We start from the raw sequence: 288,358 nt of genomic DNA, 5'->3' as shown, positions 1-288,358 counted from the left end.
TTTGTGTAAATCTAAAAAAATCCCAATATTAAGTTTTGTTAGAAATAATTTTATGGGCGTTCCTGTCATGGCTCAGTGGTTAACAAATCTGACTAGGAACCATGAGGTTGCGGGTTCGATTCCTGGCCTTGCTCAGTGGGTTAAGGATCCTGCATTGCCGTGAGCTGTGGTGTAGGTTGTAGACACAGCTCTGATCCCATGTAGCTGTGGCTGTGGTGTAGGCTGGCGGCTACAGCTCCGATTAGACCCCTAGCCTGGGAACCTCCATGTGTCGTGGGAGTGGCCCTAGAAAAGGCAAAAAATAAAATAAAATAAAATAATTTTATGGACCTAGAGATTATCATAAATCAGGGAAACATAAATATCATAAAATCAATTATACATGGAATCTAAAAAAAAATGATACAAATGAACTTATTTACAAAACAGAAATAGACTCACAGACACAGAAAATAGACTCACATACATAGAAAAACTATGGTTACCAAAGGGAAATTGGGAAGGGGGAGATATTAGGAGTTTAGAATTAACGGATACACACCACTACATATAAAATAGATAAACAACAAGGACCTATTGTATAGCACAGGGAACTACATTCAATATCTTTTAGTAACCTATAATGGAAAAGAGTCTGAAAAAAATATAATTGAATCACTTTGCCATCTACCTGAAACTAGCACAACATTGTAAATCAACCATACGTCAATAAATAGATAAACAAAAATAATTTTGGTCAAGGACCTTCCATACAGCACTGTGAAGAATTCAACAGACCTTCTCTCTATTGAAAAACTGGTGAAATTTATTTTTTAATTGTTTCATATCCATTTGTGGTCCCTTGAAATTGTCCTAAGGTATATGTACCCCTATGTTCATTGCAGCATTATTTACATTATTTACCACATTATCTACAGAATTATAACAGTAAGGGACTGTTACTCAGCCATAAAAAAGAATGAATTTTTTCCATTTGTTACAACGCGGATTGTCCTAGAGATTATTATGCTAAGGGAAACAAGTCAGCCCAAGAAAGACAAATACTTTATGATTCCACATATCTGTGAAATCTGAGAAACAAACAAAAAATGGACAAACATAAAAAAACAGAAACAGAGTCATAGATACAGACAACAAACAACTGAATGCTGGCGTGAGATTGGCAAAATAAGTGAAGGGAATCAAATGGCACCACCTCCAGTAATAAGATGAATTGTTGATAAGGATGTTATATACTGAATAGGGAATATGATCCATAATATTGCAATAGGCTTAAGCTGAGAGAGAAGGAAATTAAACTTGTGATCATCTTGTAATGTATAATAAAAGATCAATCACTGTGTTATACGCCTGAAACTAATGTAACATTTTATGTCAATTATACTCTGATTTAAAAAAAAAAAAAAAGCTGCCTGATAAGAAACTCTAAAAGTAGTTCTTCAAGTTGAAATGAAAGTATGTTACACAGAAATGCAACGGCATATGGAAATATAAACCTCACTAGTAATGGTAAATGCAGAGACAAATACAGAATTCTGCGGTACTGACATTGAGGAGCATAAATCCCTTTGAATTCTAATACAGAATTTAAAATATAAGCAGATTAAAATAACTACAATGGGAGAGTGGGATGGACAGGGAATCCAGGGTTAATAGATGTAACCTATTGCATTTGGAGTGGATAACCAATGAGATCCTGCTGAATAACACTGGGAATTATATCTAGTCACTTGTGATGGAGCATGATGGAGGATAATGGGAAAAAAAGAATGTACATACATGTGTGTGACTGGGTCGCTTTGCTGCACATTAGAAAATTGACAGAACACTGTAAACCAACTATAATAGAAAAAATAAAAATCATTATTTTAAAAAAACTATTATTACAGGACACAAAATATAAAAATATATAATTTGTGATATCAGTAACCTAAAGAGGAGGGGAGGAATAAAAGAATACAGTTTTGCATATGATGGAAGTTCCTTTGAGTTTAAAATAACTGTTTTGACTACAAGATGTCTTCCATAAGCTCCAGGATAATCACAAAGAAAGTGGCAGTGGAAGACACAGAAAAGAAAATGGGAAAGGAATCACAGCATGTCACTACAAAAAAAATCAACAAAGCACAAAGGAAAGCATCAAGACAATAAAGGAGGGGGAGTTTCCGCTGTGGCTTAGTGGGTTATGACTTGGTGAATGGAGGGAAGTAGATGGCCAGACATCATCCAATTCACTGTGGCCTGAATAAGACAAAAAGGTGGAGGGGAGTTCCCGTCGTGGCGCAGTGGTTAACGAATCTGACTAGGAACCACGAGGTTGCAGGTTCAGTCCCTGCCCTTGCTCAGTGGGTTAACGATCCGGCGTTGCCATGAGCTGTGGTGTAGGTTGCAGACGCGGCTCGGATCCCGCGTTGCTGTGGCTCTGGCGTAGGCTGGTGGCTACAGCTCCGATTCGACCCCTAGCCTGGGAACCTCCATATGCTGTGGGAGCGGCCCAAAGAAATAGCAAAAAAAAAAAAAAAAGTGCAGGAAGGCTGAATTCATTCTCTACTCGACTGCTGGAGCTCAAGACATTGAGCATCTCCTGCCCTTGGCACAAAAATCTGAAGGTTTTTGTTTAGTAAATAGAACTTTTCTCTGTTGTGATGCTGGTAGTGGTTACATGACCAAGTTGATTTGACCAAACTCTTAGAATCATACACTGAAAATTGTGGATATTAATTGTTTGTACATGATACTTTAGTTAGAAAATTAGGAAGAAACAAGTCATAGAAAACCATGTGTACGCTCTCAACATTTCCAGTTAGATCCCACAATTGAATCACTTCTTCACTAAGACTGTGGAATGAGATCTATGGACGCCCTCACGGGGAAGTGCCTCAGAGAATTCTGTTTCTGTAACTCCCTTCTGATTCCCACGAGCTAGCCTCCAAAATCCCAATAGGACACGGTGTTACATCATCTTAGGGTGACCAGGCTGTGTCCTGAGAGCCCCCTTGGCCATCATTTATTCACCTGAGTGTAGTAGCTGTAAACACACACGTAAGTACAAGTTGTTTTGTACTTACAACTGCTTACAACAATCCACCCTGAAGATGTGCTATGTTATTGATTGACTTTAAAATGATAAACTCTCAGCAAGATGTTTTACAGAGCTTCCCTCAGTTGCTAAGTACAGGCACAATTCTGTAAAATACGTGGAAGAGGTAATTTTATTATTTATTTTTCAAATAAAGAGGAGACAAGGGTCTCCTCCAAGAACACAGTCAGAATTCATGGTGGATTCTGGACTGTTACCTGAGTTTCTAACTCCGTATTCGTGTCTTTCCTCCCTCTTTACCTGTCTTGGAGTCTTGGAATCTTTTAACCAGGACCTGACAGAGATCTCTGCCTGTATCCATGACTACGTGTCTGATTTCAGACCCACTCTTCAGCACTGACTGTCTCTTCTTTTCCAACAGCAGGGTAAGCTTCTATTTCATAGCCATCTTTAGTGAGAAGTGAAATTCATGCAAGCATCTGTGGGGCAGATTTGTGGACAGAAATAGATATTTTGAACATTTTTTCTAAAACAGTGAGTTGAGGCTGGGGCTTAAATGTCAAAACTTCCTTACAAAGGGAATTGAGCAATACTTGTGGAATATCATCATGCTTCTTTCCTAAAAAAAAAAAAATAGCAAAAAAGGAGAGGGGAAATGATAGGTAATGCTGTTATTAACTGTTAATTTCATCTTAGTATCTCTCTCACTGGAGGCAAAAACAAAACAACAGGAAAAAAAAAAGAAAAAAATCAGAAAGAGAATGTATACATGTATGGGTGACCTGGTCACCTTGCTGTATAGTAGAAAATTGACTAAACACTGTAAATCAGCTATAATGTAAAAAATAAAAATCATTATGAAGAATTAGAAAGATAACGCTTATTTAAACCATAGCAGTATTATAATTGAATTAGCAAAATTCTAACTCCATTGTAGTCCTTTCCCCATAATCTCACCGTTTTTATAAATAGTACATTTACAAATGCTGATGGTGAAGTGGTTAAAAGCACAAGCTTTTGATTTGCTCACAGCTGGGTTTTAATCTTGACTCCCGATTCTCCCTCATATTAACATACAATTGTATAAAATAGATAATTAACAAGAACCTACTTATAGCACAGGGAAATCCCTCAATAGTTTGTAATAACCTCTATGGAAAAAAAGAATGGATATATATATATATAAATATGTATAACTGTACATATAAACATATATATAACTGAATCACTTTGCTATATACCTGAAACTAATACATGGTAAGTCAATTATATTCCAATAAAATTTTAAACAATAAATAAAAATAAAAATTAGAAGAAACTGAAAAAATAACTGTGTAATTATACAGCTTTATATAGTTTCACAAACCTTTGTTCTCTTATTGGGAAAATGATGATAATTATAATATCTACCTTATAATATTACTGAGGATTAAATGAAAAGATATGTGTCTGCATACATACATATTTACATATATAAACATATGGATAAATATACATGTGCATACATACACAAATAAAATTATATATGCATTTAGCACTTAATATTGTTTGTAAGACATACTATGCTCTATAGGCAGTTATGATTGTCAACAATTGGAAAACAATGACTGCAAGGGTTGGGCTCATAGAAGAGAAGATAGTTATGCTCACTACTAACTACCAATGCCCTAGGCTTGTAAAATGAAGATGTGAAAGCATTAGAAGAAGGATAGTAGAGAATAATCAGCAAATGATGGATGTCCTTCCAGAGGCATTAAATTCAAATAAGAAAAAATTTCACATTTCCCTGGTGCCCTAGTCGTTAAGGATTCAGCATTGTCACTGCTGTGATGCATGTTTGATCCCTGGTCCAGGAATGTCCTCATTCCATGGATGCAGCAAAAAAAAAAAAAAAAAAAAAAAAAAGATTTAAAGCATTGTTCCCATACAAGAAGACATTCATATAAATTTTTTAACCTTGGAACACACCACCAAAATAGACCTGCAGACTAAAGAAAGCTAACAAACTAGGAGCTTTCAATCTTGATCTCTGTTGTTTAACTAGGAGATGATAGTAATGAAGGGAAGGATGAGGGTAAGAAAGGAGACGGTCAACTCATCCTAAAATGCAGATTGTAAGAAAGATAATAAGCAAACAAATGGCTCATATGGAAAGAGTGGAAGAGCCACTCATGCTGAAAGAGGATCAACAGGCTGAGAAACATGGGAGGGCACCAAAAATTTCAGCGGGTGGAGTGGGTGGAATAGGAAGCTGAAGAGAGAGGCTACAAGACTCAAAACTCATTTCTATCCAAACGCCTGACTTTCATCACCTACCTTTCTCAAACATAGAGGTTATCATTCCATTCTAAAAATAATATCACAACTAACACTTAGATGATGCCAAACACCTAGCATTTTATTCATTGCTTTTAATGTATTATTTCATTTAATTCTCACAATAATACCTTGAGGTTGATCTCAGGACAAACTTCATGTTACATATGGAGAAAATCAGAATCAGGTACTTAGGTTAGACTGACTAATTCTTGGGCAGTAAATGGTAGGACTGATATCCACCTCTTTCCAGAGCCCAAGCTTTATGCATAATGCTGTGTTTTACCCTCAGAATTGACTCTGCTGGTTGTACATGGACCTACTGCTGCAGTTATCTCACTTGATCTACTACACATATATGTCTCAGCTACTTAGTTGTGAAACCCCACACACTGAGTTTGGACCTGTGGAGACAAGGAGTAATTATAAATTTAGTTAAATTCAATTTTATTTAAATTTAGTTAAGACCAGTGGACCAAAGAACAACTCTTCCTATGTACAAAACGTGGCTTAGACAGTGATAAGTTTGTAAACTTAAACACATTACTCACGTTCTGTGCTTCATTAGTTAAATGTGGGTAACTATTCGATCCTATAGAGTTATTGAGAAAAATAAATGGATATACGTGTAAAGGGTATAAGGCAGTTCCTGACACAACAGCAACATAGAAGGGTTAGCACTTCCTAGACACAGGGAACTGAAATGACACATATTGATCAAGACATTAATTTTTCCACATTTCAACTTACAGGTTTATAAAATTCAGACCCATGAAGATCCTTCAGTTTCAACAATGTATAACTCTATAATGAATGCATTAAATTTTGTTGTCAAACCCTTACATTACCTGAATTATAATGAAGTTGTAATACTGCCATAATTAAATAATGCACTCCATCCTTCATCTAGCTATCTATCTCTTTCAATTTCTCTCCATTTGATTTTTGTTTATCACTCTGTTTCTTTATTTCTCATTGCTATAGGGCATGCTTTGATTCCCAAACAACATCCATGGAGAACTATACAGAAGTGACTGAATTTATCCTGCTAGGACTCACCAATGCCCCAGAACTGCAGGTTCCACTCTTTATCATGTTTACTCTCATTTACCTCATCAATGTGGTTGGAAACCTGGGGATGATCGTTTTGATTCTCATGGACCCTCGTCTCCATATTCCCATGTACTTTTTCCTTAGTCATCTGTCTTTGGTGGACTTTTGTTACTCTACAGCTGTCACTCCCAAGGTGATGGCTGGGTTCCTTATAGGGGATAAGGTTATCTCCTACAATGCATGTGCTGCTCAGATGTTCTTTTTTGTAGCCCTGGGCACTGTAGAAAATTTTCTTTTGGCATCAATGGCTTATGATCGCTTCGCAGCAGTGTGCAAACCCCTCCATTATACCACCACAATGACGACAGGTGTGTGTGCATGGCTGGCCATAGGCTCCTATGTTTATGGTTTTCTGAATGCCTCCATCCATGTTAGGGATACTTTCAGTCTCTCTTTCTGTAGGTCCAATCTAGTACATCACTTTTTCTGTGACATTCCAGCTGTCATGGCCCTCTCTTGCTCTGATAGACATATTAGTGAGCTGATTCTTGTTGTTGTGGCAAGCTTCAATATCTTCTTTGCTCTCCTGGTTATCTTGGTTTCCTACCTGTTCATATTTATCACCACCCTGAAGATGCACTCAATAGAGGGATACCTTAAGGCTTTGTCAACCTGTGCTTCCCACCTCACTGCTGTCTCCATCTTCTACGGAACAGTTATCTTCATGTACTTACAGGCCAGTCCCAGACATTCCACAGACACAGACAAAATTGCATCTGTATTCTATGGCATGGTCATCCCCACGCTAAACCCCCTGGTCTATAGTTTAAGGAACAAAGAGGTCAAAAATGCATTCAAGAAGGTAGTTGAGAAGGCAAAATTGTCTATTGGCTTCATCTTTTAAAATCATAGGCTCCAAATGAGCCAGTTTCATTCCTCTCAGATCTTTCACCTACAGTAACTCACATTTTAAGGCCCATTCTGCACCTAAATTACTGATGTAGCCCCATTTCTCCTTCAAAAGTCTATTATCAGGAAAAAAGGAAATATCAGATCCAAATATATAATAATCTGAATGATGCTGTCCAAAAGAGACTGAAGTTATTTTGGTTCTCCGCTTGTAATAAATCTTATTAATTATATTTGACTTATTCATATGCTCGCATTTCCACTACCATATGTCTTTGCAACACTGGATACACAAACCCATGAATAAAGCATATGTAATAAGCACAGAAGATTTTAGCATGTTTTCTTAGAAGAGAAAATTTGGTTAGAATGGGCCTTTTTTTGGCAAAACCTGTATTAATGGTTTTTCCCCTAGTTATGTTTTAGAAGATGATTGGAGATTAATGAATAAATATTTGTGGAATTAAATTGTGTTGCAGATATTTCACAGTGTTTCCTGTCACAATATCCTCCCACTTTCTGCCAAGAGCATCTAGGTTTTCTTCAAGAAATCTGCATTAGTTGGTATAAATATTAGCTGTTGTACAAGCAAAGTCCTTCTTCCTCTCATATTATTCATTTAGTTGTTCCACAGAAATTCAGTAGAACAGTCACCCATTCTTTCTGTTTAGTGGCTCTGCTATCTCCTCTGGCACAGATTTACTATCCAGCTGATGACAATGAAAGAGATTAAACAGAGGGTCGCAGGGCCAGACTTGGAAGTAGGACATAAGTCATACATTTCATTGTCAAGAATACAATCACATGACCACAACTAATTGCATGAAGGCTGAGAAATTACATGTAGTTATACATCCAAGAGGAAAAAGAAAATATTTTGGCACATGACAAAAACTATCAAGGAATACTACTCAGCCATAAAAAAGAATGACATTTGTAGCAACACGGCTGCAACTAGAGATTCTCATACTAAATGAAGTCAGAAAGAGAAAGACAAATACCATATGATATTGCTTACATATGGAATCTAAAATATGGCACAAATGAACCTACCTATAAAACAGAAACAGACTCACAGACATAGAGAAAAAACGTGTGGTTGCCAAGAGGGAGAGGGGAGCAAGTGGGATGGGCAGAGAGTTTAGGTTTTGTAGATGGAAACTATTACACTTAGAATGGATAAGCAATGAAGTCCTGCTATACAGCACAGGGAACTAAATCCAATCTCTTATTATAGAACATGATGGAATATAGTATGAGAAAAAGAATATATGTATGCATATTTATGCATATACATACATGACTGGGTCACTATGCTGTACAGAAGTTGGCGCATTACTGTAAACCAACTATACTTCAATGAAAAAAATTATCTTCGATTGTCTTGCTAATGCATATCAAATATCCATTTTACTTTTACACACACACACACACACACACACACACACACACACACACACCATATTATCCACCTCCCTTAGGGAGACAACTTAAATCCCAACAAATACCCGTGAAAGCTCAACATCCAGGATATTGAAGAGGTTTAATGGTCCTCTCCAGTCTATGGCCACACCACCCTGAACACACCAGATCTCATCATAATAGTCCTCTCCATTCAGTCCAAATGTGGCTCTGTGATAAGCTCATCCTACTTTCACATTCAGTGTATGATGTTAGAGTATGGTAAAAGTAATTTGAAAAAGAGAATTCCCTTCTATGAAAGAGAAGAATGGAAATGCACTGGTCAGTTTTGAAATTCTGCTGAATTAACATCATCAAGGCTTCTCAGCCTTGGTGATGGGAGATACTTCATTATGAGACTTTGATTTTTATCTCTAGGGAGAATTCCTTTTTCCATTGATTTTCTTGGTCGCTGGTCTACCTGTCGCATGTTGTTTTTTCTTACCCATTATTCCTTATGACAATTTCTAAAGAGTGTTGAAGACAAAATGAAATCTGAGAAAATATTAACAGAGTCTGGTTTCTTTTTATTTTTCCAGCAGAGGAAACCATCTCTCATTTACTTGGATGTTAGCAGAGGTTTACAGATGTGATAATAGTAAGTTTTACAGGGTGAAAAATATGGAATACTGAATTAGTGTCAAATTGGCAAGCATTTAATTAAGATGGGATTTTTCAATGCTAGGGGCAAAGGTTTTTCCCTGGAACAAGTGGGACTATATTGAGCACTGTTTTATGTAATGTTTTTATGTGAAGTTGATGGCCACAGCAAGGAGTTTAAGTGCCTGTTGGGCATATGATCTCTTAGAGGACTAATCAACTTTTGTAGATTAATTTCACACTTGAAATTTTGAGTTTCTAGAGTCGTTCTAATTTGGTCATCTGAAGATTTTTAAAATGTAAGCTCATAGCTTTCTTGCCAATAACATTTCCTCAATAATCTGAAGGTTTCCTCTGAATTGCTAATAGTAGGTCGAATGTTAGTCATCACATCCACATTTCTTTCTCAGACATAACTGCTTAGCCTTCATTTGTCTCCTTATCCCCTGGCTTTCTCCTTCAACTTAATAGAGTCTATATCTGTTATATGCTGCTCGTAAAACACCACCCAAAACAATAGCATAAAACCGTAACCATTTTTATTTCCCTACATGTTACCAAGTAAAAGATCCTGGTCCAGAAAAAGGATGTTAGAGGAAAAATCAGTGAAATCCAAATAAAGTATGGGATACAGTTAAGAACAATGTGTGAATGTTAGATTCTTTGTATTGACACATGTACTAAGGTCATATAAGATGATAACTTTAGGGTAAACTGGGGTAGGAGTATGTGGGGACTCTTACAGTATCTTTGCTCCTCTTCTATAATTCTAAAAAATTCTAAAAGCTTTTATTAAAATTTTTAAATGGTTCCAATAGAAGATGCATCTTTATCAACATAGACTTAGAGTCAGAGGGAATATTTGGATTACAACACTCTGCCCTCACTAGTGTCAGTATGACAATCGTAGTATATCCAAACATAATCTTACAAATACTGAGCACATGAAAACCTCTAAGTATGCAGAGGCAGAAAAGAGAATACCAATGCAAATTCCTATGGGTAGCTTTATTATAGAATTGAGTTCCCCTGAGGGTCAATAATAAACATTATTCAACTAGGATATTAAATGTAGAGTGTTTATTATTGATAAGGATTATTATGTTTACATTATGTATACTTGGAATCACTGGAATGAACTGAATTACCAGTGTGTATGAAGTAATTTTCCAAACAGAATCAGATATTAAGCTTTAAAATAGTTTCATACTTTATTTTTCTGACTTACTAAATAGAATCTTTTTAGTGTGCTACTTAGTCAATGAGGCATCATTCCTAAGGAATGATGACAAAACTTCCAGATAATCATGGCACCCAAAAGTGGGAATTAAAACACCAAGTGAGTACATCTGGAATCTAATATATCGAACAAATGAACATATCTACAGAAAAGAAACAAGTTCGTGGACATGGAGAACAGACCTGTGGTTGCCAAGGGGGAGGGGGAAGGGGAGGGAGTGGGATGGAATGGGAGTTTAAGGTTAGTAGATGCAAACTATTACATCTGGAGTAGATAAGCAATGAGATCCTGCTGTGTAGCACAGGGAACTATATCCAATCACTTGTGATGGAACGTGATAGAGGATAATGTGAGAAAAAGAATGTGTATATATATATATAAATAAATATACGTGTATATATATATATATTACATATATAAATGTAAATGTATGCATGTATGTGTATGTATGAGTATATGTGTGTATATATATAACTGTGTCCCTTTGCTGTACAGCAGAAATCAACAAAGCATTGTAAATTGACTAATTAAAAAATTAAAAATAAAGTAAAATAAGGAGTTTCTGTCATGGCGCAGCAGAAATGAATCTGACTAGGAACCATGAGATTGCAGGCTCAATCCCTGGCCTCGCTCAGTGGGTTAAAGGATCTGGCATTGCCATGAGCTGTGGTGTAGGTTGCAGACGCAGCTCAGATCTTGCATTGCTGTGGCTCTGGCGTAGGCCCACAGCAACAACTCCGATTAGACCCCTACCTGGGAGCCTCCATACGCTGTGGATGCAGCCCTAAAAAAATAAGATGAAAGACAAAAAATTAAAATTAAAATAAAAAATAAAAATAAAGTAAAAGTGCCAAGTGAGAATGTATACAAAAATATTTCAACGAAAGAGAACATCAGTTGCGTCTCTTGAAATGTTCTCTAATTCTATGTAGATTTATTTCATGAATGAATTATAATATCCATGATTCAAATATTTAATATATTTATATAACTGAACTTATATATTGACATAACTAAAATCTTCTTTCTTTCATTTGTTCATTTAAAAAGTATATATTTAACTTTCCTATGATCAAGCAATTCATTTAGGGACTGAGGACAGAGTTAAGAACAAAGCAGAAGAAATTACTTCTCATATGGAATTTATGATCTCATTTGAAGATACATATATATATATATGCAAACAATGTATAGTTGATAGAGGTTTATGTGCAGCATGGAACAGGGTGAGAAGAAAATGTCAATGGAGAGCATATATTTTACTTTTTATAAGGGCGACCAAGGAATACCTTTATGGTAGGGTAATATTTAAACAGAAAAATAAAGAGAGTGAAGGAACATTCCAGGTACAGGGAACAGCAAGTGCAAAGGCCCTGAGACATGCTTGAAAATGTCAAGGAGTAGTAAGGAAATCAGTGTAAACAACGTGGAGTGAATAAGTGGGAAACTGATAGAAATTTTATAGTTCAACTAAATTATCAATGAATGAGTAGCAATAACCATTGAAAAGTATTTACAGAAATAAAAACATAAAATTGCTTTCTTTTGTCTTCTTGTCTTTTTTAGGGCTACACCTGTAGCGTATGGAGGTTCCCAGGCTAGGGATCTAATCAGAGCTGTAGCTGCCAGCCTATGCCACAGCCACAGCAATGCCAGATCCAAACCACATCTTCAACCTACACCATAGCTTGTGGCTGCACCATGACAGGAACTCTGAAAAAACATAAAATTACTATTCTCAGTGCATTCTTTTTACAAAACACAAATTATTGGTAGTCATATATTGATAAATCAGAAAATTCCTTTATTGTCTCACTTCTTTTATATACTCTTTTTTTTTTTTTTTTTGCTTTTTGAAAATTACCATGTTACATGATAACATGTTTCATGGTGAATGTGTTTATACCAAGTAACTCAGGAAAGACGGATGTATTAATTCATTTTAAAAATTATAATTATGTAGCTCTGGGAAAATTTGCCTAAAAGCCCTTACATTTTTTTAAACTATCACATTTTTCCTCAATTTAAGAATAAGAGATTTTCCATTAAAGCAATAAATAAGATTATACCACAATTATTTTAAATTCTTTTTTCCCCAAAAATGAGCTATATTCCATTTACTTCTTTAACAAATTTCCTACTCCTGTTTGCATGTGCATACATGGGACACATGAAAGCACCTTCTAACCCTGGGCTTGCATATGCTCTTGCTTCACATGTATATTTGCATTGACATGTGGTAGAAAGACGAATGATAACTGTTATCTCATTTAATTTCTACTAGACATATGACATTGCATAATGCAGGGATAACCCCTCAGGAAGGTAAGCACAGTGTGGGCCTTAACATGTGAGTCACTGAGCAAAGAACATCTTAAAGAGATGAAACTAACTTTTTGTGGATCTGACATTATTAAAGGGTTAACCCTAGAGACAATTTTGCTTTTTCAACTATCTTCTTGAATGCAGTTTTCACCTCCTTGTTCCTCAGGCTGTAGACCACAGGGTTCAGCATCGGAATGACCATAGTATAGAACACAGAGGCTATTTTGTCCGTGTCCATGGAATGGCTGGAGCTGGGCTGTAAGTACATGAAGATGACTGTTCCATAGAAGATGGAGACAGCAGTGAGGTGGGAAGCACAGGTGGACAAAGCCTTTTGGTGTCCCTGAGATGATTGCATCTTCAAAATGGAGATAAATATGAACAGGTAGGAAACAAAGATAACCATGAGAGCAAAAAACACATGGAAGCTACTAATATAAATAAGAACCAACTCACCGATGTGTTTATCTGAGCAAGAAAGAACCATGACTGCTGGAACATCACAGAAAAAGTGATGAACCACATTGGACCTACAGAAAGAGAGACCGAAGGTATCTCCAACATTTACAGAGGCATTCAGAATACCACAAGCATAAGAGCCTATGGCAAGACACACACACACACTTGCCGTCATGGTGGTGGTATAGTGCAGGGGTTTGCACACTGCTGCATAGCGGTCATAGGCCATTGATGCCAAGAGGTAACTTTCCACAGTGGCAAAGACTGTAAAAAAGAACATCTGAGCAGCACATGCATTGTAAGAGATGACTTTGTCTCCTCTAAGGAGCTCAGCCATCACTTTAGGCGTGACAGCTGAGGAGTATCCAAAGTCTACTAGAGAGAGATTACTGAGGAAAAAGTACATAGGAGTGTGAAGATGAGAGTCCAACAGAATCAACATAATCATGCCCAGATTTCCAATTAGAGTGATGAGGTAGATGAGGACAAACATTATAAAGAATGGGACCTGCAGTTCTGGGGCATCTGAAAGTCCCAGAAGGATGAAGTCAGTTACTTCTGTATCATTCTCCATGGATGTCATTTTGGGGATGACAAGATGTCCTGCAACAATGAAAAGTAAAGGAATAGAGCATTAAATGGGCAAAGGGGGTACAGGGAAACTGGAATGTGTTATACAAATTACTGTTACAGCAATAATTTGTTCTCTAGATCTAAAACACATATGTAATAAAATTAGGAAATAAATTATCTGTGGTGCTATAGTTGAAATTGAGTGGTTTCATGGATCATTCACCCAGTTTGTATATAAGAGACTGAATTATAGAAAGAGATAATGACTTGTCCAAAGTCACATATCTGGAACAACTTCATCTTATAAATCACATCTACTGATTTGAGAAACAGCTTACCTTTCTCTAATGCTCATATTTAATTATCTATCTATCTATCTATCTATCTATCTATCTATCTATCTATCTATCTACACTATCCTTATTAGCTATAGTAATTAGCCTTTATAAAGTCACAGTGAACAGTGAATTCATGGATTCTTATTTGCTTCTAGCAAAAATACACAGATAGGTTTCTACAAGCCCCCAATCTTATTTTCATCAAGCAATCAATCCAAAATCTTGTTATGTGTGTTTCTATTTAAAGAAACTTTATTTCCTTCTTTCTTTCTTTCTTTCTTTCTTTCTTTCTTTCTTTCTTTCTTTCTTTCTTTCTTTCGTCTTTCTTTTTTGCAACCAAGCAAAGTTTTTATTACAGGAAAGCAAATAGCTCCCAGGACTGCTGGAAGCAGGGAAGAAGAGCCCCTGCTCTCTATTGTCCTATAGGGATTTTTATCCCTTAAAGATGGGGGGGTACCAATGTGGGGTACAGAAAGATGTGGTTTTCTCTCATTGGCCTTGCCCAATTACCTATATCAGTCCTTGTCCAACAGGGGGTTTAGGGGTGGAAATTTCCCATAAGTCTCATGGTCCCTTTGCCCTTTTCTTCCCGTAAATTGAGTCACAGGGGTTAAGGATTAATGTCCACCTGGGTGTAGGTACAGTCCCTATAGTAAGCGAGGCCTGTGGGGATGTTACTCCCCTGAGCCCTTAAGCCACAAATGTTAATCAATAGGCATATCAAAGATTGCATCAAAGCCCATGCTCCTACACTGACTACCTGAGTTATTATTCAGCCTCAATCCTCCCTTCTAAAGTTGGAGACTCCAACTGCAGGGAAAGGGGTGATGACTGCTCTGACTCCTTCCATCGTTAGGGGAAAGCAGTTAGGTCTCCGCTCATGGGACGGTCGAGTGGGCTTTGATACATTACATTGGGTACCCCTTCCATCACCATCTGAAGGTTGATAGCTTCTAATCAGGATGTAATGAAGTGAGAAATACAATTAATTATACAAGGTCCAAATAAAAGGATCGCCATCACAATGATGACTATGGTAAGGAAATATTTTCACTAAGAGGAGGTCAACCAGTTCCAGAGGGCAGCTCCGAAAGCTGGAGCTGGATCTGACATCTTATGAATCTGCTGCTGGAGATCTAGCAGGGAATCAGACACATTCTGTGAATAATCAGGAATAAAGACACAACATTTAGGTTTTATAATGTACAGCTACCTCCTCTAGCTGCAGTGAGTATAGCTAAGGCCATTTGGTTTTGAACAGTACTTTTCTTATTTGTTGTTCCATATTTAGGTTAGAAATAGCTTCTGCAGTATCATGAAGAGCTTGTTGAGTAAAATTAGTTAAGGCTTCCACCTGCAGCATTATGTCAACGATCCCCAATGAAGGCACAAACATCACTGCTAAGTAATCATACCAGTGGAACACTGATCTGGCCCAGCTAGTATGTAAATAGGGAAGCTTGGCTGGTGTTCAGCTCAGAGTTTTCATAATGTTGCCATGAGCAAAAGCCAATTCCAGAGTGAAGCACCCTACCCTTCCTGGGGACAGCCAAGGCCACATATTAATTCCACATATCCAATAAATTCCATTGGGGTCTAGCCAGGATACTCCAGGATTAAATCCCCAGTCCATTCCAGACCATACAGGAGTCTTTTTTAGATCGTATATGACCCAGATGATTTGTAAACAATGTTCAGTTGCTAAATATCCTAAAGGTTTTAGTTCAATAGAGGATAGGGGTCTCTCCCCACATCTGACATAATGTTTATTTGGCTCCCAGCAAATAGACGCATGCTGGGTTAAATAACCCTTTTCAGGAGTGATCCACATATATTGATCCCATATTTGATAAAATTAATTAAAATACCTATAACCTGTATGATTTTTCTGATTTCTCTGGCTGGTCATAAAATATTTGTATGCAGTTTTCTTGGTCAGCGTATAATTGAAAGTTACCTTATATCCTTGGGAGGAGTATGATTTATGGCACCACCTTACTTTTAAAATCAATTTACTTGATTAAATTTATTCTAAATGAAGTCCCCACCATGCACAAAATTCTTTTCTCAGTATCCATTTCCCACACACCTTGCATCACTTTCTGTATCCATATTAGTCTGCTCCTTGTTTTTCCATCCTATCTTTCTGTTCTCTTAATAAAATGCAATTCCATTCCTCATTCCTTCTTTACTTAAAGCACACACATTCTACTTTTCTAAAGTAACCATGGACTGCCCTTTACAATTTCTAAAAGCGTGTGTTTTTTATAGAGACTATCTCAGGGTGGCACTAAACATATTGATTAATTGTCCTAAATACCTTTAGTTTCTCTGTTTAGTAACTGATGTCTCAGTGACTCATTTGACTTTTATTAAACCTAAGTACAATAAAATATTATATTTAATGTTGATAACTATAATGACATGTCTATATTAATTAGATCAACAAACTTCAATTCTAACATATTAATTTAATACTGAATATTTCCCAGTTTACATGAACCTAAAACTAATTCTGTCCAGTCAATTCCCTTCCATATTTTGAGAATTTATATATGCAAACCCTTAGTCAAGGGAATGCAGAAAAAGGCATCTTTTTAAATCTAATACAGTAAACCATGCTGCTATTTCTGGAATTTGTGAGAGGAGAGTATAGGGGTTGGGCACCACTGGATGTAATGGGACCAATGTCTCATTTATTAGATGAAGGTCTTGTACTAGGCACTAATCCATGTTAGGCTTTTGCACACCCAATATAGGGGTGTTACAAGGGCTGTTGCCTTTGATTAATAGTTCCTGTTCTTCTAGGTTTCCTATAATTGGGATAAGTCCCTGTCATGCCTTGTAAAGACACCTTATTTAATATATATTGTTGATTCATTAACTTTGAACTCATGGCCAACAGTACTGTAACTCATGCCTGAATGATGCTTATGCATCACACTTATTTTCTCTTTAAGGCATATATATATTCATGTATATATATATATGAATATACCAACACACATATTTCATCCCCTCAACAATGCTATGAGGTTAGTCATATCCTCATTGATTTTATGACATAGCTTAGGCTCAAAGGATTGTGTAATTTGTTCAAGTTGGCACAGGTATTACCAGGGAGGATCAAGTTTTTACCCAGGGAAACTCGTTCCTAATTCCCATGATATTAATTGAAATTTGAATTAAATTGAATTGAATGAATTCAACTCACATTTTTCATTGAATCCATTAGAAGAAGCTCAATATTTGTTATTAGAAGTACTGAAATGACCAATATACCATCCCTGAATTTTGAATTTACAATGGAGTAACAGAGACATACATAAAGATGCACTGGGATAACTTCAACAGCAAATATATCCAACCAGCAAAGGCAATTTGAAGAAAAAGTAATGAATTGAGTGTAAGAGCTCAAGTTCTGAGAAGAAATGAAAACACATTCTACAAGTACCCTACCACTCACAATCTGGGAAACATTGCCCTAACCTAGGTTTCCTGAGCCACATGTTTTTCCATCTCTAAAAACAATAAGATGTAATGTGAAGGGAGAGATGTGAGAGTTAAAAAAATAATGATTGAAAACAGTAGATACAAGTCTGATGAATGTCAGCTCTAACATTATTATTAGGATAAAATGATGGTTTCAATCTTGGTTTGGAAAAAGTGAGAAATAATATTCCAGTCTTTAGGTTATGGATTACTTTTGAAGTTTGCTGGCCTCGCTCCTTGATTAGTCTTTCCTCACGCACTATGTCCACTTAGATCTTCTGATCCCTTCAGTGGGTCTCACTGTGATTTTCTTTTGACCACATCATTGGCTGCATCAGCCATTTGCTCAAGTTCTTCCTTAAGATTCATATTTTACCTTGGGTTGAAATAGTTTTCTTCTACTTTAAACTCACTTACACTCTCATGACTGTCACCCATAAACTGGATCACAAAAATCTACGGTTGAAATTTTATGCCCCTGACTTTGACTCAAGCTTTCAGATCTGCTTTTGTGGCGAGCTTCATGTTCTAAATTTTTTCATTTGAATTTGAAGCCTATGTCATAGATTCCATTTATCGGTGACTATGCTTCTCTACCATCTTCCCCTTTACAATGTTACCTTTCATGCCTTGTATATAAAGATATTTGTATTTTCTCATTCTTGACAAGCATAATAACTTTTCTTAGCATATACTATGTTCTATAATCTCTAATAAGTGCCTTACATATACATGTGTGTGTATCATATTTCATTTTATCCTCATGACTTCATAAGTTAGGTAATATAATATTTATATAAGGTAACATGAGGTTACAAGAATAACTTTATAAGCTATATTATCCTACATCTTTGTCCTACAATATTATAAGATATGGAGTATTATTGTCCACATTTTGTCATTAAGGAAACTGAGGATTTGAGAGTTTAGGCAGCTTCATAAATGTCCACACCTAGAAAGATTTCAGATAGATTTCAAAGCCACCACTCTTTTAGTTTTACTAGATGTTCTGCTAATACTAGGAGTGAGCTTAAGGGGGAAAGAAGAGTGAAATAAAGTCAGGGGCTGTACAATCATGGTGATCCTCTTGTAATCTAAAGAATATCATTTCACCCTGTTCTGTTTAACTTTCCCTTCAAAAACAGACATCGAGTTCGTAAACAAAATGAAATTACCAAATCAGAGCATAATTTATCCTATTTTTTTTGGTTTTGTTCTGTTGTTTGTTCTTATCCTCTTTAGGAAAGCAGCATGGTGTTTCCTGAGTATCATAAAACTCTCTATTTTTTTTTTTTTTTTGTCTTTTCGATATTTCTTGGGCCGCTCCCGCGGCATATGGAGGTTCCCAGGCTAGGGGTCGAATCGGAGCTGTAGCCACCGGCCTACGCCAGAGCCACAGCAACGCGGGATCCGAGCCGCGTCTGCAACCTACACCACAGCTCACGGCAACGCCGGATCGTTAACCCACTGAGCAAGGGCAGTGATCGAACCCGCAACCTCATGGTTCTTAGTTGGATTCGTTAACCACTGCGCCATGACAGGAACTCCAAAACTCTCTATTGACATAGATTTTGACATGTAGTGACCAGTTCTTCCTCACTGTTTGAAAAAAAATATATTGAAAACATCCATTACTTTGTTAAAGTACTTCATAGTAGACAGCCTCCTTACTATTTTTGCATGAATGACACTTTATACTAAAAAATGTATAGGAAAATATAGAAGCTTACCTTGCTTCTTGACACAAAGAGAGAAGTAACCATGAATTGTGAGTCTGATATCAGAAAATCAACCAGGTAGAATGTATAAACCCTCCAGGAGAAGCTCTCTTGGGTACTAATAAAAAAAATTAAAAAAAAAAAAAAAAGATTTTTTTTTTTTGTCTTTTCAGGGCCGTACCCACAGCATATAGAAGTTCCCGGGCTAGGGGTCTAATTGGAGCTGTAGCTGCTGGCCTATGCCACAGCCACAGCAATGCCAGATCCAAGCCGCATCTGCGACCTACACCAGAACTCCCGGCAATGCCGGATCCTTAACCCACTGAGCGAGACCAGGGATTGAATCTGCAACCTCATGGTTCAGTCGATTCCTTTCCGCTGAGCCATGATGGGAACTCCAAGATTTTAAGCTCTCTTCATGAAGTATGAATAAATGCAAGAAAAATCATTGACATGGAGACAGAGTTGACATTGACATTTCAATCACTGACATTGAAACCTGGGTTCAAGTCCTACCTTTTCCATCTATTATTTATGATCCCTTGGAAGAATCATTTGCCTCTGTTATATTTTCTTACTTACCAAATGAAAGTAATAAAATCACATCTCACAGAATTTTATCTGTGAATGGCAAATGAAAGACAACCTACAAAACAATTTAATAAAAGTGTTATCATTTTAACACAAATAAGTCTAATTCTTATCTTGGAGTGTTTTTCCTGCTTGTAGCTGCAGGTTTTAAGCAAATCCTATTTGGAGAAAAACTGACATGTGTGCAAGAAACCAATTAATATTCATATGAATAAACAAGTGAACAAAAGCATTCTGCACACAAAATACATTCTCTAAGATGATATTAAAAATGGAGAAATTTGAAGACTCCAAAGGCTAACTAATGGGAGCCAGGAGACATTATAGGGACACAGAGTTGTCAGGGGAACAGGTCCCCTGTGAGAACATCCAAAGCTCCTCATCTCACTTATTTAGTGAGGAAGCAATTAGACTGTCTGTGAGGAGTTCAAGTGTCTGTTGAGTAAATATACCAGTCTGTTTGGTATACTTACTCAACAGTAAGTGTAATTTACCTAAAGTTATAGCCAGACTTTTTAATGTGTACTTCTAACAATTTGCACAAATAGCCACCATGATACAGAAGACTTCTATCAACCCTCAAATTTCCTATACCACGTTATGATTATCCCTACTTCTACCTCTTAGTAACCACTGATCTGTTTTCAGTCCTTATGGTTTGGACTTTGTAAGAATGTCATAAAAGGAAGTTCCCATCATGGCTCGGCAGTAACAAACCCAACCAGTATCCATGAGGATGCGGTGTTTGATCCCTGGCCTCACTCAGTGGGTCGGGGATCCAGCGTTGCTATTAGCTGTGGTGTAGGCTGGCAGCTAAAACTCGAATTCGACCCCTAGCCTGAAACTTACATATGCCTCAGGTGCAGCCCTAAAAAGACAAAAAAAAGAATGTCATAAAAAAAACAAGTCATACAATGAGTTGGTTGTCTTTTGAATCTGGCTTCACTCCATTAGCAGAGTGCATCTGAAATTTATGGAGTTATGTAGCTGTACTGTAATTGGTTCCTGTTTATTGCTGAGAGGTGTTCTGTGTATTCAGCACTGATTGTTTATCCATTCCACAGTTGAGAGATAATGGAGTTGTTTCCAGTTTTTAGCTATTACATATAATGCGTCTATAAACATTCACATGCAGAATTTTATGTGAGCATATGCTTATGTTTCACTGGGTAGATTCTTAGAAGTGAGATTTCTGGATTATGTGGTACAGTCAACCTGTTTTCCAAAATGATATACTATTTGGCATTTCTGCCAACAATGTATTAGAGTTCTGATTGCTTCACATTCTTGGCAGTATTTGATATTTACAGGGATTTTTTTTTTATTAGTTACACTAATAGGATTGTAGTGTATCTCCTTGTTTTAACTTGCATTTCTCTAATGACTAATAATGTTGAGTATGTTTTCATGTGCTTATTTGCCATGCTTATCTTCTTTTGCGAAGTGCCTATTAAAATCTTTTGCCAATTTTTACTGTAAGTCTTTTTATGATTGCAATTTGAGAATATTTCTCGTATTCCAAAATACAAGCCCTTTTGTTTCCAATAACACTTCATTTGTGTACACCAAAACTTGAATTTCATGTAATTTCATGAAAATATTTTTATGAAAGTCTTCTTTTGGCTTTTATTCTACCAGATAAACATCTAGAAACCACTCTTAACTTCTAAGCACTGCAAAAACCAAAGGCAGGCTGCAGACCACTACAATATAACATTTCTTAAGATATGGCCCCGCCCTCTCCTCAATCGTGTATCTTTCCACCTCCCTCTCTTACCCTGTGGTTCGGTTATGCTGAGCTACTTACTGGCTTTTTTTATTATAGTTGATTTACAATGTTTCTTTAATTTCTGTTGTACAGCAAAATGACCCAATCACACACAGTTCCCTGTTATACAGTAGAACCCCATTTCCCATCCATTCCAAATATTACAGTTTGCACCCACCAATCCCAAACTCCCCGTCCCCCCTGGCAACCACAAGTCTACTCTCCATGTCTGTGATCTGTTTCTGTTTTGTAGATAGGTCATCGGTTCATATTTTAGAGTTCACATATAAGTGATATCTTATGGTATTTTTCTTTCTTGTTCTGACTTACTTCACTTAGTGTAAGAATCTCTTTAATAATAAGGACTGATATGTGATTTGCAAATACCATCTCCTAGTTCCAGACTTGTCTGAGCTTTTAACAAGTATTCCAACCATGCCAATTGAAAATACTAAACTTTCTCTTTAAAATTTCTTTGCAAAATTGTCAAATATCCACCGACCATAACAGCATTGTTGATTTATTTCTGGACTCTCTATTTGTTTCCAGTGATGTTTAATTTACTATAGCTATACTTGGTCCAATATCACACTACTTGACTATTGTAGTTCAATGGTGAATCTGGAAAGGAGGGATTTATGGGTGTTCCATCTTTATTGTTCCTCAAAATCATTTTGGTTATTCTAGTTTCTTTGACTTACCATAGACATTTTATAATTAGCTTGCCAATTTTTACAAAAATTCTTTCTGAGAGATTGATTGAAATTTTGTTGATCAGATTTGAGAGAACAGACATCTTAAAATCATTTAGCCTTCTGGATTTCCCATAATAGCACAGTGGAAATGAACCCGACTAGGAACCATGAGATTATGGGTTCGATCCCTGGCCGCGCTGAGTGGGTTGGAGATCAGGTGTTGCCATGAGCTGTTGTGTGGGTTGCAGACACGGCTTGGATCTGGCGTTGCTGTGGCTGTGGCATAGGCTGGCTGCTGTGGCTCCAGTTGGACCCCTAGACTGGGAACCTCCATATGCCACATGTGTCACCCTAAAAAAAAAAGCAAAATTATTTAGCCTTCCAATCATGATCATACTAACTTTCTACATTTTATCGTGTGATTTATTTAATAAATGTTTTATAGTTTTCAGCACACCTTGCACATATCTTGTAAGATTATACCTAAGTACTTCATGTTGTTGGTACTGTAGCAAACAGTACTATTTTTTGATTTCAATTTCTAATGGTTTGTTGCTATTATAGAGTATTATGATGTAATTTTTGTATGTCCATCTTGTTGATCAAGAACTGGCTAACCTCATTAGTCCTACAACTTTTTCTCACATTCCTTGGGATTTTATAAATAGAAAGTCATATCTTCTCTGAATTGTAAGAATTTTATTTATTCATTTCCAACCGGCGTGTTTTTCATCTTTTTTCTTGCCTCACTGTACTGATGTCTATCATGACGTTGGATAGAGCTGGTGAGAGGTTACATCTTCACCTATTCTAATCTTGGGAAAAATCATTCAGTCTTTCGTCATAAAGTGTGAAGCTAGCTGTGTTTCATAGATGTTTCATAGATATCCTGTATCGTGTTTAGGAAGTTTCCCACTACTGATACTTTGCTGCAAGTTTTTACTGTGAATAAATGCTGGATTTTATCTAAGTCTTGTTCTGCATCCATTGAGATGATTATATGGTTTTAGTCTAGTAATATGATATGACTTCATTCATTCGTGGAATATAAAACAAACAGACAAATTAACAAACCAAACTAAACAAACACAGATATATAGAACAGAGTGGTGGTTACCAGAGGGAAAGGGGCAGAGAGGAGGGCAAAACTGGTAAAGAAATCAACAGGGAAAGGCTAGAGATAAAATTTTTGGTGGTGAGCCTGCTGTAGTGTATACAGAAGTAGAAACACATGCCATGCACATGAAACTTCTGTACTGTTATAAACTGACATCACCTCAATAAAATATAAAATTCAAAAACCAAGCAAACAAAAATTCTCTCAATATTTTAAACAGTACATTAATTTGAAATCCCACTTGCAATTAATATAAGTCCCAGTTGGTGATAACTTATTAAGCATTTTACATATGATTGGATTTGATCATATACAATCATGACAGGATAGTTCTACTTATGCAAATAAATCAAGTACTATATCATGTTAACAGAATGCAGGATAAAAACCATATGATCATCTCAATCAATGTAGAAAAGGTACTTGACAAAATTCAACATCTCTTTTTTTTTTTTTTTGTCTTTTTGCTATTTCTTGGGCTGCTCCCGCGGCATATGGAGGTTCCCAGGCTAGGGGTCGAATCGGAGCTGTAGCCACCAGCCTATGCCAGAGCCACAGCAACGCGGGATCCAAGCCGCGTCTGCAACCTACACCACAGCTCACGGCAACGCCGGATCGTTAACCCACTGAGCAAGGGCAGGGACCAAACCCGCAACCTCATGGTTCCTAGTCGGATTCGTTAACCACTGCGCCACGATAGGAACTCCTCAACATCTTTTAATGATGTATAAAAACTCTCAAGAAATTAGGTATGAAAGGAAAGTACTCCAATGTAGCAAAGACTATATATGACAGATTCACAGCTATGTCATGCTTACCGGTGAGAAAAAGAAAGCAGATCATAGCAAGAGTGTCCATTGTAACTACTTCAGTATAGTAATACAAGTCCTAGCCAGACTTTTTCCATCAACCACCCTGGAAGCTCTGGACCCAAGCATTTATGCTTCATTATTTCTTATAAGTTTTCATTCCCTTGTTAAAATCACCAGCTTGACTGCTCTGTTTTCCCATTTTTCCACTAGACTCTTGAATATATTAATCATATTTATTTTGTATTCCCTCTCTGACAGTTTTAATATCTCTGTCATATCAGCATCTGGTTCTGTTAGTTGCTTTGTCTCTCAACAATGTATTGCTTCTTTGTATTCCTTGTAATTCTCGTAAAGCCAAAGAAACAGCATGTATAAAATAATAAAGATTGCATTAAATAGATTTTTACGTCTGAAAATAGGTCCCCTTTTTCATTGTTGCTGTTTGGCTGGAACATTAGTGTGGACAGCTGAATCAATCTATTTAAAGTCCAATTTGATTTGGATCTTGTTTCTATAGTTACCAGCAGTGAACCACGTATGAAGAGGCTTGACCTCCGGCAAGACCATGTCTTAGGATGGAGGCTGGCTTACAACAAGATATTTTTTAATATCTGCTCAGTTTTAAATCTTCCCTTTGCACTTGAACCTTATAAAGGATCTCCATAATCCTGGTCCTCTCCTGGCAGTAGTCTGTTCACTCAATATTTGTTAGCATGGTTGCGAATAGCAGTGTCTTCACTGCTGTTTCAATACAGTTTTCAACTTACAGAGGAACTGTGTCCCTGGTCTCAGAGACTGGGGCCCTTCTCAGTGGTCCTGACTTACTTTGGGTATAGTACACCTCTGGTGGCTTTATCCCAGGATATACGTAAATAAAACAAAGTATAAAATTCACTAAAATGAATTGGTAGAAGATTTAAGCTTGCAGAAAAAAAAACAAACAGTGAAACTTAAGATAGATCAGTTGAGAATATACAACCCGAGGAACAGAAATAAAAAAGAATAAAGAAAAATAAACTCTCAGAGAAGTGGGATACCCCAAAAGTACCAAGATATACATAATGATTCCCAAAAGGAGAGAGAGAGAAAAAGGCAGAAAGAATATTTGAAGAAATAATGCCAAAAAACTTCTCAAATCAAAGGGGAAAAAATGGACTTATACATATACATTCAAACTTTTTAACACAATGAGACTCAAAATATTGGTATGTTTGGACACTAACAAATTATAGCATTTATATGCAAAGAAGTTATTAACATAATACTCAAAATTCTCAGCGCTTAAAATTTTTAAATTGAGTTTATTTTTATTTAAGTGAATTAAAATATGCTTTATCATCCTTTTCTTTTGTGTATAGTACTGTATATTTTCTCCTTTAAAAATGTCATAAAAACATTCTTTTTAGATAAGACTCATATAAAATTTATCTATGAAAATAAATGCCCAAGTAAAGACATGCATTTTTACTAAAAACAAGAATAAACAAAGAACCAATAAGATATCTATACTCAAAGAAATGTGGAAGCATTTTCATAAAGATTAACTTTAAAAAATATAAAACCCGGAGTTCCCGTCGTGGCGCAGTGGTTAACGAATCCGACTAGGAACCATGAGGTTGCGGGTTTGGTCCCTGCCCTTGCTCAGTGGGTTAACGATCCGGCGTTGCCGTGAGCTGTGGTGTAGGTTGCAGACGCGGCTTGGATCCCGCGTTGCTGTGGCTCTGGCGTAGGCCGGTGGCTATAGCTCCGATTCAACCCCTAGCCTGGGAACCTCCATATGCCGCGGGAGCGGCCCAAGAAATAGCAACAACAACCACAACAACAATAACAACAACAACAAAAAGACAAAAAAAAAAAAATATATAAAACCCATTGTTTTCTCATATGTTAAGAATCAAGTGAAATATAATTTTTAAAAACCAAACATATTTCTGTTATTTATATTATATTAAGTCAAATCTTTATATTAAGAATGTGTTCCCAGACACCAAAATAATTGTTTTAAATTCTACTATAACAAGGAACGTATCTCATGTATGTCTTAACTAATTTCTCCTTCTGTAGGTGTGCGGGTTTCATGAGTTTTTCATGAATGATGTACATTTGTGCATGTTGATACATGAATGTAAATGCACGTGTTCACATGGGAGTGTGGGTGAACATGCTTATTAAGAATTTTTAAAATAAAAATCCCATATTCATGGGTTATACTTCTTAACCTATTATTCCTAGGTCTCACATTTTTTTGAGATTTTTGCTTTATAGATTTAAGCAACAGCTGGGGATATTACCATACGAATTTATTTATTTATTATTTATTTGCTTTTTAGGGCACACCCACGACATATTGAGGTTCCCAGGTTAGGGGTCCAATTGGAGCTACAGCTGCTGGCCTATGCCACAGCCACAGCAACATCAGATCTGAGCCACGTGTGTGACCTGCACCACAGCCCAGAGCAATGCCAGATCCTTAACCCACTGAGAGAGGCCAGGGATCAAACCCACAACCTCATGGTTTCTAGTCAGATTCTTTTCCACTGAGTCACGACAGGAACTCCTACTATAAGAATTTAGAAATTAGTGGTCAAGATAGATAAATGTTTTCCCCAGATACATCTGAGGAGAATAAAATTGCCCAATTGTAGATTTAATGTAATTAAAATATGAATCTTATAGAAGACTTTGCCCTCCCCACAACCTTCTTAAAGGCACTCTTAACCTCTTTGTTCCTCAGGCTGTAGACCATGGGGTTCAGCATGGGGATGACCACGGTATAGAAGACAGATGCCACTTTGTCCGTGTTCAAGGAATGGCTGGAGCTGGGCTGTAAGTACATGAAGATGCCTGTTCCGTAGAAGATGGAGACAGCAGTGAGGTGGGAGGTGCAGGTGGAAAAGGCCTTTTGGCGTCCCTCAGATGAGTGCATCTTCAGAATGGTGATACATATAAATAGATAAGAGACCAAGATGACCAAGACAGAAAAGAGGTCATTGAAGCCCACCACAAAGAAGATAACCATCTCACTGATGTAGGTGTCTGAGCATGAGAGAGCCAGGAGAGGAGGCGCGTCACAGAAGAAGTGGTCAACCACGTTGGACCTGCAGAAGGAGAGCCTGAAAATGTTCCCGGTGTGGATGGAGGCATTCAGGAAACCACCGACGTAGGAGCCTATGACCAGACACGCACACACGTTTGTCGTCACAGCGGTGGTGTAGTGCAGGGGGGTGCATACCGCTGCATAGCGGTCGTAAGCCATTGAGGCCAAGAGAAAGCTTTCCACAGTGATGAAGGCTACAAAGAAGAAGAACTGGGTGGCATAAGCATTGTGGGAGATGACTGCGTCTCCCGTGAGGAATCCCATCATCGCCTTGGGAGTGACAGCTGAGGAGTAACCCAAGTCCACCAGAGAAAGGTGACTGAGGAGAACGTACATGGGAGTGTGGAGACGAGCATCCAACAGAATCAGCTGGATCATGCCCAGGTTCCCAACGGCCGTGATGAGGTAGATGAGAGAGAAGATGATGAAGAGAGGGATCTGCAGCCCTGGGTCATTGGATAACCCCCTAAGAAGGAACTCAGTCACCTCTGTAGAGTTTTCCATGGAGATAACTGGGATTTGTGTAGCTGCCCTGTAGCCATGAGAAAATAGGATCAGAATGATCAACGGAGGGAAGACTCTGCTGAAATCAGTCATTATGTTTACTCTGTGCCTTATTTCAGTGTTACAATAGCTTGTTTCCAGGAGTATTTGGATCTTAAGCACGGACATGACCAAAAAAATGCAACTTTAAATTTTTGACAGATCATAAAATATTCTAAGCAGAGGATTTGGAGATTAATGCATCCAATCCCTTAACGTCATAGGAAAGTGAATTAAGATAAAGAGAAAAGAAAGCATGTAAGCAATATCATCAGATGAGTCACTAACAAGAACACTTCAGATAGCCAAGTCAAAGTTTACAAAATAACCACAAATTATTCTTCATATTAAACTAGAGTAACAATAAAATTCATGTGAAATTGAATTAATTTTACTTTAACTTACATTTTTGTCTTTTTTGTTGTGTCAAGAATGGTTGTATACAATAATGAAAGAAAGTTAAATAAAACATGTCCTAAAACAATGAGATTTCACTTCATACCTGTCCAAATGGCTACATCATCAAAAAGTCTACAAATAAAAAATGTTGGTGTAGATGTGGAGAAAAGGGAACACTGTACGCTATTGGTGGGAATGTAAATTCATGCAACCACAATGGAAAACAGTATGGAGTTTCCTCAAAAAACCTTAAAATAGAACTACCATGTGATCCAGCAATTCAACTTCTGGATATATGTCCAGACCAAAAAAACAAAACAAAACAAAACAAAAAAACGGTAATTCAAAAAGATACAGGCATCCCAATGTTTGTGCAGCATTATTTGTAATAGCCAAGACATGGGAAGCAACCCAAATACCCATCAACAGACAAATGGATAAAGAAGATGTGGTACATACATACAATGGAATACTACTCAGCCATAAAGAAGAATGAAATTCTACCACTTGCAGCAACATAGATGGACCTAGATAATATTATTCTCAGTGAAATAATTCAGACAGAGAATTACAAATGCTATATGATATCACAGGTGTATAGAATCTAAAAAAATAATACAAATGAATGTATAGAGCAAAACAAAAACAGACTCACAGACAGAAAAAGCAAACTAGTGGGTACTAAAGGGGAGAGCAACGGAGAGAGGGGCAAATTAGGGTTATGCAATTAAGAGGTAGAAACGACCCTGTATAAAATATATAAGCAACAAAGATATATTTTATAGCATGGGGCATTATAGCCACTATCTGGTAATAACTTTTAATGGAGTATAACCTGTAAAAATACTGAATCACCATGCTGTACACCTGGAACTAACATAATATTACAAAATTATAAATTAACTATACTTTAAATGGGAAAACAGAAATTCATGTACAAACAGGAATAAGACATCTTATATAATAACAGCTTTTAATTTTTATGATATTCACGCAGTTTTCAACTTTTGTATTCAGATGTCGCTGATCTGGAGCTATGTTAAAGCCATGTCACGAGATGCAGATCCCATCTCTACCATGTATAGAATCAATGAACTTCAGGAGTAGGCAGCATTATTTAGGCATCATCTTTCTCATCACACTGGGTAAATGATGAAAACTGGAATTATATAAGTTGTTAGATATGATGCCTTGGACGGAAGGTTTGACCTATTTAGTCGTAGAGAAGTGGATAATATAAGATAGAGCATTCAGATTAAGGCTGAAACCAAAGCTTTGCTAATATAGCTCATGACATTTGCCTTTTTCCCAAACTCCTTCTACTCACCTATCTTTCATATTTCCTCCTTCAGTTTTTCATACAACATTTCTTTGTAGGAGTTCCCGTCGTGGCGCAGTGGTTAACAAATCCGACTGGGAACCATCAGGTTGTGGGTTCCGCCCCTGCCCTTGCTCAGTGGGTTAAGGATCCGGCGTTGCCATGAGCTGTGGTGTAGGTTGCAGACGTGGCTCGGATCCCATGTTGCTGTGGCTCTGGCGTAGGCTGGTGGCTACAGCTCTGATTCGACCCCTAGCCTGGGAGCCTCCATATGCCAAGCGAGTGGCCCAAGAAATAGCAAAAAAAAAAAAAAAAAAAAAAAAAAAAAAAAAGGAGTACATTTATTTTCACCTGGAGTTTTAACTAATGTGTTAATATTAGGCCTAAGTTTCTCCATATCTAAAATGAGGATAGTAATATTGCCTGGCCACTTAATAAAGCATTCAATAAATGGATTAATTCTTGGAAAATTCTAAGTGTAGGTGAGATTTCCTTGTGTCCTATCATCCTTCCACTTTCAGAACCTGAAAAACCCATAGATTCAGCCATCACAGATAAAAACCATGCAAATTTTGACACATTATCACTGATTTTACAAACCATGTAAGGGAACTTTTTGAAGCCTACATAAAATCCTAACGTGGAATCTCCACTTATTTTTCTAAATCAAGACTCTTTCCAAAATGGAGTCTAAAAAATGTTACCTACTTTAAAATTTTAGCTAAATAGTTTAAGAGATTAAACATTCTTAAAAGATTAATTTCTACTGTAGCAACTGGATATTTGATCCAGTGATGCATTTTATTGGATAATTTTTGTTGTCTGTTATAAGCAAAACACTCCCATGTATACTGGAAATAAAAGGAAAGACAGCAATTTCTATTTTGGAAATGTATGCGGATATAAAATAAAACGACTAGGAAAAATACACAGTATGTGTGGAAATTTTTTTAAAAGACTGAGTGGGAGATAGGTAAGGTTAGAGCTAGATGGATAAAATTTTAAATACTGAGGTCTGGGAGAGTCTTATCCATCAAATTAGACTTTTGAGCAAAGACCTAAAGAAATCAAGGAATCAAATATATTCCTTGAGTATACTTAAGGAAAGGACATTGCAGGCAGAGAGAATAGCAAATACATGGCACTGGGGTTTGAACATGCCGAGATTGTTCTAGGTATAGAAAGAAAACCAGTAACGCTGCAGTGGGAAGGAAAGGTTAGGTCAGAGAGGTACAGCAGAGTGAAGCTGTAATGACCCACACACTATTTTAAGTCATTAGGCTTTATTTTAAGCAAGATTGAAGTCTTACAGGATTTGGACAAAAAGCTGACATAATCTGATTACTTTTCTAAAAGGTTCACTCTAGTAGGTCTGTTGATAACTGGACTTACTAAGACAAAAAAAAAATGAAAGGTACTTGGAGTTCCCTGGTGCTCAGAGGGTTAAGGATCCAGTATTGTCACTGCCGGGATTGGGCCACTACTGTGGCATGGGTCACTGCTATGGCAAAAGTTTGATTCTTGCCCAGGAACTTTGGCATGCTGCAGGCACACCCACCCAAAAAAAAGTGAAAGCTGCTACAAAAATTAGTAAGTCATTGTAGTATAAAAGGTGATGATTTCTTGGACCAAAAAGGCAGTGAGAGAGATAACAAGAAATTATCCACTTTGGGATATATTTCAGAAATAGAACTGACTGAATTTCCTGATGTACTGAAAATGCAGGATGAGGAGTTCCCATTGTGGCTCAGCAGTAACAAACTGGACTAGTATCCATAAGGATGTGGATTCAATCTCTGGCCTCCTTCAGTGGGTTGGATCCAGTGTTGCCATGAGCTGTGGTGTAGGTTGCAAACATAGCTCTGATCCAGCATTGCGGTGGCTGTGGCATAAGCCAGCAGCTGCAGCTCCAATTCAACCCATAGCCTGGGAACTTCAATATGCAATGGGTGCAGCCCTAAAAAGACAAAAAAGAAAAGCAAAAGGGGGAGAGAGAAAAAGAGGAGTCAATGATGATACCTATGCTTGTATAATAATACACAGAATAATGTAAAAGAAGCAGATGTTTGGGAATACGGGAAAAGAGATTATTTCATTGAGCTTAAAATCCCTTTGGCCACCCACGCAGAAGTGCTACATAAACCATTGAATACAAAATCTGGAGTTTAGGGGAAAGGACTGGCTGCCTCAAATTATGTTAATTTGAACTCCATTGGCAAGTTCTAATGGTTCAGTATACATATGTCATATTAAATCCACCAGACTCAACACCACCACCGAAGGAAAGCGTTTGAACAGACAAAAATTAGAGGATTCTAGCGTAACAAAGTCAATAGACGGGAAGATTCGGGGGTGAGGGGGATGTGAGAGAAAAAATTGCTACCACTTGAGATGGTTCCAGGAGAGGCACTATGGCAGGACACAGACAGATTCCAATCAGGCCAAGTAGGTAAAGGGGATGTTCAGAAGAAACAGTAAATATATGTTGGGTGGTGTTGATGATTGACTCTAAATTTCCAGGTGGAATGATTTCAGGATCTGGGCAGGGTTGGAAGCCAGAGTCAATAAAGGGGATGCACAAAGTGGTATGAATATCATTTTGTAGGAGTTGACGGCTGGTCGGACAATCCTAGCTTCATGTTGGGTGACATAGCAATAAATATAATCATGAGGCTAGTCCTATGGGTCTCAAGATAAGGACAGTGGTGTGAAAGGCAAATAAACAGGTGAGGGTCATGACAGAAGCGTGAAGATGTCTGAGTAAGATTCACTCCTGCTCTTAGTGTTCTGAGGCCACTTACACAGGCCAGGGTGGCTCGGATACCCTCTTGGGTCCTTAAAAACTGTTCACTTGAACTATCAGCACAGATGCAGAATTCTCAAATTCTGGGGGGGTCAAAAAAAATGTTCTTGGAATTATTTCAAAACTTTTTACCAACTTTCTTCTCCACATGTGAAATTTTAGGTTTTAATTTAATATCTTCCTAAAAAAAGAACTTGTTTTAGTCAGTTGAAAAGAAATGAAGAACCTATGATGTTCTTCAAATTACAGAAGGGCCTATGGTATAGGCAGTGCTCACCACAAACTAAAAAACACAATTGTCCTCCACTCCCATACAAAATCTCCCCGATACAAATCTTATGTATTTTTCTGAAAATAACACAAGTTCCAAGTTTCTCTGAGGTTTCCCCAGGTTCTTCCTCTTCATATATAATTATGTCAGCATAATGAGTAGACTTTATCACGGAGTGACTCAAAATTGTTTAATTTTATAATTTATCTTTTTGTATAGTGGAAGGTATAATTGATAATGACGTAAGCTATATAACAGGTATGATTTATTGAGCCTTGGCTATGCTCCCATCACCAAGATGGGTACAGTGCCCTTTACCTCAGTTCATTTTCACCCATTATGAGTGATATTATCCCCAATTCACAGGTATGGAAACTGAAGATTACTGGCATTTAGTTACTTGCTTACGTCTGAGGAAAGAAGCAAAGCTGAGATTTGAAGCCAAATTATTTGAAGCCAAATTAATCCTAAACTCTTTGTCATGGAAAAAAAAAAAAAACCCTTTAACGTTTTTCCATTTAACATGAAACTAGGCACAGCAAAGTAACTCATTTAGTTGACTGATGGACTGACCAACTGAGTGATTAAATCTGTCGCTGAAGGTCGATGTGGATAATTAAAAAGAACAAATTTGGGGAGCAAATATTCTTATCAGTTTGTGGTGACTTCATGCGACTAACCTACCTTTCTGGATCTTACTTGCATACCAAGAACTGGATCCACCAAAGTTTACAACTCACTTCAAGCCCTTAAAAAATGCTCGAACAGCTACATAGGATCCTGAGTCTTTAGTAACAACAACCACCAAGCCACATAAAGTGCTTAATGCCACCCATTCCTTCCTTTCCTGTAAGCACTAAGTTCTGGTGGGGGGGGGGGGGCACCAGGTTGTGTGCTGATTTCAAGGTCTGCAGTGATGAACGAGGCACATTCTCTGACCTCAGGATGCTTAGTGCACAGAGACAGATGTATACACTGATGAGTATCAGTGTATATGCTAGTCTCATTCTCCATTCCCAAGAGAGAACTCAGAACTCTCACTTGCTCAGAGCTGTGTGATGAGAGTTGTTCTCATTTACAGGATAATCCATTAGTCAATCCATGTAATAGTTAATAAATTGAGTGTCCAACATCAGATGAGACTTTGGTGGCAGAATTAGAACCTGAAATTAGATATATTTGTGTATGTGATTATTTCTGTCTTTTGTAACTTTAGTGCATTTTATAAGTGAGTCCTAAGCCTGATTTTTTTCTTCATTATAATTTTCCATTACTTCTCTCTCTCGTTAAATATTGTATTAGTTCCAGGATTACAATAAAATTTTATATTGATACCCAATTTTGTCCTCTCAATAGCACTTGAATTAATCAAAATAACTAATATTATCACATTCCCTGAAAGAGAAAAACAATTAAAATAGTTTAGATAAATTTTTTTCAAAGTTGAACCAGTTTATACTTAGCAGAAACTCAGGATCTTCTTGTGGAAGTTCCCTGGTGGCCTAGCAGTTAAGGATCCAGTGCTGTCACTGCTGCGGCCCAGGTTTTATCCCCAGCCTGGGAGCATTTGTATGCTGTGAGCACAGGCAAAAAAAAAGATATTTTTATGTTTTTCCTCTGTCATATAATAAATGTAAATATTCTAATAGGATCTCTGCATTGTTTAGACATAAAATTCCCAGTTGTATGAAACAGATACAAGAAATATTCAAAACATTCAATAAAAATCCTAAGCTCTGAGGAAGTAAAAGGAGAATCTCTTTCCTTGATGCATTTTCCTGATTACCTTTATCCATGCAATTTATGCAAATCTATTTAGTAGACTGATTTATTGGTTTACCTTATTCCCTGAACAATACAACACGCAAGTCCGGCAACTTCATATGTGAATGGATCTTAAATCAGAAATTCAGCCTGTGAAAGAAAGTAAATACCCTTTTTTTTCGCTCTTCTTCGTGTTTGGCCAAAATGCTTCAAGTTTTCTAGAGACAGGAAGAAACTGACAAAAAGAAATGCTGTTGGCTTTGGAATCAGCTTCCTAGAGTTCTAGTCCTGAATCTGCAACTCATGCTTCTTGGATAACCCCTTTGAGCTTCATTATCTTCGTCTATAAAAAGGGAATAACAGAAAGGCAGCCCCAACAACATCTTCTCTGAAGACCACTGCTATGATAAGAAAATGAGAAAAATCCCTAAAATAATTCATAGTTGGTAAGAAGTGACTGTCATAATCACAGTTGTCATTACTATGATTTGGGGTTGCTTGTCCTGGATATCGTTGCATGCTTTTAGCAATGCCACAGTTTAGGGGAAGGTCATTGTTGCTATTAGACAACTATTAACAAATTAGAAGAATAAATACAAAGCCAAAGTAACCCTGGTTCTTGGGCTGCACTTGCAAATGAAGTCATGTGAGAACAGGAAAGTTTAAAAAATGGGAACCGAGAGGGAAATATGTAGTCATGGAACTCTCAGAGGACATACGCCCTGTGAGGGCTACAAAACTTTGTCTCACCAACTAGGGAACAAGTAGTTAAAGTGTCTCTAGGGATCCAGCTGAGCTTGTTGAGGGAAATTATGCGTGTATTTACACTATTTGCAGTCATTCTCTTTAATGAGGCACAATCTAGCCACAGCATGACCTCCAGGGCTGCAGTTTGACATAAATACAAAGAGACGGAGGCAAGGGCTCTGTCATTAATCAAGACAAGTGGACCCCAGTAATTAGTGCTTTCCTTAATTCACCTTAAATGTTTGTACCAGTGAGAAGAAAGATCAACGAATTAACTGTTTATTGATCCCAAATATGTTTCACCCATGATGAGGAGCCCTGAGAATACAGACTTCTGCAAAAGAAACATCACGCTTACATTCATGATACTGAAGTTTAATGCACAAGAAATATCCTAAACAAACACTCTAAGAAGCATATAATTACATTTAGAAAAATGCCGTTGTGTGTGCTTATGTATAGAATAAGCATGTACTTGTACATAGAAAAGGAGAGAGGAGTTCCCGTCGTGGCACAGCGGAAATGGATCCAACTGGGAACCATGAGGTTGCGGGTTCAATCCCTGGCCTCGCTCAGTGGATTAAGGATCTGGCGTTGCTGTGAGCTGTGGTGTACGTTGCAGCGTTGCTGTGGCCGTGGTGTCGGCTGGCAGCTGTAGCTCCAATTCAACCCCTAGCCTGGGAATCTCCATATGCCAAGGGTGCGGCCCTAAAAATAAATAAATAAATAAAGAGAGAGAGAGAGAGAGAGAGAGAGAGAGAGAAGAAATCTGTTTTACACTGGCTGGTTAGAATACTTTCTGAAGAAAGTTAGCATTTAAGCCAGACCAAAGATCATCTCGAGTAAAGCAAAAAATATGTAGTAAAGTCCTCATATTTCCAAGTAGTCAGGCATAATCTAAAAGAAGGCAGTGTGGCTGCAGCCGACTGCAGCAAGACCTCTTCCTTGGCAGTTTCCATTTTAGCATCATCCCACAACAAATCCTAAATAAAACAAAACAATACCCCATTCTTACACATAATAATTTATTTTATCTTAAGATTCATCTCCCATCTCCCATAGATCATCAAGGCTATGTAAGTGGACGCACAAACTTAAATAGTGAATTAAGCCATTAAACTAGGATTTACTGAGAGCTTTCTATTTTCAGGGCACCATGTACACTAGACCATGCATATTATACCTCCACTGATTTATCACCAAACCATGAGAGGTATTACCACTGTTTCACGTATGGGGAAACTGAAGCTTGCTGCCAGGGAGTTACACACTGAAGTCGTAATACCAGCAAGTAGCAGAGCTGATATTTGAAACTAAGTCATTCTGAATCAAAGCCTGAGTTCTTTTTTCTTTTTGAAAATAATTTTTTTTCCTACAGTACAGCATGATGACCCAGTTACACACACACGTATGCATTCTTTTTTCTCACATTATCATGCTCCATCCTAAGTGGCTAGACATAGTTCCCAGGGAAGTTAGTCAGAAAGAGAAAGACAAAGCCTGAGTTCTTGATCACTAAGAAATAGTCACCTAACATTTTACATATCATCTAAATATTCTACCCCAGTCCTGGACACCAAAAACTTACTCTTTCATGTTGCCTTATTCAGGAATGACTAGTTTGTTGAATTCACCACTCAGATGCAATGTGGGGGATTAAAAACCTTCCTCCTAGGAGTCAAACATATTATTAGCTGGTGTGAATTTGGTCCAATAAACCATGGCCCTTGTTCTTCTGAACCCCAGCTGAATGCCAAGAACTATATCCACAAATGTTTATAGTCACTTTCCTCTTCCCTATCTCCAAAAAAAAAAAAGAAAAGAAAAGAAAAAAGAAAAAAATCCTTCTACATTTAAAAGTGACATACCTTTTTAGTAACACCAATTAATAAGCCACATAAAGTACTGGGATTTGTTCAGTAATTCATCCAACATTCATTCTCTCTTCAAAGATTAAGTAAGTGTTTACAGGATACCAGGTAGGGTGCTAATTCCAAGGTCTGCAAGGACGAACAAAATATATATTTCTGACCTCAGGATGTGTAGTGGATCAAGACAGATATATCAAGTAATCCTTATTATGGAATATTCTTATTCTTTATTTCCAAGCAGAGAGTGTTATTTTTGTTCCTCAGCACAGGGTGATGGTAGAATGGTCTCATTTACACTAGAATTCACCAGCCAGTACATCCACTTGTTAATCAACCTGGGTGCCTAATGCCAATAAATTTCACAATGATAAATAGAGTCCAAGTCTCCTCAGTCCCATAAATGGTTCTTTCTGGTGTGATGTTTGCTCCTCTCTTTCAGTGCATTTTTATAATCAGTTTACTAGCCTGGCTCCCCCTCATTTATTCCTCTCCATTCCTTCTCTTTTTCATTACTGTTTGTATGTTTTCTCCAGATTATGGAGATTATGGGTGCCTTGATGTCTTTTCATGGTTACCTCTGTTGCTGTAAATTCATACAGATGGTGGATTTGATCGAGAGGTTTACCTTGCTCCCTGAAGAACGGCAACAGGCAAATTCAGCACATTCACTTGTGCGTCTCAAATCAGAAATTGAGTCCGTGAAAGAAAGGAAACGCTCTACTGCGATGTTCTTCTTAGTTTTTGATCAAAAGAGAAAAAATTTTCTGGAGCAAGAAGATATTGAGAAAACAAAAATACTTAATTGTCTGGGAAGTAGCTAACACATATTCCATTGTGCAATCTGCCAATCTCTCTTCGCAGATAAATCATTTAATTGTTTTGTGCCTCTTTAACTTCATTTGTAAAATGGAAATATTAGAAAGGTAGCCCCTAGCAGCATCCTCTTTTAGATGGAAGAATGCCTCTATCATGAATAAATAAGAGAATCCCTGTAAGGTCCTGAAAAGGGGCGATAATCATAATCAAAATTATTATCATTTGCAGGTGTTTGCCCTGGTCATTATTCCAAGCTCAGTAAATCTTAGTTTGGGGGATGCCATCGTAGGTATTAGACAACCACTGACAATCAGGTGAATGGATGAAGGGTCAAGGGGCTCTCGCACCGGGTCTGTACAAAAACCAATGGAGTCATAATGGGAACTTGAAACAAGAAAGAATTACACAACAACAGAATTCCAGGGGATGAAGCTTACATGAGAGCAATAGCTCTTCGTCCCAGGCTGCTGAAGAACAAGTGACACAGGTGGCGGTAGGAATCCAGCTTTGCTGTTGAGCATAACACAACTTGTACTAGTTCTCTTTGATAATGCTAGAATCAAGTTACACCACTATCTCTAGGGCTCCTATATGACATAAACATGGTAGAGGACAGGGACAGAGATCTATCATTAAGCCAAACGGATCCCAGAAAGAACTGTATCCCTAAATTCATCTGAAATATTTGCATGATTGAGACGAATTATCCATCCATTCCTTCAACTGCTTGTTGATCCCAAATGTGCTCGGCCATAGTCCTGACCCTGAATCTACCCTAAGAAGATGCAACCCCAATTCCTTTTCTACAAATTTTCCCTCCTCAAGTCATAGCACCATAATCACCAACATCCTTACAGTATGAGGTTTGGTGATAACTTATTAGGAGAAGAAGTTTATGTTTTCCCCTTTGCACGCAGTCCTAAATTACCTCTTAAAAACTGAGGTAAAATATATTAAAACTGAGGTATGATATTATATTAGTTTCTGGTGTACAACATAAGGATTTGATAAATGTATGTTTTGCAAAATGATCACCACAATGTCTAGTCAACAACATCCATTCCCAGAGTTCCCGTCGTGGCTCAGTGGTTAACAAATCTGACGAGGAACCATGAGGTTGTGGGTTCGATCCCTGGCCTTGCTCAGTGGGTTGAGGATCCCACATTGCTGTGAGCTGTGGGGTAGGTTAGCAGCTGTAGCTCCGATTCGACCCCTAGCCTGGGAACCTCCATATGCTGTGGAAGCGGTCCTAGAAAAGGCAAAAAAAAAAAAAAACAAAAAAACAAAAAAACAAAAAAAAAATCCATTTCCATACAGAGTTACACATTTTTTTCCTGTGATGAGAATGTTTAAGATCTACTTACTTAGGCACTTTCAAATATGTATGCAAAGCAGGATTATCAACTACAGTCATCATGCTGTACATTACACCCTCATGATTTACTTATTTTATAACTCTAAGTTTGTACCTTCTGAATTATTTCATCTCATCCCTTCGAATATGCTGTTTGGACCATAAGTAGATTCCCTGGCCCTACACCTCAAACTTCAAAAGTCCTAAATTCTAGATTTCTTGTTTCGGATGGGAACATAATTAATTCCTTTACTTCACTCACCCTCACTTTCTATATCTTCTTAATGGAATTAGTGACGCCCACCCCTGATGATATTTTTAAGTATTAAAAAAATTTTTTTATTAAAATATAGTTGATTTACAATGTTGTGGCAATTTCTCCTGTACAGCAAAGTGACCCAGTCACACACACACACACACACACACACACACACACCCCTTCTTTTTCTCATACTATCTTCCATCTTGGTCTTTCCCCAGAATTTGGACATATTTCCCTCTGATATACAATATGACCTCCTTGGTTTTCCATTCTAAATGTAATAGTTTGCATCTACTAACCCCAAACTCCCAGTCGATCCCACTTGCTCTCCCCTCCCCTTGGCAATCACAAGTCTGTTCTCCATGTCTGTGGGTCTTCTGCTCTGTAAATGGGTTCATTCATGCCATATTTTAGATTCTACATATAAGTGATATCATATGACATTATAGATTGCTTTGGGGACAAAATAAGAAAAAGAATGAGAAATACTTAGTAAATTACTCAGCCTGGATTAAAGATTCCTCTTGTCATCCGAGAGTGTCTGATGAACATTCTGATGAATGTGTCACAGCAAGGTCACTGTGAAGAAGTTCCCAGCATGAGACCCTGAAGACCCCCTTGAAGTAAAATAAAATGAACAGGTTGTTCTGGGCACCAGGGTTTCTGGTGTGAGTTTGAATAAAGCCAGATTGGGATTTAAGGGTCTAGTGACTGATGTCTGGAGGGGATTATACCAACAAGGAGCTCTTAAGGAACAAGCTCTCTGCTGGTATATCCACAGAGCCACGCCTCATGTGCTGAATATTTTAATTAAAATCTTGCCAGTGGGCACCAAGTACTTAAGGAAATTACTAAGGGAAGTCATGGATGTGTGGGTTGTTATTTCTTCTCCAACATACCCATCTGTTCTCAAAAATAAAGAAAAAGAGGCTATTAATGTTCTTGGAAGCAAAACAAAAAGGCATCCTTTGTAATGGAAGAAAATATCTGCAAAACACCCTCTAAAAAATGGTTTACTATCCAAATTTTATAATACTGTCCTACAACTGAATAGCAAAAAACAGTAACTGGATGTTTAAAATGAGCAAAGGTCTTGAGTAGACATTTCTCCAGAGAAACATACAAGAGACTACCAGCCCTAGGCAATATCAATAATTACCAGGGAAATTCAGATCAAAACCAAAATGAGATATCACTTCACTCCTGTTAGGATGCTTATTATCAAACAAAATAAAGATAAGTGCTGGTAAAATGTGAAGAAATTGGAAACTTTATACACAGTTGGTGGGAATATAGAATGGTGCAGCCACTGTGGGAAAGAGTATAGAGTTCCATCAGAAAGTAATATTAGAACAACTATAATTCAAAAAAATACATGCACCCCAAAGTTCATTGCAGCACTATTTACAACAGCCAAGACACAGAAGCAGCCTAAATGTCCATCAACAGAGGAATGGATAAAGAAGATGTGGTATGTTTATACAATGGAATATTATTCAGCCATAAAAAAAGAATGAAATAGTTCCCAACGTGGCTCAATGGAAATGAGTCTGACTAGCATCCATGAAGATGTGGGTTCAACCTCTGGCCTCACTCAGTGGGTTGAGGCTCTGGCATTGCCGTGTGCTGTGGTGTAGGTTGCAAACACGGCTCAGATCCCGTATTGCTATGGCTGTGGTGTAGGCCATTGGCTACAATGCTGATTCAACCCCTAGCCTGGAAACTCCATATGCCCTGGGTGTGGCCCTAAAAAGACAAATAATAATAATAATAATCATGAAATAATGCCATTGGCAGTAACATGGATGGACCTAGAGATTATCGTACTAAGTGAAGTAAGTCAAACAAAGACAAATATCATATGATATCACTTATATGGGAAATCTAATTAAAAATGAAGCAAAAGAACTTATTTACAAAACAGAAACAAGACATTCCCATTGTGGCTTGGTAGGTTAAGAACCCAACATTGTATCCATGAGGATGTGGGTCTGATCCCCGGCCTCTCTCAGGGGGTTAAGGATCCAGTTGCTGCAACCTGTGGCATAGGCTGCAAATGTGGCTCATATCTGATGCAGCTGTGGCTGTGGTGTAGGCCTGCGGCTGCAGCTCCAGTTCAACCCCTGGCCTGGGAATTTCCATGTGCTGCAGGTACAGCTGTAAAAAGAAACAAAGAAACTGCGACCTCAAAGATATCTGTGCTTCTATGTTCACAACAGCATTATTCAGGATGGTGGCCAACGTGTCAGAGCAGGAAAACCCTAACTCACCTCCTCCCACAGGCGCACCAAAATTACAACTATTTCTAGAACACCCATCAATGAGAACACCTGCAAGACTAGCAGAAAAGATCTACAACTACGAGTATAAAGAAGGAATCACCAGACAGGCAGGAGTGGCAGAAATGCAATGTAGTCAAGACCCACACCTCTGGGTGTGCTACCCACAAACGAGAGGACAATTAACAACTGCACAGATTCTCCCCAGGGAGGGAGGGGTCTGAACCCGGGGTTCAGAGGAGCCCCTAGAACATTTGTTTTGAAGGCCAGGGGGGCTTACTTTGAGGAGAGCCAGAAGACTCTACAAACTAGAGACTCCACTCTGAAAGGGCACACAAAACATCTCACGCTCTCAGACACCAGAGCAGAAGCAGTAATTCGAAAGGAGTCTGGATCAGACTCTGTATAGGCATTTAGTTCATCAAATTCTCCAAGGGGATTCATGAACTAAAGAATTTTATGAACCACAGTTTGGACTATTATGTTGAAGCACAGCTGCTCTGTTTATGAAATGCTGAGGTTTGGTGCTTTTCTCCTTAGTCTGAGTTTTGTATGTTCAATACCAGATAACACTTAATTTCCTTTTGTGTCAAAGCCCAGTGGAATGCTGGAATCATTCCATAAATCCTAAAAGTAATTCTGTATTGTCAAACATTTTTAAAGTTTGGAAATAATATTTAAAATACATCCATCCTAGGGATGCAAATGCTCATTAGCCTATTAAAGATGCTGAGAAGTATTGCAGTAAAGAAAGCAGTTTAACTTACCTCCTCATGGAAATGCTTTTTCTTATGTAAACCTATTAACTCCCCCATAACATCAGTGTTTGGGGAAAAAAAAAATCCCTATTAGACAACAGTGTCTAATCCACACAGTTCATACAAAGTATCCTCCAGGGGCAATGCATTTCAGTTATACTCTTTGAACATTTCATGCCACCTTCCATGGGAGCCATATATATTTTGCCATATATAATTCATGATTCTCTCTCATTAGGCTGAGGATGTTGTGAGAATTCATTTTTTTGTTGTTGTTGTTTACCTTTCGAATACCGTCAAAATGTCTGAAATGTTTTAGTTATCAACAAAGCCTTCATGAAAGAAAATCAAAGACATGGAAAAACGTCTTGTAGTTGCCAGGGGGGAGGGGGAGGGAGTGGGATGGACTGGGAATTTGGGATTAATAGATTCAAACTATTGCCTTTGGAATGGATAAGCAATGGGATCCTCCTCTATAGCACTGGAAACTGTATCTAGTCACTTACAGTGGCACATGGTAATGTGAGAAAAAAGATTGTATACATGTGTGTGTAACCGGGTCACCTTGCTGTACAGTAGAAAACTGACAGAGCACTGTACACCAGCTATAATGGAAAAAATAAAAGTCATCATAAAATTTAAAAAATAAAGCCTTCATGGAGTTCCCGTCGTGGCTCAGTGGTTAACGAATCCGACTAGGATCCATGAGGTTATGGGTTCGGTCCCTGGCCTTCCTCAACGGGTTAAGGATCCGGTGTTGCCGTGAGCTGTGGTGTAGGTTGGAGACGCGGCTCGGATCCCGAGTTGCTATGACTCTGATGAGACCCCTAGCCTGGGAACCTCCATATGCCGTGGGAATGGCCCTAGAAAAGGCCAAAAAAAAGAGAAAAAAATAAATAAAATAAAGGCTTCATGAATAAATGAATAACTTAGAATCCTTTGTTAGTTTCCTCTGTGGGGAATAGAGTAACAAACCGTTCCAATTTGTCCAGGACTGAGACGTTTCCTGGGACTGGAGCTTTTAGTGCTACATCTAGCAAGTCCCAGGCACATTGGGACAGGTTGATCCTGCTAGGTGATGATGAGCTTTTTGTTTCGTTGATTTTTTTTCTGAAGTTTTGTTTTTAGTAGTTCTATTTGTGCATTTTCATGTATTGGGAATTGGGCTACACATTGGCCATGCATTTTTGTTTGTTTTAAACTTCACAACTATCCCAGGAAATAGGAGATATTATTTTTGTCTCCATTTCAATGACAAAGAAACTAAGTCAAAGTTTCATGCCTGGCCCAAAGAATATGCAGCCCTAAGCCCCATCGAGCCCTGGAGCCTGTGCCCTTAACCATTTCTCCCTCCTGCCTTCCCAACTGTGCTCCACAGGCACCGCAAGGAGGATAAGGTCATGAGATTCTTCTTTGAAAATAAGTGCTCAGTCATTCATGTGGAAAATAACGTGGACAAGCATAATCCACTCCCTGCTGGGTGAGATAGAGACGGGAAGAGAAAGAAACCTGGAAAGCCATAATCTTGACACTAATCCAAGAGGCGAGTGAATTTGAATATGAGCTTTTAATATGTTATAAACAGGCCAAGCAAGCTGAGAGCTATTTTTAGCTCTGAGTTATGAAATGCAATCACTTGGGCAAGTGGCCTACATTTTCAGTTTTACATTTGGGGAGTTTTGCAGTCTAAGTGAGAATGGCATTACACTGACCCTGTGTGGAAAAGGCTGGAATCCTACAGATTCTGAGTGTAGGACTCTCAACAGGAGACCTTCTTGGTGGTATAGAGTGGGAGACAGAAAATCTGGGGCCACTCCCTAGCAACATGACTTGGATAGAGCACTTTAAACTTTTATTTTAAATGTATTTATTTATTCTTATTTTTATGGCTGCACCCACAGCATATGCCAGATCTTTTAACTCACTCAGCCAGGCTGGGGATTAAACCCATACCTCCACAGCAACCCAAGCCACTGCAGTCAGATACTTAACCCACTGCCACCACAGTAGGAATTCAAGCACTTGAAGCTTTGATTCCTCAGTTTTCTCATCCGGCTAACAGGAGATGGTGCACAGGTCAAGATATAGCAGAAGGCATGGAGAGCCAACCAACAGAGTGGATCAGAATCCTGGTTCTACCCCTTAACACCTGTGTAGCTGAGCCTTGGTTTCACCATTTGTAAAATGAAAAAATCAATTCACCTCTCCCAGATTTACTGTGAGTTTGAAAGAGAATGCACATTAAGATATAGAAAACACATGTGGCATGTTAAAAGTCCTCAGTAAAATTGTGATTCCCTATCCTTGAATGTTCAAGCATTCATCCATTCAGTAAGAAGCACTGAACACTTGCCATGTGCCAGGTACAAAGTTAGGTCTAGGGATTCAAAGGCAAAGATAACAGAGGGCCTGTCCTCACACCGTTTATTGTTTAGTAGGACATGGCGACACTTCTCCATCCTTTTGTCCTTTCAGTTATTGACTCCACATTTCCGAGCCTTGGTTTTATCGCCTATACAACTAGGATAATAAAATAAAAGTTAACACATGATTGTGAGAAACAAAAAGGCAAAGCCCAACAGAGGTTCTAGCGCACACACACACACAAAAACCACTCAGGGAGTTCCTGTTGTGGCTTAGAGGGTTAAGAACCCAACAAAGTGTCTGTGAGGATGTGGGTTCGATCCCTGGCCTCACTCAGTGGGTTAAGGATCTGGTGTTGCTGCAAGCTGCAGGGTAGGTCGCAGATGAGGCTCAGATCTGGTGTTGCCGTGGCTGTGGTATAGGCCTCAGCTGCAGCCTTGATTGGACCCCTAGTACAGGAATTTCCATATCCCACAGATGCTGCCCTAAAAAGAAACAAAACAAACTGAAAAGCACACTAAAAAAAAAAAAAAAAAAAAAAAGAAGAAGAAGAAGAAAAAGAAAACTCTCAGGATATGTTTAAGGAAGAGGGGAAGAATTCTCTTATCTGCAGGGACAATGAATGTAGTTTGCACCAGCCTCAGGGCCAGTATTTTCTTCTTTCTTCAGAAAATTAATCTGGAAACCTAGGATTCTATCTCTGAGATGGCTGGCAACAGAATTCATGACCTGAGGAAGGTAAAACAGTATTATTTGACCATCAGAAATTCTGATGGAATCGAAAGTGGGTGAGGAGACTTCTTAGATCCTATTTGCTGGGAAATAGACTCTTAAGACGGAGATTTGCATGCAGGTGGCCCAGTGGGAAATGGTTTTAGGAACAGTCCTGCAGGGGAGAGATGGCAGCAGGACCAGACAGAGCAAGAAGTTGGGCTGTGACATAGTTGCAACTAAGGTCTCAGTCAATCCTTTGGGTACCTCTGGAGCTGGGAAGTTCCTCAGGAGCTGTCCCAAGGAAACAGGACAAAGGGCCAGAGATGTGTATCCATCACAGACCATTCTTGGATGTGAGTTACCTGGGGTGAGGTGGCTTTTTTCACCAGAAGGCAATTCCTGGAGGGAGTTCAGCTATGAGGTCCAAGCAGCTCACCACGGCATCCACCATGAGAGACACTATTATCGTTGATTTAAGAGATGCTCGGAATTGAAAAGAAAAAATGTGAAAAATAACCAACCAGGAACCTCATGAGATGTTGCTGCGATTAACTTAAACGGCAACAGGTTGACTCTTAGACATGACCTTCTATCCAGCGGTAACCTGACCCACATCTCACTCAGGTGTAAAGTGACATTATCCGAGGTGGGAGCCAGGAATGTGTTTACAAGGACAAAAGTGATTCTCTCAGAAACATCCAGAGAGACGCAAAAGTGGATGTTCTCAAGCACAAAAGGGGTTGTGTCCACCAGCCAGGAGAGCTGTGGTCTGCAGGGGTGGAATAAGGGGTGGATCTGCCTCGGCCACTTCCTGGACGTTAGACCACTTCCCCTCCCGAGGCCTCCACTTCCTTGTTTGAAACATGCAACAGTGGAATGAAAACAGCCCCTAGGTCTCCTTTACTTCTATGCACCAATAATTCCAAATTTTAATCATCACTGACAGCAAGAAAATTTGATTTAAAAGTGAATGACTTGCTGGTTATTTAGCTTTCCAAAGTAAGTTAAATTTTGTGGCAATGCTTTCTCTGCATTATTCATTTTCCTACTATTGAGATGCTAGGCGGAATGCTTCTGGACTTTTTATAAAAAGTTTTTTTTTCAATAAAAGGTTTTTTTTCCTCCTTGTCATTTTAGCATTTTACATTTTTTTTTTTTTTTGTCTTTTTATGGCCACACCTGCAGCATATAGATGTTCCTGGGCTAGGTGTCGAATAAGAGCTGTAGCTGGTGGGCCACACTATAGCCATAGCAACATGGGATCAGAACCTTGTCCGTGACCTACACCACAACTCACACTCACGGTAACACGGGATCCTTAACCCACTGAGGGAGGCCCAGGATCAAACCCACATCCTCATGGATACCAGTTGGGTTTGTTAACCCCTGAGCCACAGCAGGAGCTTGTCTCTTGTTCACTGTACAATCCCTGAAGGAGTGTCTCTCATAGGCTAGATCTATCAGTTATGTTTGTTACAGAGACCCACTCAAGCTAATACAAAGGAAAATATATATACATACATATATATATATATATATGTGTGTGTGATTGGGTCATTTTGCTGTACAGTAGAAATTGATGGAACACTGTAAATCAGCTATAATGGAAAAAACAAGGCGTTCCCATTGTGGTGCAGCAGAAACGAATCCAACTAGGAACCATGAGGTTGTGGGTTCTATCTCTGGCCTTGCTCAGTGGGTTAAGGATCCGGTGTTGCTGTGGCTGTGGTGTAGGACGGCGGCTACAGCTCCGATTGGACCTCTGGCCTGGGAACCTCCATATGCCGCAGGTGCGGCCCTAAAAAAAAAAAAAAAAAAAAAAAAAAAAGACAATTAAAAAATACAATAAAATCTTTCTGTGGGACAATCTAAAAAAAAAAAAATCTTGGAGGGAATGGCCCCACCGGAATCCCACCAATGGAGCAAATGACTTCAGGCTTTCATGCTACCCCTGCATGGCTCGCTCAGATTCAGATTTGGGGAAGTGAGACGTTTTCATTGGTTGAGCTTAGGACTCATGCCTGCTGCTCTATACCCCTATGATTTAGATTCAGAGATCTCTCTATAGGGGACAGGGATCTCTCCTTGCCCAGTTTCCATAGACTTGGTGGGCACAGGGAATTCTCCTCCCATCAGCCCAATAACTATGAGGTCATTGCCCAAGGAAGCCAAAACTTTTTTTTTTTTTTTTTTTTTTTGTCTTTAAGGCTGCAAATGCGGCATATGGCTGTTCCCAGGCTAGGGGTCGAATCAGAGCTGTAGCCACAGCTACAGCAACACCAGATCCGAGCAGCGTCTGTAACCTACACCATAGCTCAAGGCACTGCCAGATCCTTAAACCCACTGAGCGAGGCCAGGGATCGAACCCACATCCTCATGGATGCTAGTCAGATTCATTTCCACTGAGCCACGATGGGAACTCCCAAAACATTTTTAAGAAAAAAAAAAAATGGATTCTGAATACATCAAAAAATGACCAATGTCTGTTCCAACAGGTACTGAAGTAACTTTTTAGGTGGTTAAGTGCTCCCACATGAAACGCTCAACAAGTGGTCTAACGCAAACAAATGCTGTGTCTTAACACAGATGCATAAGCAAACCTGATCTGAAGGTTCTCCTGTGGTAGTTGGGATTCTGTCTGTAACTCTGACATTTGCCCATTATCTGGGTTTTCTCGGGTGGAGTTGGATTCCAGAGTATAAACTTGAAAACCTCATCTGAAAGAGAATATCCTCTACACTGGGGCAGCAACTCACACACTCCGAACTTACTTTCCATTATTTCCCCTCATGAATGTTACATTCCAGACAAACAGAACACGGCTGGATGAATAGCTGCGTACTTTCCTTCCCATTTCACTGGAACTCTCTTTCCCATCCGGAACAAGTGTTACGTTCTCCCGCCTGGGATCTATCTCTCCTCTGCCTCAGCATTTTATACGTCTCTCTTGTAGCTGCTTATCATTTCCACACATAATAAGGCTACATACGTGTAAATCTTTTCCTGGCTTTAGTTTTATACTGTAAATGTTTTGATTTTGGAGCTCTGTTTGATATATCTTTTTTTAACGTTTCTAATGTGAAATACATCATATAGAATAGTGCATAACAGAAATTTATACAAACTCTTTTTGAATACAGGAGCTATGTTTGATTTACCTTTTTCAACATTTCTACTGTGATTCATATACATATTTTTAAGTGGATAAAATATCTAGGTTGAGTTTAATAATAGCAAACTCCAGTATATCCACCATCCAAGTAAAGAATAGAGCAGTAGCCTCTGTATATCCACTCCCCTACATCTGTATCTGTTTGTGGTTTGTTTTATTGTTATGCAACAATAGAAAAATGGCTGAAATGGGAAAAAATTATTAGTGTATTTAATTTCATCAATAATCATGAAAATGCAAAATAAGAAAATGATAAGAAAATACTGAGCTCTCTCCAAATTGGTATAATTAAAAAAAAAAAAAAAAAAAAGAACTACCATATGGTCCAGTAATCCCACTCCTGGGCATATATCTGGACAAAACTATAATTCAAAAACATATGTGCACTTCTATGTTCATTGCAGCACTATTCACAATAGCCGAGACATGGAAACAACCTAAATGTTCATCAACAGATGAATGGATTAAGAAGATGTGGTGCGTGGAGTTCCTGTCATGGCTCAGTGGTTAATGTATCCGACTAGGAACCATGAGGTTGCAGGTTCGATCCCTGCTCTTGCTCAGTGGGTTAACGATCTGGCGTTGCTGCGAGCTGTGGTGTAGGTCGCAGACGTGGCTCAGATCACGTGTTGCTGTGGCTGGCAGCTACAGCTCCAATTAGACCCCTAGCCTGGGAACCTCTATATGCCATGGGAGCAGCCCAAGAAATGGCAAAAAGACAAAAAAAAAAAAAAGAAGAAGAAGAAGATATGGTACATATATGCAATGGAATACTACTCAGCCATAACAAAGAATGAAATAATACCATTTGCAGCAACATGGGTGCAACTAGAGAGAGATTTTCATATTGAGTGGGTAAGTCAGAAAGAGAAAGGCAAATACTGTATGATATCATTTTTATGTGGAATCTAAAATATGGTGCAAATGAACCCATCAACAAAAAAGAAACAGACTCACAGACATAGAGAGCAGACTTGTGGTTGCCAAGGGGGAGGGGGAGGGAGTAAGATGGACTGGGAGTTTGGGGTTAATAGATGCAAACTACTACATTTAGAATGGACAAGCAATAAGGTCCTACTGTATAGCACAGGGAACTATATTCTATCTCCTGGGATAGACTATGATGGAAACGATTATAAGAAAAGGAATGTGTATAAATGTATGACTGGGTCACTTTGCTGCACAGTAGAAACTGGCACAACATTATAAATCAACCATACTCTATTTCAAAATAAAGCAGTAGGAATCCATACACTGTTTAATGAGAGTATAAATAGGCACAATCACTTTGGAAATTTTAGTAAAGTCGAAACTGTGCATAACCTATGATTCAGCAATGACACCTTAAAATGGACATACCTTAGAGAACCGAGTGCGTGAATGTCATAAAAATACATGACAAAAGTGTTGACACCAGCATTGTTCATCTTTACCCCAAATTAGAGCTAAACCAAATTAACATGAGCAATAGACTGGTTAATTTAATTTTTGTATTTTTATTGGGTTGTCTAACTTTCTCTCACTGATTTGTAGGAAGTTTAAAATGAGTGTTTTATATAAATACACACGCACAGACATATACACACTAACTTTTTTCTGGTTAAATACACTACAAAAATATCATCCACCCCACCCCACCCTCCACACACACACACACATTCTTAGCTCATGAAATAATCACAGAACAACTGAGAAGTCCCATGTCATGAACAGGAGGTAGGACTCTTGGGCTTGGATCTGAATAGCTGAATGGTGGTATCCTACAGAAGTTTCTCTGTGAAAGTGTGATTTTGCCGTGGGGACACAATTGTTTTCATAAACCCAGGCTCTTCATCCAGCTTCATGGGAACAAGTCTTAATCACCTATAGATGAAATGCGTCAAAAAAAAAAAAAAAAAGAAGAAGAAGAAGTAATGCGTCAAGGAGTTGGTGATTCACCTACTTCTAGTCTGAGTAATTTACTTTTCTTCCAAGTTCCTGCCAGTAGAAGCCCCTGCCACGTGCAACCCATCTTCATGGCTGGGTTCCAGTGGGTCCCTGTTGGTCATGAACTCACGATTCAGGTCTGCTTATAATACAGTTCCAGTGGCAATTCTACCTTTCGAAAGAAGGTGGCGATTTTAAAAAATGCCTTCCTGCCCTTTATCTCAGGTCGCCTGCACAATACCCTTGAGAAAGATGTGGCTGCTGCTTTTATCTCCACTTTGATGAGGAGGAAATGGGCTCAAATCTAAGTGGCTTATGCTACTCAGAACTGGTAAGAGGCAGAGTTTAGACTAGAAGCTAAGTCTCCTATCTTGGAATTCTCACGTCTCTACATCAACCTCTCAGAGCCTGGCTCCAGTTCCACCTCCTCCAGGGAGCCTTCCTTAACCACAGGATTCCTTGTCATCTCTGAAGAGTCCTAAAAATTATTTTCTATACTTGGCAATAACCACAAATGACTTGAACAGTCATCTAGCTAGAATTATGTTCCACTGCCTTGTTTGCAAGCTTCTCCTGAAGCAGGAACAATGTAGTATATCATTGGTTCCTTCACAGACTCCACCATGACCTTCCTGCACCTAGTGCCCAGTAAATATTGGCTGGGGCTTGGCCATCTCTGTAGGATGCAGTAGTCAAAGAGCAAACCCCAACTTTGAAGACTGATGTGCCCTGATCCTTCCATGTTCTGCAGGGTAAAAGAAAAATTCCTGCTGGCAAAGTTATTGAACACTGAGTCATTCACCTCAAAATGCATTACATCGATCACCATATATGCAGGAGGGTTTGCTTTGTTGAAGTAGGAATTATATCCTACAGTCTTAAATTTGTTTGTATTCTCCAGAGAGCCTTTCCACAACAGCCAGGACTTATCATGAACGCCTGTCTTTAAATGATTTATAAATCAAATAATTTATCTATTGAACTTTACTGAAACATAAGGCTACTTTTCTCAGAGGCCTGGGCAGGAAAGCAAGAGTTATGTTCAATCCTTGGCTCCTTTTGTTAACATTAGGCAAGTGAGTTAACTTGTCAAAGAGTTGATTTCCTCAACTGCAAAACCGAGGCACAAAAATCTGTCTCAGAGTGAACAAATGAAAGTAAATAATGTCTTCTGATACAAGATTTTTGTATCAAAGAACTTTATAGAATGTAAACAATGAATAAGAGTCAAGTAAGCTAAAGCAAGTTAAACCATGGGAATCAGGGTTTTCAACTGTAAAATGAGAGAATTGGTACAGATTATTTATAAAGGCTCTTTCATGGCTAAAGAGTCTACAACTCTGTAGCATTAGCTTCAATAGTCAAGGACTCAGTTATTTATTTATTTATTTATTTTTTATTTTTATTTTTTGGCTGCGCTAGCAGCATGGAAAAGTTCCCAGGTCAGGGATAGAACACAAGCCACAGCAGCAACCTCAGCCACTGCAGTGACAATGTCAGATCCTTAGCCCTCTTTGCCACATTTTAATTTTTCTTTCCATATACATAAAAGCTAAGCAAATTATCTCATGCTCAAAGAGAGACTCTTATATTTTTTTGTTTTTTTAGCCATGCATGTGGAAGTTCCAGGGCAAAGGATCCAGCCCCCACCACAGCAGTAACCAGAGCCACAGCAGTGATAATGCTGGATCCTTAACCCACCAAGCAACCAGGGAACTCCAGAAGACTCTTATTAAAACAATTCAATCATGAATGCTTTTTCAATAGATAGTTTATCCTGATGTAAATTGCCCCGATTCATGTGTTTTCACAGTCTGTTTTTGGATATTTCAGGAAGGAAGTTCTCCTATGCCTTTATTGTCCTAACTTGAGCTACAGGCCTAGCTCCCGGTGTCTCTCTTTCATCAGACCATTCCTGCAGGGAGAGGGTGGGTGTTGTTATAGTCAAATGAGCATTAGTCACTGTTTGATGGATTTCCCATGGGGACGTGAAAAGCTCTTCACAGTAATTTGTATTCTGTAAATTGATGTCTTGTTGATGACAAGATGTCTCCTGAGTAGCTTATATAAATAAATCCTCATGGAGTGTCAGCTTGAAATGTGTCTGCTGTGGAACCAGGAGCTTGGAGGACAGGAAGTGAAACAATGGATGGCAATGAAGCCTTGGACATGGATGGGACGACAGAGTAGGGGAGCTCAGGAGCCAAAAGTGGGACGTACATGAGCAGAAACATGCGAGCTATTGCAAGGATCTCAGCTGTAGCAAATACGCATTCATTAGGATGGGCAGGTTGGGCAGGTAGCCATTTCAATACAAAAACTATAGACTTCAATTTTTCATAGGGTCTTAACTGCTTAGGCAAGTTCTTGCTTGGACTCATAGAAAGCGGTTGAAGGAAAAAGGAAGAAAAAGAGAAAAGGGAGAAGGAAAAAGAGGAAGTAGAAAAAGAGGAGCAGGAAGAAGAGGAAAAGAAGTTAATATATCAAGTAGGAAGAGAAGCCGAGCAATGAGCAGAACATGCTCAGGGCTAGGAGAGAGCCTTCTAGACTCATCTCCAAATCTGGGCACTGTGAGCCTGGTAACAGCTGTAAGTCCCTGAGAAGGACTTTTTATTTATTTATTTATGTATTTATTTATTTTGGCTGTGGCATGCAGAGGCTTGATGCAGAGGCTTGATCTCAGCTTCCAGATCAGAGATCGAACCCACACCGCACCTGTGAAAGCACTGAATCCCAACCAGTAGGCTGACAGGGAAATTCCAAGAAGGACTCCTGGCCATCAAAGGCTGTTCTTCTAGGTGTGCTCCTGGGTAGCCCTCACTGCTAACACAAAGAGGCAGGAGGATCCACCAGGGGGGTCTAGGTTGTCAAGGCTGTCAAGGCCTTGGATCCAGAAGAAACTCCGGATCCCTTTAGTTGATGGTGACCATGTGCCAGAGAAAGCTTTTCCCATAGGTTGACCTCATACACCGACACTCCCTCTTTGCTTCTCTCTCCACAAGACCCATGATCAACCCTCCTCAGACCAAGGCTGCCTTGTGCATGATGGAGTTTGACAATCTCAAAATTTGACTTCCTAAGCTCCCTGATTTAGCCAACCAAGATTTCTGCTTTTCAAGAGTTCCCTGGTGGCTCAGTGGGTAGAGGATCTGGCATTGTTACTGCTGTGGCTAGAGTTCAATCCCTGGCCTGGGAACTTCTGCAGACCCCCTCCCCTCCCCCCCCAAAAAAAAGGATTTCTGGTTTTCACATTTAAGATAAAAATATTTTTTTGAGATGTTGAAATCATGAAATATGCTGTGACTTAGGCTAATTGTAGCTACAAACACCATCAAGCAGCTGATATGTGAGAAGTAAAATTAATTACCACTCCCCACCCACACATTCGCTCACACCATCTAGCCCACGAAACAAGACCTGAATGTGGACTCGTGCTGTACGTCATCAGGCCATTCCTATCTTAAGTACATTTCCACAGGCTTTTGATATTTGCTGCATCAAAGTACAGAACATCAGAATGGAACAGGGATCCAGAGGTGAACTGAATTATTGAAACAATAGAAACAAAGTGCGCAGAGAGAGCTATTGGGAATTTTCATAATAGATTCACCAAACTTAATGATGATGAGAAATGCAAGCATTTAATTCAGAAGACAGATATCCTTGCTCAGAGCCCTTGGAAAAAAAATTTTTTCTTCATTAAACCTTCAGCAAGTTTAGGTAATGATGTTAGACAAAAGCCAAGAAACATAGACCAGAGAGCGGCCACTATAAAAAAAAAAAAAAAGATTTTCTATTCAAATTAAAGTTTAAACAATTTATCTGCTGAAACATATAGACACAATGTGGCTTATTGTTTTCCATCAAAGTTGTCCTAACACTTTAACACAAGGAGATAGAGAGTATAAAGTCACAAAACTTATGAGTGAGGCTGGGAATGAGAGTGGGTGCAGAAGGGTGGGGGTTGGAAAGATCTAATACTGGGTCATCTGACTCTTGGTCCAGTGCCTTGTCCTTTAAATTACAATCTTTTATGAAACATTATTAAAAATCATGAAACATCCCTTGTCAGCATTAGAAACTTTAACTTTCAAACCCATGGATAAAAGAAATGAAAAGCATAACCCTATGACTTCCAGTTAATAAATATTATTCAATGAAGATGTAGTCCTTACACCCAGTTTTAATAACAAATGGAAATTTCCTCCAATTAAAATAGGGAGAGGGAAAATCAGTGCATGCAGTTTATGCCTTGATCTTCTCCTTTAAACCATGTCAGGAAACTAATGCAAAAAAGATTTACATATCCCAGGGTGTTTTTCACTAAATATAAGATTATTTTCCTGAGCAAGACATTTCAAAGTTCTGCTTTTTATGACTTCTCCTAACAGCAGAAGTAACCACTGTTCTTGGAGAAGAAAGAACTGAAGCTGCCAAATCTCAAAAGTCATGATGATGGATGGAACTAGAGACTCTCATACTAAGAGAGGAAGTCAGGAAGAGAAAGACAAATACCATAGGACATTGCTTATATCTAGAATCTAATATACAGCATAAATGAACAGACCTACAGAAAAGAAACAAACTCATAGACCTGGAGGACAGACTTGGGGTTGCCAAGGGGGAGGGGGAGGGAGTGGGATGGACTGGGAGTTTGGGCTTAGTAGACACAAACTATTTGCATTTGGAGTGGCTAAGCAATGAGATCCTGCTGTGCAGCACAGGGAACTATATCTAGTCATTTGTGATGGAACATGATGGAGGATAATGTGAGAAAAAGAATGTACGTACGTGTGTGTGTGTGTGTGTGTGTGAGAGAGAGAGAGAGAGAGAGAGAGAGAGAGAGAGACTGGGCCACTTTGGGTGCAGCAGAAATTGAGAGAACATTGTAAATCAACTTTAATCAAAAAAATAAAAATCTTAAAAAATAAAATAAAATAGGAGTTCCCGTCGTGGCACAGTGGTTAGCGAATCCAACTAGGAACCATGAGGTTGCAGGTTCGATCCCTGGCCTTGCTCAGTGGGTTGGGGATCTGGCATTGCCGTGAGCTGTGGTGTAGGTTGCAGACGCAGCTCAGATCCCGAGTTGCTGTGGCTCTGGTGTAGGCCGGTGGCTACAGCTCCAATTCGGCCCCTAGCCTGGGAACCTCCATATGCCTCGGGAGCAGCCCTAGAAAAGGCAAAAAGACCAAAAATAAATAAATAAATAAATAAATAAAATAAAATACATAAAAGCTTTTTAAAAAGTCATGATGGTATCTGGGTCTGAAGGAAGGTTTAGCCCTCCATTACCTGCCTCCTATTCACACTTAAAGACTAGAGATAAAGTTTGTTGAGCATTTTCCGGAAAGCATTTTTTACTTCTTTGTTCCTAAGACTGTAAATCAAGGGGTTCAGCATGGGAATCACCACCGTGTAAAACACAGAGGCTATTTTGTCCGTGTCCATGGACTGGCCGGAGCTGGGCTGTAAGTACATGAAGATGATTGTTCCATAGAAGATGGAGACGGCAGTGAGGTGGGATGCACAGGTGGCGAAGGCTTTCTTCCTTCCTTCTGCAGAACGCATCCCTTGAATGGCAACATATATGAAGAGGTAAGAGATGAGGATGACCAGGAGGGTGAAAAAGACGTTGAAGCCCACGACAAAGAGGACCACCAGCTTGCTCACGCGTGTGTCGGAGCACGAGAGAGCCAGGAGTGGAGGGATGTCGCAGAAGAAATGATTAATCTTGTTGGAACCACAGAAGGAGAGTCTGAAGGTGCCTGCCGTGTGGATGGAGGCATTGAGGAAGCCACAGAAGTAGGAGCCTGTGGTCAGGAGGGTACAGAGCCCCACTGTCATGGTGCTGGTGTAGTGCAGAGGCCTACATACCGCGGCATGGCGATCGTAGGCCATGGAGGCCAGGAGGTAGCACTCGACAGTGGCAAAGCCCACAAAGAAGAAGAACTGAGCAGCACAGCCACGGTAGGAGATGCCTTTGTTCCCGGACTGCAGTGCAGCTACCATCTTGGGAGCTACGGCTGATGAATACCCCAGATCCACAAAGGAGAGGTTGCTGAGGAAGAAGTACATGGGAGTGTGGAGGTGGGGGTCTGAGTAGATGAGCACCATCATCCCCCCATTCCCAACCAGCGTGATGAGGTAGATGGACAGGAATCCCAGGAGGAGCGGAACCTGAAGGCTGGGGTCATCGGTTAACCCCAACAGGATGAACTCTGTTGCCTCTGTGCTATTCTCCATTGAGGTAAAATTCAGAGCAGCCTGGCGATTAAAGCAGAGGCATTCACAACCCTCAGATGAAAAGACAAGAGGGAAGATGTAAAAATAGGGAATTAATGTGTATTGAGAATGCACTCTGTGTGAAGCTCATGCTGGACTCTTCTATCATATCACAGCCTTTAGTGCCATGAGTCAGGTGCTATTATGTCCATTTCACAGATCAGAAAGTTAAGGCCTGGGAGCTTAATATTGACTAGAATAACCTAATTAGTTGGGGTCAGATTTAAATTCACATCTTTATACTTCTGAACCCAAAGTCGATACACTCAGAGCTTGAATTATTCTACCTGTTTACATCATATAAAACAAGATATGGTAAGTCTGGTAGCCTAGTTTTTAAGATATTATTTATTCAGTTCTAAAAAATCAAAAAAAAAGAATAGTATGAAGTAAAAAGTATAAATCCCTCATTCCTTGTTTTTTTATTCCAGTCCTAAGAATATAGACTCATCTGTAGAGAATTCCTGAAATTTTGTATGCAAATATAATTATATGGTGTTATAATAATAGCTTTATATATATAATCATATATCTATATTTTAGAAATATATAATTTATACATTTATGTAATATAAATTGATTTATATGTTTATATTATATATAAATAAATATAAGTATTACATACAAATATACATTGATATTTATGTATATATTAATCACAGTAATAGCTTTATGTGTGTATATATATATAAAATACCTTACTTATTATTAGTAGTAATACGGCAGGCACTGCTCCAAGAGCTTTACTTGAAGTTAACTTATTTAATCTTCAGACCAACTCTTTGGAGTTAGTTGATCCTATTATTTTCTTCATTTTACACAAGAAACTGTATAACGTGAAAACTGTAAAATATACACAAAGAGTATATATAAGAATCAATTCCCGGAGTTCCTGTCGTGGCGCAGTGGTTAACGAATCCGACTAGGAACCATGAGGTTGCGGGTTCGGTCCCTGCCCTTGCTCAGTGGGTTAACGATCCAGCGTTGCCGTGAGCTGTGGTGGAGGTTGCAGACGCGGCTCGGATCCTGCGTTGCTGTGGCTCTGGCGTAGGCCGGTGGCTACAGCTCCGATTCAACCCCTAGCCTGGGAACCTCCATATGCCGCGGGAGCGGCCCAAGAAATAGCAACAACAACAACAACAACAGCAACAACAACAAAAAAAAGAATCAATTCCCTCATTTCAAAATTTTCACCTTTTTAAAAAATGCTCCATCTTATATGCAAAATATGCAAATAGAGCATTTTACCTTTTACTTAGATTATTTCCAGTTTGGTAGTATATTTTGTACGTGGTCTCCTTTCTCTGGCTACTATCTGCTCCTAAACTCTAGTAGCTTTAAATGAAGACTGGAGAGCTATTATTATGAAAAATGGAGAGTTCCCATTGTGGCACAGTGGTTAACGAATCTGACTAGGCACCATGAGGTTGCGGGTTTGATCCCTGGCCTTGCTCAGTGGGTTAACGATCCGGCGTTGCCGTGAGCTGTGGTGTAGGTTGCAGACACGGCTTGGATCCCGCGTTGCTGTGGCTCTGGCGTAGGCCGGTGGCTACAGCTCTGATTCGACACCTAGCCTGGGAACCTCCATATGCCGCGGGAGCGGCTCAAAAAAAGGCAAAAAGACAAAAAAAAAGGGGGGGGGGAGAAAAGGAAGAAGAAGAAAGAAAGAAAGAAAGGGAAGGAGGAGGTGGAGGAAAGGAAGGGGGGGGAGAGGAAAATAATCCTTGCTTAAAGTTATATAACTGGTAAGTGTTGAAAGTAAAATTAAAATCTTGGTCTGTTTGATATTCAATCCAGAGCTCTTAACTACAACTTTTAATGTCTTAATGAGTTTATCCCTCAAAAGTAATTCAATATATTTATATATTTATACTGAGATATATACATCTCCACTTCTTAACAGAACTCTTTGAATTTAAAAAAAAAGGAGTTCCAGAGTTCCTGCTGTGGCACAATGGGTTAAGAATCCAGATGCAGGGAGTTCCCGACGTGGTTCAGTGGTTAACGAATCCAACTAGGAACCATGAGGTTGTGGGTTTGATCCCTGGCCTCGCTCAGTGGGTTAAGGATCTGGCGTTGCCGTGAGCTGTGGTGTGGGTCACAGACAAGCCTCGGATATGGCGCTGCTGGGGTTGTGGTGTAGGCTGGTGGCTACAGCTTTGATTAGACCCCTAGCTTTGATTAGCCCCTATGCCACAGGTGCAGCCCCAGAAAAGACCAAAAAAAAAAAAAAAAAGAATGCAACTGCAGCAGCTTGGATCACTGCAGAGGTTTGGGTTCAGTGCCCAGTCTGGAGCAGTGGGTTAAAGGATCCAGCGTTCCCACAGGTGACACATAGGTCACAGCTGTGGCTCGGTTTCAATCCTTGGCCCAGGAACTTCATATGTTTCTGATATGGCCATAAAAAAAAGAGAGAGAGAGAGAGAGAGAGTTCCCTGGTGGCTCAGTGGGTTAAGGATCTGTCAATGTTGCTGCTATGGCATGGGTTCCATTCCCGGTCTGAGATCTTCCAAATGCCGCTGGCCTGGCCAGAGAGAAAGGGAGAGGGAGAGGGAGAGGGAGAGGGAGAGGGAGAGGGAGAGGGAGAGAGAGAGAGAGAGAGAGAGAGAGAGAGAGAAAGAAAGAAAGAAAGAAAGAAAGAAAGAAAGAAAGAAAGAAAGAAAGAAAGAAAGAAAGAAAGAAAGAAAGAAAGAAAGAAAAAAGAAAGAAAGAAAAAGTGTTTGTTATTGATCCTAGTTACAATCAAGTTCTCCTGTCTCTGCTCTTTGCAACATTTGAGAGTTGATTGATTCACTCAGTTAGCTGGGCAAACACCTACCTCCTCAGCTGGCATAAACCCCTGGCCCAACCAGCTGATCATGGCCCTTTAATCACATAAATAAATATTCGGTAGATTAAACAGAACGTCAATAGCAAAGTGTTGAAACATCTTTCATGCTACCCAACCCCACAACAAAGAGCTTCTTGTTCTCTTGTCTGGCTGGGTCCACCTTTTCTAATATGTTGTGAAACATATCCACAAGTAACAGTGAGAATGGGTGGAAACAGGCTGCACCAAAAAAAAAAAAAAGAGAGAAAAGATGTGGAGGAAGGTGGGAAAGCGAGAAAGAAGGGACTTGGGGAGAAAAAGCTTCAGCTCCACTTGACCTTAGCTTATCTTGGAAAGTAGCTACACAGCTACAGGGATCATATTGGCAAGGAGACAGCCCAGCCTGTCAGGTTTTCCCCTGGTTTCCACTTTTCCCACATTCATGAACAAGGCTCCAGGGAATACCTTTGTAGATATCTTCTCATGCCTGTTTCTTCTTCCTTAAGATACATTCCTAGAATTTCATATTTTTATCCTCCATTGCTTATTGGCAGACTTCCATCTAGTAATCCAGTAAAGGACCAATTAACTTTCCAATCGGCAACACTTTCCATTCCATTCATCCAGACCTTCTTATTTTTTGTCTTCCTTTTGACTTTTGGCATGTGTTGTGTAGTCTCTAATTCAACAAATGCAATTCCTTATCATCTATGCCAGGCAGTTTCCTGATATTATATATTAAGAAACTGGGGCCCCTCAAGGTCACACAACTACTTATTCACACTATCGGTACAAAGTCTCAGAACAAGATCTTTTAACCTTGATACTACTAACATCACGGGCTGGATACTTCTTTTGGTTGCAGCAGGGGCAGCGGGGGGGTGGGGGAGCTGTCCAGTGCTTTGTAGAATGTTTAGCAATACCCTCGGCCTCTAGACCTCACCCCCTTCCGCAGTTGTGACATCCAGAGTCCCACATGTCCACGGCATTGTCCCTGGTTGGAAACTGTTCTAGAGTTTATAAAACTCTATTTGTGTTCCCAGTTCCTTTAAATCACAACTCCATGAGTTACATATCCTACAGAATATGTTTTATAGCAAGCCTTAATATTACAGACTTAGATTCGTGTAGAGATATATACATGAAGAAATTGAGACTTGGTGAGATAAAGTGGCTCATTTGAGATCTTGACCTCCAGCCAAATATTGCTGCTCATTGGTGGAGGAGTTCAGGAAGGGAAAACTGCTGGCCAAGTACTGTGGTCCTTCAACTAAAGAGATTCTTCACCTTCCCATCTCATAAACCAACCTCTTCTCCAACATGAGGCAGGACACACAACATGCAAAAACTCCAAGAATGAAAAGCATCTTAGTGTGGATTCTGAATTCCATTCCAAAACACCTCCTCAAATGCTTATTTCATCAATGTTCTTGGTTAATACTGACCACCCGATTATACGTATCTAGGCTGTAGGTCTGATTTCTAAAAACTGGAGTTCCCTTATGACACAGTGTCACAGCTTGGGTTGTGCAGTGACACAGCTTTGATCCCTGGCCTGGAAATTTGCACATGTCACAGTATGGTGAAAAAAAAAAAGAGAGAGAGAGAGATAGAGGCTTTTTTTGTTTTTTGTTTTGTTGTTGTTGTTTTTGCCTTTTTAGGGCTGCACATGTGGCATATGTAAGTTTCTAGGCTAGGGGTTGAATTGGAGCTGCAGCTGCAGACTACACCACAGCTCATACATAGCATTGCCGGATCCTTAACCCACTGAGCAAGACCAGGAATCCAACCTGCATCCTCACGGATATTACTGAGGTTCATTACTGACAAGCCAAAACAAGAATTCTCCAAAATAGATTTCCTTTTTTTTTTTTTTTTTTTTTTTTTTTGCTTTTTAGGGCTGCACCCACAGCACATGGAGGTTCCCAGGCTAGGGGTCCAATCAGTGCTGCAGCTGCTGGCCTACACCACAGCCACAGCAACGCAGGATCCGAGCCACGTCTGCAACCTACACCACAGTTCATGGCTATGCTGGATCCTTAACCCACTGAGCGAGGCCAGGGATTGAACCTGCAACCTCTTGGTTCCTAGTCAGATTCATTTCTGCTACTCCACGACAGGAACTCCCAAAATATATTTCTGACAGTTATCATGCACTCTCTGTATTAAATTACCCCAGACTGCCATCTTCATACTTTAGCCATTAACATTTGAAATATTTCTATGTTCCTATTAGGCATTGCTATAATAAATGTGTCTGGATCCAGCACAGCAAAGAGAATCTGGAGTCAGGGCAGAAAGAGAAAAGGCTTCCTCTGCCCAGCACAGTCCCTCAAGGCCTGACTCTAAATCCTACTGCTGCTGCTACTGCTGTGTTTCCCCCACCCAAGTCCTGCAAAGGCCAAGCTTTTCTGCATAGGCCTAAAAGAAAATATGAGAAGGAGTCCGGAAAAAGCAAAGACATTTTTCAAAAGATTCAAAGATAGTCTGTGACAGACTGCTTTATTTCATCAATAACAAATAAGAAAGTGTGTTGAAAACTGAAAAACATGAAAACGTCAAGGATGAAGGGATTATAGAAGTTGAAACCACCAAGACAGATAATCTGAAAATAAAAGTATTATCAAAATTATTTCTAACAGGGTTTGAAGAGTCCCCCGTCAGCCATCACATCCCTTTGCGAGATTTCCAAAGGAGTTTCTTAGACTAGGGCCAGGCACAGAGTAGACTCTTAAATATGTGCTAAATAAATGGTTGACCTAGAAACTCAAGAGCTAAGTTAGAATAACCATTTTAATGCTTACTAGTGTGGGACTGTGGGCAAGTCAATTTCCCTCTACCAACAAAGGCTTCAGTAAGATAAAAATATAGCCACAGTGCGGTCTATGGTGGGTGCTCGATACAAATAAATTTATCTTTTTATTAAACTATTGGTCAATTAATAGAAAACAAAAGTGTGGTTTCCAAAGGGGAAAAGAGGTGGGAGAGGGAATAAATTAGGAGTTTGGGATTAGCAGGTATGAACTATCTACAAAATAGATCGGCAAGGTCCTATTGTATATAGCACAGGGAATTATATTCAATATCCTACAATGAACCCTTATGGAAAAGAATATGAAAAAGAATACATATATACATATATATATGAGTGAATATATACGTGGAATGAATATAATATATAATTAATGTAATACATACTGAATGATTTTGCCATGCACTAGAAACAAACACTACATTGTAAATCAACTCTATTTCAATGAAAAAAAGTTCACTCATATGAGTTCACTCATATGAACTTGGTTCCCGAGTTTTAGTACCATCCACTGGTAGCAGCAGTCTACACAGCAATGACTATGTCAGTTTCTGTGTAAGGAAAGATGACCCAAAATTACCTGGGGGAGGGGGCTTCACTCTGTCTCAATTTTTCATGTGGCAGAGGAGAGTTGGGAAAATGGAATTGAGTTATTTTTGAATACCCACTTCTACCCTTTCTCCTGGACAAATCTGTTATTTTTACCCACAGCACAAAGAATACTGCTTTAAAAAAAAAAAAAAAAAAAAAAAAAAAAAAAAAGTCAGGGGAAATATACCTGGTTTCTTGGGAAATATGAGATCTTAATTCGGAAGTGCCTTCAACCACCAGATTTTTGAAGCCTGAAAGAAAAGAAAAGCTGTTTGGTCTCTGAAGACCTCAGATTTCAAAGAGGAACAGATTTCCTGAGGCTATGGAATAAGCGTAAAGGCAGTTTAGCTGCTGTTTCGGTTTGTTTGCAGCCCAAGTGAGTGGTACCAAACCACTGTGAGAGGCTGGGATCATCCAGAAGCTGGCATCTATGTAGATTTGGGATCCTCTGGAGGGAAGTTCCCTGAGGTCTCAACTCCAATCCCCAGCTCAGGGACATGCAAACAAACATCAAAGCACCACTTTCTTAGGGGACAAAACATTATCATGATACAAAGAGGCTTAAGGGTCCAGGAGGAGCTTCTGTTCTTCAATCAAAAGCTAAAATGATTGATGATCATATTCCATCAAAAGTGCCTTCAAAGAAGCTGCAGGGTCCAACCATCCCCACGCAGCCCACAGAAGACTTCCTGTGAGTACTGGGATTTGGTTCCGTCTCTAAATGGGGAGAAATTTTAATTTCATGAGGTCAAATATAGAGGATAAACTTCATCACAATTTCCATTTTGCCTAAACTCAACTTTGGCTAAAGAACCTCAAGTTGCAAGGATTTATATGGATCAAAATAGTTTCACAACAGATCACAGACATAGAGAGCAGACTTGTGGTTGCTAGGGGAGGAGGAAAGAGGGGGAGGAAGTGGGATGGATGGGGAGTTTGGGATTGGTAGATGCAAATTATTACATTTGGAATGGATAAGCAAAGCAGTCCTTCTGTACAGCACAAGGAACTATATCCAATCTCTTGGATTAGAACACATGGAAGATAGAGTTAAAAAAAGAATATGTGTGTGTATATATATATTTTATTTTTTTATTGTTATTTCCCCAATACAATTTTTTTTCTATTGTACAGCATGGTCACCCAGTTACACATACATGTATGCATTCTTTTTTCTCCCATTATCATGCTCCATCATAAGTGACTAGACATAGTTCTCAGTGCTACACAACAGGATATCATTGCTAATTCATTACAAAAGCAATAGTTTGTATCTAAGCTCCCAATCCATCCCGCTCCTTCCCCCTCCCCCTTGGCAACCACAAGTCTATCTCCAAGTCCATGATTTTCTTTTCTGTGGAAAGGTTCATTTGTGTAATATATATATATACATATGTATGTGTGTGTATATATATATATATAAAACTGGGTCACTTTGCCATACAGCAGAAATTGAAGGCACATTGTAAAATCAACTATAATAAAAAATTTTAAAAAATGGTTTCATGAATTTTTTTTCCCAATCAACTTAGCTTTATTTATTTATTAATTTTTTGTCTTTTTAGAGCCACACTCATGGCACATGGAAGTTCCCAGGCTAGGGGTCAAATCAGAGCTGTAGCCGCCGGCCTATGCCACAGCAATGCCAGATCCAAGCCACATCTGTGACCTACACCACAGCTCATGGCAACGCCAGATCCTTAACCCACTGAGTGAGGCCAGGGGTTGAACCTGCATCCTCAAGGATGCAAGTCAGATTCGTTTCTGCTGAGCCATGATGGGAATTCCAACTTAGCTTTAAGTGAGCTTTAACATGGAGGTTTCGTGAAGCAAAAGCTTCTATTTCAGCCCCTACTGAGTATAGCATTATATATGGGATGCTCTGTTTCAGGCCCTTAAGTACTATTTCAGCCCCTACACAGCATCACATATTGGATTCTATGTTTCAGGACTTTAAGTGCTATGTGTATGTATTATTTCACTTAAAGTTCACCTAACTCTACAAAAAAGTATGTATATTATTTTTCCAATGTTACAGTTGTGTAAGCTTCAGTTTGTACCCAGATAATCGGTTTCTAATAATAAGCTCCAATAAAAGGAACCAGGGATCCTTGGGAAATGACTGATTCCAGGACTAGAGCAAAGGATACCCCAGACAAACCTGGAGCATCTTGTCACTCCAGGAAGTAAGGAGATGCTCAAGCCTGCCTGACTCAAAATCTCCATCTTTTTACACTGGGCTCTACCACTCCTTTAGGGCATCCATGCAGCATCAGTGCAGAAGAGCAAGGATGCTCTCAGAATCTAGAAAATGTTCTTGCTTCCCACAGGGACTCACAAATGCATGTTCCAGTACAGTCGGCTACAAAAGTGAGGCTTACCTATGTTTTTTTTTTTTTTTCTCTTATGAAATATTTCACTTTCTAAGAAAATTTCCCTTCAGATAAATTTAAAGTTTTTTGACAAAATAAGAAGAGGCCAGGTAAGTGGCAAGCTAGGTGTGACAAGGTCAAGGAGGCCTTTGCACCACTCTCAGAATTTTGCAGGATCTTGTCTTCTAACCCACACACCCAACTCCGAAGATGAGCCCCTCCTCCTTGTTATTGTATGTAATCACTACAGCAATCAAGGGGAAAACAGAGAAAGAGGGAGAGAGAGAGAGATTCTTTTGAGTGGATAAGCAATGGGGTCCTAAGGTAGGGAACTACATCCAATCTCTTGGGTTAGAACTTGATGGAAGATGGTGCGGGGAGGGGGGGGGAAGAATGTACATGTATGTATGACTGGGTCACTTTTCTGTACAGCAGAAATTGAAAGTATGTTGTAAATCAATTTTTCAAAAAATGAAATGAATTTTAAAAAAAGAAAAAGAGGGAAGAATGACAAGAAGAGAGAAGGGAAAGGAGGAGAAGGAGGAAGAAAGGGAAGAGGAAGAAGCAGGAAAAGACGGAGGAGGGAAGGGGGGAAGGGAGGGAAAAGTTCACCTTGCAGCTCCAACATCCTAACAACTGAGACAATCCAGCCAAAACGTCAGGCTCTATAAAATAGGTCAGTACTCTCCTTTCTCCATGTTTAATACTCTAAAAATAATTAAGCAGGTTAAAATGAAGACTACTAAAGGGGTAAAATGGAATAGTCCTGAGTTCCCGTGTATGAACGACCCCGAATCTGCAGCTTCTTGAATGGGTAACTCCGCGGGTCCCAGTGGTTCTGAATTTATCTTTTTTTTCCCTTCCGAAGGCTTTTAATTCCTAAGGCGATACTTCTGCTTTGATTTCTGTGGCTCTTTCACCATTATGCTCCTCACAAGATGTAGCCGCGATTTCACCTTCAAATAAGTATACCCTGGGGTTTTAGAAAAATAAAGGAGCAGAATTCAAAGTCAGAAGGCAAATTCTGACTTTGGGGGGCGGTTAGTGCAAGGCTGGGTATCTTTGAGTGAATGCTGCCACCTTGCGGCCATTTCAAACCTTTTCTGCAATGAGCTGGGCCGACTGGAAAGTGAGGGCTTGTCTTAATCTTCACCCTGACCAGGAAATTCATGCAAGAAAAAATGCTTTGCGCTTACAAGAAGAATCGAGGAGATATTAGTCTGTCTAAAAAAGTTAATTTTATGGACACATGGCATGTCAGCGCCTTTTAAGACTCAAGAGATCACTAGCTGTTACATACACAAGACACCGTGGCCTACAGGTGACAAATACAGTCCATAGAGCCACGTGCGGGGTTGGAATCCCAGCTCTGCCCCTAGTGCCTGGAAGGCTCATACAAGTCACTTAGCTTCTCTTTTCCTCTCCTTCTCATCATGGGGTGGTGAGAATTAAGTTAATAGAGGTAACGTCCTGAGCACTGTATGGGTATGTGCTATTCTGTAAATATCTAATTTTATCAAGGAAGAAACAGGTGCATAGAGATGAAGTGATCCACCTAAGGCCCCACGCGGCTGATTAGCAGCGGAACTGAAACCTGCGACTCCGAGACTCATTTCCACACATCAGGCTTCCCCAGCATTTCCCGAGTTTTTCTTGATGCGTCAGCCCCGGGAGGCACCTGCCCTCTCTGTGGATGACCTCTTCGTCTTCTTTACTAAGACTGGGGCCACCTGATATGATATCATCTCAACCACTGCGTCTAAATTCATCCTGCCTTCTTTTGCCTTCCCAGCTCAGAGCTGGCCTTCTTCTTTTCCCATCCCTTCCGTCTATACTGTTGGCGCCATCTCTCCTCGCTCTTGTGACATCTTTACTGCAGTAGGTAGTCCCATCCTTCACACCTTCTTCCCTTAGTTGCTCTTACCTCGTTTGTCCGCAAGCGTGCTGAAGTTACCCATCTTTCCCCCCCTAAAACGCTCAAAAGGCTTTCTCCCAGCCTGGTGCTGTACCAATAGCCCTCTTTCTATCATTAAAAATATCGTCTACATCTGGAGTTCTTGATAACCTAGCGGTTAAGGTGTGGTCGCTGCTGGGGCTCAGGTTCAATCCTCCGCCAGGAACGTCCGCATGCCACGGGTGCGGAAATAATAATTACCATCTGCATTATCGCCCATCCTATTTCAATCCACAGCATCGTAGCCTCAACTATTTCCATCTCTGTTCTATTGAAACAATATTCTCTGAGGCCACTCCAGAGGCTGCTTCACAGACACACATCCAGTGTAGTCAGGCCCGGACTATGCTCAGAAGGGCCCTGGACTCCTAGGATAGGAGCCTCTGCAGCTGTCACCTTCACGGGAAGCATGGAACCTCAGCTCACGTGCGGTCACGCCTCCTCCCATTTTTCTCCTCCCACCACTGCGTCCAAAACTGGGCTCTTTGCTTCAAGCCTACAGGGTAATGTGTAGCCTCTCCAGCCTGACGTTCAAAGCAAATCAGCTCCAATCAACATTTTCGGTTTTATTTCTCTCGATAACCACCAAGTATTCTGCTTTATCCACATACTCCCCAAAAGGCACACAGTAGGTAGTAAAGGAGCTCCTTTTTCCATCTACCACACACTGCCCATCTTCCCCTTTGCTTTACTTCCTGCTTCCCTCCCCCAACCCCAGCGCCGCCTGGCCCCTGCCCTCCAGGGTTTAGCAGGCCCCAGTTTTCTTTTCCAGCTTTCACTTGCAGATTCAGATTAAAGGCATCTCCACCATGAAGCTTTTTTCTGAAGTCACGAAAAACATGTGTCCTTCTATTTATAACACTTTTCCAAATTGCCTTGCAGTATTTGGTTCTGTAGGTGATCTGCCTCTCTTTTTTCCATTCCCAGAACCTCATACTTTTCCCACCCCCCAGGTCCCTACGTCTGTTCCTTCCCTGACCTCTGCTGCTAGGGAAGAAAACTTCCTGTAGGGACAGGCTCATCTTAGGCCTGAATGTATAACTGTGTCTAGACTGTAACCTCTGTGAAGACAGGGACTATGTCTTAATCAGCCTAGGTTTTCTCCTGGAACCTAGAACAGTGCCTGTGAACAGTATGGACCTACTGAGTTATGCATATCCTATCTGATTCTCTACCAAGTAAAATGGACTAGGCACAGAGACCTCATTTGAGGAGCTTACTTAAGGAAAATAATTGTCCTTAACTCACCAAACTAGCATTCAGATGAGCAGATGTGATCATCTTAAAAAGCACTGTATGTTTCTCATTAGGAACAAAAATGGAAAATTATCTATTTGCAGATTTGCAAACCCTGAGGGCTTGTTTGTTAGTGAAAAATAAAAAAGAACAGTTTTTTTTTTTAATTTTTGTTGGAGTATAGTTGACTTAACAATATTGTGTTAGTTTCAGTTGTACAGCAAAGCGAATTGGCTGCACGCACCCGCACACGCAGATATGTTTTTCCCATATAGGTCATTAAAAACTATTGAGTAGATGTCCCTGAGAGATACAATAAATTCCTGTTAATCATCTATTCTATACAGGAGTGTGTATACGTTACTCCCATCCTCTCAATTCCTCTCTCCCATCCACCGTTTCCCCTGTGGTAACCAAAAGATTGCTTTTGAAATCTGTGAGTCTCTTTCAGTTCTATAAACAAGTTCCCTGGCATCATTTTTATGATATTACCACATATAAGTGATATCATACGATATTTCCCTTTCTCTGTCTGACTTTGTTTCCTCGATATGATAAACTCTAGTCCATCCATGTTGCTGCAAATGGCACTATTTCGCTCTTTTTAACGGCTGAATAATATTCCATTGTGCATACATAAACAGTTTAAACCAGTGCTTTGAAATATATCTCCTTCTCGTCTTTAAAAGGAAACTAAAAGCCATCGGCTGTGTCACAGCACAGTTGCATATAAACTCTTAGAGGAGGACCATTCTCGTGCCTCCGGATATTGGTCTCATCTGGGCTCCATCTCATCTGTCTCCTTTGGTCTATAGATTGATCATCTTCATCTTAAGACTACAATGTCTCAGAGTTCCTGCTCTAGCACAGTGGGTTAAGGATCCAGTGCTGCCGTGGCTGCAGCATAGGTCGCAGCTAGGCCTTGATCCCTGGCCTGGGAACTTCCATATGCCGTGGGTGCAGCCAAAAAAAAAAAAAAAAAAAAAAGACCACAATATTTCCATCTCTATAACCTTCTTCCTCTCAGCATACAAACATCCAAAAAATACTTCTCACTTCTGATCGTCCTTAGAGCTACCCTTCCAAAGCACTTTGAGTTTCCACAATACATCTCAAAAGAGATGCCCATGTCCACTGAGTGAATGAAAAATAGACAGATGAGCAAAAAGCAAATGACATTGCACGAGGTAACAGAACTAGTAAGCAATAGAGCTGGAAGGAAGCCCACACCTGAAGCCAAGATCCACATCATATAGTCTCTCCTCTCTTATCTACAATTCAAAAACCTTGGTCCCAAATAAGCCAGAAACGCATGCCTTCATGTGTTTACTCAAAGGAAATGGGTTTACTACTCAACTAGTAGAAGTCATTGTCTCTGCATTGGTCAAGATCTTGGAGGCCAACATGGATCTCAGTTACAAAGATATGTCACCAAAACGCAACAGCTTACTCTTCAGCCGCTAATGTCTCAGGCTGCTGATGTGGAAAAAGGTATGAGTATTTGGAGAAGAGCAAATTTTCATCCCTCAAAACAGAAAATGAGAAAATGAAATTTGAACTACATAAATTGAAACAAGTTATGGAGTTCCGTCGTGGCGCAGCAGAAACCAATCCAACTAGGAACCATGAGGTTGCAGGTTCGATCCCTGGACTCACTCAGGGGGTTAAGGATCCAGCATTGCCGTGAGCTGTGGTGTAGGTCACAGACACGGCTCGGATCCCGGGTTGCTGTGACTGTGGCTGTGGCTGGTAGCTGTAGCTTCGATTAGACCCCTAGCCTGGGAACCTCCATATGCTGCAGGTGTGGCCCTAAAACAAACAAACAAACAAAGTTATGGATGAAGTGATAAAAATCCAGACAGAAAGTTAGACTTCAGTGTACAAAAGAGGAGAAGAAAAGAATTGTATTCATTGCACAAAATGAAGCTGCTGAAAGTGAGGACAGAAATGGTGGCATCAAAAGCCCAGCAAGGTCGGGCTCCCACTTTGACAGGAAGACAGACACGGAGGTTGCTGCCCTCAAAACTGCTCAAGTTGCACAAGCTTGATAATATTAAATATTTAGAAGGGCCTATATTTACATGCCTAACAGTAAGTCCAGGATTTTATCACCCGTGTATATAGGAAAGTGTGTATTACATCTTTTAAAAAGACCACAATTCACCTGTGATGAGATTTGAGTTTGGGATTAGCCAAGTGACGCCTCCAAGCATATGACACCACCAGAAAGCATGTAGAACTGTATCTTTGCCACTGTTATTCTTTTAAGTTATATCAGAGGCTGAAGTGTGTCCTCACAAAATCCGTGTATTACAGCCCTAGTTCCCAATGTGTCTGTGTTTGGAGAAAGGTGCTTTAAAGTAGTAAGTAAGGTTAAATGAGGTCACAAGAGTGGGTCCCTAACCCAAGAGGACTAGTGTTCCTGTAAAAAGATGGGAAGACACCAGGGAGGCAGGTGCACAGAGAAAACGCCATGTGAGGACAGCAGGGAGAAGGTGGTCATCCCCCAGCCAGAGAGAGAGGCCTCAGGGGAAATCAGACCTGTTGACACCTTGATCTTGGACTTGACTGTGAGAAAACAAATTTCCATCATTTCCGCCAGCCAGTATTTCGTTATAGCCCTCCTGGCCAAACGAATACAAGTGATAATGATGACGAGGATTCTCCTGGGAATTTCCCTTGAATTATGGTTAGGCCATTGACAGACAGGGGACATCATGGCATCGGAAGGTTCCTGAACTCTTTTCACTTGGCTCTTCTTCCTTAACCTGGGTTCACTGTTTTCTATCTACAGGAAACAGCAAACTGGATGGATTTCCCGGGCCATGGAAATTGTTCGGTCTTGAGCATTCCTCTGTCAATATCTTGCTGCAAAGGAAGATTATGAGCTCAAACTCAAACTCTTCTCCTAATCTCCCAGCCTTTTCAGTTCCATCAGCTTTCACCCCAAGCCCTGAAAATGATTTCTAAAATCATATAAAAACAACTAAAAGCCTGCTAGGGTTTCGCCGTCTCCATGGAAATGCTAGGGATGGAAGCTAAACAGACTTCATCACGTAATCTCTTGGACTATTTTGTTAATGCCTTTTCTGTATGGTTCTTGGAGGTTTCCAAAGCTCTTTCTCACTTATTATCTCGGTTAATCCTCACAGCAAACCCGCATGGGAAGTATTATTACCCACACTTAGCATATTATGAAACTGAAGCTCTGAGATGATAAATAGCTTAACTAAGGCTTACACAGTTTGCGAGTGGTAGAATCAGCCTTTGAACTTGAGTTTATCTGATGCCAAGGCTACAATTCTCACCACTATAACCCAAAACAACATGGAGCACAGCAGCGGATCACCTTTCCTGCCTTAGTGCCCTCATTCATCCCTTGAAAATTCACCTCATGGGCCATATTTCTGAGATGTACTTGACATTGTGGAAGTAGAGGCTAAAGAAGGTGTCCCAGATAAGGAATACTGAACAAACTTGGGTGTGGTTCTAGCGTTATCACTCAGATTGAGTGATCTTGGCCCCTTCGTGTAACTGATCATTTTTCCATAGATAAAATAGAAATAATAATTCCCACCCACTCTATTCCTCCCTAAGTCCCCTCCCCCATTACTACCCTAAATGAAAAGCATTAAGCTTTCTTGAATGAGGATTTTTTTTTTTTATTTTTTTTGGTTTTCTCAGGGCCACACCTGTGGCATGTGGAAGTTCCCTGGCTAGGGGTTGAATAGGAGCTGCAGCTGCCGACCTACACCCCAGCAACAGAAACGCAGGATCCGAGCAGCATCTGTGAACTATGCTGCAACTTGTGGCAACACTGGATCCTTAACCCACTAAATGAGGCCAGGGATCAAACTCACATCCTCACAGATGCCATGTCAGGTTCTTAACCCACTGAGCCGCAATGGGAACTCCCCGAGAATATTTTAAAGCTTGGCAAACAAATGGCTTGCTACACATGCCAAATGTGACCATCAGTGATTACAAGACTTTTTCAATAATTTTTTTTTTCTTATAGACTTACCTCTTTGTAACGTTCCCCAACAGATGCTCTAAGAAACCCTACCCAGGAGTTCCCGTCGTGGCTCAGTGGTTGACGAATCCGACTAGGAACCATGGGGTTGCAGGTTCAATCCCTGGCCTTGCTCAGTGGGTTAAGGATCTGGTGTTGCCGTGAGCTGTGGTATAGGTCGCAGACGCGGCTCAGATCCCACGTTGCTGTGGCTCTGGCAAAGGCCGGCGGCTACAGCTCCGATTAGACCCCTAGCCTGGGACCCTCCATATGCCACAAGTGCAGCCCTAAAAAAGACCAAAAAAAGAAAATAAATAAATAAATAAATATATGCACAGGATACCTCAGACTCAAAGTAGCAAAATTTTTCACTGCGCTCTAATGTCAAAAGTACTGGGCAGTAAACAGATATTTTTTGTTCTATTTGGTTTTCATTGTGGCATATGGTGTACGTTCTCGGCCACTATAGAGTTTATCACTCATTTATTCATTCTCTCCCAATAGTTTGTTTGTAAAAGGGAGACTATGTCTGTTCTGCTTACTTAATTGGTGACAGAATTCCAACACAAATCATCCGCTGAGCAAAACAGAAAAGTTACACAACTTGCCAGTCTGAACCTAAGATGCTGATATTGGAGGATCGAGGGGCTCAAAAAAAAAAAGAAGAGGAAGAGGGGGAGGAGGAGGAGGAAGGAGAAGAAGAAGAGGAAGAAGTGGAAGAGGAAGAAGAAGAAGAAAGGGAAGAAGAAGGAGAAGATTTTCTCTCCATTATTTAGCTCTCCTTTCCTCTGTATGGGCTTCAATCTCAGGCTCCCCAAGTGATGCTAAAGATATTTCTCAGCAGCAGTAGTTTTTTTTTTATCATCCTCAGAGCCAGAATTCCAGCTAAATGAGAGTGCCTCTTTCCCAAGAAGTCCAAAGAAGGTCCTGGAGGCAATCTAATCGGTTTTGCTACAGCTACATGTCTACCCCTGCTTCTACCTCTTTGATCCAGAAGAACAAAGCACAATTACTGATCAGGCCTGAAATTTGTGTTCATTTCAGAAGCTGGGGGTAAAGTCAGCCCCTCCTAAGCATGTGGACCAAAATGAGAGCCGCCCAGTTCCTTATGGAGAAACTAGACTGACAAAAATAATGCTGAGAAATGTACTCCCATTCTATTTCATCTCCCCAGAGTCCAATCCTATGATTCGACATAAGCATACCAAAGTCCAAGGCATTAAAATTCAAACTCGAATTGTCTCATCAACTTTGAGTTTAAAGGAAGTCACATGGCTTTGGAAATCAACTATACTTTAATTTTAAAAGAAAAAAGCCTAGAAGAAGTAAAGTCCTCTTTGATATCTTGATTTGCCCATTCTCAGCTATAGGAATTGTTCCATGAGCTCCAATGAGCTGAGATATTTCTCATCAGGAGTGGGGTTGTTATCCCAGGCAAAAATGTTGTTGCTAGAATCCAGTATTTGTCGAGATTTGGTGGTATTTAAAATAAGGAGGCAAGGTAGATGGCTCTGACCAGGTTGCCAGAAAGTCTATGCAGTTATCCAGAATGTCTGCGCAGTTACCCGGAATCCACATCTGTGACCCTAAATGCAATTAGGAGATTCCTTTTCTCAGGAAATTAACTTAGGCATTATGCATTTACCATCACTGGGGGAGGAAGAACCTCCTACATACCCTGGGGAGGAAGAACCTCCTTTTTCTTACAAAATAGATTTGAGACATTGCTAATTTCTTGCAAAGTTATATATTTGCCACAAGCCCAACTCAGGCACCAGCCTGGATCTGAGATTTCTCCCTTCCTCCTCTAGGGGATCCCAGTAGATTTCCATTTCTCATTTGAGCTCTGGGTTCTCAGCACTTACAAACTGTCCTGATGGGGAGTTGGATCTAATGACACAGCCTCCACAGTATTTGGAGGGCAAGGAGTTGCTTTTTTGGTCTCCTATTTTAGTGGCTGCCATTTCTGCCCTTATTAGGGACCTGCTCATACTAAGACACTTGCCCCTAGAGAAAATTGTCACTCCTTCTTACCTTTATTTCAGGTGGAAGATCTCCCTTCTCAGATTCTCAAACTGAAGCTGCTTTTGATGCTTTTTAAAGCCAAGGGAAGGCCAGGCATTATTATTCCTGGTTCGACTCTGCTTTTTTTTTTTTTTTTTTTCTTCCCTATTTTAGGTCTGCACCCGTGGCATAAAGAAGTTCCCAGGCTGGGGGGTCAAATAGGAGCTACAGCTGCCAACCTGTGCCACAGCCACAGCAACGCCAGATCCAAGCTGCATTTTCAACCTACACTGCAGTTTATGGCAACACCAGATCCTTAACCCACTCAGATCCCTGAGTTAGGCCAGGGATCAAATCCACATCCTCATGGACATCATGTCAGGTTCTTAATCCCCCCCCAAAAGAGGATTCTCCAATCCTCTGCTTTTAAATTCCGTGAAGTTCTCAGGCGCATTCGCTCAGAGTACAGGAAAAAATCTACTTGTTTGCCTTCTGTGTTACCTCGAAACTCAAACTATTTAATATTTTTGCTTTTGAACATATAGTAATGTGAATTCAAGATTCACTGTCTTCTTTTTAACAGTACCCAGATTTTTTTTCTTTTTCTTGCTTTTTTAGGGCCGCACCCATGGCACATGGAAGTTCCCAGGCTAGGGGTCGAACTGGAGCTACAGCTGCCGCAGTAACTTGGGATCCGAGCCGCCTCTGCAACCTACACCACAGCTCATGGCAACACCAGATCCTTAACCCATTGCGCGAGGCCTGCATCCTTATTGATCCTAGTAGGGGTTTTCGTTGACTGCTGAGCCATGAAGGGAACACCCAGCACCCAGATTTTTTAAGTAGTCACTTCTTCTCCATAGAACCCTTATGTTTTTGGGAACTGAGTCCCATCCTGAACTCTAGGAATGATCCAGTTTGGTTTAAGCCAAGCTGCAAAGTCCACTTCCCCAGCAAAATTCACTGGTGGGTTACCTGAGTTAGTCCAGTTAGGATAAATCTCAGGACTTGTGTTTGTAAAGCTAGAGGAAAGCACTCTTTCTCCCTTTCCTGGTCACAAAGAGGGAGCCATCCCATAATGATAAGAAAAGTATATGCTAGAACTTTTATGGAAGAATGATTGTTGTCTCTATCTAAGTATCACTTTGAAGGACTCTATACTTATTTCAAAGAGTAACTGGCCAAATGAACTGAGGAATTCCTCCTTGAGAACAGAGTTCCCAACCTATGGCGCATTCTTTTATAAAAACATATATCCTCACAGGTGGATAATCCTGTCTTTTGAGGGTAAGTTTTGTATCTCAAAAGCTAGAAGTTACTCAAAACCAAGAGTAAACAGATATATATCACGTGAGAATAGTAGTTCTTAAAAAACAACAACAACAACAACAACAACAACAAAACAGGAACTGTAAACTTGTGAGTGATTTGTTTGTTGCTATAATGCTGGTCTTGGAGGTAGCATCTCCTTTGGAACAAATTCATAACCACTTACTTTCATTGTGAAAAGAGTCTTTATTTCTTTTCTTCTTTTTTTTTTTTTTTGCTTTAACACAGGACTTTAATGTAATACCATTTAGTAAAGTGTGACAATTTGAGAAAAATGGAGATTATTTTATGGATAAGAGCCATTGAGGAACATATCTGTTGGGCTGGGCATTTTACAACAATGCTATAAACAACCAGCATATAAAATCATAACATAAGTGCCTTTTAAAGAGCCGAACATGGCTGCTGGTCATTCTTTACTGTGTCGGGAGGCTGCACCTTCAACGAAGAGTGAAAAAGAGAACCAAGAAAAGACTTTGTTTTGGTTTTCTTTTCTTCCGAACAAGTGTTGCTAAATTACCCTGAAAGGCAAATGAACTCTCTGTTGATTTATACCTGTTCTTCGACAGCTAGCGTCCTCATTTCTTAACTCTGAGTTTTCTCTGACATTTCTAAATATGTAGGTTCTACTGAAACCTCAAAATAGCTAATCCTTTTTTTTTTTTTCAATGAACATTGTCTCTTAAGGGGTAAAACCCAGGTTGACTTTGTCAAATGGCCAAAACCACCACGGACGCTGCCATGTTAACACCTGCAAGTGACGTCATGGGGTCATATGCAGTAAAAAGGATGTTTGGAAATGGAACACATATTTTGCTTAGTCTGGTACTCTCCACCAAGCAAACAGGACAAAAAGCCAGGTGGCTCCCTAGCTGGGTGGCCTCCCAAATGACTTGGGTGTACTTGGAGTTCCTATTTTATTTTATTTATTTATTTAGTCGTTGTAAGGCCGCACCTAGGCATATGGAGGTTCCCAGGCTAGGGGTTGAAAGAAAGCTATAGCTACCAGCCTATGCCACAGCCACAGAAACGCAGGATCTGAGCTTACACCACAACTCGCGGCAATGAGGGATCCTTAACCCCCTGAGGGAGGCCAGGGTTCGAACCTGCGTCCTCGTGGATACTAGTCAGATTCATTTCTGCTGAACCACAACAGGAATTCCTGGGGCTCCTATTTTATAGAATTAACTGTTACTACTTCCTTTTAACTCTCAACACCCCTTAACATCCATTCCAATAAAGGAGACCAGTATGAAAAAGCTTAGCAAGCGAGAATCATCTAATTCATTTCAGTTCTCCAAGAAGTTCTGTCCCCACCCCACTCCGAATTTGAGACATTTTAAAAAACACCTCCAGTGGAGAAGTTTTCCTCAGTAATTTCAACTTCTTGTAAAAGCACAAATAATCATACAATTATTTTTAAGACCATGGTAAGAGAGAGAAAAGTACAGATCTTATCAGTATTTCTTCTGAGGAAACATAATTCCTTTATTTTTATTTTATTTTTTGTCTTTTTGCCTTCTCTTGAGCCACTCCCGCGGCATATGGAGGTTCCCAGGCTAGGGGGTCTAGTCAGAGCTGTAGCCACCAGCCTACACCAGAGCCACAGCAACGCAGGATCGACCCACACGGCAACCCCGGATCCTTAACCCACTGAGCAAGGCCAGGGATTGAACCTGCAACCTCATGGTTCCTAGGCAGATTCATTAACCACTGTGCCACGATGGGAACTCCAAGCATAACTCCTTCTGAGGAAGTCTAACTGACTTCAGATAGGATGTGAGGAAGTCTGATTCTTTAAACCCTGACAAGCTTTTCTACAAATATAGTCATAATATTTTTCAGAGGAACAAATAAGTGGAGTTGGGGAGGGGAGGGGCGGCCTATGATTTCTGAATCCAAACTGGAAAACGGTGAAATGAGGCTTTATAGCAAATTTCTTCAGAGACGCTCTAAGAATAGCCATTCTGTTTGCCTTCATGAGACAACTGTGAAATTGAGAGAGATGTATGCTCCATTTTTTTAAACAGCTTTATTGAGATAAAATCAATATGCAAGAAAATTTGACACATATAACATATACAACTTAAATGAGTTCAGAGATAAGCTTATACATGCAAATATGAATTTGCAAGTGCCCAGTGGAAATTGTTTTTTCCCCACAGATAAGCAAAATGATGAAAACAATTTTAAGAAGATTTGTCATTGAATCTGTCATCTAAGTGCAAAAAATAAAGTCAGGAGCCCAAATTAAGAAAAAAGTTAGTGACGAGGAACCCCCTCTTCTAATTTCCTTTGATTTAAACAAAAGTGCCTATTGGATAGAAATAAACAAGAGGTAAGATACAAATTTAATTGTACATTGTGCCTAGCACCTAACATGGGAAGCAGAAAGTTTACTAAACTAATGTGACATTACATCATCAAAACTGCAAGCTACTTTATTTATCAATGATGTCAGTATTCAAAGTTAAAATCTACTTTCTCTTGAAAAAAGAGAAACACCCTGAAGGGAAATGCAAGGAGCTTAAGAGTCGTGTCATGATTTCTAACAGCCAGAATAAAATCCATGGCAGTGACTGTGGGAAAGTGAGTCACAGGGAAATGTGAGTAGCTTAAAAGACCCATTTATGAGGACCAAAAAAGAGAAGGTACCAGTAAGGCCATCATAGGGTTGAAAATGAAGAAATCCGAGTATACCCGTGGTGGAAGGAATTTGTGCATGGAGAAAACACATCTGCAGAGGCACTAGACAGCATATGCCAGATCTAAATTCAAGTACCTGATTTAAAATACAAACAAACAAACAAAAAAGACAAAAAATCAAACCTTAAGACTATAAGCCCAGCCATGTAATATTGAGATGTTACCTTCTTTGTTCATCACCTTTGCTTTCTCTATAAGCCTATTGAGCAGAAGATCAGTAACTACAAATATACTTTTTCCTCTCTTGGTTTACATTTTCTAGCAAATCTGGGTTCAGCTGAGATTACTGTGTGAAGAGCTTATTGAAGCAGGGCTGACAATAGGTCTTGTCATTCTGCTCCCTGAAGATGCCCTTCGACAGCTGCATCAGGCAGAAATCACATACGAAGTGCTCAGGATGGAACTTGTAGCCCATGGCACTGATGCAGCGGCCGGTGATGGGCTGCCCACACCCATGGCAGAGGGTTCCTCGGCGTTGATGGTAATGGAGCTCACAGAAGGGACGCCCATCCAGTTCAAAGAAGGAGCCGGTAGAAAAACTGCTAAAGCAGTCCTGGGTGGCGGAGAGGAGAGAAAGCAAAGAAATGCAGGTGTCAAGAAGTAGAACATCAGCAAGGCTGCAGCCTTGAAATCCCTGCTATTTACATGCCAGTCACAGGAATTCATAAGGGTTCTTGACAAACAGGCTAGACTAGTGCCCATTTGCAAAACAGGCAAGCAAATGCCCACAATGGATGCTAGGGTTTGTGTCTCTTTTAAGAAGCCCCCATCAATTCCTTATCCCAAACTGTGAACCCTCTTACCAGAGAGGCAAGGAGAACCCTGGCTTTCCCTAAACCCAAGGGATAAGTAAGTGTACAGACCCCACAAACAAAGCACTCTGGGTGCCAAACAGTGTCCATGGCGGAGAGGTAGTTTTCTAACACTGGGCGGTTGCAGCCCCCACACTTGGGTGAAAACATGGCTAAGAAATCCTTCCGGCAATATGGCTTCTTGTCCTTCTCATGAAAACCTGGAGAGAGAAAATCAAGGATTCACTATTGCAGTTTGAGACTTTAAGGCACGTTGAAGATTGAGAAGAGGGCAATGATTTAAATAAACTCTCCCAAACTCGGTGTCTTCATAATCAAAATGGTGCTGATAGCAGCATGGATGCAACTGGAGACTCTCATGCTGGGTGAGGAAAGTCAGAAAGAGAAAGACAAATGCTGTATGACGTCACTTATATGTGGAATCTAGAATGTGACACAAATGAACCTATCTACAAAACACAGACTCACAGATGTGGAGAACAGACTTTCGGTTACCAAGGGGAAGGGGAAGGCAGTGGAATCAACTTGGGGTTTGGGGTTGCAAGCTATTACATTTAGATTAGATGGACAATGAGGTCCTACTGTCTAGCACATGGGACTGTGTCCAGTCTCTTGGGACAGAACATGACGAAGACGATATAAGAAATAGAATGTATATGTGTGTACGTATACCTGTATGACGAGGTCATTTGCTGTACAGCAGAAATTGGCACAACATTGTAAATCAATTATACTTTAATTTTAAAAGGTGGGAGAAAAAATGGTGCTAATAGATATCTGAGAATTATTATAAGAAATATATGAGAGGGGGAGTTCCTGTTGTGGCTCAGTGGAAATGAATCTGACTAGCATCCACGAGGATGCAGGTTCAATCCCTAGCCTCACTCAGTGGGTTAAGGGTCCAGCATTGCTGTGAGCTGTAGTGTAGATGGCAGACATAGCTCAGATCTGGCATTGCTGTGGCTGTGGTGTAGGCTGGCAGCTGTAGCTCTGATTCAACCCCTAGCCTGGGAACCTCCATATGGTGCGGGTATGGCCCCCAAAAAAAAGACAAAAAAAAAAAAAAAGAAAGAAAAGAAATAATGCAGGTAAAGTATTTCAGTATTGCACCTGGTTCATAGCAAGCATTTTATAAGTGTTGAGGTCTGCTCCTCCTCAATGCCTTTGTATTAAATATCCTGTCAGCCTATACTGTTCTGCCCCAGGCCTTGACCTGGCTGGCCCCATCCTGTGATGTGGAAATCAACTCAAATATCATCTTAGTGGAGAGGTATCTTTTCAGCCTGTAACTACACTTCATTTTTTTTTTTATTGTCTGCATAACATTTACCAGTATATGAAATCTTGTTTGTGTTCTGTCCTACCCTAATTGGAATATTCGTTCCGAAAAAAAACTAGACATTGGTCTGGTCACTTTACATCCCTAGTATCTAAAACAACATCTGGAAAAAAATTGAATAATATTTAAAAGTAAAGTCCTATTAAATAATAATTTACAAATGAATTCAGGAGTTCCCATCGTAGCTCAGCAGTAACAAACCTGACTAGTATCCATGAGGACTCAGGTTCTATCCCTGGCCTCACTCAGTGGGTTAAATGATCTGGTGTTGCCATGAGCTGTGGTGTAGGCTCAGATCTGGTGTTGCTATGGCTGTGGCGTAGCATAGGTTAGTGGCTACAGGTCCAATTCTACCCGTAGCCTGGGAACTTCCATATGCCATAGGTACAGCCCTAAAAAGACAAAAAAATAAAATAAAATAAAAAAATAATTCAAACCATATAAAAACTTGAATTAAAAATGGATGCCAGTACCACACTGTTTTGATGACTGTGGCTTTGTAGTATTTCTTGAAGTCTGGGAGAGTGATGCCTCCTGCTTGGTTTTTGTTTCTCAGGATTGCTTTGGCGATTCTCGGTCTTTTGTGGTTCCATATAAATGTTTGGATTGTTTGTTCTAGTTCTGTGAAAAATGTCATGGGTAATTTGATAGGGATTGCATTGAATCTGTAGATTGCTTTGGGTAGGATGGCCATTTTCACAATATTGATTTTTCCAATCCAGGAACATGGAATATCTTTCCATTTTTTTACATCTTCTTTGATTTCTTTGATTAAGGTTTTATAGTTCTCGGCATATAGGTCCTTTACCTCTTTGGTTAGGTGTATTCCGAGGTATTTGATTTTGTGAGGTACAATTTTAAAAGGTATCGTATTTTTGTATTCCTTTTCTAATGCTTCATTGCTGATATACAGAAATGCAACTGACTTCTGAATGTTAATCTTATATCCTGCCACTTTGCTGAATTTATTAATCAGTTCAAGGAGTTTTGGGGTTGAGTCCTTAGGGTTTTCTAGGTATAGAATCATGTCATCTGCATACAGTGACAGTTTGATCTCTTCTCTTCCTATATGGATGCCTTTGATTTCTTTTGTTTGTCTAATTGCTGTGGCTAAGACTTCCAAAACGATGTTGAAGAGCAGTGGTGAGAGTGGGCATCCCTGTCTTGTTCCAGATTTGAGTGAGAAGGCTTTCAGTTTTTCCCCATTGAGGATTATATTTGCTGTGGGTTTATCATAAATGGCTTTGATTATATTCAGGAATGTTCCCTCTATACCCACTTTGGCGAGGGTCTTGATCATGAATGGATGTTGAACTTTGTCAAATGCTTTTTCTGCATCTATTGAGATGATCATATGATTTTTGACCTTTTTTTTGTTAATGTGGTGTATGATGTTGCCACAGTCATCAAAACAGTGTGGTACTGGTATCAAAACAGACAGACAGACCAATGGAACAGAATAGAGAATCTGGAAATTAACCCTGACACCTATGGTCAATTAATCTTTGACAAGGGAGGCAAGAACATCAAATGGGAAAAGGAAAGTCTATTCAGCAAGTATTGCTGGGAAACCTGGACAGCTGTATGCAAAGCAATGAAACTAGAACACACCCTCACACCATGCACAAAAATAAACTCCAAATGGCTGAAAGACTTAAATATACGACAGGACACCATCAAACTCCTAGAAGAAAACATAGGCAAAACACTCTCTGACATCAACATCATGAATATTTTCTCAGGTCAGTCTCCCAAAGCAATAGAAATTAGAGCAAAAATAAACCCATGGGACCTCATCAAACTGAAAAGCTTTTGCACAGCAAAGGAAACCCAAAAGAAAACAAAAAGACAACTTACAGAATGGGAGAAAATAGTTTCAAATGATGCAACTGACAAGGGCTTAATCTCTAGAATATACAAGCAACTTATACAACTCAACAGCAAAAAAACCAATCAATCAATGGAAAAATGGGCAAAAGACCTGAATAGACATTTCTCCAAGGAAGATATACAGATGGCCAACAAACACATGAAAAAATGCTCAACATCGCTGATTATAAGAGAAATGCAAATCAAAACTACCATGAGATACCACCTCACACCAGTCAGAATGGCCATCATTAATAAATCCACAAATAACAAGTGCTGGAGGGGCTGTGGAGAAAAGGGAACCCTCCTGCACTGTTGGTGGGAATGTAAACTGGTACAGCCACTATGGAGAACAGTTTGGAGATACCTTAGAAATCTATACATAGAACTTCCATATGACCCTGCAATCCCACTCTTGGGCATCTATCCGGACAAAGCTCTACTTAAAAGAGACACATGCACCCGCATGTTCATTGCAGCACTATTCACAATAGCCAGGACATGGAAACAATCCAAATGTCCATCGACAGAGGATTGGATTCGGAAGATGTGGTATATATACACGATGGAATACTACTCAGCCATAAAAAAGGATGACATCATGCCATTTGCAGCAACATGGATGGAACTAGAGAATCTCATACTGAGTGAAATGAGCCAGAAAGACAAAGACAAATACCATATGACATCACTTATAACTGGAATCTAATATCCAGCACAAATGAACATCTCCTCAGAAAAGAAAATCAATCATGGACTTGGAGAAGAGACTTGTGGTTGCCTGATGGGAGGGGGAGGGAGTGGGAGGGATCGGGAGCTTGGGCTTATCAGACACAACTTAGAATAGATTTACAAGGAGATCCCGCTGAATAGCATTGAGAACTATGTCTAGATACTCATGTTGCAACAGAAGAAATGGTGGGGGAAAAACTGTAATTGTAATGTATACATGTAAGGATAACCTGACCCCCTTGCTGTACAGTGGGAAAATAAAATTAAAAAAAAAAAAAAAAAAAAAAATGGATGCTTTCCTCTTAAATTACAGATGAGAAAACTATAATAAAAAATGGCACAAATTTCAAAAGTGAGTTAAAGATTAATAAATTTACCTACATTAAAAATATATATGAATCGCTTATGCATGACCCAAAAAAAATCGTAAGCAAAAACAAAACAAAGGCAAACTGAGGGAAATATTTGCTAATAATTGTATATCAGAAAAAATGTAGCTAATACAGGGAGTTCCAAACTGGATATATGATTCCAATTACTGTTTTATAAATTTTTTTAAACAGAAAAAAATCAATCCCTAAAAAATTAAAGCAAGTTTAATCAAATTAACTGTATATCAAATTGATGATATAACTATAGAAAGACAATAATTCACCCAAGTGGCTTTATTTTTTTTGTTTTTTGGTTTTTTTTTTTTAGGGCCGCACCTGGGACATACGGAAGTTCTCAGGCTAGGGGTCGAATCAGAGCTGCAGTTGCCGACCTACGCCACAGCAACACCAGATCCAAGCCACTTCTGTGACCTATACCACAGCTCATGGCAATGCTGGATCCTTTAACCCACTAGGTGAGGCCAGGGATCAAACCTGAATTCTCGTGGATACTAGTAGGGTTCTTAACCCACTGAGCCACAATGGGAATGCCTCAAGTGGTTTTAAAACACAGTATTTTGTCAATGGACATTTGGGTTGTTTCCATGTCTTTGCTATTGTGAATACTGCTGCAATGAACATGCAGGTACATTTGTCTTTTTTAAGGAAAGTTTTGTCCAGATATATGCCCAACAGTGGGATTGCTGATTGGATGGTTGGATTAGGAAGATGTGGTATATATACACAATGGAATACTACTCAGCTATAAAAAAGAATGAAATAATGCCATTTGCAGCAACATGGATGGAACTAGAGACTCTCATCCTGAGTGAAGTCAGAAAGGGAAAGACAAATACCATATGATATCACTTATATCTGGAATCTAATATGTGGCACAAATGAACCTTTCCACAGAAAAGAAAATCATGGACTTGGAGAATAGACTTGTGGTTGCCAAGGTGGCGGGGAGGGAGTGGGGTTAATGGATGCACACTATTGCCTTTGGAATGGGCTAGCAATGAGATCCTGCTGTGTAGCACTGGGAACTATGTCTAGCCACTTATGATGGAGCATGATAATGTGAGAAAATAGAATGTGTACATGTATGTGTAACTGGGTCACCATGCTGTACAGTAGAAAAAAAAATTGTATTGGTGAAATAATTAAAAAATAAAATAAAATAAAAAAACAGTATTTTGACTGTACAGTCCTACTGGATGTATTCCAAAGACAAAAAGAGCTACAATGAAATTTTTAACTTTTTTCAATAATCTTGTTTTATTTTGGAGTTCCCATTGTGGCTCAGCAGAAATGAGCCCAACTAGTATCCATGAAGACAGGTTTGATCTCTGGCCTCACTCAGTGGGTTAAGGATCTGGCATTGCTGTGAGCTGTGGTGTAGGTTGCAGATGTAGCTCGGATCCTGCATTGCTGTGGCTGTGGTGTAGGCCAGTGGCTGCAGCTCCCATTTGACCTCTAGCCTGGGAACATCCATATGCCATGGGTGCAGCCCTAAAAAGACAAAAAACAATTTGATTTTGCAACATGTATATTAACTTTAAAAAATTAATATGGGTAGATATATAATAAAGCAAACAATTATGGTAATATGGTAATACCTTTGGTAAGCAAGGTTTCCAGCGATTAAAAAAAAAAGATACAAAGTATAATATAAAACAACTTAAGGAAAAAGCCTATAATTTTATATTAGAAGTATCAGTATGAATTCATAATTTCTATTTATTTTTATTTTTAAAAATTGGATTCAAAGTTTTGCCCACTGAAAAACCTAGAACCAATGAACCCTCCTATCACCCAGAGTTCAATAAGAAGCACACAGCAGCCACCATCTGTAACCTATTCTTGGCCCTCACCCCCCAAAATATTGAATCTAAACCTCATCAAGTCTCTAGGTGTAAATGGACAGTTTACAGAACATACAAAAGAAGGTGATTAAGAGGAAGCTAAAGCAAATAAGTTAAACAACATCATGCGGAAGCAGCCAGTTGGCTCGAGAATATGGGAAATTTTAAAGGAAATAAGTTTCAGTTTCTCAACAAATCAATGGCCTAAAAAAGTGGGGAAGAGAGGACTGTTACAGAATTTAAAATTTTTGAGGGATAAAATGTCAAATGCAGTAAATAGACCTTGCTTGGATCCTAATTCAAACAAAGCAAGCAAATAATACTATTTAGAAATTTGAGAAGTTTGGATATGGGATTTAAAAAATAAGGCATAATAAGGATAACAAGGAATTGTTCATTTTGTTAAGGGTGAAGAAAACTACCTATCAGTTAAAGATGCTTCATCCTTAAGGATTTAATGGTGAGATGACATGATTTCGAGGATTTACTTTTAAATATTCCATCAAGATAAAAGAATGGGCTTAGTGAGTAGGGGTTAGAGGAAACTCATTTGGCAAAATGTTGATATTTATTGAAGCACTTCCATGTTTTAAAAGTTTCATAGTAGGAGTTCCCATCGTGGCTCAGTGGTTAACAAATCCGACTAGGAACCATGAGGTTGCGGGTTCGATCCCTGGCCTTGCTCAGTGGGTTAAGGATCTGGCGTTGCCATGACCTGTGGTGTAGGTTGCAGACGCGGCTCGGATCCCACGTTGCTGTGGCGCTGGTGTAGGCCCCTAGCCTGGGAACCTCCATACGCCATGGGATCGGCCCAAGAAAATGGCAAAAAGACAAAAAAAAAAAAAAAAAAAAAAAAAGTTTCGTAATAAAAAGTTTAGAAATAAATTTGTTGAGGTGTAAAGCTTTTTCTGCCATACCTGAAAAGTTCACTGTTAGGTGCATATTAGAAGACACCTGGCTTGAGTCCTACCGACCCTACATCCAGATAACGGAGGAGGAGAAAACCATGGTGCTAACTTTTTTTAAGCTTTTAAAGTAAGACTTCGTCACAAACAGACAATGAGCCCAAGAAGAAACACTTTCAGGGATAACATGTGTGGCATTTTCAGTAAGCCATGAAACGCAAAAGACAATAGCGAAGTTTTAAGTTATACTAATGAATAGGTTGATTTCTACCTTGAGCTAAGCAGTAGAAACAGTGTTAAAGAAATATACGGAGGTAGCCACGTATTTCTACATTCCTGGTGATAAAGTTAAAGGTTATTATTCTCTTGAAAAGTCCTTTCATAATATGTATTAGGGTTTTTTTAAGATTTTTTAAAAAATATATAAACACCTCAATCCTGGAAATTAATTGATATAAATAATGCTGTAGAAGAAAATGCTGTTTAAAATAGTCATGAGGGCACTCCTCAGACACCAGAAGTAATTTAAATATGCTATTACAAATGCATTTAGTTGTTTTCAGTATTTGGAACTATAAGGAAAGGTTCCGTGAACATCTCCAGGCATATAATCACTTATGATGTATTTACATAAAGTCCTAATGGACTAATTGATATTGTTAAAATTATTATTATAAAGTTATGAAATGATACGGAAAAATGCTTAAGTGAAAAAAAGGAATTTCAGGTACACTATAACTTTTGTATTAAAATATTAATGTAGAAAAATAGGTGGGGAAAATTTGTATTTTGCATTAGGTTCACGGGTTAATAGATTATAAGTGAAATTTTATGCTAGGACTTCTTATTGTCTTTTCATTAGACAAAAGGGAAAATATAATAAACTAATTCATCCTCAAGCACTCATTCAAGTGATATATTCCCTCTGCTTTGAAAATCACTTCCCAAGATACCCCGATGGTTTGCTCAAGGGTATTTACCTCCGGGGTTTGCTTAAGAGAACAACTAACGAGACCACTGTATGTCAAACTCACCCTTTTACTCTCCCCCACCCCCTCTCCTATCATATAGTTAGTTGGTCAGTTAGTTAGTTAGCTAGTTTGATTATTGTCTGCCTTTTTCACTAGAATGTATGCACCATGAAGACAGGAACTTTGTTTTTTGTCACTGTCTCCCTAGTACCTAGGCTAGTACCTGAAACATATATAGTAGCTGCTCAATAAATATTTATTGAATGAGCAGATATATGAACAATATTACAACAGCAAAATTGAGACCCTCACTTTCAGAAGAAAGTTGTCTCACTTCAAGGTTAACTATAACATGAATAAACAGGTGATTTTTTCTTTTTTTTTCAGAAAGAAGTTGTCCTTGGCATTTACAAGAAGAGTTTATCTAAAATAGAGAGGACCATTAGTAATCCCATTTGTGTGTATGTGTGTGTGTTTTGTCTTTTTAGAGACGCACCCAAGGCATAGGGAGGTTCCCAGGCTAGGGGTCGGATCAGAGCTGGAGTGCCAGCCACAGCCACAGCAATGCGGGATCCGAGCCGCATCTGCGACCCACACTACAGCTCATGGCCACACGGGATCCTTAACCCACTGAGCAAGGCCAGCGATCAAACCCGCGTCCTCATGGATACCAGTCAGATTTGTTTCTGCTGAGACACGAGAGGAACTCCAGCAATCCCTTTTTTGTAGCACTTACTTTGTATGGTTCCAACTGAGGGCTCTACATACAGGACGACATTGAAATTAGATTCTTCACAGCATTCCTCCCATTTTAACAGGTGAGAAAAGGGAAGCTCAGAGAAATTACACATAACCAACTAGTCAGTAGAGGAGCTGAAATTCAAATCCAGGCCTAACTTCAAAGACGAACTTGGATGTCATACCTCCTAGCTTAAATGCATTCTGACCTTGACCTCTCTGTGAGAACTGAGAGCATCAGCTGAGCCCAAATATCATAACCCAATTTTGTTTTTGTAAATATGTAAAATTTTTAAATATGCATGTTCTCTAACTGTGCCCCACTAAAATACCATGTAAGCAAAATAGGCGGAGTGGATTGGAAAGCAGCCCATCCCGGAAATATAATTTCCAGAAATACCCTTTGATGGTAGCCCCAGACCAAAAAAAGCCCACAAGAATAGCCAGGGGTTGAGACCCACATCGTGTAGCTGCAGGTGTCCTTTATGTCTGGTCACTTTCTTTTTTTTCTTTTTAGGGCCGTGCCCATGGCATATGGGGTCAAATCAGAGCTACAGATGCTAGCCTACACCACAGCCACAGCAACGCAGGATCCTTAACCCCCTGAGTCAATCTAGGGATCAAACCCACATCCTCATGGATCCTAGTTGGGCTGGTCAACTGCTGAGCCATGAAGGGAACTCCCTCTGGTCACTTCTTGCTTTGTTCAACTCTTCTTTGAAAAGCAGACAATTGAATAGATTTCTGAGGCCTTGAGATCTAAGAATGGAAACTAATAATTTTATAAGCTGTCCTATATTCTTCTCCTATACCCCTGAGACTTAGGGGAGCTCACTTTACCTTTTTCACCTTATCAAAGAATGCCTAGAGTCTGATCAAGTACAACTGAAGTCAGGCAGGCCTGCTGTAAGAAAAACCAACAACACTCACGACCCTCTCTCTTGCCTTTGTGCGGCACATGAACTTTAGCGTGCATCCATCAATTGGTAAGTCTGTCAATATGCCAACTGCTGGACCCCACCTGACCCAGAGTTTCTAATCCACAAAGTCTGGGATGGAGCCCGAGAATCTGCATTTTTTGCAAGCCCCCAGGGGAGGCTCATGCTTCATAAAGCAAATGTTGTAAAACTGAGCTTGCCTAGGAGTTCATCCTGTCGTGCAACAGCGGAAACAAATCTGACTAGGAACCATGAGGTTGCTGGTTCTATCCCTGGCCTCGCTCAGTGGGTCAAAGATCTGGTGTTGCCGTGAGCTGTGGTGTAGGTCACAGACGTGGCTCGGATCCCGAGTTGCTGTGGCTGTGGTGTAGGCCGGCAGCTACGGCTCCGATTGGACTCCTAGCCTGGGAACCTCCATATGCTGGAGGTGCAGCCCTAAAAAAAAAATAATAAAAATAAAAATAAAAATAAAACTGAGCTTGCCTATAAGTAGGAGTTACTTGAGTAAATTATAAGACAGGCCAACTGACCTAGAAATGACCCTCATCTAGGCATTTCCAGGGTAGCTGGTCTTGAGAATGAGACAAGTAGGGAAGTAACTGCCTCTGTTTCAAATCAGGTGAGTCTCAGGAGAGGAATCAAAAGCAATCAGCCAAACATGCTGTGATACCCCTGCATTTAGCAACCCAATAAATTGAAAAAGTTTCAGCACTTATTCTCCTAGAGGCTCTCTCAGGGGCCAATTACCTCTGGAGGATGAATGAGAAACACTAACAATTAAAAGTGCCTTAGAGAGAGGGAGGGTGTTTATACTCCGGTGAGGCTCTGAGCCACAGGGGAAATTAGGGAGAACCTGCATGGCCTGGATAATGAACAATTAAAAATAAAGACAGAGGCACCGAGGACCTGGCCCCTGTGGAAGGATGCTAAGGCCTGATGTGCTTAGAAACTTGAGCCTTAAAGAGGAATTCTCAGAACTAAAACAAAACTGCAGATGAATTTAATTTCCCAGTGGTTAAGCTGTCATTATAGAAACTTTGTGTGTGACTAGGTGACTTGGGGCAAGACAGGATGCCACCTAATTAATGGACTAACCATATGGTAGGAGACCCATTTATAGAAAGCAAAGGAGAAGAAGCTACAAACCAAGAGCAGCTTCTGATTAGTAAATGGGCTTTTATGTCAGGTGTGTCAATAAATATGTTTTAGGTATGGCTTCATATTTATTATGGAAAGTCGTAAGTGATCAAATCAGTCTTGTCTGTTTAGAAGGGGCCCAAGTCAAAAACAATGAGAACTTTCTGGCCATCCTATGAATAGGATACTCTTCTTTTGTACCTTACTTATGTCTCTTCTTGAAATACGTCTGCATCCTGTTTCTCTGCTCTCAGGTAACCTCCATGTCATAACCATCCATGGATGGAACTCACTTGCTGACTGTTCTACTCAACGAACCCTCAGACTTCTATGACTACCAGTGCACTATAAAGGTACCATGGCTTACAAACAATAAATGCTGGAGAGGGTGTGAAGAAAAAGGAACCCTCCTACACTGTTGGTAGGAATGTGAATTTGTACAACCACTGTGGAAAACAGTGTGGAGGCTCCTCAAAAAACTAAATATAGAACTACCATATGACCCAGCAATCCTACTCCTGAGCATATACCTGGACAAAGGCATAATTTGAAAAGATACATGCACCCCAATGTTCAGTGCAGCCCTATTTACAATAACTAAGACATGGAAGCAACCCAAATGTCCATCAACAGAAGAGTGTACATATATACAATGGAATACTACTTGGCTGTAAAAAAGAATGAAAAATGCTATTTGCAGTAACATGGATGGACCTAGAGATTATCATATTAAGTAAGCCAGGCAGAGAAAGACAAATATTATATGATATCACGCATACATGGAATCTGATTTTAAAATAATACAATAAAACTTGTTTTCGGATAGAAACAGACTCAAAGATTTTGAGGTCAAATTTAGGGTTACCAGAGAGTTCCCACTGTGGCTCAGTGGTACTGAACCCAACTAATATCCACGAGGATGCAGGTTTGATCCCTGGCCTCATTCAGTGGGTTAACACTCCCGTGTTGCCATGAGCTGTGGTATAGGTTGCAGATGTGGCTTGGATCCCATGTTGCTGTGGCTGTGGCGCAGGCCAGCAGCTGCAGCTCCAATTTGACCCCTAGCCTAGGAACTTCAACGTGCTGAAAACAAACAAACAAACTCAGGGTTACTAAAGGGGAAACTGAGGAGGGAGGGATAAATTGGGAGGATGGGGTTGGCATAGGCACACTACTATATAAAGGGGAAGGTAACTAACAGGGACCTTCTCTATAGCACAGGGAAGTCTACTCAATGTTTTGTAATAACATATATGGAAAAAACGAATAGATATATGTACATATAGATATATATATAACCGAAGCTAATACAACGTTGTAAAACAACTTTGCCACAATTTTTAAAAATCTCAATGAAAAATGCTGTTGAACTAAAAGTGCAGTCTAATAGTGAAAGACTTAATGATTTGTGAAAAGCACTGAACAAGCTTCAGTGGACAAGCAAATTACTACAAAGCACTTTGCTACTGGATTTTATCAGTGCTACTCTATCCTGGCCTGTCTTCAAATAAAAGGTCTCACGTCAGTGCCAAGAAAGCAAACAGACCCAACAGCAGAAGAGGAATTGAATCTCTGTCAGGGGACAGTTATGATGGTGCAGAAAAAAATCATGGAACCTGTGGAAATGAGACCTGAGTTTAAATTCCAATTCTTTGGCTTTCTAGTTGCATGACTTTAAGAAAATCACTTTACTTCCCTGAGGTTCAGTGTTTCCCTCTGTAACTTGGTAAAATGTGGAATAAACTTATTCTCACAAAATTGGGGTGAGGAGTAAATGAATAATAGTTAGGAATATACATAATAACCTGCCTGGGGAGTTCCCATTGTGGTGCAGCAGAAACAAATCCGACTAGTATCCATGAGGATGTGGGTTCGATCCCTGGCCTCACTCAGTGGGTCGGGGATCCGGCATTGCATGAGCTGTGGTGTAGGTCACAGACATGGTTCAGATCCTATGTTGCTGTGGCTCCAATTAGACCCCTAGCCTGGTAACTTCTATACACCATGGGGGTGCCCCTAAAAAAGAAAAAGAAAAGAAAAACTTGTCTGATATTTAGGACCTGACCTCCAGGAGAACAGCGTAACACACAGGCTTATCTTCATGCTTTCTTGAAACATCACTACCACAATACTTAAAGAATTATTTAAAACAGAAAGGCTCATAGGGAAAAAAGGAGAAAAGGCAAGGACATACCATAGATGAAATATGAATAAAATTTTCCAAAATTTAAAGTAGGTGTTGAGTAGCAACTAGCCTGGGAGAAAACAAAACAAAACAAAACCTGAATCCTAAATCTCTAAATAGGGGAGATGCCAATAAAACTTATGTCATCCTGAGTTCTATATCATAGGGGCTTCAGGACTGAAAGCACAAATTGCCTTCAAAGCTGGAAACAGGAATGGTTGAAGAGCTATCAGAAAATCAGGTCCCTCATCTTACCATAAGTTGCAGTGACTATTTCTGTAAATATCAAACCAGAGAGTCTCAATGATCAGGGGTACCAGACATCATAAGGAAAGAAACCAAGCTTTCTACTAAAACAATAAGAATTAAATGAAAATTGGCATGTTGAGCAGTGAACACCCCATCCCTCAACCTCTTTTACAAATTTTTGTGATGCCGACAGAATAGCTCTTTGGTAAAATTTATTCAAGATCAAAGACATAAATATTAATACCCAGGGCTCCCAGAGCCCAATGGCCAGAGCACCCTACATGAAGCCATACAGTTGAGGCCCCCAGTCAGCAAATTCTGCCTCACCCACTGAGCTCCCAATTAGCACTGTAATGTCTCATTCATTTTTTTTTTTCTTGTTTGTCCACACCCATGCCTCATGGAGTTCCCAGGCCAAGGATCAGATCCAAGCTGCAGTTGAGACCTACGCTGCAGCTGGGGCAACACCAGATCCTTAAACTCACTATCTCGTTCGTTCTTAAACAAAAAATGGGCAACAAAAGTCAGCAACATTTGGCAAAGACCAATGAGTGTAACAAGATGCAAAGCATCAAGATAGAATAAATACAGAATTTCAAGGTGGGCAGTAAGACATCTTTTGAAGTAGATAGCCTTGGATTATTTGCACAATTCCTGAACTCCTTACTCACAGCTAGTACATAAAACAGGTAAGAGAAATTGAGAAATTGAGAGAGATTTATTTGGAGAAAATTATGCTATAGGTGCTCCCCCACCACCACTAAGAGGCATGAGGCATGGTTCTTGCTAACCTCAAGTCAAGAGAGGGATTTTCAGTGGGACTATTCGGGAGTTCCCATTGTGGTTCACCTGGTTAAGAACATGACTAGTATCCACGAGGATGTGGGTTCGATACCTGGCCACACTCAGTGGGTTAAGGATCCAGCATTGCCACAAGCTGTGGCATAGGCTGCAGATCTGGCTCGGATCCCAAGTTGCTGTGGCTGTGATGTGGGCCAGCGGCTGCAGCTGTGATTCGACCCCTAGCCTGGGAACTTCCATATGCCAAGGGTGCAGTCCTAAAAAGACAAAAAGTAAAGAATAAAAAGACAATGGGAACTTTCAGAGAGGCGGATATGTTTCCTAGGCCACTAGTAGGATACAGTAGATGGTATTCACTTCATCCCTGGAAAAAAAAAATCCCTAAGTGAGAGTCTGGCTGAAGGAGCCTATAGCAGATGCACCTGCAATTAATAGCAGTCCCAGTGACTACAAGAGAAATATGCAAGTTTCCCATGGTTCATACATGAAAGCATGAGTCAAAGAGTTAATCTAGAATGATTATAATCATTTCTAAGTGATCATCAAAAGGGAACAATGTAGAAAAGAGTCTGTGTGGAATGGATCCTCCAAGATCCATGTCCTGGGGGGAAGAGCCAGCCAAGGCATGGAAAGGGCCATCACGAGTTTGTAATTGGGGAGTTCCCGTCATGGCTCAGTGGTTAACGAATCTGACTAGGAACTATGCAGTTGTGGGTTTGATCCCTGGTCTTGCTCAGTGGGTTAAGGATCTGGCATTGCTGTGAGTTGTGGTGTAGGTCGCAGATGGGGCTCGGAACCTGCATAGCTGTGGCTCTGGAATAGGCTGGCAGCCACATCTCTGATTAGATCTCTAGCCTGGGAACCTGCATATGCCGCAGGAATGGCCCTAGAAAAGGGAAAAAGACACACACACACACAAAAAACACAAAAGAATGTGTAATTGGATCTGTACTGAATCCACAAAAGCAGCCAAGTAGAAAGAAAGTCAGGGTTAAATATCTGTCAGGTCCAGAAAGCATGAAGCAAATTAGACAAGTTAGAACTTTCCTGTCTTCTGGTCTCATTTCTTCCACCTCTGTTTCAACCCTGGAAGGGTCAGCTCTCAAAATTAGCAATGCACACAAGGGTGGTAGGTGCCAAAGGCAAGAAAGGCCAGTGAAAGGGCTGTAACACCCCTCCCTGGCCTCTTTTAGCTTAAAGACCCCACCCAGGAGAGAGATTAGCTATCACTTTAAATAAGTGGGAAATTTTAGCTATTAACACAGATTGAATTACCTAAGGACTTGCTTTGCGTTTGAGTCTTAAATTGATTTTCTATTTAGAAGAGTTTATTAAGAATAATCAAAAGAGACATGGGAAGTTCCCACTGTGGCTCAGCAGTAAGGAACCCGACTAGAATCCATGGGATGCAGGTTCAATCCCTGGCCTTGCTCAGTGGGTTAAGGATCCGGTGTTGCCATGAGCTGTGGTGGGTTGCAGATGAGGCTCAGATCCTGTGTTGCTGTGACTGTGGTATTAGCTGGCAGCTACAGCTCCAATTCGTTCCCTAGCCTGGGAACTTCCATCTGCCGTGAGGGCTGCCCTAAAAAAAGAGACAAAAAAAAAAAAAAAAAAAAAAAAAAGAGAGAGAGAGAGAGAGAGACATGGGACTGCCCCAATTTTATTTAGAAGAAAACTTTCCCCACTAAGTTAATTCTAAAAAAAAAAAAAAAAGAGGAAATGGAAAAAAATAAGGAAGCTTTCAGATTTCACGCATGAGTCATATTTGTTCAAAAGAAACATAAAAAGAAGTCAGAAAAAATCAAGACAATTCAGAAAGCAGAAGGTAAAAAAATCTTACAAAAGGGGAAAACCAGGTCACATAGAAAGGATCAAAAATAAGTACAAAATATTAATAAAAAATTCTCAATAAAATGTAACAAGAAAAAAAAATAAACTTCTCAACAATGGAAGCTGGAAGATGGTGAAGCAACGTCTTCAGTGATGGGGAAAATCATTTCCATCTAGAATTCTATGCCGAGGCAACTTAAAGTAGACAAGATATTTTCAGATATGCAAGGTTTAAAACTTTTACCTCCTATTCATTCTTTCTTGGGAGCTACTGGAGGATGTGCTTCACCAAAACACAGGCGGTCACATGTATTAAAAGACAGAGGAATCCAGTAAAAGGAATTCCCAAGATAATGACCCAGAATAACTGCTTCTCAGAGGCCTGAGGAGAAACCATTTCAGGCTGAGGCAGAAAGATAAAAGTCTCCTGGATAGATGTCTCCAAGAAGAAAAAAAAAGAAGAAAGAAAGAAATGGAACTGACCCATTACCAGATGTGGCTGACCAGTTTGAGAAAGATTCCACAGCTCATCGGAGAAAGTACCGATCAGAACAAAGAAAATGAAGCCAATGAAAAAGAGATCCAAATATTAACTTGAAGAAAAAACAATATAGGGAGTTCCCGTCATAGTGCAGCAGTTAATGAACCCGACTAGCACCCATGAGGACAAGAGTTTAATCCCCGGCCTCGCTCAGTGGGTTAAGGATCCGGCGTTGCCATGAGCTGTGGGCTCACTGAGGTCGCAGATGCAGCTCGGATCCCACTGTGGTGTAGGCTGGCAGCTACAGCTCTGATTGGACCCCTAGCCTGGGAACCTCCATATGCTGCTGCAGGTGCAGCCCTAAAAAGACAAAAAAAAAAAAAAATTCATCTGAAAAGGACACCATAATCGCAATCACGATCACCATGTGCCAGGCCCTGTTTTAAACGCTGCACTGGTACTGCCTCTTACAATCCTCATAATGACCCTATAAAGGAAACATTGGTTGTTTGTTTGTTTGTTTTGGTCTTTTTGCCTTTTCTAGGGCCGCTCCCGTGGCATATGGAGGTTCCCAGGCTAGGGGTCCAATCAGAGCTGTAGCCACCAGCCTACACCAGAGCCACAGCAACAGGGATCCGAGCCGAGTCTGCAACCTACACCACAGCTCACAGCAACGCCAGATCCTTAACCCACTGAGCAAGGCCAGGGATCGAACCCGCAACCTCATGGTTCCTAGTCGGATTCGTTAACCACTGAGCCACAACAGGAACTCCAAGAAAACATTGTTATTTGGCCCATTTGACTCATGAAGAAAGTGAGTTGGTGAGTTACAAATTGCTTAAATGACTTGAACAACATCATATAGCTAATAAATATCACAGATTTGAACCAGATAGTCTAACTCCAAAATCCATGCTCTGCCATATCACGGTTTGTTACACGGCTCAACTCTGAGCAATTTTTACGTGATTATCACCATGTACACATGGAATAATGATCTGACCTATAATTACGACCTAATTATAACTGGGAGAAGGGGAATTACGTTGGGGGTAGTGGGGTAGTAATAACATTTCTAAATTCTTAACGTCTCTGGTAGGTAGAGGTTAAAGTTGGAGGAAAAAAATCTACATACAGTAATATATTATTTACAATATACAAGTAAAAATAGAAGTTAAGAAAATTTAGAGAGGAGAACTGGATTTGTGGGTAGAGAAAGGAAAAGCAAGGTACTGTTCTTTTTTAATATTGCCCTTAAGGTAATATTTGCATTTAAAAAAAATTTTTTTATGGCCAGCCCCCCCATGAGATATGAAAGTTCCCAGGTCAGGGATTGAATCCAAGCCACAGCTGCAACCTGTGTGTCAGCTGCAGTAATGCCAAATCCTTTAACCTATTGACCGGGACTGGGGAATCGAACCCATGACTTTGCATCAACCTGAGCCACTGTTGTGAGATTCTTAACCCAGGGCACTATGGCAGGAACTCCAATATTTGCATTTTTAAACTATGCTTTTGCATTTCTTTGATTTAAAAAAAAAAAAGCAACTTAAACAAAATGTATCCAGGTCATAAAAAGGTAGGGAGAGATGCATATGGTCCTGAAAGGGGCGCTTGGATGGTAGTGGCAGGAACCAGAACTAACACAGCAGATCACGGAAAAGCTCTGCTGGTGTTCTTGTCACTACCCTGGTCCTACCTTCTGCACCAAACACCTCTCCACAGTGAGCGCAGAAGAAGTGCTCAGGATGCCAGGTTTGGTCCATGGCCGTCAGTACTTTCTGGAAAAGAAACCCAGAGAGAGAGAGAGAAATTAGAATGCTGCAGGGCTGTAAAACATGATCCTGGGAGAGCAAAGCTAGAGGAAAGCAGGGGGAAGGAGGTTTACTTACATCCAGAATAGGAGCAGCACAGTAAGCACAGCGTGGAGAAAAAAGGTGGTGGTAGTCCTTGGAGCAGTAGGCCAGGCCAGTCCGCTCAAAGAAGGGACTGGAGCCAATCTCTTCTTTGCAGTGAGCGCAGACGAAGTGTTCTGGATGCCACGCTTGCCCTAGAGCATGGATCATCTGGAGAATGAGACAAGGACAGGCATGGTGGCCCCATCAGTGCTCCAGGATCCTCAGGGTACACAACTTTGGGGGGAGCTCTGCCAGCAGTGCTCCATGATCATGACACCCCCTGGAGTGACACAACACTGAAACTTAGACCTAGGCTCCAACCGGGGCGGGGGGTGGTCTGTGGGTCCCTGCTTTGTGGGTAGTAAAATGCTGCCCACTTTCCTGACTGATCACACTGCTATAAGCCTACCAGTATTGGAGTTCCTGTTGTGGCACAGTGGTTAACGAATCCGACTAGGAACCATGAGGTTTCGGGTTCGATCCCTGTCCTTGCTCAGTGGCTTAAGGATCTGGCGTTGCCGTGAGCTGTGGTGTAGGCCGCAGATGCAGCTCAGATCCTGTGTTGCTGTGGCTATGGCATACGCCAGTGGCTACAGCTCTGATTAGATCCCTAGCCTGGGAACTTCCATATGCTGCGGGAAGAGGCAGAGGCAAAAAGAGAGGCGGGGGGTGGGGGTGGGGGGGAAGAGCCTACCAGTGTTTATTTCCACTACATTGCCCCGGAAGGTTGGAAGAAACAAAAATAGAGCTCAACAGTGACAGATAAGACGGAACAACAGCCTTGGCATGGGAAGGGTCCCCGGAAGACAAGAAGGCCAGTACAATTTTTACTGCTCTGATCTGAACACGTCATCTCACTCCCCATGCAAAGACAGGCCTCAAGGCTCTTTATTATGGTTTTGGTGAAGGATGATGCGGAAGCAGGAGTTTGAGTTCATGATGTGGAGCTAAGTACAGCTAGGAATCATAATCGATTTACATTGAGAATGTTTAAAACAGAGGGAGGGGCGAGGAAGGTCCTCTTGGTAAAGGCAGTTTAGAAAAATGGTGAAGAGCTGAACTCAGGGAGTTTCTGTCGTGGTGCAGTGGTTAACGAATCCGACTAGGAACTATGAGGTTGCGGGTTCAATCCCTGGCCTTGCTCAGTGGGTTAAGGATCCGGCGTTGCTGTGAGCTGTGGTGTAGGATGCAGACGCGGCTCGGATCCCGCGTTGCTGCAGCTCTGGCGTGGGCCGCTGTGGCCCTGGTACAGGCCAGCGGCTACAGCTCCGATTCAACCCCTAGCCTGGGAACTTCCATATGCCACGGGAGCGGCCCAAGAAATGGCAAAAAGACAAAAAAAAAAAAAAAAAAAAAAAAAAAAAAAAAAAGAGCTGAACTCAGGAGTCAGGCTCTCTGGGGTTTGGGTCTTACCTTCACCTCTTACTGGACCTTGGACATGTCAGTTAACCCTGAGCCCTCAGTTTCCTCATCTTTACAAAGGGTTATGACCACTGAAGGGCTAAGGTGACCATTAAATAAAGGGATCCTTGTAAAGCACTTAGTTCCATGCCTGAAGGAATCAGTAATTATTAACTATTACTAAAATGCCTTTGAATAGAAGGAGAAAGAACAATCCTTGGTGTGATGGAGACGGACGTACACACAGATGGCGGTAGGAGCAACACCTTGGCCCATCCCACCTTGCCAGCGATCGGTTTCTGGCAGGAAGCACAATGGCCCTTGGGCACTGTGGCAATTCCGAGGTCCTGCAGTTCCTGCTCCAAACCCCCCAACATTGAGTCCAGGGAGGTCTTGGGATCCTGCTTTTCTGGTAAGTGTTTCGTGCTGGCATCTACTTTCACTGTGCCCTGTATCAAGAAGAGAAACATAAAGAGAATCATCCTCATGTACATTTACCCTCAGTGGCATCCTCCCCACGACCCCTTAGCCTTTCCCTAATCTTCCTCCAAGGCCTTGACAGACTCTAACATTGTAACACCAACAAACACGCTTTCATCTCCCTTTCATGCTATAAATTCCTCAGAGTAGGATGACCTCTGATTCATTCTCCTCTGTTCATAAACCTTTTCCGACCAAAGGAAATTGAACGTATGAAGAGGATACCTCTTCTTGCTCTTATAGTGACCACAGTTCAACAATTAATCTTATCTTCTTTTTGTCCATTTATTTTGCAGGGCTTATTGGGCACCTGGTTTGGGCCAATCATGGCTCCAGGCTCTTGGTATAGAGCAATGTACAAGTCGACCTTGTCTCTGTCCTTATGGAGTTTACATTCTCTGGGTGATAGATAATAAACCGTTAAATGAATATATGATGCAATGTCAGCTGGAGATAAAATGTAAGTTATACATCAAGGCAAATGACAGATGGGACGGTGAGCAAGAATGGATTTAGATGAAGGTGATCAAAGAAGGCCTTCTAAGGAGGTGATATTTTAGCAGATATCCGGGCGGTGTTGTGAGAGACCCGGACATATTGATATTTGTGGGAAAAGCATTCCAGAAAGAAGAAAGGCCCAGAGGAAGGAGACAGTTTGGTACAATAAAAGAAGAGTAAAAAAGATCAGTAGGCCTAAAGCAGAAGGAGTGAGAATGAGTGAGGCAGGAGAAAATGCTGGAAAAAGAGGCAAAGATCATATAGGGCCCTCTTGGGAAAAGCTGCCGTTTCCTTCCAAGAGTGGTAAAACTGAAGACGAGCAGGGCCCTGTGAGGTTCCTGGGCACACTAGCTTTTCTGTCCCCATTTCTTGTTTTTAGGGAGTAAGCTTCAGCCTCTGTGACCTTCCCTGAGTTCCAAAGGGCAGGTTCAAACAGTCGCTAATCAGGGAAGGGAGGGGATGAAGGGACCAGGGAGGAGTGGTTAAGAGAAAACTGCAGCTTTAGGGCAGAGTCCTGGTTCCTCCTCAAGGAATATAGATAACAATAACTTTAAAAAAATTATTATAGTTGATTTATAATGTTCTGTCAATTTCTGCTGTATAGCAAAGTGACCCAGCCACACGTATATATACATCCTTTTTTAAATAACAGTATCTCTGAGTTCTTCTGCAGAACTGAAACCCCCAACAAATGGAAGATGTTAATGAAGCATTCTTCATTCCCAAAAGAAAACCACCAGACCCCTAAACACCAGCTTTGAAAACAATGCAAGCTTGCCTCTACCCTGATCCTTATCTGCAGCTCTATTTTTCACTCCCAAAACTATAAAACCAACTCCCAGTCTCTCTCACAGCCTTCAAGGCCTTCCCCTGCTATGACCTTCCTTTGCCTGGCAAAGCAATAAAGCTATTTTTTCTCCTTCGCCCAAAACTCTGTCTCTAAGTTTCTGTTCGGCATTGGTGAGAAGCAGCTGAGTTCCGGCCACAGAACCATGAGAGGATTTAAGTGTAAGAGTGAAAAAAATCTGATTTCCAAGATCCCTGTGGTAACTGGGTGAGGAAGTGGGTATCGACAAGCAAGAGTGGAATTGGAGGCACCAGTTAGGCAGGAGACTAGTCTCACAGCTCAAAACAGAAATGACTTGCACCAGTGTTAGTGGAGAAGGTGGGGAGAAGTTGTGAGACTGACTTGCTGAATAATTAGATTTACTGAGCAAAACTCTAACATGGTGATTATAAAACATCCAAAGGAAAAACCTCAAATTACAAAACAGTTGCCCAGCGTATCCTTTGTCAACTCCTGTCCTGATTCCATCTCTCAACTCCTTTCCAACTGGGCTGCTGCGACCATCTATTAATACTTCCTGATCAGAGAACTGCGCTGACCCTCCATTGGTTCCAGCATCGAAGTTGCAGCGTCAGACGCTCCCATCCACTGCCCTCACTTTACCTTTCCAATCTCTTTTATTACTCAGTTAAAAAGCCTCCATTGTTTAAAGCCAGCCAGGCTCCCTGCAGTCTCCTGAAAGTGATCTGTTCCTATCTGCCTTCAGGCTGCTGCTTATCCTCTTCCTACTGACTCGAATTGACCTCACATTATCTCACTAATCCAAAAATGCTCTTTTCAAGAAACTTATCATATGTCAGATTTCCTTCCTTCCCCTTCTATTATAAAATGTTAGTTAATGGTGAAGAGATTAGTGTTGAAAAGGTTAATATCTAAAAGGTCTAAAAGGGTACCAATATTAAGTAGGAGAAAGAACTAAGTAAAAACACAATAATGTCTCTTTATCTACACATACATTTACATTTATATCTCCCTGCTGGTATATTCCAGAATACTTTTGAAAGGATGTATAAAAAATAGGAAATACTGACTACCGCCAGGGGGCAGAACTGGGTGGTTGGAAACAGTCTACTGTAAACTTTTGGACTTTTGGACTTTTGTACAATGTAAAGATATGACTTATTAAAAAAAAATAAACAGATGTTTTAAAATCTGTAAATAAACCAAGACATGCACTTAATGAATTAAAAAAAACCTGCACCACTCAAATTCCTAATATAGATTTTTTTTCCCTAGTATTTTCAGATGTCCAGAGCAATGAGGCATGCACCCAGCTTAATGGCAGACATTAAAGAAAACTTGTTTAAATGGTTACACATTTGTCCAATAAGTATATATTATTCAGTTCCCGGAGTTCCCATCATGGTGCAGTGAAAATGAATCCGACTAGGAACCATGAGGTTGCGGGTTCAATCCCTGGTCTTGCTTAGTGGGTTAAGGATCCGGCGTTGCCATGAGCTGTGGTGTAGGCTGCAGACGCAGCTCGGATCTGGTGTTGCAGTGGCTATGGCGTAGGTGGGATTAGACCCCTAACCTGGGAACCTCCATGTGCTGCGGGTGCGGCCCTAAAACAAAAGACAAAATATATATATATATATATATATATATATATATTATTCAGTTCCCATTGTGGCACAGCAGAAACAATCCACCTAGTATCCACGAGGAGGGTTCGATTCCCGGCCTCGCTCAGTAGGTTAAAGATCTGGCATTGTCATGAGTTGTGGTGTAGGTTGCAGATGCGGCTCAGATCCCCCACTGTTGTGGATGTGGTGTAGGCAGGCAGCTATAGCTCTGATTCGATCCCTAGCCTGGGAACTTCCATATGCCACAGGTGTGGCCCTAAAAAAAAAAGTATGTATTATTCACAGGGTATCAGGAACTGTGCCAGGCATTGGGAATCCAAAGGTGAGCCACAAAGATAAGCTTCTTGCCCTCCCAGCCATACACATTTTGACCTACTGCCTTGAAATTATTTCACAGGTATTTCATGTAGGCAAATCAAATCCCCCAACTGATTCTCTACCTTAAGAATTCTAGATGATAACTCCCTTCATGATTTCTTAAGTCCTTTTTTTGGGACTTCCATCCCCTGCAGGCCAGGGAGCTTGCCATCCCTGCTCTGGAGACTAGAACAAGGGAGCAGGTGTGATCTTAGTATGAACTTAGGATCCTTCACCCTTGTTACTTCCAAAGCACACTTTGCTCTCCCTTGCTCTGCCCCAGCTTGCCCACAGACCCTGCCCCCCCGCCCCATCCCACCCTGGGGTCCCCTTTAACAGCCCTTCCCCACTTCATCCAGCTGTAGTGGCAAAATAAATAAATAAATAAATAAATAAAATCTGTCTTTTACTCTATAAATGTCACAGTCTCAGGCCTTGTTTTTTCCAGCACACGCCCAGGCCCCTGAGATCAGAACCTGGATCATAGTATCTCTTGTGTCCGGTTAACATAGTGCAAAGCTGAGTTCATCCCCTGAATTCAATGGAGTTTGGGAAAGTGAATGATGACCTAGAAGTGCTTCCAAAGGAGGAATGCAGAGCTGCGTTCCAGAGAGACCAACCCTGCAGGTGGTATCGCAGGGACTGTGCTCACCTGGATCTGCATTTCACACAGGTGGGCCATGAGCTCATCCAGCTGAGCCGCTGCTGAGGTTTTAGGAGGTGGTGGTGACTCCTTTGGCTCTTGGACCTCACTACAGGGAGAAAACCAAAAATCAGACTAACGTCAAAACTCAAGTCAGTGTTAGGCCACACATAAAAAACCAGAAAATGCATTTTTAACTATTAACCCCTTCGACAGGACTAAAACCAGAGACAGAAAGCATTTTTTAAAAATAGGCACTAAACACATTCTTTGTGCCCTTGTCTCCACGTCTCCCTCGGGTTGGCTCAAAAACTGACTGCTGTTCTCAAGCACATGAAGAAAGGGTTGGACATACAGCTGGCTGGCCTTTCTCCACCAACAACCAGGAGCAAAGCAACCTCTGAAAAGGGCTTTAAGACCGTGGTGCAGTATGTGCTTTTTATTTTAACAGAATGCTTTTTTATTTAAACTGCAGGCATTCCCCTGGTGGGTCAGCAGGTTAAGAACCACAGTGTCCACGAGGTTGCAGGTTCGATCCCTTGTCTCACTCAGTGGGTCAAGGCTCTTGCCTTGCTGCAAGCTGCAACATAAGTTGCAGATGCGTCTTGGATAGGACGTTGCTGTGGCTGTGGCATAGGCCTGAAGCTGCAGCTCTGATTCAACCCCTAGCCTGGGAATTTCCATAAGCACAGGTGTGCCCTAAACAGAAAAAAAAATTGTAAAGTATTATATCTTCTTTCAATTATTGTCAAGTGAAAGACAAAAATAAATATGTAATATATATTTTTATGTCTTTATAATATGTATATAATATATAAAAATACCAAATGTAGCCCATGTCCATTCACTGACACACTGTCTTACAGCTGCTTTCCTACAGGAGTAGATTGTTGTGACAGAGACCTTATGGTCCACAAAGCCTAAAATATTTACTATTTACCTTCTACATAAAAAGTTTGCAGACCCTTGATAGAGTGTAGATAATGTATATGATGTTGGTTTTATATACATATAATTATGAATAAATTATTAATAAATAAAAGTTTGGACCCAAGAAACAGAAAACATATTTTATTCAAATTCCTGTACAATCAGTAAAATTAACCATGGATGAGGACACAGAATCAAGTTTAATAAATTCTAAGAAGTAAATTATACAGACCATATTCTGTGCACTTAAAAAAATACAGCACTTTTAAATAACTCTTGGGAAAAAGAAAAAAAAAATTTTCAAACTAGAAATAGCCACAAAGGCACACATACTCTTCAGAGCTAAAAGAAAAATGTTATTGAAAGAAAAACATAAATATTCTTAGGTGCAATGTTGAAAATAAAAACAACCAGAAGCAAATGACAAAACATCCAACTCAAAAAACTCAAACGGGAGTTCCCGTCGTGGCGCAGTGGTTAACGAATCCGACTGGGAACCATGAGGTTGCGGGTTCGGTCCCTGCCCTTGCTCAGTGGGTTAACGATCCGGCGTTGCCGTGAGCTGTGGTGTAGGTTGCAGACGCGGCTCGGATCCCGCGTTGCTGTGGCTCTGGCGTAGGCCGGTGGCTACAGCTCCGATTCGACCCCTAGCCTGGGAGCCTCCATATGCCGCGGGAGCGGCCCAAGAAATAGCAACAATAACAACAACAACAACCAAAAAGACAAAAAAGACAAAAAAAAAAAAAAAAACCTCAAACGATAACAACAAAACTAAAATAATTAAATACAAGGAGTAAAAGCATAAATATGGAAAAGTCACCCAATAAGTTCAATGAAATCAGAGAAACTTGATATTAAAGCCAGACAAAGAGAGAACATTCTATACACACACTATAAGTGTGTGCATGCGTATGTGTGTGTGAGTGTGTGTGTGTGTGTGTGTGTGTGTATGAGAGAGAGAGAGAAGCCTATATAAAAATAGCAGAAATATGTTAAAAAACATAGTGGCTAGGGAGTGCGTATAACATTCATCCAAGAATGGTTCAACATTATGAAAAGGATTATTACAATTCACCATACTAACAAAAAAGAGAAAATCTTTATAAACGTATTGAAAGGTATGGAGTTCCCGTCACGGCTCAGCAGTTAACGAACCCGACTAGTATCCATGAAGATGCAGGTTTGATCCCTGGCCTCACTTAGTGGGTTAAGGATCTGGCGTGGCTGTGGCTATGGTGGAGGCCAGCAGCTGTGGCTCTGATTCGACCCCTAGCCTGGGAACTTCCACAGGTCCTAAGGACAAAACAAACAAACAAAAAACGTATTGAAAGGTGCTAAAGAAATTTAACCACCATTCTTTTTTGCACTGAACCCTCTGCATATGGAGGTTTCCAGGCTAGGGGTTGAATCGGAACTGTAGCTGCCGGCCTACATCACAGCCACAGCATCGTGGGATCTCAACCACCTCTGCGACCTATACCACAGCTCATAGCAACACTGGATCCTTAATCCACTGAACAAGGCCAGGGATTGAAACCCTGTCCTCATGGATACTAGTCGGGTTTGTTAAATGCTGAGCCACAATGGGAACTCCTTAACCACCATTCTTGTTGAAGATCAAGGAAAAGAAAAAAAATTCCATAACCTGACAAAATATATCTATAAGCAGCCTCATATTTAACAGTCAAATATAAACACACTTTAAATTAAAAGAGGAGGAGGTTAAGGATCCTACTATCATTGCTAGCCTCCAAGATTATTCCAAAACACGTTAGCAAAAGCATTTAAAAGTAAAAATAAGAGATTTATATATATATATATATATATATATATATATAAAGAAAAACATAAAGCGTTCTCACTCTTTCAAAATAAATGGTATTAATACATACTTAGAAAATGTCAGATAAATGATTTAACAACTATTATAACGATTTTTTTTTTTTTTTGTCTTTTTAGGGCCATACCCACCACATATGGAAGTTCCCAGGCTAGGGGTCAAATTGGAGCTACAGCTCCCAGCCTATGCCACAGTCACAGCAATGCTAGATCTGAGCCATGTCTGTGACCTATACCACAGCTCATGGCAAACGCTGGATCCTTGATCCACTGAGCAAGGCCAGGGATCGAACCCACGTCCTCATGGATACTAGTCAGGTTTGCTACTGTTGAGCCACAATGGGCAGTCCTATAATGAATTTTTAAAAATCAAATATTGACTAGATACAAGAATAAAATGAAATGCATCTTTCCTATAGACCAGTAACTGATTTGAAGATCCAACGGGGAGAAGATGTGTTCACAATACCAAAAAATAAAAAAAAATTTTTTTAAAGTAAGAATAAATGTAACAAGAAATGTGTAAGATTTCTACGAAGGAAAATCACTGGTACAAGCCAGAGAAGACCCACATAAAGATGCATAATATGATGTCCGTTTCTCCTAATTAAACTATAAATTCAAAATACTTCATACAAAAATCATAACAGACTTATTCAAGTTAATAGGCTGATGCTAAAATTCACAGGCCAGAACGTTCAAGACAATTTTGAAAAAAAGGAAAGGAAACACAAACTGGAGAAAATTTGCCCCAATAGATGCAGTATCCTTTAGAGTGACAATATTTTAATTTGTGTGATATTGGTAGAGAAACAGACAAGTAAATCAGGAGTAGAATAGAAAACTCACCTACGAGCACATTGCACATGGTAAATGTGACATTTCAAACAATCAAAAACAGAGTATTCAAATCAAGGCACATGACAATGTATTTGAAACACAATAAATTTGGGTTCCTAATGCACTATACACAAAATTGTGTTTTTTTGTTTTTATTTTTTAAAAGATTGAATTTCATTACACAATCATTTCTAGGGTCGCACCCACAGCATATGGAGGTTCCCAGGCTGGGGTCGAAAGCTGTAGCCACCGGCCTACACCACAGCTACAGCAACACCAGATCTGAGCCACATCTGCAGCCTGTACCACAGCTCATGGCAATGCCAGATCCTTAACCCACTGAGTGAGGCCAGGGATTGAACCTGTATCCTCATGGATGCTAGTCAGATTCATTTCCACTGAGCCATGACAGGAACTCCACTCATTCTTCTTTTAAATTTTTATCCTTCATTTTTTATTGAAGTATAGTTGATTTAAATGTTGTGTTAATTTCTGCTGCACAACAAAGTGATTCAATTATACAGATATATGCATTCTCTATTTTTTTTTTTTTTTTTTTTTTTTTTTTTTTTTTTTTTTTGCTTTTTAGGGGCCGCACCTGTGGCATGTGGAGGTTCCCAGGCTAGGGGTCGAATCAGAGCTACAGCCACTGGCCTGCACCACAGCCACAGCAGCACAGGATCTAAGCCGAGTCTGCAACTTACACCACAGCTCACGGCGATGCTGGATCCTTAACCCACTGAGCCAGGCCGGGGATCGAACCCACATCCTCATGGATGATAGTTGGGTTCTTTAACTGCTGAGCCATGAAGGGAACTCCTATGCTTTCTCTTGTTTCATATTCTTTTCCATTATGGCTTATCAGAGGATATTGAATCTAGTTTTCTGTGCTATACTGTAGGACCTTGTTTTTATCCATTCTCTATATAACAGCTTACATCTACTAACTCCAACTTCCTACCCAATCCCTCCTCCAAACCCTCCCCCTTGGCAACCATGGGTCTGACCATGGGTCTGTTTCCTTTTTGTAGAAAGGTTCATTTGCATCATATTTTAGATTCCACATATAAGTGATATCATATGGTATTTGTTGCTCTCTTTCTGACTTACTTCAATTAGCAGGATAATCTCTAGGTGCATCCATGCTGCCACAAATGGCATTATTTCGTTCTTTATAATGGACGAGTAGTAGTCAATGTATTCAGCGTAGGAAGGTTCCCTTTTCTCCACACCCTCTCCAGCATTTGTTATTTATAGACTTATTAATGATGGCCATCCTGACCAGTGTGAGGTGGAATACCTCACTGTAGTTTTGATTTGCATTTCTCTAATAATTAGTGATGTTGAACATATTTTCATGTGCCTATTGGCCATTGCATTTCTTCTTTGTAGAAAATGTATATTTAGGTCTTCTGCCCATTTTTCAATTGGGTTGTTTGTTTTTTTGTTGTTGACTTGTTCGAGTATTTTGGAAATTAAACCCTTGTCAGTCTTATTGTTTGCAAATATTTTCTCCCATTCTGTAGGTTGCCTTTTTTTTATGGGTTCCTTTGCTGTGCAAAAGCTTATAAGTTTCATTAGGTTCAATTTGTTTAGAAGAAATAAACAAGTTTCTAGAAACATACAGCCCAACAAAACTGAATCAAGAAGAAATAGATAAATTGAATAGACCAACCACTAGAAGTGAAATAGAATCTGTACTTTAAAAACTCCCTATAAAAAAAGTCCAGAACTGGATGGCTTCACAGACATATTCAACCAAACACACAAAAAAGAACTTATATTGATCCTTCTCAAACTCTTACAAAAAATTACAGAGGAGGGAACACCCAAGGACATTCTAGGAAGCCACCATCACCCTGATACCAAAACCAGACAAAGACACCTCCAAACAATAAAAATAAAATTTCAGGGCAATAAATCTGATGAATAGAGATGCAAAAATTCTCAACAAAATATTAGCAAATTAAACCTAACAGCACATGAAAAAGATCATACACCACAACCAAATGGATTCATTGCAAGTTCATAAGGATGGTTCGACATATGCAAATCACTTAATGTGATACACCACATAAATAAAAGTCAAAAACCACATGATCCTCTCAACAGATGCAAAAAAAAAGCATTTGACAAAATTCAACATCCACTCATGATAAAAACTCTCACCAAAGTTGATGGAGAGAGAACATATCTCAACATAATAAAAGCTATTTATGACAAACTCACAGTCAGTATAATACTCAACAGTGAAAAGCTGAAAGCCTTCCCACTAAAATCTGAACAAAAAAAGGATGTCCATTCTCACTTCTTTTATTCCACATAGTACTGGAAGTTTTACCCACAGCAGTCAGACAAGAAAAAAAAATGAAATTTATCCAAATTGGAAGGAAAGAAGTAAAACTGTCATTATATGCAGATGACATGATATTATATATAGAAAACCCTAGTGACTCCACAAAAAAGTACTAGAACTGACAGGGGAGTTCAGCAAATAGCAGGATACAAGATTAACATAAAGAAATGAGTTGCATTTCTTTACACTAACAATGAAATATCAGAAAGGGAATGTAGGTGTTCCTGTCATGGCTCAGCAAGGTGAAGAACCTGACTAGTATCCATGAGGATGTGGGTTCACTCCCTGGCCTCATTCAGTGGGTAAGGACCCAGTGTTGCCATGAGCTATGGTGTAGGTCGCTGGCACAGCTCAGATCTGGTTTTGCTGTGGCTGTGGCATAGGCTGGCAGCTACAGCTCTGATTTGACCCCTAGCCTAGGAACTTTCATATGCCATGGGTGCAGTCCTAAAAAGACAAAAAATAAAAATAAAAAAATAAAAAGAAAGTGATCTGTTTGAAGGTGTGGGGAAAGGGGAACCCTATTCACTGTTGGTGGGAATGTAAATTGGTACAGCCATTGTGGAAAACAGTGTAATAGCTCCTCAAAAATTAAAAATAGTTTAGTTCTAAAAAAAAAAATCTCGCTCCTCAAAGATAAAATATGTAGGAATAAACCTGACCAAGGAGGTGAAAGATAGATTTATATGCTGAGAACTATGAAAACATTAATAAAAGAATCTGAAGATGATTCAATGAAATGGAAAGCTATCCCATGCATTTGGATTAGGAGAATTAATATTGTTAAAATGACTGTACTACCCAAAGCAATTCATGGATTTAATGTAATCCCCCTGAAATTACTCACGATATTTTTCAAAGAACCAGAACAAATAATATACATCGTCTCTGACTGTGCATAATTTTAGAAAATTAGAGTGATCCTTTTTTCATGTTGTAAAGTTAAGTCTTCCATAGCCCGATGCACACCCTTATTTGTCCTTTGCAACCATATAGTTGACCTTAATTGAGTATGTACATTACACCAGACTGTCCGTACAGGGTTTTACATGTTTTCTTTCAGTCTTCATAAAAACCTTAAGATATGTATTATCACCTCCAGATGAAAAAGCTGGGCCTGAGGAAATTAAAAACTTTGCTTTACAGGAGTTCCCGGTATGGCTCAGTGGTAATGAACCAGACTAGGATTCATGAGGACAAGGGTTCCATCCCTGGCCTCGCTCAGTGGGTTAAGGATCCAGTGCTGCTGTGAGTGGTGGTGTAGGTTGCAGGTGAGGCTCAGATCCCATGTTGCTGTGGCTGTGGCGTAGGCTAGCAGCTGCAGCTCTGATTCAACCCATAGCCTGGGAACTTCCATATTAAAAGACAAAAAAAAACCCAAAACCAAACACAACTTTGCTCTATAGGAGTTCCCTGGTGGTCTAGTGGTTAGGACTCAGCACTTTTATTGCCACTGCCTAGATTTGATCCCTGCTCTGGGAACTAAGGTCCCACATCAAGGTGAAAACAAAACAACATCAAAAACCCCTTTGCTCTACACAATACAAATTGGTCCTATAACCTGTGAAGCTTGTGCTCTCTGTCACTAAACTATCTTCTAAAATGAGGCATAGGAGTTTCCGTTGTGGCTCAGTGGTAACGAACCCAACCAGTACCCATGAGGATGTGAATTTGATCCCTGGCCTTGCTCAGGGGGTTAAAGATCTGGTGTTGCCATAAGCTGTGGTGTAGTTTGCAGACACGGCTAGGATCTGGTATTGTGGCTGTGGCATAGGCTGGCAGCTCCAGCTCTGAATGGACCCCTTGCCTGGAAATTTCCATATGCCACAGGTGCAGCCCTAAAAAAAAAAACATAAATAAAAGCAAAAAATAAAATAAAATAAATAAAATGAGGAACAAAGGCTATGTAGTTTTCAAATGCATCATGTACCATAATTTATTAAACCAATCATTTCCATAGAGAACATTCTGGGAAGTGGATCACTGGGTTATATAGGTAACTAACTCTAGGGTAATGTACATAACGAGGTTAACCAAGAAGCTTAGCTAACAACCCACCAAACTGTCTCTCTGTCTCTGTCTCTGTCTCTCTCTCACACACACACTGACACATAAATAAAACCAAATATTCTCTCTTTCATTAAATAGATTTTTTAAAATGATCACAAAGGCTTACTAATTATTTTTGTGTACTTATTAATTAGGGAAAAGGTAAAAGGGGGATGGATATCTTCCTCTTTTAAGAAAAAAAAAAGACTGGAGTTCCTGCTGTGGTGCAACGGGATTGGCAGTGTCTCTGGAGCACTGGGGACGCAGGTTCAATCCCCGGCCCAGCACAGGGGGTTAAGCACTGCCACAGCTGCGACTCAGATCTCATCTCCTGATTCCTGTTCCAGGAACTCCATATGCTGTGGGACGGCCAAAAAAGGGGGGAAAAAAAAAGAAAAGAAAAAAAGGACTGTCTCTTGGGTACAACATGGCCTGCTACTGACTCACACTGGAGTATTTAACAAGAGAAATGTAGGAGGAAAGTGGATAGTTTCCCCTCTGAAAAGCGTTTACCTTTTAGGTGCAACATGGCCTCCTGCCAGACCAAAGTTTGAAACTGGGTCTTTTGTTTGTACGTTCATTTTCTGGAGGGAGAATTTAAGCACAAAAATGGTCAGGTATGCAAGTGATTGATTTAGTCCTTGGGCACTTCCAACAAAGCGCAGAGGAGCCTCTGGCACAGCGCTTTCCAGTCATGATCCTTTAGTGAGTGCTGGCATAGGAGTGCGCCTTAGAAATACAAAAGCAGCAGGACTGTGTTGTGCCCCAGTGGACACTGCATGTAGTTTCTTTCTTTCTTTTTTTTTTTTTTTTTTTTTTTTTGGTAGGGGGCCACATCGGTGGCATATGGAATTTCCTGGAACAAGGGGTCAAATCGGAGCTGCAGCTGCCGGCCTACACCACAGCTACCACCGCAACACCAGATCTGAGACACGCCTGCAACCCACACTGAAGCTCTTGGCAACGCTGGATCCTTAACTCACTGACTGGGCGAGGCCAGAGCTCAAACCCGCATCCTCATTGATGCTGGTCAGGTTCTTAACTGCTGAGCCACAACAGGAACTTCTAAATGTTGTTTCTTATATGGGTCCGTATAATCCTAATAGCTTATCCTTCTCACAGTTGGTGGCATACTTGTTACTTATTGAAAGAACTCTCACTGGTTCCTAACTAGACTCCTAGTGCAGGGTATAAAGAGAAATGGATCATTGTCCTAACATCGTTAAGTGTAATTGAGTCAACAGTGTAAGCTTCTTCTTTTTTTTTTTTTGGTCTTTTTAGGGCTATACTCAAAGCATATGGGGGTTCCAGGCTAGGGGTCGAATTGGAGCTACAGCTGCTGGCCTACACCACAGCCATGGCAACATGGGATCCAAGCTACCACGTCTACAACCTACACCACAGCTCACCCACAGTGCCAGATCCCAGGCCCACTGAGCAAGGCCAGGGATCGAACCTGCATCCTCATGGATACTAGTCAGATTCATTTCTGCTGAGCCACGACAGGAACTTCAACAGTGTAAACTTCTAATTACTAAGTGAGAGACCTTGAAGAGTTGATGATTACATCATGACAGGAAATGTTTTTGAGAAGAGAGAAACCTCAAGGCAGAGCCTTTATGATTTGTCCCCTGACCTCCCGAAGATAGTGAGGGTGCTTAGCAATGCTATCAGCAACAACTTCATTACTCAGAGATTTTAATAACACAAATACAAGAGATGCACGTAAAAGAATCCAGACTTCACGGAGTTCCCGTCGTGGAGCAGCGGAAACGAATCCAAATAAGAACCATGAGGTTGCGGTTCGATCCCTGACCTTGCTCAGTGGGTTAAGTAGCCGGCTGCTACAGTTCTGGTCCGACCCCTAGCCTGGGACCCTCCATATGCCGTGGGGTGCAGCCCTAAAAAAGGACAAAAAGGAAAAAAAAAAAAAAGAATCCAGACTTCTCAAGTGAGGGGCTTCATCTTTTCCCCTTCTTTCCTCTGCAATATTTTTATGAAATAATTCACCCCTACTCTTACCAAAATTATTTTTGTGTAAAAGGGACATTCCTAAATATTATCATATCACCATGTTCACAACTGGTATTGAATAGATTTTCATGGTTGAAAGCAATGTTTGGTTAAATTTAAGCAAGCCAGAGGAAATGGTAGAGACAGACTGCAGGAATCTCTGTTTCTGAGTCTCAGGCTCTATCTGTACAGGGGAGCCTTGTAGGCTCTGAATTATACCAGCCTCGGATTTGTATCAGCCGGTTACATATTTACCAGGTCACCTGGATCTCCTATCACCCTCCCACACAGATCTATGCAGTAAGTATCACTCAGCCATGGTAAGTATATCAAATCGAGGTCCTCTCAGGAAATGCAAACACTGGGGGTAAACAGAAAGAACTTAATCCAGAAATTCGATTACACAGGTGATGGGAGCGCTAAGAAGCAAACAGAAAACACTGAGGGAACCCCGCGATTAGCTACAGCAGGAAGCCATTAGGCCAAAGGGACCGAACAAAGAGGCAGAATTACCAGAGCCCAGGAGCCCAGGGCTACGGGCATAAACTGGAACCACAGCAGACCTGCTTTTCTACAAATGAAGCCATAACAGGAGATACACCTGCTGACAGAGACACTGTGGTGAGAGAGAAAGTGGGGGTGCAAGTGCCCTAAATTTCCCTGCCTTTCACCCTCTGGTCTCTCTACAGTGTCTCCCATTGATGGAAGCCAGTGAGAGCCAACAAACTCTGGAGCCTAGAAAACCCAACCTCCAGGAGTCAGCTCCCCCAGAATACAGAGCAGAGTGAAAGAGGGAGAAAGGGGTTTGATGGGAAATAGACCAAAGAGTTGGACTGCAGAGGAGAAGGTGTCAATAAGTCAGTATTGCATGCCATCAGCCAATCACAGCGTCAGATGTAGAGGAAAACGGCTTTGGTTTGGGCTCGTTTTCATATGGGACGTTCCTGTGTTTATTAGCATTTCTCTTAAAGTCTTGGTTTAATCAATTTAAAAAAAATCAAATATTTTCTGAGAGCCTATTGTGTACCAGGCACGGTTTTGTTGTTGTTTTGCTTTGTTTTCATTTTTTTTTATGAGGAGGAGAGATAGGAAGGCCTTCGAGGCATACCCACGGGCAGCTTCCTAGAATTGGAATAAACTGGCAGTATGCATTAGTAAAGCGGCTTCACTCTCCTCAAAGCAGAAAGTGCCCTGAAGTTCCCGTTGTGGCTCAGGGGAAATGAATCCAACTAGAAACCATGGGGTGGAGGGTTTGATCCCCGGCCTTGCTCAGTGGGTTAAGGATCCGGTTTGCCGTAAGCTGTGTGTAGGTCAAGGATGTGGCTCAGATGCTGTGTTGCTGTGGCTGTGGTGTAAGCTGGCAGCTGGAGCTCCAATTGGACCCCTAGCCTGGGAACCTCCATATGCTGAGAATGCGATCCTAAAAAGCAGCAACAACAACAACAACAACATAACAACAACAAAAAGAGAGAAAGAAAGTGCCCTAAGGTAGGGAGTTATTTAAAAAGACTCTTTGATAACAGCATCCTTCCCTTATTTTTGTGCCATGTGTGCACTTATGAAACCAAATAAAATGTGGTATAGTACCCTTCACCAAGCATAAACCTTTGCTATCTACACGGTAAGCTCTTTAATTAGCTTCCCAGAACATTGTATGACTTAAAATTTCAAGCTATAACTAGAGAACATTTTTTTTTTAGACTGTCAATTCTGCTTTGGCCAGAAGAAATAATTTAGTAAGTGGATCTGTTTCAATACATAACTTTTATTTAAAAAGAATCCCAGAGTTGCCAATGTGGCTCAGTGGGTTAAGAATCTGACAAGTATCCATGAGGATGCAGGTTTCAATCCCTGGCCTCACTCAGCGGGTTAAAGGATCCAGTGTTGCCATGAGCTGTGGTGTAGGTCACAGATGTGGCTTGGATCCCGCCTTGCTGTGGCTGTGGTGTAGACAGGCAGCTGCAGCTCCCGTTGGACCCCTAGCCTGGGAACTTCCATATGCCCCAGGTGAGGCCCTAAAAAAAAATTTAATTAATTAATTAATTAAATTTAATTTTAAAAAATAAAAAGAAATCCCTTGGAGTTCCTGCTGTGGTAAAGTGGGTTAATGATGTGGCTTGTCTCTGCGGAGGTGCAGGTTCGATCCCTGGCCCACTGCAGTGGTTAAGAATTAGTGTTGCTGCAGCTAGAGTGTAGATCACAACTCTGGCTTAGATTGAATCCCTGGCCTGGGAATTTCCATATTCCATAGGTGTTGTGGAAAAAGAACCAAAAAAAAAAAAAAAAAGGAATTCTTTCACAACTAAATATATTTTGAGCAGTTATGGAAAGAAATATATATTCATTAGCCTGCTGTGGAAATCCACTGTCTTAATTCACCCCTGATCCTAGCTCTGATTTTGTTGGAATTTTACTGAAATTTCTTTAGGAGTTTTCTCTTTTGTGAACTGCAGCATGATATCTGGAATAGCTGGCCCAAAACAACTGTGGTAACTTGGACTATTTACACTTTTTGAGGTGGTAAAGGAAACAACAGAGCCTACTACCCTGGATAACCCACCTAGAAACCAGGCCCCTTGAGAAACTGCCAAGTCAGCTGGGCAGAATTCCCTCTGCTCACGGAAGATGCAACAAGGAAGAGGGTGGTAGGCGTTCTAATAATAAACACTTGCAAAGCAAATCATGACAATTACCTAATAACCTCAATTCTTAACTATTAAAAAGAGTACCTGTAGACTCTGGGCTCCTGGATGTTGGTGGTATACACGAGCTGCACCTATGACACACAATGACAGAGAAGAACAAAGAGTGAATTTCTGTTATTAGGATACTGGTCCTTATCTACACCCTGAGTTGGAGGAAGTTTTTAGCTTCTAAAAGAGACTGATAATAGCATATCTGAAATCTCCTTTCACAAGGCAGAGGAGGACTAGCCACTCCACAGAGAAAAGCTAAATCCTAAGCGCAGTAGCTGGCAAGTGAACAAATATGGCATCCCCCACCTTGCCCTAAAAGCACTGACATAGGAGTTCCCATCATGGCTCAGTGAACCCAACTAGTAGCCATGAGGATGCGGGTTCGATCCCAGGCCCCACTCAGTGGGTTAAGGATCCAACGTTGCCATGAGCTGTGGGGTAGGTTGCAGATGAGGCTCAGATCTGGCATTGCTGTGGCTGTGGTGTAGACCGGCAGCTACGGTTCCAATTCGACCCCTAGCCTGGGAACCTCCATATGCCACACCTGTGACTGGGCCTAAAAAGAAGAAGAAAAAAGAAAACAAAAAGCATTGATATAGAGATGTTATCTTACTCAGAAAGGAACCATAAAACAAACAAGTCAAAGCAAAGCCTCTAATTAGACAGGATGGTGTCTGGAGAGGATGACACACAATTACATTTACCATACCAAAAGAAATAACGAGTGACACTAAAGTACCCTTGGCCAGTAGTTCATTTTATTTTGTGAATAAATATTTATTGAGTGCCTGTCATGTGCCAGGGCCAGGGATACTGCAGTCAAAAAACGAAACCAGGAGTTCCCGTCGTGGCGCAGTGGTTAACGAATCTGACTAGGAACCATGAGGTTGTGGGTTCGGTCCCTGCCCTTGCTCAGTGGGTTAACGATCGGCATCTGGCGTTGCCGTGAGCTGTGGTGTAGGTTGCAGATGCGGCTCGGATCCTGCGTTGCTGTGGCTCTGGCATAGGCTGGAGGCTACAGCTCCAATTCGACCCCTAGCCTGGGAACCTGCATATGCTGCGGGAGTGGCCCAAGAAATAGCAAAAAGACAAAAAAAATAAATAAAATAAAATAAAATATAAAAAATCGAAACCAAACAGAGGGACAAAAAATTGTTCCTGAGCCTTATGTTATGGTAGAGAGAAAGAGATCGTAACCAAAATGAATATGTCGAAAAAATAATTCCTACAGATTAATGAGGGTGGAAGATGAGAAATTGGGGAGGGATGGCATTTATAAATACATTGGTTGGGGAAGGACTCACTGAAAAAGGACACTTGAGCAAAGACTTATGGGAAGTGAGGAAAGTATGCAGGTATCATGGATAATATTGTCCAGGTAGAGAGCACCCCAGAGCATCTATGGAACAGAAAGGAGTCCAGTGTGACATGAGCAGAGTGAACCAGTGAGACAGGGGCCAGGAGTACAAAGGGCCAAATATGCAGGGAGGTGACTATACAATTTATAACTCAATTGGGACACCTTTAGGAGTGAAAGAGGGTACTAAAAATAATATTACTTTAATTTTTGAGATATGTATTTGACAAAAATTTTTGTATTATATTGGGGGACCTATAAAAGAATCCTATTCAAATTGAAGTTTTCTAGACTATTTTTATTTTCTTTGTTTTTTTAATTTTTTTTTTTTCAGGGCATACAGGAAGCATATGGAAGTTCTCTTGCTAGGGGTGGAATGGGAGTTGCAGCTGCTGGCCTGCAGCACAGCCACAGCAATGCCAGCTCCGAGCCACATTATGACCTACACCAGAGCTCATGGCAATGCCAGATCCTTAACCCACTGAGTGAGGCCAGGGATCGAAGCCACATCCTCATGAATACTAGTTGGGTTCTTAACCCACTGAGCCATAATGGGAACTCTTTTTTGAACATTTAAAAATAGTACAAGTCGAATGCTTCTGTGGCTCAGTGGTTAAGGATCCAGCATTGTCACTGATGTGGCTTAGGTCACAGCTATGGTACGGGTTCGATCCCTGGCCCAGGAACTTCCATATGCTGTACGCATGGCCAAAGAAAATAAAATAAAATAGTACAAGTAAATAATTTTCTTGAGATGTATCTATACATATAACTTAATTGGCTACTTAGCCATTGTTGTCTTTAACATTATGATGTGAACATTTTCCTGAAATGTCTTTTTTTTTCAATATGATCTTATTTACATATTTTTTTATGAAATTGCAATCTTCTGCAAAGCTGTATTTTATGGTTAATATAGCTGAAATTGTTGACACTCTTAACTGCTGCTTCTCCATAGATCGTAATACATTTAATTGAAAAAATACTCCCTTGCTAGATGCTGATGAATCAGAGGAAAATCTGCTAAATGAAAGATATCCTCAATTCTATTTTTTACGTTAAAATGTATAACTGTTTCAGCTCCAATGTGCTGAATTTCTGCCTCCATTTAGTGCGTCTTTCTTCAAAAGTATTTTTATGACAGCTCTTATGTTGTCTCTTTTTGTGATGTCTTTTAACTTTTTGCCAAATATAGATATGCAAAATCATAGGCCTTCACAATTTCATCCCATCCTGATGGAGGATATAAATGTATCCAGTCAAAATCAGAAGGTCCCTCAAAATCACGAGGTTTCCAAAGCACAATTTTTGAGTTAGGTAATTAAATCATTTGGGCTCTCATCTTTTGATTTGTTCAGCTCCTCTCTGGCTTTTACAGGGAGAAATCTGAGCTTCTTCCCTTTTGCAAGCTTTGTTTCACATAATTGCAGCTTGTTAAAAAAAGTTCAAAAGCTAAATTTTCATGCTACATTCATTGAATAATTCAGTTAAATATTTCCAATAGGTTTTGCACATAATGTGGCCTAAATTTAGGTTACTTTAAAAAGTGGCTCAGGCATTTCTAAAACTCAGTTAGGCAATGCAGACCGAAGATACATACAGTCATGCTAATGTATTTTTGGATTCAACAACAGCTTCTGTCACAAAAGTTTCGCAGATGAGCTATAGATATATACACTCTGTGTATAAATATACATAAACATATAACTTGTAAATTTTAGCAACTGCAGTTTCTATCTTGATTGGTAGAATAGAACAGCATATTTGGATACAGTCATAAACTCTGTGCACATTACCACCAATTCCAAGTATATTTCTGCTCCATAGGCTTTTAAATATGTAAGAACATTGACTTTACCGCAATGCTGTGCTCCACCAAAATGTGCAGTAATATTGTCATCCCCTAAAACAACAGTTTATCTCCTCATTGAGCTTTTCAACTAAATTTTTTTTTTTTATTTTCCCACTGTACAGCAAGGGGGTCAGGTTATCCTTACATGTATACAGTGCAATTACAGTTTTTTCCCCCACCCTTTCTTCTGTTGCAACATGAGTATCTAGACATAGTTCTCAATGCTATTCAGCAGGATCTCCTTGTAAATCTATTCTAGGTTGTCAACTAAATTGACAATGGCAACATTGATGCAACTGGAGATTCTCATACTAAGTCAAAAAGGGAGAAAGACAAATGCCATATAATTTATATGTGGAATCTAAAATATGGCACAGATGAACCTATCTGCAGAACAGAAACAGACATACAGGCATGGAGAGCAGACCTGTGGTTGCCAAGGGGGAGGAGGAGGGAGTGGGATGGACTGGGAATTTGGGGTGAGTAGATGCAAACTATTACACTTAGAATGTAAAAGCAATGAGATCCTACTGTGCAGTTCAGGGAACTATGTCCAAACTCTTGTGACAGAACATGATGGAAGATACTATGAGAAAAAGAACATATATATATATGTATGACTGGGTCACTTTGCTGTACAGGAGAAATTGCCACAACATTGTAAATCAACTATACTTTAACAAAAAAAAATTTTAAAAATAAATAAATTTATAATGGCATTAATAACATCAGATGTTTCACTTTAGACAGAAGAATGAACTTCTAAATACTTTACGTTGATCCTTTGAATTAGATGTAAAAATTATACCATTTTGGAATCAACAAAAATTGTAATTGAGACCTCTGATGGCACTGATATAAATCTAGCATTATCTGATGGTTTGCAAGAAGAATCAATTCATTAATCATCACCAATTCACTTCACCTATCAGCACAAGAAAACTTAGTGTTGAAAATGAGTAAAATTAATTTGGAAGCGTCATTTGATCCAAATGGAAAGATATGCTTCACAATGACATGTAAACACACCTCCTGCAGCTTTACATATTGAATCGTCATCAGCTGGCTCATTCTTCTTAAATTAAATATATATATGTTGTTTTTTTAGGACCACATCTGCTGCATACGGAAGTTCCCAAGCTAGGGGTCGAATCAGAACTGTAGCTGCCAGCCTACACCACAGCCACAGCAACTCGGGATCCAAGCCACATCTTCGACCTATACCACAGCTCATGGCTATGCAGAATCCTTAACCTACTGAGTGGGGATTGAATCTGCATCCTCATGGATATTAGGTTCATGATTGTTGAGCCACGATGGGAACTCCTGTTTTGGCTCAGCAGAAATGAATCTGACTAGTATCCATGAAGATGCAGGTTTGATCCCTGGCCTCGCTCAGTGGGTTAAGGATCCGGCGTTGCCGTGAGCTGTGGTATAGGTTGCAGATGCGACTACAGACTCGGCTTGGATCTGGTGTTGCTGTGGCTGTGTCATAGGCCGGCGGCCACAGCTTCCATTCGACCCCTAGCCTGCGAAGCTCCATACGCTGCAGATGCCACCCTAAAAATACAAAAAAAAAAAAAAAAAAAAAAAGAAAAAAAAAAGAAAAAGAAAAAAAGAGTACTTAGCTTCTAATTCCTAAACACAATTTGCATGACATTATGCCCCAATTTCCCATATTTCTTTCAGACCCCAAGGAGGCTCCTTGAATCTCACAGACTACCACATGGACCACAGGCAGGGTGGGAATGGTGGTACAGAAAGCAGTAAGCAGGGAGGAAAAAAAGTCTCAAGCTTTTTTTTCCTGTACCACATAAGACCAGAGGAATTAGCTGCCCAGACTGCTGTGCTTGAGCTTTTAGATTTAACAGCACCCTGCATTTTATCCTTCAAAGTCAGTCAGATTTTGTCTGAGGATCAGGAAATGAGAGACAAGTTATCATGAGTCATTTTTTAGATCCAGCTATAATAAAATACGAGCTCTGGTCCCTGCACGTGTGTTTTACATGCTAGTAGGTGAGACTATGAAAAAAGCCGGAAGAACCCAACGGAGGTCTATTAGCCTATGCTGGTTTACTTTAACGCAAATGTTAATTTTAAAAAAACTCACAAAAAAATAATATATATAAAATCTAGGTTAAAAGGTAAAGTCGATAATAGGATGGCAAGAAAATAAGCACAAACCCAGGGCTTTTCCAAGTGAATGAAGACATATGGTCACCCCATTAGGTCGGTGTAAAGACTGTGGCTTTTACTCCAAATGAGATGAGAATTCATCAAAGAATGAGAGGATCTGCTTTAAGTTTTATAGGATTATCCCGGCTACTATTTGGAGACTAACTTGCAGGGAGGTCAGGGAGTCTATGGCTACAATCTCAGTGAGAACAAAGACAATAGCTCCCTAGTAGAGACAGACATGTGCATCCTTAAAACTACTATGTAGCTTCAAGGAAGCACAGATAAAGGGAAAACCTACCCATAGGCTTAAATTTCAAGTCTGTGCTATTTTAAATTTCATAAAAGTGTCCAAGGGTGAATCAGACTATCCTAGTTCAAAAATACCAGGTATGAAGAACAGCTATGTTAATTCCTCTTCCACTAATCCATTTTCATCAAGCCACCTTCTAATTCTAAAGTTAATGCATGTAGACTTATCCGTAGGAAAGGAATATATATAGCAGCAGATGCTAGTATCTGCTTTACTTTATAGTTTAAACTCAAACCAGAAATTAATAAATTGAATTTCTGGAGTTTTTTAATATATAATCTTTTATGAGTTTAGTTTGTTCGTATTGGTTCCCTAGAGCTTCACCATCTCTGGATATACTAATAATTGAATTTCCTAAAATATTCAGCAAAAAACAAGACCTTGAAAGCGGTGACCCTAAAAAGTCATACAGAGAAGATTTGTCTGAGCTGCCACCTGGCCTTGCTTGGGTGCTCTCTGGCCTTACGGAGTGCCATTCCAGTCAAACTGCAACATGCATCTCTGAAACCTAGCCAGTAATGTCAGAATATCATTCCAAGTGAATTAGGGAATACTCTGCCTGTTATCGGGACCTCATTAAAAAAAAAAAAAAATTAGGGAGTTCCCCTTGTGGCCTTGTAGCTCAGTGGAAACAAATCCAATTAGTATCCATGAGGATTCAGCACAATCCCTGGCCTCACTCAGTGGGTTAAGGATAAGGCATTGCTGTGAGCTCTGGTGTAGATCACAGCTGGAGTTTGGATCTGGCTTTGCTGTGGCTGTGCCATAACCCAGCAGCTGTAGCTCTGATTCGACCCCTAGCCCAGGAACTTCCATATGCCAAAGGTGTGGCCCCAAAAAGCCAAAAAACCAAAAAGCCAAAAAAAAAAAAATTAGTTCTCAAAGCCTTAGTCTCCCATGATAATTTTCTCAATTCTCCTCCTCTTTCCAACCTTTAAGTTCTCATTGAGGTGTTTGCCAGTGGTTCAGTGGATTAAGGATCCAGCATTGTCACTGCTGCAGCTTGGGTTTGATCCCTGGCCTGGGAAAGTCTGCATGCTTCGAGGGTGGCCAAATAAAGAAATTATAATTGAGTAATCTTTTTTTTTTCTCTTCCTTGGAGATTCCCTTTTTGCATCATGTTATATGAGATATAATTAATTTTCAGAAATGCACTCAACTATCTCTATTTCAAGTTACTCCAGTAAATAAAAGGTTACCGAAAAGGAACTTGTGTCATCCTGAGCAGAAGGGACCTTTGAAGTCTCAGCAAGGTCACTCTCCTTTTTGGAATGCCCATCCAGGGAAAGAGAGGCTGGGCTGTCGTATTCATCACTCTCCTGAAGGGTGGAGTGTTCCAGCTCCTCCAACAAGGCATCTACAGCAAAAGACACAAAGGAATCATGATATAGACTATGCATGTTTTTTGGAATAACTCCCCTCTTAAATACCCCTTCCCCCACCACTGTGCCTGCATTCATCTCCCTTTTCTCTTGGGTTAAGGCTATTTTCAAACATCTTCCCTTACTGCTTATTTGACTTCAAGACTGTGATCTATTCTACCAGATGTGTAAAGCCCTACACATACTGTGTCTTATTTCCTATGGTTGCATTCAATTTCAGTCTCATTCTACAATTTGACATTTTTATATTTCAGAGTATTCATTTTTAATCATTTAAATAGAGTGGATCGTGCACAAGGAAAAATATAAGACCTACATATTTTTCCTATCAGAAAAATATAAGCAATTATATTACAGTTTTTCAAAGCATACCAGGACATTAAAACTTATTCGTAACCCTTATGATTTTTTTCTTATATCCCCAACACACAACCAAATTCTCAAAGCAGTGTATAAGTAGTCTGTCTTTTAGGGTGTGGGGAGAAAAAGGGATTGGGGAAAAAAACAGGTACTGCAAAATCAAGCAAGATGTTACAATCCAAATAGTTGAGATTTGTTTCTCTCCTGGCTTTCTTGGGAAAAAACAATGGACTTTATTGTGTAAGTGCTACAATGTTATCTTTCTATGTTTGATGAAATTAATGTTAATACATAATAAAGTTAACAAGTGACAGGCATTATGTTCAGGATTTTATACACTTCTCATATATTTAACTATTTATTTATTTAGTCACCTTAATGCTTTGTGGCCAAATATTATCTTTATTTTATAGATTAAGAAAGAGACAAATAACTTGTTTAAGGCCACATGCTGCCATAGCACAGAACCTGGCTGATCCTGGACTATCTGATCCTCAGCCTCTACAAGTCAGAAATTCCCATCTCCATTCTCACATAGGTTCTCTGAGTCATCTTGGCATGCCACTTTCTTCTCTGAAGCTGTTTCCTCATCTACATAGTGAAGCAATTGTATCATAACAGTATTTTTTTAATTGTGGATTGAAACCTACTAGTGAATCTCCAGCAGATTTCTGACTATAGACTGCAGGTTTTTAAATTTTGCAAAACACTGTATTATGTTATTTCTAAGGATCTGCCTAGCTTTAAAATCTTCAGATAAGGAAAAGGAACTTTTATAGGTCATTTTTTCTAAAAAAAAAAAAAAGGATTTTTATTTATTTCAGATGTTGGGGATGGGCATGTCTTAATGGCATAAGAAAAGATCTAATCATTTCTTACAAGCAAAATATTCTACAGGCTTTCTCTAGCATCCATCTCACAAACATATTGAATTGTATGCACCATTTTAGAGATAAGGAAACTGAGCTAAGCTCTTCAGGGCAAATGACCCTTCAACACATAAACTGTAATGGAAAAAAAGAGATTAAAAGAGACTTAAGAGACTTGTAAATGATTTCAATGCATAATCTTAAACAGGCAAAAAACAAAAAAAGAAACAATTAGGAATATTAAATGCTGAAAATTCAATAAGAAGTACTGTAGATTTATTTTAGGTATGATAAGGATATTTGATGATATTAAGTAATTTCTGTTAATATTTTAGATGTGATCACGGTATTTCATATTATTAAGGAATTACTTCCAAGGATATTCTGGAGGTGATAATGGCATTATGGTTATATGTATAAATGTATATACATATATATATGCTGAAATATTTACAGATGAAATGATATAATGTATGCAATTGCTTTAAAATAAACTAGAAATGGAAGGAATGATTGGGTGTATAAATGAAATAAGATTGAATAAAACTTGATGAATATTTAAGGTGGTTGATGGGTACATCAGATTTCTTTCCTTTTGTCAAATTTTTTTTTTTTTTTGGTCTTTTTAGGGCCACACTCCGCTATATGGAATTCCCAAGCTAGAGGTCAAATCGGAACCACAGCTGCCAGCCTACACCACAGCAACTCAGGATCCCAGCCACGCCTGCAACTTACACACAGCTCATGGCACCACAAGATCCCCAACCTACTGAGGGATGCCAGGGATTGAACCCGAGTCCTAATGGATACTAGATGGGTTCATTACCGCTGAGCCGCGACGGGAACTCTCCTTCCGTCAATTTTAAAAGTCTCCACAATAAAACGTTTTTTAAAAGAAAAAGAAAACTACAGTAAGAAGGGAAAGTAACCTTTTTCTCTCAAGACTTTGCAAGCCAGACTGAACACCAAATTGCTGAGTTCCAAATTTTTATTCAGTGGTCCTCTATTAAGATATAGCCTCTTGGAGTTCCAGTCATGGTTCAGTGGTTAAGGAACCTGACTAGCATCCATGAGGATGCAGGTTTGATCCTTGGCCTTGCTCAGTGGGTTAAGGATCCAGTGTTGCTGTAAGCTGCGGTGGAGGCCAGCAGTTGCAGCTCCAACTTGACCTCTAGCCTGGGAACTTCCATATGCTGCAGGTGTGGCCCTAAAACGACAAAAAAAAAAAAAAAAAAAAAAGATATAGCCTCTTTCTTTTCTATTTTGTAAGCTTCGCTCCAACCAAAAGTCACAGATCCTCTTGGATTCAAAATAAAAAGGCATTTACAGTAAAGATGAGGAGAGACCAAAGACCCTCTACAAGAGAAGCAAAATGTACCACCAAGAGTGCAACATTATCCAGGCAGCATCAGCTAACCAAAGTTACTAAAACACTCCTTTCTGGGTCATGAGTTAACAGGCCTTTCTCTTCCTGTTTTCTGAGTGTACTAACACCCCCAGATTATCTGGCCTTTTGCCTGATTCTATAATTTGAAGATGACTAATTTCAGTATGACAAATACATACGGGATTATTGTTGTGTGGGGGATTTTATTAGACTGAAAACCCTACTGTCCTTTTCTATAGCTCTTCATCTGCAGAAATCAAATGATATCAACATTCACATTGAAGGAATTAAGTGAAGTCTCTTGGGAGTCACACTAGACTGCAATGACTTCATTCAGAGCCAGAGTCTGCTCCAAGTTCCCCTTTATCTAGCATCCCCTTATCATGAGGGTTTAGGTCAGACCTTCTGGATACAAACTACTAACCCTGGGGGAAGTACAGCAGAGAGGAAATATCAGCCCGCCTGGCCAGACCTGTCCTCCGTTCTATTTCTCCCCATTGGAGAAGAAAGTTCACCCTAGGTCCAAGTGGGGGTAGTTACTGAGCTGATGACAATTTAAAGGAGACTTCGAGGTGTAGCTATTAACAGCCTGATGAAGTTTAATCACCTGGATAATATGCATGAATTTTATATATATATATATATAAAATATATATATATCTCCTAGGATATATATACAGGATGCCGGATGCTTTCTACATTTCTGGACCACATTACTCTTACCATTCATCCTGCTAAGGAAATGCAAAACTGCGCAAATCTATTTTTTAATTTTTTAAAAAATTATCTGGGTTAGCCTACTGGCTGGAACATCTGAGCCAACACACTTCTAAAATAGAACAGCTTGTGGCTTAATCAGTTTCGCTATCAGATGTTCTAAAGAGTGGCACTGAACAAATTATTTTGTTTTTCTTAGTTTTCTCAATTGGATTAAAAAAAAAAAGTGGGTACTACCTATTTCAAAGAGTTGCTTGGAACACTAAAATAATTAGCATATGTAAAAATGTCTAGTTTTAGCTTAAGTCATTGAATAAGTATTATTACCTTTTCCAATTACCTGCAGGAAAGCCATGAAATATCCCTAGTTAAAAAAAGAGAGCTATGCCGCAGGAGCGGCCCAAGAAATAACAAAAAGACAAAAAAAAAAAAAAAAAAAAAAAATGGAGTTCCCGTCGTGGCGCAGTGGTTAACGAATCCGACTAGGAACCATGTGGTTGCGGGTTCGGTCCCTGCCCTTGCTCAGTGGGTTAACGATCCGGCGTTGCCTTGAGCTGTGGTGTAGGTTGCAGACGCGGCTCGGATCCTGCGTTGCTGTGGCTCTGGCGTAGGCTGGCGGCCACAGCTCCGATTGGACCCCTAGCCTGGGAACCTCCATATCCCGCTCCGGAGCGGCCCAAGAAATAACAAAAAGACAAAAAAAATAAATAAATAAATAAAAAATAAAAAAAGAGAGCTTGACTCTAGTGGAACTCAGACAGGAATGTGAATTTCCCCACCCCTAGCAGAGAATAAGAATTTGGATTCTACCCCAAGTGCAAAGTTTATATTCTACTCCAAGTTTCAAAAGAGATTTTACGTCCAAAACAATTCAGTATTTATTAAATACCCTTTTCCTTTTTTTTTCCTTTTCATTAACATCTCTTCCCTCCTATAATTTGCCTTTGTTCCTTCCTCTACTCCTCCAGATCTCAAGTTAGTTTTTTTAATAGACAACCTGCAAGATACATTTTGCTGATGTTGTTGTCCGCACTTTTGACATACCCCAAACAGACAAAAACCCTGGACACTGTGGAATTACACAGCTTGGATAGTGGATAAATGTTAGTGACTGTGTTAGTAGGGACGATGGCAACGAAAGTTGGCAAAGGATATGGAATGAGTCCCAAGAATATCAAACCTTACATTACTCCAAAGATTTGAAACCAGGGATCTCTCCAAGCAATGGGGCCCATAGTTTCTCTTCTGGTTTCAATTGTTTTGGAATAGAAGGAGATATATTCACAGTCCACAGTAATCTGTGCCTTCAGAATTGCTCTCGGTAAAACCTTAGCAATGAAAGCACTAGTGTTAGAGGGCTGCATCTTCTTGATTTAACGCTGCACCATGGAACAAAGGAAACCACTTTCTCCAATCTTTGGGGATCCCTCCTTCTTCTACTTCTATCCCATTTCTTCTCCTCATAACACTTTAACTGCCCCCCTTCTTTCTGTTTTTTCCCTAAATCACATCTCTGAGGTTTGCCAATTCTGTGACCACTCTAGGATCTCTAGCAACTCATAGGAGCAAAATTCTCATAACAAAATAACAATTTCAATCAAAATTCAGTCCAAAAGTATTTGTGCAGTTTATTCTGTGGTTAGCACCAAATTCTCTGTCTACTGTGCCTCTGAAAACAGTGAACCCATAGTTCCCCAAAATAACAGTCCCTCATGCTTCACTCTTGGCCTGAAGTCAGGAGAGAAGTGAAAATAAAATCCTCCAACACTACCCTTCCTTATCCCACCACACGAGGAGATGGCAGCCAAGCATTCATTCCCCCAGAGTTTCTCTTCCAAGAAGCTCCTCACTCACCCAACTCTTCCATTGTCTCACACCCAAGATGCCCTGGTACCACAGGTTGTGAGGAACTGCTTTGGCAAGTGCTGAAGAACAGGACCACAAAGGAACTGAATGAGGCAGCACGCAGCAGCCTCTATAACCCTTTCTGGTTCCTCTATTTGCCTAGCACTTCCTCTCCCTTGATTTGGTGGGTTTCTTTCTCTCTTGTCCTTTTGCAGGTCAGAGTTTTTAAAATGACATAGAAAAGGTGGGTAGTTGGGTTTGAGTTCTCATTGTGCATTGGCTCGGGTGATAAAGATTCAAACCTAATTTTGAAAATTTTGAGAAACTCCTATGTGCCAGGATCCATCTTGAATTCATGGGAATAGCAGATTTGCACTTGTGTTTTTTCCCAGTGTGTGACTGTGTATCAGAGAATCTTTTTTTTTTTTTTTCTTTTTCTGTGAAGCTGGGGTTCATGCTTCTTCATAAAATTCTCCTTCATAAAATTCTCATCAGAGTTAACCAGCACCCAATTCATTTTTTTTTTTTTTGGTCGCTCAGCAGATATAGAGTTCCCAGGCCAGGGATCAGAGCCCAGCCGCAGTTATGACCTCAGTCATAGCTGCCACAACACTGGATCTTTAACCCAGTGTGTGAGGCTGGGGATTGAACATGCATCCTGTTGAGCCACAGCAGGAGCTCCTCATTTTGCTGTCTTTACTTATCTGGAAATTATGCTCACCTGCTTTCCTAAATAGACTGTCAACCCATTAAAGGCAGAACAGGATTATCAGGACCAGGTTACATTTTAATTCCCTCGGCCAGGTTTATTTCAGTGGTTCAAAATGCAAACTATAGGGGTTGTGAAGAATGAAACTGGGAGATTTGAGACACCAGGTTCTAAGCTGCAGACATCTCAATTAAGCACAATTCCTGCCTACTGCCTTATAGCAGTTTTTCTGAAAAGTCACACTGAGATTAACTTTCACTTTTTTTTTACTGCTGTGATTTTATTCACCTTGAATAAAACATTTAAAAAAAGCCTAATATGAGAAGGCAGTATTTAAAGAACTAAAACTATGGCTCTGTGATATAGATAGTACCCTCATTTTTACCAGTGGTGAAATAGATAATAGTAACTTGCTAAAGATAACAGAATTAGTAGGTAGCTTTGTAACTTGCTATAAGATAGATTTATCTTCCAAGTTTGTAATCTTTCCTCTACAACAGAGTGATCTCTATTTAGGTTACTCTAAAGGAATCATTTGTTCTCCATTTCATTCCATTGTGACTCTCAAAACTTTTTTTTTTTTTTTTTTTTTTTTTGACATAAAGGAGATCCCACCTCTGCATTACTCTGAGCAGCCATTGGATGTCAGTGCCATTCTAAAAGTATGCTCACTGCAAATGGGGGTTTGAAAATTTTCCATCTACACTATGACAGTTTTTACAGTTGAAATGCCAGTAGCCCCATGAAAGTGCGAAACATTCCACAAAGACTATGAACATTGGCCCATCTGAAGTGGTAACTGAACCAAAACACTGGAAGGAATAATGTTCTCAGCCCTTGGCTTGCAAATGTGGGACTCCAACTGCAGTTTAACTGAATGATTCATGTGACACTTAAAACTGGATCCCAAGATCTTGTTTCTATTCATTTACTTTGGAGACTTTTAATTCCGGAGTTTTATTTTCCATGGTTAAGAATCGTTCCTGCAGATCGCTTCTTGATTATAATAGATGAAAGTCAGAAAGGAAGGAACGCAAGAGGCTCACTACCCTCACCAAATCCAACTTGAAGATGAGCAAATGGAAACTTCGTTTTGATGCATTAGGGCAATTTAGTTGCACATGTTGGTGGAGAGAAAAGTAATTTCTGACAAAGCTGCTATTCTGACCACGCTTCCTGTGCAACACAAAACAAGTAAAAACCACAGAAGCACACGGCTTCAGGGCGGGGGGTGTGAAGGAGGCCTTCAATTTTCTGGGTGGGTCACCAGAGTCACGCAAACAACCCTTCATCCTTCTCTCCAGCCCAGGGACCACAGCCAGGTTAAGCAACTGACGCCAGTTCCTTGTCCCCGGCGACATCTAATAAAAAAACAATTCTACAATTCTTTCCACAAACTTTTATTAAAAATCAAATGAGTGGTGGTGATTGTGCTAAGCCCCCTATGAATCAATGGAACCACAATCAATCTTTGACTTTGAGACACTCACAGGTTAGTGGGTCAGACACAGGAGAAGACGGATATTGCAGATATGAACGCTAGCCAGTCTCAGACGATGTGCCATATAACCAAACAAAGGTAAGGGCTATTAAGTGGCCACCTTAGAAATGATTCGCCAACACCAAGTTAAAGAAGCAAGGAAAATCCTGCCAGGCAATCCCGACCAGCAACGGGATCAACAGTTGTGCCCGGACCTGCGCAGGCTCCTTGCGGCCTAACCCGGAAACACAACCTCCCCAGAAGAGCAAATTCTAACTGCGGAAAGAGTAAACTACCTTTCCCATCATGCACCAGTCAAAAACTCCCAGAAGCCTCTCCGCCTCTGGTTTCCTAGCTTTCTTCCTAAGGCGTAGGAGAAGCCGAACTTCGTTTCCCAGGATGCCTTTGGAAAAGTTAACCATGCTCATGCGCTAAGAGGCGGGCCCTACTTGCCCTCACGACCCCGCCTCTGTTTTGCCGCCGCCATTTTTTCAGAGACTTTCATCCGGCAGCCGACGGGGCTTTTTTTCTTAAAGGAGAAGCGACAGCTCAAAAAAATTTCCCCTTTCTCTCCGCAAGACCTAGCGGCGCTGGGGACAGAAAGGCCACAGACAGGAGAGTGGGATCAGGGTGGAGGAAGAAGAACGCCGAGGCTACTTCCGCGGCTTAAGGAAGAAAGCTAGAAAGAGCCCTTGCGGCATTAGCAGCTCCTTAGGGAGGCAGGTGCGCGCGCAGCCAGTTCAGGGTGCGCGCCAGGAGGGGAAAGAGGTGCGTTTTCTTCCCACTAATCTCCTCGCGAGACCTGACCCTCCCACTGCCCCTCGCGCGCGTTGAGCTTCGGAGGTGGGGAAAAAAAAAGGTCACTTTGGGATTGTCGCGAGACGCAGCCGTTTAACGGTGAGAACGGGTGCGCGGGGAAGGAAACCTCGCGCGTTCCCTCGGAGCCGTTTCCTGATTGGCTGAAGAAAGGGGTGGAGGCGGGAACCCGGTACGCCGCTGCGCGAGAGACTGTGAGGGGCGGGGCGAAGGAGCTGTTCCTCCTCTCCGATTGGCCCGCTGTGCGCCTGTGGCGGGCGCGCGCGCGCCGCCAGCAGTAGCGGGCTTTGAGTGGCAGGGGGCGGGGGGGGCGCCCTCGGAGACGGGCGGAGGGGAGGGGGGGAAAAAGAGGAGCGCAGTGAGTGAGCCGAACGCTCCGGGGGGCGGGGGGGAGCAGCGTCGCGGCCGCCGCCGCCTCCGCCTCCGCCGCCTGGGATTAGGGGGTGGGGGACGGACGAGTCCCGATGCCGGGGGAGACGGAAGAGCCGAGACCCCCGGAGCAGCAGGACCAGGAAGGGGGAGAGGCGGCGGCGGCGGCCAAGGCGGCTCCGGAGGAGCCCCAACAACAGCCCCCTGAGGAGGCGGCGGTGGCGGCGCCTGCGGGGACCACTACCAGCCGCGTGCTGAGGGGAGGTCGGGACCGGGGCCGGGCCGCTGCGGCGGCCGCCGCCGCCGCCGCTGCCGCTGTGTCCCGCCGGAGGAAGGCCGAGTATCCCCGCCGGCGGAGGAGCAGCCCCAGCGCCAGGCCTCCCGACGCCCCAGGGCAGCAGTCCCAGGCCGCGAAGCCCCCGTCTCCAGCTCAGGGCAAGAAGAGTCCGCGACTCCTGTGAGTAACGCAGTCTTTCAGGCGGTGGGAAAGACCCCCCTCTATCCGCACGCAACCCTCTCGGCTCCCGTAGCGACCACTCCACGTGACATCCTGCTTGCTCTGCCCCCTGTCGGCTCGCCTGCCAGATGTCACACCGCTTCCTTGTTAGCTGGCGGTCTTATCGGACCTCTCTGGCTTCCCCCGCCCCCCCGCCTGCCGGTCCAGCCACTTCTTTTCTTGAAATCTCCGTTGTGGGATACACTCCTTGTGCTCCCTAGTGACCCACCTCTTCCCTGCCGCCTCAGGCTTCTCCCCACCCTGGCATCTGCGCTCCCTTTGTCAGCCTATCCCTTTCCCTCTTAGGGCTGCTCTCCAGTATTACATCACCTCTCCATTAGGAAATCTACAGCACGCTCTTAGAGCTTAGCCTTCAAAATTTTGTCTCCTCCCCATTTCCCATTAATTAGCCCAAGGGCCAGTTGTACTAGTATCGTTATGTAGTTTTTTTCACTCTGTTAAATTTTCGCAGCAGTTTTCACTCTTTCCAAAATCTGGTACTTAAGAGTAGGGTAAAAACATGAATCTCTCAATTTTAAGTATAGAATCTTTCATATAACTTTAATTTTTTGACAAGTATAACAAGATTAGATAAGTTTTAAGTTTTTGACAAGCAGCATGTTTTTGTTTTTGTGTATGTTTTAATATAGGAACTTAGTCCTTAAAAATTAGAATTGTGTGAAAGGAATTCATGTATTGCCCAGAGATCATAGAGGAATCAAGAATACATGACTAGGAATATAAATATTTTAAGTTGTTAAAATGTTTCTATGTTAAAAATACTGAAGGACAGGTGTTTGTAAATCTGTAAATTAATCATATTAGCCATTGAATTCATTACTGAAAACATTTTTGACTTTAAAGTGAAAAAATTAGTGAAAGCAGGGGAAGTTGAAGATGGGGACAGAAGTCAGTTTTAAATCCTCCCCTCACCACCCTACTTTCCCAGAGAGCATGGCAAGATTTGGCTTATACAGACCCAGTAGATTTAAAACTTGAAACATACCTGTTCCAAAATTAATAGTGAAGTCTGTGACCTTGGCATGCTTGTCTTAGAAGACTCTGAGGAAGAGAAATAAAATTCAGTGTGTATTATGTATTAGATATGCTTTCAAATTATTGAATGTTAGTTAACATAATTTAGAGGATTGCATAAATTACATTTCTGTAGACAGCAGCAATCTGTACTTACAAATCATTCAGCTGCAATTAGGATTCTAATTGCTATAAATGAATTTCATCGTCACAAAAATTTTAAGCTGCTCTTAATCTCAAATTTGAAAAGGTATATATCATTAGCCTTATTTGGATGTAAATTCCTTGGACAAGTTTCTTAAATTCTGTGCCTCAGTTTTAATATATATAGGAGATAAAGTTAGTCCTTATGAGTTTGTGAGAATTAAGTACAGCATGTGAAACACTTAACACAAAGCCCACTACATAGTAAATATTTATTAAAAGTTATTGTTTTGAGCAGTGGTATCTTTGGTAGAGGTATAACTTGTGTGTAGTGGTGTTTTTCATGTAAATTCTGCCAAATTGGATTTTAATTTTTTTTCTATTACGAGGCATAGGAAGGTTAATAATTTAGTATGGTTTTTAAAATTCCCTTCCATTTTTATCTACCCATTTGAAAGTTAAATATATCCATATCCCTTTACCACAGTTCCCTCCCACTGATCCACCAGTTTCAATAATATAAATGATCTCTTAAGATAATTATACCTAGAGAGGTAGTTTTACTGGCTGTCATGGTTTATTATATTCTCTAATTCTTGGCCAAAAAAAAAGTAATAATGAGTTTTCTTTTACTCTCACAATATTAATGTTACAACAGTTGAACTTGGATGAAGCTCACTTAATTAAACCCCTTCAGTTTTTTCTCCACAATATTCCTTGTGGAGAGGAAAGAAAAGTTTTAATTCTCAACGACCCTCTTTTTCCTCCAGTATCATACAAGATAGTAGTGATGTTTTACCTTCTCTTAGCCTCAGAACCATCTCTTGAGTATTTTAAAGTATGCAGATTTGATTGGATTGTTATAATAATTTTCATTTTTTTCTCATTAGGGCTGCACCTGTGGCATATGGAGGTTCCCAGGCTACGGGTCAAATCAGAGCCGTAGCTGCTGGCCTGTGCCACAGCCACGCAGGATCCGAGCTGCCTCTTTGACCTGCGCCATAGCTCGCAGCAACATCAGATCCTTACCCACTGAGCAAGGCCAGAGATTGAACCCACGTCCTCACGGATACTAGTAGGGTTTGTTAACCACTGAACCTCTACAGGAACTCCTGTTTTAATTTTTCTGTTACCCAATTTCAATGTACTGGATGTCCTGGGAATCAAAGGACACCTAAAGCATTTCAGCTCAGTAAACCTTGATTAAGGAGTAACAGGGTCTGGTGCTGTGCTGAGCCAGAGTGTTTAAAGGAAAATGAGACATGGACTTCATCCTCAAGGACTTTGTAGTAAAAAGGGAAGATGCATTGATCAGTGGAGGTTTGCCAAACATGTACATGTTTTACAGGTTTTCAGAATGATACATTTTTAAACTAATTAAGAAACTTAGGAGTTTCCGTCGTCGTACAGCGGAAATGAATCCGACTAGGAACCACGAGGTTGCAGGTTTGGTCCCTGGCCTCGCTCAGTGGGTTAAGGGTCCAGTGTTGCTGTGAGCTGTGGTGTAGGTCGCAGATGCAGCTTGGATCTGGCATTGCTGTGGGTCTGGCGTAGGCCGGCAGCTACAGCTCCAATTAGACCCCTAGCCTGGGAACCTCCTAATGCTGCGGATGTGGCCCTAAAAAGAGAGAAAGACAAAAAAAAAAAAGAAACAATCCTTCAAGACATTTCATGAAGTTTTGAGTATTGATTTACTGAACCCTTCCATGAGTCAACTCTATTTTTCAAATAACATTTCCCGCAATAAATTCCAAGTAATTAGCTATTTAACCTACATATGTTTCTCTTGTTTGAAGAGACAGCAAAGTGTACAGTAGCTTAAAAAGTTAGTAAACACAGAGATTTGGATTGATTAAAATCTCTTTTCCTATTGTAAGGCAAAATAACAGAAAAAAACATTGGACTTTAGTCAGTTTCAGATCTCAGCTTTTTCTACTGCTTACTAAGAGACCGTGGGCAAGTCAGTTCCTGAAACATGGCTTCTTCATCAATCTGATAATTTATGATTTTATGATTTATGAGCTTTATGTTAAATGACAATTAATAGTTATAGTTTTTATAAACTTTCCTAAAACATCTCTTCTACTTGCATTGAAATGTTTAGAAATTAATGAAGAATAGAAAATCTTTGTGAAAGGAAATAGTTTTTCAGTGAAGGTACTCAAGTGAAAGGCATAAATTTAAATATGTAATCATTATAAATTAAAACTTAGGAGGAGAGTTCCCTGGTGGCCTAGCGGTTGCAGATTCAGTGTTGCCACTGCCGTGGCTCAGATTCACTGTCTGGCCTGGAAACTTCTGCATGTCCCATGCATGGCAAGCAAGCAAATAAGTAAATAAATCAATCAGACTAACTAGCTACCTAACAAACTTAAAGACTAGTAGTAAGGAAAGATAAAGCAAATTTGAAGAAAGGTTATATATCAGTACTAAGAAATAGACTCTTCGTTTGCTGTGTTTTAGCCAATAAACTCCAGAGTTAAGATTCTTGTATTTAAAATGTAGGGTTTAAATACTCATGAAACTTAAAAAAAAAAAAATCCGTGTAGATAGACAGATACATACATACAATATATATACACACACATTAGCTTTTTTCTGATTCATAAGTTGAAATATTCATGCTTTCTACTAATATGGAAACAATATAATTGTTTAAATAAGACTAGGTTAGGTTTAAAAGGTTTATTTCTACCATGTGATGGTTAAATCCTCTGGTTATCTGATGCCTTTCAAAATTTAACACTTAAATACTTTTTTCAACTTCTAACTTAACTGTTGAGGGAAGCTATTCTTTCCTCACCACAAGGAAGGTAGGAATATAGGCTAAAACTGAGTATTCGTAGAGGTTCAGATGGGTAACAAATGGAGGAAGCAAGTAGTGTTCTGTTTTTTGCTGTATAGAATTCCATTTTTGGTTTCTTGTTAAAAGTAAAATGGTAGTAAACCTTTTCATGAAACCTCCTTGCTACTTTCGTAAAGAATAAGTGAAGGTCATAGATAGTGAGAATGAGGAGGCAGTAATATTAGAGTTGGGATGATAAGCAGTTATATTGTGTTGTTAATTGGGACATTAGTAATATAATTTAAAAATATAATATCAAGCTTTTAAAAAATATATGGGTTGAGATAATGATAGCTAATCTTTCTAAAGAAAACTGTGTATTATGCTACAACTTTTGTATGTGCTTGAATATTCTTTTGTAACATAAGGGTCTTCATTTGTACTAGATTTACTTTCAAAAAAAAAAAAAAAAGAGAGAGAAAACTTTGTTTTCAGATATGTTCTGTGGCATTTTTATGGAAAGATCCAAGGCATGTTGACTTTGGATTTGGGTAATGGCTCTGGGGGGCATTCATTAAACTGTACCTAACAGTATGATGGAAATTTTCCCAAATTAAAAACATGGGAATGCATTTTTTTAATTCAGTAGATTATAACACATTAGACACTTTACTGTTCTTAATTTGTAAAATGCAAGTTATATTTATTTCTGAGGTCCAGTCTGTTGCCTTTTTAGAAATATTTTGAATTGGATTTAACCAATGAATAATTTTAGGGTTTTCTTTTAAGTTCATTAAGTTGTTAATATGAAAATTGTCAGACATACACAAAATGGAGGAAATAGTATAATGAAAGTGGTATTTTTCACATAGATTTAACAGTTTTTGAAATTTTGCCGTGCTCGCTACCTCTTTGCCTTTCCCACCTCTTTTTTTGGAGAGGCGGGCAGAGTATTTTAAAGGCAATCTCGAACATTTCATTTCATTCCTAGTTACTGCATTTGTGTAGAATAAGGACATTTTTCTTTTATAACCATTTAATACAACAAAATTAGCAATATTTTCTTTGTATCATATCTTTTTACAGTTAAAAACAACTATTTTGAATGATACTCTGGCTGTGACTGTTTTGAATGATACTCTAGCTGTGTACTGTCAAATATGATAGCTAGTTGTGGCTACTTAAATTTGTATTAATCAAAACTGATAGTTCATTTCCTCAGTTACATAGCTATTTCAAGTACATGGTGGCCACATGGCGACTACGATATTGAACCAGTGTAGATGTTGACTATTTTTATCACTGCGAAAAGTTCTGAGGGACAGTACTGATCTAGATGTTTTCTGCATCACTCTGGATATGAACCTGAAAGACAAATACTTGTGTTTTGAGAAAGTGTGCAAGATTATTCATTTAATATATGATTCTCTTTTCTTTCAGATGCACGGAAAAAGTATCAACTAGCAAAGGTAAGACTGGGTCTTTCTTACCTCTTACGTACATTCTATGACTGTCTTATAATCTGATAGAAAATAGAATAAGCTTCAGTGTGATCATTCAGATCGTTCCCATTTAAAAGTGACTTTTGGAGTTCTGGTCGTGGCACAGTGGTTAATGAATCCGACTAGGAACCATGAGGTTGCAGTTCGATCCCTGGCTTTGCTCAGTGGGTTAAGGATCCAGCGTTGCCATGAGCTGTGGTGTGGGTTGCAGATGCAGCTCAGATCTCGCATTGCTATGGTTGTGGCGTAGGCTGGCAGCTGCAGCTCCGACTGGACTCTTAGCCTGGGAACCTCCATATGCCGCAGGAGCAGCCCTGGAAAAGGTAAAAAGACCAATAAATAAATAAATAAATAAAAGCGATTTTAGTTTAGTAAAGAATTACTGGAATAGGTAGAACCTATTTAAATAACAGCAAGATTGGGCAAGTGGAACATTTTGGTGTTATTTAGAAACCCAGTAATGGGAAATCAGATTATTTAATGTTACTTTAAAACTGGTTTTTTAGTAAAGTAACAGAAAGGAATGATACAGAGTAATGTGTAGACAAAATATTGATGCTTATAGAGACTCATAAATGCAGGATGTGGAAAGAAAAGTACTAAGATTTCAGCCTGGTGAATAATTAAATGTGCTCATTAGGTCGTTTCAAATAGCAAGCCAAATATATTCATTAAATGTAGTGTTCTGCTTATCTGGATTATGAAGTTTAGCTAATATTCACCTTTTTTAAAAAGACTACTCTGGATTTGCGGATTGGGTTATAAAATGGCCCTTTTTATGCTGGTCCAGTTGCTCGCTTAGTACATTTTTTTCCTAGTTACTGGCTGTGTTCCTTGATGCTACGTTCAAATGCACAGAATCTTTCTTAAAACTAGAACAAAGATACTTCTAAGCATATTTCATTTAGTGTGTCTGATCTTGCTTGGTCCAATACTGACTGGAATCTACTTAATAACTAAGTATTGGTTGGTTAATTTATTATGTATATATGTAATATAAACTTAGATTATTCACAATGTAAATTTGTCTTTTCATAAAATACATATGAAGAATATGTATAAGGCAAGTTTAAAATCTGGATATGTGAGAAGAATATGTATAAGGCAAGTTTAAAACTTGGATACGTATGGAGTTCCCATTGTGGCTCAGTGGGTTACGAATCCAGCTAGTGTCCACAAGGAGGTGGGTTTGATCCCTAGCCCTGCTCAGTGGGTTAAGGATCATGAGTTGCTGTGAGGTGTGGCGTATGTTGCAGATGTGGCTCGGATCACGAGTTGCTGTGGCTGTGGTGTAGGCTGGCAGTTCTGATTCGACCCCTAGCCTTGGAACTTCCACATGCTGCAAATGCTGCCCTAAAAAGCAAAACAAAAACAAAATGCCTGGCTGTGTGCCATTTAGAAGAATGACAGTGTGGTTTAAGAACCCCATAACTTAAATTTGATAGTTCCTTTCATAATTGGATATCAGTGACCAGGTTTCTTTTTTCTGAATTTTAGAATCTGAGGTATAACAGGAAGTATTTTGTACTAGGCAAGTTTTTGTGTAGAAAGCTTTGCGTGACTATTTTGTTTAGCAAGTTTTTGGTTTCATCTCTGTTAATATTGGAAAATAGGATATGGAGGAGGATATGGAGAGACAGGTGGCAATCAAATACAGAGTAGTTTCTGTTAAGAGAAAAAAACCCAAACCTGCCGTTAATAAGATATAAAATTACCTTCTGTGTCTAAAGATTCTGTCTGAAGAAATTATTTTAGTTTGCCTTGAGGGATACTCACAAAATGTGGTGGGAATTTTGAAACCCTGTTAGAGATGAATTAATTGTTCTTTGGGTAGATTTCTTAAACCAGAAGTTGGCATGTTACCTAGGAATAAACCTGACCAAGAAGGTGAAAGACCTAATGCTGAAAACTATAAAACATTGTTAAAGGAAATTGAAGATGATTTCAGAGAAATGGAAAGCTGTCTTATGTTCTTGGATTGGAAATGAATATTGTTAAAATGGCCATACTACTCAAAGGAATCTACAGATTTAATGTGATCCCTTTTAGATTACTCTTGATACTTCTTCACAGAACAAGAACAAACAATCCTAAAATGTATATGTAACCACAGAAGACCCAGACTTGCCAGAGCAATCCTGAAGAAAAAGAATGAAGCTAGAGACAACCCTCCCAGACTTAGATAATACTACAAAGCTACAGCAATCAGAACAGAGTGGTATTGGCACAAAAACAGACATACAGATCAGTGGAACAGAATAAAGAGCCCAGAAATAAACTCACACATCTATAGTTAATTAATCTTCAAAAAATGAGGTGAGAACATACAGTGGAGAGAAGACAGTGTTGTTGGGAAAGCTGGATGGTCGCCTGTAAATCAGTGAAATTAGAACACTCCATACACCCTGCACAAAAATAAACTCAAAATGGCTGAAAGACTTAAACATAAGACACCATAAAACTCCTAGAAGAAAAATAGGCCAAAACATTCTCACATAAATTCTAGTGATATTTTCTTCAGACAGTGTCCCAAGGCAAAATAAATCAATGCAAAAATAAGCACATGGAACCTAATCAAACTTAATAAACTTTTGCACACCAAAGGGAACCAGAAATAAATCAGACAGCCTACTAGAGGGGAGAAAATATTTGCAAATGACAAAGCTGACAAAGGCTTAATTTGGAAAATATATAAACAGTTCAATATCAGAAAAAAAAAACCGTGTCAAAAAGGGCAGAAGATCTAAATAGACATTTTTCCAAAGAAGGCATACAGATGGACAGCAGGCACATGAAAAGATGCTCAACATCACTGATTATTAGGAAAATGCAAAACTACAGTGAGGTATAAAGTCTACAAATAATAAATGCTATAGAGGGTATAGAGACAGGGAGCCTTCCTACACTGATGGGAATGTAAATTGTGCAGACACCATGGAGGACAGCATGGGGGTTCCTTAAAACCTGAAAATACTGTTACTTTATGACCCAGAAATCCCACCCCTGGGCATACATCAGGAAAAGTCAAAAACTAGAGTTACCATTGTGCCTCAGCGGAAGCAAATCTGACTAGTATCCATGAGGACGCAGGTTTGATTCCTGACAGCGCTCAATAGGTTAAGGATCTGGCATTGCTGTGAGCTGTGGTGCAGGTCGCAGATGTGGCACAGATCTGGTGTTGCTGTAGCTGTGTTGTAGGCCAGTGGCTACAGCTTCAATTCGACTCCTAGCCTGGGAACTTCCATATGCCAAGGGTGTGGCCCTAAAAAGGGAAAAAACAAAACACTTAACTCAGATAACATGTGCCCAGAGTTTAGACATGGAAGCAACTTAAGTATCCATCAACTGATGGCTGGAAGAGAAGATGTGGTGTGTATATGTATGTGTGTGTGTTACTTAGGCATTAAAAAGAATGAAGTAACACCATTTGCAGCAACATTGATGGACCTAGAGATCCTCATACTAAGTGAAGTAAGTCAGGGAAAGACAAATATTATATGCTATTACTCCTATGTGGAACCAAAAAAAAGATAAAAATGAACTTAGAAAACAGAAAGAGACAGACAGAAAACAAATTTATGGATATCAAAGGGGAAAGAAAGGGAGTGGGGGGGATAAATCAGGAGTTTGGGATTAGCTGATACAAACTACTGCGTATAATATAGATAAGGAGTTCCCTGGTGGTCTAGTGGTTAAGGACTCGGTATTGTCATTGTTTTCGCTTAGTTTCAATCTCTGGAAACTTCTGCATGCTATGGGAGTAGCCAAAAAAAATAAAATAAACAACAAGGCCCTACTGTGTAGCATAGGGAACTATTTTCAGTATCTTATGATAACCTATAATGCAAAAGAAGCTGAAAAAGAAAATATTTATGTGTGTTATATATATGTGTGTGTATCTGCGTGTATATAAATAACTGAATCACTTTGCTGCACACCTGGAACTAACATGACGTTGTAAATCAACTGCACTTCAATTTCAAAAAAGAAAGGGCGTTCCTGCCATGGCACAGTAGGTTAAGAATTTGACTGCAGTGGCTTAGGTCACTGTGGAGTTGTGGGTTTGATCCCCAGCCTGGCACAGCAGATTAAGGGATCTGGTGTTGCTGCAGCTGTGGCTTGGAACTTCCATGTGCCAAGGGTGTAGCCGTAAAGTTTAAAAAAAGAAAGAAAGGAAAAGAAAACTGCATTATGGGTAATTCAGTCTCAAGTCAGTCCCACTTTAATCCACTAGTTAAATACTCTGGATCTAGAGTTAGAGCTTTGGGTTTGAAGTCAAGTTCTGCCTTTTATTGCAGATAATTTAGTACACCAATCCAGTAAGGATTCAGTAAAGGTTCACTGTTAAGTTTGTGAAATCTACAAGGAACAGATACTCTCAAACTCCCATCTTGGTCTCTGCATTAGTTTACCTGTTACAGTAGCTGTTCAACTCTATGAATAGTATATAGAGGTATATAAGTATATCTTTTATATAACTGTATCAGTGAATAAAGAAATGAATTTTCTGGAGTTCCCATTTGTGGCCCAAAAGTGACAAACCTGACTAGTATCCATGATGATGTGGGTTTGATCCCTGGGTTTGCTCAGTGGGTTAAGGATCCGGCATTACTTTGAGCTGTGGTGTAGGTGACAGACAGGGCTTGGATCCCTGTTCCTCTGGCTGTGGCATAGCCCAGCAGCTGTGGCTCCAATTCAGCTCCTCCTAGCCTGGGAACTTGCATATGCTGCAAGTGTAGCCCCCCCCAAAAATGAATTTTCTAAAGGTATAGCTATCTCTTTGTTTTATTAACATTGAATGAAATTATCTGTTCTTCACTTAAAGATAGGAACTTTGGACATATTTGAATAGGTGATGGGGCACACCCCCAAAAAAGCAACTTGTTGTTGTCGTCATTTTATTTTTATTACTAAATTGCAAAGTGCCGTGTTCATTTTTCAAGCTGAAATAATACTAAAGACGCATTAAGTCCTGTTCCTTCTACATTTATTTAACCCTGATGGATATATGTACAACAAATGAAAAGTTGCTTAACAAAATGTGTTTAATAACTCATTCAACAAGTGATTATTGAGCATTCACTCTGTGCCCAGCACCATCCTAGGTACTGTGTTGTCCTAGTAATCCAGTAAGTACAGGGAAGAAATTTCAACAGTGTATTAAATTGATGAAGTTGGGAGTGGGGAATAAGTTTAGATAAGATGGCAAGGGAACTCCTTTGAGAAGGTGATACCAGAGCTCAGACCTAAGTGTGCAGATGGATAACTTGAGGAAGAACATTCCACAAAGAAGCAAAAAGGGGAAAAGCTTAAATATGAAAGCTTGGTTTTACCATTGCCGGAGGATTATCATCATCATTGTGGAGCTTTCAAGAGTAATAGAGGAGTTCCCGTCGTGGCGCAGTGGTTAACGAATCCGACTAGGAACCATGAGGTTGCGGGTTCGGTCCCTGCCCCTGCTCAGTGGGTTAAGGATCCGGCGTTGCTGTGAGCTGTGGTGTAAGTCGCAGACGGGGCTCGGATCCCGCGTTGCTGTGGCTCTGGTGTAGGCCAGTGGCTACAGCTCCGATTAGACCCCTAGCCTGGGAACCTCCATATGCTGCGGGAGCGGCCCTAGAAATGACAAAAAGACCAAAAAAAAAAAAAATGTATATATATATAATAATAATGCCAGTGTTACTTTGTCCACTAATTTTGACTTCTTTCACTTTCAAACCTCTGACAAAACTGCCCAAGATAAATCATTAAAAAAGACTATATCTTAATCTTTACTAAAATGTTTCATAGAATAATAATAAGTGTTATAGAGTCAAATAAATATGGGCAGTGCTTGAGTCATTAAAGTTAATTATTTACTGCAGGACTTTTCAAAACTTTGATTTGGGGTACTATACAGTGTAAATACCAATATATGCAGCGATTACCTATGAGATACACACACCCTTTTTTTTCCTTATCGAATTTATCAAAATTAGAGCTATGGGATACAGTTTGGAATACTGAGTACTTGAAATTTGGTTGTATTAAACTTTGGATCTCACCTTTTGTTCAAAATCATTTTTACTCTTTTCAGTTGTGCTTCCTGTTATGGAATAATGGTATTTGGAAAAGATTGCCTGGTCAGAATCACCAAATGAGTTCATAACAGATCTGGGAATTTACTTAGATTGTTCAGAGCTTAGACTATTTGCCTTATCTAGTTAACAATTTTCATAGTTTTAGTTTCATCATTGTTTCTATTTTCCTGTGTTAGAATACCTTTGATTATTTCTTATCCTCTTATTTCCACTGTTAAACAATATTTGTGTCATCCTTATATATATAGAACAGGATTTCTCACCTTTTCTTCCCACTCCAATGAGAAAAAAAAAAAAATCTTTTTTTTTTTTTTTGTCTTTTTACCATTTCCTGGGTTGCTCCCGAGACATATGGAGGTTCCCAGGCTAGGTGTCTAATCGGAGCTTTAGCCGCCGGCCTGTGCCAGGGCCACAGCGGCCCACGCCAGAGCCACAGCAGCTTGGGATCCTAGCCTCATCTAACCTGCACTACAGCTCACGGCAACACTGGATCCTTAAGCCTCTGAGCAAGGCCAGGGATTGAACCCACAACCTCATGGTTCCTAGTCAGATTTGTTAACCACTGAGTCATGATGGGAACTCCGAGAAAAAAAAAATCCTAACTTTTTAATAATGTACAGGGCATTGTCTTGAAAGATTTTGATTCTCTGCTGGTAACCTGGTTTCCTGGTTACAATAAAATTCTATGAGTTTTGAAGAGAAGGCTCTGGAAGAGAAATGTCTACATAAAAAAAGGCATATAGGAATTCCTTCATGGCACACCGAAAACGAACCTGACTAGGAATCATGAGGTTGAGGGTTCGATCCCTGGCCTCACTCAGTGGGTTAAGGATCCAGTGTCGACATGAACTGTGGAGTAGGTCGCAGACATGGCTCAGATCTGATGTTGCTGTGGCTCTAATTCGACCCCTAACCTGGGAACTGCCATATGTCCTGGGTGCAGCCTTAAAAAAAAAAGGCATATATAATTCCTATTTTAACCCTCAGATATGCTATCAGTATTAGCTAAAAAGTGCTTCTTCACAAATTAAATGCTCCTCTTCTAAAGTTGGCTTAAATATAAGTTTTGTTTTTTTTTTTTTTTTTTTTAAAGGACCTGCTTTCCTTGGCTTTTAATATTGGTGAGAATGGCTAATATTTCAGAATGGACTTTACTAATTATTTATGGAAAACAAAGTAGAGCTAATTATAGAAGTACACAGAGTAGTATGATCAAGTTTCAGAAACTCAAGTTCTGACTGTTATAATAATGCTCATCTCTCAAGTGGCTGACAGTGCATTAGGTAGGCATTTTATCTCTCCTGTTTCCTTCCTACCCCTTTATCTTAAAGTAACAGGGATCATTATTTCTCTCAGTATGAGAATGATCTGCTCAACATCTTTGTTCCTTGTTGGGAGTGCCCCGTATTCTGTAAACCTTGCTTCTAGTTCTGACATAGAGACATCCTATGGTTGTTTCTGCTCCAGTTTCCTTGAAGTGTGGACATACTTCATTTATAATAAATGGGGGTTGTGATACAGGCTTAGAAACCCATGATTACCAGTTCGTTTCAGTTATGGGATGTGTTATCAGTCAGGTAAATGAATCTGTGCCTACATATAAAAAAAAAATCTTTGTAACAATTTGGTGATTATGATCTAACTTGATCATCCAGCTATGATATAAGCACCATCTCAATAGTTATGTTTTTTTCTGTTATATATAGTAATTATTTTATATTGAGATTCCCTTCCCTTTCAGAACCAATTGAGAGTGCAACAGAATGCTCTGGTAGAAGGAAACTGAAGCAGAAGAAGCCTAAGATCCTGAGTGGGCAAACTGATAAGAATCTGAAACCCCTGAGAGCTCGTCTTTACCTGCAGGCATATCATTATCCTCACACCGAGGTCATGAGTGGACATGGAATTAGCTCTGCTTTAATGCCCCCTCACCTTTTAAATCCAAGAAGGATTAAACTCCTCACAGTTAAAACTAGCCAGGTTGATCTGACTACATCTAGGCAAATACTCCTTTAGCTTCAGTGCAGTTAATTCCCTTAGAGGCAGCTGTGGTTCTTTTGCTTACCTCCTTCTTTAAATGTGGCTTACTTTTTTGGTCCTAAACTCCCAGCCTGTATCCTACCTTCTTATTGACTGATTCTGTTTGAAACTTTATGTCTTTGAGAATTTCTAAGCCCTGTTTTTCTTTACTGTGGCTCTAAACTCTTGTGTCAGTTACCTTCTGTTATATAACCATTCAGAAACTTAGTGGTTTAAAATACAATTTATTATTTCTTAGTTGGGCCATCCTCTCTCCTCAGTGGCCTTTCAGTTTAGACAGTTTCACTTCATGGTAGTCTCAAACAGTGGCCCAAAAGGCTGAAGGCAAAAGCTACAAGGCCTCTTGAAGTTACCCTACAGGATACAAAATTAACAAAGATCAATTGTATTTATCTATATTAGCAACAAAAATTGAAATTGTGAAATTAAAAAATAACAGTTTATTTTAAAATAGTATCACAAATATGAACTACTGGAATCTTGTAGTGGTTCAGCAGGTTAACCCAACACTGTCTCCATGAGGATGCAGGTTCTATTCCTGGACTCGCTCAGTGGGTCAAGGATCCTGTGTTGCCGCAAGCTGCCGTGTAGGTCATAGATGTGGCTTAGAATTGGTGTGGCTGTGGCATAGGTTGGCAGCTGCAGCAACCTAAATAAAGAGAATGATGTGCTTTGTTCATCATTTTAAAGATTCAGTATTGTTCAAGGTGTTATTTCTCTCCATATTGATCTGTAAATGCATTATAATCCAAATTAAAATCCCAACAGGTCTTTTGTGAGGAATTTGACCTTGAAGACTTCTTGAAAGGGTATTGGGGATCTATAGGAATTTACAGACTACACTTACAAAACCATTAGTTTACACTCAGGAATCTGCCATGTTTCTAATAGTGGGATTCATTCTTTAAGGAAAGAGGAAGAGATGAATAGACACTTGCTGGGAATCCAACCATGACTGCTACGCAAATGTGTTCTGTGTTTATTTAACCATTACTTGATTGAAGGACATTTGATATTTCTCAGTTTTTTCCCCTGGGATTACAGGTGATTTTCAAAAAATAAATTTAAGATAATACCATACGTATACAAAAGTACACTTATCATGTAATTGTATAGAGTTCAGCCATGTAACCATCACCCAGTTCAAGAATCAGAACATGGTCAGTCACCTTAGGTTTGGTGTAACCACCTTAGATTAGGTTAAATTAGGTTAAATGTAACCACCATTGTGACTTTGAACAGCACAAATTAGTTTTGCCAGTTTTTGAATTTTATAAAGTGGAATAATGCATTTTATGTACTCTTGTGTAGAGCTTCTTTTGCTCACCATTATGTGACATTTCCTCTATGTTGTATTTGTTACAGATTATTTTTTATTGCTGTATAGTGTTCCATTACGGGACTAAATCACAATTTACCCATTTTACTATTGATGGGCATTTGGGTAGTTTTTCGTTATTAGGCTTTATGACTAGTGCTACAATGTATATTAATACAGTTTTATTGAGGCATAATTTACATACCTTAAAATTCACCCATTTTTATGTGTGTAGTTCTGTCTATATAGCTTTGCCCCCCCCCCCTTTCTTTTTTTGGTCTTTTTAGGGCCAAACTCGCAGCATCTGGAGGTTCCTGGGCCACTACACCACAGCCACAGCCGTGCCAGGTCTGAGCTGCATCCACAGGCTGCAGTGCAGGATATGCAATGCCATGTCCTTGAATCCACTGAGCAAGGCCAGGGATCAAAAACACATCCTCATGGATAATAATTGGGTTCTTAACCCACTGAGCCACAATGGGAATTCTCTTTTCTGACATTTTATATATGGACTTGTACATAAAATATGTATGTGTGGGGGGGTTAGTGGCTTTTTTCACTTGGCAAAAAGTCTTTGAGGTTAATCCATGTTGTAGTATGTATAAATAATTCTATTTTGTTACATAGTATTCCTTTGTGTTTAAATACTCCATTTGATCTATCCATCAGTTGATCCACTTTTTAGCCACTGTGAATGATGATACTGGGAATGTTCTAAATATGCAGTTTTAGATTAAAAATTCATTTTCTTGAAATAATCCTACTTGGGGTCTTTTAGGTCAGTATCTTACATGAAGGAGTTTCTCTCTAGGCACTTGAACCTAAGACTGGGTGGAAGCGAACCAAATGTGAATCAGGCTCTTGGATTGGCACTTTCCCGTTCCTCTTTTATGTGATTAGGTGTGGTAGAGCAGAAAGAATATAGACTTTGGACTTAGATATACCTGGGTTCAAATCGCAGCTCCATGATTTGATACGTGAGCTTGGGGAAACTCAGTTACCCGCTTTTCACGTCTATCAAGATAATAATTACTTGGCAGGATTATGAGGACTAATTTTAGAAAAAGGAAAAAAATGTTAACCACTGAACAAGTATTTAAGGTTTGTTAGTTTCCCAGAAGAAATGTAAATATTTAAATAAACAGAGATGAGAAAACCTTACTCTAGTTTTCTTCCTAGACTGTCAACCAGCCACTTGCTGTTCGCTCAAAATTAATGTTAGTTTTATAATCTTGAATAAGTCGTATACTATCTCTAAGTCTCCATTAGAAAAATGAGGCAGTCTGAGGGCAGATCATATTTTATCAGGATGAAATGGCTATCACCTTTTGGAGTTTGATGAGTTGTTTTGAAAGGATTGTGTTGCTCTGGGACTGAGTTATGTTTCATCTTTTGGTACCCGGAGGAACTGGGAGAAACATTCCTGCCAGTAGTACCGCTGTCTTTTTGTCTCAATTCATAGCATCAGCCGCTCTTCGTTTGTCCATTTTTCCTCTTTCCAGAATGCAGTTGTATTCACTTGTGCCTGCAGTGGCTTGCCTGTTGTCTTTCTTCACCCAGGCTCTTGTGGCTCTTTTCTTTCTTATTACTTATATGTCAGGGAGCTTCCTCAAAGTCAGCTGTTTTGAGAAACAACAAGAAATTGTCTTTGCCACGCAGACAAGACTTGTTTCTTTCTGTCTGGTCATGATTACTCTAATGTGTGGGTTATCCTTCTGTTTGTTGTCAGTTTCTACTCTGGGAACCTGACAGTGCTTTTTTTTTTTTTTTCTTCTTTCCTTTGCATTTTTTTTTTAAGGTGAAATTCATGTAACAAAAATAATGATTTTGTGTATTTATTTACTTATTGGCCGCACCTGTGCCATTTGGAAGTTCCCAGGCCAGGGATCAAACTTGAGCCACTGCAGTGACCTCACTGGATACTTAAGCCACCGCACCGCAAGAGAACTCCTAATTTAACCATTTTAAAGCATACAATTCATTGACATTTAGTACACTTAAAATGTTGTGCAACTATTACCTCTATCCCCACCCAGGAAGACTCCTTACCCATTAAAGGTAGTTATTTCTCATTCCCCATCTTTCTAGCCTCTAACAAACATGAATTTGCTTTACCTTAATTACCTTAAAACAACATTAATATGAATTTACCCGTATTCTGAATGTTTCATGTAAATGGAATTATACAGTATGTGATTTTTATGTCTGTTTTCTATTGTAGCGTATTTTCAAGGTTCCATCTATGTTGCAGCATGTACATATTGCTAATTCATTCCTCTTATGAGTAGTACTCCATTGTATGGATATACTGCATTTTATTTATCCACTCAATATTTGAGAGATATTGCAGTTTCCACATTTGTGGATTGTACTGCTATGAATATCCATATACAAGTATTTGTTTGGATACCAGTTTTTAGCACTGGAGGTATATTCCCCTGGAGTGGAATTGCTGGGTTGTATGGTAGGTAATTCTATATTTATGTTTTTGAGGAGCAGCCAACTGTATTTTCCACAGTAGCTGCACCATTCTACCTTCCCACCAGCAGTGTACCAGAGTTCGAATTTCTCCACATCCTAACACTTGTTATTTCTCATTTTAAGAATTGCTGTTACAGCTATTCTAGCACGTATGAAGTGGTAATCTCATTGTGGTCTTATTTGCATTATGCTCATGACTTATTTTGAGCATCTTTTTGTGTGATTTTTGGCCATGCATATATTTTTGTTAGGGAAATACTGTTTTTTGCCCATTTTTCAGTTTGGTGGTTCGTCTTTTGTTGTTAAATTGAGAGAGAGGGTTTTTTTGTTTGTTTGTTTTACATTCTGGATATTGGACTCTAATTTATTAGATATATAACCTGCAAATATCCCATTTTGTAGATTTTCTTCACTTGTAAGAGTTATTTAATGTTAGCTCTTGCATTTAGGTCTTTGATGCATTTTTAGTTAACTTTTGTATATAGTATAAGGGAAGGGTCCAGCTTCATTCTTTGCATGTGAATATCCAGTTGTTCCAGCACCACTTGTTGAAGAGTCTGTTCTTTCCAAATTATAATCTTTGCAACCTTGTTGAAAATTATTTGACCATAATGAATGGGTTTATATGTGGACTCTCAGTACAGTTCCATTGGTCTGTTGTCCATCCTTATGCCAGTCCTACGCTATAGTACTGTTTGATTACTGTAGCTTTGTAGTAAGTTTTGAGATTAGACAGAGTCCTCCAATTTACTTTTAAGATTGTTTTGGCTGATCTAGGGCCTTTGCATTTTCATATAAATTTTAGGATCACATTGTCGATTTCTATAAAAACAGAAGCTGAGATTTTGATAGGGATTATATTCAATCTGTAGATATATTTGGGGAGTATTGCCAGTGTAGTAGTACTTATATATTCCTTTTAATTTAGTTGTGAATGGAATCATTTTTTTAATTCCTTTTTGGATTGGTCATTGCTCATATAGTTAAAACAACTCAATTTTGTGTGTTGATCTTGTATCCGGCAACTTGGCTAAATCTGTGTGTTTTTTAATAGTTTTTTTTTTTTCAGATTCTTTAGCAATAAGGTTATTTCATTTGCAAATAAAGTTAGTTTTACTTCCTCTGTTCCTATTTGTGTGCTTTTTTTTTCTTTTGTCAGTTGCTCTGCCTAGAACTTCCAGTACAAAGTTAAATAGAAGTGTAGGAAAGGAATCCTTATCTTGTCTCTGATCTTAAGGAGATAATTTTTTCTTTCTTTTGCTACTTTGAGTGTGTTAGCTCTGGGGTTTTGATAAATGCTCTTTGTCAGGTTGAGGAAGTTCCATTCTATTCCTAGTTTATTGTGTGTTCTTATCAATTGAGATGATCTTGAAGAGTTTTTTCCCCTTCATTCTATTACTATACCAATTGATTTTTGTCTGTTAAACCACCCTCATAATCCTGGGATGCATTCTACTTGGTCATAGATTTTTTTTTTTTTTTTGGTCATTTTAGGGCCATACCCGCAGCATATGAAGTTCCCAGGCCAGGGGTCAAATTGGAGCTGTAGCCACCTCAAGGCAACGCCTGATCCTTAATCCACTGAGCAAGGCCAGGGATTGAACCTGCATTCTCATGGATATTAGTCAGGTTTGTTAACCACTGAGCCTCGACGGGAACTCCTTGGTCACAGTTTTAATGTTCTATTTAGTCTTAATATGCTACTGGATTTGGTTTGCAGGAATATTGGTCCATGGTTTCTTGTGATGTCTTTATCTGGCTTTGGTATCACAATAATGCTTGCCTTATAGAATGAGTTGAGAAGTGGTCCCTCTTCCTGGAGGGCCTTTTTTCATTGAGAAGTTTTTGATTACTAATTCACTGTCTTCAGTTGTTCTATGTGTGTTCAGGTTTTGGGATAATTTGAGCTTCTTTTCAAAGAACTAACTTGGTTTCATTGATTTTCCTCTACTGATTCTTCTGTTTTTCTTGTTTATCTCTGCTCTATTTTTTATTTCCTTTGTTCTGCTAGCTTTGAGTTTGGTTTGCTCCTCCTTTTTCTTTAAGTTTAAAGTTACGTTATTGATTAGACCTTTCTTTTCTTTTTTCTTTTGTCCTTTTTGGGCTGCACCTGCAGCATGTGGAGATTCCCAGGCTAGGGATCAAATCGGAGCTGTAGCTGCTGGCCTAATAAGCCACAGCCACAGCAAAGTTAGATCCAAGCCACATCTGCAACCTACACCACAGCTGAAAGCAACACCTGATCCTTAACCCACTGATCAGGGATCAAGCCTGTGTCCTCATGGATACTAGTCAGATTCATTTCCACTGAGCCACAACTGGAACTCCAAACCTTTTTTTCTATTTTAATATAGCTATTTACATCTGTAAATTTTCCCCGAACACTGCTTTTGCTACAAGTCTGTATTTTATGATAAATATGGTTTAATTTTCATTTATCTTTAAGTATTTTTAATTTCTCTTGTGATTTTTTTTTCTTTAATAATTCTCTGGTTGGAGTACCCATTTTGACTAAGTGGATTAAGAACTCAGCATAGGGAGTTCCTGTCGTGGCGCAGTGGTTAACAAATCCAACTAGGAACCATGAGGTTGCAGGTTCGGTCCCTGCCTTTGGTCAGTGGGCTAAGGATCTGGCGTTGCCGTGAGCTGTGGTGTAGGTCGCAGACGAAGCTCGTATCCGATGTTGCTGTGGCTCTGGCGTAGGCCGGTGGCTATAGTTCCAATTGGATCCCTAGCCTGGGAACCTCCATATGCCGAGGGAGCAGCTCAAGAAGAGGCAAAAAGACAAAAAAAAGAACTCAGCATAGTGTCCGTGAGGATATGGGTTCAATCCCTGGCATCTGCTCAATGGTTAAGTATCCAATGTTGCTGTGGCTGTGATACAGGCCGGCAGCTGAAGCTCCAATTCAACTCCTAGGCCAGGAACTTCCACGGGTGCTGCCCTAAAAAGAAAAAAAAAAAAAAAAAAATTTCCCCTGGTTGTTTAAGAGTATGTTGTTTAACTTAACATGTTTTTGTGAGTTTTCTAGTCTAGTTTTCTTCCTGATACCCACTTCTAGTTTCATTCCATTGTGACCAGAGAATGTTTGTATGATCTCAATCTTTTTAAAGTTTCTCGAGTGGCCTGACATAGTCTACTCTGGAGAATCTTCTCTGTGTACTTTAGAAGATTGTGTATTCAGTTGTTTTTTGTTTTTTTTTTTTGTTTTTTTTGAATTGTTCTTTATTTATCTGTTAGGTTTAATTTTTTTATAGTATTGCTTAGGTCCTCTATTTCCTGACTGAATTTCAGAGTGATCATTTTATTCATTACTGAAAATAAGGTTCACAACTGATTTTAGTAATACCTATTCCTTCAGTTCTGTCATTTTTGTCTCATATATTGGGTATGTATAGGTTTATAATTCTTATATCTTCTTGATTGATTGACCAATTTATCACTATACAGTGTCCTTCTTTGTCTCTTGTTTTGTTTTGTTTCTTGCTTTTTAGCACCGCACCTGCAGCATATGGAAGTTCCCAGGCTAGGGGTTGAATCAGAGCTACACCTCAACCCACTGAGCAAGGCCAGGGATTGAACCTGCATCCTCATGGATACTGGTCGGGTTCTTAACTCGCCACAGCAGGAACTCCTGTTAATATGTTTTTGAAAAACGTATGTTTTCATTGAGTTGCCGCTTTTCTATTGGGCTGTTAGACTTTGCTTATAGTGGAATTTGCCATGCAGAAAACTTTATGTATTGGTCTTAAGGCCTGAAATTCTGCTATTCTTAGGAAGGACTTTTCCATTCTGAGATTATTAAAAGACTCTTCCATAGTCAGAATAGGCCCACTTTTAATATACTGAATAAAATTATTGAGTAGAATCAAGAGAAGACATTGCAATTACGGGATTCCTCTTTAGTACTTGCTGCGTTGTTTGATCATTAAATCATCTGGACCTATGAGTCTTTTTCATGCCTCTGCAGATCTGATCATCTTTTTGGGACCACTCACACAATTTAGTTTCTTCTATCTTAGATTTAAAGGTTAAAATAGGAGTTCCCTGGTAGTTTCGCAAGTTGAGGATATGGTGGTGTTACTGCTCTGGAAGTAGCAGTGGGTGGCCTGAGAATTTCTGCATGCCACAGCTGCAGCCAAAAATAACCACATGTATATATATACAGAGAGAGAGAACAAAAGGTTACATCTTAGGTATATTTCTCTTAGCATTTCATCTTTTAGTAGATAAATCCATGTGAAATTACTATTTTGCAACGTGACAGTTTTTTCTTTAGAGCGATGGTAGGAAGGATAAGTTTTATCAAATTTTCCTCTCATTGTTTCTGTTATATCAGTAAAATTTTGAGGCTTTTTTTTTAATTTATCGTCTTTTCATTGACTATATTGCAGATACACGGAGATAGTTATTGGCTAACCATAAACTTTAAAGAACGGTGTATGTTTTCATCTAGATCCCAAGGAAGAAAAAGAGGAAGACGATTCTGCCCTCCCTCAGGAAGCTTCCATTGCTGCAACTCGGCCTAGTCGGGGCTGGCGCAGTAGTAGCAGGACATCTGTCTCTCGGCATCGTGACACAGAGAACACCCGAAGCTCTAGGTCCAAGACTGGCTCATTGCAGCTCATCTGCAAGTCAGAACCAAACACAGATCAGCTTGATTATGGTACAGTGCAAATAGAGTATGGTTATTTAATAACCAGTTGTGTGTTTATTTTAAATGTAATGATGAACATTTTCAGCTTAACTTTCAGGGGAGGTGTGGTGTGGTGTAGCAAGGGTTCCTACTTGACATTTTGTAGCTAATTCTCCTTTTGTATAATTACTCCAGGCAGTAATTTGGTTTGAGTCTCTTGGCTAGAAAGAGAAAATAACTATACCTACATAGATTAAAGTTTTCTTTGGACTTTGTTTTTCTAGATGTTGCAGAAGAACATCAGTCTCCAGGTGGCATTAGGTAAGAAACTTTTCCATGTTTCATATTTAAACCTTTGGGGATGTAGAACATAATCACATCAGATGACTCTGGAGTTGTTTTCTACTTGACATAATTGAGTCGCATGTTTTTTAACTCTTTAATTTTACTGAGCCATCATTGGCTTGCCCTTTTTTTTTTTTTTTTTTTTTTTTTTGTCTTTTTGCCTTTTCTAGGGCCGCTTCTGCGGCATATGGAGGTTCCCAGGCTAGGGGTTGAATCAGAGCTGTAGCCACCAGCCTACGCCAGAGCCACAGCAACGTGGGATCCAAGCCGCATCTGCAACCTATAGCACAGCTCATGGCTATGCCAGATCGTTAACTCACTGAGCAAGGCCAGGGATCAAACCTGCAACCTCATTGTTCCTAGTCAGATTCGTTAACCACTGCGCCACAACAGGAACTCCTGCCTTGCCTTTTTTTTAATGCAGTGATAGCATATCTAGGATATATGTAGTTTTAGTTCCAGTTATTATTCTTCAGGATGAGACAGCTAGATGGCAGTACAACTAGACCATAAGACTGAAATCCTGGATAACTTATTGTGAATCTTTGGCTATCTCTAAACAAATTACCAAGTAAAATCCAGTCAGACGTAATTCTTATAACTTGACTTTCTAATTTCTATTTTCTTCTTTTTAGCAGTGATGAGGAAGAAGAGGAGGAAGAAGAGATGCTGATCAGTGAAGAAGAAATACCTTTCAAAGATGATCCAAGAGATGAGACCTACAAACCCCACTTAGAAAGGCAAGTCTAAGATTCATTGGTGAAATACAAGTTAGGAAAGCATTGTCGCATGCTTTTATTTCATCTTGTTGCCAAACTAATAGATATGGATTTAATTTTAAATGAGTAATTAATTACGCACTTGTTTTAAAAACCTAAATCTTATTACTCCCTCATGCAGCCCTCTCTTCCATTCATAGAACTTTGTTTTGATCATATACAAATTATTATGATGTTTTTATCTTAAGATGTCATCATGAATTCCCTGAATACTAAGTTTTTTTTTTGGTTTTTCTTTTTTTTTTGTCTTTTTGCCATTTCTTGGGCCGCTCTCGCGGCATATGGAGGTTCCCAGGCTAGGGGTCCAATTGGAGCTGTAGCCACCGGCCTACGCCAGAGCCACAGCAACGCGGGATCTGAGCCGCGTCTGCAACCTACACCACAGCTCACAGCAACACCGGATCCTTAACCCACTGAGCAAGGCCAGGGATCGAACCCGCAACCTCATGGTTCCTAGTCGGATTTGTTAACCACTGCGCCACGACGGGAACTCCTAAATTTTTCTTTACAACTATAGTGAGATTTGATTTGAAGGCATTGTTAGCTTGGGGGAGGTCATCTCATAGTCTTTAACATATATATAAATATATACATACATATAGAAAATATGATTACTGTGCATATGAAGAATGGTTGGCTGGAAACCACATTTCATAGGCTGAGGATCATGTTTTTGCAATAAATCAATGATAACTCCAGGCTTCACTCTGTTTTCACAATTGTCCTTGAAAAGATTCTTTGCTAGATAACCGTGTTGAAATATATTTGTATTTTCAGGGAAACTCCAAAGCCACGGAGAAAATCAGGGAAGGTGAAAGAAGAAAAAGAGAAGAAAGAAATAAAAGTGGAAGTCGAGGTAGAGGTCAAAGAAGAAGAGAATGAAATTAGGGAAGATGAGGAACCTCCTAGGAAGTGAGTAGGCAATTACAGATTTTTAAACCACTAGTGGGAAAAAGGGTTGGAGTGAGAGGAAAGATGTTGACAGATACATATTATTGTCTCTATTGGCTGACAATCTCATTGGAGAGACTCTTCTCAGAAACTTCGGAAGTTTTGAAGTTCCCCTGTTGAGGGGGAACTCATCGGATTAAGGATCCATTGTCACTGCAGCAGCTACAGTCACTGCTGTGGCAGGGGTTCGATCCCTGGCCCTAAAACTTCCGCTTGCTTCAGGTGTGCCTCCCCCCGCCCCCACACCCAAAAGAAAGCTCGAGAAATTTAATTCAAAGCATTACTTAAAGTCATTCAATTGAGCGGGTAGGACAGTAGCTGTAAGGATGCAGAAGGAATAGAGGGGATGGAGGTAGGAGGAAAAAGTATGGCAAAATACGGATCCTCAAAAGAAGAGCAAATAAAGCAAATGGTATAATAACCTTGATCAGGTAAAAACTTTCTGTCTAGCAGTTATTTCCTATTGCCGAAATAGATTTTTTAAGTGTATAAGCTTTTGTCTCTGTTGTAACGGAGAGTATAGTTTATAGTCTTAGGATTTCTAGATAATTGATTCTTTCATTCCATTTTTTAAAAATTGATTACATTTAAATGGTAGACTTTTCACTGAAACGGTTCTTCAAGTAGGAACCTTGAGGGTTTTTTTTTTTTTTTTTTTTTTTTTTTTTTTAAAGGGCCACACCTGTGGCATACGGAAGTTCCCCAGGCTAGTAGTCTAATCTGAGCTGTAGCTACCAGCCTACGCCACAGCCACAGCAACGCAGGATCCAGGCTGCATCTGGGACCTACACCACAGCTCACAGCAACGCCAGATCCTTAACCTACTGCTGCTGAGCCATGATGGGAACTCCTAGAACCTTGGAGTTTATCCAGCTCTTCCATAGTAATGTGTAGTTTATGAAAGATATGTATTTAATATGTGGTGCAGACTTATTTGAAGTGAAATTACTTCGGAGTGGTGAAATCTTTGGTTTGTCAGATATGTCTTTGAGTTTATGTATCCTGGGTTATTCTTTGTGTCTGCCACCTGCTCTTTGGTTTTGAGTGTATGTCCTCAGCTATCCTTTACATTATAAGCTTCAATCTGGAATATATGTTTCAATCAGTTACTCTGTTCTTTAATTATAGGAGAGGAAGAAGACGAAAAGATGACAAAAGTCCACGATTACCCAAAAGGAGGTGAGTAATTTGTACATCTGTTGTGTTGGGCCTTCTCTCTGGTGGTAGACACTTAACACTTGCATGTTCCGCAGTCATAATTATCCTGCAGGAATGGCTAGTTAAAAATTTCACAAAAACAACTTTCCTAACATCCTTGACGCAAAGTTACTATTTTAAAATTTCCATTTCAGGATCTTAAAGTTTTTAAAAATGTTAACACTTCTCTGCCTTTTGGGAGGTTGCTAGTTTATTTTGTGCTCTTTTTTGAAAACTCTAAATATTTGGCAGTTTCTGGTTACTTCTAACATAATTTCCGTGCAAGCTATAGACAAGAGACTTTGATTCTCCATATTATAAAATAGCTATTCCCTGTTGTGCAGTTTGAGTTAAAGGCCACTGTGCAGACTACCTCTTTTCTGTTGCTAACTTTCTCCTACATATTGATAATAGAAAAAAGCCTCCAATCCAGTATGTCCGTTGTGAAATGGAAGGATGTGGAACTGTTCTTGCTCACCCTCGCTATTTGCAGGTCAGTGAAGTTGGTAAATAAGGCAGCCTTTCAGGTTGTGTTCCATTACTAGTTCTCATACTTCATGAGACTTCACAGTCTGTGATCATGTGTAGGCTTTATCATTAATTTATCATGTCAAGGAGTTCCCGTCGTGGCTCAGCAGAAATGAATCTGACTACCATCCGAGAAGACACTGGTTTGATCCCTGACCTCACTCAGTGGGTTAAGGATCTGGCGTTGCTTTGAGCTGTGGTGTATAGGTCACAGATGCGGCTCCGATCCTGCGTTGCTGTGGCTGTGGTGTAGGCCAGCAGCTGCAGCTCCAATTCAACCCCTAGCCCGGGAACCTCCAGATGCTGTGGGTGCAGCCCTAAAAAGACAAAAGAATGATAATAATAAATTAGTGTATAATGTTAAGGAAGATCTTTTTTTAAAGTTATTTCAGTTGTGTCTTTGTTAGTTTTTGTGTTTTTTTTATTTATTTTTCAAGTGACTAAGAACTTGAGCTTAAATATTTCCTTGGACTCTTGGGAGCATTCCAGTGTTTCTCATTATGGTGTAAATACTCTGATAGAAAAGATGATTGTGTAACAACACACCAGGACACAGTTGAACAGATTTTATTTTAAGGTGTATTTTTAAAGAATAAAACTAGCAACTGAAACCTGTGACTTCTCAAGTACTGTATAGAATAAATTTTAAATGTTTTTAGTTTAAGTGAGTAGATTTTTCTTAAGTGAGCAAAGATGCAACTTGTATTTAGGTCTGGCAGAAAACATGAAGTTGAAATACTAATCATTAGAGCTTAAGAAGTGCTTGTTTGATCTTTAGCAGCAAGTATAATTTTTACTAAGGCCTTTTTGATTCTGCTTCTATTATCATAATAGCTACCATTCTTTTGTCATAATGAGAACTGGAGTTTACATCTTCTGAGGTCACACCGCTAATGAATGGCAGAGCCAGATTGGAATCCAGGTCTATCTGTTTCTTAAAGCCTGTATTCTTAGCCATTTACTGTGCTGCTCCCTGTTCATATACAGAGTGGTTTTCCTTCGTTACTTTTGACTTAGCAAAGGAATAAGCTAAGCTTTCTAGAAGGCTTATTTTTTATCCCACTTCACTTCCTCTTACTGTTGTAGCACCACATTAAATATCAGCATTTGCTGAAGAAGAAATACGTATGTCCCCATCCCTCCTGTGGGAGACTCTTCAGGCTCCAGAAGCAACTTCTACGACATGCCAAACATCACACAGGTGACTTTCTGAAGTAAAATGTTTATCAGGTTGCTCAAAGTATTGTTTGGTTAGAGTAGCCTTTTTTTTTTTTTTTTTTAAGGGCCCCCCACCTGTGGCATATGGAAGTTTCCAGGTTAGGAGTCTGATCGGAGCTGCAGATGCCAGCCTACACCACAGCCACAGCAATGCAGGATCCCAGTCACATCTGTGACCTACACCACAGCTTGTGGCAACATTGGATCCTTAACCCACCGAGCTACAATGGGAACTCCTAGTAGCCTTGTTTCACAGCTAAAAAGCCAGAGGCTAAGAAGCATTAGGTAATTTGGCTCTGGTCACACAGATAGGTCTTAGCAGCACCAGGGTTTTCTAATTCTGCTTCAGGTAGATAGATACAGTAATATCTACCTGGACTGAAGAGTGTGTAGAGAAAGCCTAATGGTAAGGAGGCTTGCGTATAGTTAGTGTTAACTACTAAAAAGCTCCTGGAACTTCTGCTGCTGTTGAAATCATAAAGACTAGCTATTAAATTCACATGTAACCCGCTGTAGGAGCTATTGACTCAAAAAGAAAAACTGAATGTCTTTATAATACCTATTATAGAATAGATTCCAACATCATTCATTTGTAGCCACTTGACAGTCTCAGTGCAGTGCAGGTAATAGGAACAAATTGGGCTGGGTATTAGAAGTAATTGAGTACATGCAAGACACTTGATTATTTACTATATGTTTTCTTCTTAATAATCCTTAGAGGGTAAAACCAGGAGTTTCAGTTGTAGAGATTTCAAAGCTCCTGCACAAGGTCATATTGATATATTGATATATTTATACACCCTTTTCATCATTTACTACATATGTGACTTAGAAAAGTTACTTCATTTCTTTTCTTCTCACTTTTCCTTATTTGTAAAATAAGGCTAATGGTGATACCAGTAACACTGAATTATTATAAGGATAAAATGAGATAACATAGAAAGTACAGCACAAGGGCAGGCACCTGGTAGACTCCCATAGCACCAGAATTTATACTCAGTCTTAATCACTCCAGAGACTCCACTGCAGTCTGCATTTTACTGTATTTCTTCAGAGAGAATGCTGTCTTCACTGTTCTCTGATAGCAGCTGCCATTTCTCCATTCCTTCTCCCTGTTACTCTGCTTTATCCTGTAGAAAAGGAATTTCTGACAACCAATTTAGCTAAATAACACAAGCCTACTATGACAAACAGTGTTTTAGAAATTCAGTCCTTTCCTAGAGTTCCTGCTGTGATGCAGCAGGATCCAGTGTTAGCTCTGTTGTATCTCTGTCACTGTGGAGGTGCAGGCTTGATCCCTGGCCTGGCACAGTGGGTTAAAGATCCAGCATTGCTTGTGGTATAGGGCATAGCTGCAGCTGGGATTCAGTCCCTGGCCCAGGAACTTCATATGCCATGGGTGCAGCCAAAAAAGAAAAAAATTGAGAAGAAAAAAAAAAAATTCAGTCCATTCCAAACGTTTCTATTTGGGTAATACAATTTTATGATGTCAGAGTTAGAGGGTTTTCCTTTTCTGCATTCATGTAGACAGGCTCCCTTTGAAAATATAATGTGTATGTTTAAGTAAATAGATGCCCCGCCTGAGTTTGTCATGCTACCATGGAGCTCAAAAAGTGGACAAGACCCAGGAGGTGCTAAAAATTGTTCCTGAGTTAGAAGTGTACATTTTTAGATCCTGCTCCGCATCATGTAGAACATAGACCAGCAAGCATTGGGCATCACTTGAACTCCTCTTAGAGAAGCTCAGGCCCTGCCTTAGACCTGCCAAGTCAGCATCTACATCTAGTAAGACCCCCAGGTGACGCCTCAGTGCATTCAGGATTGAGGAGAAGGTGGTTCTTCTCCCACACTTGGTTTTAGAACTGTTTAGGATGGAGTATAATAGGATTAAATTGGATATTGTTTGCCTTTTAACTTATCCTTGTATTTTCACTGTGACTGTTTCTAATCATTTTAAGTCGAAAGGCATAGACAATGTATATTGGCCATTTATTCAACAAATATATTTTCAGCCTCTGTTTGTCTATTTTCTCCCCAACCAGTCAATAAAGTAATAAGGTACAATGCTCCTTTGCCCCATAGATTCCATATCCAAATTCATCAAAATTCCTGTGAAATTTGGGGCACTGTGAAATGATAGGGAAGTGGTTGAATGGTGTAAAAGATGTGGGGTAAGAGAATAAGGCAAAGAAATATAGGTACTGTTACATATATTTGATGGCAGTAACTTCAGTTTTTAAGAGTTTAAATTGTTCATCTTGGGTACATTGTTTTAAACTTGAAACAGAAGATATGAGTAACAACACTTCAGATGTGGATCACTGTTTTATTTAGGAAATGCCACATTCTTTTGTTGTTACTGGTGGAGGTGGTGGTTGAATGCCAAATGCCAAATGCATTCAGCTTTCACAGTCTATGAAGAAGATGTTTTAAAATCTATGGAAAATTAGTTGTTTACTTGGATTATTGGTAAAATTGAGATTGGGATTCCAGGTCTCATATTTCTTCTAGCTGTGTTTTTTGTCTTTTGTTGTTGTTCTTATGCGACTGAATGAATGGACTTCAACAGATGAAAACAGTATTACTCACTTTAAAGATTTGTTTATCCAAAGTACTTATATGTTAAAAACAGTATTGCTCTTTCTCTGAATTTACGTGCCTAATTATCTGCTTACTTGTTGTAAGCAAGGAGAAAAATATTTAAGAGGGGCACTAACCGCATTGTCTTTCTTCTCAGATCAGAGAGATTATATCTGTGAATACTGCGCCCGAGCCTTCAAGAGTTCCCACAACCTGGCAGTGCACCGGATGATTCACACTGGCGAGAAGCCACTGCAGTGAGTACTTCCTTCCTGGCCAGCAGCTGGGTGGAGAGGTGCATGCACCCCAGTTGAGGACCAGCCCCTTTATAGCATTCCATTTGCCACTGCTATTTATTTTTACCAAATTAATTGATTTTGCCATTGATTGAGGAAGCTGTCAGTGACCTTTTTCTTCTGTTTCCTTTTTCAAACAGACAGAAGGAGAAAAAATCAGATTAGTTTTCTATCAGCTTTTCCTAATCTTTCTCAAGACGTACATGTTAGTATGTATGTGACCTCTAAATTCTAAATTCTCAACCTGACCCTAACATGGACGTTCCCAGGCCAGGGGTCGAATCTGAGCCGCATCTGCCTGCATACACCACAGCCACAGCAATGCCAGATTAGAGCCATGTCTATGACCTACACCACAGCTCACAGCAATGCCAGATCCTTAAGCCGCTGAGTGGGGCCAGGGACTGCCCATGTTCTCATGGACACTAGTTGGGTTTGTTACCGCTGAGCCACAACTGGGGTGAGGAACTCCAAGAGGTCTCTGTATGTCTCTTTTTGACCAGCCATCTCCTTTTCCACTCTCCTTAGATGTGAGATCTGTGGATTTACTTGTCGGCAGAAGGCATCCCTTAATTGGCACATGAAGAAGCATGATGCAGACTCCTTCTACCAGTTTTCTTGCAATATCTGTGGCAAAAAATTTGAGAAGAAGGACAGCGTAGTGGCTCACAAAGCAAAAAGCCACCCTGAGGTGCTGATTGCCGAAGCTCTGGCTGCCAATGCAGGCGCCCTCATCACCAGCACAGATATCTTGGGCACTAATCCCGAGTCCCTGACACAACCTGCAGACGGTCAGGGTCTTCCTCTTCTTCCTGAGCCCTTGGGAAACTCCACCTCTGGAGAGTGCCTCCTGCTGGAAGCTGAAGGGATGTCAAAGTCCTACTGTAGTGGGACGGAGCGGGTGAGCCTGATGGCTGATGGGAAGCTCTTTGTGGGAAGCGGCAGCAGTGGGGGCACTGAAGGGCTGGTCATGAACTCGGATATACTCGGTGCTACCACAGAGGTTCTGATTGAAGATTCAGACTCTACTGGACCTTAGTGGAAGGGAAGACTTTGGGCACTGGGACAGCTAAGACTTTGTATTTAAAAGTTAAAAAGGACAAAAAAAATTTAAAGCATTTAAAATCTAGTAAAATAACTGAAGGGCCTGCTCTTTCAATTGTGGATCACAGCACACACACACACACACACACACACACACACACACACCCATACACATATCCCCTCTACTCCCTCTATTGTCCCCTTCATAAAACTGATGTTGCCTTTATCAGAAAGCTAGAAGAAGAAGAAGCAACAGCAGCTCTTAATGTAAGAGTTATTCTTGTACTCAGTTCCAGCCAGGCAGACTTCTGCTCATCAACAGATCCCCTGTTCAACCTCTAACTCTGATGTGCTCTGGATCAGCTTCTAACTCTTAATAGTATATTAATATCCTCTAAACCCCTCCTCCTTTACTGCTGCCCTGTGGTTCTGGCTTCTACCCCTGCGGCACATTTATCTTCAAAAAGTATCATATAATTCTAATCTCTTGAGGCTGGCAGCTTGACTTGGCACTTTAGGGCCCCTTAGAGTGAGCTGTTAAAACAGCACACATCTCTCCTCCCCTTTTCCTCCATTCCCCTGGGATTAGGAAAGGGCAGATACATGGGGACCTCCCTCCCCCTCTAACCTTCATCACCTTCCTCAGTCCCCTTCCCCACAGCTCCATAAGGTTCTCAATGGTGCTCACTTGCTTGGAAGCAGGCTCCCAACAGGCTGGGGAGCTGCCTTCTACATGGTCTCTGACCATAAGACAGCTCTCTGCATCAGTGAGATGGTGAGAAAGTCCCAGACTAATGGCAGAAATTTGCACTTTGAACATGTATGTTTTTGTGTTGTGGAACCTGAGAGTCCTTATTTATTAATGGAAAGTCTGATTTTTTTTTTTTTTTTTTTTTGGTCTTTGTTGCTATATTTGGGGGGCTGGGAGAGATTAGATTATTCTGACACGGGGTCCTTTGCATAAGAGGTACTTAATAGAAGGCAAGATATAAAGTTGAAGAAGCTCAGCCAGCCTCTAAAATCATAGCTCTCCAGTGGCCTTTGAAGAACGCTGGTCCTCAGCACTAACAAAATCACTACAGTAGCCGAGTGCTTTTTCAGAAACCTCTTTAGGGAAGAATGTTAGGTTTGTGGTAATTAGTGCTCTTTGAGTTTTTAGAGCATTGGGATTTAGGAATTTTGAGGGAATCAGGAAGGTTGTTCAGGGTCTGAATTACAGATAAAAGATTTTCTCTTGTGAATTCATTTTCTTTTTTGTCCCCAGCATTACTTTATACATAGATTCCCTATTAGCCCAGCTCTGGCCCCTTGCTCTGCTTTTGCTTTTGCTTTGCTTTTTATCATTGGTTCATTCCAGCTCCCGATTAGTGAAGGACACTGCCATCAGTGAAGGAATGGTCTGAGTCATACAGTTTTAAGTCAAAGAAGATTGCTGTTTTGTTTCCCTTTTAATAATACTTCAGAAGAAGAAAGATTTCAACAAAGTGAATAATCTGTATAATACTTTGGCTTTCCCTGAAATTCTGGGAATTAGCACTTCCCGAGATAGGAATTTTCATTCGGTGGATGACTTAACTACTGTCCATGGGAAAGACAGTATTTTTGTACAGCTTAACTCCCAGAAAACTAAAAAAAAATTGTTTTGGCTCATTTTTAGAGAATTAGAAGTGCAGTTTCTATCCTATGTACTCAGAAGCTAGAATTAAAGACTTGCCCTATTCATTGTTTGTCAGAAATGTATGATGGCTGTTGGAAAGAATGAAGTTTTGTTGAGAACAAAATAAGGAAGAGCTTGTTTTTTCACAAACACTAAAACTACAAAGTTTATCAATTTTCTCTTTGATTTTTTTTTCCCCCCACAGAAGAAGGGTAACAAAATGTCATCTCTGAAAGAGGCTCACTTTACACCCACTAATGTCAGTGATTGGGATGCCAGAGAATAGGGAGGGAAACACCTACAGTGAACAGTCTTAAATGCACTATTGTTTCTTCTCAGTGTTGCAGATTTTTCCATCCTTCCAGGGTGGGGGTAGAAAATGGAATAAAGATAGAAGGGATATAGACTATGCTTTCCTGCCCACAGTAAGGATTTGAAGTTGACATTGGTATGTTGAGTGGATTTGAAAATATTTTCAGATTGATTGGATGGGTGTGTAGCAGAGCTGTTCCACTCCCGTAGCTGGACGTCCTTTTTGTACTGTTTCGCCAGCTAGCATCTATATCCTACACTTACTTACCTCATGACCTGCCGCATTTATCTTGTCCTTTGTCTCCATAAATTACATTCGCAGTGATTAGTCATCAGGTATTTTAGCCACCTACACAAAAGCAAACTGCATTTAAAAAAAAAGAAAACTTCGCGAGATTGAGGAACAACAGTATGTTCTTCCCTCTATTGCATTCCTCCTACCAAAAGCAACTGTTTAGTTCTAAAAATTGGAAACTTTCTCTTTTTTAGTCCTCTTCACAGCTGTGGTTTGCTTGCAGTTTGCTTCAGTAAATTATTGTAGCAGTTTGCAATAAATTTTAAGGTATTTTTCATGGATTTGGTTTCCCTTTGAGAAAGGGATGCTAGCAAAGTAGAATTGCTTTAAGTAAACTGCCTCTACTAGATTCTCATCCTCGCTTTTCCTTTCTGCTTCTCATGCTGTTTACTTCATTGTCCTTCTTAAGGAACTCTTTTAATCTTAAAATCCTGCATTTCCTACTCTTAGTCAAATTCTATTGCCTTTTTAATAACTCTTCCCACTGCATATTCTCCATCTTGAATTGGCAATTCTAAATTCTGAAAAATATACTTGATACAGGTATTACTTCTGCAAGATGTGCTTCCCTCCTTGTTTGTTGTTCCCCAGGGTTATTTTGCGTAATTGAGACTTAATATACTTCAAAGTTTAGATAAACACTGGCAAGGATTACTGGGAGTCAAAAGATAGACACAGTAATGTACGGAAAAGCATCCACATAGAGCACTTGAACCTCCTTCGTACATATTTGGAGAAAGAAATATAAAGAGTGTACTAAACCTAACTAAGGTTGTTAGAGTCTGGCTGTTTGAAGTACCATTTTTCCCTCCTTCTGTCTTTTTCCCACTTTCTTCCAATGTACTCAAGAAAATTGAAAAAGTGTAATGAATCAATTTAAAATATTTTATTTCCTAAAAACCTTTTTTGCCTGTCGTAATATGCAGGACCCTTCTCCTTTAACGGGAGAGACAGGTAGTTACCTGAATCTAGGTTGAAAAGGTTATGTAAAAAGAAATTATAATAAAAGGGATACTCTGCTTTTCAAATCCTTGTTTTCTCTTAATCTAGGTAAGGCATATCCAAAATAAATATGTAAAGAAGAAAAATAAAAGTTGTCTTCATGGAAGCAGGTGGTATTCCTTGGTTGTACTGAGTTACAGTTATCCCGAGGTGAAGTGGTTGGTGCTGCTAAATGTGAAAACCAAGTGCCCTCAGCAGGTTTTTATGTGGCAGAGTCTCTTTACTCTTATGAGAATCAGATGGTTTACTTTTGACTCCGTTTAGTTCTTGGTTTCCTGTGCTGAGATGCCGTATGATTCTGTGATCCTTTGGCACACTTGGAAGTCCTTTCCATGTCTTGCCAGTCTAGGAGAGGAGCCCTGTCTTAATCTAGTTAAGAGAAGGTTACAGAAGCTCTGAGGTTAATTTCATGCTGATAATGACAACCCTGACAGCACTTATAATTTCCAGTGCTTCTTCACAAAACTCCATGTCTGTATGAGTACAAAGTTTAAAAAAGAAAAAAAAAAAAAAAAGACTGCTTTCTTAAAATGCCTACTGTGACAGCCACTCAGGCCTCCTTCTTTTCTCCTTTGTCCCTCGATTATTGTTGATGTATGGGATTTTTGCCCCTGAGAAGGCATGTCTTTGAATTTGGAGGTCATGTCCATGATATGGATTAATGAAAGCTATAATTCATTTGGGGATGAAACTTGTCCTCTTACCCAATTGGCATCATCCTGTAACCTACTGAGTTAAATGCAATGGAACAACAGCTCTCCAAGCACTTTTAAACTCTGCCTTCATTTGAAAGTTCAGTGTATTATTTTGTTAAGAAGCAGTGTGGTATGGCTGGGTAAAGAAGAAAAAAGGAAAGCATGTTGTCACTTGAGTGAGACTGCCTTAGAAATGTTACCAAGTCAGGGTTGGGTGTTTCCTGTCCTTCGGAAGAGAACAGGCATAAACAGCACCTTCCTCATGCTGTAGCTACAAGGAAAGTACCATGACTGGGATTAGAGATGCTTCCTTAGCTGATTTTTAATCAAGTGTAAATTTAAATACATAGCAAAGGATGGGAGTGAAATGATGTGGTATTTTTACAGGTTCTATTTCATGTAAACTTTGTATCTTGAATGAAATATGAACTACCTAAAGAATGAAATTGGAAATTCAGTGGGAGAAACAGTTGTAGAATCAAAGACCTATATTTAAATTTTGAACCTAAGTTACTGGATTTTGTGCACATTAATTTCTTTAAGCTTCCATTTCTTCTTATGTAAAACTGAGGAAACTCTTGTAGAATTATTCTAAAGATCAAATAAAGACTTTAAAACAGTTAGCAGTGTCTGGCCTAGGGTAGATGCTTAATGAATGACAGCCGTTATCAATAAGAATAATTTAATATTAGGGAGTACTTTACCACACCAAAGAAGAAAGAAAAGGATATGGGGAGCACAGTGAAGGTGGTAATAAAATGAACAGATTAAATGTGTATATAAAATAGATTACATTAGGCAAGGGTGTCATGGGATTAGTGTGACAGTGACCTTGTTGCTAAGAGCAAAAGCAAAACAATGACTTAAAAACAAGTACACTAGGCACTGAGTGGAGGAGAGAGATGGAGGCAGACGCTACAGGAAAAAAGCTGATTAAAAAGGGGCCTTTGATTCCACAGGCACAAAAATCCACAGCCAGGAATTTGCTGCCACCTCTGAGTCAGGCAGGGGGTGGGGGTGCACAATTCCATTAGTAGAGAAATGCCCAGTGGATTTAGTCTGAGAGTCACATTGCTTATTTGGACCAGTATAGACAGAAACAAACCCAGCTCACTTGTTTCCTGGGACAGTTGAGTTAGGGGATGGCTTTTGCAGAGCATTCACCGCTGACCCCTCACCGCCGGGACCTCTGTAGCCGCTCTATCTGGCTAGCAAGGAAGATTCGTTCAGACCTGACTGCTCTTATGGAAGCTTATGTAAGTTGCCTGTTTTCCTGTTGTCTCTTTTCACCTCACTTCTTCTGATCCAGCCCCTTACCATCATGCTTCAGGCCGTTACCAGCTATGCAAGACCTAACCATACAGTCATTTGTATATTGGGCACCTATCATTTGACATGGCCCCTTCCCTTGAGGAAACTCATGAGACCTTATTTTCTTTCTGTAGGCTATCTAGGAGACATGTTCCTTGAATAAGAAAATACGGGCTTCTAGATAGAATTGGTTATATATCTTGGAGGCTGTTCTTAATATGATTACCTTATATGATTACCTTAATATGATTACCTACGAGTCCTAGTTCTACCAGAATACATTAACCATATTTGGGATCTTCGTGTACATTGTTGTGATTTTTTGAGCTGGTAAATGAAAAGCAGAGTGAGGTTTATAGGATTGAGAGAACAGTATAAACCCAACGAGTTTCTCCTATATGGTATAAGCATCTGTGTATGAATTACAATCAAAAGTGTTCCCTGTGTCTAAATAGAAAGGTTACCTACACTGCCAAAAAGAAAAAGAAAAAAGCCATAGAAGAATCACTGGGGACTTGAGGAAGTGTCAGATTCAGATAGGTTTTCTGATAGAAGAATATTCCCAACAGTCTTTACCTAAGGCCTGTCATGGAAACACTCCAGGCTCCTGTAGAGAGTTCTGATTTAGGTTCTTTATGAACTAATTTATCTTCATATAGCCCTACTAGTCAGAAATCACACTCTTCAAAATACCAATTTTTAAAAATAATTTCCATTGAATTCTCCAATAAAGGATTGTCCTTACCATTGAAAGTGGGCAATGGAGCAGAGAAAAATTGGAAAAATTCTATGATGGCTATATTCTAGGGCTTCCCAGGTGTAGGGCTTCCCAGTGTCTTCAGGGGTATTTAAAATGTGTAGACTCCAGTATCATTATACTATTCCAGTTTCCAGGAGGGTGTTTCAAATAGGAAGGAAAGATTATTCTAGGCCAGTCAGTGGTTTTCAAGTGAAAGCTCTAGATCCCTCCCGAGAAAAATGAAGAGTAGTCAAAGCGGTACATATAATTTCAGGGAAGATGGGGGTCTTCCTAGGTCAGTCATGGATCCCAAGTGAAGTAAGAATTCCTGTTCTAGACTTTCTATTTTCTTTGCAATTTGGATCCTTGACCAGGGAAGCGAATAAGATTGTATATGAGATTTAGAGGTTCAGTGAGAATGGTGGCATGAATACAGAAGATGTGGTGTTTTTCTGTATCCTTGGCCAGGTGAAGCATCAAGGTCTGAACGAGAACATCAACCTGGACTCTGTGGATGGTGTGCCAATGGCAAGCACTGATCGATGGAGTGAGCTGACGGAGGCAGAGCGACTCCAAGAGAACCTCCGAGCTTACCGTACCTTCCACATTATGTTGGCCAGGCTGTTAGAAGACCAGCGGGAACATTTTACTCCAGCTGAAGATGACTTTCATCAAGCAATACACACCATTGTCCTCCAAGTCGCTGCCTTTGCTTACCAGCTGGAAGAATTAATGGTGCTCCTGGAGCACAAGGTCCCCCCCAGTGAGGCTGATGGTACGCCCCTCAGCGTTGGAGGTGGTGGTCTCTTTGAGAAGAAGCTGTGGGGCCTGAAGGTGCTGCAAGAGCTTTCACAGTGGACAGTGAGGTCCATCCGTGACCTTCGAGTCATCTCCTCTCATCAGGCTGGGGTCCCAGCACACGGGAGCCATCATGTCGCTAAGGACAAGAAAATGTAGCAGTTACCTCCCTTCTTTCTTAGTTGCCTTCTATTCTAATGGAATAGACAGTTCTCTGAGGCCTCACTTCCCATTCTTATTTTTGAAAAAAAGACTGCAAGCATTTTTGTAACTAGGGTTGGAGACATGGACAAATGGGCATGCAGGTTTAGTGTGAGAGTGTGTGTGCGTTGGGGCCATGAGAGAGTGAGGGCAGGGACGCCCCCACAGTGCACTAACCTCTCCCTACCCACTAAATACCCTTTACAGACATTTAACAGCCGCACAGGATAAATATATTTTTAACTCTAGTTCTGGATGACTCGTCTGAGAAGACTTAAATAGTGAATTAAAAATCACAGAGTCTAGCCAGTTCAAACCCTTGGACAATAAAAATAGTAACTAAACATTTATTGAGTATCTACTATATTGAAGCACTATGCCAGGGGCTTTCTGTACATGTATCATGATTTTCATAACAGCCCTACTGAGGGAGGTGGTGGTATTTCCATTTGGCAGATGAGAAAGGCTCACAGAAGTGTGTAACTTGTTCAAGGTTACCCACCCAGCAAATGGCATGCTGAGTTTGAGACAGCTCTTTCTCACTCCAAAGCCAATGTGCCTTCACTTTAAAGGCCTGATTAGGAACCTCTATCACTGCACCCCTTTGCTAGAGAAGGTTAGAAACTATATCCATGTAATCGATCTCCAGGATTCAAAAACCAACCCCCAGCTCTGTCCTGATAGTGTCAAGGGCAGTAATTGTCCCAGTACCTAGCAAGGAAAAGCGCAGTGGAGCTCTTAAGATCAGTTCACCACACTTTTGAACTTGTGCAGTAATACAGAGTGCCTTCAAGTATCCACTGATGTTCTCGAGTTTGGGTTTGGGCCCAGGTTTACGCCAGGTTCCCTCACGTTGTCAACCAGCAATGCAGTGACACAGGCCCTGTAACCCTAACTCAGGCATTCGTGGACAGTGGGTGGAATACTGCTCAGGCAGGAAAGTCACAGACCTTCGCCACACATTCTCTGGGCTTCGTCATGAGGAGAGGGTGAGGCCCACTCTGTTCCCAGTGGGAATGTCAGTGATTCTGAAACGATAGACAGCAAAGGTCGTCTTCGGTCAGGCCTGTGAACTAGTGGTGCAGCGGGAATCCAGAAGTTCTCAGGTGTTATCATTTATTACACACAATTCAAACTCAAGATCTTGGATTGGGGACCCAAGTCAATTTAGTTGACGTGGTTGAGACTTCCATATTCTTCAAAGAAGCCTGAGTCCGAGCGGGACAGCTGCCAGAGGTCATGTCCTTTCCCACGTGGATTTATGTCCTAAACTCCATGAGGTTTGTGCTGTGAGGGCCCCTCCGGGTGAGGCGCTGCAGCATACAAGGGAAGGAGGGCTCTGCTCTCCAGTATGCATCTGTGAGATCACTACCAGGCTGCACTTGTGAGGCGGGTTTAAGCAGTACAGAATTACAGGGAAATCAGTGAGCGCCAGAAATGGCCGCCTAGAGGAGGGAGGAGTTTGGTTATGCCTCTGGCATTGGCTGAGTACCAAATAGAAAAATCGTGAGGGGAGAACTAGGGAAGAGTTGCCTGGTTAGAGGAAAATGAGGGGATAATAAATGTTTCCATTCAGCTACCACTAGAGGTTAATTGTTTCTTTTCATCTGTAGTTTTGTTGCAGGTAGGGAATTTTGCAGTGACCGCATAGAGGCTTATTGCATTCAAGCTGTTGTCCCTTGTTTAAAGTGTTTCTTCTGTTTAAGAGCAGTATTTTGATAGATAGAATGAATACTTGCTTATTGGAGTTCCCTAGAGGCCTAGTAGTTGAAGGATCCAACGTTGTCACTGCTGTGGCACAGGTTCAATCCTTGGCCTGGAAACTTCCACATGCCACGGGGCTGAAACAAACAAACAAACAAACAAAAAACAACAAAACAACAACAATAAAAAAACTGGCTTGTTTATGTGCACTTAGATTTATCTGTATAGTATTTGAGACCCTTTCTGTTTAATGAAGGAAGGCGTGATGAAAATTTTTTAATGGGAAAGTTCCCATTGTGGCTGCAAGTTAAGAATCCGACATAGTGTCCATGAGGATGTGGGTTTAATCCCTGGCCTCACTCAGTGGGTCAAGGATCCAGCATTGTTGCAAGCTTTGGTGTAAGCAGCAGATGCAGCTCAGGTCTGGCATTGCTGTGGCTGTGGCGTAGGCCTTCCGCTGCAGATCCGATTTGACCGCCTACCCCAGAGACTTCCATACTGCCACAAGTGTGGCTGTAAAAAACGAAAACAAAAACAAACAAAAAAACTTGCAGCGTGCCTCAAGAGAAATGTGGGCATACTTCTTGGAAAAAGATAAAGGGGAAATGAGCCCTTAGCCATAAGAGCAAATGACAAGAATGTGGATCTGCATGTATAGACGTTGCATCATCCTTATCTGAGACGGATGAAACAGTGAGGGACTGACAATGGGCCATTTGGTGTGCATCTTAAGCGACAGATAAGGAAATGCCAACGTGTGGAGGTATGTATTTTACAGATGCACAACCCGAAGGAGTTTGGATTTCAGATTTTAGTCCCCTTGTTTCTTAGATCTATATATGATAGGCTCTCTGGGAGTCATACTGTTTTATTTATATTTATACACTACACCTATATATAGCTTATATATAATGTACAGAACTCAATATATTAGTAAGGCCTTAAAAAGCATAAACTTAGTTCCCAGCTCCTAACTTCTTTTGTAAAGAGGATTTCTTCCATCCCACTGCCTCCAGAAAAGTCTTCTCCGTGGGGAGAGATTCAGTTTTCCTGAATCTGTCAAGGAATTGCATGTATGAGAGTTGATAAATTCTTCATGCGTTGGTTTTAAGAGGGTAATTTGGAAAACACCTGCCAACTAGCGCAGACTCAGAGTCTAAGCTTGGAGTAAAACTGGCTTTAAGATAATCAGGTTTGAAGGAAGTGAGAGTTTTAATAAAAATGGAAAGTGTAAGGTCATAGCCCTGGAATTGCTGTTATTTCAGGCTGTTGTGGACTAAAGCCCAATGGATGACTCACTGTTGTGACCACTGGTCAAACAGGGAGAGGACAAGATGAGCAAATATTTTAGGGAGACATATCTGGAACGTTGTTTTTGTTGATGAATCCTCGGTGCCTCCTGATGTAACTGAGCACCTTCTCCTTCTATTGAGGGAAACACAACTGCAAGAAGCAGAGAACCCTCCAGCAGAGTGAGAAAGGGATTGGTGAAGAGGAAAAGGAAAAAAAATGTTTGGATGTCACTTCAATTGATTTATCTGTGTGTGTGTGTGTGCTCTTTGATGAAATATGTGTAGGGTGTGAGATAAGAAAATCCACATGCCTGTAATTCTTATTTTGATGGGTCTGTGTGTGCTCACGTGTGACTAATAGTGTTTAGGCCAGGGCATTTGAAAACAATGGCTTGACAAAAAGAAAAGAAAAGAAAAGAAAAGAATGTCTTGGCCTCCTGCCTCATCCTACCTCAGCTTCAAGCATCAGACCCTAAGAATGAACCCTCCAAATGCTGGTCCATTCAAAAGTGAAAGTGATAAAAAAATTTCATCATTTTATCCAAAAGCTTCTATGTAGCGCTCCAGGGCCTACAGATAAAGACAGGAATACTATAATTTGACCTTTTGATGAAATATGTGTAGGGTGTGAGATAAGAAAATCCACATGCCTGTAATTCTTATTTTGATGGGTCTGTTTTTGTCAGATAGATGTAAGGATGAAAGAAGAAGAGATTCAGTAATAGCTAACAAAGATTTTGCCTCATCAAGGCCACGGGTTGCTTCTTTTATTTCTGTATCTGGATGAACAAGGGGAATTTCAAGTGATTTCAACATTGGGTGAAATGTAATCCCGCAGCCGGGGCCAGGCTCGCTCAAGCGTGCGAGGTAAATCTCCCTGCTGCCAGGCCACTGGGCCAAACTCCTAAGGCCAGGCAGCCTGGAGGGGGTAGCTTTCCCCCGCATTTATCAGCTAACCTCTATATTCAAGATTTCCTTATATCTGGTTTAATTTCAAGTATTTGAAACAGAAGAATACCTTACTAGCTTTATTTCTAGTCAGTTTGAAGGTAGAAACTGAGTTGAGGAAAATGCACAGGGAAAAATATTAAAAAATGCTAAGAGATGGTTTTTCATCCACATGTTCAAAGGAGTAGGAAAGGCAATACTACAGACACCTCTCCACTATTGCAGGTCATTTACTCCTCTGAGATACAATCTTTCATTAACAAGTGAAATGAGAAGGAGGGTTAACTTGTCCGAGTTCCCTCCTCTAGCACATGACAGGTTTGGAGAGTTCTGGCTCCAGCGCTTACCCCAGTACACCCAGCTGCCATGGGACACCCAGCAATCAAGATCACCTTGGAATGAAACCCATTCTCCAGCTCCATAATTCACTTTCCTTGGATAAAGCCTCTTAAGACTGGTACAAAATCTCTCTCTCTCTCTGAGAAACCTTATAAAGTTCCCAAACTTTGGGCCAAGTCCCTTATGAAATGCAAATACCTAATGACAGGTTGTTGTATGATTTAGACAGATTTGAGCATCCAAAAGGGTAAATGACATACAAACATCAAGTGTACTTAATGCCTCAAATAGTTGGGCTTCATGTCAGACTTTTGACTGAGGAGAGAGCAAAGTTTCTCAGAGAGATACCAGTTGCTTTCCAGGCTCCCTCTGATCACAACCTAGACCTCCCCCTGTTGTGCCTGGGGCCTTTGGCCACTAGAGGCCGACTCAGTCTCACACACAGCCTCCAGGAACCCTCCACTTCTCCGGAGCGGTGAGACTCCAGCTGTCTGCCACTTCCAAATGCTGGATTGCACAAGCATCAGACAAGTTCTGGAGAAGCCTGGCGGACTCTGGGAAGAGCCAAGGAGACATGCAAACCAAGGCAGTGCCCAGGACGTGTCAAGGCATGTGTTTACACCGAGAGTCATCCCGCCATTTGCCAGCCCAGGAAGGAACGCAAGCATCATTTAGTCTCATCTCGTTGTTAACACAGCGCAGGGAAGCCAGAGAGGTGCCCTGGTGACCCACTAGAACGTAGAAGTATTAGAACTACAGCTTAGTCCAGAGGATGGCCCACTGAGCCTCCCTGCCCCTCCATTAGTCCAGCCTCATCTTAGGAAGCCTCTGGTAGCTGTTTGCATCTTTCCTCCTTCTTGGCATCCACTCTCTGGCACCCTTCCTTCTCGCAAGTCTTTGGAAGCTCTGGGAAGAGCAAGTCATAACCCAGACCTCTTTGGCCACCCCAGCCCCCACTTCTACTCTATTCTGGTGTCCTCGAATCCCATCCAGCCCCTTGTGGAAAAAGTGGGACACCGTCTGAGAGGGTAGTAAAATACGTTATTCCTTCCAGGCAACTGAAATACGTTATTAACTAAATACTAAAATATTAGTTATTTATTTAGTTAGTTAGTTATTAAATATTAGTTATTTAATAACTAAAATATTTAGTTATTAACTAATAACTAAAATACGTTATTCCTTCCAGGCATTTGAACCAGGGACCCAAGGAAGCTTTTCAAAAGTAAACTTCTGAAGCAGGTTTCTTAACTTCAGGTCAAATCAACCTTTAGGCTACATCCCCGGGGAAAGATGTAGGACTGCTTTCTCTTTCCTTACTCTGCAATCCCCTGTTCCTATCCCCAAAACTTGGGGTTGGGGGAGGGGGGAAGAGGGGTTAATAGAAATAATTTTATAGGCCCATAAACATTCCCAACCTAGTTCTAAGCAATAAAACTCTAAAGCTTTCAGAAGTTTCCTGCCTGACTCCAACCAAATTCAGGAGCAACGCGGGGCCAGCCTTAAGGATACAAAAATGAATATTAATGATAGTAGCAAACATTTATAGGTGTTTACTCTGCCAGCCATCGATCTGATACAATACATTCATTTATTTACTCCCCACAGGAATCCTATGAAGAAAGTACAAAGAATCTTAGTGTGACAACTAAAGAAACAGAGCCACAGAGAGCTGATAGTTCCCTGCCCTGAAGATACTCATGGTCTCTAGAGAAAGACAGCAGGTATACCCTCAACTGTAACAAATCGGGGCGTGATTGCAATAACAGGAGTCTAGCCAAGGACTCGAGGAGCCCGGAGGAAGGGTTGCAGAGAAGCTCTCAGAAGAGGCACTTTGGGAGATAGGCTTTGAAAAATGACTAGGATTTTTGCCCTCCGGAAAAAAATAAGGGAGTGGGGGGTGGGGAATGGGCAAGAACATCTCAGGTAGAAGCAGCAGCACTTGCCAAGGCTTGGCTGCTGGAAGGTAGGTGGCATGTTCCAGAATGATTTCCCTGACTGAAGCTCAGGGTTCTCTGGGAGCCCCAGTGGGAGATGAGACCAGAGGAGTGAGGTGAGGACAGCTTATAGAATCTATGAAAGGTTTTAGAAGAGGCATGAGGCTGGCAGCTACCCTTTGCCTCTAGAAAAGGCTTTCAGGCAGCTAAGTAAGAGCTGTGTTAGAAGGGGAAAGCCGCAGGAGGCAGAGAGAGCCAGGAAGAAAGTGCTCTTCTGCTCAGGGTTTCAGCTATTTCTGGAAATGTTAGCCGCACAAGAAGATGGGGTGAACACGACGTAGCCCCTGATCTATTAGAATTCGCATTCGGGGGGGAGAAGACAGGCAACACACAATAAGACAATTGAGAAGGTGATTAGAATTATACAGAGAATCAAAACAATGATACAGAATTAGTGAGAGGCAAGGCCATGAAGGCGTTTCCCAAGGGGTTATTTCCTGCTGAGATCTGAACGGTGAGACAGAGCCGGCCACCAGCAGACCTCAGGGTAAGGTATTTCAGACTCAGGGAACTGTGAAGTGCAAACCCTGAAGCAGGAATGAGGCTTTCTGTCCCCAAGGAACTGAAAGGCAGCCAAGGTGGCTGCAGCCAGGTGAGCAGGGGGACCACGCCAGTGTCAAGGCCCTCGGCTGAGGACCCCGAGAAACACAGCTGTAGTTAAACAGTGAAGGGAAACACACACCATGGGAAGCGAAGGGGTCTCAGAGGGGGAGGTGGGAAAGAATCTGTCATAAGATTGAAGCTTTGGCTGGGTGATCTGGGGGAGGGCCTAAGGAATCATAGGTTTGCTTTAGGTTGGATACTGTCAGAAAGTGGGAGCAGTGGAGTTCCTGCTGTGGCCCAGTGGGTTAATGATCCGGCTCGTCTCTCTGGAGGCACCTGTTCGATCCCTGGCCTGGCCTAGTGGGTTGAGGATCCAGTGTTGCTTCAGCTGTGGCATAGGCAGCAGCTCCTCAGATTCAATCCCTGGCCTGGGAGTTTCCATATGCCCTGGAAACCGCGAAAAAGGAAAAAAAAAAAAAAAAAAAAAAAAGTGGGGGCACGTCCACGATTGGATGTTTTGTTTGGTGGCCCAGTAACTTTGCTTTTGTGTGTGATTAGATAAAACTATGAAGTGACCTTGTTTTGTTTTATGTGTCATGGTCTCAGGGTAATTCTTTGTTTGTTTGTTTGTTTGTTTTTAAGGTTGGTCCCTTGGCATATGGAGGTTCCCAGGCTAGGGGTTGAATCAGAGCTGTAGCTGCCAGCCTACGCTACAGCCACAGCAATGCAGGATCCAAGCCACGTCTTCAACCTACACCGCAGCTCATGGCTACACCAGATCCTTAACCCACTGAGCAAGGCCAGAGATTGAACCTGTGTCCTCATGAATGCTAGTCAGATTCATTTCCGCTGAGCCACAATGGGAAACAAGTCTCAGGGTAATTCTGTGTGAGGTCCTATTCTTTGAGATTGTTAAAAGTGTTTAGGGGAGTTCCCTGGTGGCTCAGCAGGGTAAGGATCTGCATTGTCACTGCTGGGGCTCAGATCACTGCTGTGTCTCAGGTTCCGTGCCCGGCCCAGGGACTTCCATATGCCATGGGCAGGCCCCTGATAATAATATCACAGTCCAGCTGTGACCATCACGCAAGTTCGCCCTTTTTTTAGCCATGCCAGCGGCATGTGGAAGTTTCCAGGCCAGGGACTGAACCTGAGCCACAGCAATGACCTGAGCCTTAGCAGTGACCAGGCCAGATCCTTTAACCACTAGGTCTCCAGGGAACTCCATCAGTTCTGAACATCCAGGAACTACCTTTTTTTCTCCCTCTCTAATAAGATCCCATGAGAAAAGGGATGTGGACTTTATTCTAACTGACCCAGACAATACTTTAGTCAACGTGTGGTAGGTATTTCCACACAGATAACAAAGAGCAGCTCCTCCCAGGTAAAAATGACCAAGATACCCATCCTAGAACTGGCCCTGCTTTTGGACAAGACCCAATTCCAGAGCATACATGTTGCTTCACTGAATCCTTCCCCAAACAAACTAACCCAAGTCCAAAGCCCAGAACACTTCCTTAGGGAGGTGCCCATGGAAACAAGCCCACAAACCCAACTTTGTGTGACCACAGGTATTGTCTTGGTGGTCTTTGGCTAAAGGGTATCGAAGCTGCAAAGAGGGGGAGTTTCTGTTGTGCTTCAGTGGGTTAAGAACCAGACGAGTATCCATGAGGATGTGGGTTTGATCTTAAGGATCCAGCCTTGCCACAAGCTGTTATGTAGGTCGCAGATGTGGCTCTGATCTCTCATTGCTGTGGCTGTGGTGAAGGCCAGCAGCTGCAGCTCTAATTCGACCCCTAGCCTGGAAACTTGCAAAGGCCGAGGGTGCAGCCCTAAAAAGACAAAGCGAACAATAAACAAACAAAACATTGCAAAGAGAAACCACTGGAAATTTTTAAGTGTAAGGTGACATGTTAAGATTTTCCTTTTTTTTTTTTTTTTTGGCCGTGCCCACAGCACATGGAAATTCCCAGGCCAGGGATTGAATCCTTGCCATATCTTGGCAGGAGCCACAGTAGCGAAAACAAGGGATCCTGAGCCAACAGGGAATTCTGGGTTTACTTTTTTTTTCCTTGCTTTTTAGACATGTGGAGGTTCCCAGGCTAGGGGTTGAATCATAGCGCAGCTGCCGGCCTACACCACAGCCACAGCAATGCCAGATCTGAGCTTCTGTGACCTACACCACATCTCATGGCAACAACAGATCCCGACCCACTGAGAAAGTCCAGGGATCAAACTGCACCCTCATGGATACCAGTTGGATTCATTTCTGCTGCCCCACAACAGGAATTCTGGTGTTTACTTTTTCTTTCTTTCTTTTTTTTTTTGTCTTTTCAGGGTCACACCTGCAGCATATGGAGAGTCCCAGGCTAGAGGCTGAATTGTAGCTGCTGACCTACACCACAGCCACAGCAACTCCAGATCCCATCTGAGCTGCATCCTACACCACAGCTCATGGCAAAGCCAGATCCTTAACCCACTGAGCGAGGCCAGGGATCGAACCTGCGTCCTCATGGATGCTAGTCAGATTTGTTTCCACTGAGCCACAACGGGAACTCCCTGGGTTTACATTTTTAAAATGAGCGCCCAAGGTGCCATGCGCAGATGGGTTTAAGGGGGCAAAACTAGAAGCCAAAAAAAAAGATGATGGAAAATCTGAATTAAAAGTGACACTCAGGATGGAGGAAAGAGAATACTTCTGAAAATCATGACAGAGAGTTTGGAATGGAAAGATGGAGAGAAGGAGAGGGAGGAACAAAAAAGCGCCCCGCTCCCAACTATGGTGAATAAATTAGGCAAGAAACATGGAAGGGAGAACAGATAGTGGGAGTGACATAGGAGATTGCAAGCCTGGTTTTGTTTTGGTTTAGGTGGTTTTTTTTTCTTTTCAGGGCCACACCAGCATATGGAAGTTCGTAGGATAGGGGTCAAATGGGAGCCCCATCTGTGACCTACGCCACAGCTTATGGAATCAACAGTCCACTGAGCTAGGGCAGGGATCAAACTTGCATCCTCACGGATTCTAGTTGGGATCATTTCCGCTAGAAACGATCAGGAACTCCAGATCCTGCTTCATTCTACTGGCAGTGAGGAACCATTAAGGTTTTAGGTCAGTGACCCTTTCTCAGAGGTAGCAGAAGAGACCTTGACAAGAAGAAGGAAAGGAAACGTAACCCCTCGGTGCGATCACCAGGGGTCGGGTCGGATCAATTCTTTGGCTTGCTTCGAGATCCAGATCACATCTCCCTTTCTTGGGGCAGACACCCTGGATCTATACACTTACCTCACTGCCCTCTCCTCTTTGCTACAACTTGCAGCTTGTCCCGTGTCTACTCTCACTGTTACTCCTACGGCTGACCCCTGTTAGACCACCTCTACCAGTGATGATGACGTTGGGCTGTGATGCTGAACTGGGTGCTCTGGGGATAGCAATTCATTTCATCCTCATAACATCCCATCACACTCGAGGTTATTTTTATTGCCGCTTTACAGGGGAGGGATGTAAAGTTCACAAAGTTTAATCCAAAGTTGCAGAGGTGGGCATTGGCAGAGCCAGGGGTCAAATTGAGGTATTTGGATAGACAAGCCATTCGTGTTCTTTACATCCCTATTATACGACTTAGAACATTGCACATTGGCTATTTATGGGTGTTCCTCTCTTCTGCTGGAATGTGGGCTCCTTGAAGGCAGGGGCTGTGTAGCTGTTCATCAAACGCTACCTGGACGAGAGGAGGGAGGCAGGTAGAGAGAGTGATGGAAGAAACAGAAAGTGTCATGTCATGGAAGACTATTACTCTTTAGACCAATGCTTCCCAAACGTTTTCACCACAATGATAATGTTTTTATTGCACACTGGGCTAAAATAAAGGGGATCTGGATTCCAGGAGAAAGATGCTCTAGGCTGGAGGAAACTGGACCATGATAGGGACTGTATATATGGCAACCTCAGTCCCCAGTTGGTAACCATAGTGTTGAAGGTTCAATAATTCTTGGCACCCATTCTGGGCAGTCTGCTTTCTATGAAGGGCTAGTAAACTATTTCTTAAGGACCAGATAGTAAGTATTTTAGGCTTTTGTGCTAGGAAGTCTCTATGGCAACCTTGCAACTCTGCCATTGCAGCGTGAAAGCTTATAGACAACACGCAAACAAATGAGTTGGGCTGTCTTCCAATAAAACTTTATTTACAAGAACCGGGGCCCAGACTTGGGGCCAGGTTTGCTAACCCCAGATTTATATAAATTTTATGCTTCAGAGCTTTGGGTCTTTCTTTCACCCAGTTTTTGATTTTGATAAAGTTGTAGGGGAGGCAACACCTCACCTCTACCCACCTTAGATTTTTTTCTCTCTTGTTGAAAGAGCCGCAACTGAAAATCTGAGGAGCTGCGGCTCTTTCAACGAGAGAGAATAACAGTTTATTAAAGCAGGCAGTGCACATCACTCAGGAGAAACCCAAACAAAAAGTAACTCAAAATGTCAGCTTAGCGTTCTACTTACTGTAGCATCTTCGACAAGAGTAATAGATTTGTAGAAAAGTGACAGGACAAAGGGAAGCTTAGACCTCCAAGGGGGGCAAACTGTGGGAAGGTAAATACGTGGGAGGAAAACTAGGTGAGTGAGGTTTGTTTGCAGATTCCCCTCTTCGGTGCCTTCTCTGAGTGGATAAAATACATCTTAGTGAAAGTAGACTCTATATCCCGCCCTTAGGCAGAAATGGGGGAGCATTTGCTGTCTTTGCTCCTTAACTGCCCAAGAGTGTATTTGGGAATGACCTTCAGGTTTCCTTCAAAGTCTTCCTTCCTTCTTTATTTCACCATTGCACCTGCAGTATATGGAAGTTCCCAGGCTAAGGGTTGAATTGGAACTGCAGCTGCAGTCCTATACCATAGCCACAGCAACGCCAGATCCTAGGCACATCTGCAACCCATGCCACAGCTTGGATCCTTCACCCACTGAGTGAGGCTAGGGATTGAACTCACATCCTCATGGACACTGTGTCGGGCTCTTAAGCTGTTGAGCCACTACGGGAACTCCAACATTCTTTTTACAACAAACACATATCCCACTTTTATTTGCACCCCTAACTTGCTTTAAAACAACTATGTAGGAGTTCCTATTGTTGCTCAGCAGTAAAGAACCTAACTAGTATCCATGAGGATGTGGGTTCAATCCCTGGCCTAGTTCAGTGGGTTAAGGATCTGGCATTGCAATGAGCTGTGATGTAGCTTGCCGACGTAGTTGAGATCCTGCATTGCTATGCCTGTGGGGTAGGCCCTCAGCTGCAGCTCCAATTGCATCCCTAGCCTGGGAACCTCCATACACCCTAAAAAATGAATAAATAAATAAAATTGTAGCCTGATGCTAAGCCCCAGAAAGAACTATGATGAGCACAACAAAGAGCTCAAGATCACACTGGATGAAGAACACATGCAAAATGACAGGCTCTTAGTTCTGTGCTGCTAAAGAGACTGGGAGGGGAAGAGACAAATTCTTCCTGGGAGCTTGAAGAGGTGTGTGAGGGTCAGGGAGAGGGGAAAACAGTATTCTTGGGGAGGTGACATTTAAACCCAGTCTTGATTGATGAACAGGGTTTCATCAGGCCTGTCGGCCAGGAACTGGCAAGAGGGAATCACAGTGTGCAGAACAGTGACTGTATGTCATGGCCAGAGGCTACCTGGAGATCAGGGTGACAGCGTGGGTCTGGACCTGATGGCAAACAGTCACCCATGAAAGGGAAGTGATGCATCTTTTGATTAACATGTCCTATATAATCATGTATAGTGCCTTCTTTTGGTCTCAACAAGGGTCTGAATTTGGATATCAATTACACGGTCCATTTTGCCCCTCGTTTTTTTTCTTTTTTCTTTTTAGGGCTGTAGATGTGGCACATGGAAGTTCCTAGGCTGGGGTTGGGGGGGGGTCGAATCAGAGCAGCAGCTGCCAGCCTACACCACAGCCACAGCAACACGGGATGTGAGCTGCATCTGTGACCTAGACCACAGCTCACGGCAATATGGGATCCTTAACCCACTGAGCGAGGCCAGGGATTGAACCTGTGTCCTCATGGATACTAGTTAGGTTCTTAACCCACTGAGCCACGGTGGGAACACCTATGTCAAGTGCTTAACCTGCCGAGTTATAATGGGAACTCCCCCCTCATCTTTTTAAATTCCATATCCAAATCTTTTATTATGCCTTGACCCCAATCTTGCTGCTCTCCATTAGGGAGCTCAGTTTGGGGAGCCTGGAGGGCTACTCTGGGAAATGAATTGAGACCATCAGAAATGGGCAATCGATTGTAGTTGAAAGGATCCTCCCAGCTGGGCAGAGCTGCACGAATCTGAAAATGTGTCCGGCTGAGACAGGAGTCCCATCCCATCCCAGAAACCTTCCCAGTTAATTTTGAATTTATCTCTCTTGTTCACTTTCCCATTTTTTTTTTTTTAAAGGGCCGCACCCATGGCATATGGATGTTTCCAGGCTAAGGGTTGAATCTGAGCTGCAGCTTCTAGCCTACACCACAGCCACAGCAACACCAGATCTGATCTGCATCTTTGACCTACACTGCAGCTCATGGTAATGCCAGATCCTTAACCCACTGAGTGGGGCCAGGGATCGAAACTGCATCCTCATGGATACCAGTCAGGTTTGTTACAGCTGAGCCACAATGGGAACTCCATTTTCCCATGTTTTGTTTAAAGCTCTGTGAAGTTTTCACAATGAGCTATTTATATTTTGTGGGTGTCTTACCCACTCAGCTTTGAGCCTTGATCATACATTTTTGTGCACCCAAACCTGACATTGTGCCAGCTCCCTGTGATGTACCAGATCAAAGCCCTGTACCAAGAGATTTCTTCACATTATCTCACTTAATCCTGATGACAATTTATGACATCAGTCTTAGATTATCCTCATTTCATAGATGAGATTACTTCTCAGAGAGGTGAGACATTTTCTCATAGTTATACATCTAATAAACAGCTGTACTGGGACTTGAACCCAGTTTGTCTGATTCGCCTCTGGAATCCCACTCTTCAAGCAGTGGCAAATCAGACCCCATAGTGTTAGTGTCATCAATTTCAAATTTAGAAAGGCTGGGCTGTTCCAAAGTGTTTGCATCCATTAGGTCATTTAATCTTTCTCTCTCTTTTGGCTGCATTTGTGTCATGCAGAAATTCCAGGGTCGGGGATCGAACCGGCAGTGACCCAACCCACAGCGGTGACAACACCAGATCTTTAACCCGCTGACCCACTGGAGAACTCCTAGCTCATTTAATCTTCTTAAGTAACGTAGGAATTTAACATGCTAACTCTCTTTTATAAAGGATCAAACTGAGGCACAAGGAATTTCCAGTGGCCCCTATTTGACCCAGACCCAAGCCCATCACTTTACTGCTGTGCTCAGCAAAAAAATTAAATGAAATACTCTTGCAAAGGGTGAGTTCTACATACTCAGCAGGGAGTTTCCTGGTGGCTCCATGGGTTAAGAATCCAGCATCAGCCCTGCTGTGGCTCCGGTCGCTGCTGTGATGCAGGTGTGATCCCTGACCTGGAAACTTTTGCATACCATTGGCATGGCCAATAAATAAATAAGTAAGTAAATACTCACCGGGCACTAGTTATTATCATTCACAACATTTGAGTCATGTGACTTTGGCAAGTCAGTCCCTGAGCCTCAGTTTCCTCATCAGAGCATGAGAACGACTTACCTACCCTAAGGTTTGTGAAGATGAGCTGAGATGCTATAAAGGTATTGTTCACATAAACGCTCTATAAATGGTAGTGACCACGAGTCTGGGGAAGGCTTGTCCTTGGCCTTTTCAACATGACAACATGCCCATTTCACACCAGCAGGAGACGTAATTTCAATCATCCCAGAGTTCCTCGGGTTTCCACTGCCTCTTCCTGCCACGACTCAGAGTTTGCACTATCTCATCCATACCCAGACATATTCCAATTTGTAACTCGAGTAGATGAAACACCAAGGAGTAAAATGACTCAGTTAGGTCGCTCAGGTCATGGAAGACCCCCCTGGGGACCGTACTTCCTGGCTACCTAGGCTCGCCCCATGTACCTTCAGAAGTGGCTCTAAAATTCACATATGAAGGGTTCGTTTAGACGGGGTCCTGCATCGCCTGTGGGTCCCTGTGGTCACCCTCAGTCTTTGTGACAACGACAAACCCACACTCTGGGCTTAAACTGTGATGAGGTTTATGTTCCAAGAACATTGCCAAATGGAAGCCTGTCCTCAAGAGACTGCTGTCCTGAGTTGGAGAAAAAAATTTATTCTGTAAAATTTTTGACTGAAACAGGACCTTGAAGGGGAAAACTCTTCCACTGGGGATGAGGACTCTGTTTTCCTAAGCTAAGCGTCATGGAACATGGAATGAAATGGAGGAGTTTGCCCTTGGCTTTCAAATATTATCACTGTGATCATAGTTTGTATCACATTTTATACTATAACCTAGTGCATGTGTATATTTAAATTTAAACCGGGGGTTCTCACTGTGGCTCAGTGGAAATGAACTCAGTTAGTATCCATGAGGATGCAGGTTCGATCTCTAGCCTCACTCTGTGGGTTAAGGATCCAGTGTTGCCATGAGCTTCGGTGTAGGTGGAAGGCACAGCTAGGATCTGGTGTTGCTGCTGCTGTGGTGTAGGCCAGCAGCTGTAGCTCTGATTTGACCCCTAGCCTGGGAATTTCTATATGCCTGCCACGGGTGTGGTCCTAAATTAAAAAAAAAAAATTAAATTAAAAAGTCAATTAAATACATAAATTTAAACCACACAAAACTGCCATTTTTTATGAGTCAAATATTATTGGATATGGGCAATTTCATATGATCAAAATAATTTCTATAAAATAATTTCTATAGTTGTTTCATGCGATGCACACTATTTTCATTTTAAAAAATTGCTGATCAGGTTTTACACCCGAGCAATACCTGCAATTGAGGTTTCCTCCTGGGAGGCAGCCACTGGTCAGCATGGCTCAAGCATTTGTGAACAGCAGAATCCAGCCTGGGAAGGTGGCAGTGTTCATCAAGCCCACCTGCCCGTACTGCAGAAGGACCCAGAAGCTCCTCAGCCAATTGCCCTTCAAAGAAGGGCTTCTGGAATTTGTTGATATCACTGCCACCAGTGACACCAACAAGATTCAAGTTTATCTGCATCATCTCATGGGAGCCAGAACAGCACCTCGGGTCTTTATGGATGAAGAGTGTATAGGTGGATGCACTGATTTTGTAAGCATGCATGAGAGAGGGGAGCTGTTGACTCACCTGAAGCAAATTGGAGCTTTGAAATAATTACAGAGCAGACCCCAAGCTGATATGGCACTGCAGATAATGACAGCGTTTCCTGGTGGCTGGACCCTGGGGCTACCTTCACCCAGTCGCAGCAACTGTTTACTTAAAATTCTGAAAAGTGTTAACCCAAATGATTGAGGGGGAGGATTGGAGGGGGAAGGGGGCAAAACCAGATTTTTCTTCTGACTCCATATTAAAAGTGGATCAACTTGCCCCAAACAGGTCTGAGAAGTCTGATGGATATCTTGGGTTTCTTATGGATTGGCCCTTTGGGTCCAAAAGACCATGACAAGTTACAGCTTAGGATTCACTCATTGATCCCAAGTAAGTTCCTTATACATTTGGCACATGATTTTTTTTTTTCTTTTTAGGGCTATATCTGTAGCTTATGGAAATTCCCAGGCTAGGGGTAGAATTGGAGCTGCAGCCGCCAGCCTATACCACAACCACAGCAAGGCCGGATCCTTAACCTACTGAGCAAGGCCAGGGATCGAGCCGGCATCCTCATGGATACTAGTCGGGTTCGTTTCCGATGAGCCACAACGAGAACTCCTAGCACATGTTCTTAAGTGTTCTGTGTGTGCTGGGATTCTTCCACCTCTACCCCTACCTCTATGCCAGTGTTTCTCAGGCAAGTTTATCCCAGGCCCCCTTGGGTGAATCTCTAGTTGGGTTTCTGCTACTGCCCAGAAATTATTTTGTTGAGTTTAACATTATAGAATTTTGTATAATAAAGTCAATAGGTAATTGGAATGTGCTTTTTCACACTTCATGTGTCTCCCTGGCCACCATCCACACACCACCCCACCCCACTTTGAGAGTCACTGCTGTGACCCAGTGTCCTGAACCTTGACAACTCACAGGTGTCATAGAAAATGTTCAACAATGGTGTGAAGGGTCTGAGCACCCAGTGTGAGGGATGCCCCATGAAAGGTGAAGCATGGCTGGTCTTTACTTGCTGCTACAGGTGTCAGAGGTACAACAGCAGGTTCTGCAGTCACGCGGTAACCCTCTGCTATGTAAGATGGTTGTCGGGGCCTCCTGAACAAGTGTAGTAATTGATTTAGATTTAAATGTTACCACAGAAAACTCGTAACCCCTTTCCCCAAGCATATGTGTGTGAAAGTATCCAAATTTGGGAAACACTGTTTAAATGATGTTCTCTCTTTCCCCCCTCCCCCGCCACCCCACTCTGTGAAAACGTAAGAATCCCTTATCATGCAGTTTGTTCTAGAATTGCAGGATCAAGTTAGTTCCCTTCTGCAGTCTCTAGTCTGAAAATGGTTGATTTCTTCCCTAATAAAGAAGTACCCACAAAAAATAAAAATAAAAAATAAAAAATTGCTGATCACAACCTACTTCATTTCACCATCCACAAGTAGGTTAAGCCCTCTGTGAAAACAAAACCTCTGATTTAGACCAAGGCTGAAGAGAGAACTTTTGGAGTTTAAGGTGATGATTCCAGGAAAATGAATTGATAGAATGCATTTTCTAACAATTGAAAAAAATTCCTACCTCAAAGCTACATAATATGGTCTGGAGTCAATGCTAACTTTATCTTCCCTGTTGACCTTTCTGCCTCTTCCCCCAAAGCCAAAGAACACTAGAGATACACCTGTATTTGAACAAAACTGGGTTTATTTGTTCTTTGCAGCAGTGGGAACACTCCAAGGAGAATGGGGGCTTCTCAGCAAGAGGGTGTTAGGGAAAGACACTGTTACAGGGCTTGAGCTTGTGTTAGGTGATTTGCAGGAGGGCTTGAGCAAGCACCGTTTAATCCTGGTACCTTCGGAAAGTAGGGCCAATTACACGGTTAGGCATTTTACGTCTTTTTCTCTAGGCAGTAGAATAAACAGACTGGGCTAAAATTCTAACTAGTCATGATGCAGCAGTCCTGTTTGGTTATTTTAACATCTAGGCAGAATTCTTGGCATTGTCTGTGCATTCAAACCGAGTGGGGCTCTGCGGTGGCTTCTGTGGCCCCATAGTCCTTCTGTCCCTCTGTGAAGATGCCCTCCTGTGGTTTCCTGCAGCCCCTTTTCTTGTAGTACCTGAAACCATAGCTTACCCCCAGGGCAAGAGCCGCCACAACCACCATGGCAGCCATCCAGGAGCCAAAAATGGTCCCAAAGCTGGTCCCCGAGCCAGGCTGGCTTGAGAATTTGGTTGACAGGGACAGGTCTCTGACACTGGTCTGCTGCCAATGGTTAGAGCCTTGCAGCCTCACCCAAACCTGCTGACCATTGGAGTCAACCGCGACAGAAGACGAGACGGCCCTGGTTCTGTTGAGCAGGAGGGGGCGGGGAATGAAGGGTGGCAAGCGCACAGCTGCCAGCTGCTGGCTTAAGAGGGCCCCAGCCGGGAGGCAGTAGAGGACTTGGCAGCCATTGAAGAGGTAAGCCTGGTGTTGGCTGTACCCTGCTGGGCATTTCATGGGGTACTTCGTGGAGCTGTCTTGGTAGAACACCTCCTTCAGGAGCCCGGGACTCTGATTCTTCAGAAGGCCGGCCAAGGGGTTGCCCACCTGGCAGCTGAAGAACCCCCCAAATGGGACTGCCGGGGCAGCGCCCAGCTCCGAGTCGCTGCTGACACATACCTTGAGTTCACCAAAGAGGGTCAGTGGGTAGTAGGAGGAGGGACAGGTCTGGGCTCTGGTGAAGGGGTTTGGGTGGCCAGGGCTATAGAGGCCCCCAAAGAGGAAGCCGGCAGTGGTGGGCTGGGAGGCCCCCGAGGCGGAGCACCACGAGGCACTCAGGCGCACCGCCTTGCGATACTCGCGGTTGGAGCACACGGTATGGCAGCACTGGAAGAAGAGCCAGCACCTGTTGCACTGCTTCTTGCACTCAGGACGGACCTCGCTCCACGTCTTCAGCTGGCTGCTCAGGGCGCTGGCTGTGTAATTGGCCGGGCAAGAGGCTTTGCCGGTGAGCGGGTTTGCGATGCGATAGGGCTGGCAGAGGTCCTTGGCATCCTTCCCGGACACCACCTGGCACTCCTGGAAGACGCCGCCGAAGGGGAAATTGGCACGGTGGCTGCTTTTGCACGAGCCGTCGTCTACATTGGCCTGGGGGTCAAAGCCGGGCTCCCCGAGCTTCAAGCATCCCGGATGCGTGTTGACCGCGTAGTAGCGCTTGATGGCGTTTTGCACGGCGGCCGCCAGGCGTCGCACGGCGGGCGCTGGGAGTTGGGGCAGCGATTCAGGCAGCAGCAGCTCGGGCAGAGGCAGGCCCGATCTGCCGATGGCCACCAGCCGGTTGCCAATGCTCTCCTGCCATTTCTGCAGGGTAATGCCGGGGTAGAAGGGCACGCCGCCGTGGCTGTGAATCTTGGAGGCCACCGTGCCCCGCACATAGTCCTGCAGGAGCTGGTTCTGCTTCTGCCAGGAGGCTTCGGCTGCAAAGTTGACCTTTTTGAAAAACAAGGCCGAGGCAGCAAGGGTGATGTTGATCTTGTTTTGGGTTATCCCCTCCACCAGCTCCCTCCTCACCTGGTCCTCCTGCACCAAGGTAGCTCCGACTTCCATATCAGTGAGGACGTGCGTACCGAACCTGAACACTAGCATATCCGCCAGGTACTCGGCCTCGTGGGTCTGGTTGTTCTCCAGGTATTCGCTGAGGGTCAGCAGATGCTGCAGAAAGGCGGGGTGGAAGTCGGGACTCTCGGAGGCCTTCACAGAGTAGATGTGGTGGCGGATCTGCACCCGCATCGTGACGGTCTTGTACTCCAGGTTGTACTTCTTGACCTGCTGGCACTCCGTGGAGAACTTCCCATTGATTTTGGAGAGGAAGGAGACCTCAGCGTTGATGGAGGCCGCCCAGATGTCGGTGTAGTTGACCCAGTTGTCAATGAGTTCCGCGCGGGACTCCACGACACTCTCCCGCCGCGGCACCACACTCATCTGGTCGGGGATGAGGTACTCGCCGTCCTCGGAGGTGAGGCATTGCGAATAGTCTCGCCTCAGCACCTGCTCCAGCTCCACGTTGCGCAGGTTGTCCCAGCCAGCTCCTGGCAGGGCGCCCAGCACTGACACATTCAACATCTGCTTGCAGCTTTGGAAGCCGTGCAGTCCCTGTTCGCCCATGCCACTGTGTGCGGCCAAGAGGAAAAGCAGCAGGGGCGCAAGGAACAGGGCCATGGCTGGAGAAGAGCTTCGCCTGTGCTCCTCCGGTCTTGGGGTCCCTTTGGAGAAGTCCCTGGCTTGGGAGCTAAATATGCCCAGAGCCTCTAGTCAGGGACTCGGCCCACCTCAGGCCCCTCCCCTAGAAACAGCCCCTTTTCAGGCCCCTCTCTTAGAGATCTTTAGAGGACAGAAGGGAAAGTAGATCTCTTATCAGAAGAACAAGGGGAATGAAACTGATTCCAAGCTTTGGGTCAGGGAAGGGGGTCATTAAACTGCTGAAGAGGTCATTGCCCCAAGGCTATCTTGAATTCATCAAGGGAATTCCCGTTGTGGCTCCGTGGGATCAAGAACTGGACTAGTGTCCATGAGGATTTGGGTTTGATCTCTGGCCTTGCTTAGTGGGTTAAGAATCTGGTGTGGCTGCAAGCTGTGGTGTAGGTTGCAGATGTGGCTCAGTTCCTGTGTTGTCATGGCTGTGGTATAGCCTGGCAGCTGCAGCTCTGATTCCACTCCTAGCCTGGGAACTTCCATATGCAGCAGCAGGTGTGGCCCTAAAAAGACAAAAAAAAAAAAAATCAAAACTTCTCTACTGAAAACCTGGTGTTTTAGTCCCTCCTTGGGTCCTGGCCACAGGATGCAGTAGGGTCCTGTTACGTAAGTTTCAAGCTCAGGCTGGGTGAGAAAATAGCCCAGGAAAACTGGGTCTCTCCCTGGTTGACCAGTCAGCTGGCAGACACTGTGGCTGGAGGTCACATTCACTCCCGGCTGATGTCTTTGTGGGCCTTCAGCAGATATTCCAGAAAAGAGCCCCTTTCTGGACAAGGGCAGGCTTAGGGCAGCTCTAAAATAAATAAGTAAATAAATAAAACAGGGTTGGCAGTGCCGGTGCTCCAGAGCCTTGGCATATGGTCAGGACAGAACTTCTCAAGGGGGTGTCACACACTCCACAGACAGTCTGGGGCCCAAGAATTTTTCTGCTCCTATTCCATCTGCTTAGAGCTCTCCAGGGCTTTTCTCCCCTTGAGATCAGCAGCTGCTCTTACCCTGGGCTAGTGCTTTATAATTCTATTGTAACCTCTCCTTGGTTTCTTCCTACACAGTAGGAAACAGGCCGAGAGAAGTCTGGTAAAGTACCCATGGTCACAGGTAGGTAGACAGTGGAACTAGCATTTGAATCCAGGTTCATCCGAGGCCAAAGCACACTTTCCATCCATGGATCTGAGCTTGGGGCTTCTTCCTCTTCAGTGTCAGGGGCTTCTTGATTTCTGTCTCTCCTGGGGCTTTTGCAGTTAAAGAAGCTCCTGGAAAGGGCGTATGGGATTGCCTAACAGGGAGGTATCACTCCGTTACACCTGTTTGCAGTAGTGTGCTTGGTCTTTTCTTCCCATCACGTAGGGAAGTGCTGACACTCCAGAGAAATGGGTATTGGCCTTGACTACTTCTCAAGATCTGAAATGGAGCCTGGGCTCTGTCATTTCCTCAGTTGAGCTTTCCCACCAGCATTACTCTCTTCCCTGAGTCCCGCTTTGCTCATCTGATACACGATGGATGAAAGCAATACAAAGCTCCTCAGGCTTGAGCTATTGGAGGTAAAACGCCCAGCAAATTGCCTGGCACAAAATCGTGTGCTCGTGGAGTTCCCTGGTGGTGCAGCAGGTTAAGGATCCTGCATGGTTGCTTCTGTAGCTTGGGGCACCGCTGTGGCGTGGGTTTGATCCCTGGCCCAGGAACTTCCACATGCGTGGCCAAAAAAATAAATAGCTTGTTCATTCAGTGAAACTTGGTCCTTGTCTTGAACATTTTAGTCAGGCACCGTTTTGCACCTCACACAATATCAACACTCTGCCCACCCTTCTTTGCTTGAATTGAAATTTTTTGTCAAAGTGTTTCCTTGCAAAGGTAAAATATAAGTTGTTACCTTTAAAAAAAAAAAAAAGAAATGGGTTAAGTGACTTGTCCACGGTCTGAGTTTGCACCCAAGTTGGTCTGAATCCAAAGCCTAGTGCTCTTTCTACCACCATGTGGTTCCCTCCGATCTTTATGTCTGCATTCGTGAATCAAAAAGTGTCACTGGGGGAGTTCCCGTCGTGGCTCAGTGGTTAACGAATCCAACTAGGAACCATGAGGTTGTGGGTTCGATCCCTGGCCTTGCTCAGTGGGTTAAGGATCTGGTGTTGCCGTGAGCTGTGGTGTAGGTTGCAGATGGGGCTCGGATCCCATGTTGCTGTGGCTGTGGTGTAGGCCGGTGGCTACAGCTCCGATTCAACCCCTAGCCTGGGAATCTCCATATGTCTCGAGAGCAGCCCAAGAAAAAGGCCAAAAAAACCCACAAAAAAACAAAAAAAAAAGTGTCACTAGGAAGTTCCCATTGTGGCTCAGCTGCAACAACCCCATCTAGTTAGTATCCATGAGGACTCAGTTTCGATTCCTGGCCTTGCTCAATGGGTTGAGAATCCCACTGTTGTTGTGTGGCTGTGCTGCAGACCGGCAGCTGCAGCTCTGAGGCAACCCCTAGCCTGGGAACTTCCATGTGCCATGGGTGCAGCCCTAAAAAGACCAAAAAAAAGAAAAAAAAAGAAAAAAAGTGTCACTGATTTATCATAAGGCAATTTGGGATGGATAATTTGCTAGAGAGAAGACTGTTCTCTGGGAAAATAGTAAAGCTTTCTCTCTTCCCCTTTGGTGTATCTTCCTGTGACAAATAATCATGCTGCTGCTTTCCCACATTCTGGGTTTGTGACTTGTGAGTAAACACCTTGTGTCATAAATTCAAAGGCGGCTGAGAATTCATCGCATTTGTTGATAGCTCTTTTCCGGGACCTTGGGCAGGTCTGGGGACACTTTATAGCAGTGGATACGAGAGAAGATAAACATGCTTTGGTTGACTGGTGGCTAAGCATTTGCTGACTTGGATCAGATGCCAGCAGGAGGAGGGTAAGGAAAACTGTGAGGATGTTTTGTTACCAGCCCTGGGCAGCCTTTGCTGAGACTTGGGGATTAAGAGGATCAAACACTGCCCAGCACTCACATCCCCAAATTGTTCAGAAGCAGCGCAGGAAACACACAGGCAAGACAGCCCTGAGTCAGAAGCCAAAGCCCGGTAGGACTTTGGGTGAAAAGTATGACTTGCTGCAAAACAGGAACAAATAGGACTTTTCTTGCTTTTTTTTTTTAGGGTCACACTTGAGACATATGGGGAGGTTCCCAGACTAGGGGTCGAATCAGAGCTGTAACTGCCAGCCACAGCCACACCAGATCCAAGTCGCATCTGTGACCAACACCACAGCTCACGGCAACGCCGGATCCTTAACCCACTGAGCAAGGCCAGGGATGGAACCTGTGTCCTCATGGATACCAGTCAGATTGGTTTCCTCTGAGCCACGATGGGAACTCCTAGGTATTCATGTTTAAAAATTACAACAAATGAAGGTTATGGAAAATGAAAAGAGTCAAGAGATTAGAAAAAGTGAGAAAAACCTTCTTCACACCCAGCTCTGCTCCCCACAGATAAGCCGTGTGATCAGGTGTCAGCTGTGACTCGGATTCAGTCCCTGGCCTGGGAACTTCTATATGCTGTGGGTCAGGCTGAAAAGGGGGAAAAAGAAAAAAAAAAAGACTTGAACCCCATAATAGTTTTTGGGGAAGAGATTTTCAAGGAAAAATTTGGGGTGAGGGCTGCAGGATGTGTGCCTTTTTGGTGGCAAGGTCACAGAGTGGTGCCTCTGGAATCTCAGCCTTCTGGTTCCAGCCAGTCTGAGGGTTACATGCTTGTGGTCAGCAGGTAGTCACTATCCTTCTCCTGGCGGGGGGGGGAGTGGGGGGGCATGTCTTATTTTCTGTAGACCTGAGAGATATGTATCAGGTTGTTATCTACATTCCTTCAAGGAACAAGAAATCCTGAGACTCTATTAGCTTATTAACTGCATGAGCCTGTTCTTTAGAACTTTGGGGAGGCTTAGGAGACTAAAACCTTATTTTTTTCTTTCTATAAACAAGAAACAGGGGAGGTGAAGGGGCTTTTGTACCCCAGAGGACCCTGCAGGGTCCTGTTTGATTTTAGTCTCATTTCCTACCTCATATGTTTCTAAATGCTTTGTTGGGGAGGGAATGCAAGCATGAATGAGAGAGTGAGTGAGTGAATGAAGGAAGAAGGAAGACGCAAAGTGGTCTTAACACCACAGAGGAAGAAACTTCTTTCCATAGAATCGCAATGCTATTAACTGCAACATTATTGATTTATATATTTTTAAAATGAGGACCAGGGTCAAGTCGTCATGTTGCTTGGAAAAAAAAAAATCACGCTGCTTGTCAAAGAGAAAGAGGCAATAATGATAAAGAAAAGAAGTAGAGGGGGGAGTTGATTGGGGTTTGGCAGGATGGGATTTTGGTTAAAGCCTGGCATTCAGAGCTCTGCCATCTTGGATAAGTGACTTTACATCCTTGAACTTTTCTTTTATTTATTTATTTATTTATTTATTTATTTATTTATTTATTTTTTGTTGTTGTTGTTTTTTTTTTTTTTTTTTTTTTTTTTTGTCTTTTTGCCTTTTCTTGGGCCGCTCCCGCGGCATATGGAGGTTCCCAGGCTAGGGGTCCAATTGGAGCTGTAGCCACCGGCCTACGCCAGAGCCACAGCAACGCGGGATCCGAGCCGCGTCTGCGACCTACACCACAGCTCACGGCAACGCCGGATTGTTAACCCACTGAGCAAGGGCAGGGATCGAACCCGCAACCTCATGGTTCCTAGTCGGATTCGTTAACCACTGCGCCACCACGGGAACTCCACATCCTTGAACTTTTCAACACGTGTGGAGGTGGGGAGAGGAACGCAGGGATTTAACCAAGATTATGCCAGTTAAGAGTCAGAAAGGCTGAAAGGTCTGGAGGACGTTTAATCTCCTGTGTTTGTAGTTCAACATCGGGGGCAGCCCAGAGATCCTAAATTCCAGTCTGGAGGACTTCACCCTGAATTCAAGGCGAAGGGGATTCCAAATTCACCTTCTAAGTAACTCTCATTCCCTGTGGGTGTATCCCCACCCCAACCCTGCCATCCACACCCAAAAGCCATCTGACGAGGGGACTTGTAGGATCAAAGAAGCTTCCAGTTCCCATTCCTCTCCTCCTTACAGAGGTCCCTGGAATTCCTGCTTTAGGAAAACTCTCCCTTGCCTTTCCTGTGATACTTTTCCTCAAGGATTTTTTTTCCTGGGTTTGCCTCCCCTGGCAATGGAAACATGTTCCCTGCAACTGAGCTCGGAGAAGACCCAGAATCATTAGACCCAGAATCATTAAAGCGATGAAGAAAACTGGCAGGGGACACAGAATCTAGAAAAACCCACACCAGCATCCTCTAATTAACCTGTTTTTATACCATCATTCTACCTTCTTTTTCTCTTTTTGGCTGCACCTGTAGCATGTGGACATTCCCGGGCCAGGGACTGAATCCAAGCCAGAGCAGCATCCCAAGCCACTGCAGTGACAATGCCAACTCCTTAACCAGCTGTGCCACAAGGGAACTCCAGCATCACTATATCTTAACCTAGACTGGTCCATTGCTTTGTAGGAGGACAAATAATTTTCCCTCTGCACTTCTGAGTTCTTGACTGAGACCCCCTGTAGTAAAAGACGGACTAACAAGGGAAAATCAAAGCTATAACCTGTATACCTCACGCATACGTGGGAGATACGCAGGGAGAAATGAATAATTCAAAGCGGTTGGCATTAGAATTTGGGCTGAATATCCTCTTCACAGGAAGAGAGGACAGGGGCATGAAGGCCTCTTAGGGGACAGGAGATGATTTTTAGCAGAGATGGATACGCCCTGAGAAGCTAGATGGGAGGTGTGATTGCGACAAAATTCATCTGCTTGTAGGGCTCATCTATACCCTTCTCTCCTGTCTTCAGAGTCTATCTTCCCAGGTATAGACTGGAAGAGGGTTTATGACAATTGAGTTCCTTTGGAGGATTTGTCTTTAGGCAGAGAAGGAAAGTTCAGGACAAAGCCTCTTCCTGCATTTGCTGTTTTTCAAGGGCCTTTAGCTCAAAATAAGCAATATATCAAAGCAGCATATTTGGGGGTAGCCTGCCCTGCTCCCCGTCAGCTTGTAGCATTGATTCCCAGTGAAGCCTGTTAAAAGGAGAGCTTCTAGGGTTCCACTGGATAAGAACTTTTGAAGATGAGCTCTGAGAATCTGTATTTTGACAAAGTTCTGGCACCCAAACTGTCTCCACTCCACAGAGCTTACTCTACATGGTAGCCTGCTGTTCTATCATCATCATAAAAATATTCCAAGAGTTCCCGCTGTGGTTCAGTGGTAGTAAGTATGACCCGAATCCATGAGGACCCAGGTTTGATCCCTGGCCTTTCTCAGTGGGTTAAGGATCTGGCATTGCCGTGAGATGTTGTGTAGGTTGCAGACATGGCTTGGATCTGGTGTTGCTGTGGCTGTGGTGTAGGCCAATGGCTACAGCTCCGATTCAACTCCTGGCCTGGGAACCTCCATATGCCACAGGTTTGGCCCTAAAAGAAAAAAGAGAAAAAAGAAAAAGAGAGAACTATTGCAAAATATCCATCAACTAACTCTTCAAGGAGAATGATAGTTAGTGCCCTAAGATTATGTGACTCCTTTGCCTTAACTTGCTTTTACTGCAGCCTTCAATTATTGTGTCGTGATCTCTCAGTACTAATCAAGACTATGCCCCACCCCAACTGAGGAAAGTGTCGTAAACCAAACTTTCAATGCTTAAGCCTTTCTTTTCCCTGTCTGAGACACTGCCAAATCTCTGCTGAGATGGAATTCCACCTGTCTTATCAGCGGGTTGTACTGATGATATTTGGAAAGCTGCATTCCACGGCCCCCAGGAGAATCTATGGCACACACAGATTTGAGAGCTTACTGGACAGAACTCAGTTCAAATTGCATAACCTAACATGCAAGGTTTGCTATGGTGGTTGTTGTATTTGTTTGTTTGTTGGCTGTGCCAGTAGCAGGCAAGAGTTCCCGGGCCAGAGATTGAACCCACACCACAGCAGTGTCAAAACCAGGTCCTTAACCCACTGAGCCACTGGGGAACTCCTCCAGCAGCTTGGTTTGTTGTCTCAACACAATTCAGTTGTCCTTTTACTTTTCTTTACAAGACATACACCTCAGCCTTTTCTTTCATATTTTAAGCAAATTCGTGCTTTTATTCAGGCTGTTCTCTCTGCTCATACTTCTATATCTCAGCATCTTTTTCTTACCGGTTGTTGTAACCCATCTCCGATGATGGTGCCCAAGTAACTTCCATCCAAGAATTCATGCCTCTGTGAGGTTCCATCCTACAGTGAATCTGGGCTGGCACTGTGACTCATTTTATCTAATTCAATGAGGCAGACATGAAGCTGTGTTTTCAGTTTGGGGCCTAAATCTTCGTTTTCTTTTTTCTTTTCGCTTTTTTTTTTTTTTTTTTTTTTTTTTTTTTTTTTTTTTTTTTTGCTTTTTTGGGGGCCTAAATCTAAGAAGACCTGTAAACCTGCGTTCCCAAGCGCCTGGAGCCATCCAGCTGTGCTTCTGGGGAGGCCACATGGAGAGGGAGAGACCATGCACCTGCCAGCATCCTGACCTTGCCCAGCCTTTGTGCCACCTCTACGGAGGATGTGCAGGTGAGCTGCCAGTCAACATCCCACAGAAAGAAAAAGGGTCCAGCTCAGCCCAGTCTAACCACAGAATGGTGAGCGATGCCGAATTGTCCCTTTAAGACCGTACATTTTATGGTGGTTTGTTACAGACAACCAAATATCCACTCTCAAGTCTTCCCTCAAAAGCCACTCCTTTATGGAGCTGCTTGCCTTATCCTACCCAACCTCCTTTCCATTTCCACAGCAGGAAGGAGGAATTGACTAGCCCCCTGCTGAAGCCAAACAGAAGATATTCAGCTTCCTAAATGGAAGCATCCATCTTTTTCTGGCCTCCTTCCAAAGACTGTTCCATGAATTCAACCTGTTTTATGGCCAATGGGCCTTTTTAGGTGAGACCAGCAACTTAGGAAAAATTCCACCGTGAATCAGAAAAAACTGTGATATGCACAACCCAAGGTAGGTCACTTGTGCTGCCTTACAGAGATAAAATTTATCTCGAGAGGGAATAGCTGCTTCAACATTTTAAAGAACATTTTGTTATTCTTATGTTTTGTCTTTTTATTGAAAGATAGTTGACTTACAATGTTGTGTTAGTTTCAGATAGATAGTAATATATAGTAAGGAGATTCAGTTTTATATATATATAATCATTTTTAGATTCTTTTTCATTATAGATAAGATATTAAGTACAGTTTTCCGTGCTATGCAGTAGGTCCTCGCTGGTTATCTATTTTATACATAACAGCATATACTCGTTAATCCCAAACTCCTAATTTATGCTCCTCACCCCCACACCCCATCCCCTTTCCCCTGGAATCATAGCTTTCTATCTTTCAAATTGCCCAGGTTATGATTTAACTGGTAGAGCCTGGGATAACTTTCTCGGGGATGTGAAGGTATAACCACAGGGACACGTGTACACGGAAAAAGTGAAGGATGAGGGTGGCTTTCAACTCTCTTGGTTTACCGTGCGGGCTTTTGCCTAAGTTTTTATCCTCTGAGCATAATTTCAGCTTGTTTTAAAAGCCGAGTGACAAGAAAATAAAAGGCTCCCCCTCGTGGTGAGCGGTTGATTTTATTCTGGAAGTCAGGAGCGCTCCTCCCTGCCTCGCAGGCATCACAGACCAGAAGAGGGCAGTGCAGACAGCAAGAGACATCACTTGGCAGGCTGTTTTGTGAGCCAGAACGACTTTCTCCCCTCAATTGTAGTAAACAAGCAACAATAACAGCAACAAAATAACCTAAAATTTACCATCTTTTCTAATTGTATAGTTCAGTAGTGTTAAGTGTATTCACAATGGTGTGAAACCAATCTCCAGAACTTTCTCCTCTTGCAAAACTGAAACTCCGCACTCATTAAACAACTCCCCTCGCCCCCTACACCGCGTAGCCAACAACGACCGTTCGCCTTTCTGTCTCTATGAACTGGATGACTCTAGATACCTCATATAAGTGGAGTCATGCAGTGTTGATCCTTTTGTGACTGTCTTGTTTCACTTAGCTTCATGTCTTCAAGGTTCATTTGTGTGTAGCATGTTTCAAAATTCCCTTCCTTTTCAGAACAACCATTTTTGCACTATTTTTGTTTCTTGATTCAACACTTCATGGTATGTTGTGTATTTTTTTTTTTTTTTTTTTTTTTTTTTTTTGGCCATGCCTGAGGCATGTGGAAGTTCCCAGGCCAGGGATTAAACCTATACTGCAGCCATGACCAGAACCACTGCAGTGACAACCCTGGATCCTTAATCCACTGCACCACAAAGGACTCCTCGTATGCCATGTTTTTTTTAAGTGGGGGGCATCAGTGTCTGCCTTCAGTTCTTACCCGTGCTGGTCACCCACACATGTTTACTGCACAGCCTGGTGCTCCGTACATGGGCATCGTGGAAGGATGGAGCAGGAAAATTAATACATTCACTGGGCAGTCTCTGCAAAGGGGATGCTGGCTATTGGTATAAGAGCTGGGATGTTGTTCATACTCCCCCTTTATTCAGTGTCTCCGGGTAGGGGAGTTTATTTAAAAGAAATAATATTCACATTCAAAACATTCAGAGTGGTGCAGGAAAGCAAGAATGGTGGTGGGCCACTCACATCTCCCTGCAGGGGAGATTCTGCTCCGAGGGCTGCAGTGAGCTGACAGCCTCCAGCCACTGCCCTTTGGGCTCTGCTGCAGCCCTTTGCTCCAACTCTGTACTTTTCTAGGGAACTGGAAGAGGCCCCTCTTAGAAAGTAGGCTTTAAACTAAAACCTGAAGGATGACTAGGACTTAGGCAAAGAGTGGATAGAAGCGTGTTCTAGCAGATGGGTTATTCGTAAGCCAGCCTAGTAGTAGAACTTCACCTCTCCACCTTGGTTATCAAGGGTTAGGCTCCCAGTGGACCCACCTCTTTCCCACAAATGGCCCCAAAATTGCCTCCTCCTTGAATCTGCAAATGCTGCTTCTGACTGAAAATTCCTGGCCAAAGACCCCTTGTAAATTCCCTGGATCTTTAGAGTAGACTTGGTCTGCTCATCAGGGTTATCTGTTATCTCCTGGATGGATGAGGGAAAGAAAGAAAAAGGAGGGACTTTGGCACACTGGGGAATCTATGCCAATAGAAGGCTTGTTGGTTTCAGCTCTGGCGTGAATATCACCGGGGAAGGAGCTTAGGTTTCCACAAATGTATAGATTCTCCTACATGCTCTTGTGGCCGGATTGTGACTGTGTTAAAATTAGGCCACCCGTCCACCAGCACGTGAAGCTTGAATGAATTCCTCTGGTTTCTATGGAAAATGGTGCCATAAAACTGTAGCAGCTCCAAGGCTAGGGAGAGTCAAGACATTGGAAGAGGGCAGCAGAGCATCCCGTGATGGTGGGTGAATCTTGAAATCAATTCATAGACTTCGAAGGCTGCAAGGGTTGGGGTCTGTGTGCAGCATGTTCACCAACTGGTGTCTGCTTGAGCAGCTTGAGTAACAGGGAGATGACTCCCTTCAAAGGCAACTCAATCTGTCTCTGGTCAGCTCTGACTGTTGCTTAGTAGTGTCTTGTTACTTCTTGCTTAGTAGAAATCAGTCTCCTTAAAGCTTTCATGTTTCAATCTCATTTCTGGAGCCATCGTGAAAAATGTATCTTTTATTTTTACCTGCCAGAGTTTCAAGTGGCTGAGAAATCATCAACCAGTTAAATCATAATAATTATTCTTGTCATTTAACCAGGACCTATTATGCATCAAATACAATGCTAGACAACTAACGTATTATCCCGTTTAATCTTTATAGCCACCTGATGAGGCAGGTACTATTACCCCCATTTTAGACTTGATGAAACTGAGGCTTAGAGACCACAAGTAACTTGCTAGTAAGTAATAGGAGTTCTCTAGTGGCTGAGTGAGTTAAGGACCTGGTGTTGTCACTGATGTGGCTTGGGTTTGATCCCTGGCAGTGGGCATGGCCACAAACAAAAAAAGTCACTGGTAAGTAGTGGGGTTAAGTTTCTGTATTAGTTAAGGTTCTCCAGAGAAATAGAACCAACAGTGGATATATTATATATTATTTATTATACATATTATTTATTATAAGGAAGACTTTTTTTTTCTTTTTAGGACCACACCTGCAGCTTATGGAGGTTCCCAGGCTAGGGGGTCCAATCAGAGCTACAGCCGCTAGCCTATGCCACAGCCATAGCAACACAGGATCCAAGCCACATCTGCAACCTACACCACAGCTCATGCCAACGCCGGATCCTTTACACACTGAGCAAAGCCAGGGATCGAACCCACAACCTCATGGTTACTAGTTGGATTCATTTCCACTGCACCACAATGGGAACTCCAAGGAAGACATTTGTTATAAGGAATTGGCTCACATAATTACCGAGGCTTAATTTATTAAGAGATGATGAAATGGGAATGCATGGAAGTGGTAACTGAGTTACTCAAAAATACCAGGGAGAAAATATTGGGTAGAGCTAGTGCTTAGGATTATTAAAGAATGCTTGCATGAGACCCAATATCGGAAGGTTTCTCATATTGAACAGAAAATTGGGGAGCACCTTGAATCTGAAAATTAATAACCAAGCTGAAAGAATCCAGAAATGCAAGTCCCTCCTACACACACACACACACACACACATGCACGCACGCACAGTGGTTTCAGACTGTGACCCAGGCAGCCTCTGAGAAGTTTTTGATTCCTCAAAGCCAATTCTGGGACCTGCAGCATCTGGAACCTGGGGATGGTTAGCATCATCGCTGGACCCTTAACCTAGAGGAGACCCAGAAAGAGCAAGGAACATTTTGGGCATCTGGAGTTTTAAGAACTAGAAAGGTATAGTCTGATTTATGGCCACAGGCTATGGAGAGGATAGATTGTTCCTGAAAATAGGTTCTCCTCTTGATGGCTTCCAACCTTTAAAGGTTGGGCGTGCATCTTGCTTTTTGACATTATATACAGACTCTTGTCAGTTTAGTTTGTGGTGAAGCAAATTAAAAGCAAACAAAACTTCCATTTAATTTAATTTAATTTAATTTAATTTAATTTTATTTTATTTTTTGTCTTTTTAGGGCTGTGCCCGTGGCATAGGGAGGTTCCCAGGCTAGGGGTTGAATTGGAGCTGTAGCTGCCAGCCTACAACACAGTCACAGTAACGCAGGATCCAAGCCACATCTGCGACCTACACCACAGCTTATGGCAATGCCTGATCCTTAACCCACTGAGCAAGGCCAGGGATTGAACCTGCATCCTCATGGATCCTAGTCAGATTCGTTTCCACTGAGCCACAATGGGAACTCCATACACTTCTATTTTAACATCATCTATTTAATGTATTCTCTGTTTTCCAGAAATTTCTAGTTTTTAAGCCCCCCCAAAAGTATATAACTATTCTCTTGCATTTTCTTCATTGTTGATTCTTTCCAGCCCTCTTTGTTTTGGGTCTCTATAGAAGCATTGGAAGAATATGAGTGGAAGTAAGGGAAAAGTAGAGTTCATGTTGTGGAAATTTTTTTTTTTTTTTTTTTTTTTTTTTTGTCTGTTTGCCATTTCTTGGGCCGCTCCTGCGGCATATGGAGGTTCCCAGGCTAGGGGTCGAATCAGAGCTGTAGCCACCGGCCTACGCCAGAGCCACAGCAACACGGGATCCTAGCCGCGTCTGCAACCTACACCACAGCTCACGGCAACGCCGGATCCTTAACCCACTGAGCGAGGGCAGGGACCGAACCCGCAACCTCATGGTTCCTAGTCAGATTTGTTAACCACTGCACCATGACGGGAACTCCTGTAGAAATGTTTTAAAGCAAGAGAGAGACCCATTATCTCTGAAGGTAGATGTCCTGAACCACGTTTCACAGCCTATTTAAAAATGGGCCCGGGAATTCCCTAGTGGCCTAGCTGTTAAGAATCTGGTGTTTTCACTGCGGTGCCACGAGTTCGAGCCCCGGCCCAGGAATTTCCGCATGTCTTGGGTGAAGACAAAAACAAAAACAAGGGAGTTCCCTTTGTGGCTCAGCGGTTAACCAACCTGACTAGGATTCATGGGGATCTGGGTTTGGTCCCTGGCCTTGCTCAGTGGGTTAAGGATCCGATGTTGCCATGAGATGTGGTGTAAGTCGCAGTCACAGCTTGGATCCCACATTGTGTGACTGTGACATAGGCCGGCGGCTGTAGCTCTGATTTGACCCCTAGCCTGGGAACTTCCATATGCCATGAATGCAGCCCTAAAAAAGCAAAAAAAAAAAAAAAAAAACCTCCCCAAAACCAAAAAAACAAAAACAAAACATAAAAGCAAAGCAAAGCAAAAACATTGATAAAAACGGGGAGTTGCTAGTATCTAGTGGTTAGGACTCAAAGCTTTCACCACTGAAGCCTGGGTTCCATCCTTCATCTAAGAACAGATCCACATCAAGCCGAAAATGGGTCATGGAAGAGCTGCCCTTCCAGGAATCTTAGGAGCTGAGTACACACAAGAAGCTGAATTCCCAAGACTGTTTACCAGCTTTTTCCAAGAGCAAAAGCTTCCTAGAGGTATCCCATTAAATGTCATGGATTGGCACATTTGTCAAGGCACCTTTCTAGACCCCCTACTCCTAAAAATTGCATATGGGGCTCTTCGAGAATCCCACTGGGGAGTCAGCCAGGTGGAGGTGTGAGAGCAGAATTCAGTCCTCGGATGAGGTGTAGATAACACTCAGTGGAGGAGAGTGCCGGCGTGTCAGATTCTAACCAGATCTTACCTTGGTCCTCACGCTACCCGTGGCCTGAACTGGATCACTCATCAGATGCTTAGGTCCTCTAGATGACATTGTTGTCCCTCGGGGAGGTCGACAAAGAGTGACGTTGTCTCTCCTAATCACCTTAGCTTAATTTGAGATTGAGTTTTATTTTATGTTATTTTTTAAGAAAGCAACTTATGTCTGAAGATTAAACTGTGTGTGAAGTATAAAGAAACATGGGAATTCCCTGGTGGCTCGGTAGGTTAAGAACCTGACATAGTCACTGCTATGGCTCAGGCCACTGCTGTGGCATGGGTTTGATCCCTGGCCTGGGAACTGCCATATGCTGTGGGTGTGGCCAAAAAAAAAAAAAAAAAAAAGAAAAAGAAACACAATGTAAAAATAGCAAAATAATAATAATCTGATTCCAAAGTCTCGTGCTTTAATTTTAGAGAAAAAAAGATGGACATTAAATTGGCATAAATTGTGCTGCATTTTTAATTTCACAGGTAGGAGTATCTGTAGATGCTCCTTTGTTTTTCACTCTGATAATTAGAAAAGCACAGCCTTAAGTATATTGCTAAAAAATGTGGCAATGATTACTAATTAAATTCAAAGCAGAATCTACAACTTCCAAATTGCTTTACAAACAAATACAAGCTAGGGAGAGATTACACTGGGGCCTTTTCTTTTCACTCCCTGCCATTACTAATGTTTTTTTCCTTTCTTTCTTTCTTTCTTGCTTACTTTTATCTTTTTTTCTCCTGCGTCTTTGTTGGGCCACACCTGAGGCACAAGGACGCTCCCCAGGCTAGGGGTTGAATTGGAGCTGCAACCACCAGCCCATGCCACAACAACAGCAATGCCAGATCCAGGCTGCCTCTGTGACCTACACCACAGCTCGTGGCAACATCGGACCCTTAACCTACTGAGTGAGGCCAGGGATTGAACCTGCATCCTCATGGATGCTGGTTGAGTTTGTTACAGCTTAGCCAGAAGGAGAACTCTGGTTTTTTCCTTTCTGAGGCTTTCTCACCATCATTGAAATCTGGTCATCAGTAGCCCACCGAGCCCTTCTTTATCTGAAACAGAGCTTTTAAACTTTTTAATGCAATGAACCCTTTGTCAGTCTGGTGAAACCTATGGACACTTTCTTTATCATGAGTCATGAATTTTTTTTTTCTTTTTAAAGCTGCACCTGTAGCACATGGAAGTTCCTGGGCTGGGGGTCAAATCAGAGCTGCAGCTGCCATCCTTCACCACAGCAATGCAGGATCTGAGCTGCATCTTTGACCTATATCGCAGCTTGCGGCACCACCAGATCCTTAATCCAGTGAGCAAGGCTAGGGATTGAACCCACACCCTCATGGATACTAGTTGGGTTCTTAACCTGTTGAGCCATAATGGGAACTCCTGAATCATGAATTGTTAAGCAAATAAAATAAAACACAAGGGTCATGAAGGAAGCAAAGTCATATCCAAATAGAATTATCCAAATTTTTTTAAAATGGTGATTAATTCCTTAAGTAATATGATCTACCTATAAGTATAACTAATGTAATTAGGAATTACAAAATGACTTTCAGTATGATAGAAGTAAAATTTCAAGTTGTCTTTAGCAACAGCAATCAGATATGAAATTATCTGATTATGATTCATGACAAAGTCAGAAGTAGTACAGATCTACTGTGGTTTGGTACGAACATTCATGATGAAAAGAAATGCTGAGTAATGTCTGAAAGTTGATAAAAAATGAAGATGTAAATTTTTTTTCCTTCAAGTTCAGTGACTTTTAACGGAACCCCTGGGAGGTCTGTGGATACAGGACAAAAGTACTTGATCTAAAAAGCCTCATTTCGGGAGTTCCCGCTGTGGCACAATGGGATCCAGGGGGTCTCTGCAGGGCCAGGATGCAGATGCCATCCCCAGCCTGGCACAATGGGTTAAAGGGTCCTTTTGTGCCACGCTGCTGTGTAGGTTGCAACTGCACCAGAATCTGATCCCTGGCCCAGGAACTCCATATGCTGTGGGACAGCGAAAAAATAAAAATAAAAATAAATAAAAATCTCATTTGGAGTTCCCTAGAGGTTAAGGGTCTGGGGTTGTCACTGCTGTGGCGTGGGTTGGATCCCTGGCCTAGGAACTTCCGCGTGCTGGGGGTGTGGCCAAAAATAATAAGCTGAAAAATAAGCCCCATTTCTCTTCAGCAAAATAAGGCTTCTAACCCTCTCTCCAACAGCTGTACAAACGTGCATTTCTGCCAATAACAGAGAAATGTACCCATTCTCCACACTCTCCTCAGCAGCCAGTGTTGTCGAATGCGCTCAGAGTTTATCAGTCAAAAAAGGGGGGAGGGAGTTCCCATTCTGGCTCATCGGAAAGGAACCCGACTAGTATCCATGAGGACGCTGGTTTGATCCCTGGCCTCCATCAGTGGGTTAAGGATCAGGTGTTGCTGTGAGCTGCGGTGTAGGTTGCTTACGCGGTTTGGATCTGGTGTGGCTATGGCTGTGGCTGTGGTCAAGGTCGGCAGCTACAGCTTCAATTTGACCCCCTAGCCTGGGAACTTCCATATGCGGCAATTACGACCCTAACAAGGAAAAAAAAAAGAGGGAAAGGAGGCAAATCCACTGAGTCCACTGTGGTTTTATTTTGTCTTCTATACTGTTCATTTAGATGTCTTTATTTCTAAATTTTTTTTTAGTAATAGAAAATGTTCATTACAACGTACATCTTGTGGAAAATTCTCACTTTCCACACATATCTAGTGTTAACAGAGTTGTGTGTACATAATACATGATTTTGACACAAAAAGTAGTGGAAAGCTAAAAGAATTCTATCTTCAAAAATTTACTTATTTTGATGCCTTCATTTCTTCATTTAAGCAGTACATGTTGATCAAATCCTCACCATGTGCCAAAAACCTTGGGAGGCACCAGAGGGGGACAATTTTCAGACATTTCCACTTAAATATTCAGCAATGCCTTTACTTTCCCATTTCTTACCTACGTATAATGAGACCCACGTTATTATTCCCTGTGCTCCTGCAGTCCTTGATTTGAGACTACCCCCCTGTAAGGGCTGGCACTGTTCCCTGCTGCAGCGTCCACTCCCACCTCTTTCTTGGCCAGTCAGTAACCTCCCACGGGTCACTCTCTCCCTGGCAAGTGTGTTCAGGCCATAAGCTGCTGCAGTCACAGTGTTTCCAGAAGTTGGGTTGCAATAAAAGTTAGGCAACACCTCTTGGATCCTATGCAGTAGGCTAAAGTCCTCTGAAATCTCAATACCTTAAAACAGATGGGCTCCTGCTTTTTGCACCATTCCGAAACCAGGGTGAGGTGGCGGTGGTGGGGAGAGGGTAAGAGAAGTGGGGCTTATTCTACAGGCCTTGGCTACCTCTGCTGCCCTCTGCTGGCTGAGAGGAAGACCTGCGCAGGGACTGCTTGGGGGTCTGCAGGCAGCCCTGTCCTGATTCTTGTAAGGGGCTGCCTACCAAGCCATCCAGGTAATACAGGTGCGGATTGCCTAGCAGGTAATACATGGTACGAATAGACAGGTAGGGATTTGGGTGTGTTGTTCACCTATACATGCGTTCAGGAAATGGCATCTTCAACCATCCAATTTCTTTCTTTCTTTTTTTTGGCCGTGCCCATGGCATGTGGAAATTCTGGAGCCAAAGTTGGATTCGCACCACAGCAGTGACTGGAGCCACAGCGACGACAACGCCAGATCCCCCCACCCCCACCCCCCGCTCCTCCTGCCACCAACACAGCGCAATTAGACCAAAGATCTCCTTCTGGAATTACTTTTTTTTTTTTTTTTTAAACTTAGTCCAGGTCTTCTGAGACTCCAGACCTGGATTAGACATCCAGAGACAAAAAGGGGGCAAGGATGGCAGAGACCAGGAGAGCCATCAGTCTGAAATTCATGCCTCACTCCTCTTCAGGTGATAAGGGGAGCCTGAGAGAGACGGCCCATCGGAGGAGCCCCGAGTCTTTCTGCTGTGCTGTTGTGGGCAGAAGCAGTGTTGGAACACACAGCGTCTGAGCAACAGAGGTGTGGACTTTGGAACCAGCTGCTGGGCTACTTACATGACCTGCAGCAGGAGATCTGAAGGGTACATGCTCATGGCCCTCACACCCCATGTTCAATCAGTCAGCAAATCCTTTTGGCTCGGCCTTTACAGCATCCTAACACTTTACACCTAAACCATTACCACCTGGTCCAGGCCTCTCTCTCCTCCCAGTTTCCAACCTGGCCTTCCTACACTTTCCTCTCGACACAGCCCCCTCATTTGTCTCATGGGTCCGTCCATTGGCCAAAACCCCACAAGGGCTCTTCAGCTCAGAACAGAAGCCACAGTCTTCTCACAGACCTGAAGACCCTACCCAGATTGGCCCGCTGCTACTGCTCTGATTTTAATTCCTGCAACTCTTCCCTTTATTATGCTGGTCTCTTTGTCCCTTGCTCTGACAGCCTTCCTCCTGCCTTTGGGTCTTTGCACTTGTTTCTTCTTCTCCTTCTTCTCCTTCTCTTTTTAATACCACACCTGCGGCATTTGGAAGTTCCCAGGCTAGGAGTCTAATTGGAGCAGCAGCTGCAGGCCCCAGTCACAGGCACACTCTGTCCAAGCCGCATCTGCCAACTTGGCCACAGCTTGTGGCAACGCTGGATCATTAACCCACTGAGTGAGGCCAGGGATCAAACCCGCCTCCTCACGGAGGACACTATGTTGGGTTCTTAACCAGCTGAGCCACAGCAGGAACTCCACACTTGTTTCTTCTGCTTGGAAAACTCTTCCCCCATGGCCACATCATAGTCTCCTTAAGGACTTTCCTCTAATGGCATTTTTTCATGAGGTCTTCCTTTCTATAATTTTCTTTTAAATTGCCAAACCTCTCCCTGTCTTATTTTTCTCTACAGCACTTATGAGCCGCAGATGTACTACTAGGTGACTCATCGAAAATAAATCTGTTTCCCCCCAACAGTACAAGTGTATCAGTCAGGGTGGTCTAGGCTATGCTGAGGTAACAAATAATCCCCCAAATCTAACTGGCTTAACAGAAGTAAGATTTATTTTTCTTTCATGTCCTTGCGAGCTGCTGGTGGAGGAATTATTTTGGTGGATCTCGCTAACAGTGAATCAGCGATCTGGGGCGCTTCCATCCCACAACTCTGTTAGTTCAGAGTTCTTTATTTCAGCACTCCGAACCGTTTTGGCCCTGAAGCAACATACCACATATGCTACTGTTCCCATCTACAAGTACATAATGACACGGTCTTTAACTATGTGGATTTCCCTGTTCTAAAAAGAGACAATGATTTTTGCCACAATAAAACAAGGGAAAATTATATGCACACACAAACACTGTCTCTGTCACAACCTACCATTTTCGGCTCCCAAACCATGTTATTTTTCTTCCCAATCATGGAACACACCCTCTTCTTCCCAGAAGAGATAATTTGAAGTTCCTTCCATCCATCACTTTTTATTTCTATTTTTTTTGGCCACCGCATGACATATGGAAGTTCCTGGGCCAGGGGTCGGAATTCAAGCTGCAGCTACAAAGCTTGCCACGCTGGATCCTTAACCCACTGCGCCACAGCAGGAACTCCCCATCCACTACGTCTTGATCAACGTCGAAGCATCCAGGACATACATGGTAGACTGTCAGGCCCAGAGTGGTCCCAGAGTTCAGGTTAAAACATACAGAGATATTTTTATCTTTCTTGGAATAAGGACAGAGCATATATCATTTCATTCCCAAGAGGTTATCTGTCCAAGGAAAATCAACGTGTTCTGTCAAGCAAATCTTTATGATAAAACCAAATTCTTGAGGTTCAAAGTTTTCTGAAATTACATTAAGAAAATATTTTCTGTCTTTTTTTTGGAGGGGAGAAGGCCGCCACCATGTCATACGGAGGTTCTCAGGCTAGGGATCCAATAGGAGCTGTAGCTGCTAGCCTACACCACAGCCATACCAACATGGGATCATAGCCCCTTTGTCTGCAACCTACACTACAGCTCACAGCAAGGCCGGATCCACATCCCACTGAGCAAGGCCAGGGATCAAACCCGCAATCTCACGGTTCCTAGTCAGATTCATTAACCACTGTGCCATGACGGGAGCTCCAAGCTTCTCTTTCTCTCCTGAGTCCATTCTCTTCCCTATCCTCCTGCTGACTTCACCATGCCCAGCTCCCATGATCTCTTGCCCTCGTTTGTCTAGTTTGTCTAGTTTGATCTTGGGCTCCTAGTTTGTCTCCCTAGCTGTGGGCTTAATCGTCTTCAATACACCCTCTACGTGAGACCAGAGTGATGTGTGACATTGAGGATGTGACCCTGCTACTTGGTATTGGTCATTTGATGTCCATCAGGTGGTACAAGTTCTCCTGGGTCCATGGGAGCATTAGGCTTCCCTCACTTTGAAGGGAGGCGTGGCCCCATGGCTTGCTTGGGTCAGTTAAAGGTGAGCAGACGTGACGAAGTTCCCTTTAAGAGCTAATAAGGGGAGTTCCCATGGGGGCTGAGTGGGTTCCAAATCTGAGGGTGTGGGTTCCATCCCTGGCCTTGACCAGTGGGTGTAGGATCTGGTGTTCCCGTGAGCTGTGGTGGAGGTTGCAGAGGAGACCTGGATCCCAAGTTGCTAAGGCTGTGGCAGAGGCCGGTAGTTGCCGTTCCAATTTGACCTCTAGCCTGGGAGCTTCCATATGCTGCAGGTGTGGTGCTAAAAACAAACCAACCAACCAACCAATCAAAGAGCTACCTATGCTGCCTTAGAGGTTAGGACTTGGTGCCTTCACCTCTGTGGAGTGAGTTCCATCTCAGATCTGGGTACTGAGATCCCATGTCAAGCTGCTGTGTGGAAAGAGAGAGAAAGCAAGAAAGAAAGCAAGAATAAAAAAAAAAAAAAACGAAAGAAAGCAAGAAAGAAAGAAAGGAAGGAAGGGGGAAAGAAAGGAAGAAAAAAGGAAAGAATGAAAGAAAGAGAGAAAGGGAGAAAGGAAGGAAGAAAAAGAAACGAAAGCAAAGCAAAAAGTAATGAGCGATTTGCCCTGCTTCCTCCCTAGCCTCGCCCAACTGGGTGACCAGCAAAATTCAGGAGCAAGAAATAAAAACGTTGGTTTGGGAGTTCCCATCGTGGCGCAGTGGTTAACGAATCCGACTAGGAACCATGAGGTTGTGGGTTCGGTGCCCTTGCTCAGTGGGTTAAGGATCCGGCATTGCCGTGAGCCGTGGTGTAGGTTGTACACAGGGCTCGGATCCTGCGTTGCTGTGGCTCTGGTGTAGGCCTGTGGCTACAGCTCTGATTCGACCCCTAGCCTGGGAACCTCCATATGCCACGGGAGCAGCCAAGAAATAGCTAAAAAGACAAAAAACAAACAGACAAAAAAAACTTTGATTTGGAGTGTTTCTTACTGTAGCATAAGTCCTATCCTCATAACGTAGAAATTTTTACTCACGAGTGAGAAATGTCTATGACACACATATGTGGCCTTAACTTTGAGGAAAGTCGCAAGACAGAAAAACGTGGATAGTGTGTTGGTCTTGAGACTGCCAGAAAGGAGGCATCCTGTGGAAAATTCAAATCCAGAAGAGAACTGCCCAGTTATTAAGGAGAAATGACAGGGAATGGAGAGAGGACATAAATTTGAAGACTTAAAGTTAGAAAGGTCTGGCTTTTTATCCCGAAGCAGTAGAAGATAAAGTGGAGGAGTCTTTTGAGCAAGAAAGATCTTGCCACACGAATAAAACCAATGGAATGGTTGCTATTCCCGTAATTGGAAACCTCCACATGGATGAAGCGGCTGCAAGAGCCCAGGGAAAAAGGACTAAGGATGTGGTCCCAGACAGCTGTAATTAGGCTGAAGGTGGGGAGGGCTATGGGGCAAGACAGAGAAAGTAGAGTCAGCATGACAGCTAAGCCTGAAAAGAAGCGGTACTGGCCTCTTGGCACTTAGAACTAAATGGAGTCAGCAAAGACAGTGACTGCTTGGTTTGGAGGCTGTGCTCCCATTTGGAACCAGTAGCCGAGCTTAAAAGACACTATGGCTGGGGGTTCCCGCTGTGGTGCAGGTGGATCAGTGGTATCTCGGCAGCGCCAGGGCTCGGGTTCAGTCCCCGGTCCGGTGCCGTGGGTTAAAAGGATCCGGCATTTTTGCAGTTGTGGCATAGGTTGCGGCTACAGCTCTGCTTTGATCCCTGGCTGGGACCTTCAGGCACTTCTGAGGGGGCCATACAAGGAGCATACACAAAACAGACCTGTGGTGCCGTGGGGTGGAGAATCTGGCACTGTCCCGGCTATGAGTGGCATCACAGCCGTAGCATGGATTCTGCCCTGGTGCTGGAACCTGCCCGCGCTGTGGGTGTGCCCCCACCCAAAGCAGAAATGGAAGAAAGTGATGGAAAAGTGGAGACCAGTGGACATTAAAAGCTACTTGCCAGAGAAGTCAGAGTTGGATCAAGTCAATGTTCCTTATCTGCCGAGTCAGGGGCCCAGACAACATCTTCCCTGGGGTAGATCAGAATTTCTAGGAATGATAATTTCTGGTTTTCCCCATCCCTTTTCTTTCTTTCTTCTTCTGTTTTTCCTTTTGGCCATGACTTGCAGTGGCTTGATGTAGGATCTTAGCTCCCAGACCAGGAATTGAATCCGGGCCACAGCAATTAAAGTGCTATGTCCTAACCATTCGACCCCCTGGGAACCCCCCACTTCCCCCTATTCCTTTTTCTTTTCCTTCTTTTTTTGCTTTTGTGTTTGTTTTTGCTTTTTAGGGCGGCACCTGTGGCACCTGGAGGTTCCCAGGCCAGAGGTCCAATCGGAGCTACAGCTGCCAGTCTACACCACAGCTACAGCAACATCAGATCCAAGCCACATCAGGGACCTACACCACAGCTCACAGCAAGGCTGGATCCTTGACCCACTGAGCGAGGCCACAGATCCAACTCGAGTCCTCGTGGATACCAGTCGGGCGTGTTAACCCTTGAGCCACGACGGGAACGCCACATATTTCTTTTTATCAATGAAGTGTTTGGTTTTTGTTGAACATCAAGTATATGAAAAACACCCTACTAAGCGCTCCAAAAACATAAGGGAGCACACAGCTTTAGTATCTGCCGTTATTTACCCATGTTCCCATTTGCTGCAGTCCCAGGTCCCGATTCGATGTCTTTTCTTATCTGGAGGCCCTTCTAAGGGCGCACTTCCTCAGGTGCCCTCCACAGGGCCTGGCCATCTGCAGGAGGCCCGGGCAGAGCTTAGTGGACGTGAGATGTCATGGTCCACACGAGGACACCTGGGGAGCTGGGTTTATTCAGGGCCCGGCTCTGAGGGCTGGGGTGTGGAGGTATAGGGTCAAGGTCCTTGGTCCTCGGGCAGGACGCCTGCCATTCACAGCTCTCAGTGTGGTCCACCAGGGTCCAGGTCTCAGGGTTCCCTTCAGGTCCCAGCAGACAGAAGCTGAGGAAGGTCTGGATTCGGTGCGTAAGCAATCATAGGCGCCTCTCATTCCCACCACAACGCCAGCATTCATTCACCAAAGGCAGCAGGGGTGACATCCCAGGATGAACGTGCAAACATTTCTCGGTTGCTCCTGGGGTCAAGGGAGAAGCAAGGTCTTTCCTGGTTTTCGCTGAAGGAGAGTTGATTTGCAACGCTGGGCTAGTTTCAGGTGTACAGCCCGGTGAGTGAGTGAAAGACCTGTGTGATTCTTTTATCGGCTTCTTTTCCATCGTAGGTTATTACACGACATTGAGTGTAGTTCCCCGTGCTTTACGGTAGGACCTTGTCATTTGTCTGTTTCAGATAAAGTCGTGTGTCTTGGTTAATCCCAAGATCTCAGTTTACCCCTCCTCCTTCCTCTTTCCCCTTTGGGAACAGGTGTGTTTTCTATGTCTGTGAGTTTATTTCTGTTTTGTAAATATATTCATTTGGGTCACTTTTTTGGATTCTCCGTGTGGGTAATATCACGAGATGTTGGCCTTTATTTATTTCACTCAGCCTGAGAGTCTCTAGGTCTATCCATGCTGCTTCAGATGGCATCCTTTCACTCTTTTTATGGCTGAGTCATATTCCATCTTGCATATTACATATAGAACATGTGTGTGTGTGTATGTGTGTGTGTTTGTGTGTGTCTGTGTGTTTGTGTGTGTGTATCTGCAGACCCACTGACTCTTCTTTATCCATTCATCTGTTGATGGACAATTAATTTGGAGAAGAAAGTTCTTTTATATGGTGCTGTTATTTGGTGCTTCCGGAAACTAAGCATTGGGCATCGCGGGAATTCTTATTACTGTTTTGAGAAGAAGAAACCACACCCTGAATAAAAATGGTTTGGGAGTTCCTGTCGTGGTTCAGTGGTTAACGAATCCAACTAGGAGCTGCGAGGTTGCGGGTTCGGTCCCTTGCCTTGCTCAGTGGGTTAAGGATCCGGCATTGCCGTGAGTTGTGGTGTAGGTTGCAGATGAGGCTCAGATCCCACGTTGCTGTGGCTCTGGTGTAGGCCGTTGGCTACAGCTCTGTTTAGACCCCTAGCTTGGGAACCTCCATAAGCTGCAGGTGCGGCCCTAGAAACGGCAAAAAGACAAAAAAAAAAAAAAAAAAAAAAGATTTGGGAGTTCCTTCTGTGGGATGGGTGGCCTTTTGGTAGTGCTGGGACACAGGTTCGATCTCTGGCCTGGCACAGGGGGTTAAGGATCTGGCACTGCCAGAGCTACAGCCTAGGCTGCAACTGTGGCTCCCATCTGATCTCTGGCCTGGAACTCCACATGCGGTGGGGGGGGGGGGGCGGCAAAAGAAAGCAAAGGAACAAACAATGATTTGGCCAAATGCCATAATTAGCAAGCAGCAGGAGCAGTCCTTAACAGAGAAACGGAATGTCAGTCCTTGAAGAGGCTTGCAGGTCACCTGAGCCACAGGTTTCCTAATGTAGGGAAACAAAAGCCCAGAGAAAGGAAATAACATGCTTGTGGCCTCAGATTTAGCTCTGGAATTCCAACTGTGAGTAGCAGTGGAATTAGGGATGATTTGATACCTGCAAGTACAAGCACCAGAGAACATAAGCTCCTTTTATTGTGCTTCACTCACTTTATTGCACTTTGCAGATGCCACGTTTGTATGTATAATGATGGTTAGCCTTTGTAAGCCATAAATACCTTTTTTTGTGGGGGGGGGGTGCAGGGTGGCCTCACCCAGGGACTGTGGAAATTTCTGTATGGGGCTAGGGGTAGAATCCAAGCTGCAGCAGCACCTGCCACCCTACACCACAGCCACAGCAATGCCAGATCCGAGTTGTGTCTTCTGCCCACACCACTGCTTCTGGCAATGCTGGATCCCCAGCCCACTGAGCGAGGCCAGGTTTCAGACCCACATCCTCATGGACGCTAGTAGGGTTCATTTCCATTGAGCCACAACAGGAACTCCCTCAACCCTCTCTCTCTAAATTTTGCCTTCACTTCCTGTTCTTGTTTTCTCTCTTTTAAAAAAGGAAATCCAGTTGATTGACGAGGTTGTGTCAGTTTCAGGTGTACAGCAAAGTGATTCAGGTACACTCGTGTCCTTTCTTTGTTCAGATTATTGTCCTTTATCGGTTATTACAGAATATCGAGTAGTTTCCTGTGCGTGTTAGTTATTTTAGATATGGTCGTGTGCATCTGTTAATTCCAAACTCCTGATTTATCTCCCCTCCACCCTCTTTCCCCTTTGGTAACCGTAAGTTTGTTTTCTGTGTCTGTGAGTCCATTTCTAGTTATTTTGTTGTTTGTTTGCTTGAACGACAAATGTGTGATTTGACTATTATTGCCAGAAGTTATTAAGTCCTTGCCATTTCCCAGAATCTCTTTGGTCTAAAATTTGCAAATCGTTTTTTTTTTTGTTTGTTTTTGTTTTTCTTTTTTTGCCTGGGCCCATGGCATAGGGAAATTCTTGGGCCAGGGATCAAACCTGCCCCATAGCAATTATCAGGCTGGATCCCTAACCTGCTAGGCCACCAGGGAGCTCCTATGTCTGTTTGTAAATAAATTCATTTGTATCTTTTCTTTTTAATGGCCACACTCAGGTCAAAAAGTTCCCCACTCAGGGATTGAATCCGAGCTGCAACTGAGGCAATGCCAGATCTTTTGAACCCACTGCGTTGGGCAGGGGGCCAAACCTGGGCCTCCACAGCCGCCTGAGCCACTGCAGTCGGATTCTTAGCCCACTGTGCTCCAGCAGGAACTCTGTATCAGTTTTTAATTTAATTTAATTGTTCATTTTAAGTTTTATTTTCTGGCTGTGCCTGCTGCCTGAGGCAATTCCCTGGCCAGGGATCACACCTGTGCCACAGCAGTGACCATGCCAGATCCTTAACTGCTAGGCCACCAGGGAACTCCTGGATCATTTTTTAGATTCCACATATAAAACGTGTATGTCTGTGTGTGTGTGTGTATCTGCAGACCCATTGAATCTTCTTTATCCATTCATCTGTTGATGGGCAATTAATTTGGAGAAGAAAGTTCTTTTATATGGTGATGTTATTTGGTGCTTCTGGAAACTGACTATTGGGCAGTATGGGAATTCTTAATACTGTTTTCAGAAGAAACCACACCCTGAATAAAAATGCTTTGGGAGTTCCTGCTGTGGGGTGGGTGGCCTTTTGGTAGTGCTGGGACACAGGTTCGATCTCTGGCCTGGCACAGGGGGTTAAGAATCTGGCACTGCCAGAGCTACAGCCTAGGCTGCAACTGTGGCTCCCATCTGATCTCTGGCCTGGAACTCCACATGCGGTGGGGGGGGGGGGGGGCGGCAAAAGAAAGCAAAGGAACAAACAGTGATTTGGCCAAATGCCATAATTAGCAAGCAGCAGGAGCAGTCCTTAACAGAGAAACGGAATGTCAGTCCTTGAAGAGGCTTGCAGGTCACCTGAGCCACAGGTTTCCTAATGTAGGGAAACAAAAGCCCAGAGAAAGGAAATAACATGCTTGTGGCCTCAGATTTAGCTCTGGAATTCCAACTGTGAGTAGCAGTGGAATTAGGGATGATTTGATACCTGCAAGTACAAGCACCAGAGAACATAAGCTCCTTTTATTGTGCTTCACTCACTTTATTGCACTTTGCAGATGCCACGTTTGTATGTATAATGATGGTTAGCCTTTGTAAGCCATAAATACCTTTTTTTGTGGGGGGGGGGGTGCAGGGTGGCCTCACCCAGGGACTGTGGAAATTTCTGTATGGGGCTAGGGGTAGAATCCAAGCTGCAGCAGCACCTGCCACCCTACACCACACCAAACAGCAAGGCCAGATCCAAGCCCAGTCTGTGATCTACACCACAGCTCATGGCAATGCTGGATCCTTTAACCCCCTGAGCAGGGCCAGGGATCAAACCTGCCTCTCAGGGATACTAGTTGGGTTCGTTTCCACTGAGCCACAATGGGAACGCCAACGTACTTTTGAATTATGGCACGCCTCTTGTTTTTCAGAGGTAATGCTGTCTCCCCCTTAGTAGACCATAGTATGGTGGAAACAACGTTTATATGCACTGGGAGACTGAAAAACTCGTGTGACTCGCTCTGTTGTGAGACTCGAGTTATTGCAGGGGTCTGGAACTTAATCAGCGACATGTTCGAGATGTGCCTGCAACTGAAATACCTTCTTGTTCCAAAGCCACATCGTTTTGCTTTTTAGGGCCACATCTGAGGCATATGGATGTTCCCATGAGGGGCGAAGGCAGTTCCCTGACCAGGGATCACACCTGTGCCACAGCAGTGACCATGCCAGATCCTTAACTGCTAGGCCACCAGGGAACTCCTGGATCATTTTTTTGATTCCATATATAGGTGATATAATACTTGTCTTATGATATGAAAACAGATTTGTTTTTGTCTTGCTTATGCTACTTAGTACGATAATCTCTAGGTCTATCCATGTTGCTGCCTATGGCACTGTTTCATTCTTTTTGATGGCTGAGTCATATTCCTTTGTATGTGGGCACCACATGTGTATCCATTCATCTGTCAGTGGATGTTTAGGTTGCTTCCAGGGCTTGGCTATTGTAAATAGTGCTGCCAGAAACGTAGGGGTAGATGGATCTTTTTGAATTAGGTTTTCTCTGGATATATGGCCAGGAGTAGGATCTCTTTCTGTTCTTAACTGAATAAACCTGCTTTCCCTTCAAGGAACACAAATCTATCTTGGCTTCTGGTGTCTCAGTCCTACACGTCATTGTTCACTGGGGCCTGTGCAGTTGAGCGTCTCCTTCTCTCTTGAGTCCTTTCTGTTCTCTGTCCTCCTGCTGACTTCACCATGCCCAGCTCCCATGATCTCTTGCCCTCGTTTGTCTAGTTTGTCTAGTTTGATCTTGGGCTCCTAGTTTGTCTCCCTAGCTGTGGGCTTAATCGTCTTCAATACACCCTCTACGTGAGACCAGAGTGATGTGTGACATTGAGGATGTGACCCTGCTACTTGGTATTGGTCATTTGATGTCCATCAGGTGGTACAAGTTCTCCTGGGTCCATGGGAGCATTAGGCTTCCCTCACTTTGAAGGGAGGCGTGGCCCCATGGCTTGCTTGGGTCAGTTAAAGGTGAGCAGACGTGACAAAGTTCCCTTTAAGAGCTAATAAGGGGAGTTCCCGTGGGGGCTGAGTGGGTTCCAAATCTGAGGGTGTGGGTTCCATCCCTGGCCTTGACCAGTGGGTGTAGGATCTGGTGTTCCCGTGAGCTGTGGTGGAGGTTGCAGAGGAGACCTGGATCCCAAGTTGCTAAGGCTGTGGCGGAGGCCGGCAGCTGCCGTTCCAATTTGACCTCTAGCCTGGGAACTTCCATATGCTGCAGGTGTGGTGCTAAAAACAAACAAACAAACAAACAAACAAACAAACAAACCAAAGAGCTACCTATGGTGCCTTAGAGGTTAGGACTTGGTGCCTTCACCTCGTGGAGTGAGTTCCATCTCGGATCTGGGTACTGAGATCCCATGTCAAGCTGCTGTGTGGAAAGAGAGAGAAAGCAAGAAAGAAAGCAAGAATAAAAAAAAAAAAAAGGAAAGAAAGCAAGAAAGAAAGAAAGGAAGGAAGGGAGAAAGAAAGGAAGAAAAAAGGAAAGAATGAAAGAAAGAGAGAAAGGGAGAAAGGAAGGAAGGAAGGAGAAAAGAAGGAAGAAAAAGAAATGAAAGCAAAGCAAAAAGTAATGAGCGATTTGCCCTGCTTCCTCCCTAGCCTCGCCCAACTGGGTGACCAGCAAAATTCAGGAGCAAGAAATAAAAACGTTGGTTTGGGAGTTCCCGTCGTGGCGCAGTGGTTAACGAATCCGACTAGGAACCATGAGGTTGTGGGTTCGGTGCCCTTGCTCAGTGGGTTAAGGATCCGGTGTTGCGGTGAGCTGTGGTGTAGGTTGCACACACGGCTTGGATCCCGCGTTGCTGTGGCTCTGGTGTAGGCCTGTGGCTACAGCTCTGATTCGACCCTTAGCCTGGGAACCTCCATATGCCACGGGAGCAGCCAAGAAATAGCTAAAAAGACAAAAAACAAACAGACAAAAAAAACTTTGATTTGGAGTGTTTCTTACTGTAGCATAAGTCCTATCCTCATAACGTAGAAATTTTTACTCACGAGTGAGAAATGTCTATGACACACATATGTGGCTTTAACTTTGAGGAAAGGTCGCAAGACAGAACGTGGATAGTGTGTTGGTCTTGAGACTGCCAGAAAGGAGACATCCTGTGGAAAATTCGAATCCAGAAGAGAACTGCCCAGTTATTAAGGAGAAATGACAGGGAATGGAGAGAGGACATAAATTTGAAGACTTAAAGTTAGAAAGGTCTGGCTTTTTATCCCGAAGCAGTAGAAGATAAAGTGGAGGAGTCTTTTGAGCAAGAAAGATCTTGCCACACGAACAAAACCAATGGAATGGTTGCTATTCCCGTAATTGGAAACCTCCACATGGATGAAGCGGCTGCAAGAGCCCAGGGAAAAAGGACTAAGGATGTGGTCCCAGACAGCTGTAATTAGGCTGAAGGTGGGGAGGGCTATGGGGCAAGACAGAGAAAGTAGAGTCAGCATGACAGCTAAGCCTGAAAAGAAGCGGTACTGGCCTCTTGGCACTTAGAACTAAATGGAGTCAGCAAAGACAGTGACTGCTTGGTTTGGAGGCTGTGCTCCCATTTGGAACCAGTAGCCGAGCTTAAAAGACACTATGGCTGGGGGTTCCCGCTGTGGTGCAGGTGGATCAGTGGTATCTCGGCAGCGCCAGGGCTCGGGTTCAGTCCCCGGTCCGGTGCCGTGGGTTAAAAGGATCCGGCATTTCTGCAGTTGTGGCATAGGTTGCGGCTACAGCTCTGCTTTGATCCCTGGCTGGGACCTTCAGGCACTTCTGAGGGGGCCATACAAGGAGCATACACAAAACAGACCTGTGGTGCCGTGGGGTGGAGAATCTGGCACTGTCCCGGCTATGAGTGGCATCACAGCCGTAGCATGGATTCTGCCCTGGTGCTGGAACCTGCCCGCGCTGTGGGTGTGCCCCCACCCAAAGCAGAAATGGAAGAAAGTGATGGAAAAGTGGAGACCAGTGGACATTAAAAGCTACTTGCCAGAGAAGTCAGAGTTGGATCAAGTCAATGTTCCTTATCTGCCGAGTCAGGGGCCCAGACAACATCTTCCCTGGGGTAGATCAGAATTTCTAGGAACGATAATTTCTGGTTTTCCCCATCCCTTTTCTTTCTTTCTTCTTCTGTTTTTCCTTTTGGCCATGACTTGCAGTGGCTTGATGTAGGATCTTAGCTCCCAGACCAGGAACTGAATCCGGGCCACAGCAATTAAAGTGCTATGTCCTAACCATTCGACCCCCTGGGAACCCCCCATTTCCCCCTATTCCTTTTCCTTTTCCTTCTTTTTTTGCTTTTGTGTTTGTTTTTGCTTTTTAGGGCTGCACCTGTGGAGGTTCTCAGGCCACGAGTCCTATCGGAACTACACCTGCCTGTCTACCCCACAGATACAACAGCCTCAGATCCAAGCCGCATCTGTACGCTACACCACAGCTCATGCCAATGCCTGATCCTTAACCCACTGAGCAAGGCCAGGGATCAAACCTTGGTCATCATGGATAATAGTCAGATTCATTACCTCTTAGCCACAATGGGAAATCCTTCTCCTTTCTATTTGGAGGTTTTGTTGTGGTATTTTGTTTCTCCATTAAATAGCAAGTATGTGGTAGGAAATAACGTCTTTATTTAGTTCATAGGAGTATCAAGGGGAGCCCTAATCCAGACTTGAAGGATTTGGAGAGACTCTAGCTTAAAGTTAGCATCCATTTATCACTTCTCCAAAGAAACAGTCCAAATGGAATATGTAAATATACAATATTTTAAGGAATTGAATCACATGATTGAAGGCTGGCAAGTCTGACATATTAGGGCATGCTGGAAACTCAGGCAGAAGTTAATGTTGCAAGTTTCAGGCAGAATTCTTTTCTTTTTCTTTCTTTCTTTTTTTTTTGCTGCATATATAGGTTCCTGGTCAGGGATCAGATCCAAACTGTATTTGCTGCCTAAGCCGCACCTGTGGCAATGATGGATCCTTAACCCACTGTGGGGGGGGGCGGGCAGGAAGGGAACTTGCATCTCAGCGCTTCCAAGAGGCCGCCCATCCCCTTGTGCGACAGAAGGAAGTCCATCATTTTTTTCCTTTCTAGGAAATTTCAATTTTTTTGCTCTTAAGGCCTTCAACTGATTAGACAGGGCCCCACCCACAGGATTATGCATAATCTCCTTAATTAAAGTCAACCAGTTTTATTTATTTATTTATCTTTTTGTCTTTTTAGGGCTGTACCTGCGGCACATGAAAGTTCCCAAGCTTGGGGTCTAATCAGAGCTCTTGCTTCCGGCAGACGCCAGAGCCCCAGCAACTCGGGATCCGAGCTGCTTCTGTGACCTACACCACAGTTCATGGGCAAACGCTGGGTCCTTAACCCACTGAGCAAGGCCAGGGATCGAACCCACAACCTCATGGTTCCTAGTCAGACGCGTTTTCGCTGCGCCACGACGGGAACTCCCTAGAGTTAACCAGTTTTAGATGTTATCCACCAAACACCTCTACAGGAACACCTAGGCTAGTGTCTGGTTAAATAACCGGGTATGGTAGCCTTAGCCACACTGACACACAAAACTGCCCAGGACAGGAGGTGGTTGGTGACTGGGTGAGACTTAAGCTTTTGCCTCTTGGGAGAGGGCTAGTGTGTTCTGTGACTGTGGTAGTCACCCCTTATTTCCAACCAAGGGCTCCAGTTCTTCTGTGCATAGGATAGGACCGCACTTTCCTACCTGTTTTTGTTTTTATTTTTAAAAATTCTCTCCCATTATATTTTTTTATAGGATATTGAATATGGTTCCCTGTGCTATACAGTAGGGCCTTGTTGTTAATATGTTTTATATATAGGAGTTTGTATCTGCTATTCCTAAGCTCCTAATTTGCCCCCCCCCCCCACCTCCTTTCCCTATTTGGAAACCATAAGTTTGCTGTCTATGTCTGTGAGCTTATTTGTTTTGTAAATAAGTTCATTTGTGTCATACTTTAGATTACAGGTATAGGCAATATCATATGGTATTTGTCTTTCTCTGTCTGGCTGACTTTATTTAGTATGAAAATCTCTAGGTCCATCCATGTTGCTGCAAATGGCATTATTTCATTCTTTTTTTATGCGGAATAATATTCCATTGTGTATATATACCATGTCTTCTTCTCTCTCTTTTTTTTTTTTCTTTTTGTTTTTAGGGCCAAACCTGTGGCATATGAAAGTTCTCAGGCTAGGGGTCAAATCAGAGCTACAGCTGCTGGCCTACACCACAGCCATAGCAATGCGGGATCCGAGCCTTATCTGCAATCTACACCACGGCTCACGGCAATGACGGGTCCTTAACCCACTGAGCAAGGCCAGGGATCAAACCTGCATCCTTAAGGATCCTAGTCAGGTTTGTTACCACTGGGCCACAACAGGAACTCCTATACCATGCCTTCTTTCGCCATTCACGTGTTGATAGACCTTTAGTTTCTTCCATATCTTGGCTATTGTAAATTGTGCTGCTCTGAACATTAGGTTGCATGTACCTTTTCGAATTACAGTTTTGTCTGGATACATGCCCAGGAGTGAGATTGCCTGATCATATTCCTGCCCCCTTTTGAAGTTAGGTGTGGTTATGTGACATGCTTTGGCCTAGGAAATGAATGCAGAGGCAATGCATGTCATTTCTGAGTACAAAGCCTTAGAAATCAGTGCACAATTCACCATGCTTTTGGTTTTCTCTCTGCCATGGTGAGCAGCTACATTTGAAATGGCCTCAGAATGGGGACACATGGAATAGAGGCTCCATCTGACTGCCAAAGCCACCAAGCATAAGAGAGAAGTCACCTTGGTCATTTTAAGGCACTGAGGATTTTTTTTTTTTTTTTGTGGCTGAGTCTGCAGCTTTTAAAAGAACTCACGCCACAGCAGTGACAGTGCTGGGTCCTTAACCTGCTATACCACAAGGGAACTCCTGAAGTCTTTGAATGTAGCAGAGAGGAAGCCGGTTGCTGCAGTTTCTGAGCAATCACGTAAAGAATTTGATCTGCATGCTTGACCTTTATGGATCTGATGAGATGAGGGTGAGATTTTTTATAACCTCATCACAAGATGGATTGTAAACCTACAGGAGAGGGAAAGAGAAGCAAGATCTTAGGATGAGCCACTTTGCTGAAAGAACAGTGAACTTTGGATCTCTAAAGTGTGTCTTAAAGTCTTCATTACGCCACCCAGTGGCTATGTGATCTTGAAGCCGCCTCACCTCTCTGACCCTGAGTTTCCACGTATGTACAAAGAGGGGTGGAAAATATCATCTCACCTGTCTACCTCATGTAGATTTCGTGAGACTAGAATATATCGAAAACCTCTGACTATATTACAATAGAGGTTCAGTTTCACACTCCCCCATCTCTTCACCTGCATGGAGTCAGGGTTTTTTGTTTGTGTGTTTGTTTTGTTTTGTTTCGTTTTTGCTTTGGCCATGGCATGGGATAGAGCCAGCATCACAGCAGTAACAATGCTGGGTCCTTAACCCACTGAGCCACCAGGGAACTCCTTCAGGCTTTTTCACTCAGGGGTTGCTCCAATGTCCTGGGCATCCTGGCACAGTTGAAGGCAAGCATTTTGGCTGGAACATTTGTCTAGATAAAGGACCAAGAAACATTAAGGAAATGAGAAGAGCTAGGAGGACGGAGACTCTAAATCATCCTGTGTAATGGTCCGAGCCTCCAGCAGCATCTCTGATTTCTCTGAGGCCCTTAGGTGCATCTCCGTATCTGTAAGGGGGATTCCACTGAGAAGCGACAGTGTTTCATTCCTGAAGTTTTCCCCTTCTGTTGGTAATTTCACTGCCCTTATTTCCACTAACTCGTGCACTCTTTCCTTAATAATCCCGATAAGCTATTCTGAGGGACTGTGACTGTTCTGGGGAGGAATGTGTAACTTTGCATACGTTTAGCAGATGGGAAGCATAAGGACCCTGAGATCCCTGAGGGAGAAGCATGAAGAGTGGAGGAGGAGAGATATGGGGTGTGAGGAGGGCAGGGCTAAGTATACATTTCGCACATTTCCAAATTATGTTTGCAACAGCATGAGTCTGACCTATGTAAGGATCTGCAACATCACAGCTTCTGCAGAGATTCTACAAGCACCTCTCTTGCTCCGATTCTGAAAATCTCAAGTTACCACATGTGAGAGCAAGCTCCCTTTTCATCTGGCCAAGTATGATTTTTCTTTTCTTTTCTTTTCTTTTCTTTTCTTTTCTTTTCTTTTCCTTTCCTTTCTTTTCTCCTCTTCTCCTTTTTTTTTTTTCTGAAGCAAGTAGCAGCTCAAAGTGGGATCTCTACTCCCAGACCAGGGATTGGATCTGGGATGCTGCGGTGAAAGCACTGAGTCTTAACCACTAGACCACCAGGGAACTCCCAGGCCAAGTATGATTGGGTAAATAGCATAGACACCTGTGTCCAGCTTTCCAGCTTTTGTAGTTATTTTTCAAGTACAAGATGTTTTGTTGGTTCACAGTTAGTCCACAGAATCTGATGAGCTAGGCCTTGTTTTTTTTTTTTGTTTTTTTTTGTTTTTTTTTTTTTTTTTTTAGGGTTGCCCCTGTGGCATATAGAAATTCCCAGGCTAGGGAATTTAGGGGTCAAATAGGAGCTGTAGCTGTGGACCTATACCACAGCTACAGCAACTTGGGATCCAAGCCACATCTAGGCTGCAGCTTGGGCAACGTGGGATCCCTAACCCACTGAGCAAGGGCAGGTATTGAACCTGCATCCTCATGGATACTAGTCAGGTTCTTAACCCATTGAGCCACAAGAGAAACCCCTACAAGACCTGATTTTTCAACTTATTTTCTTGGAAGATATGCAGTGAACATTGAATTCAGGAGGTCTGGATTGGACTAATTGCTTCAGAGAGGAAATGCAGTCACTCTACTGTCATAGTCATTGAACTTGCTTGCCGTTGGTGTGAAAATGTTTTAAGGAAACCTAACTCAAAACTCGAGCTGGGATGCTGTGAAGGCAGTTTTCCTGCACATGCTACTCCTTTCAGCTTGCATAGTTCAGCAGGAAGATTTCCAGTTCTATCCAGCAGACTGCCTTTGTCTGTGGCCAATAAGAACCACCACCACCTCAAGCTCTCAGTTTCCTCCAAAGAGTTGTGGGTCAAAACAACGTTCTCCTTTCCCCTATAAAAGAATGTTCTCCTCTTTTATTTTCTGGACTTGCCTATGTTTTGCCATAGTTTGCTTGTTCTGAATTGCGATTCCTCTGCTATTCCTGAATAAACTCTTTTTTTGTTGTTTGTTTACATAAAATGGCCCTTTGCTCTGTGGAAAACTGACATTTCCAAAACAAGAGCAACTGAAAGGGCAAATTAACCTTGTCTAGAGACAAACAGGAAATCAATAATGTATTGCAAAAATGTCATGACGAGGAGAAAACCTGACAGAGGCAGGAGATTTTTTAAAAAAGAGTTCTCTTTTGGTGCCGTGGATTAAGGATCTAGTGTTGTCACTGCAGTGGCTTGGGTCACTGCTGTGGTGCAGGTTTGATTCTTGGCCAGGGAACTTCCACATACTGTAGGTAAGGCCAAAAAAAAAAAAGGCAGATAAATTTAGAAGACTTCAATTGAACTCCTGTCAGATTTTTGTCCAGGGCAGAGGTAGAAATTCATATTTCTACTGGTGGCAAACAGCTGATGTAAATACACGGTGTGAGTGGGGTGGGCTTGCTTCTGCTCCATGGTGCTCGGGTGCATGTGTGACCCAGCCAAGCGGACAGCAACTGACTGAGCTCTGGCTGATTATTTCCTTGTGGGCAGGAAGATCTGGTGTGGCCAGATCTGAGATTTCAAGAGAACTGTAAATGTAATTATGTAGCAGAATGACCTATTTTTTTAAAAAAAAATGTTAGCCTCCAAGTATTCTTGAAACTCCATATGTGTTTCATTCCACAGACACATCTGAGAGCTTTGCAAGATGAGCCTCAGAGGAAGGACACTTCCTCTCCATCACCCCTCATTTGTTCATTCAGTGAACATTTACTATGCACCTTCTCTTTGCTTGTTTCTTCTTAGTGTGCTTGGTTGCTGGTGGTGTGGAGCTGCAGGAAAGGAAGACCCATGAGCGTAGGTCAGCCCGTTGACCTCAAGGTGCTGATAATGTAGTAGTAAAATAGATAAGGGCAACAACTTTAATAAAAGTGTAACATGTAAAATACTACACAGCCATCAAAAAGAATGAAATTTTGCCATTTACGACATGGGTGGACCTGAAAGTATTATGCCTGGTGAAATAAGTCAGACAGAGAAAGACTAATACTGTATGTTATCCCTTATATGTGGAATCCGAAAAATAAAACAAAGTAATGAATATAACAAAACAGAAACAAACTCACAGATAAGAGAACAAACTAGTAGTTACCAGTGGGCACAGGGAAAGGAAGAGGGGCAAGAGAGTGGTAAGAGATTAAGAGGCACAAACAACTATGGACAAAATAATTAAGCTATAAAGAAGTGTGGTACAGCAAAAGGAATAGAGCCATTGTTTTGTAATAACTTTAAATGGAGTGTAATCTATATAAATTTTGGATCCTTATATTATACCTGAAACTATATAATATCAATTATTGGTCAACTATCATCAGTCAAATATACTGCAATACATTGTTTTCATTTAAAATAAACACAAACATTAAAAAAAGAGTGGGAGTTCCTGCTGTGGCACCAGGGGGGGACATACATACATATTATTTTTCAGATTCTTTTCCATTCTAGATTATTATAAGATACTGAGTATATTTCCCAGTGCTATAGAGTAGGTCCCTGTTGTTTGCCTATTTTATATATGCTAGTGTGTATACATTAATCTCAAACTCTCCCACCCCCTGCAAAATCACTTTTCTGTGCTTGGGAGGATGTGAGAATCTGGGCTCATTGAAAGTATTCCTTGGACATGCACCTCAGCTTTCTAGGGCCAGTAGTGAGTTCTTTCCCATCCTGAATCCCTTCAGCATACACCGTGGGGGCAGCTCCAGTGATTGACTGTTTGATGGACGGTATTCTGTTTCTATTCTTAATTCCATCAGGGCTCCCCTTCAGGGCAGCCTTAGAGGTTTAAAGGCTTAATGGCCACAGCATCCTTTGTTTACTGATATGGCAGGCAGCATTCTTAGTCCGCCTGGTTCATTCTTTGCGAAGGGAATAACTAACTCCTCACCATTTCCCCAACAGTTCTTTTTTCCCTGAATCTCATCACTGGATTTCTTTTCCTTACTTACCCTAACCTTCCCAGGATACAACGAATGATGCCAAGATCAATGAAGCCCATTCCAATCATTTGCAGAATTTCCGAAAATTTCTGGAACACCAACAATCATTAACTGGAAGTGAGATCATTAGGTCCCTAGTCAGGGGTCATGTAGGGAAGGGTCAGTTGTTGATACTACCTAATGCCTGGTACCACCTCCTACCTTCTCTGGGTGCCGGAACTCATTTCTTGTCACATCTGCCAACACCTTCCAATCTTAGGGTGCTTCACAGGACCAAGGAGGAGCTGGACAAAGCCTTTCCACAATCCTCTTTCTTTTCTAAACCCACATCAGATCCGAGAACAATTAACATAGAGTTCTTCTGTAGCTGACACCTGGCCTCTGTACACCACCACTAATTAAGTCTCAGAGACAGAATTTTGAGTGAAGCAGAAAGAACAGCTTTATTGCTTTGCCAGGCAAAGGGGGCCACCGCAGGCTTATGCCTCAAAAGGCGTCCTCCCTTGAGAATGGATAGCAAGCTGTTTTATAGGCGTAGCTTGAAAAAAAAAAAAAAAAAAAAAAGCAGGGCTGTTCATAAGGATTAGGGTGCCTGCCATCTCTGCCTCCGTAGATCATTTCAAAGTCATCAAGGCTGGAGTCACATGGTCTGGTGATGGTGTCTGATGGTCTTTTGGGGTCAATGCACCTTGACCTTCTCTCTGCAATGAAGATTGCTCACCAAAGGAAGCCGGTGTGAGGGAGTGATTCAGAGGAAAAGAAAATACCCAGTGCAATAGAACTCTAAGTAGAAATTAACCATTAGTAAGAAAGCAGTTAAGCAAGGAAGAAATCACTTGTGTAAAGCTGGTTAGAGACCAGCTTGGGGGCCAAGGCAGGGCATAACACCATGGAGACTTGTTTTACCCAGTTTTGACTGTAACAACGTTTCCTAATCATTAACTCTTGAGTCAGCGTTTTGAGACGGAGGGCAAGCTGGGACACTCAGGGAAAAGCCTTTTACTTCAAAACACAAGGACTTAGGGGCTTATACAGTTTCAGTTCCAGAGGTTCCAGGATCTTGAAATTCCTATAGCCAGAATCCCTAGTCTCTGGTTGTTGTCTTCCTATTTCTTCTTGAGTAAGCTCTTGGAAGGCTTTGAATAATGCAGCGACATGATGTAATGTATTTTAACATAACCACTATCTCACTGTGTTATGTCTTTTTTAAAATAAATTTTATTGGAGTGTAGGTGATATACAATGTTGCGTTAGTTTAAGGTTACAGTAAATTTAATTAGCTATACCTATACATATACATCCTTTGTTTTTCAGATTATTTCCCCATGGAGACTATCACAGAGTATTGAATAGATTTCCCTATGTTAACTATGTCCTTGTTACTGATTATGCATCTAGTAGTGTGTATATGCTAATCCCAACCTCCCCATCCATCCCTTCCTCTAACATTTCCCCGTGGGTGACCATAAATTTGGTTTCAAAATCTTTGAGTCTGTTTCTGTCTTGTGAATCAGTTCTTCTGCATGATTTCATTAGATTCCACATATTAGTGCTCTCATACCGTACTTTTCTTTCTCTGACTTACTTCATTTAGTATGATACTCTCGAGGTCCATCTATGTTGCTGCAAATAGCATTATTTCATTCAAGTAACTGTCCATTGTGTGTATTTACCAGATACTCTTTATCTAATCCTCTGTGGATGGACATTTAGGCTGCTTCCATGTCTTGGGTATTGTAAATAGTGCTGCAAGGAGCACTGGGGTGTATGTATCTTTTCAAATTAAAGTTTTCTCTGGGTATACGCCCATGAGTGGAATTGCTGGATCATATGTTAGTTCCTTTTTTTTTTTTTTCTCCTTGTTCTTGTTAGGGTCACTCTGCAGTGTATAGAAGTTCCCAGGCTAGGGGTTGAATTGGACCTGCAACTTCCAGCTTGTGCCGCAGCCACGTCAGATCTGAGCTGCATCTATTACTTTGCTGCAGCTCACAGCAACACCGGATTTGCAACCCAGTGAGCAAAGCCAGGGATCGCATGTGCATTCTCATGGATACTAGTCAGGTTCTTAAACCACTCAGCCACAATGGGAAAGCCTGTTGAGCATCCTTCATGTGTTTTTTGGCCATCTGTATGTCTTCTTTGGAGAAATGTCTATTTAGATCTTCTGGCCATGTTTTGATTGGGTTGTTTTTCTTTTTGATAGAAAGCTGTATGAGATGTTATCAGATAGCCAAAGAACTGTTAGGAGGCTATTGTGTCACTCTGGAAAGGATATGATTTTGAGTTGGATCATGGTAATATCAGTGGACATGGTAAGAAGAGGGGAGATAGGTGATATGAAAGAAAGATTTAAGAATGACACCAAGATTTTTGATCTGAACAAAAATCTTGAAGATGGAAGATATTTGCTGGATGATGAATGATGAAAAAAGTTAATGAATGATTCCACCATCCATTTATTCCTTCCATGGATATCAAATAATTCACATCTGTATTACCTAAATAATTTGTAAAACCCCTTTACCAGCTCCTGGTCACCAGAATCTCCAAGGCAGTCCATACTTCAGACTGTTGGCCTTGCTCAGCCAGCAGAGAGGAGCAGAGACTGCCAAGCCTCATAGAACAAGGATTTTTTTTTTCTTCTTCAAATGTTAAAATACTCTGGAGCCTTTGGGGAGCAGGTTGCTTGGGATAGCAGGTGACTTTATCTTATCACAATGACTGTAGTAGGTGTTGCTTGTCTTTTATTACAACCCACTGTGATATTGGGACATTATGGCAGGAACACTTGTTAGGGAGAAATAACAAGTGGATGTTACTGTCTTTCCAGGGGGCATGCTCTCAGAATTGGGTCTGAAACCAGTAATTATGTCATTCTTTAAAGGTAACTTCTTCATACATCAGACATTGCTCAACATAAGGATTCCAGGGACACATGTCGAAATGTAGTGTTTGTGATCAAGCCCCCAGGCAGAAGGTGGGAAGTGGCAGAAATATGGATAATTTATCTGGAATTAACATGCAATTGTACTTTGGGGTTACTGTCCTCCTCTTGTGAGAGAAATAAAGAAATGAATAAGTGAATGAATAAATAACTATATACATAATACATACGTAAAAGTAACTGCCTCATCAGGTACTTATCAGAATTGAATTAGATAATGCCTAGTCAATAGTGCCTAGGATAATAGCACTATGAATTGATTTCAAGATTTACCCACAGCCATGGGGTGCTCTTCTGCCCTCTCCCAACGTCTTGACTCTCCCTAGCCTTTGAGGTCCTACAGGTTTCTGATATCATTTTCCCAGAAGAACCAGAGGAACCCATTCAAGCTTCATGTGCTGGTGGACAGGTGGCCTAATTTTTTTTTTAATCAAATACTGCAGTACTGATTTAATCAGTATAAAATTGAGAGATCTTTAGATCTGTAATAAAAATCCAGATGTGGGGAAGGGCAAACTTTAAAACAGTAGCCAGTAGAGAAGGGTTGGGAAGGTGCTGGGCAAGTGAACAGGCATGTTGGAACTGTGTAAGGGTCTTGGTTTCTCATGGAAAACATTTTATACACCTATTTTTTTCCTTCTATACTTCAGTTCATCAGTTTTCAGATAGGTCCACTCCATTTTTGTCTTGTTTGTTCTTGGTGATATTACAATGTAATATTGTATCTACTCCACGTGGAAAAATTAGATGATTTCAAATACAGGTGGCCTAATTTTAACACAGTCATCATCTGGCTGTAGAGCTGGTAGGAATGACCGTTCGCTTAGTGGAAACTGAGTTCATCCTCTGTGACATTTGTGTTAAAATTGGGATGAACAGGTTTTCTAGTCACATAGGTTCTCTGCTGATCCAAAGTCCATTCTTTTTGTTTTTCTAATCCATCCAGATGGCAGATGACTTGATCATTGCACCAGTACTTACCAAGGAAGTCTATTCTAAGAATCCCAGGGAGGTACAAGAGGTCCTTGGCTTGCCAGGCATCATCAGATGAAAGTTTAGAGCAATTTGGGGATACTGGTGGGAAAGAGATGAGCTTGGTGGGAGCAGCCGACGTAGAAAGATCAAGCCCCGGTGCTAGGTTGGCTTTTGTAGGGCATCTTTCCCAGTCAACCAATGATATGGACAAAGTTTATACAAACTAATGAATTTGTGGGTAAGGTGGAGGTTTTTTTTGATGAATACAAGGTCAAAAGTTGTAAAAAGACACAGGGCATATAGTGCAAGTTATGTAATTTGGGGAGGAATAAAACTTTCTGAATAACTCCAAGGCCAAGGCCATAGAACAAGCTTCTAAATTCTTAAAAAAAAAAAAAAAAAAAGTCTCAGAGTTTCCTCCATTGTGACTCAGTGGGTTAAGAGCACAACATGGGGTCCATGAGGATGTGGGTTTGAGCCCTGGCTTTGCTTAGGTTAAGGATCTGGCAATCCTGCAAGCTGTGGTGTAGGTTGCAGATGCGGTTTGGCTCAGATCCCACGTTGTTGTGGCTGTGGTGTAGGCCGGCAATGGCAGCTCCTGTTCTACCTCTGGCCCACCAGGGAACTTCCATATGCTGCTGGTATGGCTGTAAAGAAAAAGAAAAAAGAATCTTGGTGTTCAGCAGCAAGTTAAGGATCCAGTGTTGTCACTGCAGTGGTCTGGGTTGCTGCTATTGCAGGGGTTGGACCCCTGGCCCAGGAACTTCCACATGTCATGGGCAAGGCCAAAAAAAAAAAAAAGCAAAAAAAAAAAAAAAATTGGGGAGTTCTTATTGCGGGTCAGCAGTAATGAACCCAGCTAGTATCCATGAGGATTCAGGTTCGATCCTAGGCCTCTCTCAGTGGGTTAAAGATGTGGCTTTGCCATGAGCTGTGGTGTTGGTTGCAGATGTGGCTTGGATCTCCCATTGCTGTGGCTGTGGCTGTGGCATAGGCTGGCAGCTGCAGCTCCGATTCAACCCTTGGCTGGGGACTTCCATATGCCGTAGGTGCAGACATAAAACAAAACAAAACAAAAACTCATTTGACAAGAAATTGATGGTGGCTCATAAAATTGATGATCACTTTGCGCGTGTTCACTTTATATACGTTTCTTGGCCAGTAGTGTTCCTCCTATGCATTGACTGCCATTAACTTTGCCAACTATTGCTTTAGCTTTTTTATCTTTCCTGTATTGTTTTTGTATATTCATTTTTTATTATAATGTGAGTCACACCCCCATAAATTCCCCCCTTTTAAAGTGTACACTATATTCCTTTGAAATACATTTGTAAAGTTTGTCTCAGTTTGTGGCCACAAATATTTCTGATCAGTTTTGCTTAGTGACCTGCTGACTGCTTTCTTTAAACAATGGGAACAATTAATTCTCCCAGCCTTTGTGGAAGGGCTTTGCATCTGTGTTGGGGCGTGTCTTCAAGGCTTAGGCAGGTAATTTACAACTCCACCTTAACCTTCACTTACAGTGTGTACAGAGCTTCCAGGTCAGGCAGGGTGAGAGCTTGGATTCTTCTCTGTAACTTCCTGGGCACCCACACTGCCCTGGGCACATGCATAGCCCTCGGCATACGCATATCCCTATGCAAACATGTAGTCTTCTAGATTCCTAGAAATATATGGGACTCAGATCCTATAAGGAAATGCCCTGAGGCGTTCCTGTTGTAGTTCAGTGGTAACAGACCTGACTAGTATCCACGCAGGTTACAATCCCTGGTCTCGCTCAGTGGTTTAAGGATCCAGTGTTGCCATGAGCTGTGGTATAGGTTGCAGACCAGCTCGGATCCTGTGTTGCTGTGGCTGTGGCGTAGGCTGGCAGCTGCAGCTCCCATTCGTCCCCTAGCCTGGGAACTTCCATATGTTGGGGGTTTGGCCCTAAAAACACAAAAAAGAAAAAAAAAAAGAAAGAAAGAAAGAAAGAAATGACCTGAGAGTAGGGGTTTGCAGGGACCTGCCAGAAGGTGAGAAAATGACAACTCTTGAATATTGCTTTCGAGGAGTTCCAAACATGTTCTATCCTCTCCGGTGGCTGCTAGGCTGCTGGTTTTCACCATAATGTTAGGGCTATTGGCTCACGGGACCCCTGTAAAACTGGGCAGAGGGCGATGGGGACAGAGGAAGTTATAGCACCATAAAGCTCAGCATTCTTACCAAGAGTCAGCTATTTCTCCTGAATAAACACTCCTCGGAGTGTTGCCAGACTGACCAATTTTCAGAGATCTGGCAGGGTTTATTTTGATCAGTTCCCCAGTGTTGTGTTGCTTTTACGAAGGAGAGACCTTGATAGGTCTTTACCTCGTCACTCCCACTGCCATCTCCCTCCAAAGTCATTTCTGCTATCCCTGGAAAATGACAACGTCCTAAAGGAATTTTTTTAAATGACGTCTTTGTACCATTTCATTCTAAACTCTTATTTTCTAAGTCTTTTTCTTCCTGGAAGGTTCTATTTTCCTTTTAGCAGATTCCCATAGGAAATGGGTCAGAATAGATGAGTTTACTTACAGCTAGCTTTAAGAAAGAAAATGTTCTCATCAGAGTCCTTCTCAACTGCTAAAACTTTTTTTTTAGGGCTGCACCTGGGTATGTGGAAGTTCCTAGGCCAGGGGTCGAATTGGAGCTGCAGCTGCCAGCCTATGCCACAAGCCATGGCAACTCAGGATCTGAGCCTCATCTGCAATCTACACCACAGCTCACATCAATACCAGATCCCCAACCCACTGAGCAAGGCCGGGGATTGAACCCAAATCCTCATGGATATTAGTTGGATTTGTTTCCACTGAGCCACAACAGGAACTCCCAATAACTGGCTCTTTTGGAGAAACGGCAGTTGAAAGAGAATGGGCAAAAAGAGTAGGGGGTGGGGATGCGAGTGGGGGGTGGGAAGAGTGAGAGATTGAAGAAAAGAAATTACTCAATTTGGCCTAGAGTTGGCAATGTCACTTTAGACCTGTTCAGGTCCCCTAGAACATGGTTGTCGGCTGGGGTCGTGTTTCTTTTTGGCACTGACTTTAAAGAGTGAGATTAAGAACACATACAGGGTATAGGGAACTTTGAGGGAAAGCATGGAATCTGCTTGTGAACACATCTATAAGACGGACAGGACAGCCACCCAAGTGTTTAAGTGCCTTATCTGAGGGAGTCGTGACACTTCAGTTACCCTGACTCAGAAAACCCCATCTCCTCTCGAGCATCACTGCCTAGAGCATCCTCTTCTTTTTCTAAGAGGGGCTTTCTGCCACCTCCTCACGTAAATGGAGATGCTACTTTTCCTTTTCTTTTCTTTTTTTTTAGGGCTGCACCTGTGGCATATGGAAATTCCCAGGTTAGGGGTTGAATTGGAGCTACAGCCTCCAGCCTACACCACAGCCACAGCAATGCGGGATCTGAGCCGAGTCTGCACCTACACCACAGCTCATGACAACGCCAGATCCTTAACCCACTGAGCAAGCCAGGGATCACACTTGCATCCTCATGGATCCTACTCGGATTCATTACCACTAAGCCATGATGGGAACTCCTATCCTGAAAACTTCTAATGCTAAATAACTCTTTAAAAAATTATACGTCGGGGGAGTTCCCGTCGTGGTGCAGTGGTTGACGAATCCGACTAGGAACCATGAGGTTGCCGGTTCGGTCCCTGGCCCTACTCAGTGGGTTAAGGATCCCGCGTTGCTGTGGTTTTGCCATAGGCTGGTGAATACAGCTCCGATTAGACCCCTAGCCTGGGAACCTCCATATGCTGCAAGAGCGGCCCTAGAAAAGGCAAAAAGCCAAAATAAATAAATAAATAAATAAATAAATAAAAATTAAAAAAAATTATACGTTGGAAGAATTTCAACCAACTGATGTTCAAGAACTGTAAAATGAACATGAAGGACTCTTCACCCAAATTCACAATTATTAACATTGGGAATATTTTCTGATAATTGGGACCCTTTAACCCTTAAATATTACATATATCTTATGGTGCAGCCATAACTGACTTGTACATAGAATAACAAAATTCATAAAGTGAATTTAAAAGAATAGAAGAGAATCCCTATTTTCTTTTTTTTTTAATTTATTTTAATGGGAGTTCCCACTATGGCTCTTTGTGTTAAGAACCCAACTGACTAGTATCCATGAGGTTTTGGGTTAGATCCCTGGCCTTGCTCAGTGGGTTAAAGATCCGGTGTTGCTGTGAGCTGGGCATAGGTCACAGACGAGGCTCAGATTCTATATTGTTGTTGCTGTGGCTGTGGTGTAGGCTGGCAGCTGCAGTTCCAACTCTACCCCTAGCCTGGGAATTTCCACATGCTGCAGGTGTAGCTCTAAAAAGAAAAAAAAAAAATATTGGAATACAGCTGACTTTAAAAGCTGTGTTAAAGCAAAGTAAATTAGATATGTCTCTACATATATCCTGTTTTCATCATCAGTCTAAAAGAGAAAGTAAATATTTTCTGTCATTCACAGCTGGCTGAGTGAGGACCTAAAAACTCTAAAGAACTGTCCGGAACCACAGAACCAATACCCTTAGGTTTTTGGTTTGAGCTGGAAGAGCCAACAGACCAGTCTCCACAATAGCAGCCTTTTCCTTGTCTCCCCATCTCCTAGACCCTATGAACCCTTTTCAAATGCATATAATTAGCCCTCCTTTCACATAATTTTGTTTGGAGTTAGTTAGCTGATAAATGCAAAATCAACCTTTCCTGGCCCAGCTGCAGATCAAGAAGGAGCAATCCCCCTGTGGCCTGAGGATCTTAAAATTTAGCCTCCCTGCCCCTCCCCGCTGTGTATGTGTGTGTCTGTGTCTGTCTGTCTGTCTGTCTGTTTCTCTCTGCGTGTCTCTCTGTGTTTCTGTCTCTCTGTCTCTGTGTGTGTGTGTCAGTCTCTGCCTCTGTGTATGTGCCTGTCTCTTTTTCTATCTCTGTGTGTGTGTTTCTGTCTCTGTCGCTCTGTCTCTGTCTGTCTGTCTCTCTCTGTGCGTGTCTGTCTTTCTCTTTCTGAGTAGGTCTGTCTCTGTCTCTCCCTCTATGTCTGTGTCTGTCTCTCTGTGTGTGTTTCTGTCTCTATCTGTATGTCTGTCAGTCTGTCTCTCTGTATGTCTGTTTCCATCTCTCTCTCTATATGTATGTGTGTCTGTTTCTGTGTGTGTGTGTGTGTTGTAGACTTAAAAAAATATGCAAACACAACTTAGAATAGATTTACAAGGAGATCCTGCTGAATAGCATTGAGAACTTTGTCTAGATACTCATGTTGCAACAGAAGAAAGGGTGGGGGAAAAATGTAATTGTAATGTATACATGTAAGGATAACCTGACCCCCTTGCTATATAGTGGGAAAATAAAAAAAAATTATAAAAAAATATGCATAACTTAAAGGTCGAGAGTTAAGTTTTATTCAGGGTGAAAATGAGGACTCTAGCCCAGGAGGCACCATTTCAGAGAGCTCTGAAATACCGCTCCATTGAGTTTGGGGGGATGTGAGTGTATATGTGACTTTGGTGAAGGGGGAGCTACACGCAATCAAACACACATTTTTGCTAAGGTTGCTGCTAGTCTCATGAAGGTTACTGTAACCGAGCAGGATCCTGCGAGGCCTTCCCAGAGTGGAGCCCCCACTCATGTCCTTCCACCTGCCTTTTTAACTATAGGAAAACTTTACTCGAAGAACTAATTTAATCAGAGAAATAAAAAAAAAATACAGAGAAGAAAGAAAACAGTAATAATAATTCAGCCATTCAACAAAGTCAAGGGTCTTCAGTTCTTCAAAGACTGTAGGTGATATTCTGAGCCATGTCCTTGGAGCTGTGTTTTAGATGCTGAGGCCCCACCAGTGGAAGAACTCAATTGCATGCTGCCCACAAGCACGTAGGCCCAGAGCTGTTGGAACCAGAAGGTCAATGACCCGGACTCCCACTGGCTTCACCACCCGCCAATCTGCAAAATGTCCATGAGCTGATCACTCCCTGCTCCTCAGACACTATAAGACTCCTCGCTACCTCCTCTAAGGGGGGCACAGTCCTTGAGGCATGGGTCTGCTCTGTTCCCCTCTTGGCCTGACAAAGCTGCTTTTTCTGTTTCCTCCAACTCTGTTTCCGTGTTTCTATTTGGCATCAGTATACAGAGGCAGCTGATATTTCATCAACATTACTGCTGAGAATGAGCGGCAGGCATATGTCACCAGGAAGGATTTTAGTGCTTTTCTAGATACTAAGCAACGCAACAATAGGACTCATAAAATCGTCTCCTGGAACCATCTATCAGAAGATGTGTCCTTCCAGTTTTCCCAGATCACAGAGTGCCTCGTTCCTGAGCTCTTTTCAAGGGGTGTTGCGGTTTGGCAGCTGCAGTGGCTCATGATTCAATCTGTGTAGAGTCAGATGGCAAGTGCCAAGCTCCGGTTAACAGTGTGGGTGTATGTCTCTGTCTGTCTCTCTATGCGTATGTGTCTGCTTGTCTCTGTCTCTCTCCCTTTCTGTGTGTGTATATGTGTGTGTGTCTATCTGTCTGTCTCTGTCTGTGTATGTGTGTCTGTCTGTCTGCCTCTCTCTCTTCTAGGCATCACGAGGTCTTTTTTTCTCCATTGAGTGTCATGACTTCTCCCCTTGTGACTTCAGGGTCACAAACCCCTCTTCCCTTGTTGACTTCGGGGCCCTCCTGGGGGTGGTGGTTTAGCTGGTTCTCAAGTATAAGAGCAGACCTGCCATTTTGACATGTTAAGGAATTGGGCTCTTAAGCCTCAAACAGGTGTCATTCTTTTTCTTTCTTTTCTCCATTGAGTGGGTGCTCTCCCTCTGGCAGGGCTGGGATAGTCATCCCAGGGAGATGCAGAGGTGACTTCTCTGGTCGCCTCCTGTACTACCCAGGCCCCACAAGACACAGTGGGTTCAAGGACCTCCAAGCAATGTGCTGCTGCCAAGTGAGATCCCAGTCCCCACCCTGCACAGGTCTCTGTCCCTGAGAACCCACACTCACCCCTCTGGGACTAAGCACTCCCACCTCCACCCCTCCCTCCCTCACCTCCCTTCTCGGGCCATGTAGATTAAGCTTCCACAACCAAGCACGGGATGTCTTTATTAAATGGGGACTGGAAGAGTGGTTTTAAGGAAGCTCAATTTTTATTTATTTGCTTATTTATTGATGCATTTATTTTAGAGCCAGGTGCAGCATATGGAAGTTCCCAGGCTAGGTGTCGAATCAGAGCTGCAGCTGCCAGCCTATGTCTCAGCCACAGCAACACCAGATTGGAGCTGTGTTTGCAATCTACACTGCAGCTTGCAGCAACGCCAGGTAGATCCTTAACCCACTAAGCAGGGCCAGGGATGGAGCCCACATCCTCATGGATACTAGTTGGGGTCATTACTGCTGAGCCACAAGGGGAACTCCAGGAAGCTCAATTTTTTTTTTTTTTTTTTGGTCTTTTTGCCATTTCTTGGGCCGCTCCCGAGGCATATGGAGGTTCCCAGGCTAGGAGTCAAATCAGAGCTACAGCTGCCAGCCTGCACCACAGCCGCAGCAATGCCAGATCCCAGTCGCGTCTGCAACCTACACCACAGCTCACGGCAACGCCGGATCGTTAACCCACTGAGCAAGGGCAGGGACCGAACCCGCAACCTCATGGTTCCTAGTCGGATACATTAACCACTGCGCCACGACGGGAACTCCCAGGAAGCTCAATTTTTATAAGTGCCAACTAAAGAATGTCGCTGCCATCTGGCTCTACAAGGGTTTGTAACCAGGCAGGGGGGCCTTCCTGGGACAGTGCTCTCTCCCATACCCTCTGCTTTAGCTCCTCTCTGAAGTACCTAGATAACAGATGCATGTTTCTTGAGTTGTTTCACAATGTTAAAATTGCCATCACGTGAAAGATGTTAAGTACTTGAAGACCATGAGCATGTAGCCTCCAGGGCTGCTGGAGCCTAAGAATTGATAATGTTAACCCCAGGACACTGCCCTGTTAACCTACCATCAACCAGTCAGAGAACTGCTCACAAGCTGATCCTAAACCCTGGAACATCCCTCCTCCCCTCGCCTTTAAAAAAGCTTTGCTTGGGGGTCCCCCTTGTGGTGCAGTGGAAATGAATCCGACTAGTGATCATGAGGGTGTGGGTTCGATTCCTGACCTTGCTCAGTGGGTTAAGGATCTGGCGTTGTCATGAGCTGTGGTGTAGGTCTCAGATGCAGCTGGTATCCTGCGTGGCTGGCAGCTATAACTCCAATTCAATCCCTAGCCTGGGAACTTCCATATGCCCCAAGTGTGGCCCTAAAAAGCAAAAAAAGAAACAAAGCTTTGCTTGAAAACAAAACTTATGGTTACCAAAAGGGACAGAAGATGGGAAGAGGGGTGGGAGGAGGGATGGACTGGGGGTTTGGGACTGGCATATGCACACAGATGGATATGGAATAACTGGCCAAAGGGAACCTCTAGCACAGAGAACTCTACCCAGTGTTCCATGATAATCTATAAGGGAAAAGAATCTGAAAAAAGAATGGATGTGTGTACATGCAAAACTGAATCACTTTGTTGTATGGCAGAAATGATCACAATATGGTAAATCAACCATACTTCGATAAAGCTGTAATATATATATATATATGTGTGTGTGTGTGTGTAAATGGGAATTCCTAAGAGGGAAAAAGAAAGTGTTCCTGAAGCCCTTTGAGGAGTGTGGGGCTTGAGGGGCATGAGCCACTTGTTCTTCTCGCAGGGCCCCGCAATAAAACTCCCTCTGCTCCAAACTCTAACATGTTGTTTTGTTTGGCCTCAGGGTGCATCGGCTACATGAACTTGCCCTGGGTAACAGATTGAGTCATTAGCCACTGTCAACCCCCCATGAAAGGAGTTCAGGGCAGAGATCAAGGGTGAGGCAATCATGCTCTAGGAAAACTGGCAGAACAGGCCTTCAGATAGTTAATATTTTCAGGAGAAACTTTTATGGGCCCGATTCTTGCCTTTTCCTGTACTTAGAAAAGCACTGAAATCATTCACAGAGGTATCTGTTCCTCGTGACCAACAGTGATCGGCCAAGCTGTGCGCTTGGTTGCACCTGCCACTTCTCCAAAATCACCTATATGCTGACCTTCCCTGTTACCTCCTCAGAAAAGGTCCTCAGAGCTGAGAAGCTGTCGCCCAGTTTAGTCCTCAGCAAACCCCTAAGAAAGCAGAAAAATCATGGTTCTCACCTTGTATGTTTTTATTTCAGCAGACAGAAAAATGTTCGTATCTCTTTTCTGGCAGTAGGATTTGGGAAAGAAGATATTCATGTTAGGGAATCATTGACTGAAACTGCCCACCTTGGCCAGGCACGATTAGCTGGGAGAATTTGGGAGAGGCTGCAAAGAGGAAGGAGATGACAAACACCCCAGGGTCTTTGGTGCTGGGATCCTTGGGTGGGCATGCCACCAAGAAGGACCCTGAGTCAGACCAAGTACGGGCCAAGTAAGACGACTGGCCAGAGACAACCTGGAAACTAACCCCATTGCTGTAAAACCTGAGGTTGCAGCCACATGGCAGAGCTCTTCTCCTGGGTTCTCTTACCCTGCTGCTCTCTGCCGGCGCACCCTTTTCCAATAAAGCCTCTTGTTTTGTCAGCATGTGTGTCTCCTCAGACAATTCATTTCTGAGTGTTAGACAAGAGCCCATTCTTGGGCCCTACAAGAGGTCCCACTCTCGGCAACATTAACTAATCAGTCTTTTTCTTTTGGTTCTCTCAATGCTTTATTTAATAATATTTATACATAATATAGTTCACATAATTACAAGGATTAAGAAGTGACTTAGATAAGGCTGTCTTGCAAAAACCTACTCAGAAGATGGGTTACCCTTCCATCAATTAAAAAAAAAAAAACCAGGAACACAGCGGGGGCGGGGATGGTGGGGAGGAATCATACGACCTACAAAATATTGCAACCCTTCTGGCAATTGGAAAGGGTCGGTGAGCTGGGAGTTCCAAGAAGAACAATGTAGAAAAGCATGAAACTCATTTTAAAGCGTGGCAAGGATCTGGGAAGTATGAGCACTGTACCAGCCAGAGTGCAGGTGCACGTGGTCTGTTTGGTACTGAGGAAATGAAGGGAATTCTGGGAGGCATGTGAGCATAGACTGAGGCTGTCCTGTCCACCACCCATCACCACTTTCCCAGAGCTCGGACCACTTCACTACCACTGATTACAGTTTATTCTTTCTCTCTGCTCGCCCATTAGCCACACGCCCCATCTACTCACATTGCCTTGCGTTCAAGGCAAAAAGTTCCACTGGTTCCAATCACAGGGCATGCGGATATTCTTCATGTTCAAGGCCAATTTTTGCATGATGTGATTAGCCCTGTCCACGTGGGAATACATGGGGAAGCCGAGTTTGTTCAGAGCCTGGGTCTGGATGTAGCTGAGGTAGGTGATGAGGCCCTGCCTCCGGTACTTGGGCATGGTGCCTGCCATCCGCATCTCTCCTGTCTGGTCCATCAGGACCCAGGACACGGGGGTCCCCTCAGGCCCCAGCAGGCACCAGTTGGGGAAGGTCTTGATACAGCGCTCGATGAATCTCTGGCTCCTCTCATTGCCACCAAAATACCAGAATGTATTCACCAAAGCAGCGTGGGAAGGATCCAGGGATGACAGTTGCAGTATCTTTTGATGGCTATTGGGGACAAGGGGGAAAGAAGAGCCCATAAATCACACCTACTGTGAAGTATTGCATTTGTTCCCCCCACCCTCAAAACTGTCCTGAGAGGTGACTAGGAGAGTATTTAAAGGTATGTGTTCTGCAGCCAGACTGCTCAGTTCATAATCCGACTCCTTGTGTGATTTGGGGCTAATTTAATGCATTTCTCACTTCCTCTATTTCCTCATCTAATAAATAAGGATGACAATCACACCTGTTTTATAGAATCATTGTGGGGCTTAAATGAGTCAATGGATGTAGGGGCTGATCCCTAGTGCCTTACAGAGTAAGTACTCCCCAGGAATTAGCTACAATTGTTTTATTTGGCCTGGGCTGCAACCTTCTTACCTAGATGGGACAAGTGTTTGTACCCTCTTTTTGCATAGAAGGAAAAAGTTGTAGAGAAAATAACTAAGTACCCTAAAGCCCATGCTTCCAAGCAGTGAAGCCAGAGCTAAGAATGTTGGCCTCCAAAGGTCCTTGGCTTCTATGTTGAATGAGTAAGGAGGCTAAAGTCCAGAAGCATCCGTGATGTGGAGGGCACGAAGCCCCCTAGCCCCCCAACCTGGGTACAGCGTCCTGAATCTGAGGGCTTCTGCAGACAGTAAAGGGGCTTCTCTAGGTGTCCTTGGATGAGCCCATAAAGTCAAACTAGGAGATCTGGACCCAGGCCCCACTTATGTCCTTAGCCATCCACGTGATCTGAACAAGCTAGTTCCTTATCTGAGCCTGTTTGCTGTCAGGACAATGGGGATAATGTCTCCCATTCTGTCTATCCCACAGTGAAGACAAGAAGACCCAGGTAGATTCTAGATGTGAAGGTGTTTTCCAGGTTATAGTGTGTGAAACAATGTGAATTAAGCTCTCCTGGGAATGTCAGTACAGAGCAGACCTCAGGATTGGGCACCTCCAGCTCGAATCTCTACCTTCAGAGTTCCGCTTTACAGTGTGAGACTGGACATCAGTGGGGGAAAATACACTTTGCTGACATTCTTTTTACTGGAACACTTGTTTAGTGAAATGAATTTACTGAACACCTACTATATGCCAGGCATTGTTCTGGCTGTGGAGGATCTATCAGTGAAGAAGAACGGGAGGGCACCAGCTCTCCTGGGGCTGGGAATGTTGTTGGGGAGAGTTCCAACATCTAGTAAGTAAGTTAACTGCATTAGCTAATTTCAAATAATCATTAAGTGCTATGAAGAAAGTAAAACTGGGTCACGGATGGAAAATAAATGGGAAGGGACATTTGAGAAGTTCTGAATAGCAAAAGAAATCACATGAGCAGGGTTGGGTGGAATGGGGGGAAACATATTTTAAGCAGAGGGAAAAGCTGATTCAAAGGGCCTGAGTTTGCAACATTCGATGGCAGGAGAAATACTGGTGGGGTTGGGGGGAGTAAGCAAGAGATGAGGTGGGGTCTAAAAAGTAGATGGGTGTTGGCTCTTACAGGGTGGGGGAGTTCAAAATTACCTCCAAGTGATATGGGACGTCCTGGACTCTTTTTTTTTTTTTTTTTGCCTTTTCTAGGGCCTCTCCCACGGCATATGGAGATTTCCAGGCTAGGGGTCTAATCAGAGCTGTAGCCTGCAGCCTATGCCACAGCCACAGCAACACCAGATCTGAGTTGCATCTGCAACCTACACCGCAGCTCACGGCAACGCTGCATTCTTAACCCACTGAGCAAGGCCAGGGATCGAATTTGCAACCTCATGGTTCCTAGTCGGATTTGTTAATCACTGAGGCACAACGGGTACTCCGTAGTCCTGAACTCTTTTAAGCAGAGGAAGGACATTGTCTAATGTACATTTTTTTTTTAAAAGAAGATTATCCTGGCTGCTTTGCAGACAATGGATTGGAAGGAGGCCAAAGCAAAAGCTGGAAAAGAATGTGGGTGGTATATTGGGTGGAATGGTGTGTCCTCTCAAAAAATATGTCCACTGGAGTTCCTGTTGTACAAATCCAACTAGTAACCATGAGTTTATGGGTTTGAACCCTGGCCTCACTGAGTGGGTTAAGGATCCAGCGTTGCCATGAGCTGTAGTGTAGGTTGCAGAGGCGGCTCCGATCCCAAGTTGCTGCGGCTGTGGCTATGGCCAGCAGCTGTAGCTCCGACTGGACCCCTAGTCTGGGACCCTTGGGAACCTTTATATGCCATGGGTGTGGCCCTAAAAAGCAAAATAAATAAATAAAAAATAAAAAAAGATATGTCTACCTGGAAAAGGGTCATTGTACATGTAAACACGTTAAAGATCTCAACATGAAATCATCTTGGGTTATCTGATGAACCTCTACTCCAATGACAATTATCCTTTTATTAGACAGAAGAGAAGACACACCCATGGAGAGATGAGAGTGATGAAGCCACAAGCCAAGGAAGGCCTAGAGCCACCAGAAGCTGGAAGAGGCAAGAGAGGATTCTTTCCTAGGCTTTGAAGGGAACACAGGCTTGCCAGCCCTTGGGCTTGAGCCTTCTGGCCTCCAGAATGGTGAGAGCACAAATTTCTGTTGTTTAAGCCACTACAGTTTGTTGTGATTTTTGGTGGATGTCCTAGAAAACTAATACATGGGCTACTTCAGGGGTGACAGAGTGGAGCAGTGCAGGGCAGCTTCTAGACTTACATGGACTTGAATTTGTTATCATTGGGCGATGGGTTCTTTGCATCCAGCAGGGAATTGGCCATTTTCTTTCCTAACTCAGAGACCATATAGAGTAAGCATTGTGTTTGCTTCACTTTACCCAGTTTAAGAGCTGCAAGATTTTTTATCACATCATCCAGGCTGGACTGCGTACCTACATGGGAGTAACAAGGAATCATATGAGCCATCACTGTTCATTTAAAGGTCTGGAAAAAGCTGTCCAGTGGCTGGAAAGTTGTGGGTTTAGAATGATCAAAACTCATGTTCTGGAGTTTCTGCCAGCACAGACAAATCCAGCATCAACAATTAGAGATTGTGGCTAACTTAGCCCTGCCAGCTCATAGACAACTCCTAGCTGACTGCAGCCACACGGTTGAATCCAGGAGAAACCAGTGGAAGAATTACCCCACTGAGTCTATTCCAAATTGCTGAACCACAGACTCATGAGCTAGTAAATGAGTGTTGTTTTAGGTTACTATTTAGGGATGGTTTGAAAACCTAACTGATAAAACCAGGCATAGTGCTAAGCACTTCTCATTCAAGATCTTATTTGATCTTTAAATGGCTCTATGTTTTGAGTACTATTATACTTCATTTTTATATATAAGGAAACTGATCCATGCCATGGATCACACAATTGATAGCATGCCCAACAAGATCACAATTTGAGGTAGCCTGACTCCAGAGGGCACATTCTTTTTTTTTTTTTTTTTTTCTGTGCATTTATTTCCATTTTAGGAAGGTGCAATATTGTTCGTCAGCTCAACTCCACTTGCAGAGCAACTAAACTTACACATTTTCTCACAAATGTGTCCGATTACAATAAAAATATGGAATGCTTCATGAATTTGCACATCATCCAAGCGAGCACATTCTTAACCAGTAAATTCCTCCTTTGTAAATATGACATAATTATAAACGGATGAGACAGAGAGGAAGCTCTGGTCCCATATTCAAGCTCTCTGATAGATTCTGTAATAAATCATGAATCCTTAATGAATCATGAATTACATTACTCATGATTTCCTGTGTAAACTCCACACCCTGCAGTCTTCGGTTCTAATTCACTATTGTTGGAAAAAATCATCAAGAAGATGCAGCTCTCAGTTGAGCTGTGAGCTGGACCCAGGCAATTGGAGGCTCCCCACCCACTCCCCTGTTCTTGCCAAGTGTGTTCCTCTTGCTTTCTCAGCTCCCAGAAGCTGCTCCAAGGACCCAGCCTGGAGGAGGAAATGTAGTGTTGTGATATCTGGATTGGGAACATGTCTGAAGTCTGATAAGGCCATTGTCTACCTTTCTGAGATTTTGGCTGGCAGGGGAGGTGATCTAATCATCCTGCAGCCTCTCAAGACAAGCCTGGAAGTAAGTTCCCTTGCTTATTAAACCTGCCACCAACCACTCTGGAGTGGTCTGCCTCTTTTGTGGATCTCTCCCTGCAATATGTGTGTATGGGGGCTGGTTTCAGATTTCACCTGGGAAGCTCCCAAGGAGGTTTGTGACGTAACAACTAGGGAGGCAGTGGCGGCTGAGAGAAAAAATGGACAGCAGGCTGAGTGTCTGGGGCTTGGAGTAAAGACATAGAGGATATGAGGGGGGGTTATTAAAAAATGAAAAGTGACCCTAAAGATGTGGTTGGGAGATCCCAGCAGCTAGCCCACATCCTGGTCCCCTTACTTTGAATCTGCAAGTGTTGTTTCCAGTTGATGACTTCTGGCAAGCCAAGGAATTCTTGACACTTCTTAGGGTCCTTGGAGTAGACTTGATAAGTATTGGTGTAGTGATCGAGTTCATCTGTCATCTCCTGTTTGGGTTGTAAAATGTAGAATCAACCAAAATGCTTGTGTTTAGTGATTACCATACTAGTTTTCAGTGTTCCATTATATTACGATATTTTAAAATACTCACATATTAGTATTTTTTGTTGTATTGTTTTATTAAGGATTATTTACGTGATGAGCTCAAGTCAAAGACTTCCTTATTCAATTAATAATGAAAAATGTCCCACGAGATCCTGCTGTGTAGCACTGGGAATTATGTCTAGTCACGTATGATGGAGCATGATGATATGAGAGAAAAGATTGTGTATTTGTATGTGTAACTGGGTCACCGTGCTGTACAGTAGAACACTGTAAGCCGGCTATAATGAAAAAAGAAAAAGAAAAAAAAAAAGAAAAATGTCCTGGACAAAACAACTACTCCTAACTCAGCTATTTCTTTAAATTTTCAAACCAAACAAAAATGACCCATTGAAAATTATTTTTCAGAGATCCCATTATGTCTCCATGGTATTGAACCCAACTAGTATCCATGAGGATGCAGGTTTGATCCCTGGCCTTGATCAGTGGGTTATGGATCTGGCATTGCCATGAGCTCTGGTGTAGGTAGCAGATGAGTCTCAGATCCTGTGTTGCTGTGGCTGTGATGTAGGCTATCAGCTGCAGTTCTGATTTGACCCCTAGCCTGGGAATTTCCACATGCCACAAGTGCAGCCCCCAAAAAAAGCAAAAAAAAAAAAAAAAAAAAAAAAAGAAAAAAAGAAAAAACAGAAAAGAAAATTATTTTTCTATACCTCCTTAAAACAATAAGATGCATGAAAAGTGACTTTGCACTAAATCTTGCCTTCTCTTTCTGCTCTTGAGAAACTGTAACTTCTCCATGTTGCCCAATCTACTTCCGTGAGCATAGACAAGTCAGCAAAAACCAAGCTAGCATCCAACACCGTATTTGGGATTGTGACTAACTTAGTCCTACAAGCTCATGTAAAATGACAATTGGGAAGGAAAATCTTTGGCCAAAAGAATAAATCCTACAGTTCATGGATTAATATTGTTAAAATAGTCATAATACCCAAAGTCATCTGTAGATTCAATTCAATTCCTATTAAAATTCCAGGAGCATTTTTCACAGATATAGCAAAAAAAGGCCTAAAATTTATATGGAACCTAAAATGAATTGAATAGACAAAGGAATCCTGGGGAAGATAAACATACATGGAAGCTTTGTACTTTCTGATATCAAACTATATTACAAAGCTGTAGTAATCAAAACATTATGGTGCTGGCATAAAAACAGACACACAGACCAATTTTCTGGGAGCCCAGAAATAAACAAACACAGTCAACTAATATTTGACAAAGGAACCAAGAACACTCAATGGGGAAAGGATAGTCTCTCCAATAAATGGTATTGGAAAAGCTGCATAATAACATGCAGAAGAGTGATATCTTCTTGGATCCCAATCTCACACCTCAAAAAATTAAATCAAAATGGACTAAAGACTTAAATATAAGTACTAAAACCATAAAAACCTAGAAGAAAATATAGGGATAAAGCTCCTTAACATAGGTCTTGGCAGTTATACTTTGGATATGACACCAAAAATTACAAGCAAAGCAGACAAAAATTGGAGTTCCCATTGTGGCACAGTGGAAATGAATCCAAGTATCCATGAGGATGTGGGTTCAACCCCTGGCCTTGCACAGCGGGTTAAGGATCTGGCATTGCCATGAGCTGTGGTGTAGGTCGCAGATGTGGCTCGGATCTGGTGTTGTTGTGGCTGTGGTGTTGGCCAGCAGCTTTAGCTCCGTCTGATTCAGCCCCTAGCATGGGAACTTCCATATGCTGAGGGTGTGGCCCTAAAAAAAAGAAAAAAAGAAGAAGGCAAAAATCAACAATTGGGACTACATCAAACTAAAGGCTTCTGCACAGCAAAAGAAACAATTGACAAAACAAAGAGGTAAGTGCTGTATGATCTCTTTTACATGTGGAATTTAAAAAGTTGAATCATAGAAAGAGAGTTGAATGGTGATTACCAGAGGCTGGGAGGGTGGCGGGGAAATGGGGAGATATTGACCAAAGGATACAAACTTCCAGTTAGAAGATGGATAGGTCCTGGGGATCTAACGTACACTGTGGGGATTATAGTTAAAAATTACTGTATTATTGAAGTTCCTATCATGACTCAGTGGTTAGCAAACCTGACTAGTATCCATGAGGATGCAGGTTCGATCCCTGGCTTCTCACAGTGGGTTGAGGATCCAATGTTGCCATGAGCTGTGGTGTACGTCGAAGACTCAGCTCGGATCCCGGGTTGCTGTGGCTCTGGTATAGGCCAGCGGCTACAGCTCCAATTGGAGCCCTAGCCTGGGAACCTCTGTATGCCATAGGTTCAGCCCTAAAAGAAAAAGACAAAAAAATTTTACTGTATTATATACGGTTGACTCTTGAATAACGTGGGGGTTAAAGGCACCAACTCTCCCCTTAGTCAAAAATCCGAGTATAACTACAGTCAGCCCTCTCTAAGTGCAGTTTCACATCCACAGATTCAACCAACCACAGATGGTACAGTTCTGTGCTACGTAATTATTGAAAAAAATTCACTTATAAGTGGTCCTGCACAGCTCAAGGGTCAAGTGTACTTGATGGTTGCTAAGAGGGTAGATCTTAAATGTTTTCACCATATGAAAAAGGTAATTCTGTGACATGATGGAGGTGTTAGCTAAAGCTATGGTGGGAATCTATAATGTGTATCAAATCTGTATATGTTATACATTTTATACTTACACAATTTTATGTGTCAACTACTGCTCATAAAGCTGGAAAAATCTTATGTTTAAGATTATTATTTTTTCAGCTGTGCCCATGACATGCAAAATTTCCTGGGCCAGGGATTGAACCCCTACCACACCAGCAAACTGAGCTACAGCAGTCACAACACCAGATCCTTAGTCCACTGAGCTACCAGGGAATTCCTTTAAGATGGTTTTTGAAAGTAGCTCAAACAATATTATTTCTTATTCAGATTTCTATCAATAATTAAAAGTCCTCATTTTCAAATTAAAAAGTTAGTTAATTTGAATAATACTTAATAACAATTTTACTTCTATGTAAAGTACATGAAATGGTTACCTATTTAATATTTTATATAAACATTTGGATTTTTACTTGAAATTTTAATATAATTATACATTTCATTTTTGAAAATTTTTTAAATTAAAAAAAATTTTTTTTGGTCTTTTTGTCTTTTTTTTTTTTTTTATTTTTTTTATTTTCCCACTGTACAGCAAGAGGGTCAGGTTATCCTTAGATGTATACATTGCAGTTACAGTTTTTTCCCCCACCCTTTCTTCTGTTGCGACATGAGTATCTAGACATAGTTCTCAATGCTATTCAGCAGGATCTCCTTATAAATCTATTCTAGGTTGTGTCTGATAAGCCCAAGCTCCCGATCCCTCCCACTCCCTCCCCCTCCCATCAGGCAACCACAAGTCTCTTCTCCAAGTCCATGATTTTCTTTTCTGAGGAGATGTTCATTTGTGCTGGATATTAGATTCCAGTCTTTCTGTCTTTTTAAGGCTGCATCCGCAGCATATGGAGGTTCCCAGGATAGGGGTCTAATCGGAGCTGTAGCCGACAGCCTAAGCCACAGCCACTGCAACGCCAGATCCTTAACCCACTGAGCAAGGCCAGGATCGAACCCACAACCTCGTGGTTCCTAGTTGGATTCATTTCTGCTGTGCCACGATGGGAACTCCCTGAAATGTTTTAATTATTTAATTTCCCTAATTAAAATTTATACAGGATATAGTCAACAATTTTGACTATGTCACTTTGCTCCTTAATTTTCCTCAATTCATTTTGTTGTTTTAGCCCTTAGGCCTTGCAATGGCTGTTTTCTCTGCTTTGAATGAAGTCCTGCCCTGCCATCATGTAAAAAATCTTATTTATCTTTAACGTCCAATTTTGGAAAAATTTCCAAAAGAAGAAGCATTGATGATCCTTCATCTGCAAATGCTGCCACATATAGTTTTTTTCCTGCCCTGTTTTGTCTTATTGATGACAGTAAGTTATATCGTGCAGCATCTCCATGGGGAGACAATATCGCAATGAGAAGTTTTGAGTTGGCATGAATGAGTTGGTGTTTTTCAAAGGTAGGAAATATTTTTTTTTTCCTTTAAGAGTTTAAAATGGAACTAGGGTCTGATTTATTGGAATGTAGAAATCTAGTTGGGAAATGCTCCTTAAGTCTTTGCGACAAAAGATCAGGCTCTTGTCTATGCCATCAACACAATCTTAAATTAGCAGGACCTTCCCCTGCTTGCCTCTGTTCCCCCAACCTGGACGCAAGAAATAAAGTGTGTTGGGTCTTAAGCATCAGTAAAGGGCTGCTGGTGTTCAGATCATGCATATTTCACAGCATGATGTAATTTGTCTGTGGATTTACTTATAGGCTCCTCAAAGCTGTGGACTTTTTGAGGACAAGGACTTGTTAACCATCACCTTAATTCATTTCTGTATCCCCAGGGACCAGCACATTGCCAGGAATGTAGGCACCCAGCACACATGAACATAGATGCATATTTGTTCTACATCTGGCATCTTACCTGCTCCTGAGGGCGAATAACCACTGTATTAAAATCAGGCCACTTGTCCACCAAGGCCTTTAGCTTGAAGGGGTTTCCTTGGTTCATGTGGAAGACGGTGCCATAAACCTGCAGTTTCCCGAGAGAGGAGAGGGTTGGCTGATTAGGAAGGGAGGACCAAAAGCATCATTTAATCAGGGCAAGGTTTATTTCTATGAAATTATCCTTTTGTTTTCTTTTAAGAGCCACACCCGTGGTATAGGGAAGTTCCCAGATAGGGGTTGAATCGGAGCTAAAGCTGCCGGCTGACACTGCAGCCACAGCAACTCGGGATCCGAACTGAGTCTGGGACCTACACCACAGCTCACGGCCTCGCCAGATCCCCAACCCACTGAGCCATGCCAGGGTTTAAACCTGCCTCCTCATGGATACCAGAGGGATTCACTTCCACTGTGCCACCACAGGAACTCCCATGAAAAAGGAAATTTTTTGATTGGAAGGTACCTAATGAGAATTTCTGCAGACCATTTTTTAGGTTTGACTTTTTTCCCCAACAAATGTATCTTTCAAAAATATTTACCTACAAAATATTCAGACCAATGAAATTTATGACGAAAAAGTATGAACTCTCCCATTACAGCATTTAGTAAGATCTTCAGTAGATTTCCTTCTGTTCCTGTACACACACATCGAATTTCACAAAAATGAAAAATTTCAGATACACTCTAGGTGTTTCCAATTTTCAATGTGAAAACTGACTCTTCAAAGAATATCTTTTTGCAGAAATCTTTGCATAGGTACCCACTATGCGCCCAGGGAAGGTTTTTCGAAGAAAGATTGCTGGGTCTACAGTTATCTACATGTTTTTAACGTAGACTTTCAAATTATCCTCTGGGCAAGGTAAATATTTCCTACCAGTAAGTGGGGGCTTTAGTCATTAAAGATCGGGGCAATGTCTCTTTGGTCCTTTATTTATTTATTTATTTATTTATTTATTTATTTATTTATTATTTGTCTTTTTGCCATTTTTTGGGCCACTCCCACGGCATATGGAGGTTCCCAGGCTAGGGGTCTAATCGGAGCTGTAGCCGCAAGCCTACACCAGAGCCACAGCAAGGCGGGATCCCAGCCATGTCTGCAACCTACACCACAGCTCACGGCAATGCTGGATCCTTAACCCACTGAGCAAGGCCAGGGATCGAACCTGCCTCCTCATGGATGCCAGTCAGATTCCTTTCCACTGAGCCATGATGGGAACTCTGCCCCCTGGTTAATTTATCTCTCCCCCTAAGTCTCTGGTCCTTTTCTAGTAAATAAAAATTAAGCCAGAGGGTCAACCTATGAAAGAACGATTACCTTTCTCTTCCCCAGCGTGAAAGGATGGTTACCAATGGATAAGGTTGAGGAAGGTGAATACCTTCAGCTCACCCCCAAATTATGTCAAGCCTTTCAAAGTATTAGCCTCCAATAAGAGAAAGAGATGTCACCATGATTGACATCCTTGTAGACTTATGGTCCGATCTATGAAACAGCGGCTAATATGTGCACAGTGGCTAATATTTGACCCTGTGGTAGCATCAGGGTGCATGGTGTGGACAAAAAAGATTAATGGAAGTTGAAATATATAAGTTTTATTGACCAATGTCCAGGACGTTGTGCCAAGTGGATGAGCATAATGGTGAGTTGTTGGTTTCAAGAGGTAACTTGCCTGGAGTAAAATCCTGGCTGTATGCTCGGTGAACTTGGTGGCGTGCAGAGACCTCCAGGCTCTGCGCCTGTCCAGCACCACAACCAGGATGTTGGAGGTGCTTAATCCAGTCAAGTTGCAGAACTTTTCCATCATCACAAGGATCGCCCGCCCGGGGTGCTCTTTTATAGGCACTCCCATTACCGTCCCACGCCCCACCTCCCCCACAGCCTCTGGCAGTCATCGATCTGGTCTCCATTTCTGCCATTTTGTTATTTCAAGAATTTTAGATAAATGGAGTCACATAGCACGTGACCCTTTGGGACTGGCTTGCTTTCACTCAGCATGATTTTCTGGAGATGCATCCAGATTGTTGCAGGTATCCATAGCTCGTTCCTTCTTTATCATTCAGTGGTATTCCGTGGTATGGATGTACCATGGTTCATTCACCTATGAAAGGACATCTGGGTTGCCTCCGGTTTTTGACTCTGAGGGATAAGGCTCTCATAGACATTTGTGTATTTGAGTTTGTGTGACCATAAAGTTGCATTTCTCTGGGGCAAATGCTCAGAACTGCAATTGTTGGTTGTGTGCTGGTTGGACAGGGAGTGTTTAAAGAAACAGACAAGTTGCTTTTCAAGACTGGCTGTGCCATTTCACATTCCTACCAGCAAGAGTTGAGAGATCCCGTTTCTCCTCACTTTTACCATCGGAAGTTGAGAGACGTTTTTGCTCCAAACATTCAGGCAAGCTCAGGAAAGTTCAAATTGGGTAGGTGACTTATATTTCTGGCCCCAGCAGTATAACCAGTTGGGCAAGTTATTTGTTTTCTTGGCCTTAGAGACCTCCTCTGCAACACAGGGAGAAGCCTGATACCCATCCCATGTGGGCGTTTGGAAGTGTATGTGAGTTCACAGATAAAGCCCAGGAGCTGGGATGAAGTAAGGGTGATAACTGCCTCCTATTGCTTCTGATGGGCTACTCTGCCACCGTTTCTGGCCCCGACATACCCAGGTGGTGCTGGTGTGGACAGTGGTTGCATGTGACTTGAGCTTCTATCTTTAGCTATCAAAGTAGCTTTTTAAAAGAGCAGTTCCAAAATAAAATAAAACAAAATACAAAGCATTTCCTAGCTTTGTCAATCCTCTGAGTGGTAAAAAGGAAAATATAAGTGAAATACGTGTAAATCCAGCCCCTTGGTAACAAACGTTGCAATAAAATAATGAAGGGTATGTAATCATTTCTAGGTCTTCTCCATGGATAGTGTACCTTCTTTTGGGTGTCAAAGAGATAGGATTTGGCCCATGAAATATTCCCCAAAGACACATGGTGGTAACCTCACCTCAGGCAGAAAGGTTGAAAAATTATTATGTCTTAGGTGAACCTCTTAAGGAAAAACCAAGGAAATGATTTTGCCTCTGCAGAGAGCAGTTTGGGGCCACTTAAAAATATTGGGCATGGAGTTCCCATTGTGGTGCAGCAGAAATGAACCCGACAAGTAACCATGAAGACATGGGTTCCATCCCTGGCCTTGCTCAGTGGGTGTAGGATCTGGCATTGCCATGAGCTGTGGTGTAGGTCACAGGTGCGGCTCAGGTCCTGCATTGCTGTGGCCTGTGACATGGTCTGGCAGTTGTAGCTCCGATTCGAGTCCTAGCCTGGGAACTTCCCTATGCCACAGGGGCAGCCCTAAAAAGCAAATATATGTCTATCTATCTATCTATCTACCTATGTATCTATCTATCTATCTACCTCTGTATCTGTCTATCGATCTATCTATCTATGTATTTGGACATGTCATATTCCTGAGACCTCCTTCCTCTTCCAGGACAAATATCTTTTCCTTGCCAAGAAGTGGTGTGGGCTGCATCAGATGTACCATGAGTGAGTTTCTGCTACCGATGGCATGCTCAGTCAACGCTCATTTTCTTTCCCTCCTGTTACAGGAAGAGACAACCCTCTGGTTCCCTAAGAATGCCCCGTGCTCACCTTTAAGGACTCGGGAAGGCTCTTCCTCAAGCATTTCTCTAGCCTCAGCAGCATCTGGGCACTCTGCAAGTGGAGCATCTTGGCAGGTACCTTAGCCTAGAAGAGGACCAAGAAAACAGGCAGGAATGAGAAGATGGTGAACCAAACAGATGACACAAACAGATGGAAAGACATTCCATGCTCTTGGATTGGAAGAACCAATATGACCAAAATGACCATACCACCCAAGGCAATCTACAGATTCCATGCAATGCTGATCAAATTACCAAGGACATTTTTCACAGAACTTGAACCAAATAGTTCAATGTTTGTTTGGAAGCACAAAAGACCGAGAATAGCCAAAGACATCCTGAGAAAGAAAAATGGAGCTGGAGGAATCAGGCTTCCTGACTTCAGATGCTACTGCAAAGCTACAATCATCAAAACCATATGGCACTGGCACAAAGACAGAAATATACATGGGTGGAAGAGGGGAGAAAGCCCAGAGTTAAACCCATGCACCGACAGCCAGCTAGGCTATGACAAAGGAGGCAAGAATTTACGATGGAGAAGAGACAGCCCCTTCAAGAAGTGGTGCTGGGAAAACTAGTGACAGCCACATGGAAAAGAAGGAAATTAGAACCCCTTCCTAACACCATACACACAAATAATCTCCAAGTGGATTAAAGACCTAAATGTAAGACCAGATACTCTAAAACTCTTAGTGGAAAACATAGGCCAGACACTCTCTGACATAAACCACAGCAATATCTTCTCAGATCCCCCACCTAGAATCATGACAATCAAAGAAAAATAAACAAATGGGACTTAATTAAAACTGAAAGTTTCTGCACAGCAATGGAATCCCTAAGCAAAATGAAAAGACAACGCACAGAATGGGAGAAGATTTTGCAAATGAAAATCTTCACAGCTGACAAGGGATTAATCTCCAAAGTTTATAAACACCCTCTGCAGCTCAATACCAAAAAAAAAACCCAAAAAAACAACAACAACAACAACAAAAAACCAAAATCCAAACAACCCCATCAAAAAATAGGCAAGAGATCCAAACAGATAATTCTCCAAAGAAGACATACACATGGCCAAAAAACACATGAAAAGATGTTCAACATCACTCATTAGTAGAGAAATGCAAATCACGACCACTATGAGGTACCACCTTACACCAGCCAGAATGGCCATCATCCAAAAGTCTACAAACAGTAAATGCTGAAGAGAGTGTGGACAAAAGGGAACCCCATTACACTGCTGGTGGGAATGTAAATTGGTGCCACCACTGGGGAACGCAATATGGAGATTCCACAGAAAGCTAAACATAGAATTACCATTTGATCCAGTAATCCCACTCCTGGGCATCTATCCAGAGAAAACCATGACTTGAAAACATACATCTACTCCAATATTCAAGGCAACATGAATGGAAACAACCTAACTGCCCATGGACAGAAGAGTGCATAAAGAAGATGTGGTACATATACACAATGGAATATTCCTCAGCCATTAATAGGAAAGAAATAACTGCATTTGCAGCAACATGGATGGACCTAGAAACTATCATGCTAAGTGAAGTCAGTCAGACAGTGAGACCCCAACATCAAAGGTTATCACTTACATGTGGAATCTTAAAAACAGGCACAGTGAACTTCTCTGCAGAATAGATACTGACGCCCAGACTTTGAACAACCTATGGTTTCCAAATGAGACAGGTTGGGGATGGGGTGATGCACTGAGGGTTTGGGATGGAAATGTTGTAAAATTTGGTTGTGATGACCGTTGTACATCTATAAATGTACTAAATTCACTGAGTAATAAAAAAAAGACAAACAATAAAAAAACAAGACAATCTCAATATCTAGCCCTAGGATAAGGCCACATCAATCACGTTCGCATAGCAGATAGCGACAGAGTAAAGAGACAAAGTAGGTGATTAAATAATTCATCTCACCAGGGGATTGTAAGGAAAGAATAAAAGTATGGGGTGCCCCTGTGAGTCAATGCTGACTTGAGAGAAAACCAGCTTACTGAACAATAAAATCAAGCAGGCTTGCTTGGAAATAAAAGCATGACACAGCACATAAGGCATGCTCCCAGATAATAAAGCACTGGTGGAACTTGACCCTCATCCTACCCAGTGAGGTTGGTAACACCGTGAGTCCTAGGATATGCTCTTCTGAACACAGTAAAAATAAAAAATACAGGAAAAGGTGATGTTCTACTGAAACCTGAGATGATTTATCGTATTTTAGCAAAGCCCACCTTTTTGCCAGTTTCTACTATGGCATGACAGTCCCGGTTGGACCCTGCTGGGACAAGAACGCTCCCCTGCCTGACACAGAAGAGGCACTGCTGATGAAGGCTGACGTCTACCCAAGAAGGAAGAAGAAGGCGGTCTTCTGCCCTCTCCACTTTTCCTTTGATGATAAAACTGTAGCCCACTAAATTCTAGGGGATGGAGCACTCCCTTGCCAGCAGGCTCATATTTCTCACAAGCATTCCTATACGAATAAACTCTTTCCTGACCTGTTGCTCTGCTTCTCACTGAATTCTTTCTGTGCCGAGACAGACCTGACACCTCACTACCATTCTACTGGTTTCATCAGTTGGTGGCAACTCTAGGAACCATCAAGACAATAACTGTCACACGAACAAAGGACAACACTCAAACAAAAGGAGAAAATAGAGAAGAAAAAAGTACACAGTTCTTGATTAAAAGAGATAAGTCTTTGCTTATAGATATTAAATAAGCAACATAGGTGAGAATTGTAAGGATGTGGAGAGAGAAATTCAGAAGGGAAAACAAAATAGGAAAAAGGCATTTCATGGCCATACCATGACTGATAAAAATCTTTTGAATTTCCTTTCTCTTTCACATGATTTAAATTAACAATAAATCTGGTCTGCATCCCAGTCCACTTTCCTCTGCATATGTCCTCCCTGACTGTGAACAGACTATTTCACTTTCCCGGTTAACCTTTATCTGAGGAACAGGCCACCTCTTTTAGAGTGTTTCCTACAGGAGTAAATCGAATAATGTCTGCACATACCTCGACAGTAGGTGCTAGATACACATCATCTGGATCAGGAGCCTTCCTTGCAGCTGTTATTACCGCTCCATGCAACCCCCCTCCATATCGTTGATCTGCTCAGAATGGAAACCCGGCTTAGCCCTTCCAAGAATGTTTTCTGCTCTACACATAGTACATGGGACAGATTACTTCTCAGATTGAATCAACTCCCTCTCCTTCAAAGTGTATCAATAAATGAGCTCAGCCCTCTTACCTAGAATCAACAAGATCATCTGATTTTTCCCCTGGTCATGGGAGAAAAAGAAGGCAAGTCTCAAAACAGTGATTCTCTCACCATTCGGGCCTCACCTGAAAAGTTGTCTCTGTGCAGAAAGATCCCTAGGACCAAATGCGAAGCAGCAGACTTTTCCAGAATGTGGAATTCTTCTTGTCTTGGCCCATACAGCCAGGACTTGCAAGTGTGTTCTGGTAATTTTTCTCCAGAAACAGCTGAGTTGCAGCCGTTAACAAAGACCTTGCCTCTTTAAGAGGGGAGGGTGGAGAAGCTTCTATTAGCTGGCGTGTTGTCCAGTGGCACCAGGTCCCTCCCTCTGGGTCACATGTTCTGCTGCTTCTGCAAGTTTGGGAGCCTGGCTGAAACTCAGAGTTTGTGGTCTGATCCCACCACTTACCGGTTGTATGTTTATAGCCAAGTTATCTAATCTCTCTGTGCCTCGGTTTCCTCGTGTACTCATGCTACCTCCTCTTACTAGGTTTTGGGTTTTGTTTTTGTGAGTTAAACAGGCTAGCATTTGTGAAATGTTCAGGTGAGTGCCTGACAAATATAAAACATGTGTTAATGTTTCTTAAAGGAAACAAAGCAAAACAAAACTACCTGAATGTAGGGTAGGCCAGATGTGTAAATATGTCTCTCCAAATCTTGAGTGAAATCCTTTTTCCCTGTGGTTATAGACCCAGCCCCTTTTGATAAGAGCATTATTGTAATTATTATTATTATTTTGCTTTTTAGGGCCAAACCTGGAAGTTGAAGCTGAGCTGCAGCTGCCGGCCTACCCACAGCCACAGCAATGCAGGATCCGAGGTGCCTCTGCAGCCTACACTGCAGCTTGTGGCAATGCTGGGTCCTTAGCCCACTAAGCGAGGCCAGGGATTGAACCCGCATCCTCACAGACGCTATGCTGGGTACTTAATCCACTGAGCCACAACGGCCACTCCAATAGTATCTTTCTAACATTGATCAGAATACCATTGTTAAAAATTGTTGATCAGAATATCACTGTTAAAAATTCAGTTTAATAGCATCAGCTGAATGTATGTCCGTCATTTGTGGAATTTTTTTAAGGAGCTGCCATGTGAGAGAGTCTTTAAGTTGGCTGAAACTGAACCAGGCATAACTTGGAGGAAGTAAATCAGAGAGTCAGGGTGTGATTGTCCTTATACCCTAAACAAGGTATCAGCAGTTAAGGGAAACGTTTTGTGGGCAATCAGAACCGCACACCCTTAAACTGGAAAAGGGAATGATGTATTCAAAACAGTAAAGGATAAAATCATGTAAAGGAGAATGGGCCTACTAGTAGGTTGAGAAATCTGGAAGAATCTTATGTCAATGGTCTTTGGTAGAAGCAGATTAATTTATGGAGATTTCTGTGTGTGTGTGTGTGTGTGTGTGTGTGTGTGTGTGTGTGTGTGTGTGTGTCCACATCCATAGCACGTGGGAGTTCCAGGCCGGGGACTGAACCCACACCACAGCAGTGACCAGAGCCACTGCAGTGAAAACACCAGATCCTTAGCCCACTGTGCCACAAGGGACCTCCCAAGGTTTTATTTGTTTTGAGGCAGTCAGCTTCTGTGGACCATCTTCTTTCTGAGGTTCCCTGGAAAGCTGACGTTGAAGACTTTTCTTTGTATATTTTTCTCATGCTTATCATCTGGAGATAAGTCCTTGTAAGCTTACAGCTGAATCGGTCAGGAATACCTGAGAGAGGCGTCCCTTCCAGGAAGGCTCCAGGGGCAGTCCTTCTCAGGGTTCTTTTCCAGAATCACCTGCATTTAGATGATCTAAGAATTGATCAGGTAATTGATGAGGAAAAGCAGTGTACTCCTATCGAAGCTCACGCAGAATGAACCAACCTTGTCTTTTTCAAAATGTTGTACTTTAGTATTGATGGAGCTATTTCCTATGACACAGGCCTGCCAGTGAGCAAATCATACCATCTCGGATGGGACAAAATGGGATAGGACACAGTAAAAAAATGAATGAAACCCTGACACACACGACAAGGTACATACGCCTCATAGGCATTAGGGGAATGGAAATTCCAGCCTTAAAATAGTACTCAGTATATGCTGTGAATCTTATGAAGTTCAAGAACCTGAAAAATAGTCACTAAAGCAATCCTAACTGTGGTTGCCTCTGGTAGGGCTGTAGATTCATGGGCAAAGAGCATGAAAGAAGTTTCAGGGGTGACAGAATTGCTTGCTTTTTTGAAAGGGATGCAGGTTTCACAAGCATAAGTAAGCCTATTTTAATGTCACAGAACTGCAACATGAGATCTAGGGGTTTGCTAACTATGCCTTATTTTAAAAGAGAGAGAAGTCTTTGATTTGCCTTTCTCCATTAATTAGTGAGAGGTTGAGCATCTCTTCATTTGCCTGCTGCGAATCTGTATGTCTTCTTTGGAGAAGTTTCCATTTAGGTCTATTGACCATTTTTTGATTGGGTGGTCCTTTTGTTGTTGAGGTGTGTGAGTTGTTTGTATATTTTGAAGATTGGGCCCTTGTCGGTTGCATCATTTGCAAAGACTTTCTCTCATTCAGTGGGTTGTTTTTTGCTTTTTTTTTTTTTTCAGTTGTTTTCATTTTTTTCCCCACCCTTTGTACAGCATGGGGATCAAGTTCCCCCTACAAGTATACATTTTTTCCCCACCCTTTGTTCTGTTGCAATGTGAGTATCTAGACAAAGTTCTCAATGCTACTCAGCAGGATCTCCTTGTGAATCTATTCTAAGTTGTATCTGATAACCCCAAGCTCCTGATCCCTCCCACTCCGTCCCTCTCCCCCCAGGCAGCCACAAGTCTCTTCTCCAAGTCCATGATTTTCTTTTCTGTGGAGATGTTCATTTGTGCTGGCTATTAGATTCCAGTTATAAGGGATATCATATGGTGTTTGTCTGTCTCCTTCTGACTCATTTCACTCAGGATGAGAGTCTCTAGTTCCATCCATGTTGCTGCAAATGGCATTATGTCATTCTTTTTATGGCTGAGTAGTATTCCATTGTGTATGCATACCATTTCTTCCTAAGCCAATCATCTGTTGATGGACATTTGGGTTGTTTCCATGTCCTGGCTATTGTGAATAGTGCTGCAATGAACATGCGGGTGCATGTGTCTCTTTTAAGCAGAGTTTTGTCTGGATATATGCCCAAGAGTGGGATTGCAGGGTCATATGGAAGTTCTATGTATAGATTTCTAAGGTATCTCCAAACTGTTCTCCATAGTGGCTGTACCAGTTGACATTCCCACCAACAGTGCAGGAGGGTTCCCTTTTCTCCACACCCCCTCTAGCACTTGTTATTTGTGGACTTACGAATGATGGCCATTCTGACTGGTGTGAAGTGGTATCTTTTGGTGGTTTTGATTTGTATTTCTCTTATAATCAGGGATGCTGAGCATTTTTTCATGTGTTTGCTGGCCATCTGTATATCTTCCTTGGAGAACAATCTATTCAGGTCTTTTGCCCATTTTTTCCATTGGTTGATTGGCTTTTTTGCTGTTGAGTTGTATAAGTTGTTTATATATTCTGGAGGTTAAGCCCTGTCCATTGCATCGTTTGAAACTATTTTCTCCCACTGTGTAAGCTGTCTTTTTGTTTTCTTTTGGGTTTCCTTTGCTGTGCAAAAGCTTTTCAGTTTGATTAGGTCCCACTGGAGTATTTTTGTTCTTATTTCTATTGCTTTGGGAGACTGACCTGAGAAAATATTCATGATTTTGTGTGTGGCGTTAGAGAATGTTGTAATTTCACTCTTTTACATGTAGCTGTCCAGTTTTCCCAGCGCCATTTGTTGAAGAGATACCTTCTCTTCTAGGAGTTTGATGGTGTCCTGTCTTATATTTAAGTCTTTCAGCCATTTTGAGTTTATTTTTGTACACGGTGTAGGGTGTGTTCTAATTTCATTGCTTTGCATGCAGGTGTCCAGGTTTCCCAGCAATGCTTGTTGAATAGACTTTCTTTTTCCCATTTTATGTTCTTGCCTCCCTTGCCAAAGATTAATTGTCCATAGGTGTCAGGGTTTATTTCTGGGTTCTCTACTCTGTTCCATTGGTCTGTCTGTCTGTTTTGATACCAGTACCACACTGTTTTGATGACTGTGGCTTTGCAGTATTTCTTGAAGTCTGGGAATTTTATGCCCTCTGCTTGGTTTTTGTTTCTCAGGATTGCTTTGGCAATTCTGGGTCTTTTGTGGCTCCATATAAATGTTTGGATTGTTCTAGTTCTGTGAAAAATGTCATGGGTAATTTGATAGGGATTGCATTGAATGTGTAGATTGCTTTGGGTAGTATGGCCATTTTTACAATGTTGGTTTTTCCAATCCATGAACATGGGATATCTTTCCATTTCTTTACATCTTCTTTGATTTCTTGGATTAACGGTTTATAATTCCTGGCATATAAGTCTTTTACCTCCTTGGTCAGGTGTATTCTGAGGTATTTGATTTTTTGAGATGAATGGTTTCTTTTGCTGTGCCAAAGCCTTTGTGTTGAATTAAGTCCCATTGGCGTATTTTTGTTTTTGTTGTCATTATTCTAGGAGATGGATCAAAGAAGATAGTGCTGCAGTTTGTCAAAGAGCATTATGTCTATGTTTTCCTCCAGAAGTATATGTGGCTTTACATTTAGGTCTCTAATCCAGTTTGAGTTTATTTTTGTGTATGGCGTTAGAGAATGTTGGAATTTCACTCTTTTACGTTAGCTATCCAGTGTTCCCAGCGCCATTTGTTGAAGAGACTATCTTTCCTCCACTGTATGTTCTTGCCTCCTTTGTCATAGATCAAATGACTGTAGATGCCTGGGTTTATTTCTGGGCTTTCCATTCTGTTCCATTGATCTGTATTTAGAGACTCTCTCTGGATTTCATGTCCTGTGTGATTACATGTCCAAATGTTTCTTTAATTTATCCTTTCTAATTAACTACTGGTTTGCCCACCTGTATGAGTGAACATTCAGGACCTTTTCTGGAGTTCCCATTGTGGCTCAGCAGTAAGGAACCCAACTAGGATCTGTGAGGATGTGGGCTCCATTCCTGGCCTCATTCAGTGGGTTAAGGATCTGGCATTGCTGTGAGCTGTGGTGTAGGTCACAGATGTGGCTTGGCTCTTGCATTGCTGTGGCTGTGGCATAGGCTGTAGCTCTGATTTGACCCCTAGCCTGGGAACTTCCACATGGCACATCTGCCACCCTAAAAAGCAAAACAACAACAAAAACAACAAACCCCAAATCCTTTCCCAAGAACTTTGATGGTATCACTTACCTGTTGGCCAAGTGCCTTGGGCTGTTCTGGAGAAGTGTGAAAGTGTGAAGTCAGTGTGATTCTTCTCATCATAACCAGTCTCTCTTCTCTCTCTGGACCCTTGTAGGATCTTGTCTTCACCTTTGGTGCTCAGAAATTTCACAGGAATGTATAAAGTGAGTTATCTCTGTTGTAAGTCATTCCTTACTTGGGGAAAATCTGTTGCTTCTTCTCCAACCCCTTCTTTCTTTTGCTCTCTTTACATTGTTTTCAAAACTCCATTTGCTCTGTTCTCATTTTCTAGAATGCCATTTAGATAGATGTTCAAACTTGTCCGTGTTCAGTTCTCTTATATTTTCTTTTCTTTCATGTTTTCCGTCTCATTTTCATTCTGTGTGATGCTCTGAGCTATACCTTCTTCTGCCAAAACTTCCCAGCTTTCTTTCTTTCTTTTTTTTTTTTTTGTCTTTTTAGGCTGCACCCATGGCATATAGAAGTTCCCAGGCTAAGGTTGGAATTGGAGCAGCAGCTGCCAGCCTGCACCACGCCATAGCAATGCCAGAGCCAAGCCTCCTCTGGGACCTACCCCACAGGTCACAGCAATGCTGGATCCTTAACCCACTGAGCGAGGCCAGGGATCCAACCCATGTCCTCATGGATATTAGTAAAGGGCATTACCATTAAGCCACAGTGGAAACTCCCCCGTTTTCTAATTCTCTATCACCCGTGAACACTCTGCTACTCAGTCCATCACTGGAGATGTTTATTCAAATTTCCAGTCTTTAATTTCCAAAATCTCTAGTTGATTATTTTTTATGAATGTAAACTAAAATGTCACAATCATCCTTCTCTAAAGCCTCCTAATTGCTCTGTCTCTCTTTCAGCAGGTGTGAATTCATCCATAGGTACAGTTTGATGCCTCTCTTTCCTTGTCAGGTCTTTGGTCATTCCCGGTTTTCTTTTATCTTTGAGCTTGAGACTTCCTTTTCACAATTTTAGAACATTTTTACGAATCCATGCCCCTGGTATTTTGGAAGGTGAGCCTGGAGTGTTGCAAGTTGTGGCAATAGTTTGCCCTCTTTGTGTGAAGCCCTCCCCTCTTCCAAGAGTCAGACCTCTCTGTTGCTTCTAGCCTCAACCCCATCCCCGATTTCTGCTTTGCAAAATGCTTAGCAAGAGTCAGGATGGAGTCAAAGGTCAACCATCTGAACTTGTCCAATCTAGCTCTAACAGGCAACAGGTCTGGGCTGGGTTTACACCAGTTTTATCTGTGTACTGTGGGCTGATTCAGCCCCACATGCTCTTCTAGCAGACACTTTCACACCTGTGCAGTTTCTTGCACTTTTACTGCTCTCTAGGCTTGCTCCTTTTCCTTCTCCAGCTTATAGGATTTCCTCAACACATCTGGAGCATCAACACATTCTTTTTGTCCTTTCCTGGCTCTTATTGGTGTTCATGTAATCATATAGTGAGGCTGAGGCAGATGGTAAGATAAAGGCTCCATCTGCCATCTTGAGCCAATTCTCTAACTAGTATTCATGCAATCCTCTTCATATCCATTTTTATGTATGCAAGGTTTTTTTTTTAAATATGTGTGTTAAATATAGGAAACCAAGGAGTTCTGGGGTGGCTCTGTGGGGTAAGGATCCAGCATTGTCACTGCAGCTGTTCGGGTTGATCTCTGGCCTGGGAACTTCCACATGCCATGAGTGCAACCATAAAAAATGAACAATGAAAAACATTTAAAGAGGAACTCCAAATCTACCATGTTGCTGTAATGTGCCCAAAACCATCTGCTGAGGGGCTGAGCCACCGTTGTAACTCAGACACACTCTTGACCCCTAATACATGTTTTTTTTTCTTTTGTTTGTTTTTTGTTTTTGTTATTTGTTTTTGCCATACAGCATGCAGAAGTTACCAGGCCAGGGAGGGACCCTGTGCCAGAGCAGTGACCCAAGCCACAGCAGTGACAAGGCCCATCCTTAACCCACTGAGCCACCAGGGAATTCCCCCAATCCATATTTTTACCGCATTCCCCAGGCAGTAGATTTAGGCATATTAAAGCAGGATTCGGTAATTATACAACGTGTAAGAGTTCTAGGGCACTTTGACATAATTTGCCTTATCTTTCCTCCTGAAAGGCCCTGATATAGCATCATTATTTACCCTAGACAGGACATCTTGGAATTAAAACAAATAAGAACGTTAGCAGAGACAACTGGGCGATGAGATTCAGGGTCTGGAAACTTCAGGTCTGTACACTTGAAGACTGAAAGAGTAAATCTTGGGGTAGCCAGGATGTTTTCTCACCACCTACCTCAAACCGTAAAGGAATCAGCACACTAAGAGGGCACACAAGTAAACCCCCTAAAGGCCGAAAAGTCTTGTTTTCCATAAAATAGCTTCCCTTCATCTTTAGAGACATTGGAGAGCCCCTTCCAAAGAACTCCACAGTATCTTTGGCATCCGTAAGGCTCATAAGCAGGGGCAATGCGGCTGGGAAGTCTGGCTCAAGGAAGATTTAAGAAATATTAAAGATGTCAGAGGAGAGCGTTCCTGTTGTGGTTCAGCAGGTTAAAAACCCAGCTAATATCCATGAGGATGCAGGTTTGATCTCTAGGCTCAATCAGTAGGTTAAGGATCAGGTTTGGCAGCAAGCTGAGGCATGGGTTGCAGATGCGGCTTGGATCCAGTGTTGCTGTGGCTGCAGCATAGGCTGGCAGCTGCAGCTCAGTTGGGTTAAGCATCTGGTGTTGCTGTGAGCTGTGGTGTGGGTTGCAAACACGGCTCAGATCCTGCATGGCTGGGCTGTGGTGTAGGCTGGCACCTGCCGCTCCGATTCGACCCCTAGCCTGTGAACTTCCACATGCTGCAGATTCGGCTGTAAGAAGAGGAAAAAAAAGAAGAAAGAAAGAAAGAAAGAAAGAAAGAAAGAAAGAAAGAAAGAAAGAAAGAAAGAAAGAAAGAAAGAGAGAAAGAAAGAGAGAAAGAAAGGAAGGAAGAAAGAAAACGATGTCAGAAGAGTTGGAAGGGAAATTAAAAGGAATATCCTGTGTGAACCATCTGAGCCTTTTCTGAAGTAACTAATTTAAGCAAATTCCTCACCAATTTTGGAAGAATTGTAACAATCAGAGAATCCATCCCGTATTTTCACTACTTTAGTAATAATAATACTGATAGACAACATTTGTTGGATATTTTGTGGACCAGACTGTATACACAGTGCTTTATACGCATGATCTCATTTACTCACTGTAACTACTCAATGCAGTGGGTAGTGCTACTGTTGGCATTCCACACAAAAGCTTAAATCACCAGTGTCTTGGCCTCTAATACTACTTTTTTTTTTTTTCACGAAAAGCAACCAAGATCTCTAAAGCTGTAATAATGGAGAGTGAGGGCTACGGTTGAAATATATTGAATCTGTGAAGAGCCACGAGTCTATACTGACACATAGAAAGATACTCAGAAAATTAACATAGAGTCTCAGAAAGTCACGTGGTATTACTGATTTATTTATTGAACCATTGGAAAAAGTGTGAAAATTCATCTTATTTGTGCTTTCCGTTTGTAAAAATTGCAAACCTCCACAACATTGCAACAATAATGCATTAAACGCATACATACTTTTTACCTATGTTCACCAGTTATAGTTTTCCACATTTGGCTTTACATGTACATTTAACTTCTTGTGTGGGTTGCAGACATTCCAATCATTTCCCCCAATTATTTCAGCATATATCATGACAGTGGAGAAACATTCGCTTCCATAACCACAACACACAATAATGATCAAATCCATAATATTTAACGTTCCTTTATTACTGGTAACTGATACACAGACCAGATACAAATTTTGCCAGTTATAACAATAATATCTTTAAAGCATTTTTTTTTCTGATCCAGCTTTCAATCCAGAACCTCCAATTGCTTTAACTGTCACATTATTTGGACTCTTTTTACCTGGAATAATTCTTTCACATTTCTTATTCTTTCATGATATTTAGAATTTTTATGTGTACATGGCAGTTGTATGGTAGAATGTCCCTCCGTCTTGTTTGTTTTATTCTTTTTTTAGAAAAAGTAAAATGCTGTATTTGTGTTTTTCAAGGAAGAGTTTGTGGGTGCTACAAATACTGATTCTTCAGTTCATCTTATTTTAATCCAAAGGTGGTATCTTGTCTGGTTATAAAATTCTGCAGGAATTGACTTTCTCTTTCTTTCTTTCTTTCTTTCTTTCTTTCTTTCTTTCTTTCTTTCTTTCTTTCTTTCTTTCTTTCTTTCTTTCTTTCTTTCTTCCTTTCATTAGAGTATAATTGTTTTATTCTTCCTTTTTAAGGCCTCACCTGTGGCATGCAGAAATTCCCAGGCTAGGGGGTCCAATCGGAGCTGCAGCTACACCACAGCCACAGCAGCACAGCATTGCGGCAATGCTGGATTCTTAACCCAGTGACTGAGGCCAGGGGTTGAACCCACATCCTCATGGAACTCTTTTGGGCTCTGAACCTACTGAGCCACAACAGGAAGTCCAGTTTTATTCGTTTCTGAAAGGGTGGTTTCATTTTTTCTAAATGACCAGGTCCCGGATAGGCATATTGCTATACCTTTTATACGGACAGCATCCACTACTTTATTGATGATTACAATGACAGTTTAGGCTCCCCCTCTGTCTACCCACAGCCTCAGGCCCATCCCCACTGTCTTGGGTTCAGGGCTGCTTCACAGAGGCACACAGTTCCACTGATTCCAGCTACAGGGCATGCGAAGGTGATTCAGAGTGTGACTCATCTTCTGCATAATTTTGTTTCTCTTGTCTACGTGAGAATAGGAGGGGAAACCGAGTTTGGTCAGAACCTGGGAATGGGAAAAGATGACGTAGGTGACGAGGCCCTGGGCCCGGTACTCAAGTTTGGTGCCTGCCATCCGCATCTCTCCTGTCTGGTCCATCAGGGACCAAGCTATCGGGGTCCCCTCAGGCCCTAGCAGGCAGACGGAGGGGAAGTTCCGGATGCAGCGCTCGATGAATCTCTGGCTCCTCTCATTGCCACCGAATTGCCATAATTGATTCACCAAGGCAGCGTGGGAAGGTTCCAGGGATGAGAGTTGAAACTGCTCTTGGTCACTAGGGAGGTTCCAAGAGAAAAGCAAAGGTTGTGAGTAAAGAGGTTTATGTTTGTTCTTCTTACCTCTGTAATCTTGAGACACAGAGCGGGCAGAGGAAAAAGTGAATGGAGATCCTGGAGTGCGAGTGACCTTGTAAAGACAGAGGGAGAGAATAAAAGGTGTTTTTGGGGGTGCGTGACCTGAGAGAATAATACAGGTCAAAGACGTTTACCCAGGCCTGATGTACACCAGATGAGAAAGGAAATGGTGGGGTATATTAAGGAGGGGAGAGAGACCTTTTTAGGAGAAGATTATTCTGGCTGCCTTCAAGGAGATTGCTGGTGGGGAGCCAGCGTGAAAGGGAGGAGAAAATTTGGGAGGCTGTTTTGGGGGTGAGAGGAGTAATAAGTGAGGGGTAGCTTTCATCAAACTCACATGGCCTTGGGTTTACCATCGGTAAGGGACAAGTTCTTTTCATCCAGCAGGGAAGGAGCCAGTTCCTTTATTGTCTCAAGCGTCATGTAGAGAATGTTTTCTGTCTGCTGGACGTTGAAGGATTTAGTGGCTGCAAGCTTTTGTATTACCTCATTCAGGCTGGACTGAGAACCTAGGTGGGATCATAAGGAGAAATGCAATGATTGTGTTTTTCTTTTTAGGGCTGACATGCGACACATGGAAGGTTCTGGGCTAAGGGTCGAATTGGAGCTGCAGCTGGGGCCTACGCCACACCCAGAGCAATGCAGGGTCCAAGCCACAGCATCTGAAACCTACAACCTTTCGGCAATTGTGCATCCTTAACCCACTGAGTGAGGCCAGAGATCAAACCCGCATCCTCGTGGGTACTGGTCAGATTCTTAGCCTGCTGAGCCACAACGGGAACTCCAGTACTGTGTATATTTGAATTCCAGGCTCCTAATTTATTCCTCCCCCTCTTTACCGTCTGGTAACCATAGGTTTGTTTTCTATGTCTGTGAGTCTATTTCTACTTTCCAACGTAAGTCCACTTATACCATTTTTTAAGATTCCATGTAATAAGCAATATCATGCTGTTTGTCAGAGAAAGAGTAAAGTTGATGTGGGGAGAGGCTTACAAGTGCTTGCAAATTGGGGCTTGTCATATCTTTGTGCTCCTGGTTACACGGAGGCCAATACCACGTGACTAGGCCTAGGGTAGTCTGCTGAGGACACATACTCCCATCATGATATCAGCACAGCCAGCACTGACAGCCAGAACCGTCATTCAGACACACACAATCCACCTGTCAATTTTGACTGCAACTGTAGAGCTAAACCCAGAAGCTATTAGCAGAACTGTTTTGCAAAGCCCAGACCAATTGTGGACTTTGAGACTTAGGAGGTGAACGTTAACTGAAGCATCCAGATATTGTACTAAGCAATTTCTACTCAAGATTCCATTTAGGAGTTCCCTGGTGGTGCAACAGGTTAAGGATCTGGCCTTGTCACTGATGTGGCCAGGGTCACGGCTGTTTGCATGGGTTCCATCCATGGCCCTGGAACTTCTGCATGCTGCAGGCCTAGTCAAAAAAAAAAAAAAAAAAAAACAAAAACAAAAACAAAAACAAAAAAAAGAGATTTCATTTACTCTGTTCAGTACTCTTGCTTTGTAGTTACCTTTATCATCCCCACTTGTACATATGAAAATCATGATCTCAGATAGGAGAAGTCACTGGCTAGGACCACACAGCAAGTAACAGGCAAATGCCTTCCTAGGTGGTCTGATTCTGAGGGCGTGCTCATAGTGATGACAGTTGTTCTTTATGATGGGGGGGGGGTGTTCTGAGACATAGCCATCCTATCCCAGGAATGAAAGTCCCTAGGGAAAGCTCTGCTCTGACACCCAGTACACCCTAAGGGATCCTGGCTACGTCTGCAAAATATGCCATCCATCCTTGGCTATCAGGGGAGTATGCTATGGTTCTCTATAGGAAGCCCATTCTGCGCGAGCTTCAAGGGTGTTTTTTCCCCTCTCCAGGTAGGGTTGCAGCTGAATAAAAAAGCTGACAGCAGGCTGAGGGAGTGGAGCTTGGGCAAAGGAGATACGTGTTCTAGGAGCAATTGTTGCAGATGGAGATGTGAGCCAGTACATAAGCCCTTCCTGTTACTTTGGATCTGCAAATGCTGTTTCCAGTTGATGACTTCTGGTAAGCCAAGGAATTCCTCACAGTTCTTCAGGTCCTTGGAGTAGATGTGGTAGGTATTGGTGTAGTGATCAAGGTCGTCTGTCATCTCCTGTTGTCATTGAGAAAAGGGGAATAAAATAAATTCCTTGTGTTTCATGATGGTGACAGCTAAAAACCATTCCACTCTACTCTATTTTTTTGTTTTGTCTTGGGTATTTTGTTTTTGCTGTTTTTTGGGGGGCGGCACACCTGTGGCACATGGAAGTTCCTGGGGTAGGGGTCAAATCTGAGCTGCAGCTGCTGGCCTATGCCTCAGCCATAGCAATGCCGGATCTGAGCTGCATCTGCCACCTACGCCGCAGCTCGTGCAGCAACCTGGATCCTTAACCCGCTGAGCAAGGCCAGGGATTGAACGCACATCTTCGTGGATGCTAGTCTGGTTCTTAACCTGCTGAGCCACAATGGGAACTCCTGTAGTATTTTTAGGTACTAAAATATGAGTATTTGTACTGGTGCATTACAAATGTTTCTGAATCATTTAAACCATGAGATCAAGATGAGAGATTCAGGATTCCAACGAGGATGGAAAATTGCAAAACGATCCTATTTTCTACGCATATGTTGTGTGAAAATTTCAACTCAGAGACACAGCATTCTTCAACATGGGCATCTTCCTCAACCAGAAGAAGAGAACAGCAATTGATGAGGATGAGCATCTGTTGCAAGGAGAAACTGTACCACATTTCAAATACTTCCAGAATGCATGGACGATGAAGATGACAGTATTGAGTTTGGTTATAGATAATTCTGGATTGAAATCTCTATCTATACTTAATGATGCCAAAGAAGATGAAGACCAACTAGAAATGCTTTCTTAAAATAATACAATAGGGAGTTCCCATCATGGCTCAGTGGTTAAGGAATCTGACTAGCATCCACAAAGAAGCAGGTTCAATCCCTGGCCTCGCTCAGTGGGTTAAGGGTCCAGCATTGCTGTGAGCTGTGATGTAGGTCACAGATGCAGCTCAGATCCCACGTTGCTGTGGCTCTGGCGGAGGCTGGAGCTACAGTTCCAGTTGAACCCCTAGCCACAGGTGCGGCTGTAAAAAAACAAAAACAATAAAAAAATACAATAGTTGAACAAACTGTGGTTACAGAAAATCAAAGAAACCAGTTGTTTAGAAAGAGCCCCTATAATTATTAAATAAGAGCTGAGATGATTTGGAAGAAGCAGGCACAGGAAACTATTACCACAACGAATGCAGTATCAAAAATATTTTTAGAAATAGTTGAAATATGTTGCACGAAAATACTCTCCCAAGGCAGCAATGGTGCACTACCCCGTTTTGTTCTGTGAAGATCCCACTGAAGATAAAAGATCAAACAATTTTATTCCAGTTCAGCTCTATTATTAATATAAATTTCTTCCTTTTATACATCACTTAATTTCATGGTGTTTAAATATCTTATCAATTTGTAGGCAAGATGTGTTTTTAGAAATTTATAATTTTACTGGATGTTTTCAAACAAGCTGAGGATTTTTTGTTTTTGAAATGAATTAACTGTCTAGTTTCACTATTTCTAAATTTTTTCCTTAGAAAGCCTATGACAATTCAAATATTATGCATTTGTTTTTTTATGATCATCCTATGCATCCTATTTCATACCTCTCTATATTCATCCTTGCTACTTTCTCTGGTTAGAATGTCCTCGCCTTCTTGGCCAAACAAAAATATATTTACATATAAAATCCAGTTTGGATGAAACATCCATCAAGAAAGTTATCTTTAGGACACATGCACCCGCATGTTCATTGCAGCACTATTCACAATAGCCAGGACGTGGAAACAACCCAAATGTCCATCAACAGAGGATTGGCTTGGGAAGAAGTGGTATATATTCACAATGGAATACTACTCAGCCATAAAAAAGAATGACAAAATGCCATTTGCAGCAACATGGATGGAACTGGAGACTCTCATCCTGAGTGAAATGAGTCAGAAAGACAAAGACAAACACCATATGATATCCCTTATAACTGGAATCTAATAGCCAGCACAAATGAACATCTCCACAGAAAAGAAAATCATGGACTTGGAGAATAGACTTGTGGCTGCCTGGGGGGAGAGGGAGGGAGTGGGAGGGGTCAGGAGCTTGGGGTTATCAGATACAACTTAGAATAGATTTACAAGGAGATCCTGCTGAGTAAGTAGCATTGAGAACTATGTCTAGATACTCACATTGCAACAGAACAAAGGGTGGGGGAAGAATGTATACATGAAGAATAACTTGATCCCCATGCTGTACAGCCCGGCATGGGGGGGCGGGGAAGAAAGTTATCTTTAATCTGATCCTGTAACTTCCATCTCCAACCACCAGAGTTTTTTGGTTGTTTTGGTTTTGGTTTTTTGGGCCACACCCATGGTATATGGAAGTTCCCAGGTTAGGGGCTGCATCAGTGCTGAAGCTGCCAGCCTAAGCCACAGCCACAGCAAGGCAGGATCCAAGCTACAGCTGCGTCCTATGCCTCAGCTCATGGCAACGCTTTATCCTTAACCCAGGGAGCAAGGCCAGAGACTGAACCCATCTCAATGGATACTAGCCAGGTTTGTTACTGCTGAGCCACAGAGGGAACTCCCTCCACTCCATCCTCCGCAGTTTAATGAGCTCTTGCCTGTGCTGCATCTGTATGTTGTACACTCTCCTGAACACTTTACACTGAGTTGTGATTTATTTGCTTGTTTGCATTCTCTTCCAGGCTGGGAGGCTCTTGAGGACAGGGACTTATCTACCATCACTGTGACTCATTTCTGTATTCCCAGGGTCTATCACATTGCCTGACGCATGGTAGGCACCCAGCAAATATGAACATGGGTACATATTTGTTCTACATCTGGCATCTTACCTGCTCCTGAGGGCGAATAACCACTGTGTTAAAATCAGGCCACTTGTCCACCAAGGCCTTTAGCTTGAAGGGGTTTCCCTGGTTCATGTGGAAGACGGTGCCATAAACCTGCAGTTTCCCGAGAAAGGAGAGGATTGGGTTATTACGAAGGAATGGCAGGAGTTCCTGTCATGGCTCAGTGGAAACGAATTTGACTAGCATCCATGAGGATTCAGGTTCCATCCCTGGCCTTGCTCAGTGGATTAAGAATCTGGCATTGCCGTGAGCTGTGGTGTAGGTCACAGAGGTGGCTCGGATCCTGTGTTGCTGTGGTTGTGGCGTAGGCCAGCGGCTACAGCTCTGATCAGATCCCTAGCCTGGGTGCTTCCATATGCTGCAGGTGCTGCCTTAACGAAAAAAAAAAAAGAAGAAGAAGTATGACAACGGACATTGATCAGGACAAGGTTTGTTTCTATGATTTCATGAAATTTTATGGTGGAAAAGGGAAAAATAGGCCTCTACATCAAAAATCTCCAGATGCTACTTTGTTTTCACCTCAAGTGAGAGATTTGTCTTCCCATCTAATGTAAACCATACATCTAGTACAGTAAAATCTTTGTGCAAATAAAGTGAATGATCTGAAGAACACCACTCTTGACTGTAGGATTTAATGTTATCTTTTCCCAGACTTGCTTCTGTAGACTATACAGAGATACACAGTTTTACAAATGCAAATCAATTGGATCTACTGAGTGCGTTGTGGGCTTCTTTCTATGTTCATAAACACAAACTTTTTCGATTATGTTCTAATGGCTCCATAGGATTCCCTATTATATGCATATGCCACAGTTCATGTATTCATTTGCCTGTTGACGGTCATCTCAGTGGTTTACAAATTTTCACTTGAACCAGCCATTTTTCACAGAGCCTGCTTGCAGAGAAGTCTTAGCCTGGGCACCTGATATTTTCTTCGTTTATCCGTAAGGCTGATTGCTGGCTCCAAGGTTAGGGACATGTTTGAAACTCTTTAACATATATGTCCATATTCCCTCCTGGAAAGGTAATTTCCTCCCACCAATAAGCAGAGGCTACAGCATAGTGATCAAGAGAAAGGGGTGTGGGGTCCCATAGCCTCAGTCCAGTGTTGGATCTCCCATCCCACCATGTTGAAAGAGAGAGAGGAAGGGGGAAAGGAGGAATGAAACAGCCTATGGACCTTCAGTGGCTTGGTGGTTTGGGGGCTGAGGAGTGCAGCAGTGGATACCAGCGTGGGCCTCGTGACTATGGTCAACAAGAGGCCTCTGCAGATACCAGCATGGACACTTGCCAATGACCAAAGGTCAAAAGTCAAAAGAAAGAAGATACACAGTTTAATGATTTTTGCCATGGACAAATGATGACCAAAGACTGTACCAACATCTTTCCTTCCCTCTGACTACCCTCCTCCCCACGGGAACTACTGGTGTTAGATCACGCAGATAAAGAGGGGGAAAAAATTTCCCTAGGTTGGCTGAGTTTATCCCAATTTATTCCACTCTCAGTCATGAATGGAGGCTTGATATGGAAATTCAGTATAGTTTTGCAAAGCAGAGACATTTTCTCTTTACACATTTGCATTTGGAGTTCTGCAAAATTGTTTTACACTAACTAATATGCTATTCATTATAAGATCTGAAACTATGTGCAACTGTTACTCGTCCTTATTCCCCTGGCATTTATTGATTCATTTATGTAATGGCTTCACTCACATTCTATGGACGTTCCTGGGCCAGGGATTGAATCTGAGCCACAGCTGCAGCAACGTCACATCCTTTACCTCCCTGCTGGCTGGGGAGTGAACCCGCACCTCCCCAGCAAGCCTAGCCGCTGCAGTTGGATTCTTAACTACACTGCGCCACAGCGGGAACCCCCTGGCCTTAGTACATAAAACTCTTTTTTTTTTCCTCTGCTGAACTCAGAACACAGGGAGTCAGGCAGCTATCTAAATGGAATCAATTAGGGTTGACACACACAATAAAATGTATTTTGGATCCCACACTTAGAAGAACCACTGGATGATTTCTCAACTGAGACCCAAAGCACGTTATTGAGTTCTAGGTCACACCTCCATTAAAAGTAACTGGCAGAGAGCTTGTGGTGGGGAGTCCTGGGGTGATGGGGGCAGCGCGGTGAGAGCCTTTGCAGAGCTGAGTGGCTGGAAATTGCTTCTCTTGCCACCTCGGAGCTGCTGGAACTCCTCTTTTCAAACTCTCTAGAAGCACCAGAATGCCTTTCTATTCCTGAAATCTTGCACATACTTCTGTACTTATTAGGAATAGAGGTAGAACTGTCTTTGTGAAGTGGGGGTGCCCTTTGGTGGAATGTGGATAACAATTTGGACAAAAATAAGCTCAAAATGGATTCAAGACCTATATACAAGACCAGATACTCTAAAACTGTTAGAGGAAAACATAGGCCAAACACTCTCCGACATAAATGACAGCAACATCTTCTCAGATCCACCTCTTAGAGTAACGACAGTGACAACATGAATAAACAAATGGGACTTAATTAAGATTAAAAGTTTCTGCACAGCAAAGGAAACCCTAAGCAAAACAAAAAGACAACCCACAGAATGGGAGAAAATCTTTGCAAATGAGTCAACTGACAAGGGATTAATCTCCAAAGTTTATAAATACCTCCTACCACTGAGTACCAAAAACCAAAAAACAAAAAACAACTCCATCAAAAAATGGGCAGGAAATCTAAACAGACAATTCTCCAGAGAAGACATACAGATGGCCAAAAAACACGTGAAAACATGTGCAACTTTACTCATTAGCAGAGAAATGCAAATCACAGCCACTATGAGGTACCACCTTACACCAGCCAGAATGGCCATCATCCAAAAGTCTACAAACAGTAAGTGCTGGAGAGAGTGTGGAGAAAAAAAAACCCTATTGCACTGTTGGTGGGATTGTAAACTGGTGCAACCACTGTGGAAAATAGTGCGGAGATTCCACAGAAAGCTAAACATAGAATTACCATTTGATCCAGCAATCCCACTCCTGGGCATCTATCCAGAGATAACCATGACTCAAAAAGACACATGTGCTCCAGTGTTCTTTGCAGCACTGTTTGCAGTAGTCAAGACATGGAAATAACCTAAGTGTTCATCGACAGAGGAATGGACAAGGAAGCTGTGGTGCATGTACCCAAGGGAGTATTACTCAGCCATTCAGAGGAAAGAAATAACAGCATTTGTAGCAACATGGATGGACTTAGAAATTATCATTCTGAGTGAAGTTAGCCAGAGGGTGAGACACCAACAGTATATGCTATCATCTACATGTGGAATCTTAAAAAAAGAACACAATGAACTTCTTTGCAGAGCAGATGCTGACTCACAGACTTTGGAAAACTTAGAGTTTCCAGAGGAGACAGGTTGGGGGGTGGGGGGATGAGCTTGGGGTTTGGGATGGAAATGCTATAAAATTGGGTTGTGATGATCATTATACATCTATATGTGCAGTAAATTCATTGAGTATTTTAAAAAAGAAAAGTAACTGGCAAACCAATGCCATTTGCATGAACATGCATGGGACCAGAGACTCTCACACTAAGTCAGTCAGAAAGAGATGGGCAAATACCATATGATATCATTTATATCTGGAATCTAATGAACAGCACAAATGATCCTATCCACAGAAAAGAAGCAAACTCATGGACCTGGAGCCAAGCCTGAAGGGGAGGGAGTGGGATGGACTGGGAGTTTGGAGTCGTGATGCAACTATTGCATTTGGAGTGGATAAGCAATGAGATCCTGCTGTGTAGCACAGGGAACTAATCTAGTCATTTGTGATGGAACATGCTTGAGGATTACGCAAGGAAAAGAATGTGTATATGTTTGACTGGGTCACTTTGCTGTACAGCCAAACTTGACGGAACACTGCCAATCAACTATAATAGAAAGACTAAAAATCTTATTTTAAAAAAGTAAGTGGCAAACAACTATTCTAGCTACCAACCTAGGTAAACTGTACATCTTTAGTATACCACCGATGTTATTTCTCCATAAGAGCTGAGGAGCCAAGAGGGCCACTTATCTTACTACTACAGAGATACTCCAAGAAAGAACACTTGGGAACCTCCGAGAGTTTTCCCAAAGTGTTTGGGGTCTATTTAAGACAAGGAGTTAAGAGAAGTTTAAATCACAAAATCCGACACAACGGATCATGGAAGAAAAACTTCAAGCCTGACGAATTTTCAAAAACAGCTGCTCACCATAAATACATCTTAGGCAAGTGTTCATAGAGGGTATCCCTGACGTAACCTCCAAGAAAAATGACCGTTTCTCCGAGCGGTTGCCTGGATCTTAAGGACTAGCAAGCGAAGACAGTTCACCAATGTTAGGTAACAGAGATGACTGTCAGTGGGATCTACCAAAGTGAGTGACTTGACAGTTTTATAGTAGTTGATATGAGGTTACTGGGGGGCAGTAGTTAAAGAACAGGGCAGGTTGTTTCATTAGTCTATTTCTAACACATGAAAAGGAAGCCATATGTCTATCAATACCCTAACACTAACATCTTTCTCCTTTATGCTGAAAGAAGAGAGTAACAAATCTACTAGGGAGTGAGGGAGGAGAAAGCGATGATCTTACCTAGAATGTTTGCATCTTATAGGAATGTCTTGTAAATCAGTAGAAACCTAGTTTCTGTGTCTATCTAAAATAAGTTTCAGAGAGAAACGATTGTTCTACACGCACTTGCACACACACATACACACGCACACACACACACAAGGAGTCATACCTAAATTCCATTGGGATGGATCCCATCTCTTTGGTTGCTAAAGAAAAACACAATCAAAAACTTGATTCTGTCATCAGTGTTACACTTCAACAGTTCTGGATGTGGGCATTTATGTGTATGTCTTTTTTTTTTTTTTTTTTTTTTTTGTCTTTTTTACAGCCCCACTGCAGCATGTGGAAGTTCCCAAGCTAGGGGTCAAATCAGAGCTGTAGCTGCGAGCCTATACCACAACCACAGCAACACCAGATACAAGCTAGCCTACAGCTCATGGCAACACCAGGTCCTTAACCCACTGAGAGAGGCTGGGGCTCAAACCCTAATCCTCAGGATACTAGTCAGATTCTTAACCCACTGAGCCACAACAGGAACTCCTGTGTGTATGTCTTACTTGATCCTGAGATTTCTGATCATTTGTACCAGGTTAACAGAAAGAGTACAGAGTCAGCCGCAAAATAGCCTGAGTGCAATAAGTGCAGAACAATTGGAAAATTTAAGTCAAATAGAAATTGAGTTATTTTTAATTTCAAAGACAGCCTGTGATGGTCAACCTCTCACCTGGCAAATGTTCTTTTAGGGAAAACAGATTAAAAACGAACATGTAGTTGTAGCTAACTTTGCAGGAGACCTCTGGGGCAAATTGCCAGTGCTGTTATGGAATGTTTCTGGGAAAGGGGGCAGGGAATACTTTTTGAATCACCTTGCAGCCCAAACCAGTGTGAGGTCTCAGGCATTCCTATCTTCACACCACAGTATTGCAACTCACTATTTATGGGGTGTTAGGCAAATCACTTCCCTCAGCATCCACCCTCTCGTTGGTGACATGGCCATAACAGCGAGTATCTTTGTAGAGAGCTTATGCAAAGTAAATGAGAGAAAACATGCAATGATGCCTGGCACAGAATAAGTGCTCAACAATATTGGTCCCGCTTCCTCTTCGTTCTCAGAAGTTTTCATTGTCACCTTCAAGGATGTAGGAAGGCTCTTCCTCAAGGAATTCTCCAGCATCTGCAGCATCTGGGCACCTTGCAATAGGAACATCGTGGGAGATGTCTTAGCCTAGAGAGACAACCAAATAATAGCCAGAAATGAGAAGAGCCAGAGGAGATTCAGAAACAAGAGTAGTAAGTTCTCTGCTAATTTCAAATTCTATGCTAAATGCCAGAGCCCTCTTGAGTGTCTCCTTTGTGGTATTATCATCCCTAAAGTCCTCCCCCATCCCAAAGGAGGATGAGAAAAGCAGAAAACGCAGGGCTTGCTTTCTGAAGCTCCATCAGGACTTCTGACTCTACGAGGAATAAGCTGTGTAAACCTGGGAAAGTGACCTAGCCTCTCTGTGCCTTGATTTCCTCAAAGTAGACAGGGTAATGTTACCATCTGACTCAGAGAATTTTTGTGAAGATTAAATGAGCTAATACATTAAAAGAGGACATTACTGCTTAGAAAAGGATCTGCCATATAGTAAGCATTGAACAGATATTATTTTTTTCCTGCCACCCTTCCTCTTCCTCACCCTCCACTTCCTCCCCATCCTCTTTTCTCCCTCCTCCTTCTCCCCACTTGGGTTAAAGTGCTATATATTGCATGGTTATGTTTTTTCCACTTTTGTCGTTTTAGGGCTGCATGCAAGGCATCATGGAAGTTCCCAGGCTAGAGGTCGAATCAGAGATGCAGGCAGCAGTCTATGCCACAGACACAGCAATACCAGATCCGAACCATGTCTGCAACCTACACTGTAGCTAATTGTATCGCCAGATCCTTAACCCACCGAGCAGGGCCAGGGATTGCACCCACGTCAACATGGATACCAGTTGGGCTCATTTCTGCTGAGCTACAGCAGGAACTCCTATTGCATGATATTTTGATGCCATCTTTTGCATATAGGGCACTTTGACATGGTTTAAACCACAAACAGTTAAATCTTGCTTATCTGTTTAAGTGCCAAGTCATATTTCAAGCTGCTACTCTCACCTTATCACGGAGCCTCACCTTTCTACCCCATCCCTAAGACTCACCTTTGGATCTATAGTACATATTGTCTAATTGTTAGGTGGTGTAAAAATAGCATTTGTACATATTTGACTCACTGCATCGAATTGGGATTGCCAAAATAGCCCATAAAATCCTATCGACTTGAAAAAAGAAGAGAAGAGGCTGTGTCACAGTGTTCTGATTTGGAACTGTGATTTGGAAGGAGGGCAAAGTTACTTTGTAATGACGACTCCAAAGAGGTATTTTGAGAAGATACTGTGTTAAAGCCTGCCATGCATAGGAGTTGCTGTTGTGGCACAGTGGGTGAAGGACCTGCTGTTGTCTGTGTGAGGATGAGGGTTCGATCCCAGCCTCGATCAGTGAGTTAAGGATCTGTTGTTGCTGCAAGCTATGATGTAGTTTGCAGATGTGGCTCAGATCCTGCATTGCTATGGCTGGAGCAAAGGCCTGCAAATGCAGCTCTGATTTGACCCCTAGCCCAGGTACTTCCATATGCCATGGGTGCCGCCCTAAAAAGAAAGAAAAGAAAAGAAATAAAATAAAAACCCGGCCATGCCGGAGATGCTACCTACACTCCAGGACTGGTAAACTTTGTGTTTTAGAGCAGCAAAGATACTTCTGTTTCAGGCCAAGGTATAGTAATAGGATCTAGATTATTTGCCTTCCCACTTACAACAATGACAAAACGAACCAAAGTAAATGAAACAACAGTTTTCCCATGTTGGACATCAGGCAGCAGAGTCATATGATCCCTGAGAACAGAGAAATGGGCAATGTAGCACTTGAGATGGAATCAACTTATTGTTTGAAGGCTGCAGCTCAGGGAAATGAAAATTGACCAGATCATGGGAGCTCACTAACTTGTGCATAAAGAGACTGGAGTTTGGGGAGACCAGGGTGGAGATTCAGAGAGAGAGGCACAGGGAGAACTGGAGAATTCTTGGGGAAGACCAATCTCCTAAATTCTTTGGTTCAGATTGATCTCTCTAAGGGGAAACCACCTCAGCCTCTCGCCTATTGAAAGAATCACTGGAAAGGAGTAGATGGGGAAATTGCTGTTGCTCACACAAGACTGAGAATAATTTGTGTTCTCATGAGCTGGAATGGAAGGACCTCATAACATAGGGCTTTGGGTAAGATGCTCAGGCTTAGCAGGGGGTGAAATTCAGCCTTGTCTGTTCTAGAGCCACCCTAACACTTGTTACAAGCAAGTTTTGAAATAATCCACTTGATTCCAATAACTTAGCCATGGACCAGAACTTATATGTAAGTATAAAAAAATCCATCAATGAATAGTAAATAGTTCAAATGGTCTACTCGTCAATAAAAATGCTAACCACATAAAACCCCAAGAAAATAGAAAAACACACATCAGTAAAATGAGACCCAAGAGAGACATTTGCACACCTATTGTGGAACATTTTCTTATTGCAATAGCACCTCTCCCCCTAGTGCAGTAATCCTTGCAAATAAAGTTTCTCCTTATCTAAAAAAGAAAAAGGGAGTGTCCTAGTTGCTCAGTTTTTTAAGGGTGAAGTATTGTCACTGCTGTGGCTCAGGTCACTGTTGTAGGGCAGTTTAGATCCCTGGCCTGGGAACTTCAGCAACCTGCAAGTACACCTAAAAAACATATTTTTTAATAAAAATAAAAGTAGGTAAATGTGGAGATGTTGGAAGCTGTAGACAAGGAATGTTAAATAGTTATAAACTTCCACCTCATATGTAAGAAGATGGAGGAACACACGAGCATAATGACGAGAAATATGGAAGATATAAAGAAAATGCACATCGAGGTTGTAGAAAAGAAAAAATACATCTGCGAAAAATACACTGGATGTGCTTAACAGTATGTAAGACATGGCAAAAGGAAGGAAGCTAGACACAGCCATCAAAACTATCTGTAATGAAGCATGGAGAGAAAAAAAAAGTGGAAGACACATCCTTGCTAATATGTCACCATCTTTCCCCAAAACTAATCTATAGATTCAAGCTAGTAATAAAACACCCCTAGTTTCATTTGTAGAAAGTCAAGCTGATTCTAAAATCTACATGATTTCAAGGCTCACTGGAAAGATAGAGTGATCATGGGCTCGGCATAAAGGACAGACAAATAAATCGATGAAATACAATAGAGAGCCCAGAAGTAGGTGGGCATTTGCGGTCAACTGATTTTCAACAAAGATGCCTAGACAAGCACATGGAAATGGAAGAGTCTTTTCAACAAATGATTTTGAAGTTTTAAACGGTCAGGGGGACTTCTTGGTAGACAAAATGTACATGTTGGAAGCAAGTCCCTGTCATCTGTACTTATTTGCCTCTCTGCTACTTTCAGCTCCCCAGGTCATCGACCTAAAATAGGTCCTCATTCCACTTTAGAAGTGTTTCTTGAATTTGACAAAGAAAGAAAAAACATCAGCCCCTAAAACATAGCCCTGTCACAGAACAGCAACATCATGCAAGGTCACAATCATGCTTGAACACAGACAAAAACAAGGAGACTGTCTCTTATGCAAATCTGGCCAAATACTCCTCTCTCCAGTTAACAAGCAGCTGCTATATCTTTGCCTCTACTCTTCTCCTTCCGCTCCATAGATGAAAGGATTAAACAGAAGTGCAAGGCTTCCTGGCAGTATCCAAGCCAGACCAAACCCAGGTGTCCTTGAACCCTCCCCCAAATTGCCTACCAGGCAGGTCCCTCCCAACACACTCTTACTGAGAGGCGCTGCATTTCCCTGGCGGTGTGCTGTCTCTCTCATTGCAAGAGACAGTAAACCCGACTTTGGTGGATTACAGGCGTGTTCCAAGGATCTTTGGCTACAAGTCTTTGCCAAAATTAGGTGTTCAGCCCTAGGGCATCAGTTCCGACTCTGCTCTCTGTTTGCTTTGACTTCCCAGGACTCAGGGATTCTTCCTTTTCAGCTTAACTGCTCAGGACTACTGGCTCTTCAGGATGGTTGTAAAAGATTTAGATTTGCAGAAATGCAGCCATTATTAGTTTCTTTCTATGGAAAAACATGTCAAGCGTACAAAGACTTCACTCCCTAGATTTTTGGATCCTGGTGCTTTAACATGTTGTGCAATGTGTGGACTGGTGAATGTCCCAAGTTTTCCCTGTGGGTGTCTCCCTGTCTCCTTCCCAGAACCTTGTCAATCACTGGAAGAGAAGAGCAGATGCTATTTTTTTTTTTTTTTAAAGAGAGCTTCACCTGCAGCACATGGAAGTTCCCAGGCTAGGGATCGAATTGGAGCTGTAGCCTCCGGCCCACACTACAACCACAGCTTTGCCAGACCCAAACTGCATCTGCAACCTATGGCACAGCTCACGGCAATGCCTTCTCCTTAACCCACTGAGCAAGGCCAGGGATCTAACCCATGTCCTCATGGATACTAGTCAGGTTCCTCGCCACTGAGCCACCACGGGAACTCCAAGAACAGCAGGTGCTTAATAGCCCCTTGTGTCTCCTTCAGAATGGAGAAGGAGGACAGACTCGGCCAGACCACAAAGGCTCTGACTCACCTGACCCACAGCTGCTGATCTCCTTGAGATTTACTTAAGGAGATGTACACGGGGCCTTCTTGACCATCTGCCTCTGGTCTCTCTCCGTACACTTTTCTGAGGCTACTCCTGACCACAAAGACCACAGGCCAGTTCTTCAACATGGTGTCTGCTGCAGCACCTCGGTCCTTCCTGCCTTTTACTCCCCGTCTGCCATTCCCTGAGTCCTCACTGCTGAGCTCAGCTTCCACTCATCCTTCCAAGTCTAGCCGGAGGGCCTGTCAGCCCCAGTGGCTCCCTCTATGGTGGCCTACTTCAGACAGAATAATTAGTCCTTCTCTGCTCTCATAAGTGTTTATGCCTATCGGCGTTACAGAACTTGTTATATTGAGTTAGAGTTTATTTTCCTAGACCATTGCTTCTCTAAAGCAGGCAACCGATCTTATTTATTATCTTTTCTATGATGCTTATCACAGTATCTGGCACATAGGATGCCTTCGATAAATGGGTAGTGAGTGATTGAATGTAGGAGAAGCTTGGATTTACCTGTCTGTCTAGACACTCCCACTTTCGGAGGCATAGATCGCATAGATAGACAGATAGATAGGTAGATGGATAGGTAGATAGATAGATAGATAGATAGATAGATAGATAGATAGAGAAGATAGATAGAGAGATAATCTTATCAACGTGTATGCATCAAGTGCATAAATATATGCTGGCCTTGGGAAAGACTTTCAGTTGCTTTGTGCTAAGTTGTGTCAGGAATAAGAGTCCAGACCAAGGTAGAGATACCCTTGCCGTGTGTTTGAGGGTCTTCAGACTGTACAAAGTGTAGAATTCCTGAAGGCCAATCTTACCTTTTATCTAGAGGCCACTCACGGGGAAGTTACCTAAGTTTCAGATGCAATGTAGAGATGCATATCCAATTGGTGGGGTGTCATGTTACCACATTTCCTGAAAAGTACAGGTTTTGAAACCACCCTCCAAGGATGCGCCCACAAACCAACAAGCCAGCATGGTGCCTCAGACATAAGGTAGATTGAAAGCCACGGAGCCTGATGTTCCTAGGACACTGGACATTCTGTGAGCTGCCAGAATTGGGCAACAGGTGGTGTCCTTGGGAGGGAAATGCAGAACCTTTGACCTAGTCATTCCCAGAAAGAGAAATTAATCCAAAGAACACGAGTCAAAAGAATAACGCTCAGCAGAATTTGATAAGGCATAAGTAAGTATGGGCTGAACAAAATCCCAGTGTCTAGAAACAGGGAAAAGAAATGTAATATATGATGCAACTCCATGACATTGACGTAATTCCTAGACGTGTGGACACATGGGAAAGTGTTAAAATAGAATGAGATCACATAGGACACAAAACAGGGCATATACCATATATATATAAAACCATAAAATGTTTTTGGGCCCACCTTCAACATATGAAAATTCCTGGCCCAGAGATAGAACCCAGGCCATAGCAGTGACCCAAACCACAGCGGTGACAATGCCAGATCCTTAACCTGCTGAGCTACAAGGAAACTCTGTAAGCAGAAATGTAAAAGAGAACACAGACAGGGAGTTCCCACTGTGGATCAGCAGTAATGAAACCGACCAGTATCCATGAGGGCTCAGGTTTGATCCCTGACCTCGCTCCATGGGTTAAGGATTTCGCATTCCTGTGAGCAGATGAGACTTGGATCCCGAGTTGCTGTGGCTCTGGCACAGACTGACAGCTACAGCTGCAATTCAAGCCCTAGCCTGGGAACTTCCATATGCTACCGGGATGGTCCTAACCCCTCCACCCCCCAGAAAAGAAGAAACGAGTAGAGAGAGAGAAAGAGAACAGAAACACATAGATTGTGGTGGTAGCCGTATGGGTGAACTGTTGAGAGTAAATATGTTTATTATACACTTTAAATAAACAATAAATCTGGGAGTTCCCGTCGTGGAGCAGTGGTTAACGAATCCGACTAGGAACCATGAGGTCGCGGGTTCGGTCCCTGCCCTTGCTCAGTGGGTTAAGGATCCGGCGTTGCCGTGAGCTGTGGTGTAGGTTGCAGACGCGGCTCGGATCCTGCGTTGCTGTGGCTCTGGCGTAGGCCGGTGGCTACAGCTCCGATTCAACCCCTAGCCTGGGAACCTCCATATGCCACGGGAGCGGCCCAAGAAATAGCAACAACAGCAACAACAACAACAACAGACAAAAAGACAAAAAAAAAAAAAAAAAAAAAAAAAAAAAACAATAAATCTGGTCTGGAGTTCTCTTGTGCCTCAGAGGGTTAAGGAACTGGTGTTGTCACTGCAGTGGCTTGGTTTGCTGCTGTGACACGGGTTTGATCCCTGGTCTGGGAACTTTCCTATGCCGCTGGTGCAGCCAAAAAGCAACAAACAAACAAACAAACAAACAAAAACCCCCAATAAATCTGGTCTGTATTCGTGTCCTTTTTCATCTACTCATTTCCTCTCTGACCTTAAGTATTACAACCTTCTTATCCGTCACGGAGGCAACGAAAGCTGCCTACTTTAAAATGTAACCAGAAAGGTTAAATATGGGAACGTTTACCGTGTCCTCACATATGAAGGGCTCCATTCACCCGCTCGCCTCCAGAAAGTGCCCACATCTTTCCTTATTCCTTCATCAGTTAAGATCAGAAACCCACAAGGATTTTTCGCCGTACCTACCTAACAAGGTGCCTTTTACAGAATAGGTGCCAGATATACGCTTCTTCAGCGGAAGTTCCTCCTTTTCCTTAGCTATGTTGGTCACCATATTCTGAGCATAACACAATGTGAACATTTCGACTTGGCATGTGAGTGGAGAGGCTGTCACAAAGCAATGGTTATTTTATTTTTATTTTTTGGCATGAGATCTCACCTAGAAAGCAGTCTTCACACCAAAGCTTGGCGGGAACAAATGATGAGGAGCAACCTCTCGAGTCGGAAATTTCCCTCTGGTGCAGTCTGTTCAGCAGGGTCTGGCAGAGTGCACTGAGCTCTGTTTTCTTCATGCCAAGCTGAGGTTTGCAATGTGGACCTTGCCCTGGGCAAGAGTTGGGTATGAGCTCTCATGAACTCCAGCCTCTCCTCTCTGGGTCTCCTGCAGAGGGAGTACCTTTTGTCTGCAAGATTGGGAGGCTGCCAGGGTGCCATCTGAGTTTTGCTTCCCCAAACACTAGGCTGCTCTTTGCCCCATGGGCCCTGCCATTATTCTAAAACCCAAGCTGTGTGAAACCCACAGGTCAGATACTGGAAAGAGGGCCCCACTGCATAGGCAACACCTTCCTCCTCCCGTTCCTGTTCTCAGGTGCCTGCCAGAAGAGGAAGGAGGGAGGAAAGGTATGACTCGGGTCTGATCTGCAGAATCTGATCTCTCTCCTTACGCATACACAGAACAGAAAACCATGTGCACAGAGTGACTAGAGCACTTAGGAATCACCTTTTCTTAGGATAAGCTGTGTCC

At 41.9% G+C, this 288,358-nt stretch overlaps 10 protein-coding genes and 2 pseudogenes across 21 annotated transcripts; 5 read left to right on the top strand and 7 right to left on the bottom strand.

Moving 5' to 3' along the window:
• Positions 1 to 6,368: 6,368 nt before the first annotated feature.
• On the top strand, positions 6,369 to 7,313 carry LOC106509346 (olfactory receptor 5B3-like). Its single transcript, XM_013994291.2, has one exon. It carries the CDS (start codon positions 6,369 to 6,371, stop codon positions 7,311 to 7,313), a length of 945 nt encoding a protein of 314 aa, XP_013849745.2.
• Positions 7,314 to 13,032: 5,719 nt separating this feature from the next.
• LOC100623017 (olfactory receptor 5B2-like) lies at positions 13,033 to 13,986 on the bottom strand. Its single transcript, XM_021085466.2, has one exon. The coding sequence runs from the start codon at positions 13,984 to 13,986 to the stop codon at positions 13,033 to 13,035; it is 954 nt and encodes a 317-aa protein (XP_020941125.2).
• A 13,177-nt stretch (positions 13,987 to 27,163) lies between these two features.
• On the bottom strand, positions 27,164 to 28,111 carry LOC100628183 (olfactory receptor 5B12-like). Its single transcript, XM_013994290.2, has one exon. It carries the CDS (start codon positions 28,106 to 28,108, stop codon positions 27,164 to 27,166), a length of 945 nt encoding a protein of 314 aa, XP_013849744.2. The 5' UTR covers positions 28,109 to 28,111.
• A 28,170-nt stretch (positions 28,112 to 56,281) lies between these two features.
• LOC106509345 (olfactory receptor 5B21) lies at positions 56,282 to 57,208 on the bottom strand. The gene has a single exon (XM_013994289.2). It carries the CDS (start codon positions 57,206 to 57,208, stop codon positions 56,282 to 56,284), a length of 927 nt encoding a protein of 308 aa, XP_013849743.1.
• A 10,750-nt stretch (positions 57,209 to 67,958) lies between these two features.
• Positions 67,959 to 71,145, top strand: LOC100738151 (mitochondrial calcium uniporter regulator 1-like; annotated as a pseudogene).
• A 5,422-nt stretch (positions 71,146 to 76,567) lies between these two features.
• Positions 76,568 to 132,859, bottom strand: LPXN (leupaxin). 3 transcript variants are annotated; one of them, XM_085011090.1, is made up of 9 exons: positions 131,185 to 132,859; positions 123,625 to 123,782; positions 116,762 to 116,808; positions 104,015 to 104,114; positions 99,876 to 100,043; positions 98,188 to 98,361; positions 97,995 to 98,076; positions 79,936 to 80,084; positions 76,568 to 79,625 (listed from the first exon to the last, which is right to left on the bottom strand). In XM_085011090.1, exons 4-9 carry the CDS (start codon positions 104,042 to 104,044, stop codon positions 79,356 to 79,358), a joined length of 873 nt encoding a protein of 290 aa, XP_084867216.1. In that variant the 5' UTR covers positions 104,045 to 104,114; positions 116,762 to 116,808; positions 123,625 to 123,782; positions 131,185 to 132,859; the 3' UTR covers positions 76,568 to 79,355. The 3 variants fall into 3 exon arrangements, 2 of the variants coding, with proteins under 2 accessions (XP_084867216.1, XP_084867215.1); XM_085011089.1 differs by lacking the exon at positions 131,185 to 132,859 and adding an exon at positions 128,995 to 129,091 and having other exon boundaries at positions 78,380 to 79,625; XR_014836958.1 differs by lacking the exons at positions 76,568 to 79,625; positions 79,936 to 80,084; positions 131,185 to 132,859 and adding exons at positions 93,549 to 94,677; positions 128,995 to 129,091 and having other exon boundaries at positions 97,099 to 98,076.
• ZFP91 (ZFP91 zinc finger protein, atypical E3 ubiquitin ligase) lies at positions 132,309 to 167,181 on the top strand. Of its 4 annotated transcripts, none has more exons than XM_021083008.2 (11): positions 132,309 to 132,816; positions 138,260 to 138,288; positions 154,692 to 154,901; positions 155,156 to 155,192; positions 155,855 to 155,956; positions 156,773 to 156,907; positions 158,075 to 158,125; positions 158,558 to 158,636; positions 159,758 to 159,872; positions 162,627 to 162,726; positions 163,294 to 167,181. In XM_021083008.2, the coding sequence occupies exons 1-11, from the start codon at positions 132,455 to 132,457 to the stop codon at positions 163,802 to 163,804; spliced, it is 1,731 nt and encodes a 576-aa protein (XP_020938667.1). In that variant the 5' UTR covers positions 132,309 to 132,454; the 3' UTR covers positions 163,805 to 167,181. The 4 variants fall into 4 exon arrangements, with proteins under 4 accessions (XP_020938667.1, XP_020938666.1, XP_084867213.1 ...); XM_021083007.2 differs by having other exon boundaries at positions 155,852 to 155,956; XM_085011087.1 differs by lacking the exon at positions 159,758 to 159,872.
• A 1,645-nt stretch (positions 167,182 to 168,826) lies between these two features.
• Positions 168,827 to 171,155, top strand: CNTF (ciliary neurotrophic factor). Its single transcript, NM_001444856.1, is given in 2 exon segments — positions 168,827 to 169,026; positions 170,289 to 171,155. Coding segments are annotated over 2 exon segments (603 nt in total). The 5' UTR covers positions 168,827 to 168,912; the 3' UTR covers positions 170,778 to 171,155.
• Positions 171,156 to 186,569: 15,414 nt separating this feature from the next.
• On the top strand, positions 186,570 to 186,945 carry LOC100518292 (glutaredoxin-1 pseudogene; annotated as a pseudogene).
• A 1,945-nt stretch (positions 186,946 to 188,890) lies between these two features.
• LOC110259471 (macrophage-expressed gene 1 protein-like) lies at positions 188,891 to 191,080 on the bottom strand. The gene has a single exon (XM_021084736.2). It carries the CDS (start codon positions 191,078 to 191,080, stop codon positions 188,891 to 188,893), a length of 2,190 nt encoding a protein of 729 aa, XP_020940395.1.
• A 51,239-nt stretch (positions 191,081 to 242,319) lies between these two features.
• LOC100518644 (glycine N-acyltransferase) lies at positions 242,320 to 259,515 on the bottom strand. Of its 4 annotated transcripts, XM_021083006.2 has the most exons (7): positions 259,339 to 259,515; positions 259,009 to 259,103; positions 255,965 to 256,060; positions 252,310 to 252,417; positions 247,601 to 247,727; positions 245,909 to 246,080; positions 242,320 to 243,262 (listed from the first exon to the last, which is right to left on the bottom strand). In XM_021083006.2, the coding sequence occupies exons 3-7, from the start codon at positions 256,040 to 256,042 to the stop codon at positions 242,863 to 242,865; spliced, it is 885 nt and encodes a 294-aa protein (XP_020938665.2). In that variant the 5' UTR covers positions 256,043 to 256,060; positions 259,009 to 259,103; positions 259,339 to 259,515; the 3' UTR covers positions 242,320 to 242,862. The 4 variants fall into 4 exon arrangements, with proteins under 4 accessions (XP_020938665.2, XP_084867235.1, XP_003122754.5 ...); XM_085011109.1 differs by lacking the exon at positions 245,909 to 246,080; XM_003122706.7 differs by lacking the exon at positions 259,009 to 259,103.
• An 8,474-nt stretch (positions 259,516 to 267,989) lies between these two features.
• On the bottom strand, positions 267,990 to 288,057 carry LOC110258479 (glycine N-acyltransferase-like). Of its 4 annotated transcripts, XM_085011100.1 has the most exons (7): positions 287,774 to 287,988; positions 287,581 to 287,671; positions 280,377 to 280,472; positions 274,645 to 274,752; positions 271,722 to 271,848; positions 270,034 to 270,205; positions 267,990 to 269,617 (listed from the first exon to the last, which is right to left on the bottom strand). In XM_085011100.1, exons 3-7 carry the CDS (start codon positions 280,452 to 280,454, stop codon positions 269,215 to 269,217), a joined length of 888 nt encoding a protein of 295 aa, XP_084867226.1. In that variant the 5' UTR covers positions 280,455 to 280,472; positions 287,581 to 287,671; positions 287,774 to 287,988; the 3' UTR covers positions 267,990 to 269,214. The 4 variants fall into 4 exon arrangements, with proteins under 4 accessions (XP_084867226.1, XP_084867225.1, XP_084867227.1 ...); XM_085011099.1 differs by lacking the exon at positions 287,581 to 287,671 and having other exon boundaries at positions 287,774 to 288,057; XM_085011101.1 differs by lacking the exons at positions 287,581 to 287,671; positions 287,774 to 287,988 and adding an exon at positions 285,762 to 285,987.
• Between the last annotated feature and the right edge of the window lie 301 nt (positions 288,058 to 288,358).

This window comes from Sus scrofa, chromosome 2 (genome assembly GCF_054392235.1).
Source record: "Sus scrofa isolate SSC_HxYL_T2T_F1_AM1 chromosome 2, Sscrofa_HxYL_maternal_Yorkshire_Landrace_v2.0, whole genome shotgun sequence".
Classification (NCBI taxonomy): domain Eukaryota; kingdom Metazoa; phylum Chordata; class Mammalia; order Artiodactyla; family Suidae; genus Sus; species Sus scrofa.
This window is presented reverse-complemented; position numbering and strand designations above follow the sequence as displayed.

Excerpts from the sequence above, each read along its gene's own strand:
- LOC106509346 (XM_013994291.2), top strand. The coding sequence starts at position 6,369 with ATGGAGAACTATACAGAAGTGACTGAATTTATCCTGCTAGGACTCACC.
- LOC100623017 (XM_021085466.2), bottom strand. The coding sequence starts at position 13,986 with ATGACATCCATGGAGAATGATACAGAAGTAACTGACTTCATCCTTCTG.
- LOC100628183 (XM_013994290.2), bottom strand. The coding sequence starts at position 28,108 with ATGGAAAACTCTACAGAGGTGACTGAGTTCCTTCTTAGGGGGTTATCC.
- LOC106509345 (XM_013994289.2), bottom strand. The coding sequence starts at position 57,208 with ATGGAGAATAGCACAGAGGCAACAGAGTTCATCCTGTTGGGGTTAACC.
- LPXN (XM_085011089.1), bottom strand. Across the intron at positions 100,044-104,014 it reads TGTGTGAAATGCAGATCCAG|GGCACAGTGAAAGTAGATGC; the intron begins GTGAGCACAGTC and ends TTCTTGATACAG. Across the intron at positions 98,362-99,875 it reads AGAAACCGATCGCTGGCAAG|ATGATCCATGCTCTAGGGCA; the intron begins GTGGGATGGGCC and ends CTCATTCTCCAG.
- ZFP91 (XM_021083007.2), top strand. The coding sequence starts at position 132,455 with ATGCCGGGGGAGACGGAAGAGCCGAGACCCCCGGAGCAGCAGGACCAG. Across the intron at positions 155,957-156,772 it reads TACAAACCCCACTTAGAAAG|GGAAACTCCAAAGCCACGGA; the intron begins GCAAGTCTAAGA and ends TTGTATTTTCAG. Across the intron at positions 159,873-162,626 it reads ACATGCCAAACATCACACAG|ATCAGAGAGATTATATCTGT; the intron begins GTGACTTTCTGA and ends CTTTCTTCTCAG.
- LOC110259471 (XM_021084736.2), bottom strand. The coding sequence starts at position 191,080 with ATGGCCCTGTTCCTTGCGCCCCTGCTGCTTTTCCTCTTGGCCGCACAC.
- LOC100518644 (XM_021083006.2), bottom strand. The coding sequence starts at position 256,042 with ATGCTCCACTTGCAGAGTGCCCAGATGCTGCTGAGGCTAGAGAAATGC. Across the intron at positions 252,418-255,964 it reads GCCTTCCCGAGTCCTTAAAG|GTTTATGGCACCGTCTTCCA; the intron begins GTGAGCACGGGG and ends GGGAAACTGCAG. Across the intron at positions 246,081-247,600 it reads ACAACACTTGCAGATTCAAA|GTACGCAGTCCAGCCTGGAT; the intron begins GTAAGGGGACCA and ends ACTCCCATGTAG.
- LOC110258479 (XM_085011099.1), bottom strand. The coding sequence starts at position 280,454 with ATGTTCCTATTGCAAGGTGCCCAGATGCTGCAGATGCTGGAGAATTCC. Across the intron at positions 271,849-274,644 it reads TTATTCGCCCTCAGGAGCAG|GAGATGACAGACGACCTTGA; the intron begins GTAAGATGCCAG and ends CAATGACAACAG. Across the intron at positions 270,206-271,721 it reads ACAGCATTTGCAGATCCAAA|GTTCTCAGTCCAGCCTGAAT; the intron begins GTAACAGGAAGG and ends GATCCCACCTAG.